Below are 255,285 nucleotides of genomic sequence, written 5' to 3' on the forward strand. Positions count from 1 at the left end.
CCTCTCTGTCCCTAAGGCCAAGGGTCCGTTTGTTGCACACCGTGCTATCGGTCTGTCCAGTTTAGGAGCTGCTGTGGAAAAATGGAAAGAAAAGGAAAGGAAAAAAAAAAAAAAAAGAAGTGACCAGCCGGTAACTTTTTTGCTTGTTGGGTTGTTGTTCCTTTTACAGCAAACGGGGCGAGGTGCAGGGAGCAGCACGTGGGGAATGCGTGGCAGCTCAGCTTGGGTGTCCTGCAGAGCCTCCCCTCCATCCCCAGCCTTCCTCAGGGCGAGTTTCTCCTTGCTGGAATCCAGGTGTTCCTTTTTTTGGGCTTCTCAGAGTGACCAAAGCAGAATTTGCTGGTGCTGGGTTTTGCATTTTTGCAAATTTGTTTCCCTCCTGCTCCTCAGGCCACAATCAGCCTTCTTATGTAATGAGTGGTGTTATATAAACTCCATTCTTCAAGGAACAGTCATTAACCTACTACTGGGTATTGAAAATACCAAAATACTGTCACACAATTAAAATCACTAAATGGTGTCCTCAAATTAGAGCACAGATTGCATTGCAGATTTTTTTTAATTTTTTTTTTTTTTAATTAAACCACACACATGAAACATTTGACAAGCCAGGCTCTTCATGCAAAGGAGCAGCAGGGCAGGGAAGGCACCTCTTGCTTTATCCTCTGTCCTGAGCTCCTTCCACTTCTCCCTGAGCTCAGAAGTGGATTCTGCCATGGAAATGCAGAGCTCAGAGAGGAGGCAGCTGGTTACTCTGCCTGCTGTAGGAAACAAAACGCTTCTAAAGTCACAGCCGAATAACACAAGAGGAGGGAACAGTTTGAGGACAAGTCTCAGGGAGTTTTGTGGAGCTGAAGTTTTCCCAGCCCTCCCACAAGCCAGGCTGGGTCAGTCTCAGCTGGCTTCAGGCACTGAGGAGAGATTTTGTTATTGGCTCGGGTAAAGCCATTTCCCTCCCTGTGCTTCTGGAGCAAAAGTCCCCCAGGAATCCCTGTTGTGGTCGGTCCTGGCTGCTGGGGATCCCAGACATCCCTGTCCTGATCAATTCTGGCTCCCAAACATCCCTGTTGTGGTCAGTTCTGGCTGCTGAGAGATCCCAAACATCCCTGTCCTGATCAGTCCTGGCTGCTAAAAGATCCCAAACATCCCTGTCCTGGTCAATTCTGGCTCCCAAACATCCCTGTCCTGATCAGTCCTGGCTGCTGGGGATCCCAAACATCCTTGTCCTGATCATTCCTGGCTTTTGGGGATCCCAAACATCCCTGTCCTGATCAGTCCTGGCTGCTAAAAGATCCCAAACATCCCTGACAGTGACAAACTCCAGCCTGGTCGTGGCCCGAGTGGTGCTGCCGCAGGTGCTGTGAGCCAGGGACGTTCACACCTGAGCTGCCCCCACAATGGGTTTGTTAAACTCGTTCCTAATTAACAACGGGCTTGTTAAACTCCCTCCTAACCACAATGGGTTTATTAATCTCGTTTCTAATTAACAATTAGCAGCACCCCCGCCCTACCTGTGGCTCCTGCTCAGCCCCAAGCTGTCACCAGCACCCTCACTCACCCTGAGGGGTGCCCGGGTCCCAGATAGGATGCAGTGACCCACGACCCCTCTGGAGATGGGACAGAACCTGGAAAACAAACTCTGAAACCTCACCAAAGCTGCTGATCCAGGTCCCATCCCCTTGCAGAATTCCCATTTTAACTATTAAATAGCCCAAAAACCCCAGCACAGGTAATTCAGATTATTACACATTGCCAACCCCAAATATGATGCAGTGACCGATCTGGAGACAGGACAGGACCAGGAAAAGAAACTGCAAACCTCATCACAACTGCTGCTTCAACACCCATCCCTGGGCAGAATTCCTGCTTGAAGTGTTTTTAACATCCCCAAAAACGCAGCACAGGAAATTCTGGGTTATTAAAGATTCACAGGAGCCAAATAATGATAAAAAGTTTAACAAATAAATTTGATGCAGTGACCCATTTGGAGCCAGGACAGGACCAGGAAAACAAACTCTGCAAACCTCATCACAACTGCTGCTCCAACTCCCACCCCTGGGCAGAATTCCTGTTTTAACGATAAAACAGCCCAAAAAAACCCCCAGCACAGGGAACTTTGGGTTATTAAAGATTCCCAAACCCAACTGTGATGCCGTGACCCATTTGGAGAGAGGCCAGGAAGGCTCGGAGCTGGCACAGGCTGAGTTTCAGCGCAGAGAGCACAGCCAAGCCCCAGGAGCGCTGAGGTTTCATTGAGGGCTCCACTCAAACCTCAGCAGCTGCAGCTGCCAAGAAGGACTTTTATAAAATATTAGAATTATAAGCATCATTATCATAATTAATTATTGTGATTGTTGTGTTAATCCCAATTAATATTATACTTGTTATTTAATGTTAGTTCTTATAATTTTAATTATTTATTATAATTTCTATAACTGTATAAAATTATTTTATCATTTTATGATATATTTTTCTATTATTTATTATAATTTTAGCATATATTAATATAATGTATATCTTATCTCTATATAATATATAAATATATTTATTATCTTCTATATATTATATAAATTGAATATAATAGATAAAAACTTTATATATTCTATATATTGTATAATATAAATTTATATATTTATATATTTTATAAATTGTATGTCGTATATAAGTTATAGAAATGTAAATTATTTAAAATTATTTATATATAAAAATTATATATATATATATATTATATCACAATTAATTAATTATTCTGATTAACTGTGATAATAATCATAATCATTACTGTGATGCCACCTAATCACACCTTTAAATTATTTCTATTGACAGGAGTTTGCCCCCAGTTCCCTAAATCCAGTTAAAGCCTCACAGTCTCATTCACCTCACCCAAATATTCCATGTTTTACCCCAAAAAGAACAGCCACACTTCCTCAGTTTCTATTTTGAAATGAGACAAACTTAAAGGTTTTTTCATTTTTATTCGATGCTTCCAACTTTATAGCTAATAATATACAGATATTCAGTTTTTTCATTGTTCCATTCACATCCTCACAGAGTTCAGCCATTCTGTCACATTGAAATAAAATAAAATAAAAAAAAAGAGCACAACTGAAATATAATAAATCAAATAAATCCAAAGGCTGGAAAAATACATTATAAACTTATATTCAAGAAACATTCTCTTTATAATTAAAAACCTACTTGTAATAATTAAAGTAGGATTTAAAGAAAAACTTGATTTGAATTTTTAAATAGGTGGCTTTTGTGTATAATTTTAATTTTATATGTACAAGCCCAACCAGTATCTCTGCCTACCTGTGACAGAATACCTGAAAAAAAACAACAACAAAAAGAAGACACTGAAAAGGAGTTTTTAAACAAACAAACAAACAAAAAAAGATCAATATTCATTTTCCAAAGTACAGTATAATCAGAACTTGAAACACATGCTCCCCTCATCTGGGTTAAGGCCTAAGAGACAGAGGTGCTTTAATAAAAGCAGACAGTATGAAGAAAAGTCCTTCCACTTTTCTCTTCAAATTCCTGTAACAGCTCATCTATTTCATTTTCCATGTCTTCTGTGTGCTGGATCTGGAAGAGAAAAAAAGTCTGAGCAAGCAAACTCCAAGGGTTTGATGGTCAGAAAACTCCAATAATCCCAATTTTGGGGTTTGCTGGGAAATCTCACTGGGCAGGCTGCACCCAGCTGGGCTCTACTGCACTTTATTGAGATCCCCAGCACTGCCAAATTTCTGATTTTATTGAGATTTCCCAAAGGCACAGGTATCCTGGTTTTATTGACCATTCCCAAAGGCACAGATATTCTATTTTTATAGAACAGATATTCTGTTTTTATCGATCATTCCCAAAGGCACAGATATTCTGATTTTATTGATAATTCCCAAATGATCAAACATTCTGTTTTTACAGAACAGATTCTGTTTTTATAGAACAGACATTCTGATTTTATTGATCATTCCCAAAGGCACAGATATCCTGGTTTTATTGACCATTCCCAAAGGCACAGATAGTCTGTTATTATTGAGATTCCCAAAGGCACAGATATTCTGTTTTTATAGAACAGATATTCAGTTTCTATTGATCATTCCCAAAGGCACAGATATTCTGATTTTATTGATAATTCCCAAATTATCAGACATTCTGTTTTTATAGAACAGATTCTGTTTTTACAGAACAGACATTCTGATTTTATTGATCATTCCCAAAGGCACAGATATTCTGATTTTATTGAGATTCCCAAATGATCAAACATGTTTTTCAGGTGAATATTACTGTCCACTCTATAGCTGTCCAGTCTCTGGACTTTACTGAGCAGCAGTGAAGTCCTGAAGGCTGGGAACCCCACAAACACAAGCCAGGAGAATGTGGAAATTTGCATTTTGATGTGGATTTTAATGGAACAACTGCAAAATGCAGGGGTTTCCTGGAGCACAAGCAAAGGCAATTAATGGCAGCTCCAGAATTGGAGTCAGATTCACCATTTCCACATTCTCCTGGCTTTATCTGGGAACCCCACAAACACAAAGCCAGGAGAATGTGGAAATTTGCATTTTGACGTGGATTTTAATGGAACAACCTCAAAATGCAGGGATTTTCTGGAGCACAAGCACAGGCCATTGGTGGCAGCTCCAGAATTGGAGTCAGATTCATCATTCCTGCATTTGTCTGGGAACCCCACAAACACAAGCCAGGAGAATGTGGAAATTTGCATTTTGACAGGGATTTTAATGGAACACCTGCACATTGCAGGGGTTTCCTGGAGCACAGCACAGGCCATGGGCGCAGCCCCAGCCCTGGAGGCTCTGCTGTACTCACACACTGGCAGAGCTCACAGATGAGGAAGGCCCCCAGCGTGGCCTCCTCGTGGTTGTCCTGGATGTCCACGTTGATGACATGCACTGGCTGACACGTCTCCTGCTCCCTGGAGTTCAAATCTGGACAAAACAAAGCAAAACTTGGGGTGGGACGGGGTCGTATCTTACACAAAAAAAAGTAATAAGTAGTAAATTAGTAATAAGATTTTTAAAAATACATAGGTGTTGTCACAATCCAATTTTCCAAAGTATTTTTTAGAATTTATTTCATATTTTCTTAATAATAACAACTTCTATATATTTATATTATTTTTATATTTTATATTGTATATTACATATTTCATAAATACAAATATACTGTATGGATATTTCTATTAAAATATTTCACTATATATTATTATTTATTTTATACTATTTTATAAAAATAATTTTAATCATTAAATATATATTTTGGTAGATATTTTAAAATATAATTTATAATATATCTGAATATATCATATTATACCATATATATAATATAATATAATATAATATAATATAATATAATATAACATAACATTACATTATATTATATTCACAATCATATCATATTGTGTATATTATATTCTATATTATATTTTACATATAATATATTTTATTATATTATAATATATAATATATATAATAATATATAATTATATATATAATTATATATTATTATATATTATATATATATATTTTATATATTATATAATCTATAAAATATATTATTGTCTTAATAATCCCTTTTCTTTCAAAAAACAAGAGGTGGATTTTGAAAACCTATGAACTCAGATTTGTGAAATGCTCGTGGCAGTTTATTTTCCCTGCTCAAATGAATTTATTGCTCCTCTTACTCTGACAATCTTTAAAGATCAAGAATCCCAAAAGTCAAGAAGGATTTTGGGCTTCCTCACCTGGAATGTTTTAACTGCTCATTTTTAAAAAAAAAAGCACCGAAACATGGATTTTACAGGATATGGAATAATGGAAAAGAGCAGGACCGTGGATTTTAAGGACATGAAGTGTTATAAAGAGCAGGACCATGGATTTTTCAGAATATGAAATATTGCAAAAGAGCAGGACCATGGATTTTACAGGACATGGAATAATGGAGAAGAGCAGGAAGATGGATTTTCCAGTATATGAAATATTGTAAAAGAGCAGGAACCATAAATACACCTGGCTTCTAAGAATAACAGAACCATGAGGAAGACTTCTTACTTCCTCCTCAAAGAACCCCCTGACCCATCTCAGAGCCCACCACCCCAATTAAAGAGGATAATTGGGCAGCTCAGCTAATTATAACCCACTGTAATTAGAACACAAAGTGGGGCCAGGCAATCATGATGTACCTGGATATGTAAAACCTGCTTGGATAAACACAGGGCAGGAGTTTGTGTTTTTTACATTTCTTTGGGAGGTCATTCCCATGTTTCCAGCACTGTGATAATTAAACCCTCTCGTTAACTTTAATTAGCTGCTGCCTGTGCTTCCCTCCACTGCCCAGGAGGTGTTTCATGGGGATGAACTGCTTGGGAATCCTGCAGGGAGGGCAGCTCCCATTTGTTTTTCCATCAGCTCATCCCCAGTTTGCTCAGTTTCTGAGATCCACGAGCATTTCCAAACCAAACATGGAATTTCTCTGCATTTCCCTGCTGTGCACACGCACTCTGAGGAGCTGCCAGCACCTCTGGGGACAACGATCACTTCTGTCAATAAATCTCCATCAACAACTGCAGCTCCTGGAGGTTTCCAGATTTTTTCAAGGAAGAGGGGGGAAAAAACCCCCAAAATTAATTTGATTTATCAGTTCAAGCTCCTTACCTTCTACTACTTGATCATAGACTCTTTCTTCACACGTTAGGATCAAATCAAAAACGTCTTTGCAGTTCTGGAATCTTTCTGGCCGTGGCTTGATTCTCTTATTTCTGTCCAACATGTGTAAAATTCCATTCTGTGTGTATCTGAAGTTGCTTGAGTTAAGTATCTTTACTTGAAGGAAAAGTCATGGTTTTGAGCAAATGAGCAGCACAAGGTCAATTATTCATTTGTCTTTAAAATAAAAGATTTTGTTGGCAAATCTACAAATCTGTGACCACTAAAGAAATTCTTAAGGTGTGACCCCCATCTTGCAGCTGCTTTTTACAGCTTTAAAAGGCTCTCTTGGGAAATTATTTTTATATCCATAAATATGTAACCCCCCAAACCTTTTTTTTAAGAAATTTTAAGAAATTTAAGAAATTTTTTTTTAAAGAAAAACTTCCTGGCCTGTGCTGTTCTGTGAGCAGGATGTCCCACATTCCTCCCAGCCACTGCTCCTCACCCTCCCAAGGCCACCCTGAGGTGTTTCAGGTGCCACCTGCACAAAGCCCTACCTGGAAATGTGGATTTCTGTAATTCTGTGGATTTCTGCAAGTGAAATTCCAAAGGAACCCAAAGAAACCGCAGCAGCACATCCCATAAAAATATCCTGAGCTGCATACATAGGGAGGAATGAAGAAAAACAGATTTTGTGCCTGTCAGAGCCTCATCACTGTGCGAAAGGAATCTGTGATGCTGCTTGGGAGCTAAATTTATGCTGCTGCTGTCACCTTGAGGCCCTGATTTGACATCCTGGAGCCCCTTGCTCAGGCAGGGCTCTCTAATCCCACTGCTTTGCCCCTTTCTGGGACTGCACTTCCTTTGGGAGCACTCCAGGCCTGGCTGTCACATAGAGCTGCTGGCTGGAGTGAAACCAAACACCCTCTGAAGGGAAAGTCTGAGGGGGAAATTTGGATTGAGAAAGCCTGGAAGGGGATGCATCTCTGCCTGACTTGACATTCTTGTTTTTCAGCTGTATTTTTAGCCATCTGAGGAGATGATTTTTACAATGTAGCACTGAGGATAACAGCCTGTAATTTCTTGAGATAACAATTCTGAGAATAAAACAATTTCCAGTATTTGTAGCAATATGTAAGAGGTCATCTGGGCTTATTTCCTGGCTGAAAAGGTGACAGACAGGTATTTCTTTTCAGAAACCATTCCTGCTATTTTTATAACAAAGGACAAACAATTTCCTGCCTTCCTTTTAGCAGGAGCTCAAATTCTGCTGCCCAGATGTTCACCTGTGTGCTCACAGAGCTCCCGTTCAAGCAAACACCCTCCAAAGCTCTTAAATCCTTCAAGTGTTTAATTTATATTAAAATTTTCTACCTACAAGAGTCTGCTTCATGTTGGAAACAGATTCAGTTCCTCTGTGTCTGCCTCACTGCACTTCAACTCCTCATAATTTCAATTTTGCAGCCCTGACTGAGTGCTGGGATGTTTATCACAATTAAATCTTGTCAATTAGCCTGACTTCTGCTGCATTGCTTTTCCCCACTTCACTCCCAAGCCTTTTTTTACTCTTTTTTTCCCCAAAGATTTCTCCTTATTTTCTTAAGGAATTGTCCTTTACAGCCCAAAGCTCTCACCAGCAGCAATTGCACACCAGCACCCCTGGGAATTTTCCTGGGGTTTTGTCATGTTTGGGAAAAAAAAAAAAAATAAAAAATAAGAAACACTTGGATGGAGCCATCTCAGCCTTCTGGTTATTTGCAGAGCAGGAAAACGAGTGCATTTTCAAAATGCCATCTCCAAAATATCTGCCATTTCCAAAAGATGCCAACATCTGCCCGCCCAGCTGGGAGGGGAGCTCTGCACTCCTCATTTCTACATCACCGCAGTTCAAGAGGGGGGCAAAAAATAAAACCCACAACATCCCCCACACTTCTCTGGGTTCTCTTCTTTCCCTTTCTAGGATAAAACGTTGCTGGCATCCGTCCCCTCGCTTTCCTGAGGGAGCCTGGAGACAGAATTACGCAGATTCCCAAACCCACACAAGATTTCTGTTCCCAGCCCAGCTCTCTGCTGCCAACTTACAGCTATTTTTTAGGTTTTAGTTTTTATTTTTTTTTTTCCAAGGGTCCATCTGCCTATAAAAGGAGACTGAGAGAAGCAGTGAAGGTTTATGGTGCTTTCCTATTTGGTTGCCTGAGATCTTTTTTACCTGGAAAAAGCCAGGAAAAGGGGGGGGGTGTGCACATTATTCATGTGCAGGAAGGCTCTGCACATTCTTATTATTCCAAGGAATTTATTATTTATTAAATTTATCACTTATTATTTATTAAATTATTAATAAATTTGTTAATTTGCTACTTAAAATTTATTGGTTTTATTATTTATTAAATTTACTTTTCCAAGGAATAATAAATAATCCTTTTTTTTTTTGCTCTTTGAGAGCTCAGGTAAATGAGAGATTTTAAATCATCTTTAAATTATTTTTAAATGATTAATAAATTTATTATTTTACTAATTTTAAATGTATTGTTTTTATTATTTTCAAAGTTTTTATTCCAAGGAATAATAAATAATCCAATTTTTTTTTGCTCTTTGAGAGCCCAGGTGAATGCAGATACAACAATTTATGAATGGTTTCCACCACACTGGCAGGTTTTGGGTCATTTCAACTTTTTGCTCTTTGAGAGCCCAGGTAAATGCAGATACAACAATTTATGAATGGTTTCCACCACACTGGCAGGCGTTGGCTCATTGAAGTCAGGCTCTGCTTTGCTCCCAACAGATTTTAACTCCACTCTCCCTTTCCTGTGCATCCCTGCTCTTTCCAGGACTGAATTTTCCCTGATTTTCTGCCCTGCCACATTTTGTAGCCCTGCCATGCTGAGGACACCAGAACTCGCCTGCATTTCCCTTCACCCACTGGAAGCTCTTGGCAGAGTAAACCCAGCACATTCTGACAGAGTGCAATTCAGATTTCACCTTTAGCAGAATAACTGTGCTGAACAGGCCCACAGTGAGCTGGAATTCAGGCAGAAGGCTCAGCAGTGGGAAGGTTTGATATAAAAGGATGTTGCAGCACAAAATTGGGTTTTTCCAACAGGCACAGCATTGCTGGTCATTCTCATGGAGAATTTCTGGTACTGTCTGTGCATGCTCCCCTTTGAGCTCAGGTTATCCCACACTAGTGATGAAGATTTATTGTAAAAAATAAAAAAAATAAAAATGTGTTTAGCTAAATCCCTAAAGTTTTCACTGCTTTCACTACCTGAATTTAAAATTCCTGTCATGGACACCAGAAATGCCTTTACCATCCAATGGATGGGTCCCTGCTCCAGACATCTGGGTAAGCACCCCTTCCTCACCCCTCCAAATTTTATCATTATTTGTCACTGACCCAAAAATCACTTTTAGCCATGAGCACCAGCCTAGAGATGGCCAAGAGATTCACGTCTCTATCCTGTAGGATTAAAGAAAAATGATCTCACTGGTCCAGGCATTTCCTTTTAACTCCCATGTGAAGCTGAAGCTCACAAGTGATTTGAGCTGGGAGTGTTGGGGTACAGAAATTAATGATACAGATGAATCTATGAATTATATAGATTTAAAACTCCCATCCCTTGAAGGCCCAAGGGCAGGCTGGGTGAAGCTCTGAGCATCCTGCTCTGTGCAGCTGCTCCTGCCATGGACAGGGGTGGAATGAGATGATATTTAAGGTCCCTTCCAACCCAGGCCATTCCTGAAAATATAAAAGCCAATTTATTAAACCTAACTGGGCAAATGATATTTGCTAACATGTACACAACCATGTTAGGGGGAAAAAAATAAACTTTAAAGTAATGGCAGGCACCCAAAGCTTCTACATCTTCAAATAAATCTGATTATTTCCTCAAAAACTGCATTTCTTCTTTGGGAAAAGCAGAGCAGAGTGCTTCTCACCAGAGCATGAGTGGCATTTGAAGGTCTCTTTTCCAAATAATCTTTTTTTATTTGTTAGTATCTGCATTATAAACAGAACACCTTGTGTTAGAGTTTGTCTAGAACTCGATGTTGCCTAAAGTGAAATGTGGAGGGGGGTGAGGCTGCCCAAGCATCTTCCACCTTCAGAATCAGCTCCTTTTGGAGGGAATGAAAGCCTGGAATGGGCACAGGCACCACAAATTCCACTTTCCAGGCACACTGGTTATGGCTGCAGGGCTGCCTTCACTCCACGCCCAGGGAACGCTGCCTGTGCTCGGGAATGGAAACTGGGCAGTCTGCAACAGAGCAGAGAAAACTCCCAAGTCTTTTGTTGGTCCTTAAATTAATGAAGCCTTAATGCTGAACCATTCTATTGGATTGAAATAGAAACAGAGCAGAAATCAGAAGAAAATTCCTAATGCAGTGTCCTTTGGAATTGAAACTGGGTAGTTTAGAATGAACCAGAGATTGTGCACAACTTTTGTTGGTCCTTAAATCAATAAAGTCTTAGTGCTGAACCATTCAATTGGATTCAAATGGGAACAGAGCAGGGTGAGGTGGGATATTAAGAAAAAAATCCTAACACAATTCTTGTCCTTTGGAACTGAAACTGCAGTTTGGAACAAACCAGGTATTTTCACAATTCTTCTGCTTTTCTTTAACCTGATAAAGTCTTAAGCTGAACCATTCTATTGGATTCAAGTGGAAACAGAGCAAGATAAGATGGGATATTAAGAAAAAATTCCTAATACAATGCCTGTCCTTTGGAACTGAAACTGCACTTTAGGACAACCCAGAGATTTGCACGAGTCCTTAAATTAATAAAGTCTTAGTGCTGAACCATTCTATTGGATACAAATGGAAACAGAGCAGGGTGAGGTGGGATATTAGGAAAAATTCCTCCCTGGGAGGGTGGGGAGGCCCTGCACAGGTTTCCCAGAGAAGCTGTGGCTGCCCCTGGAGTTGTTCCAGGCCAGGCTGGATGGGGCTTGGAGCGACGTGGGACAGTGGGAGATGTCCCTGCCCATGGCACAGGATGAGCTTTAAAGTCCCCTCCAACCCAAACCAGTCTGGGATTGTAGAACATGCCATCCAAAACGATCAGGAAGATGCTAAGCTGGGCTCCGTGACATTTCTGCACCATTTGTGCAAAATGCTGCAAAAAACCTGCATTGTTTTTCCTAATGAGGGACAAGCACCCAGCATCTGAAATCCACGAGCTGCAAGGATAAATCCAACTGCTCCTAGGAGCTGGTTCAAATCTAAATAACCATAAATATAAATAACAACAAATATAAATAACCACATGGCAGCCCAGCCTGGCTGAGCCCAAAGGTGAGGGGTCTGTCCCCACACATCAGTGAAGGCAGAAAATACCTTGAATTTAGCCCTGAGCTCAAGTGCCAGGCAAGAATTTATCAGTGCTGAGCACCTCAAGCTGTATTTGGGGTGAGAATGGACAGATGCAGCTGCCAGAGGGGAAAGAGAAGCAGTAATGGCCAAGGGCACTGGCAAAGAGAGGAGCAGGGATGTCACAGATGCACTGCAGAATGACAAGGGTGACAAGATGACTCGAGGATGTGGCACTGTGTCTGACTGTGCCATCAAACAGCTGAGCCTGCACCTCATCCAAGTGCAAATTCAAGAGGAGTTGGGTTTGGATTGCTGGGATCCAGAGTTTGATCACCTGGCAGTGAGTGGTGACACAGAGATGTCACTGCTGCATTCAAGAGTTTGGAGTGCTGGGATCCAGAGTTTGATCACCTGGCAGAGGTGACACGGAGATGTCACTGCTGCATTCAAGAGTTTGGATTGCTGGGATCCAGTGTTTGATCACCTGGCAGTGGTGACACGGAGATGTCACTGCTGCAGTGACTCCAAGGGGCAGCAGGTGAGGGCTCAGGGCTCACACAGGACCTGGGGCTGCTCCCTCAGCTCTGGGAAGCTGGGCCAGGTTCCAGAGAGGAGCAGCAGATGCAGGACTGGGAGGGTGGAAGTGTTTTGAGGAGAAATCTGAGGGAAAGGATGAATGAAACAGGAGCTTGCACCATCATTCCCAAACTGCCTCTGGTGCTGCCACCCTTGTGCTGTGAAACTCAGAATTCCCAGTTACAGCTGAAGGTACCTCAGACAGAGCAAAGCACAAACCCTAAATCGATTAAAAACCATTTAATTGAGCACATTTGGGAAACCTGAGAATACAAACAACAGACAGCAGGGCCACTTGGCAGCAGGAGCCTGCAGAGAATGCAGCACTCTGGGTGAGCTGTGCAGGAAACATTCCTGGCCTGCCATCAATGCCAGTCTAAGGAATTACACTTGAAATGAAAATGGGAATTGGTTTGGAATAAAGAGAAGCATAAGCATCCCTAATGTTGGCACAGAAGTTTTGTGTTCACGGGAGGGAACTTCAAGGCAAGAAGCATCGACTGTCACCTCACTCCCCTCCCTCAAACTGGGATGAAAGTGCCAAAGAATGAAATCACTGCAGCTCTAAATGGATTTTCCAGAAGTCATCAGCCTCAGACTGGATCCTCCAGTCACAATTCCTCAGAGCATGTTTGGACTCACCTTGGATAAGGAACAAACCCTTCAGAGCACCCAGAAGAGACAGGATGGCAGAGGGTGTTTTATGTTGGTGAAAAGCATTTGCTGTTACATCTGAGTCTGGAGTTTCTGCCACGTGCCACAGCTCAAACAGTATTTAAATAATAGATCTCCAGCTCATCTATTATTAATAATTTGATGTATTTCCTTTTGAACGCGAATGAAGCCAAGATTAAAGGCAGTGTGATCAGAAGGCAGATGAAGAAGCGCTGAAAATTTGCTGCCTTTGAAAGGACCAAGATTTTGTGAAGCATTTTACAACCCTTCATGGAGCAAAAGGGATTGGAATGCAGCCTGTGGCTGGAAGCATGTTGATTTGCAGAAATGTGCCTCTCAGAAGCCTCTTTAAATCCAGTTTAAACACTTCTTTCCACCCTCATCCCTTCTCTCTATTTCTTGGAGCACTGAAGTGCTTTGTAAGACATGGTAAGGAAGAAAATGAGACTTGTACTGCTCTGCTTTTGGAAGAAGTTTTGCCATTGACACCCAGGCCATGATTTTAACTATTTTTAACTATTGCAAGGTTAGGCTTAAAAAAAAAAAAAAAGGAGAAGAAAATATCCAAATTTAGCCAAAAAAATATAGAAAAAAAAATCCCTCAACAGATCTACAATGAAACATTCCAAAGTGGCTTCCAGAGACACAGCCCCCCTGGAATGACAGCTCAGGAGAGAAGCTGACAAGTGCTTAGCAGTTCAAAATCCATGAAGAAAAACCAGATGAAAATGTTAAGATAAAGACATGCATGAAGAGCTTACCTGAAGCAGAATTTGGGTCAGGTACTCCTCAAGACTGAGCTACACATAAAATATCACATGGGCATCCAACTTCAACAGGAGCTCCCAGAGTTAGAGCCAGATCCCATCACCAAGATCAGCACTACTTTTTGGGGTTTTTTGGACAGAAAAGAATCAATGGCTTCAAGGGAGATGCACAGAGTTCTTCTTCATTTCTGGAATTTTCCTCCTAACTGAAGCAGCTTTAGGGACTTCTTAAGGACACGTTTTCCACCCTCCCCTCAATGTTATAACCTCGTGGAGCTAAGGAGCTAAAACTGGAATCCTGTCTGAAGTTAGGAAGGACAAATTAAGAGAGGAGGTAAAAAATGTCAGGAGCAGAGTAGGAGGCCAAGATTGCAGGGTAAGTGCAGGCTGCCTAGAAATCCTAATTAAAAATACCCCCCCATCTGTGAAAATCAGCTTTAATGTGAGGGTCACAGACACAGCAGTGCTGAGCAAAGGAAAGGAATCAGCCATGGAGTTACTCACATTGCTCAAGAACCCAGGAGCAATTCCTGCAGAATTCTGGCCAAATTTCCACTTGAGCAGCTCCTATCCCTGGGCACAACATCAACTGCTGATGAAGATTTAAACTGAGTTCAAATTTAAACTGTTTAGCAAGTTTCACTCTTGACTAGTTTCTGCCTTCACTTGAAGGCAAAGCTCACCAGCAGTTTTGCTCTATTTTTGTTTCAGCTTTAAGGTCACCACCACAGAATTAGAATTAAGTCCTCAAACCTCTTCAGAGAGTTGTAAGGGGCAAATAATAATAAGGACAAATAATCCTGTTGTGGGAAAGGTGGGTTACAAATGCAATACAAAGTGGTGGATGAGAACTACAGACCATGGCTGTGCCTTCCTCAAATTACAGGCAGACTTCTCTATTGTTGTCCTAGAAATAACAGAGGAATGTTTTAAAAAGCAACATTCAGAATGTTAAATGGTTTTGGGGCAGTCCTTGATTGGGGCTCAGGGAACTGAAATGCTACATACAAGGTGGTGGATGAGAACTACAGACCATGGCTGTGCCTTCCTCAAATTACAGGCAGAATTCTCTATTGTTGTCCTAGAAATAACAGAGGAATGTTTTAAAAAGCAACATTCAGAACATTATTAAATGGTTTTGGGGCAGTCCTCAACTAAGGCTCAGGGAATTGAAATGCTACATTCTAAAAACTCAAGGGGAGATGCTGATACTTATTTTAACTCTAAGTTTTAACTGCCACATCTTAAAAGGCTTTGAAGTGCTTCCATTTCAGATCTACTGTAACCACCTACTCAACTGAATCTGTATTCCTGGCTCCATTAATCCCCTATTCCTGTGCTGCTGAAATTCAACATATGCCTTCAAGGTATGAGAGGCTGTGCTCTGTATTTCCCTAATTAACTGCAATGAAGGTGCTTTTCATCTCTGCAGAGTGGCTTTTTAACTGTTGTTGCCCCTCCTCACAAGTGAGCAGCAGAGGCTCAGTGATCTCTTCTCTCTAACCTTGCTCTGAGTGAGGTCCAGCAGCTCAGTTTTGGCTGGAGGCCACAGCTTTCTGAAGCTGGGGGTTGTTTATTTGGGCAGAGGATGCTCCCTCACAGGCACAGTGTCCCTGAGCAAGGAGAGCACTCAAACCTCAGGTGTCTCCTCACTGGAACGTGGGAACAAGCAGAGAGTGTTGGCAGCAAGACTCAAAATTTCCGAGCACAGATGATGAAAGCAAGGCTGGGAAACAGAATAATCAGCTCAGTCATATGGAACCACCCCTCCTTTTGTACCCCCATCCCAACCCCACTCCAAGCCCACAGGTAATTCCCATCCCCTCTCTGAAGTTATGCTCACCCAACAGAACTGAGAGCCCCTGGGACACAAAAATCTCTTGCACAACTCGCTGATGAGAGCAGGTGTGGTTTTGGTTAAAATCTTTACCCTCAAAACCCACTTCTGGAAATGGAGTTACTTTCTGTGCTGCCAGTCTTCAGTCTGAAAACCTTAAATCATCTGAGAATCAAAAAAGCAAAGTCACAGAGGTATTTGCTGTTGCCCTATTTCCCTTGCAGTGGCTTTTGTTTAAAGCTCCTTTATCCTGAGCAAAGGTTTAACTGTTCCACTGCAAAGATATTTGGGGAACACAGCAAAGCATGGAGCAGAACCACGATGGTGCCTCCAAATCATGCTCAGAGGGGGGAACAGGTTGGCTTCCTGTTCTTTTGGTTTTTCTTAAGTACTGCCATATTCAGCACAGCAGCAGTGAAGAATTCAAAAAGGAAATCTCAAGTCGTTGGTGCTTGTTAAAATTAATTCTCAGTTCAAGGGATTTTCTTTTAAGCAGTTCTTTTAATCAGGATATGGATATGGCATACCTCATTAAGGTGGGTTTGCAAGATTTTCCTTTTCTCTATAGGCAGAGGGATAAAAAAAAAGAATCAAATAAACCAGCACATTGCATGTGATATATTAAGACCACATCCTACATTTAAAAGGATCCTTGTTGAAAAAACATCTAGAATGAGTTCCCCAAGTTTTGTTTGTGGGTTTTCTTATTTAAAAAAATCAACTTTAAAGGCAGGTACTTTAAAATAATGCAGCTGGGACATTTTTAGTAGTGTGCCTAGCCCTGATCACCTTTGCTCTCCAGGATTAAATGTTACTGGGCCCTCTTCTGTCCATTCTTTATAACCAACTACTGAGTTATTTTTCCTCGGTGCACAGAGCAAATCACATATCACAAAATCCTCAGTGAGAAGGGTGAGCTCTTTAATGAAAGGCATCCTCTCTCCCAGAGAAAGTATTCTGTAAGCCTTACCTGGCAGTTTGTCTGAGCTAAATACAACATTAAAGTCGAGGTGGTCGCTCTTCCCAATCCACACTCAGGACAGTCTTTGCACTGAGAAGGATCCACAGTGCAGGGGAGGCAATGGACAATCTGAGGGTACTGATGTGATCATTCAAGAGCTAAACATGGTAACACACTACAAAAGAGCATTTGGGATGTGTGTAACAATTTACAAGGGAGCATTAGAGGCCCACTGTTTAAAAAAAAAACAAAAACAAAAAAACCTCCTATAAACTTAAAATCATTTAAAGTTCGCCAGGCAAGCAACTCTAAGAGATTCTTAATGCCAACTAATGAATTACACCTTTCAAGGATGAACCACAGTGGATTTTTTAAAGAGGCCGTGCCACAGGGATACAGTTCTTTGTCTTTCCTAAGCAGATCATTGTACATCTGATCATATGTTGTTTTGAAGTCATAAACATTTGGCTTGTCCGGGGCTGGTCCTGGCAGTTTCACGTGAGTCCCTGTGCCAAAGGATCGGACGCTGAATCCTCGTTTGCTGAAAGACACAAGGGAGGGGGAGGAGACAGTGAGACTGCATGGACTTGGAGATTCAAGTGCTGACAAATATTAGAGTGAACCTTAAAAACACCTCAGCCAGCAGCAGTTGAGCAACCAAGCTGCCTGGAGTTCCCAATGTGTATTTTCCTTGCAGTCACAATCTGAACTCACACACTATTTCAAGGGAAGCACCTCTATTTGACAGGAATATCCTTACAATTATGGTACAGAGCTATTTGTAAATGTCATTTGTGCTTTCCTTTTGTGCTTTCCTTTTGTGCTTTCCTTTTGCATCCTGGATTTGCAACAAATCCCTTCAGTATTCATGACAACACAGACAAAGATGGTTCTCTCTTGATACAAATAAATAACTGCACTACTGAGCAATACTTCAGTGTCCTGCTGAGACTCTTGGCCTAACTGCATTATTCTTCTCACTTTGTTGCCCAAAGTGTAATTTAATTAGCCCAGGACAGACATTTGTGTGCCTGCCCCTGAAAACCATGCAGTGCAATTACCTTTACACAAGTGCTCTCTGTAACTCTTGGCTAAAGCAGGGATTACTTCATTCCATTCTTATGAACAACTACTTGTTTATTGTTTAAAAAGAGGCAGGAACCTGCTTGTCCTTAGGAGCAATGCCAAAATGTTCTTGCTGATTAACTGAGACACTCAAACCTCAAAACCTCCTTCAGTATTATTAAAAAACACAGCAATCTATGGAATAATGGGAGAAAAAAGAGATTTTCCTGGTGGTCTAATGGACAAAGTTACATGGTAAATTAGTGTTGCTATCAGCATTTGGGTCTGTAATGACAACATAGCTTGAAACAGCCAGACCAGGAGTTAATCTGGTTTTTATTCAATTCCAGCTTGAATGATTTTAGCAGAGCCTGAATGGAGTGAACAATGCTGAAACACAAATCAAGTGAGCACCCCCAGCCCCAGAAACAACCCCAGATGTGCAGTGCTTTGCTCTGAGGGCAGTGAGCACAACTGGGGCCCAGGGCAGAGCTGGCCCCAGGCTCCCTGGCCTGCACATCCAGGGAAACTCAGCAGAAAACACCGACCCCAAACTGTCACTTTGCCTTCAGAGGTGTCCCCAAAGTGACCCCAAACGCTTCAGGGCACAGGCTGTGATCACCTCCTGCCCCAGCCTCAGACACAGCTCTGCAAGCACCAACACTTGGTTTCCTGCAGCTCCTCCTACAGGAGCACAGCCCCTCCTTTCCCTTCTCTTGCTCCCCACATTTTTCCTCCAGCACCTATTTATAGGAGCCTGTTTCTGTACACAGACAAAATACACGAGGGCTTTTTGCTTCTTTCTGCAGGACTGGTGACTGAGAATGGATACAAGTGGAAAAAAGTGCAATTTTTCTGTCCCTCCCAGCCCTCCATCACATGTAACTGGTGCAGTTATGAGTCACTGTTCATTTATTTTGCCTGCAATACTTGCAGATTCAAGTTTTGATTCTGCTGCTTCTACTGGACGTGGAGAGAGACATAATATGTACAGAAGAAATTGCAGTGCTAAAAAATTCATGTTTCAATTTGATCTTTTCTTCTATGGTTTCATTTTCTTTCTCTTTGGAACAGATCTGCTTGGATCACACACATTAAAACCTCCACCTCTAGTTGCTGTAGATGTCCCTGAAGTTTTTGCATGATCTCATATAAAACAAATCTGAAATCTTTGACATTCAACACATCAAAAATTTGTGCCTTGAAGGCCCATGACCCATTTAAAATTAAATTTAAATTAAACTTCCCTGAATAGCTGCAATTTGAGTTCCTCACATGGAATTTCATGTTTTGTACCTTGCTGAGTGGTAGTGTCAATTTTTTCCACTATTTATGCCCCAGGTACAATAAAATGTTCTAAAAACATTTCTTGCAACAACTGGGGCACAGGAAAGGGAAAATGCCTGCAGAGAGCCATTAATTAGTCAGGAGCTTTTATGAAATGTTATTCAGCTTTTATTAAATAGCTGGGCACATCCAGTGTAGGGAATCATCAGGTGTTTGTGGAAATGTGGCAAATCTGTAAAAATGAACAATTCCTACAGGACAATGGGTTTGGGTTTGACCTGGTGAAACTACCCAGAAGATGGGAAAAAATGAGGAGTAGGACAGACAAACAGACTGTCTAAATGAAGGGTAGGACAGACTAACAGACAGTCCAAATGAAGGGTAGGACAGACAGACAGACTGTCCAAATGAAGGTAGGACAGACAAACAGACTGTCTAAATGAAGGTAGGACAGACAAACAGACTGTCCAAATAAAGAGTAGGACAAACAGACTGTCCAAATGAAGGGTAGGACAGACTGACAGACTGTCCAAATGAAGGTAGGACAGACAGACAGTCCAAATGAAGGTAGGACAGACAGACAGACTGTCCAAATGAAGGTAGGACAGACACACAGACTGTCCAAATGAAGGCAGGACAGACAGACAGACTGTCCAAATGAAGGTAGGACAGACAGACAGACTGTCCAAATGAAGGTAGGACAGACAGACAGACAGTCCAAATGAAGAGTAGGACAGACAGACAGACAGTCCAAATGAGGGTAGGACAGACAGACAGACTGTCCAAATGAAGGTAGGACAGACAGACAGACAGTCTCCTGCGAATGTGAGCTGACCCTTTAACAGGCTAACAGTGACCTTCCTTCAGGGGGTTCTTTCTGTTAATGCCATTAAGGCTGATGTGGATAAACCCCAGTTTAAGGCCAGAGTCAGTGCCCAGAGCTCACCCCAAGCTCATCACAAAGAGGGGCTCAAGTGCCCCTGAGCACTTCCCCCAAAGATCTCAGAGCTCACTGAGAATAATTCTGAAATCAGAAACCAACCTGGACTGCACTGACTGGGACCACTGGAAATAATTATTATTATCATTTCTTCTGGCAGAGTAAATAACAGTAATTTGTGCAGCTTCAGACAGGAACTTTTGTCCACACCTTTCTTTTATTTCACTGTTATTTGTGGATCTCACAAATTCTTATTAAATAGAATTTAATTAAATCTTCTTTTCAGTTGATTGTATGTTCCTTTCCACAAAAGCTGAAGGAAATATTGCTAAATATTAAAGCAAATGTAATAAATCCTGCAGTGCCACTGCACTCAGAGTGGGGAAGGATTTCAGGGCACAAATTATCAATTTTACCACATCCCTTTCCACAAGAGGTAGCAGGAAAATAACCAGCAACCCCTGTAGGTTATTTAAAAAATATCTCATGCCACCCAATCAATATTAAAAAACCACCCCCCAAAACAAGCCCACACTGCTGAGCAGCAGGACTAAAGCACTGTTAACTCACTTTGAATACCAACAACTTCACAGGAGCAATTTAAGTTCTCTTACACCTCAACGTTGGACTGCAAGTCTTAACATCAATATGAAAACTACATTTTTGCTACAAAGGTTGCAATATTTTAATTTCTCTGCCACTAAGACCTCATGTTCATACTCTTGAATTTCCTGAAGGTTGGTTTTCTAAACCAAGGGATGTGTGGCAGAAGTGTGTATCAGCATTTTAGAACTTTTTATTGCCAGTAAGTGACACAGAGAACTTGAACTCAGTAACTTCCTTCCAAAGCCATCAGGGTACACCCAACCAAACAGAAATGTGGAAATTGCTGCTTAAAAAAAGCTCGGCTGGAAGAGATTCACCCTTCTGCCTTCCTCCTTTGAGGGAGAACAAGTGACCTGGGTCTGCATGCTCTATGACAAAATATAAAATATAAAATCGCTGATAGACCCAGCTGGTGTTGGCTGGGGTAGAGTGAATTTCTGTCCCAGCAGCTGCAGTGTGGATTTGTGTTTGCAGAAATGTGGAAATTGCTGCATAAAAAAAGCTTGGCTGGAAGAGATTCACCCTCCTCCTTCCTCCTTTGAGGGAGAGCTGTGACCTGGGTCTGCATGCTCTATGACAAAATATAAAATATAAAATCACTGAGAGACCGGGCTGGTTCTGGCTGGGGTAGAGTGAATTTCTGTCCCAGCAGTTGCAGTGTGGATTTGTGCTTACAACAGAGGGATGTTTTTGTTATTGCTGAGCAGGGCTCGCTCAGCAGCCAGGCCTGCTCTGCTTCTCACCTCACCCCGCCCCAGCAGAGCCTGCAAATCAAACAGTGCAGGGTGAGCCAGACCTGGCCCAGGGCGGGGTTCCCCACAGCCACTCTGGCAGCTCCAAGGAGGGCCCGTGGCTTTCTGGCTGCTCTTCCTGCTCCCCTCGGCTTCCTCGGCCCTGTGGTGATGGCTCTTACTCCATCAACAAACTCCTGACAGCCCTTCAGGCTGACTTCTGCTGCAAAATTGCAACAAAGTGTTCAAAACTTGGTTAATTACAAAATAGGCAAGCACACGCTGGACCCCAGGTTTTGTTTTCCAGCAGCACACAGAATTTGTGTCTTTTATAGTCTTGGTCATCCACTAACAAAATACCTTAAAATTTTGTAATTCCTCAGCTTCTTTTGCTGGAAAATTGGAACAAAGTGTTTAAAACTTGGTTAATTACAAAATACTCAAGCACAACTGAATGCTGGACCCCAGACTGTTTTCCAGCAGCACACAGAATTTGTGTCTTTTATAGTCTTGTTCATCCACTAACAAAATACATTAAAATTTCCTAATTCTTCAGCTTCTTCTGGTGGAAAACTGGAACAAAGTGTTTAAAACTTGGTTAATTACAAAATACTCAAGCACACGCTGAATGCTGGACCCCAGACTTTGTTTTCCAGCAGCACACAGAATTTGTGTTGTTTAAAGTGTTGTCATCCACTAACAAAAGACATGAAAATTTCGTCATTTCTCAGCTTCTTCCTGTTTTAATCATGTGTTCTTTCCAACTGCATTGCAACACACTGCCCTGAAGGGGTGAGGCAGCCTGGCTTGGAGCCAACTCAGACATTTTCCTCAAGTTTACTGCAAACGGGCTGTTATTTCCTTTGCTTTGCCATTTATGCTACTGGTGCTGCAACTACAAAAGATGTTAGTAAAATGAAACGTTTTCTAAATAATGTTTTGTTACTTTTAAATTCAAATCTCCGGGGAGAACAGACTTTTAAAAACCACCCTGCCACGTTTGGGGAACATCAGTCCCACCGGAAGTGATTGATTTCTGCGAAAACACGGGGCAAGGAAAAGGCCAAACATCAGAAGTAAATTTAACTTTATCCTTAACGCTCAGCTTTCAATTCCAACTCAGTTCCAGCATTTTCAGAGGAAAAACAATGTCCTGTTTTCACAGATAACATCCGATGCCAAGAGTGAGCGTGAAGTGCATGAAATGCTGTTACAGTAAGATGGCTGCCAGACCAAATGCTTTTATTATTTATTCCTTTCAAAGCTTTTATTTTTATTTACATGTAGCACACAGCTTACTCACAGTTGTTTTGCTTACTATGCCATCAACGTGTATTTCTAACGTGAATGTTTCTTTGCATAACTTTAATAATAAAATAAACATCCTTATCATGTTCCTGCCGTGCAAAGGGAAGATTCAGGGACACGATTTCAGGCAGATCAGGTCTCTCCTGTCCATCTGTCTGTCCCAAGTCTCCCACCTCACCTCTGCAGCCAAGCTGAGAGCAGTGGAAGTGCTAAACAGATTAACACTCCTAATCTCAAAGACATTTAGCGCTCTGAACCGAATGTTCTGGTTCTCCTGTGAGAGGAAAGGGTTCCCTTTCAGGGCACAGAGTGGCTCAGTTTTCACAGTGTTAAGGGGTGGGAATGGACCTTAAAACCCAACCCATGGGCAGGGACACCTTCCACCATCCCAGGATGCTCCAAGCCCCATCTAACCTTGCCCTGGACCCTCTACCAGGGATGGGACAGCCACAATCTCCCTGGGCCAGCGTCTCACCACCCTAAAAAAATATTTTTCCTAACATCTAACCTAAATTTCTCCTCTTTCACTCTGTACCTATTACACCTTGTCTATCACTCCAGCTCCTGAGGAAGAGTCTCTATGTCTCTATCCGGCTTCCCTGTGGGGCCTTTTCAGATGGACTCAAGAATTAAAAAAAAAAAGGGGGGAAAAACCCAGGAAAAAAGGGAAAATTTAAGTTTCCACACGGCGAGACACAGGCCCGGCTCCACCCAAGCGCCCGGCCCGTGTTTCCAGCCACAGCTCCGCCAGGAAGGGCCGGGACCCCACCGCGGCCTGGAGCGGGGCGCGGAGGAGACGAGATAAAAACGGGGTAAAAAGCGGATAAAAGGGGGTGAAAAGGGCGTACAAACAGGGTGGCAGCGAGGTGAAAAGCGGGTACAAGCGGGATGAAGGCAGGGTGAAGGCAAAGTGCTGCCCCGCAACCACGGGCCTGCCGGGCCGGGCGTGAGCCCCACCGCACGGCCCCATCCATCCGCGCCTCCCTGACAGCGGAGCGCCGGCCGCACGGGGGGTGAAGCGGGCAGCAGCGGTTACCTGAGGATGTTGTGCGCCTCCATGCTGCGGTTCTGGTTGCTGGAGCACACCACGGCCACGCGGAGCGGCGCGGACGGCATGGCGGGCACGGCGCTGGGGCTGCCCGTGCCTCCCTCCCTCCCGGCCGCCGCTCCACAAAATGGCGGCGGCAGCGCGGCGGGCGGGGACGGGACGTGTCAGCAGGGCCCCGGCGCAGCCAACCGCGGCACGGCGCGGGGGAGGCGGAGCGGCCGCGGCCGCCGGCAGGGGAGTGCCGGGAGAAGGGAACGGAGGGTGCTGGGCGAGGGCGAGCGGAGTGCGAGCTGCCGGCGAGCTGTGGGAAGCGTCGGGCGCAGCGTGGAGGGGGAGAGGGTTGTGCCGCCTCACCCCCGAGGGCGATAAATAATATATTAAAAATGATATTTTGAAATATGTGATATTGATATATAGATAATGATTTAATAAGGTGTTGGTGCTCAGAGGAGGAGGAGCGTGAGGGCTTGTTCAGCCTGGAAGGGGCTGGCCTCATTGCAATGTAGAACTTCGTGAGGGGAAGAGGAGGGACAGGCACTGATCTCTATGGGGACCAGCGACAGGACCCCGGGAATGGCTGGAGCTGTGTCAAGAGAGGTTTAGGTTGGATTTTGGGAAATGTTCTTCCCCCAGAGGGTTCTGGCTCCTCAGGAAATGGTCCCAGCCCCAAGAGCTCCAGGAGAGTTTGGACAATGCTCTCAGGGATGCACAGGGTGGGATTTTGGGGTGTCTGTGCAGGGTGAGGGCTTGGACTCTGATCCTTGTGGGTCTCTTCCAGCTCGGGATGTTCCATGGTTGTAAAGCTTCTCCTTCACCTCATCCAGGAAAGGGAACGGGGCTGGGAAGGGAATGGAGCCCCAGGAGAGGCTGAGGGAGCTGGGAAGGGACTCAGCCTGGAGAAAAGGAGGCTCGGGGGGACATTGTGGCTCTGCAAAACTCCTGACATGAGGGGACAGCCAGAGGGGATCGGGATTTCTGACATGAGGGGACAGCCAGAGGGGATCAGGATTTCTCCCAGGGAACAGGGACAGGAGGAGAGGGAACAGCCTCAGTTCCCTCAGGAGAGGTTCAAGGTTGAAGATTAAGAAGATTTCATCACATAAAGAGCGATGAGGCCTCCACCGCTCCCACCACCAAGCAGCCATTTCGTGCCAATCCCTGAACCCCGCTGCCTCTCCGGGCTGTGGGATTAAAAAGCCCATCAGAAAAGCGGGTTTTTAGGACAAATTTCGCTCAGTTTGGCGCTAGATGGCAGCCGAATGCCGCGGCGGGGCTGGGAGGATGCCGAGGGCAGCGTTTGGATGCAGGATTGAGTCATCCCGAGGAGGAGAATTGGGCTGGACACCCTGGATGAGCCCTGGGCCCAAGGGGATCCACAGGGAGCAGAACGCTGCCAACACTGTTAGGAATAAATTATCACGGTCCTCCTTGCTCAGTCCAGCCCATTTTTCTCTGAGGTTTTTGTCATTTTTTCCCTTTTCCACTTGTCTCCTGGCACTATTTCAATGGCAGGAGGAGGTAATGGAGAAGGAGAAATACAGGAGATAAACCAGGACATCAAAGGAACAAATCTATTCCCCAGCTCAGCTGAACTTCACTAGTGAGGCAGGACTCTCACATCAGTGCTTCCTGAAAATATTTTCTGCCCTCCCATTGATATTTTTTTCCCCTTTGTGCTTTCTGAGGATTTTTTCCCCATTATCACCACAGCACTTCCAGAAGAGCCTTTTCCTGCTCCCACCACCACCATTCTCCTCTACTCCTCGTAAAACCTCTCCCTCTCTGTTGTATTTTCCATCATCCATTAGGGTTATACCATTATTATTATTATTATTATTATTATTATTATTATTATTATTATTATTATTGGTATCCATTATTACCTGCAGAGATGTCTTACTGAAGACAGTCACGTTCCAAACTGTAAATTAAATTTCCATCTCCTCAGACTAACATCAGCGTTACCACCTGAATTACCCAGTTATCTATAATCCAAACCTCTAGTAAATAAAATCAAGTATTCAGAGAATAAATCTGTTATTTTCCCATTAATCCTGTCATAATTTTACAGTAGGCAACGGAATATTATTATGACCAGTTTGGCCAGACTCACTTTGAAGTCAAGCAAGATCTTCAACCTTTAAATATTTATGGAATTTTCATTTCTTTTCATCATCCTCTTAATTTATTAAATTCAATGCCAAGGTGGTACAAGGCTTATTGTTTATACAGCTGGTTTTCACATCTGGCAATTCGTGACAAGATGAGGAACAGAACAGTGACATTGCTTGACAAAAGGTGATAGAAATGTACAAAATCAGTGGCACTCCAATGCTCCTGTGCTGAACTGGCTACAGCAAAAAAAAAAAAAACCCTGAAACCTTTAAAAGACCAACATTTGTCTTAATGTTCTTCAAAATTGCCTTTTCTTCCAGCAGTCCATCTCCTTAGGGATAAAAACCCAAAAATGAGGCATCAGTGAGGTGCTTAAATCCAGCAAGGTAATAAACACAGAACAGCTCGGTGGAGTCAGCTGCAGGTGAGAATGGAACACAGCAGGAATAACAAACAAAGGAAAAGCTGGTGGTGAAATGCAGACCTTCAGCTCCTCAGCCACTCCCAAGTTCTTGAAGAGGGGATTATGTTCAGTACAAATACTGAGTAGTATTAAGGATTCCACACATTTCCTATATTAACCCTCTACCACCAAGTTGAAACTTCACAAACGACTTTCACAAGGAAAAGCAAACAGGTCGTTCACCAGTGCTAAACATTTACACAAACAGATCACACTGAACCTGACAGTCCCTTTACAGAAAAGCCTTCCCCCTACTTTTCTTTTTTTTTTTTTTTGCTTTAAGTGCACAGTTCCTAAGTGATAATAAATTAATTTTTTCGTGTTACAGCAGTTAACTACATACAAACAACACGTACTAAAAACTACCTCACTAAATACCTCTCTGAAGGTAACTACTTTGTGTATATATTAAATTTCAAGTAATGCTCAGCCCAAGTTGGTTGTTTGTTTTTTTTTTCTTAAAGAAAACAATCAGACAAACCAACAACCACTAATTCCAGAGACGAGAACACGAGGGAGACACACTTAAAACTACAAGGACTACAGGAACAGCTACACCAATAGAAATGGGACAAATTCTCAGCACTAAGGCACAATAGAATCAGTACTAGAGTATGGCTAAAACCTTACTTCACTACAGCATCAAGTGAGGAGTTACCAGGGAGTGTTCCTACGCTCAAAACACTCGGCTACAACATCAGTGAGTTCTGTGGTCAAGAAGCTTCTACCTTAGTGCAGCTGCTTTGCTAAAGGAGGGGATTTTAGGGGGCGAGGGGGTGCTCACTTCTATCTTATAATTAAGGGTTGGTTCCTACTCGCTCAACGAAATGGAGTTTTCTTATTCAATTTATCCCTTTACCTGCACTCTTCGTGAAACTACAACACAATTCTGATGGGAGAAAAGCAGGTGTTGGATGTTGATGGTCGAAAACCCTCGACCAGAAAACCCCCGTGGTTTTTGGACAGTGGCCCCAAGATTTGTGACCACCAAAAAGCCTAATACAAAACCCACCTAAACCACGAGATTAAGTGGGCTTTGCATCAAACACACGCTTAGCTATGGGGTTTGTGGTCCCACCAGTCAGTCCTCCTGAACTTTAAAACAACTTTGCCCCACAGGAAAAAAATCAAGCACGGCTCTAAGACCAAGAGGTTTTAGGCTTAAAATAAGGGTGCTCTGGAGAGTCTTTTCAAACAGGCCCTCGGTAAGATCTGCCGCTTGCCCTTAAAAACAGACGATTTCTGGCACTTGGGGACCTCTGCTATTGTTTTTTGATCCGCTGAGATGCCGCGAGTTCACCACGAACGCCTCCGGCCGAGAAGCCACCCCAGGAGGAAGGAGAGCTCCGAGCTCCGCTGGAAACGCGCATCCTGCAAATGTGGGCACAGCGCTGCCAGAACAGTCTGGAAAACCTCTTCCCTCGCCGGAGAGCGCCGGGCGCCGCATCATCATCATCACCATCATCACCATCACCACCACCATCGCCACCATCCCCTCCCGCACTACGCGCGGCGCGCAGCGGCCGCCGCGTGCCCTCCGCGGGCGAGCGCGGGGCTCATGAGGTTCTCGGTGATGTAGGCCACGAGCAGGCAGATGAAGACGAGCATCACGCAGATGGATCCCCCCACGGCCGTCATGGCCACCACGATGTCGCGCATGGCCGCGGGCTCCACGCGGAACTCCACGCACTGCGCGGGCGGCGCGGGGCGCGGCGGGGCGAAGCGCGGCTGCAGGCACAGGCGGTAGCGCACGCTGCCGTGCGCCTCGGCCAGCAGGTAATCGCGACACGCGGCTCCCAGCTCCACGCTGTCGCAGGGGAAGCGCGTGTAGGTGCCGTCCCAGGAGCAGTTGAGCGCGAAGCCGCGCAGGGCGGCGGCGGGGCGAGCCGGCGGCCCCCAGTGCCGCATGCCCCACTGCAGCAGCACGCTGCCGTTCCGCAGCACGTTGGCCACCAGCGCGCCGCCCGCGGAGCGGTGGGCGCGGCACCCCCGCGCCGAGCACTGGAAGCCGCGGGCCGGCGGGCGGAAGCACAGCCGCGCCCCCGCCGCCGCCGCCGCAGCGCCATCGCCGCCCACCTTGTAGGGGCACCACGGCTCGTCGGGGTCGGGGTTGGGCTGGGCCAGCCCGAGGCACAGCAGGGCGAGCAGAGGAGGCAGCAGGCTGGGCGTGCCGGGCATGCCGGCGGCCGCGGCCGCATGGAGCCGCGGAGAGGCGCGGAGCGCGGGGCCGGTGGATGCGCGGGGCTCGGCAGCCGCCGCGGGGCCGCCAATGGAGAGGCGGTGCCGCCGTTAACTCTCGCCGGGCTGAGGAGCACCCGCCCGATGCGGCCGCTGGTGGCCGCCCGGACGCGGCTCTCGGGGATCCGCACGGCGAACGGAGCGCTGAGACCCCGCGGGGGCGGGTACGGGGGTGCTGAGACCCCGCAAGGACCCGCACGGGGGATGCTGAGACCCCGCAAGGGTCGGCACAAGGGGATGCTGAGATCTCCCGGGGGATGCTGAGACCCCACAGGGATGGGCACGGGGGATGCTGAGATGCCGCAAGGGGGGGATGCTCAGACAAGGGTTGGTACAGGGATGGTCAGACCCCAGGTGCGGGCACTGGGGATGCTGAGACCCCTTTAGGGTCGGCACAGGGGGATGCTCAGTCCCCCCAAGTGTCGGCACAGGGATGCTCAGTCCCCCCAAGTGTCGGCACAGGGATGCTCAGACCCTACAAGTGTCGGCACAGGGGATGTGCAGCCCCTCCGTGCCTCCCCCGGGCTCTGCTGTGCCCACTGGGGTCGTGTCCCCCAGGACTTGGGGGGCTGCTCAGTCCTGTCTTGGTCGAGTTGCAGATTTCATCCCATACAAAAAAAAAATTTATATATTTTTTTAAAATTTGTTTGTGGTTTTGATCTGGTTTTACATAGCATCCTATTTCAACGTTTATAGCAGAACATAAGCATTTGTTCATATTTAACCTGTAAAATACACTCATTCTCACGTTACGTGGATTAAACCCCCCAAAAATGAGCTGGGGATGGCTGAGAGGTTCCTCTGTGCCCGGGGGCTGACACCAGCAGGGCTGGGGAAGGTGACAGAGCTCCAGCTGATGCAAACCTTGTTGGAAGAACCGGAGCTCACACGGATTTTATTTTATTTTATTTTATTTTATTTTATTTTATTTTATTTTATTTTATTTTATTTTATTTTATTTTATTTTATTTTATTTTATTTTATTTTATTTTATTTTATTTTATTTTATTTTATTTTGTTTTTAACACGGTGATAACCACACACCCAGGCTGCTTCAACCTCTTGGCTTTGGGAATTTAAATAAACTCGGCGAGGATGTACTTTAGACCCTCCCAGGAGGTCAGCTGAGAGCAGGAATAGCTCTGGGTCTTAATGCACGCCCTGAGACAGAAGGAACGAGGATATTCCTCTTCCTGCCTTGTCCCAAATTCCTTTTCCTGCATCCCCCAAATTCCTCCTCCTGCCTTGTCCCAAATTCCTTTTCCTGCATCCCCCAAATTCCTCCTCCTGCCTTCCCCCAAATTCCTCTAATTAATGTTCTCTGAACGACCTTGAGACAGGTACATGAGAGTATTGACTTGTCTAAATGGGGAGAGAAAAGAGCTCTAATGAAAGAATTATAAAAATACAGAATTAAACAATGTTTGGAGATCCTTCGAGCTGTTAAATTGGTAAAAGTTGCTTTAAGTCCTTTTCTGAGTAGCAGGGGGAAAAAAAAAGCAACGTTTCTTTTTGGTTTTGATCAGGTTTTACATAAAGTTGTGCTCCAGATTTTATAGCAAAACAGAAGCACTTGTCTATATTTAACTTGTGAAATAGAATAATTAACATATTATTTTGTTAAAAGCCTCAGAAATGTGCCTGAACACGTTGCTGTAGTTCTTCACTGTTACCTATTTAGAAACACATTGCAGTTTCCTGTGCATGTTTCCTTTAAAAACAACATTTGAATTATGTAACTTGAAAATACAACAAAAATAAGATCCCAAGGCCTATTTTTATTTCACAGCCTGAACAAAACCAAACTTAAATCATACCTGGAAGGTGATGCTTGCATATACACAAAGTATAATTTGCAGCAGTGTGGAATTTGTTTAAATCATTTTGCTTTCTGATGCATTGAACATGAATGTTCTGACATCAGGACACCTTTTCCTGTTGGAAATACTGGATTTTTCAAGTGTATGTTTCCTGAGGAAATCTTTAATTTACCAATATCAAGTATTCCACATCTAATTTTTCACCAGATTGAATGGAGGTGTCTGCTAGCCTATGGAAAATTGCCAGAAATCTCTTTTGATACCAAGAGGGATCAATAAAAAAATAGGATCAGCATAGAAAAGGATGCTGAAGGTGCAGTTCTGGCTTGGAGAACACTCAGATATTGGAGCAGGAAGCGGTGCTGTGCTGCTGAAGGCACTTCTTGGCAAATTTACGTGTGGAATTCAGCCAGGATGCAGAAAACTGGAGCTCTGACAGCCCTTCCTGAGCAATGGGAGCGTGTTCAGCGAGGGGCTGGAGCCAAACCAAGCAAGATTTTCCTCCTTCAAACTTTGTGTCCTCCTCCTGATAGCAGTGATTGTTCCAGAGCTGTCACTGTTGCCATGTCCAGGGAGGAGATTGGCACCAACCTCTGTGGCTGCTTGTGAGGAACAACTTGTGATGGACAACTTGTGAGGAGCAACTTGTGATGGACAACTTGTGATGGACAACTTGTGAGGAGTAACTTGTGATGGACAACTTGTGATGGACAACTTGTGATGGACAACTTGTGATGGACAACTTGTGAGGAGCAACTTGTGAGGAACAACTTGTGAGGAACAACTTGTGAGGGACAACTTGTGAGGAACAATTTGTGAGGGACAACTTGTGAGGAACAATTTGTGAGGGACAACTTGTGAGGGACAACTTGTGAGGGACAACTTGTGAGGAGCAACTTGTGAGGGACAACTTGTGATGGACAACTTGTGATGGACAACTTGTGATCAACAACTTGTGAGGAGCAACTTGTGAGGAACAACTTGTGAGGAACAATTTGTGAGGGACAACTTGTGAGGAACAATTTGTGAGGGACAACTTGTGAGGGACAACTTGTGAGGGACAACTTGTGATGGACAACTTGTGAGGGACAACTTGTGATCAACAACTTGTGAGGAGCAACTTGTGAGGAACAACTTGTGAGGAACAACTTGTGATGGACAACTTGTGAGGAACAACTTGTGATGGACAACTTGTGAGGAGCAACTTGTGAGGAACAACTTGTGAGGAACAACTTTTGATGGACAACTTGTGAGGAACAATTTGTGAGGAACAACTTGTGAGGAGCAACTTGTGAGGGACAACTTGTGAGGAGCAACTTGTGAGGAACAACTTGTGAGGAGCAACTTGTGAGGAACAATTTGTGAGGAACAATTTGTGAGGAGCAACTTGTTATTAACAACTTGTGAGGAACAACTTGTGATCAACAACTTGTGAGGAACAACTTTGTGATGATCAACTTGTGAGGGACAACTTGTGAGGGACAACTTGTGAGGAACAACTTGTGAGGGACAACTTGTGAGGGACAACTCACCCTGAGTTCTGCTGGGAGATCCAAGGGTCTAGAGTGTGCTGCAGGGAGGGAAAATGGTTGGTACAGCAGCAAAGGCCCTGAACCCATCAAAAAAATTATAAAACTATGGGTTAACTACACTTCTGCACTTTTTTTGGCCTTGCACTGTGGCTGAGCAAAAATTCAATAATTTTTGCAGAGCCAAGCAGGCCTCCATGCTTTGGCCTGGTCAGCCTGGCTGTGCTGGCTCCCTGAATCCTTTTTTCATTGTTTGCTCTGGTATCAATCCATCTGTTTCCTGAGACTTGCTCTGTGCAGTAAAACCCAGCCTGGGCTTTCTCCCGGCATTGCTTCAGCATTCTGCTGCTCAGACTAAACCCTGTGATGTGCCCAAGCTGAGAAGCCCCAGCAGGATCCCAGATTGCTTCAGAGCCTCCAGACAAACGCAGCACCACAGGCTTTGGCCTTTCTGCTTCTCCTCCACTGGATTTATTGTCTCTTCTCAAGGAAACACTGAAATAGTATCAAAACTCGCTGTGGGCCAGGCAGTGAAGCACTGACAACCTCCAGCCTCACAATTTATGCAGCACTCTGCTAATTTTAGTCTCAGATATGGCCAGGGCAGACAGTCCCCAGGGCAGAGATGTTTGCTCTCAGCTGAGGGCAGCACATGACATATGGTTCCTAAAGCATCCTCCGAGCTGGGAGCTTTGCGTTCAGTTGAGTTGCTACGCTTCCCTCCAAGTCATAACTTTGAGGATTACTCACCCTAGACATGCAAACACAGAGAATCTGCCTCCTAATTTAGATTTTTTTTTTTCCTGCAGCCTGAATCCACGAGCAGCTTCATCCCCACCGGGCTTCTATTTGCAGTGCTTGATTCACTCCCAGTCAGGGCTGAACCTGCCAGAGCCAGGGAGGGAGAGCTGAGCTGAACACAGCTGGGGTGCTGGAACCCTGGCTGCTGGGAGTTTGAAACTTTCTGTTTAAAATGAAAACTTTCTGTGCTGACAGGCACAGAAAACTGCATTTGACCCGAGGCTGTGGAGAAGAGTTCCAAAATGGAGTGACAGAACTGGGATTGTGGGTGTGGAGCAGGTTAGAAGTGGAATACTTAAAAGAGTTTGGGGATCAGCGGGTGGAAAACTTAAGAGTATGGGGGTTTAGGATATAGAAATAAATATGAAGCAAAATGGAGGTTTTAGGGCAGAGACAGGTTGTTCTTCTTTACCTTTTTGTCCTTCTTCCTTCTTCTCCATGGGTTTGGGTGGTTTTGTGTAATTGGACAGAAAAGTCCACATTGAGGATTTCGAGGGATCAGTTATTGGGTTAAAAGGAAAAATAATTGAGGTGTCATTTCTTAATTGGATAGTTTATCCTTAAAAGACCTTGTAACAAGAGATAGTTGGCCATTTTGTGCATCTTAAACCCCACCAGGGTTTGGTAGTGAGCTCATTACTGGGCTCCATAAGCAGCTCTGGCACTTGGCTAAGAGATAATTTCCTAAAATTGTCCCTTTCCTTATTCTGCTCTACTCCATGCCAGAGTTGGACTTGCACAGCTGATTGTGCTGGTAAGAAACACAAGCAGAATGAAAACAAAGAACCAAAAAGTCCTATGAAATGTAAATTTCAAGCTCTATTACAACCAGTGGAAGAAAACAAAAAATAATCAATGCTGTCAGAATGAAAAAGGCTGAGCTTGTTGGGAAATAAATATTGTTTTCCCCAGTGCCTAAAAGTGCTTGCAAAATATGCCACAAACAAGGGATTAAAAAGAGCTCAGCTAATTGAAATCCAGAACAATAATGCTCTGATTTTTTAGCAGGTGATGAGATTCAGGCACAATTCCCTGTGGTTGGTGGTTGAGGTCCCCGAGTCTGGTGATGAGGAAGGAGGACACAGGGCAGGGAGCGGGACAGCTCTGCCCTGTTCTTATCACTTCAAACAGGTTCTGGGCTCTGAGATATCGTGATTAAACCCATTCTCTTTTCATTTTAAATTCCAGCTGACTGTTCCTTCTTTGTCCCTGAGGTCAGCTAAGTCTTTTGGAGGCTGAGTAAAGTCCCACAGGATTCAACCTACTCCACCAACAATTCCCATCTTGCTGATCAAAACCTCTCTAGAAGAGACAAAATTTACCTTAGCACCTGTTAGGAGACTGGAAATAATCCAACCAGGCTGGAACTGCATTAGTTGGGCTGCAAATATTCCTTTTTTTTTTTTTTTTTTTCTCCTGTTTCTTGGCGTGGCTGTCCCTGTCCCCATGGGGAAGAGCTCAGGGCAGCCCTCACCTGCAGCAGGGAGGAGGCACAGAATCCCAGGGGACACCCTGAGGCCAGCAGGAGTGTCCCACAGCTCAAAGGCAGGGCAGGGAGGGCTCTGCAGGGATCTCTCTCTCTCTCTGGAGGGTCTCTGCAGCAGCACGGGGTTCACATCCACACACACACGCTCTGCTCTATGGAATTCCTCCTCTAATTCCTCCTGTGACTGCTCCTCTGCTGGCTGTGGTCGGTGCTCGTGCACAGCTCCAGGGCAAAGAACAGGAAATTTCCTCTGGTGCCCTCCCCACCCTGCTCAGAGGATGTGTTAAAGAAACACAAAATCATTTATGAAGACAGATTCCTTTGTATTAGAGTGAGTCCAGGGACCAGCTCAGGCACCCCTCTGCTGCCCGGGGGGGGTAAAAAACACCCCCAAAACCAGCCCAAAAAACCCTCTCCAGCTTAGAAGGGGGACGTGAAGAACAAGAGGGCGAAGAACACAGTAAACCAAAAAGTGCTTCTAAGAAAAGCAGCAGGAGAAGATCATTCCCAGTCTGAGAGGTCTCTGAGGCAGCAGTGGCCCCACACTGAGATGGGATTTTCATATTTTCATGTGCAAGCCCCCTGCCAGGGCCTGCGGAGAGTTCCCTCCTGCTGCCTTGGCTCTGTGGGCAGTGTTTCATTGAGGAGGCAGCTCCCAGGAGGAGTCCCCATCCCCTCATTCCTGGAGTTCCTGGTGTTGCAGCAGCTCTCAGAAGTAGTCATCCTTCTTGCCAGCAGCCCCCTGCCTTCCCACAGGCTCCTTCTGCTCTTGGACAAGCTCCAGGTCATCGTTGTCATCCACCTCCCCTCCATGGTCCTCCTGGGGACACGGGGAACAGCCAGGAAGGAAAAAAAAAAAATCAGCCAAAAGGAAATCCTGGAAAAGGAGACCCTAAAGCACACCCCGCTGTCCCTGAGCAGAACTGTCCCACCAAACCAGCCCAGCTTTGGAAACCTGGGAAAACAGGGGAGGACCCACCTCTGGTGGCACCTTCAGGTGTCACTGGCAGGACACAGAGGTGTTTGAGGCACATTTTAATGTCCTGGCAGGGCAATGCAGCTTTGGCTCATTGCCTGTTGCCTCTGCTGCGTGAGGGGCAGATGTAAAGAGCAGGAGCTGATATTTTACATCCTCCACATTTCAAACTGTGCCACCAACCCACCCAGGCCATGCAGCAGCCAGCACAGCCTCCAGGGATGATTTCAGCTCCAGCCATCCATTGGAGACACCTACAAGAGGCCTGGAATCACTCAGGGAAAGGAGCCCTGGCACCAATCCTGCTCTGCCCACCCTGTATTTCCTGTCATTCCCAAACCCTCAGCTCCTCAGCAATCCTGGGGAAACTGCAGGAAAACCCCTCAGGAGCCACTCACAAAGAGCAGGGAGAGAATGAACGAGACTGGGAGAGGATTCATTTCTGTCTCTGAAGGTACCAGGGTGATCCTTTCTAGCTCATGCTTGAAAAACACTGATCTGGTATTGCTGCAAGGCACAGCCTTGATTCCTGCTGTGATTGATTCCTCCTGTGATTCCCCCTATGATTCCTCCTGTAATTTCCCCTGTGATTGGTTCCTGCAGTGATTCCTCCTGTGATTCCTGCAGTGATTCCTTCTATAATTCCTGCTGTGATTCCTCCTATAGTTCATCCTGTAATTCCTCCTGCATTGATTCCTCCTGTGATTCCTGCAGTGATTCCTCCTATAATTCCTCCTGTGATTCCTCCTATAGTTCTTCCTGTGATATAATTCCTCCTGTAATTCTTCCTGTGATTCCTCCTATAATTCCTCCTGTAATTTCTCCTATAATTCTTCCTGTGATTGATTCCTGCTGTGATTCCTCCTGTGATTCTCCCTATAACTCCTCCTGTGATTCCCCCTATGGTTCCTGCTATAATTCCTCCTGTAATTTCCCCTATGATTAATTCCTACTGTGATTCCTCCTAAAATTCCTCCTATAATTCCTCCTGTGATTCCTCCTATGATTCCCCCTGTAATTCCTCCTATAGTTCCTGCTGTGATTCCCCCTGTAATTCCTCCTATAGTTCCTGCTATAATTCCTCCTGTGATTCCTCCTATAATTCCTCCTGTGATTCCCCCTGTAATTCCTCCTATAGTTCCTGCTATAATTCCTCCTGTAATTCCTCCTATAATTCCTCCTGTGATTCCCCCTGTGATTCCTCCTATAGTTCCTGCTGTAATTCCTCCTGTGATTCCCCCTGTGATTCCTCCTATAATTCCTCCTGTAATTCCTCCTGTGATTCCCCCCAGCTGCTGTTTGGGAACACCCCACAGCTCAGCTGCTGCAGGTGGGTGCAGACAGAAAGGAGGAGGGCACAAAAAGCACAAAGGGGGCTCTGAACACCTGGAAAAGGCAGCAGTGGGCTCCAGCTTTGTTCTGGACACCTCACTGAGCAGGCAGAGGCACACCTGGAGCCCCTGCTCACCCCTGGCTCCCCAAAAGCTGAGTCCCCCCAAATTCCTGGCTGCCAACCCCCCCCCAGGTGACCCCACAGCAGAGAGGAAAGAGGAAGAACCTTGGTGCCGTACAATTTCCTGCTCCTGATCTTCTTGGTAATCCTCCAGTGGGTCTTCCCTGGGCTTGGCAGCTCTGCCAGCATCCTGAAAAACACAGGCAGGCAGGGTTGGGAGTGCCCAGCTGCTGGAATTCAGGACATCCCCCTGGCTGTCCTGTCCCTGCCAGGGGGCTCAGAGACCCTGGAACAGAGCCCACGATTCTGTGGCTTCGATTATGACCCATGGAAAAAATGACCAACCTTATATGAGGATCTGCAAGCCATGAAAGGCTAAGTAGAATAATAGTTAGTTTGTCATGGGGTGAAAAATAGATTTTTTTGTGGTTTTTAGAATGGGGGTTCAGGGGGCAAGGTGGAGGAATCTGGGCATGTCCTGTCCTTCTTCTTCTTCTTGGCCTCCATCTTCTGCTGGGTTGGCACTTTTGGATTGGTTTAGAGTAGAAGCTCAGTGTCTAACATGGGTGATGGGTATTGGAAAATAATTGTAAATATTGTACAGGTAGTTTGTAGTATAAAAGATAACACCAGAGTGCCTCTGCCTGACCTGCTGAGCAGACCTTGGCAGGTCAGGAGAAAGAATTTTATAGATAAGAAACAATGAACAACCTTGAGACTGAGAAATGAAGAGCTCTGACTCCTTCTTCAAGTGCCAGGCTGGGAAAAGAGACTTTGTGACACATTTTGGGGTGGGTAAAAGAGACTTTGTGACACATTTTGGGGTGGGTAAAAGAGACTTTGTGACACATTTTGGGGTCAGTGTGAGCAGCCAAAGCCCCAAGAGCCAGCCCTGCCAGGACCCAGCTCCTGCCTCACAGCCCCAGGGCTGATCAGGGATCAGGGGCGGCAGAGGGACAATCAGGCAACACAAACTCCATTTATTTTTTCCATCCAGTCTCTTTTCCCACCTGCTGGCAGGAGGGCCCCAGGGCTGTTGCCTCTGGAAAACTTTGGGTTATTTAGGGTAGAGCTTTAGGGAGCACAGCACAGCCAGATCTGAGAGCCAGGTATTTATATCACTAATTCTTTCCACATTTTCACTAATCTCAAGGAGGTGCCAGCATCTCTCTCTTATTTGATTTCATTGGCCTGGATTTCTTTTTTTTTTTTCTTTTTTAACCCCCCCATTAATCATGGTTTTAGAGCCTGACAGATAAAACACTCTTTTTTTTTTAAAAACAAGCAACGTTCAGCTGCTTGTCAAAACAAATGAACATTTCCCTGATGCAGAGTCTGGCTTCAGGCAGCAAGAAACACTTGGGGAAATAAATGGATTCCATCTGCAAGGAAGCAAACAAGGAGGCAGAGCTCTGAAATGCTGCCAGCAGCCTTGGACAGGGCTGCACTGACCAGAACCCAGCACAAACTCAGGTTATTGTCTCTGGTTCTGCTCCCAAGTGCATCAAAGTCCCTCATGCCACATCTCCCCATCCCTAAAGGTGTTGCAAGTGCCAGGGGGGGACTTCATAAACAGAGAGGACAAGGCCAAGAGCAAGTTCTGGTGCATGGCTAAAAAATAATTCCCTAAACTCTGGCACTTGTGCTTATTCTGCTCCTCTCTGTGCCAGAGCTGGACCTGCACAGCTGATTGTGCTGACAAAAAAACCACCAGCAGAATGAAAACAAAGAACCAAAAATGAAATGTAAATTTCAAGCTCCATTACAACCAGTGGAAGAAAAAATACGTTGGTTTTGACCAACCTGCCAAAGAGATTTCTGCTGCCTGCCACATCTCCAAGGGGGTTATGGATCCACCAGGAATTTGGGTTATGGATCCACCAGGAATTTGGATTATGGATCCACCCAGGAATCTGGATTATGGATCCACCAGGAATTTGGATTATGGATCCACATGGGAATTTGGATTATGGATCCACCAGGAATTTGGGTTATGGATCCACATGGGAATTTGGATTATGGATCCACATGGGAATTTGGATTATGGATCCACCAGGAATCTGGATTATGGATCCACACAGGAATTTGCATTATGGATCCACACGGGAATTTGGATTATGGATCCACCAGGAATCTGGATTATGGATCCACATGGGAATTTGGGTTATGGATCCACCAGGAATTTGGAATATGAATCCACCCACGAATCTGGATTATGGATCCACCAGGAATCTGTATTATGGATCCATCAGGAATTTGGAATATAGATCCACCAGGAATTTGGAATATTAATCCACTCACGAATCTGGATTATGGATCCACCAGGAATCTGTATTATGGATCCACATGGGAATTTGGATTATGGATCCACCAGGAATTTGATGTTTCCCTTCCTTCAGCTCTCTGCCCACCCATCCATCCCCAGCTGGGATCCCTCCCTGGCCCTGCTGGTTGTCACCTTTGGTGGCTTCTCCTTCCACTCTTCTTTAACTCGGGGCTCCTTGAACTTCTCGGAGCCTCCCACCTTCTCCTCAAAGTCAGGCCTCTCCAGCTCAGCCTCCTCAAACTCATCCTCCCCCTGGTTGTTGGGGTCCTGGGCAGGATCTGCAGCATCGTCTGGCATCTGGACAGGAAAAGCCTCTTGTGGCTTTTATTTATTTATTTTATTTTATTTCTTCCCTCAGGAGGCAGCAACCTGCCTCCCCCAGCAAGCCTGGAGCACTTGCACCTCTCCAAGCCTGTTAGGGTTCGTTAAAAATCCCCCAAACCATCTTTGTTATCCCTCCACACCCAGGGAGCTTGGAGTTTACAGAAACTTCTGGGTAATTATTGACTGATTGGGCTCTTATTCCGAGCCAGGGTCGCATCCAGGTGAAACAGGGCAGGATGAGAAGATGGAAACTTCTCCCAGCCAGGCTGGGCAGGGCTTGGAGCACCCTGGGACAGTGGGAGGTGGGGTGAGATGAGATTTAAGGTCCTTTCCCAGCCTTGGAGCACTGGGAGGTGGCTGGGGATGGGCTCAGATGAGATTTGAGGTCCCTCCCAAGCCTTTTGGGGGTTTCTGATGCTCTGGTTGCTCACCATGGGCTCCTGGACCACCGGCTCCTTCTGGGACTGCAGCTCCCTGTCGATGACTCCTGCATCTGCCAGGCACAGGGACAAGAATATACAATATAAAAATATAGAAATAGAAATATATAATAACTAATATATCAAAATATAGGTAATATAGATAAATATATATTATATAGTATATATTGTATAATATATGTTATAATATATAAAATCATGTGGTTATAATGATATATGATTATATCTATATAATAGATATAATTATAATATATAATATATAATTGTAATATAGATATATAATATAAATAGAAATATAGAAATATATAATAACTAATATATCAAAATATAGGTAATATAGACAAATATATACTATATAGTATATAGTATATATTGTATAATATATGTTATAATATATAAAATTATGTGGTTATAATGATATATGATTATATCTATATAATAGATATAATTATAATATATAATTGTAATATATATTATAATAGAAGCACACGTGTGTGCATGTAATGGTAACCCACTGGATAAACTATACCCAGTGCAGTAGAATTAGGTAGAGGTGATAGGTTAGAAAAGCAAAATAAACTGTTCCATTGTACTATAATGTTATATATTGTAACAAAGAGACTTGTGACTACTTTTGAGCTATGGCCGTCTGCTTTTAAAGCTTTCAAATCTCATTTTAAATTTAATTTTTTAAAAAAATATTCAATCTCCCAGCATTTGAGGCCGATGCTTCTCTGTAATAAATTGTTTTTAGCCCGGCAGTAGTGGCACCCCTTCAATTCAAGATCACAGCCGGTGTCTCCAAGATAGCAAAGGAATAATAAAGGAATAATTTCCATACCCATTTGCAGCTCCTCCTGGTCGGCCCCGTCCCCGTGCGCTGCCCCCGTCCCTGTCGCTGTCCCGGGGGTTCGGGGGCTGCCCCTGTGCCCGGCCCCGGCGCTGTCCTGGGCACTCCTGGGCTGGCCCCGGGCTGGCCCCGGATCCCTCTGGGCATTCCCGGGGCTCACAGGGCCCTGCCAGCTGCAAAACACCGGGAATGGGTGGGGTTGGCACGGAGGAACGATCAGCATCCACTCCATGTGCCGGGAAGGCTCATTTGTTATTTTATTATACTATTTTATATTAATGTAGTATCATAAAATAATGATATATAATATAATATAATGTAATATAACATAATGTAATATAACATAATATAATATAATAATATATAATGATATATAATATAATGTAATGTAATATAATATAATATAACATAATATAATATAATGTAATACAATGATATATAATATAATATAATATAATATAATATAATATAATATAATATAATATAATATAATATAATATAATATAATATAATATAATATAATATAATACAATGTAATATAATATAATATAATGTAATACAATGATATATAATATAATGCAATATAATACAATATAATAATGATATATAATATAATGATATATGATGATATATAATGATCTATAATATAATATAATATATATAATATAATATACCATGACATTTTGAAATTAGCATTTCTTATCTCAAAATTTACATATAAATCCATACTATATAAACCTTCTATAAAAATTTTAAAATTCCCTACCAATCCATTCCCCACATCTGTACAGCATCCACTGGATGCCCAGAATCCCAGGAATTCCACCACAACCAGTAAAAAAAAAAATCCCATTTTTCAAGCAAACCCACAATAAAAACAAGAAGAAGGACGCTCCTTTTGGGCATCTTCACCCCAAACACAAAGTAGAAGAATTCTGTGTCACCAAAACCAGTAAAAAAACCCCCATTTGGAAGAATTTTGTGTCACCAACCTGTGCAGTGGCACCGTGTCCCTGCTCCCTGCTGGGGGCTGCCTGCCTGGCACTGGGGCATTTTCTGCTGCAGGTTTTTGTCCTGGCTCAGGCAGGGCCAGCCCAGGAGCCGGGCTCTGCTCATGGCTCCTCACCTGGATGTGCATCACCATCTTCACATCCTGCAAGGAGACAGCCCTGGATTTATAGAAATGTATCTATTTTAAAAATATATAGATATAGGTATAGGTGATATAGATATAGATATAGATATAGATATAGGTGATATAGATATAGATATAGATATAGATTATATAGATAGATATAGATATAGATATAGTAGATATAGATATAGATATAGATGATATAGATATAGTAGATATAGATATAGATGATGTAGATATAGATATAGATTATAGATATAGATATAGATATAGATGATATAGATATAGATATAGATATAGATATAGATTATAGATATAGATATAGATATAGATTATAGATATAGATGATATAGATAGATATAGATATAGATATATAGATATAGATATAGATATAGATATAGATATAGATTATAGATATAGATCAGCCCCAAATCTGGGCCAGAAATTCCTTTTTTAAAGAAAAAACATCCTCAAGTGCTCCAGAAGAAATCTGCAGCCCTGCCCACCCTGCAGTAGAAGACCTCTCCTCTCATGCAGCCAAAAAGGAATAATTCAGATCCAGATTTGGCTGGGAATAATTCAATAATTCTGAAAAAGGAAAAATTCATATCCAGCTTTGGCTGGGAATAATTCAATAATTCCGAAAAAGGAAAAATTCAGATCCAGCTTTGGCTGGGAATAATTCAATAATTCCGAAAAAGGAAAAATTCAGATCCAGCTTTGGCTGGGAATAATTCAATAGTTCCAAAAAAGGAATAATTCCAAAAAGGAATAACTCAGATCCAGTTTTGGCTGGGAATAATTCAATAATTCCAAAAAAGGAATAATTCCAAAAAGGAATAACTCAGATCCAGTTTTGGCTGGGAATAATTCAATAATTCAAAAAAAGGAATAATTCCAAAAAGGAATAATTCAGCTCCAGTTTTGGCTGGGAATAATTCAACAGTTCCAAAAAAAGGAATATTTCCAAAAAGGACTAATTCAGCTCCAGTTTTGTTTTGGAATAATTCAACAGTTCCAGAAAAGGAACAACTCCATAAAGAAAGGAAGGAAGGACAAGAGCAAACTCTGAGCTTTGTTCGTTTAAGGCTCCAGCAGCCTTGCAGAATGTTCATCCCGGGGCTTTCCAGGGAATGCCACAGGGAAATTCCAGGGAATTCCACACCTTGTGCCTTCCTGGCTGCAGCTGGCTGCTGGCTGGCACCAGGGGCTGCTGCCCCTTCCCTGCTCCTCCTCCTCCTCCTCCTCCTCCTCCTCTCAAGCCTGGCATCTTCTGCAGAGCTTCCTTGAGCTGCCTGAACTCCTCCATCTGGGCCTGAGGGGAGAGAAGGACACAGAGAAACCTCACAAGGGGTTAAACACCTCCCTGCTGGGAGCTGGATTGATTATTTGGAGAATATTTATCATTTAGAGAACATTTATCATTTAGAGAACATTTATTGGTTAGAGAATATTGATTCTTTAGAGAATGTTTGCCCAGGTGCTTGCCTGGGCACTGAGGGGAGGAGGAGAAGGACACAGAGAAACCTCACAAGGGGTTAAACACCTCCCTGCTGGGAACAGGGATCTCTAAATATTCTCTGTTATTTAGAGTATGGATCATTCAGAGAACATTTATTATTTATACAATATTGATTCTTTAGGGAATGTTTGCCCAGGTGCTTACCTGGGCACTGAGGAGCTGGGAGTGAACCTCCAGGTGGGCTTTCCTGAGCAGTTTGCTCTCTTCTCTGAGTTTAAACACCGTGTCTGCAGCAGGGAGAAGAAGAAATTCGTTTAAAAAGAGATGATTTTTTCATTTTTTTTCCAAGTGTGGCATCTCCCTTTCTCACCACAAATCCCTCCTGACCTCACAGACCTCTCCAAGCCCAGGGATCACAAACCTGCTCCAGCAATTCCTTCTCTCCAGGCTCTTTCCCCGCTCCTGCTCTCGCTGTGTTTGCCACAGGACTCAGATAATTCGATTTTCATTTCCCTTTCCCCTTTGCAGCTGAAGAAAAGGGGGAGCAGGGACCCAGTGCCCCTTCCTGGGGGAACTGGGAGCTTCAGGACAAACCCTGTAAAGGTTTCCCAGCTCCCTGAGCCCTCAGGTTTCCTCTCCTGCACAGAGAAACTCATTTTTGATGCCCTCCCTTTGTGGGGAATGGATTTGTAGGGAATTCCCCAAGGCTGGCAGGAGGCTCACACCGTGAGCATCTGTGGGCAAATTTTGAAATAAAAAATGCTGATTTGGAAATGCCATGGGATGGGACAGACGTTGCTGAGAGAGGAACGGAACCAGAAACAAGTTTCAAAGGATGGCCTTGCAAATAAAACAAAATATTTGGAGAAACATAACTATGAAAGATGTTTGTAGTAGGACCCACAAGGGGTGATTTTAGATTATTGGCATTAAAACATTTACAATATTGTGTAGCAAAACCTGATAGGCCAAAAAATGTTTATAATGTATTATAATTGTAATTGTATAATTGTGTTTATAATACATTATAAACATTATAAACATTTATAATGCATCATAATTATTATAAATAATATAACACTTAATAATATTATAATAATTAATAAAAATATTATAAATAATATTATAAATGTGTATAATGTATTACAATTAAATAATATTATAAATGTTTATAATGCATTATAATTGTAATTGCATAATTATAATTGTATAATTGTGTTTATAATACATTATAAAGATTATAAGCATTATAAAAGTTTATAATGCATTATAATCATTATAAATAATATAATTAATAATAATATAATAATAAATATATTGTTAGATTATTATAAATGTTAAATGTTAAATATAAATATAAATGTTTATAATCTATTATAATTAAATAATATTATAAATGTTTATGATGTATTGTAATTGTATAATTATAATTGTATAATTGTGTTTATAATACGTTATAGATATTATAAATGTTTATAATGTATTATAATTATTACAAATAATATAATAATATAATAATTTAAAATAATATAAATGTTTTAAACATATTTTTATTATTATTATAAATAATACAATAATTCATAATAATATTATAATCACTAATAGGATTATTATGAATAATATTACAAATGTTTATAATGTATTACAATTAAGAAATAGTTAACTCCTGATTGCGATGGTGTCAATGGTAACACCTGCATTGCCTCGCCCTTCACATGAGACTGAAAATAAAACAAAACTGTTTAAACCTCCTCTCAGCTCCCCCATCCCTGGGTCAGGAAAAGGCTCAATCCAGCAAATCCCGCTCCAGCCCTCCTCAGCCTGGCGCTTTCTGGTTCTGCCCCTCACCCTGCAGGTTGGAGACCTCGCTGTCCCTCTCCTGCTGCAGCTGGGCCAGTTTCTGGCTGTGGCTCTCCAGGCTCTTCCTGTGCTCCAGCCTGAGGCTGTTGTGCTGCAGCTGCAGGTCCAGCAGCTGCTTCTTGACATCATCGTGCTGGTTCTGGGGGGAAAAGGGTCAGGGTGATGCTGAGCGGGAAGGGAGTTACAGAATAAAGCCGGGATTGGTGGAAAGGATCTCCTCAGTGGAGCCGCCGTGGGCAGCGCAAGAGCCCAGCCAGGGCTGCACCCAGGATGAACCAAAATTAACCCAAAATGAACTCAGGATGAACCAAAATGGTCACAAAATGAACCCAAGATGAACCAAAATGGAACCAAAATGAAACCAAGATGAACCAAAATGGTCCCAAGATGAACCCAAGATGAACCAAAATGGCCTCAAAAGGAACCCAAGATGAACCAAAATGGTCACAAAATGAACCCAAGATGAACCAAAATGGTCCCTAAATGAACCAAAATGGTCATAAAATGGTCCTAAAATTAACCCAAGATGAACCCAAGATGAACCAAAATGGTAAAAAAATGAACTCAAGATGAACCAAAATGGTCCCAAAATGAACCCAGGATGAAGCAAAATGGCCTCAAAAGGAACCCAAGATGACCCAAAATGGTCCCAAAATGAACCAAAATGGTCACAAAATGGTCCTAAAATTAACCCAAGATGAACCCAAGATTAACCAAAATGGTCACAAAATGTACCCAAGATGAACCAAAATGGTCCCCAAAAGAACCCAGGATGAAGCAAAATGGTCACAAAATGAACCCAAGATGAACGAAAATGGTCCCAAAATGAACCAAAATGGCCCCAAAAGGAGCCCAGGACGAACATGCCATTTCCCAGGGGTGACAATGACATTCCTGGCAGCAATGCTGCTCCTGAGCCAGCCAGGTCCACTGGGAACATTTCTGCCTGGGCTCCAGTGACAGAAGTGTTACCCACAGCCTCACCATGGGCTAAAAGCTGCTTTTTCTGAGAAAAAAAAAAATCCCTTTTTTTTTGGAAATCTCCCACAATCCAAGGGCTGGTTTTGTCTTTCAGCAGCTGTAAATGTAGTTAAAAATAAAAAAAAAAGGAGATGGTTGGAGTTGTTTTGTACATTTTTTTTTTCCCACTCCTCCAATAAAAGGAAGCGAGAGAAAAGGAGCCAGGAATACAAAAAAAAAAAAGCTCTGAGTGTCCCCTTGAGAGAAGCAGAGCAGAGCGTTCTGCCCAGGCTGCAGTTGCTACGAGGAGGAATTTTGCATTCCCAGAACCCACAGGGCTGGAAAATGCCCAAGAGGCAGAACTGTGCTTCCTTTTTCCCTGCTGGAATCCAAACCCAGCCCGGCTCGGCTCAGGAAATCCAGCCCAGGGGTGCTGAGGGCTGCTGGAACCCAGCCCTGCTTCCCCATCCCAGGCTTCAATCAGCATTTCACTGCCAAGACTCAAAATGGTTTTAAAAAGCCACCCCAGCAGCCTCCAGTTGCGTTGCTCCAAAAAAACCCCAAAACTGAACACCAAGATGTGCTTCAGGTAGGGCAGGTGATAAGCTAAAAAATGCTATAAAAATGGTACAAAGTTGTACAAAATGCTATAAAATGCTTTAAGCTGAGCCTCTTCCATGGACTGGAATATTTGGTAGGAGCCCAAAGGTGAACTGCAATGAATAAATCCCATTTTCACACTGAGAGACCTGGGAAAAAACAGCCAAACCCTGGGTGATAAAAGTGCTCAAGGGCTGACGTTGCAGTAAGAAAAATGGTAAAGAAAAACAGAAAAATTATAAAGAAAAACCCCCTGAAACTCAGCAGCCAAACCCTCCTTACCTTCAGGATCTTGTGCTGGGAGCTGAGGGCCCCATATCTGTTCATGGAGTCTTGCTGGGGAGAAAAACAAAGATCCAACAGTGCCATTGGAGCCCAGAGAAATCCAGGGGAGGGAGAAAAACCCCACAGAAAAACCCCACAGAGAAACCCCGCAGAGAAACCCCACAGAAAAACCCCACAGAGAAACCCCGCAGAGAAACCCCACAGAGAAACCCCACAGAAAAACCCCACAGAAAAACCCTGCAGAGAAACCCCACAGAGAAACCCCACAGAGAAACCCCACAGAAAAACCCCACAGAGAAACCCCACAGAGAAACCCCACAGAAAAACCCCACAGAGAAACCCCTGCCCAAATCCACCCCACAGCGAGGGACCTGCAAGGCAGGAAAACGTCGAGGTTTTATTTTCTTTTTTGCCAGGCTTGGGATGAAATGTGTGAGATGGAATTTCTTGTTTGGACTCAGATGGCACCAGAAAAAAAAAAAAATTCCCATTGTGGGGGCAAATATTTCCCATTGTGGGGGCAAATTTCTCATTGTGGGGGCAAATATTTCCCATTGTGGGGACAAATATTTCCCATTGTGGGGACAAATTTCTCATTGTGGGGACAAATATTTCTCATTGTGGGACAAATATTTCCCATTGTGGGACAAAGCCTGGCACAAACCACACTCACCTTCTCCTTGTTGAGAGCTTCCTGAGCTTCCAGCTTGTACACTAAAAAATCTGGAAAGGGAGAAAAGGAGGCAGTTGAATGGGTCAAAGAGCTGTAATGTTTGAAAACAGCATTGTTCAGCATATATATAAATATTTATAATTATAGTAAAGTTGTAATGCTTTAATAAAACATTGTTCAGCATATATATATATTTCTATTTATAATAAAGTTATAATGTTTGAGTAAAGCATTGTTCAGCATATATATAAATATTTATAATTATAGTAAAGTTGTAATGCTTTAATAAAGCATTGTTCAGCATATATATATATTTCTATTTATAATAAAGTTATAATGTTTGAGTAAAGCATTGTTCAGCATATATATATTTCTATTTATAATAAAGTTGTAATAAAGCATTGAATAAAACATTGAATAAAGCATCGTTCAGCATATATATATTTATAATTATAGTAAAGTTGTACTGTTTGAATAAAGCATTGCTTAGCATATATAAAAATATTTATATTTACAATGAAGTTGTAATGCTTTAATAAAGCATTGTTCAGCATATATATTTATAGTTATAGTTATAGTTATAATTATAATTATAGTTATAGTTATAGTTAGTTATAGTTATAGTTATACTTACCATTATGGTTATATTTATAATAAGGTTGTAATGTTTTAATAAAACATGGTTCCATTTATATTTATATTTATATTTATATTTATATTTATATTTATATTTATATTTATATTTATATTTATATTTATGTTTATATTTATATTTATATTCATATTTATATTTATATTTATGGTCATATTTATAGTCATATTTACAGACATATTTATATTTAAGTTGTAATGTTTGAATAAAGCATTGTTCCGTTTACATTTACATTTATATCTATACTTATATTTACATTTATATTTATACTTATAGTCATATTTATAGTCATATTTACATTTATATTTAAGTTGTAATGTTTGAATAAAGCATTGTTCTGTTTACATTTACATTTATATTTATATTTATATTTATATTTATATTTATATTTATATTTATATTTATATTTATATTTATATTTATATTTATATTTATATTTATATTTATATTTATATTTACAGTCATATTTACAGTCATATTTATAGTCATATTTAACTTGTGATGTTTGAATAAAGCATTGTTCAGCATTTCTATATTTCTATACATTTCTTCAGCCACCTTGGGGCGCCTTTGGGGACAGCTGGGGACAGCTGGGACTGACCTTCCTTGGTCTTCTTGTGCTCTCCCCTCTCCTTCTGCAGGGAGCGCTCCAGCCGGGACCGGTGCTCGTACACCACTGGGGAGAGAGGCACGGCAGGACCAGCTCCATTTATCCCCACTGATATTTTCCCCACCATTAAAAAAAAAATCTGATTTTTTCCCCCACCATTTAAAAAAAAAATCAGATATTTTTCTCACCATTTAAAAAAAAAAAAATCATTTTCCCTACCTATTAAAAAATTCAGATATTTTCCCCACCATTAAAAAAATCTGATTTTTCCCCCCACCATTAAAAAAAAATCAGATTTTTTTTCACTATTAAAAAAAAATTAGATATTTTTCCCCACCATTAAAAAAAAATCAGATATTTTTCCACCATTAAAAAAAAATTAGATATTTTCTGCACCATTAAAATTCAGATATTTTCCCCACCATTAAAAAAATCTGATTTTTCCCCCACCATTAAAAAAAAATCAGATTTTTTTTCACTATTTAAAAAAAAAATCAGATATTTTTTCCACCATTAAAAAAAAATTAGATATTTTCCGCACCATTAAAATTCAGATATTTTCCCCACCATTAAAAAATGAGATATTTTTCCCGCCATTAAAAAAAATTCTGATTCTTCCCACCTTTAAAAAAATTCAGATATTTTTTCCACCATTAAAAAAATTCAGATATTTTTCCCACCATTAAAAAAAAATAGATATTTTCTGCACCATTAAAAAAATTCAGATATTTTTCCCACCATTAAAAAAAATTAGATATTTTCCGCACCATTAAAAAAATTCAGATATTTTTCCCACTATTAAAAAAATTTAGATTTTTTTCCCACCTTAAAAAAATCTGATTTTTCCCCACCATAAAAAAAAAATAAAAAATAAAAATTCAGGCATCCCTGCAGTGCCAGCATCACTCCCAAGAGCATCTCTCCCCTCTGGCCCTTGCCAGGCTTCCCCCAGCAGCCAAATCCCAAAAACGCAGCTTTGCCTTTGTTACAATCATTGGGCAAGTGAGCGCCTGCTCAAAATAAAGAAGGGGAACCATGGCAACAGCTGTGTTTGGGCATGGCAGCTCTGACAGGCTGAGCTCCCACTTTGGGTGCAGAAAAGGTGATTTTGGCTCAGTTGTGGGGCTGCTGTTCCCAAAACTGGGGTTCCCCGAGGCTGCCACTGTGCAGGAGGAGCAGGAGATGCTGGCACGGCAGGGAGGAAAAATTGGGGTTCATTCCTGCCCTGCTGAGCTCTGCACACCCCGGGCTGGGGCTGCAGGTGGGAGCCTCTCACAGACATGGAAAATTTAATGAAAAATTCTGTCACTGATTTTATGGAAAATCCTTTCCTCAGGATATTTTTCTCCTGAGAAGCTGAGAAGCCTCAGAGGAAGAGAAAACCAATGGTTATCTGCTGCTGTGGGATGCAACAGGTGCAGCTTTGATTGGTCTCGTGTGGTTATTTTTAATTAATGGCCAATCACAGTCCAGTTGGCTTGGACTCTCTGAGAGTCACGAGATTTTATTATCTTCCTTTTCCTTTTCCCCTTTTCCTTTCCATTTCCCCTTTTCCTTTCCTTTCCCTTTTCTTTTCATTTCTCCTTTCCTTTTCCTTTCCTTTCCTTTCCTTTCCTTTCCTTTCCTTTCCTTTCCTTTCCTTTCCTTTCCTTTCCTTTCCTTTCCTTTCCTCTATTCTCTTAGTATAGTTTTAATACACAATTTTCTTTTAATATAATATATATCATAAACTAATAAATCACCCTTCTGAAACACGGAGTCAACATTCTCCTCTCTTCCCATGTCGGGAAATCCCTCCAGACCCCAAATCCCCAAATCCATGTGAGGCGTTCCCAGCAAACCTCACACGGGGAGCTCAGCAAATCCCTGCAGAACCCCCAAATCCTGTGACAGCTGCCGGGAGCGGGGCCTTGGCAGCCCCGGGCAGGCTGGAGAGAAGAGAAAGGACAGGACAAAGGAGATGAGAGTCCCACCGCGTGCGCTCGGCCCGCCCCGAGGGCTGCGATCCCATTTTCCCACAGTCGGAGTTTATGCAAGGAGGACAAATGAGGGGAGGGAAGGGGAGCAGGAATCCACACGCTGGGTTCGCCTTCCGGCCGCTCTGGCCAGGGGAGCCAAGTGCAGAAAGGACAACTCTTCCTCCTCCTCTTCCTCCTCTTCTCCTCTTTTTAAGGTAAAATCAGCAGCAGACATCAGCCCCAAAATGCTGGCACGACTTTTTTAGTCCCAGACTTTTTTAGTCCCAGACTTTTTTTAGTCCCAGACTGTTTTAGTCCGGACCAACGTCTTGAGAAGGAGGTGGGTTTGTCAGTGGGATCAGAGAAGCCAATTCTTCCTCCTCCTCTTCCTCCTCTTTCCCCTCTTTTTAGGCAGCTAAAAACCAGCAGCATCCAGCAGCCCCAAAATGCTGCCACGACTCTTTAAATCCCACATCAGCCTCTCGAGAACAAGGTGGGGTTTGTCAGCGGGATCAGAAAATCCAATTCTTCCTCCTCCTCTTCCTCCCCTTCCCCCTCTTTTTAGGGAGATAAAAACCTGCAGCATCCATCAGCCCCTAAATGGTGCCACGACTCTTTTAGTCCCGGATCAGCCTCTCGAGAATGAGGTGGGTTTGTCAGCAGGATCAGAGAAACCAATTCTTCCTCCTGCTCCTCCTCTTCCCCTTCTTTTTCTTTTTAGGGAGCTAAAAATCTGCAGCATCCATCAGCCCCAAAATTCTGCCACGAATTTTTTAGTCCCGGACTTTTTTAGTCCAGAACTTTTTTAGTCCAGACCAACCTCTCTAGAACGAGGAGGGTTTCCCGCCTTGCAGCAGTGGCTGGGACAAAACTTCATGGGAAGATCAGATCCCTTCCCTCTCTGCCCGCTCCCACACGGGGCAGAGAGAGCGGAGGCGCCTCCCTGAGCCCGCCCCGCGTTTTTACTGCCTCACATTTGGCCTGACAGGGGTTGGGATTTGCGGCCAAAGGGAGAAGAAATGGAACAGAGGTGACACAGCTGGGCTCGCCCACCCAGCTCCGACCCCCCTGTGCCAATTCGCACTCAAACGCGAGCTTGGATTCCTGACATCCAAATGGGGGAAGGAAACAGCTCAGCATCTTCAAAGCCAAGGGATGGACGGGAATTGTGGATGGCAGGGAGAGAATTGGGGCAGGGTGTGCACACAGGGACAGCTCCGGAGGGGTCACTCACCCTTGGGGTCACTCACAGGGACAGCTCCGGAGGGGTCACTCACCCTGGGGTCACTCACCCTTGGGATCACTCACAGGGACAGCTCCAGAGGGGTCACTCATCTTGGAGCTTGGGAGGGGTCACTCACCTTGGGGTCCACTCACCTGGGGCTCACCTTGGAGCTCCAGAAAGGGTCACACCTTGGAGCTCCAGAGGGGTCACTCACCCTGGGGCTCCGGGAGGGGTCACTCACCCTGGGGTCACTCAGGGACAGTTCCGGAGGGGTCACTCACCCTGGGGTCACTCACCCTGGGGTCACTCACAGGGACAGCTCTGGAGGGGTCACTCACCCTGGGGTCACTCACAGGGACAGCTCTGGAGGGGTCACTCACCCTGGGGTCACTCACCTGGGACTCACCTTGGAGCTCCAGAAAGGGTCACACCTTGGAGCTCCAGAGGGGTCACTCACCCTGGGACTCCGGAGGGGTCACTCACCCTGGGGCTCAGGAGGGGTCACTCACCCTGGGGTCACTCACAGGGACAGCTCTGGAGGGGTCACTCACTCTGGGGTCACTCACCCTGGGGTCACTCACCCTGGGGCTCCGGAGGGGTCACTCACTCACCTTGCAGCTGTGCTGACAGCGCTTCCTGCTGCTGTTTGTATTTCTGCGCCAGCGCCTCGGCGCTCCGCACCTTGTGCTGCAGGTGGCTGTAGAGGAGCGCCCCGGAGGCCAGGCAGGCCAGGGCGAGCAGGCAGAGCCCGGTCTGCAGCAGCCCCTTCTGCCTCCTGGAGCACATCCCGGTGCCCATGGCGGAGCGCAGCGCGCTTCAGCCGGCGCCGCTAAACCATCCGGTTATTCTGGCCCAGCGGCTCCTTTCCTCTCGGATCCCTGCGGAAGATGCGGCCGCGGGCTCGGCTCCGCTCCCTGCCGGGCCTGGGGGGCTCCAGCCGGGCTCTATTCCCCGCTGTCCCTCGGGACATCCGTGTCCGAGCGGAGCCCGAGCATCCTCGGGGGGCGAGGGCAGCGGGCGGAGGGCACCGAGCAGCGGCGGCAGCAGCAGCAGGAGGAGGAGGAGGAGGAAGAGGAGGAGGAGGAGGAAAACTTTTGCTTCCCATGTGCTGCGGCGGAGGGGGGGGGGGGGGAAGGGGGCACCGCCGCCTTTGGCTCTTCCCACCTCCCCCGCTGGAGCAAGCACCGGAAAAAATAACCCGGCGAGAGGAGGAGAAGCCCTTGGGCCCCCTCCCCGGCGGCGGATCCTGGAGGAAGCGGAGGCAGCGGGGCCGGGAGAGCGGCCAGGAACGCAGGAACGCGGCGGCGGCGGCATCCGGGCTGCGGCGGCCGAGAGTCCGCCCTCGGCGGCGGGAGGGGCTGCGGGGACCGGGGGGACACGGGGGGACACGGGGGGACACGGGGGGACCGCGGGGACAGCAGAGGGACGAGACAGGGGGGCTGGGAGCCCGCATCACCCGGAGCCCCCCGGCCGCGAGTCCCCTCCCTGCTCCGGCGCCTGTTGCTAACGGGACCCGGGAAGGGATGGAGCGGCAGAGCATCCTCACACGAGCAGCCTCACACAGCCAAAAGCTGCGGGTTCTCCTCGGGAAAACAGGAGCTGATGAAGGCAGGAGGGAGGGAGGAGGGGAAAGCTGAGTTTGGCTTTTTCTCAATGGTGTGGGTTGGAAGGGACCCTAAAGCCGTGGGCAGGGACAGCTTCCCCCCTGGCCCAGGTGGCTCCAAGCCCTGTCCAACCTGGCCTTGGACACTTCCAAGGTGTTCTGGACATGCTGTCCATGTAGGCTCCTGTGGTATTCACATGCCCTCTGAACAGAGAGAAGTTGTGAGACAAGCAGAGAAGAAGGTTTTTACCTTCTGTGTGTGTGTGATGATTACAGTTTTCCCAGGTGTGTGATGCTCATGGTTTTCCCAGGTGTGTGATGCTCATGGTTTTTACCAGGTGTGTGATGCTCATGGTTTTTACCAGGTGTGTGATGCTCATGGTTTTACCAGGTGTGTGATGCTCATGGTTTTTACCCAGGTGTGTGATGCTCATGGTTGTACCCAGGTGTGTGATGTTCATGGTTGTACCCAGGTGTGTGATGCTCATGGTTTTCCCAGGTGTGTGATGCTCATGGTTTCACCAGGTGTGTGATGCTCATGGTTTTTACCCAGGTGTGTGATGCTCCTGCTTTTCCCAGGTGTGTGATGCTCCTGCTTTTCCCAGGTGTGTGATGCTCATGGTTTTTACCAGGTGTGTGATGCACAAGGTGACCTGTAAAGGTCCCTTCCAACCCAAACCATTCCATGATTTTGTGCCTCGATGGGACAGACCAAGCTCCTGGAGCCTTGCCCGGGTTCTGAGCTCAGATCCAAGACCCCCAGGTTTGTAATGAACCTTTGACTGCGAGCTTGGCTCATCTCTTACCTGAGCTCACCAGGATATTCCTCCTGGAGTTCTGCCAAGCTCCCTCTTCCAGGCACCTGGGGAATAAGCAACAACCACAACAGTTCTCCAGCAGCAATTCCCCTCTAAGGGTTGGTGGTGGTTTCATGGATGTTCATCCAATGAGCTCCACAGCTCTGCTGGGAATTGCCTGAGTGGCGCTTCTGTCACCCCCACCTGTCACTGGGAGAACTGAGGCCCAGTGTTCCTGTAAGGTTATGATTTATCCAAAATAGCTTTGTTATGGTAGGATTTTTTTCCCCCTCCCACCTCCCCAAGCATTTTAAGTGGATTTGGTGGATTTGTTCTGCCAGACCTTGCTGGAAATGGGGTGATTTGGCTCTGATACAGCTCCCACTGTACATTCCAGGCTTTCCTTAATGAATTAACTGATTACTGCAGCTCCTTCTGGACACCAGAGCAGCACTGATGGGGTGTTCATGACAGCACTTGTCTGCCATGGATTGAGTGTGTAGGAGCAGGGATAACCTCATTCCTATTCCCAGATATTCAGTGCAGGACACTCCCCTGTACCAGATTTACTGCCCAGCCGTGTCTTTACAGCAATGCCCAGCTCTGGGGCTTGCTGAATGCTCCAGCACCTCCCCAGGCTGTTTGTCAGCAGCTGGAATGTCCTTTCTGCATCCTGAGGACTGAGCAGGCAGCCCATGGGATGAGGGGTTTCAGTCTCAATTTTGCCTCTATTCAGCACATTCTTATTTTTTCTCTTTTTTTTTTTCTTTTTGTTCCCCTCCTGCACTCATTAATTACTTCCTCATGTGCTGCCTGAGAAACGCTGGGATTTTTTGAGCTTTTTGACATAGAGGAGTCTGGAAAAGGTTAAAATCTAGATGAGGCAATGCTTATCTGAGAAAGATTTGATTGACAGAATGTCTGTGAGCAGGCACTTTACTTTTGTAACAAATAACTCCTGCAATAAACTCAGGCTTAGATTTAACTCCATTTTTCTGCACCAGATTTAAGGCCAGCGAAAGCTAAAGGCTCCATGCTTGTGTTTTACCATATTTAAATGATTCAGAGGATTCTTCCTCATACAAACCCCTACAACAATCCCACATCTCTAAAGGTCTGCATGAGTGTTTTTGATGAAGATACAGAGGAGGAGAAACCCCTGAGCTTAAACCAATCGACCAAAGGTGATTTCCAGCTCCCTGGAGACCCAGCTCCAAACGCTTTGTGCCTCAGGGATTATCTGATCATCTCCTTCTGCTCCCTCTAATCCAGGGGTGAGCACATCTGATGACAGCTTTAAAATAATAATCTGAGCAGAACAAGCAATTCCCACGGGAAAGCCCAGGGTGGGGGTGCCTGTACAGAAAACGCCACTTTCCCCCCTGCAGCACAAACTGTGAGCATTAAACCATCTGTGCAAGCAGCCCAGCCTTTGAATCAGGGCTTTGGGTCCCACAGCAGGATCTAAGCAGCTGTGGGGGTGTTTTCAGCCAGGTTATGTAAACTCTGTCAAGGAACCGAGTGGCTGAGAGGGGTGGATGGATGGATGGATGGATGGATGGATGGATGGATGGATGGATGGATGGATGGATGGATGGATGGATGGATGGATGGATGGATGGATGGATGGAAGGGCTGCGCTGGGAGGAGGCTGCACTGTTTAGGGGTTGAATTTTTGTAAAGATGCAGACAAATGTGCCACATTTCACAGCCGGACACCCACCCTAAAAGGCTTTGTGGGGTTTGGATCTGCCTTGTAGGGAACCCCAGTGCACAAATGTGGGAGGGAACAGGGTGAGCAGGGGAGGAGAAGGCAGAGGCAGGAGTCCAGAGGATGAGAAATGCCAGCCACAAATGGTGGAAAGTGCTCCAAGTGGATCTGGAGCATGAGAGGAACCGGCCCCCCTGGAGCTGCCCTTCCCCACACAGAAATTCCCAATCCATCTCCTCCAGCAGCAAAAATGCCCTAAAACTGAACCATTCCTGGGGCCCTCGGCGTCTCCAGGGTTAAGGGGTGGGAGAGCCGGAGCATTCCTGTCTTCCCACAACAAGAAGTGACAGCTCCTCATTAGAATTCATCGGAGGCAGCCCCGGGGAGCTGATGGGACCATTTCTCAGGATGTGTTGCTGGAATTATTTTTCATCCGATGATGACAACTTGGCTCAGTGCTCTGAGCTCCCTTCCCCGAGCCTGCAGACGTCCTTTGGGTCACCTGTGCCGTGCCTAAAACCGAGGAGATGAAACCCCAGAACCCCCAGCAAAGCCTGGGCACGGCCATGGAGCAAGAGAAGGGGAACGGGGAGCAAAATGAGGCAGAAACATTGGGGTTTTGTTAAAGTTACAAGGTAAAATTCATCATCTAGGTGAGCATTCCATAGAAACTGGAGCACAAGGAGATCCACAGTTACTGAATGTCTGGATATTCTGGCAGTTATTTGGTATCTATATTTACCTTAAAATATATACCTTATATATATTTACCTTCAAATAATAATATATTACTTTAAGGTAAATATATTCACCTTAAAATAATATATTTACCTTAAAATATATACCTTATATATAATATATTTACCTTAAAACAATAATATATTATTTTAAGGTAAATATATTCACCTTAAAATAATATATTTACCTTAAAATATATACCTTATATATAATATATTTACCTTCAAATAATAGTATATTACTTTAAGGTAAATATATTCACCTTAAAATAATATATTTACCTTAAAATATATACCTTATATATACTATATTTACCTTAAAACAATAATATATTATTTTAAGGTAAATATATTCACCTTAAAATAATATATTTACCTTAAAATATATACCTTATATATATTTACCTTAAAACAATAATATATTATTTTAAGGTAAATATATTTACCTTAAAATAATAATATATTATTTTAAGGTAAATATATTCACCTTAAAATAATATATTTACCTTAAAATATATACCTTATATATATTTACCTTCAAATACCAGCTCCCAGAGTCAAAGTATTCTGAGAAAAACTCTTTTTATTCTTTAAAAAAAAAAACTCTTTATTCTTTCAAAAAATTTACTGCAAGAATTTACAGTGCAAAAAACTTCCACCATGTGAATCTTAGGTCCAAGTCAAAATATTCTGAGAGAAACTCTTTATTCTTTCAAAAAATATTCTTTACTCCAAGTGCAAAAAACTCCACCATGTGAATCTTAGATCCTCTGGGGAAAAACTCCATCTTTGCCTTTTAGTTCCACCTCATCTTTTACAGTTTGGACTGGGAATCTTCCTTCCTTTGAGTCCTGGACCAGTGTGTGATTCTGTGTGATTTGGGTTAGTTTTTACTTTAAAAAAAGCAATAAAACACCAGGCAGGATTCTGGAGGTGCAGAACTCCAGAAATTACAATTAATAAAACAATTCTATTATTTTCCCTGCTGTGGGTGAAGCACCATTTGCCACTGTGTTGTTGTTGTGGGGGGGGTTTCTGGGGAAAATAAAGAACATTTGGATGCTGTTAATGAATCAGGCTGGAGCCTGAGCAGGCGATGGTGGGAGGAGAAGGCAGCAGATCCGTTCTGGTGCCTCCTCCAGGATGTTCTGCTGCTCTGTGGCACCTCAGGGTGCCAGGGAGGTGAGAATTGCTCATGATCTCCCTGCAGTGTTTTTCCCTCACGCCTGCACCAGCATTCTGTGGGATCAGCCGGCCTCGTCATCGCCTGGGCTGCTCTGTCCGACCTCATCTCTGCGGATATCCATGACACACCCAGCTGGAAAGATCATTGATGAGCAGCTCAAGCTGGCATTTCTGCACAGAAGGTGTCAGCAGGGAGATTTCAGCCTGGGTTTTAAAACCCCCATAAGCCAAGAGCTGAAATCATCTCTGCTTCGTCACTGTGTGTTAACTGTGCCCATGGACTCACTGAGGGTGAGATTTTAGACATTGCTTAATCACTGTTGGTTTTAAATGGAGCAGACTTTCCTGAGCCATGCATTTGGGTGCTGAAAATCCCCATTCAGCATTTTTCTGCACATGGAACATGGGAGCACATTCCAAGGGTTTGGGTCCTGAAAATCCCCATTCAGCATTTTCCTGCTCATGGAACATGGGAACAAGATCCAAAGGGTTTGGGTCCTGAAAACCCCATTCAGCATTTTTCTGCTCATGGAACATGGGAACAAGATCCAAAGGGTTTGGGTCCTGAAAATCCCATTCAGCATTTTTCTGCTCATGGAATATGGGAACAAGCTCCAAAGGGGTTTGTCAGGGAGATGTGGAGTCTGAGGTTCACATCTGAATCCAGAAGTGATGAGAGGATCTGGGAATCTTCCTGAGGTGGATTCAGCAGCCTCCTTCCAGGGATCCACCTCCAGCTGGCAGGAGTGGATGTCTTTAGCAGCAAGATTTTGATAAGGAGAACACCACAAAGCCATAAAAATGGAAATCAGCTCCTGTTCTGTTAAATTAACCTGTCAAAAATTCTCTCTGTGGCCAACAATCAAGCTAATTACAGAAAGACCTCTAAACACAAAAAGAATCAGATTTATTGAGTTGTTACCTGCCTGCATTTTCCTGCCTGAGCAGCCCACAGATCCTCATGCACGTTGTTGATTTGGTCCCTGTGTGATCCCAGGGGCTGTGTGGGGAGATAAAATCTGCAGGAGCGCCATAAAATCTGTGACTCTCCCACATCCTGGGGCTGGAGGCACCGCAGCCAATTCCCCTGCACAAAACACTCCTTGCACAGAAACATTCCTGCACACAAACACTCAAAAACACTCCTGTACAGAAACATTCCTGTACAAAAACACTCAAAAACCCTCCTGTACAAAAACCCTCCTGCACACAAACACTCCTTGTACAGAAACATTCCTGCACACAAACACTCCTGTACAGAAACACTGATCCAGATTTCCTCATTTTTCAGCGATGCTGATCCAGTTTTCCTCATTTTTCAGCGATGCTGATCCAGTTTTCCTCATTTTTCAGTGATGCTGTGCCCTGGAGGGATCCTGCCTTAAATATTGTGTGGAGCAGCCACAGGAGGAGGAGAAGGAGGGGACTCCAAATACCCCTCAAAAATCAGAATTGTTGCCACAGGTTCAGGGTCTGTCCCTGCCTGCTCCTGCCATCCTTAATTATTCTTTTTTTGCTTCATTTTCCAGTTGTTTTTCAGTGCTAAAAATAGGGAGGGAATAGAGAGGAATCCCCCTTGGGCTCGGATCCTATTAAGCTGTATTTCTGTTCAGAGGAGAAAATAAAAAGTGGAACTGAATTTCCTCAAAGTTAATTCCCAAAGCTGGGCCCTGGAGGGATGTAGGTCACTTTGCTTTGTTCTGAGCTATAAATAAATTGGTTTTTCCCTGAAAAGTGGGAGCAGACCCGTCCTTGCTGCTTTATCCAGGTCACTGCCTCTGAAGGTAACAGCAGAGGCTCCTGCTGCCACTTCCAGGCTCTGCTTTTAAGGACAGGATTCTCCAAACCAATTTTTTTTTTTTTCTGTATTAAGTGTGCAAAACAGCACTGCAGGACATGCACTTGGATTAATTTATACTTTATTATTTTTTATTATAGATTTTTTATTAGATTTTTATATTTTTTATTTATTATTTTATAATAGATACATTTATATATTTTATATATTTGTATTTTATAATATACTATTAAATTATTTTATTTATTTCTACAATAATTGTTATAATATATATTTATTATAGTCTATGTTCTATATTATTGTATATTAGTATATATCATTATAACAATAAATTAGTATATATTATAATAGATAATAATATAAATTATATTTTATATAATACATATTATATCAACTATTACACATATTATATTTTATATATTTTATATGAATATAATACATAATATACAATATGCAATATATAATATATAATATATAATATATAATATACTATATATAATATACTATATACTATATATAATATACTATATATTATATATAAATTTTAATATATCTATACATAATACATTATTTTATAATTTCTATTTTATAGAGATATTTTATACATCTACAGATCCATAAACCACAAAATTTTTGGCAGCCTATTTTCCCCTCAATCACCAATATATTTTTATCACACCAACATATTTTGATCCCATGAAATATTCACCTTCAAAAAACATCACTAAGGGATCAAGTGGCCCAAGTTTTCCACGTGGAAAATGCAAAATATTAAGGAGATTTCTTTTTGGGAAAAAAAAGTCAATTAATAATAATAATAATAATAATAATAATAATAATAATAATAATAATAATAATAATAGTAATATTTTAAAATTTAAATTTTTAAAAGAAATCCACCTATCCTGGCTGACCCTGGAGTGGCTTCCATGGCTGCCAGAAGGTGCTGAAGGAATTTCATGAATATTTCTGTGGAACAGCGGCATCCAGTGGGCAAAGAGCAATTCCTGCTGATTTCCTTGGAAAACCAGGATAGGGCCACAAAAACAGAGGTTTCTCCCCAATATTCAGTGCTTTGCAAACAGTCAATTTTATTTTTATTTTTAATTTTATTTTTAAAAGAGAGAGTAGCTTGAATTTTTTTTTCTGTTTTAAACAATTAATTTTAATTTTTAATTTTGTTCTTAAAGAGAGATTAGCTTGAATTTTAATTCTTTTCAATTTAAATATATTTAGGTTTTAATTTTTATTTTTTTCTACAAAGGAGGCTTGAATTTTAGGGATTTTTTTTTTTTAGTCTTAAAACGTTTTTCATTTTTATTTTTTAAAGAGAAATTAGCTTGGGGAAAAAAAAAAAAAAACAACCTGACATAACTCCTGTGCAAGCTCCTGTTTGGAACAAGTAAGTTCTAAACAAAAGTAAGTCCTGAATGATCTCAGTAAGTCCTGAATGATCTCAGTATTTATTGAGTGAGCCCAAAACTCAAAAATAAATGCTGAATTATCTCAGTATCTATTGAGTGATCCTAAAACTCAAAAATAAATTCTGAATTTATTTATTTATCTCAGTATTTATTGAGTGAACCCAAAACTCAAATTTAAGTCCTGAATGATCTCAGTATTTATCGAATGAGCCCAAAACTCAAAAATAAATGCTAAATTATCTTAGTATCTATTGAGTGAACCCAAAACTCAAATTTAAGACCTGAATTATCTCAGTATCTACTGAGTGATCCCAAAACTCAAAAATAAATGCTGAATTATCTCAGTATTTATTGAGTGATCCTAAAACTCAAAAATAAATCCTGAATTATCTCAATATTTATCGAATGAGCCCAAAACTCAAAAATAAATCCTGAATTATCTCAGTATCTACTGAGTGAACCCAAAACTCAAATTTAAGTCCTGAATTATCTCAGTATCTACTGAGTGATCCCAAAACTCAAATTTAAGTCCTGAATTATCTCAGTATTTATTGAGTGAACCCAAAACTCAAATTTAAGTCCTGAATTATCTCAGTATCTACTGAGTGATCCCACAACTCAAAAGGAAATCCTGAATTATCTCAGTAAATCCTGAATGATCTCAGTATCCATTGAGTGATCCCAAAACTCCAAGAACGGATCTTCACAATTGGAGCTGGCTGCACTCACCTGCCTCTGATTTATTTTTTTTTTAATTCAGATTAACACAAATCTGCCTGGCAACACCCGAGCTGAGGGAGGGAACACCACTGACCCCACTCCAAAACATCCCCCAGCACTCACTTTCCCCCTGTGGCCAAAGGCTGACCTGAGCTGCAGCTGTGTCAGGACCAAGGCAGATCAATTCCCTCACAAATTCACATTTTTTCCCCGGTTTGTGTGCTCAGCTGGCCAGGCCAACGTCCCTTTGACGCAACACAGAGGACAGGGGACACCGAGTCCTGCTGTTTTCATCAAGTGCCAGTGACCAGCTTGGTTTTGGACAGGTCCTTTGTAGCCACAAAACTCAGGGTGGCAGCTGCTGTGCCCTGACGCTGTCTGAGAAATTTGCTCTCTCCAGCCTGCAGCAGCCCCAGGCAGCGCTGCTGCCCTGATGTCCCCCTTCCCTCAGTGCTCTGCTGGTGCTGGGGTGGCACAAAGGACGGTTTTGGTGACCTTGCTGCCACATTCCTGCTGGGTGTTAGTGCTGGCAAGGTTTTACCTCATTTAACCAGAGTTTTCAAGGTGCCTCTGAGCTCGGCAGGGGCAAAGTCAGTGGAGTTTGTGTCCTGCACCTGACAGGAGAGTGCAGGGTATTAAAGCTGCCAAGGTTTTACCTCATTTAGGTGTTTGTGAGCTCAGCAGGGGCAAAATCAGCGGAGTTTGTGTGTCCTGCACCTGACAGGAGAGTGCAGGATAAAGCTGGCAAGGTTTTACCTCACTTAACCAGAGTTTTCAAGGTGTTTCTGAGCTCATCAGGGGCACAGTTAGCAGAGTTTGTGTGTCTTCAACTGGCAGGAGGGTGCAGGATAATGCTGGCAAGGTTTTACCTCACTTAGCCAGTTTTTAGGCAAAGCCAGCAGAGTTTGTGTGTCTTTACCTGACAGGAGAGTGCAGGGTATTAATGCTGGCAAGGTGTTACCTCACTTAGGTGTCTCTGAGCTCATCAAGGGCAAAGTCAGCGGAGTTTGTGTGTCCTGCACCTGACAAGAGAGAGTCACATGAACGCTGTCATCACTGTTAGCATCACAGACGTGACACAAACTCCTAAATTGCCTCTGAAGGTAATTACAAAAGTAGTAGTCCTATGATTTAAGGTTCAAGGCCAGGCTGGATGGAGCAACCTGGCCTTGTGGAAGGTGTCCCTGTCCACAACAGGGAGTGGAGCTGGGGGATCTTTAAGGTTGCCTCCAACCCAACCCATTCCATGATCCAGGTGTTTGAATTCACCTCTGGTGGCCCTTCCGTCACCCACGATCTCATTCCAGGCACAAGGCTGGGACAGGAGGAGGAGTTCAAAGCCCACCTGCTGAACAAAAGCATCAATTCCCTTCATGGAATCACAGAACAGTTTGGGTTGGAAGAAGACCTTGAAGATCACCTCATTCCACCCCCTGCCATGGGCAGGGACACCTTCCACTATCCCAGCTTGCTCCAAGCCCTGGCATTCCAGGGACGGGTGATCTACACCTCCCCTGAGCGACCTCTCCCAGTGCCTCACCCCCTTCACAGGGCAGAATCCCCCCCCAATATCCAACCTAAACCCACTCTTTTAACAACCAATCCTGCTAAACCAAGCACTTGTTGGACTGAGCGATCCTAAACACCCCAAACACGCAACCCACGAGCATCCCTCCCTCATCCCCTCCCTTGGGCTGCGCGGCCGCTCCGCCCGGGCAAACCGGGCACTGTCCCGCACCTTCCCCCTGACCCCCGAGCCGAGCGGGGCCTGGGTCTCCCCTCAGGCTCCCCTCGGGCTCCCTGCGGGCTCCCGGGAGTTGTAGTCGGAGCGCCCGGAGCGGAACTACGGCTCCCGGCTGCCCGCGGGAGCGCAGGCGGGGCGGCCCCGGGGCCGAGCTGCGGCTGCGGCAGCAGCACCGCGGGGACGCGGCGGCCGCGGGGACACGGCCCGGCTCCGGGGACACGGCCCGGCTCAGGGGCCACAGCCACACCGGGAGGTACCGGCATAAGGGCGGATCCCAGCCCCGGTGCCCAGCTTCACCCGCGTTCTCCGCCCGCCCGGGCGCCGCTGTGGGCATGGAGGAGGGACGGCGGCGAGCGCAGCGCTGGGCTTGTGGCTCTGGGGATCCTCGGCTCTGCCTTGGCGCTGAGGTACGTGCCTGGCTTTCCCCGGGGTGTTCTCCTCGGGATGGGGCAGCTGGAAGGGACCGGGGTGGTTCTGGTGTCTTTAGCCGGCGTGATTCTGGCCCCTCTGTTGGGGTGGTTCTGGCCCCTTTAGCCTGGATGGTTCGGGCAGCTTTAGCCGGGATTGGGGCCCCTTTACCGGGGTGGTTCTGGCCCCTTTAACCCGAGTGCTTCTGATAGCTGTAGCCGGGATTAAGGCCCCTTTACCGGGGCGGTTCTGGCCCCTTTAACCCGGGTGGTTCTGGCAGCTGTAGCCGGGATTAAGGCGCCTTTACCAGCATGCTTGTAGCCCTGTCAACCGGGATTGAGGCCGCTTTAGCCGGGGTAGTTCTGTCAGCTTTAGCCGGGTTGGTTCCCGCACGTTTAGCCCGGGTGGTTCTAGCCCCTTTAGCTGGGTTGGTTCCAGGACCTTTAGCCGGGATTGAGGCCGCTTTAGCCCGGGTGGTTCTGGCCACTGTATCCCGGCTGGTTCCGGCACCTTTAGCCGGGATTGAGGCCACTTTAGCCCGGGTGGTTCCGGCACCTTTAGCCGGGATTGAGGCCCCTTTAGCCCGGGTGGTTCTGGCCGCTTTTGCCGGGTGGTTCCGGCACCTTTAGCCGGGTTGGTTCCAGGACCTTTAGCCGGGATTGAGGCCAGTTTATCCCGGGTGGTTCTGGCCGCTGTAGCCCGGGTGGTTCCGGCACCTTTAGCTGGGACTGGGGCTGCTTTAGCCCGGGTGGTTCCAGCAGTTTTAGCCGGGATTGAGGCTGCTTTAGCCCGGGTGGTTCCGGCCCCTGTAGCCGGGCCTGGGGCCGCAGCGGCCCCGCTGTGCTCCAGCCCTGTCGGTGTTTCCCTGGCGGGTGTGAGCTCCGTCCTGTTCCCGACAGGTCCCGCAGGTGAGGCCTGGCTGCCTGAGCGGGGAGCGCTCATTCCTGCCGGGAATTTATTTCATTTTCCCTGGAGCGTGTGGGGAAGGAAGCTCGGAGCTGAGGCACGTGTGGCTTTTTCTCTCCCGTGTTTCTGTGTTTCCAGTCTGCCTGGATGGAGGCCAGACTAAACCCAGAATAAACCCAGAGAAGTTGGTGCAGCTGCGCTGGAGGCACTGGAGGTGTTTGCTCTCATTTCACTGCCCGTGCTCAGCTGCAGAATTACTTTCTGAATGTCACAAATTCTGATTTCTACCTCGCTGGGAAGCAAGTGAGCCCTGGCTCACCTTCATGGAGGTCACTTGAGCTTGGCTTTAATGCTGAACCTTCTCTCTTTTTGGCTAAGAGCCTCATGACATCCTCTGCACTCCTCTGTTGCTATAGGAGGAGTGTATTTGGCTCAAATGAGATACCATTTTTATTTCTGCTCTGTTTAGCAACTCCCTGCTTTCCTGAAACTGTTTGCTATGAAGAATGATGCAGTTGTTTGTCCTTCTAGGACCTTCCTCCGTGCTTGATAACCTGTTGAGTTTTTCATTCATGGTTTCAGGATCTGGAGGAGTGAATTGTCAAGGGATGCAGCCGCTGTAAATAACCCACATCCCCCATTTTTATGGTGGGAATGATGCTGTGTGACAAATAGATAATGGAGATGTGAAAGGGGAAGCTTCCGCAGCCTTGGCAGAGCTGGAGAGGTTCTTGCCCTGCTTTGAGCTTTGCTTTCTGCTCTGAGTTGTAGGTGTCCAGGTTTGTATCTGGAGCAGGTGACATCTTTTGGGCACATGGTGGTTCCTTTGAAAAATTCTTTTTTTGACTTACAGGGCAGTAGTTGGGTAACTCTGTGTACTCTCAGCTCTACCACTGGTGTATCCTCAGTACCTTGTGCCTGTTTTTCCAGACTGATTTAATTCTGTGCTGGAAGGGCAGGAGTTCTTTAGGGTGCCTGCAGCATTATTAACAGACTGTCATTTAACAGCATCACCACAGGCTCTGTTTTATTGAAGAGTTATTTCCTTTTTAGGCTTCACAAAGGTGATTGTGTTTCCCATGCCTTCCTCTTTGCACAGCTCTGTGAGTCACTGCCATCAGAAGGAGCTTCATATTTGTGTGATACTTGGCTCAGCACAATTCTCTGCTTATTCTGATTTTGCTGTACAGCATCATATGTTTTGACATTTATTTTGAGTGCATGTTTGGAGCTCTGTGGCTGCGAAAATCCTGTGCCAAATTCGTGCATGAAGAATCTGTTATTCTCCTGCTTTGGTCTGCAATGGGCACTGCTGGGATTGTTTGGAAGAACTGGGATGCCTTTTCCACTGAAACTTTGTCAAACGTCTGGGAAACTGCAAAAAAACCGTGGGAGTGCTGTAAGTGTGGTGGTTGCAGTTGTCTCCTTCCCTTTTTCTTGGGAAGAGGGATGTCCATGGCTTTTTCAGCTGCCTTGATGTGGAAGTGGGTGGCTCCAGGAGCACAGAATGCTCTGCTGCCTCGGAAACGGGCTCATCCCCTGCCTGGTGCTTGTGCAGGTTTGATTTTGCTGCTCACAGAGGCTGGTCCTGGTGCTTTCTCTGGAGCTGAGGGCTTTGAGGTCGTGTTGTCCCTGCGTGTTCCCATCAAATCCGTTTGCCTTGCTCATCATCCCTGCTCTAGAAGTGCTCCCGGGCTCAGGCAGGATTCAGGGTTCTGCTGAATGGCAGCTCTGGTCCTGCCCTTTCCCTTCAGTTCCTGTTTTCCAGGGAGAGAAGGGAGAGTCCTGTTGGAGTGTTGGCTGTTTTTCAGGGATTCTAATTCATGGCTTGTCAAGGGCGTTTTTGGAGGGGCCAGAGTTGTAATGCAGTGTTCTCTCACCTTTCCATGCACTCTCCTTGGGAGCTCTGATGGGAGAGAGATCATTGAATTCTCCTTAAACAAAGAGAAAGTGCAGTCTGTGGTTTCTTGGGTGACTTGCAGAATTTAAGTATTTCTTTTCCCTCTGTACTAGTGTTTGAAATTTCCAAGAACGCAGAAAAAAATCCTCCAGAATTCAGTTTGGAATATGAAATCAGCGAAGTTCCACTGATGTGCTGGCAGAATATTCAGCTGATTGATCCTAGACCTTGAGCCACGTTCCCTGATGGAATCCCAAGGGATTTAGGGCTTGAAACTTCCTTCTTTTCCTGTGACCAGGCCGTGGAGAGCAGAACTTGGGAGTTGGGATGAGCTTTGTTCCTGGCTCTGCCACCAACCCTCAGGCTGCATTTCCCATCCGCAGGGTGCTCTTGGATTCTCCAGCACAAAAGAAAACGTTTGGATTTGTGAAATGCACGGGCCTGGAGGTGAACTGATGGACATGCTGCCCCTCAAACCTTACTGAGCAAGGAAGCAGGAGCTCCCCCTCACTTTGCTCTGCTCCCACACGGCTGCCTGGCCAGAGGCATGTCAGCAGAGATTAGATTGAAAGCTCCTGATCTGCTTTCAGAGCACACAAAGGGCAAGTTGCAGGCTGAAAGCAGGCAGGAGTGCAGTGCTGACCCTTCTGGGAGCCTGAAGGGGAATCTCAAGTTGGTAGGATGAGCTCTCAAGGCTCATCAGGGATCCAGCAGGTTTTATGCTCCAGCTCCCTCATGCCAGGCTGAAGGAGCTGCTTTTCGTTTGGAAAAATTGGAGGAGGAGGAAAAATTGTGTTCCTGACTCAGAGGATTTGTTAATAATCCCTTTGTGCCACCAGTGCTGAGGGTCCCAGTGTCTGTGAGCCACAGCTCTGTGTTCCCTCAGCCCCACTGTTCAACCCTCAGGACATCAGACTTAATTCCCCTTGATTTTTTCACTGTTGCAGTAAATCAGGATTTCGATTTTTGAATGGCTTTGGGGGGACACTGCCTGACTTTATGGACAGGCAAGGCAATCATGTCATTAGACTGGGGATTTGTGAACTTTTAAATGCTTGAACTCAGGTTTTAGTGGTAAATAGGAGTTGATAGCTGGTGTGAGGGAGATGCAGACCTGAGCTTTAGCAGGGCTCCACACCATCAGCTCTGGGCCAGATGGTCTTGCCTCTGAGAAATACAGCAGAGCAATGTCAAGGAAGAGCACAGCTGAAATCCTCTGCCAAGACAGATTTCTCACTGTTGGAATATGTTTCTGTCTGATCCTCTATTTCTAGATGATTGAAAATAGTTCTGGAAGGGATTTTGCTGAGGCCACCTAGTCCATCCTTCTCCCCAGGGCATGATAAAGAGCACTGAAACCCTTCCTGATGGATCTGTGAGCTTCTTCTTACAGCACTGGAGATTTTCCAGCTGCCCTGGGTGGTTGTCTTTGACTTTATTAAACTGTTTTTGTTTTGTTTTGTTTTGTTTTTTTTCTTTTTAATATTGTGGCTTTGTCACTGTTCTGGGCACAGAAAGAAGGATGCAGGTGGTTGATTGTTGACCTCTTAGTGCCAAGGGCTAGAAAAGTGATGGTGATTCCTGGCAGGAAATGCAGAAGAATCACTCAATGCAATAATATTGAGTTTTTGTTTCTTTTCTACAGAGATCTTCCATGGAAAAGTCTAAATACCATTCTCCCTTTTTTTTTCTGTGCACAGATCTTCATTTAAACTTAGCAAATAATTGGGTTTTTCCCTTAAACAACATTACCTAGTGGTTGTGTGTGTGTCGGCAGGGAGTATTTGTTTTTATTGAAAAGCAATATAAATTTAACTCAAGAGATCTGCTATTGAGGAAAAAGTGGATTCAATGCAGAAGAATCACTCAATGCAATAATATTGAGTTTTTGTTTCTTTTCCACAGAGATCTTCCATGGAAAAGTCTAAATACCATTCTCCCTTTTTTTTTTTTTTCTATGCAAGGATCTTCATTGCAATTTAGCAAATAATTGGGTTTTTTTTCCTTAAACAACATTACCTAGTGGTTTGGTGTGTGGGCAGGGAGTATTTGTTTTTATTGAAAAGCAATATAAATTTAACTCAAGAGATCTGCTATTGAGGAAAAAGTGGATTCTCATCAGCTGCTGAGCTTTTTCAAGGCTCCAGGCTCAAATCTGCAAACTGTCAGCTCCAATTAAAGCAAAGGGCTGGAGCTGTTTTTCCTCCCTCCTGGAAAGAACACAGTTCATCAAAAGCCAGAAGGAAATTTCATCATGAGCGATGAGCAATTATCTCATGGGATGTAATAAGAGAGATCCACGAGATGCCCAGTGTGAACTTGCACTTGTAATCACTTTTAATTCTCCACTGGCCACACGAGCACTGATCTCAGCAATTTGGGAGCCTGAAGTTTTCCTGTGGAGCAGGAGCTGGTGGAGGGAACTTGTGCTTTTGTGGGGTTTGATGTGAAAATGTGAAATTTGAGCATCCCTGAGCTGGCAGGAGATAACCCACCCCACACAGAAAGGTGGAATAACCCTGGCAGGCAGCTCCAGTGGGGCAGGGAACAGGACTGGAAAGGTGGAATTCAGGAATTCCTCAGGTGTAGGGATTATTTGGAGAGACAAAGAGACTCCAAACATTCCCCTTTCCTATTTCTTCCCCCATTTTTTATTGCTGAGCACCTCAGGGTGCTCCCTGTGTGATCTTTCACTTGAAATCACTTTTAATTCTCCACTGGCCGCACGAGCACTGATCTCAGCCTGAAATCAGCCTGAATTTGGAGCCTGAAATTCTCCTGTGGAGCAGGAGCTGGTGGAGGGAACTTGTGCTTTTGTGGGGTTTGATTGATTGTTTGATTGATGTGGAAATGTGAAATTTGAGCATCCCTGAGCTGGCAGAGGATATTCCACTTTGCTGTGTGGGGTGGGTTAACCCTGGCAGGCAGGGAACAGGACTGGAAGGGTGAAATTCAGGAATTCCTCAGGTGCAAGGATTATTTGGAGAGACAAAGAGACTCCAAACATTCTCCTTTCCTATTTCTTCTGCCATTTTTTATTGCTGAGCACCTCAGGGTGCTCCCTCCCAGATTCCTGTGCACCCTCAGCCTCAGTGGGAGAACCAGGGAAGGTTTGGATTGTTCAGGCCCGGTTTAACCCCCCTGTCAGCCCTGGTTTGGTCACAAACCCAGAGCAGTGAAGGAAATGGAGGAATCCCAGCCAAGCCCAGTGCCCAGTGCTGTGCCACAGCTTCTGCTGCTTATTTATGGTTTCTGCTGGCGTTTCCTAAAGGCGCTGTTTGCATTTCAGTGTTTTAAAGCAAATATTGACCATTGTGCAATCCAGATTCATTCCATGCTTTAGTCCTGCGCTTAGCAGGGAGCTGATTCATGAAAAACACTGCGCTGTGTCTTTGCTCCTGGCTGATCACTGTCGCTTTCTGTTTAATTAATTCTGGTGCTCGCTGCTCACAAAAAGCCCTTTTTGATCCACAGCTCTCAGTGGCAAAGCCACTTTGGGTTTAGTGCAGATCAGTGTTAACATTTTTTGGAGCAGGTTCGCTTTTCTGTGCCTGTGGTCAGCACAGGGGGGTGAATCTGAGTTAAATTGAAGGTTCAAGGCCAGCTCAGTGCAGGTTTTGTGTCCACTGCAGCCTTTAGGTCCTGCCATACTCACACACAATGAACCCAACATTCAGGACGTGTAAGTTCTCTCTAACTTCTTCCACCTTTAGGTGGGAAATAATTTATTTAGATCATTTATTCCGAGGTTGATGTCCATTTTTTAGGAAACCGGAATGCTGAAATGAGGATTTTGCACAAAGCTCCTGAATATTAAATGTACTGGTGCTTCCTTTAGACCTACAATCCTTTAACAAGGTGAAATTATTAAATTTACAGGTTTATATCCATTTTTTAGGAAACCAGAATGCTGGAATGAGGAGTTTGCACAAAGCTGTGAATATTAAATTTACTGGTGCTTCCTTTAGACCTGCATCCTTTAACAAAGTGAAATTAATAAATTTACAAGGTGAAATTAATGAATTTACAGGTTTATATCCATTTTTTAGGAAACCAGAATGCTGGAATGAGGAGTTTGCACAGAGCTCCTGAATATTAAATGTACTGGTGCTTCCTTTAGACCTGCATCCTTTAACAAAGTGAAATTAATAAATTTACAAGGTGAAATTAATGAATTACTGGTGCTTCCTTTAGACCTACACCCTCTAACAAGGTGAAGAAATAGCTGAAAAAAACAGAGTGAGCACCACTCAAATATTACTGAAAGGGAAAGAAACAACTCAGTGCCGGTGTAAAAATGAAATGGAAAATTCAGTTTGGGCAGAACAGATCAATGGGCTGGCATTTGTGTAAAGGCCAAGTGTTGATTGCAGAGATAAAATGCTCGGTGGGGACTGAGCCTGGCTGGTTATTTTTAGCATTTCCTCCCTTGTGTTTCAGGATGTGCCTGTGCCTGCTCTCCTGCTGGAATGACAAGATATTAATCCCTGAGCAGAGGCCCATTAATCACCTGCTTTATTCTGTTTATGTCATACAGTTAAATATACTCTGGGAGCACGTGAGGTTTGGGCCCTGGAAATTATTTCACCTCACTCAGGATTTTCTTTTTTTTTTTTTTTTTTTATTGATTGGTGTCACCACTGGCAGCTGCCCCATATTTGATTTTTTTTTTTTATTATTTCATCTCAGACTGATTTTATCATTAAAATGGCTTCATTTATCTGCTGTTGGTATTTTAGCCACAAAAGCAGCATCTGCTCCTCTCTGCCTCCCTCCCTCCCTCCCCTGTGCCAGTGATGCCATTTTGCACAATTTTGGACCAAACAAAATTCCTGACTGCACAAGGAAAAGGGAAGAAAAGTGTCCTTGAGGTTTTGCAGGGGAATCTCCTGCAATTCCAGGCTGGAAGGGACATTAAAGCCCATCCTAATTTCCTGCTCCAAACCCTGTCCAACCTGGCCTTGGACACTTCCAGGGATGGGGCAGCCCCAGCTTCTCTGCTGCAGGGTGGGTCAAAAATATTGATTTTCTGTGTGTTTTGCTGCTTTTCTGCTCTATTTCCATCTAATGGCAAGTGTGCTTGTGTGAATTTCAGGTTTTTGGCATGAATGCTAACCTGGGTAATAAACTTAGCAGCTGTAAGCCTTGAGCAGAGGTATTTGATGCTGGTTGTGTTATTATTAAAGCACACAAAAGGGTTTATTTCTGCCTTGCAGGTAGGGAACAATAATTGATGGTGCATTGAGCTGTGAAATTTGTGTCAGGAAAGGGGGAGAACCCTGCTGAGCCTTAATTCTGTAGGGAAATACTCACAGGAGTACTGGGGAAAGTGCTAAAACCCAGCAGATTTTAATGCAATAGGAGCTGGTTAATTCATCCAGGACACCAAAGTTATGTTGATATTTTTGATGTGAGGACATGCAAAATTAAGTCCTGAAATAGTGGAAAAAGTGCTAAAACCCAGCAGTTTTTAATTCAATAGGAGCTGGTTAATTCAGCCAGGACACCAAAGTTATGTTGATATTTTTGATGAGAGGATATGCAAAATTAAGTCCTGAAATAGTGGAAAAAGTGCTAAAACCCAGCAGTTTTTAATTCAATAGGAGCTGGTTAATTCAGCCAGGACACCAAAGTTATGTTGATATTTTTGATGTGAGGATATGCAAAATTAAGTCCTGAAATAGTGGAAAAAGTGCTAAAACCCAGCAGTTTCTAATTCAATAGGAGCTGGTTAATTCAGCCAGGACACCAAAATCATGTTGATATTTTTGAGGATATGCAAAATTAAGTCTTGAAGCTTTACAGTGGTGGTAGCTGATTAATCTGCACTTCCAATGGCCTCATAAGACTTTATTTAATGGCACTGGAAGAGTCAAAGAGAATGAAAAGAGTAAGAAGTGGACAGTGGTGTTATTTTCAAATGCTCAGTGTAATTCTGCCTGATTTGGGCGCTGATCAGTTGGGGAAATTGGGAATTTTGGGGAAATGTGTGGTTTGAAATGACCTGAGGAAGCATCTCCTGCATGGGCAAATCTCTCTAACGTGGAGCAATTCACCTCAAGACAATTCAAACTGTAAAATATGTGTAAAGGGAAGAAAAAAGCTCTTTTTTTTTCCTTTTTTTTTTTTAAATTTTTCTTTTAAAGATGTCCTCTGTTTACCATGCTGTTCAAATAATGTGATCACCAGGCACTGATTTTTGTCAGCTGCTTCCAGCACTGGCTTCTGTTTGCTGTGAGGCCACACCAGCAGCAACCTTTGCCTCCCACCAGGTGGAAATTGGGCTGAAATATTGAAATATTGGCAGAAAGTTGCCACAATTACTGCAGCTAAAATTTCTGTGGGCTGAAAGCTGGAGTATTTCCCTTTTTTTTCCAATTAACTTTTAGTGGGATTTCCTAAAAGTGAGAGGCTGCTCTTTCCCGTGTCACAGCAGGCAAGGTCAGAATGTTAGATGAGGATTCAGAAATCTGGATTATTCCTTCATGGTTACTTGAAATTCCCATGGGAAACCGATGTTTTCTTGCTGAATTCTTTCTGTCAGCTCTACCTGGAATATAATTATATAATTACAGCCCAGGCAGCATCAAGGGAGGAGAATATTTGCTTCAGTGAGTGAAACATTTCCACTCAGGGAAGTCGATAATGCTGAGATTTTGAGCAGCCTTTTCCTCCTGTTCTGCATCTGCCCTGAGGAGAGGAGATGGGAGTGCAGGATGCACTTGTGTGGAAAATGGAATATTCAGGTTAGGAAGGCATCCTCAGGGCACCAGCAAGGGCTGCTGCTGCTTTTTGCAGCACTGACAGCTCCTTTGAAGGATTTCAGCGTCACAGGAGCGCAGCTGAGCCCCAGCAGCATCCAAAAGCTGTGGGAAAAGTGCACAGGGAAGTGTGGGTTTATTAAGGATATTCTTGGGTAATTCCTGCTCTTTGTGGGGCACAAAGGATATTCTTTGGTAAATCTTGCTCTTTGTGGTGTACAATGGATATTCTTGGATAATTCCTGATCTTTATGGGGCACAAAGGATATTCTTGGATAATTCCTGACACAAAGGATATTCTTTGATAATTCCTGCTCTTTTTGGGGCACAATGGATATTCTTTGGTAAATCCTGCTCTTCGTGGGGCACAAAGGATATTCTTGGATAAATCCTGATCTTTGTGGTGTACAATGGATATTCTTGGATAAATCCTGATCTTTGTGGTGTACAGTGGATATTCTTGGATAATTCCTGATCTTTGTGGGGCACAAAGGATATTCTTGGATAATTCCTGACACAAAGGATATTCTTGGGTAATTCCTGCTCTTTGTGGGGCACAATGGATATTCTTTGGTAAATCCTGCTCTTCATGGGGCACAATGGATATTCTTGGATAATTCCTGGTCTTTGTGGGGCACAAAGGATATTCTTGGATAATTCCTGATCTTTGTGGTGTACAATGGATATTCTTGGATAATTCCTGATCTTTGTGGTGTACAATGGATATTCTTGGATAATTCCTGATCTTTGTGGTGTACAATGGATATTCTTAGATAAATCCTGATCTTTGTGGGGCACAGTGGATATCCTTTGATAATTCCTGCCACAATGGATATTCTTTGATAATTCCTGATCTTTGTGGGGCACAATGGATATTCTTGGATAATTCCTGATCTTTGTGGGGCACAGTGGATATTCTTTGATAATTCCTGCCACAAAGGATATTCTTTGATAAATCCTGCTCTTTTTGGGGCACAAAGGATATTCTTGGCTAATTCCCGCTCTCACAAAGACAGCGCACACCGGTGCACCCCCAGCTCAGCAGTGCCACATCCACCCCCACAAAAACAGATGAAAGATCTGGATGTGGAGTGAAAAGAATGATGTGGAGTTCACAAGGACAGCTGGCTTTGATGCTGTCCTGCTGTGCCAGGTGTTTGGGTGTCACAGCAGTGAGGACAGGGGCAGGCTGAAGCTGCAGAGATGCTGAGGCTGAGCACAGATCATTTTTTCGTGCATCTTTTTTTTTTTTTGGTGGTGGTGGTTTTGCATCAAACCACTCCTCCATGCATTCAAAAGGGGATGTTTGGCTGGAGGATGGGTTTATTTTTAGGGTTTGGTGGTTTCAGATGTTTCTGTTGGTGGGTGGCAGCGTTGGCAGCACATCCCAGGGCCCAGAGCTGCTGCTGGGGCTGCGCTCATCCCCTCAGCTGGAGCAGCTCCCCACCCTCTGTGTCCTGGCACTGGGGCAGCTCTGCTTGTGCCATTTTCATCCCTTGGCAGCCTCTTGGGCCTTTTTTTCCAATTTTTGAGAAAATCTGGGTGTTGTGGGTAGCTCAGGAGGAAGATCCAGTGATACCCAAGGATGCTACAGGAGATTTTCCCAAGCTCTGCATATTGAAAGCCACATTCCTCTTCTCTGTCTTGTGCTGGTAAAGAGAGAAACAAGGATTTGAGAATCTGCTTGGTTTAAGAATCTGATTTAATTCAGAATTGAGGATGTGCTGCGTCTGTGTGGTGTTCACCTCATTGTCATGGCAACACTTGGGAAGGCTGGCCCTGCCTGACTGATCCCAGCCCTAAATCTGCTGGGTTTAGTGCAGGTGGAGCAGCCCTGCCCTGTTCCTGCTCTAGCTCGTGGGTAAATAACAGGAAAGGACTGAAATTATTCGGACATTCACCATGGTTTTGAAGCACTGCCCTTACTTGGGCAGGCAGACAGGCAAATGCTTTTTTCAAATTTTTAAACTTCCCGTGTCCTCAAATCAAAACCAAAACTGACTTGAAGGGCAAGTGAAACTTGACAGTGCTGTAAAAAGATGAGATGCATGTGAGGAGACTTCCTGAAAAATTGACTGAAATTCACTTTTATTGCTAAAATCCTGCTGCTGGTGCTTTCTTGCTCATTTCTTTCGATTTTATTTGCTGTGCTTGTTTGTTCCGCTGCTGTTGTGTCTCTGTGCTTATTCTTGAGTTTGGAATCAAGGGCTGGCACTGGAATTTTGTTGACTCCTTGCCCAGTTCTCTTCCCTCATACTCAGCTCTCTGGAAGTTGTTTTTGGATATTATTGGAGATGCTGATGAGCCTTGGAAGCCTGGTTAGTTTTTATATCACTCCCATCAATGCTTAAGCTGTGAGAATCCCATTTGTGAATGTGAAAAACGGGAATCAATTGTTTTTAAAATTTTCAAAGTTTGTAGACTCCTTGCCCAGTTGTCTTCCCTCAAGCACAGCTCTCTGGAAGTTGTTTTTGGATATTATTGGAGATGCTGATGAGCCTTGGAAGCCTGGTTAGTTTTTATATCACTCCCATCACTGCTAAAGCTGTGAGAATCCCATTTGTGAATGTGAAAAACGCCAATCAATTGTTTTTAAAATTTTCAAAGTTTAGTAATAATAAAATGGTTGTAAAAATAGCAATATAATTAGAGTAATAATAGTTTGGACAATTTGGATTAGGATAACGTGAGACAATAAAAACAAAGAGTTACAGACATCCAGGTACCTTTTTCTGAGCAAAATAAGCCTGAAAAAGGACCCACATTAACAGAGGATTAACCCTTAAAAGCAACAGCCTGTTGCATATTCATACACTTCATACATGATGCATAAATCCCATTTAAATACAGGATTCTGTCTGGGCAGTGTCAGCTTTTTCCTCTTAATCTTGAGGGCATCTTCATGGCTGAGTGAGGCAGGAGGAAGTTTCTTCTAATAATGGAGCAAAAAATTCTTTTTCTCTGAAAGATTCAGGTGTCCTGTGGCTGCTATCTCACTGTGAGTCCTTTCTTTAGAAAAAAATATCTTACATAGCACAGTTTCTATTTTAACATTATGTTATGACCTAAACCAATAACCTGTTGCATATTCATGCATCTCATTAGTGATGCATAAATTCCATTCAAACACAGGATTCTCTCTGGTCAGTGTCAGCTTCTTCCTCTGAATCCTAATGGTGTCTTCATGGCTGAGTGAGGCAGGAGGAAGTTTCTTCTGATAATGGGGCAATAAATTCTCTTTCTCTGAAAGATTCAGGTGTCCCGTGGCTGCTATCTCCCTCCAAGTCCTTTTTTTAAAAAAGTATCTTACGTATCGTTTCTATTTTAACATTTTGTTATAACCTAAAACAATAACCTGTTGCATATTCATGCACCTCATTAGTGATGCATAAATTCCATCCAAACACAGGATTCTCTCTGGTCAGTGTCAGCTTCTTCCTCTGAATCCTAACAGCATCTTCAGGACTGAGTGAGGTGGGAAGAAGTATAAGAGAGCAATAAATTCTCTTTCTCTGAAAGATTTGGGTGTCCTGTGGCTTCTATCTCAGTGCAAGTCCTTTCTTTAAAAAAGTCTCTTACATATCATTTCTATTTTAACATTATGTTATAACCTAAAACTATATTTAGCACACTACTAAAGAAAATTAATACAGCATCACTTTCTGACATAACACGTATAATATTCATTTGAATATTTGCCAAAAGCCACTCATAAAATACACATTTTTCACAGCGAGTAGAACAGACTTCTCTCAGCAAGTCAGGCTTTTTTTGCAGGCAGATCATTCCGGGGGGGAGATGTGATGTGAGGAGCGGCACCCCTGACCTGCTGTTGCTTTCCCCCAGGTGTGCTGACCATGCTGAGCCCGCCCGTCTGCGAGACCCCTGCGCAGGAGCGCTTGTAGGGTTTGCTGTGCAGATCCATGGACCTGGACCCCCATGCCAGCATGCAGGTGGGGATGAGGGTTGTCCGTGGAGTGGACTGGAAGTGGGGCAGCCAGGACAGCGGCGAGGGCAACGTGGGCACCGTGGTGGAGATCGGCCGCGCGGGCAGCCCCACCACGCCCGACAAGACCGTGGTGGTGCAGTGGGATCAGGGCAACAGGACCAACTACCGCACGGGCTTCCAGGGCGCCTACGACCTGCTGCTCTATGACAACGCCCAGATAGGTGAGCACAGCAGGGCACAGCCCCTGGCGCTGCCATTCCTGCCCCCAGCACCCCTGCCCCCGTGCCAGCCTCTGCTCGCTGCCTGCACGGCGATGCTGGGGTTTGTTGGTGGCCAAATAACCCAGCAGTAATTTAGAACCTTACTTGTGCGTGTCTGTGTGATTTGTAAAGAATTTAATGTAATGTTTATCTCTGTGCAAAGGCTCTGCTGGAGCAGGGCATGGGCAAGGGCACAGCCCCTGGCCCTGCCATTCCTGCCCCTGTGCCAGCCTCTGCTCGCTGCCTGCACAGCAATGCTGGGGTTTGTTGGTGGTCAAATAACTCAGTAATAATTTAGCACCTTATTTGTGCATGTCTGTGTGATTTGTAAAGAATTTAATTTCATGTTTCTCTCTGTGCTGGAGCAGGGCATGGGCAAGGGCACAGCCCCTGGCCCTGCCATTCCTGCCCCTGTGCCAGCCTCTGCTCGCTGCCTGCACAGCAATGCTGGGGTTTGTTGGTGGTCAGGGCGTTCCTGGGTTTTTTTGCACGCCCCAGGGGTGTGAAAAATAACTCAGTAATAATTTAGAACCTTATTTGTGCATGTCTGTGTAAAGAATTTAATGTAATGTTTCTCTCTGTGCAAAGGCTCTGCTGGAGCAGGGGCACAGCCACCTCCTGTCCCTGTCCCAAGTGCTGGGACAGCCTTTGGCACCTGGGACACCTTTGGCACCAGAGTGCCAGATTTGGCACTCTGCAGTGCTGGAAGGGTGCTTCTAAAATCTTGATTTTCCCTGGAATTCCTGTAGATATCAAACGTCCTTTTCTGGAAGGGTTTGGCACTCTGCAATGCTGGAAGGGTGCTTCAAAAATCTTGATTTTCCCTGGAATTCCTGTGGATCTCAAAGGTCTTTTTCTGGAAGGGTTTGGCACTCTGCAATGTTCAAGGGTGGTTATGAAGACTTGATTTCCCCTGGAATTTTGTGTGGCTCTCAAAGATCCTTTTCTGGAAGGGTTTGGCACTCTGCAATGCTGGAAGGGTGCCTCAAAAATCTTGATTTCCCCTGGAATTCCTGTGGATCTCAAAGATCCTTTTCTAGAAGGGTTTGGCACTCTGCAATGCTGGAAGGGTGGTTATAAGATCCTGATTTTCCCTGGAATTCCTGTGAATCTCAAAGATTCTTTTCTGGAAAGGTTTGGCATTTTGCAGTGTGCCAGAAGGGTGCTTTTAAGATCCTGATTTCCCTGGAATTTGTGTGGCTCTCAAAGGTCCATTTCTAGAAGGATTTGGCACTCTGCAATGCTGGAAGGGCAGTTCTAAGATCCTGATTTTCCCTGGAATTCCTGTGGATCTCAAAGATCTTTTTCTGGAAGGATTTAGCATTTTGCATTGCTGGAAGGGTGGTTATGAAAACTTGATTTCCCCTGGAATTTGTGTGGCTCTCAAAGATCCTTTTCTGGACGGATTTGGCACTCTGCAATGCTGGAAAGGTGCTTCTAAAATCTTGATTTTCCCTGGAATTCCTATGGATATCAAAGATCTTTCTCTAGAAGGGTTTGGCACTCTGCAATGCTGGTAGGGTGCCTCAAAAATCTTGATTTTCCCTGGAATTCCTGTGGCTCTCAAAGATCCTTTTCTGGATGGATTTGGCACTCTGCAATGCTGGTAGGATGCTTCTAAAATCTACATTTCCCCTGGAATTCCTGTGGATATCAAAGGTCTTTTTCTAGAAGGGTTTGGCACTCTGCAATGCTGGAAGGGTGCTTCTAAAATCTACATTTCCCCTGGAATTCCTGTGGATCTCCCTTTCCCTTTCCCTTGCGCAGGTGTCCGACACCCCAACATCATCTGCGACTGCTGCAAGAAGCACGGCATCCGCGGCATGAGGTGGAAGTGCAAGCTGTGCTTCGACTACGACCTCTGCACCCAGTGCTACATGAACAACAAGCACGACCTGGCGCACGCCTTCGAGCGCTACGAGACCGCGCACTCCCAGCCGTGAGTGAGCCCTCCCGCCGCGGCCACGGGAAAGAGAAAGAATAAATGGACAGGAAAATGATATAGTAAATGTTAGTAATAGGAATAGTAAAGCAAAAATAAGAGAGGAAATGGATGAAAAATGATATAGTGAGTATTAGTAATAGTAATGATAATAAAGCAGAAATAATAGAGGAAATAGATAAAAAATGATATAGTAAGTATTATTAATAGTAATGATAATAAATCAGAAATAATAGAGGGAATTGATAAAAAATAGTATAGTAAATAGTATTAATAGTAATAGTAATAAATCAAAAATAATAGACTAAATAGATAAAAAATATATAGTAAGTATTATTAATAGTAATGATAATAAATAAAAAATAATAGAGGAAATAGATAAAAAATGATATAGTAAGTATTAGTAATAGTAATGATAATAAATCAAAAATAATATAGGAAATAGATAAAAAATAGTATAGTAAATAGTATTAATAGTAATAGTAATAAATCAAAAATAATAGAGGAAATCGATAAAAAATAGTATAGTAAGTATTAGTAATAGTAATGATAATAAATCAAAAATAATAGAGTAAATATTTTTAATAGTAATAATAAATCAAAAATAATATAGGAAATAGATAAAAAATGATATAGTAAGTATTAGTAATAGTAATGATAATAAATCAGAAATAATAGAGGAAATGGATAAAAAATGATATAGTACATATTATTAATAGTAATGATAATAAATCAGAAATAATAGAGGAAATCGATAAAAAATAGTATAGTAAATCGTATTAATAGTAATAGTAATAAATCAAAAATAATAGAGGAAATAGATAAAAATAGCATAGTAAATAGTATTAATAGTAATAGTAATAAATCAAAAATAATAGAGGAAATAGATAAAAAATAGTATAGTAAATAGTATTAATAGTAATAGTAATAAATCAAAAATAATAGAGGAAATCGATAAAAAATAGTATAGTAAGTATTAGTAATAGTAATGATAATAAATCAAAAATAATAGAGTAAATATTTTTAATAGTAATAATAAATCAAAAATAATAGAGGAAATAGATAAAAAATGATATAGTAAGTATTAGTAATAGTAATGATAATAAATCAAAAATAATATAGGAAATAGATAAAAAATAGTATAGTAAATAGTATTAATAGTAATAGTAATAAATCAAAAATAATATAGGAAATAGATAAAAAATAGTATAGTAAATAGTATTAATAGTAATAGTAATAAATCAAAAATAATATAGGAAATAGATAAAAAATGATATAGTAAGTATTATTAATAGTAATGATAATAAATCAAAAATAATAGAGGAAATAGAGGGAATGAGGCAACTCAGAGCTGTCAGGCCCTGCCTCAGGCACTGCAGATCTTTTCAAGAACTGAAATTTTCTGCCTGTGGCTCACTGGGAACGTTGCTCACATCACTCATCTCTCTTTTCTCTGTTCTCTTCTTCTTTCTTTTCCTTCTAAATAAAGTAGGCAATAAAACCTTTGGCAGTTCCTTCAGGACAAGAAGAGAAAATCAGAATATTTTCTTTTTTTCCTCCTGAGTAAAGTAGAAGAGAAAAGAAGAAAAGAAAAAAAGAAGAGAAAAAAAGAAAAAAATAAGAGAAAATCAGAGAATTTTCTCTTTTTTTTTCTAATTAAAGTAGGCAATAAAACCTTTGGCAGTTCCTTAAGGATAGGAAGAGGAAATCAGAGTATTTTCTTGTTTTGCCTTCTAAGTTAAGTAGAAGAGAAAACCTTTGGCAGTTCCTAAAGGACAAAGAGAGAAAATCAAAGTATTTTCTTGATTGGGGTTTTTTAAGGAGTCACAGGCAATTTGTCTGGCAAATTATGGTGGGTTTTTTTCCTAAATTAAAATACAAATCCATTAATAGATTAAATCAAATCCAAATTAATAAATTCATTGGATTCCAAATATTCCTCACCCAGATTTCTTAGCTCAAACTGCCCCTGCAGTTTATAAATGCCTCCTGCTGAGGAGGTTACAGTGTAAATAATTTCCATTATTTGTATTATTGCCCAGAAATCAAACACCCAGCAGTTGTCACTCAGCTGCTGGATCAGCTCAGCTCTCAGAGCCACAGATGGGAATTGGGATTATTAAAACTGCACAGACCTAAATCAGAGCACACACTTGTTCCTGGATCTGATTTCCAGCTCCACCAGCCAGAGCTGGTTTAAGAATTACAGCTGAAAATAACTGCAATTTCTGTTTTGACTACAGGATAAAGCACAATGGGAGAAAATATTTGTATTTCTTGTGCTTGATTACACAAAACATTTCCCTGTGCAGCTCGCTGGCTCCTCCAGCTCCATTGTTTGCCAGCGAGCCAGCTTTGGGGGTTACCATAAAACCAGTTTTTACTGATAAAGATGTGGATACAAGGATATCCACATGTATGATATAAGGATACAGCTGGTTTTGTCATGAACTGTGTCTTGCCAAGGATGGAGAGGATTGGAAAGGAAAAAATCTGAGTCAAGACAGTTCCTGAAATAAATAAATAGGTTTCTGTGATCCAAATAAATTGGTTTAGGGTTATCAAAAAACCACTGGTAATTAAATATGTTCTAAGGATACAGCTGGTTTTGTCAATAAATGTGCTTTGTCAAGGAAGAAGAGGATTGAAAAGGAAAAAATCTGGGTAAAGGCAGCTCCTGAAATAGGTTTCTGTGATCCAAATTACTTTGGGGTTACCAAAAAAACCACAGATAAATGAATGTGTTTTAAGGATACAGCTTATTTTGTCAATAAATGTGCTTTGTCAAGGATGGAGAGGATTGAAAAGGGACAAAATCTGGGTGAAGGCAGTTCCAGAAATAGGTTTCTGTGATCCAAATTATTTTGGGGTTACCATAAAACCACAGTTTTTACTGATAAAGATGTGGATACAAGGATATCCACATGTATGATATAAGGATACAGCTGGTTTTGTCATGAACTGTGTCTTGCCAAGGATGGAGAGGATTGGAAAGGAAAAAATCTGAGTCAAGACAGTTCCTGAAATAAATAAATAGGTTTCTGTGATCCAAATAAATTAGTTTAGGGTTATCAAAAAACCACTGGTAATTAAATATGAGTGAGAATATTAAATATTTTAAGGATACAGCTGGTTTTGTCAATAAATGTGCCTTGTTAAGGAAGAAGAGGATTGAAAAGGAAAAAATCTGGGTAAAGGCAGCTCCAGAAATAGGTTTCTGTGATCCAAATTACTTTTGGGGTTACCATAAAACCACAGCTTTTACTGATAAATGTGTGTTATAAGGCTGGTTTTGTCAATAAATGTGTCCTGCCATGGGAGGAGAGGATTGAAAAGGAAAAAATCTGGGTAAAGGCAGCTCCTGAAATAGGTTTCTGTGATCCAAATTACTTTGGGGTTACCAAAATAAACCACAGATAAATGAATGTGTTTTAAGGATACAGCTTATTTTGTCAATAAATGTGCTTTGTCAAGGATGGAGAGGATTGAAAAGGGACAAAATCTGGGTGAAGGCAGCTCCTGAAATAGGTTTCTGATCTTAGCCTGGTTCCTGCTTGAGTAGCCAGCAGCCATCTGTCAGAAGTGCCTCCTTTATCCTCTGCTGGAACAGTTTCAGGAGAAGCTTTGCTGGGGGGATTAAAAAACCTGGGATTTCTTGCTTTGAGGTCACTTCTGCCTGTAGCTCCTGCAGGATCTTCGTGTTTTGGCCTTTCTGGAGGTGGATCTTGGTGTGTCCTGGCTGGGATGTGGGTTTGTGTCTCCCACGAGTTGAAAATCTGGTTTAGAGCTGTGCCTTTATGAAGGGTTTTGTGTGATATTTATTTATTTATTATCACAGGTTTATGGGCTGCCACTTTACAGGGTCACCATCCCTTCAAGTTCTTGGTCCTCTTAGTTATGTTTATTTCTTCAGATAAGAACTTTGTGCAGCAGAAAAATCCCACTGAACACATCAGCCATGCTTGGTGTGAAGGAGCTCTGGCTTGCTGCTGCAAATTTAAAGTAGTTTTTGTTTTAATTTCTCCAGATCAGTCAATTTGGAGGGATTAATGTGATATTTATGGGCTGCCACCTTACAGGGTGCCCATCCCTTCTGTTTCCTGGTCCCTTAATTGTGTTTATTTCTTCAGATAAGAACTTTCTGCACCAGAAAAATCCCACTGAACACATCAGCCATGCCTGGTCTGAAGGAGCTCTGGCTTGCTGCTGCCAATTTAAAGTAGTTTTTGTTTGAATTTCTCCAGATCAGTGGATTTGGATCTCCCATCCCTCTCTGTAAAAGCAGGGGTGATGCTGCTGGTCCAGATGCAGCTCAGGGGTGTCAAAACCCAAATCAGCGCCTCAGAGAAGCTGGAGCAGGCAGAAGATCCCCAGGGAGTGGTTCCCAGGGAGCCACAACTTCATTCTGGACACTTCATGCTCCCAAGTGCTCTCTGGGCCCTGCAGAAATTTAATATCCTTGGAATTTGCAGGGCAGAAATGGCTGCAGACTCGTGCTGTCATAATTAAATCTGTTATTACATTTGTTATTAAAGGCAGCACCACAGTGATTAAATTTATCCCAGGGGTATTTTTGCGTCACACTGGGTAACTTTGGTTGTTAGCCAGTATTTGAAGCAAAACATTGAATTAGATTAAAACCTTGATAAGAATCTTTGACAGAGGAGATTTGGTGCTTGCATCAGAATCGGGGTCAGAATTTTGGTGAGGCACTTCTGGCCCCAGAATTTCAGCAGGACAGGAGATGGAGTTTCTTACAATTTCCTTTTTTAAGGAAACTCAGCTTTCTAAATTGATCAGCTTTGTTTTTTTGGTCTCCATCCACAAATTTCAGAGGAGGTGGCAGGTTAATGTGAGAGGGTTGAGCTGGGGAATGACTGCTGTTACATGATAATCCAAAAAGGGAACTTCTGCTAAGAATAGAACGAGGGGTGGATATTTTGCTACTTAAACATCTTAAGCTCAGCTTGGTGCTTTATTTTACTATCACTAAGAATCTTTGCATTGAATCCCATCCCTTGTGAGAGGAGGCTTTGGAAGAGAGAGTTATATTTTTATCACTTTGTCTCAGGGCTTGGCTCGGACATCTTTGATAAATAATTAGAAAAAACATTGAACAAAATGCAGTGGAGACATCCAGGCTGTTTCAGAGGCTGTACCCAGATCCATGCTGGTTTTTGAAGCCAGTCTGTAGTGCCTGACAGTGCAATGAAATGAATGCTGAGCACTGGCTCTTTATAGCTGAGCCTTTCCCTCCACTGTCATTATCTTCTTTCATAACAATATCCAGCCTCGATGGTGCTCAAAGCAGACAAAATCTCAACCCTCCAAACACAGGGCCTTCATTTTCCTCCTGCTGAGCTCCAGCCTGGCTAATGAATGAATATTAATTATTATTCATTATAACAGCAAGGCATAAATAGTCCCTCCCTCTTTTGAAACCCACAGGGTTGTAAACCACAGGTGGGAGATCTGCTAACAGGTTCAGAAAAGTAAAAGACTTAAGCATTTGCTGGATAAGTAAACACTTAAGTTCAAGCCTAAGCTTTTTATCCCCCTGAGTCTCCACCTTCCCTCTGGAGGTATTAGAAGGAAAAGAAATGCTCTGAGGTCAGCCCTACCCCCAGGAAGCTTCCCCTCCCCTTGCCCTGTGCAGCAGCTGCTGAACTTGGGCTGCCCTGTCTGGGCTGGGGCTTGCCAAGAGCCTGTCTGGCTCCAGGGGCATGGATTGGGGCACCTGGAAAAGGGATTGGGGCGCCTAGAAAAGGGATTGGGGCACCTAGAAAAGGGATTGGGGCACCAAGAAAAGGGACTGTGGCCTGAAAAGGGATCGGACCCTGAGTGAGCAGCCAGGCAGGACCTTGTGGATTTTGGTGACTGATGAGAAGGCTTTGTGGATTTTACCTCGAGAAGGGATTGTGCCCTGGCTGAGCAGCCAGGCAGGACCCTGGGGTATTTTGGTGGCTTTGTGGATTGTACCCTGAACCTGAGCAGCCAGGCAGTCCCTGTGGATTTTGGTGGCTTGGTGACTCATGAGGAGGATTTTTGGATTGTACTCTGGCTGAGCAGACAGGCAGTCCCCGTGGATTTTGGTGGCTTGGTGACTCATGAGGCGGATTTTTGGATTGTACTCTGAGTGAGCAGCCAGGCAGTCCCTGTGAATTTTGGTGGCTTTTTGGATTGTACCCTTGCTGAACAGCCAGGCAGGTTTATGTGGATTTTGGTGCCTTGCTGGCTGATGAGGAGGATTTTTGGATTGCACTGTGGGTGAGCAGCCAGGCAGGTTTCTGTGGATTTTGGTGCCTTGCTGGCTGATGAGGAGCCTTTGTGGCAGCCTGGGGACAGCAGAGGGGCTGTCTCTGTGACATTATGGGCATTGGGAGCTGCTTTAACAGGACATCAGACCCCCTCTTCACCATCACGTAGGTGCCTCTCTCCTTCTCCCTGCACTGGGGGGTCTGTGCTGGGCTGGGAGTGCAGGGCAGAGCCTGGAACGTTCCAGAATTCCACAGCCCTGCTGCTCTGAGCTGCTCTGAGCCTCTGCTTGCAGAAGGTGCTGGGCTCCATCCCTGCCTCCCTGCAGGGCCACCCCAAAAATGTCATTACCCTCAAGTGAGGGGGGGTCCTCGTGGCCCAGCCCTCAGCTGGAACAGAGCTTTGGCACTTCTGCAACAACAACAACAAATTCATTTCTTCCTCTGGTTTTGTTTTTGCAGGGTCCTCGTGAGCCCTCGGCAGAATCTGACTCGCATCACCCTAAAAGGGACTTTCCAGGGGGCTAAAGTGGTGCGTGGGCCTGACTGGGAGTGGGGCAACCAGGATGGTAAGCTGCTTTTGGGATGGCCTGTGGAATTTGATTTTTTGTATATATTTAAATATATCTGTGTTAAAAATATTTAATTTTAAAATAAAATTTTTATTTTATATTTTATAGTTTAAGTTATTTAATATTTAATGTTTTTATTTTCTTTTTATTTAATATTTGATGTTTTTATTTTCTTTCCATTTTAATTTATATTTTATATTTATATATTACTTTTTATATTTCATATTTTAATTTTAATTCATATTCTATATTTATATTTTCTTTTTATAATTTAAATTGTAATTCTTATTTATATTTTATATTATAATATTTAATTTATATGTTTACTATTTATATTTACATTTCTAAGTTCATATTTATATTTTTGTATTTATAATTAATAATTATATTTTATTCCTATTTTTATATTTATCTATTTTTAAAAATATATAGCTATTCATTTATATATGGTTTTTTAGCTGATTTTGGGGTGTAGTGCCTGTCCTGCTTTCTGTAGGAATTGAAACCTTCAGGCTGAGACTCCAGTGGGACACAAATATTATTTTAACTGTTTTTGGGGTGTAGTGCCTGTCCTGCTTTCTGTAGGAATTGAAACCTTCAGGCTGAGAATGCAATGGAACAAAAATGTTATTTTTAACTGATTTTGGGGTGTAGTTCCTGTCCCCAGGTCAGTGACAGCAGTTGCTGAGTGCTGCTCCAGGGCTGAGGGAGCTTTCCTGCCCCTTTGTCCCAGAGCCCTGCACACACCCTGTGATGTTTACAGCTCCTTTTCCCCTCCTCAAGAATTAAGTCAAAAGTTCAAAGGTTTCCAGAGTTGACTCTGCCATTTATTGCAGCCCTGGGTTCAGGGGAGGATGTGGATCCTTGCAGGGTCTGAGAGTAAATAATCAGCTTATTCTCAATACAGCTCATCCATCCTCTGGAGATCACAGCAGCATTTACATGTCTGAGACTTGTGTTGCTGACAGTGCTGCTGACCTGAAAGCAGCTCCGTGAGCAGAAGCAGAGAGAGGAGCCCTGAATCCACCCCTCAGCTGCTCTCTGCTGGGAAAAGAAGAAATTAAGAATTTAGTTTCTTTAAATGGGATAACTGAATCTGAAATTAAACAGAATTTAAATAGGATAACCCAGAATTTAACTGGGTAACTATAGCTCCAGCACTGGTTCTGGATAAATCATTTAAATGTCTTCCTGGGAGTGAAAAATAAGCTGTTGAGATACACATTGCAAGAATTCTGGCTCTGGTTTTGGTGGAGCTGCCCCATCCACAGCCATGGGCTTGTCATGAGTAGAACTGCCAGCAAACCCCAAAAACCTTTACATTGTGCTGATGAATGAGGAGTTCAGCTCCTTCAGGCGTTGGATTTCAGGACTTTGCAGGTAATCAGGAGTTCCTCAGTGAGACAGATCTTGCTGTCCTTGTTTGGAGAAGTCCTGGGGAAGTGTTGGGACTTGCCCAAATTGGGAATCTGCAAGCCCTGATTGCCTTCACTGTGTTGTCTCTTGGATCAGAGTCCCAGTGCCCAGCCAGATCCACCTCCCCACATCCATCCTCCTCTTCTGCATCCTTCAAGCTCCTTTCACGGGGAAAACCAAGTTTATTTGATGTTCCCCCACCTGGATGGGGTTGGGGAGGGATTTAAAGATCCTGGGTGGATCTCTAAAAGTTAGAGCTTGGATCTTGCACATGGATGGGGTTGGGGAGAGATTTAAAGATCCTGGGTGGATCTCTAAAAGTTAGATCTTAGATCTTGCAGCACATGGATGGTGGTGGGGGGATATTTAAAGATGCTAGATGGACCTTTAGCACTTGGATCTTGCAGCCCATGGATGGGGTTGGGGAGAGATTTAAAGATCCTGGGTGGCTTTTAGCACTTGGATCTTGGATCTTGCACATGGATGGGGTTGGGGAGAGATTTAAAGATCCACCCAGGATCTTTAGCACTTGGATCCTTGATCTTGCAGCACATGAATGGGGTTGGGGAGAGATTTAGAGATCCTGGGTGGATCTTTAGCACTTGGATCTTGGATCTTGCCCGTGGATGGTGTTGGGGAGAGATTTAAAGATCCTGGGTGAATCTTTAGCACTTGGATCTTGCAGCACATGGATGGGGTTGGGGAGAGATTTAGAGATCCTGGGTGGATCTTTAGCACTTGGATCCTTGATCTTGCAGCACATGGATGGGGTTGGGGAGAGATTTAAAGGTGCTGGGTGGATCTCTAACAGTTGGGTCCTGGATCTTGCAGCACTGCTGAGTATTTTTGTTGCCACAGTGTGGTGCCATGACACCACGTGTGTGTTCCCCAACTAGGCCACGCTCCTGCACACCAGGAATCCTCCACAGAATCATTCCAAAATCAACTTTAACACAGAGATCCCCTCCTAATCACCCAAAAGGAGTTGTCTCATGATCCAATTTTCCTGATTTACCTTTTCTTTTCCTCCCCTCAGGGGGTGAGGGCAAGACGGGCCGCGTGGTCGATATCCGGGGCTGGGACGTGGAGACCGGCCGCAGCGTCGCCAGCGTCACCTGGGCAGACGGAACCACCAACGTCTACAGGGTGGGCCACAAGGGAAAAGTGGACCTCAAATGTACCGTGGAGGCTTCTGGGGGCTTCTACTACAAGGAGCACCTCCCAAAATTAGGTGGGTTTGGAGACAAATCTTTGCTGGGTGAAGTCTTTGTTGAGGGGTTGTGGTTCGCGCGGCCGTTGGCGCTGCTGGAGCCATTTTTTTGTTTGGAAGACAAAACCACCTCCTGGTTTTCTAAAGTTCCCACATAATGAGCAGCATTTGAGAGGATTTGGTTTGTGTGTGAACATCCTGCTTGATCTCAGAGTGATTGATGAAATAGTTTGGACTTTCAGTGTTAAAACCATCAGATGCCCACAGTTCTATCCCAAGGAATGCAACCTCTGCTGGAAATGCAGGAAATTCCCACTCTGCTACAGAGAACCCAACTTTTCTCACTTTTGTCACATTTGTCAATGCAAAGCTTTTCATTCTTCAGGCAGGCTGCTGTTCACTGTGCTTTTAGAGAGCAAACACTCTCCTGGTGGAGCCAAAAGGGAGAATATGACCAAAGGGAGAGTTTGGAGAATGGAACAATCAAAAAAATTAGAAAAAGTGATGTGAAAAAGTGATGACTGTACTGGCAATTTGCTGCAATCCCCCTTTCCTCTTAAGTCCAAGGAGACTCCTTGTGTTTTTGGACTTGAAGCTTTATTTTACTCTGTTATAGTTTAGCTGTGGGGTTGTTTTTCTTTTAGTGAGGTGCAGGGACCATCTTTGGCTCCCCTGAAGGAAAACAGAGGGGGCAGTTCTGGTGTTTGCAGCAGCACAATCAGGGCCTTTTTATCAGATAAAACTTTTCAGGCAGATTTTTCCCAGCCCTTCTCAAACTTTTCTCTCCCTGAGCACCTTGGCCAAGGGCATGAGGGGAGGGAAGGGTTGGATGAGGAGCTGAATTCCAGGGGTGGGGATGCATGGGATGGGTGGGAGGGTAAGGAACTGCTCAGAGTGAATTCTGTGCCTGCCTGTGGTGGAGAGAACTAATTTTGGGTGCTGTGTGGGCATGTCTGAACAGCACTTGTGGGTGAGTGGATTGCTAAGAACATCTCCTGGTGTCTGCCACGGCCTGAGAGGCATTCAGAAGGGACAAAATGGCTCTTGCTGGAGCTGTTTTATTAATATAGTGTAATTGCAATAGAATTGTAATTGTAAAATTGTAAATTGTAAAATAGAATCGGAATATCATGTAATTATTAGTATAATTAGAGTTAAATCCTACTGATTTCTCTGCTGCCCTATAGAGTGTATAGGGCATGAAAAGGGGTTTTAATATAGTGTAATTATAATAGAATTGTAATTGTAAAATAGAATTGGAATATCATGTAATTATTAGTATAATTAGAGTTAAATCCTACTGATTTCTCTGCTGCCCTACAGAGTGTATAGGGCATGAAAAGGGGTTTTAATATAGTGTAGTTATAGTAGAATTGTAACTGTAAATTATAAAATAGAATTGTAATACCATGTAATTATTAATATAATTACAGTTAAATCCTACTGATTTCTCTGCTGCCCTACAGAGTGTATAGGGCATGAAAAGGGGTTTTAATATAGTGTAGTTATAGTAGAATTGTAACTGTAAATTATAAAATAGAATTGTAATACCATGTAATTATTAATATAATTAGAGTTAAATCCTACTGATTTCTCTGCTGCCCTACAGAGTGTATAGGGCATGAAAAGGGCTTTGCTCCATTCTGCCCCAATTAAAGTTAATTTTCAGCCCTTGTAAGGCACGCAGGGTGAGTGAGTGCACCCTGCATGCCTGTGGGTGCTGTCCTTGCTGTCCCCAGGGAAGCCAGCTGAGCTGCAGAGGAAGGAGAGCACAGACAGACATCCCTTCCAGCACGGGGACAAGGTGAAGTGCCTGCTGGACATCGACATCCTGCGGGAGATGCAGGAGGGCCACGGGGGCTGGAATCCCAAAATGGCTGAGGTGAGTCCCTGGGTACCATTGCAGCCTCTCCCTCCTTCTGCACTGCTCAGGAAATTACCAGAACATCTTTGTGTGCCCTCAGAGTTGAACTGAGTCACAAATGCAGATTTTTTTTTTTTTTAGTGATAGGACGCTGGAGTCAGAGTTATTTTTAGGCTCTGTTGGATGAAAATGGCCTTGTGGATCTTTGCAAAAGTCTTGGAAGCAAAAAAGAAAAACCAAAAACAACAACAGTCTAGATTGTTTGTTTTTAAATGAGCCACGAGTCTTTCCTTTGCTGTTCTGGATCCATTCCTTGTTTGGCTTTTTTTACTGGTAATTAAAGTTTGTGTTTTATCAACACTGGGCTCTGTCCTTGGCCAGGGATAAAATTTCTCAGCCCATATCAGATTTTTGGAGCTTAATCTTGACTTTAAATTAAGAGCCATCAGTCTGCTGTCACCTGCTGTTTTAAAAAACCACAGAGAGTGGAGGAAATAAAGATAGAAATGGCACTTATTACTGTAAATAGCATGAATAAATACCATAAAACTATAAGATATGTTAACTATCTATCCTGGCCTGACCTCCCCTATAGGTGAGGAGACTTTTTGAAACCAGGCTTTGAATTAATGTCAAGGCAAACTCTGTTATTTCAGTTTCAATGTGGAAATCTTTTAACTGAAATCTTTTAACTGAAATATTTTAACTTTTAACTGAAATATTTTAACTTTTTTTGGGTTTTTTTTCAGCCTGGCAGGCAGGGACTTGGCATCTTCTGATGAACTTTAATAAAGCTGCCAGTGGAGCTGTGAGATTTTTAATTCCAGCTCAGGAATGCACCCTCAAAGTAGATTTTGGGTGTTGCTGTGTCTGTTGCTGGTTATTAAATCTCCGTGCTCCTGAATTCCTGTTTTTTGGGCAATGCAGGGGTAGAGAGGGATATTAAACAGAGAAACAGGAACCTCTGTCACCTCAGAAATTGGCATTTTTTACCTCTTTATAAACCATGAGCTTCTCAGGACCTGATCTAGAGCCCTGCACCACCCAATCCTGTTTTTATTTTGTGTGCCTTGCCCCTTTTTCCCCTCTCAGAGTTTGCCTTGCTGGTGTTTTATAATGCAGAACAACCCTGGGTTCCCTGCCCACCCCTGTCCTTTGCAAAGAGGACGATTTGTGCTGCATTTTCAAGCATTTCTGCACTTTGTATTCCTGTCCCCCTGCTCCCTCAATGTGCTGCTCTTTTAGAGGAGCTTTTAGAGGAGCCTTTCCCTTCCTTTTCGTAGAAAAAGAATGTTTGTATCTCATGCAGGTGTTGGAAATTACGGGATTAACAGGAAAATCCAGAATTTAGGGCTCACCGGAATTTAGGACTCGGAAGTGTTGGGGTTGATGGGAAAATGCAGAATTTAGGATTGGGAAATAATGGGATGAATGGGAAAATGCAGAATTTAGGACTCACAGGAATTTAGGACTTGGAAATGTTGGGATTGGTGGGAAAATGCAGAATTTAGGATTGGGAAATAATGGGATGAATGGGAAAATGCAGAATTTAGGACTCACAGGAATTTAGGAATTGGAAATGCTGGCATTCACAGGAAAATCCAGAATTTAGGACTGGGAAATGCTGGATTTGTATGAAAACACAGAATAAAGATTTGGGAGCAGCGTGGATGGGAAGTGCTGGGTGATTTACCCTCGATACCTTCTCTCCCCGCTGTGAACCGAGGTGATTTCTTTAGAAGCTTTCCCCTGTTTTGTTTCTCGCCCCAAGTTCATCGGGCAGACGGGCACCGTGCACAGGATCACGGACAGGGGGGACGTGAGGGTGCAGTTCAACAGTGACACCCGCTGGACCTTCCACCCCGGGGCCCTGACCAAGGTAGGTGCTGGGAATGCTGCAGGAGCTCACTGGTCCTGCTGGGTGGAGCCCAGAGCGTCCCCAGAGGTGCTGAAGGAGCACTCAGCTCTTCTAAACACGATTATCCTGGGTATTTTTTAATTTTTCTATTTGCCAGTCCTGAAGGTAAACTGCATTTCTTAATTCCAGCTTCCAGTCCCTCATCCTTCTGCAGCTGCCTTGCCCTTGTGATGAGCCTCTTCTCCAACAATTTCCCTTTGGTTTTTTCTTTTTGTTCTTCCTTGTTTTGTGTCTCCACGTTGTTCTTTTTTGCATCTTTGTCTCTTTGATTTCTTCTGAGTCTTTAATCCAGCCCTTCTGATTTTGTGGCTGCATTTCTAAAGCTCGCAGCTCTGGCCTTCCCCAGAGGTTTGAGGGCTTTGAGAAGTGAATAATTAGAAATAGAGATAATTAGGTATAGAAGAAGCTGCTGGAAGACCACAAAATTCTGACCTGAGCAAGGTCACAGTGCTAAAAACTCCCAACACCAGTGGAAAGTGCAGTGTCAGACTGTTCTGCACAAAATCAGTCTGCTCTGAAAAGTGTGTTTTGACACGGCTCCCTTCCTAGCTCAGAGAGCAGAGGGAGCATCTGGCAAATTCCCAGCACAGATGAACCCTGCTTTCCCTTTTCTGTTTGAAACAACAAACATTTCACTTCCTTATTAGAGTGAGTTAAAATCTCCAGGGCCAAGCCAGGTGTAAGGAGGAGATGGACCAAGAAAACTTCTGTGCTTTATCTGGTGTTAATAATAAACCTTTTGGAGCAAAAGAAGCTAGGAAACTGTTCCAAATTATTGGAACAACTGTTCCCAATTATTTCCCTACTTAAATGTTCACTTGGCCTAAAAGAGAACTGGACTGTGTTGATTGTCTTGGTAGCTGCATTTATGTTTTGCAATTCTGTTTTTTGACTCAGTGGGTGTCTCGTTTGTTGGGATTTTTGGGAGTGGGGTGGAGGGAGCTGATCACTGTTAATTTTTTGTCTCTCTGTGTGTGTGGTGGCTTCATCCCCCAAAAGCTTATGACTTTCTTTTTCTTGTAGCTCAACACCTTTTGGGTTGGTGATGTGGTCCGGGTGATAGATGATATGGAAACGGTGAAGCGCTTCCAACCTGGTCATGGGGAGTGGACAGATGAGATGGCACCTGTGAGTGTGCTCCAGTTCCAGGACAGTCCAGTAACCTCCTGACCTTCCCCAAGAAGGACATGGGCTTGTCCCCCACCCCAAAGTTCCTGCTGGGAAGTCCCTGCCCAGCCCCTGCTGCTGGTGGCTCTCGGTGACGCCGTCATGGCTGCGGCGCCCAAACGGGACAAGGGCGAATCCAACCAAAAGGATTTGGCTGCCACCAACTCATGGGAGAGGTTTCCATCACCAAAGTCCTCTTATGCCCTCCCTGACTCTCTGGAGTGAGGCAGGGAGGTGGAAAAATCAGCCTAGCATGGCTAAAAATTGGGATGCAGGTTCCTCCAGGAGCAGTTAAAGCCCAGAGGAAACCATCCCCAGTCCCAGCTTGGTCAATTCTTCTCAGGTTCCTCCAGTTAAAGCCCAGAGGAAACCATCCCCAGTCCCAGTTTGATGAATTCTTCTCAGCACCTCCCTCCCAGCCATTTCCAGTGTGTCTGGAAAACCCTTCCATGGACAAGGGGGAATCCAGCAAAAAGGATTTGGCTGCCACCAACTCATGGGAGAGGTTTCCATCACCAAAGTCCTCTTATGCCCTTCCTGTCTGAGGCAGGGAGGTGGAAAAATGGCCTGATCAACCCAATATGGCTAAAATTAGGATGCAGGTTCCTCCAGGAGCAGTTAAAGCCCAGAGGAAACCATCCCCAGTCCCAGCTTGGTCAATTCTTCTCAGGTTCCTCCAGGAGCAGTTAAAGCCCAGAGGAAACCATCCCCAGTCCCAGTTTGGTCAGTTTTTCTCACCACCTCCCTCCCAGCCATTTCCAGTGTGTCTGGAAAACCCTTCCATGGCAAAGCAGTGAGAGAGGAACTGCTGAGAGCCTTTTGGTGTCCTCGAAGTTGGAGCTGTCTGTGAATGTGTCACTTGTCCAGTGCTTCTTTTCACACAGCAGGAGCTGCAGCTTTACAAAAAAAAAAAAAACCCAAAAAAATTAAAACATTAAAACCCCTGGTTTTGGGTCTGGGAATTTTTGCATTTTTTTCTTTTCCCTTACAGACCCTGGGGCACATTGGGAAGGTGATCAAGGTCTATGGTGATGGAGATCTGCGAGTGTCAGTGGGGGGACAGTCCTGGACCTTCAACCCTGCCTGCCTGACAGCCTACCAGAGGGAGGAGGAGGCCAACCTGATGACCACAGAGAGTGCCAAGGAGCCCAAAAGTGAGGGACAAACCTGGTCCCACCAGGCCTGGGAGATCTTTGGGTCCAGCTCTTGGGGTGGTGGCAAAATCCAAGTGTTCTTCCCTGGGTGGAGAAGGGAAATTCGGCTGTGCTGTACTGGGCAGGCAAAGCTGGGCTTTGGGAAAATGCAGGATTTGGGATTGGGAAATGCTGGGATTAATTGGGAAATGCAGGATTTAGGACTTGGGAAATGCTGGGATTAATGGGGATATGCAGATTTCAGAACTCACTGGAATTTAGGGCTTGGAAATGCTGGGATTAATGGGGAAATGCAGGATTTAGGATTTGGGAATGATGGGATTAATGGGGAAATGCAGGATTTAGAACTCACTGGAATTTAGGGCTTGGAAATGCTGGGATTAATGGGGAAATGCAGGATTTAGGACTTGGAATGCAGGAAAATAGACAATAAAAGTTGGCTGTGCCTTACTGGGCAAGCAAAACTGGGCCTTAGGAAAATGCAGGATTTAGGGCTTGGAGATGCTGGTGTTAATGGGGAATGCAAGATTTAGGACTCACTGAAATTTAGAACTTGGAAATGCTGGGATTAAAGAGAAAATACAGAATTTAGGACTCAGTTGAATTGAGAACTTGGAAATGCTGGGATTAATGGGGAAATGCAGAATTTAGGACTTGGAAATGCTGGGATTAACAGGAAAATAGAGAATAAAACTTGGCTGTGCCTTACTGGGCAAGCAAAGCTGGCCTTGACAGGAAAACACAGATTTTAGGGCTTGGAAATGCTGGGTTTAACAGGAAAATACAGAATTTAGGCCTCAGAATTGCTAAGCACAGCTCTGCCCTAGGTTCAGCATTTGCCTCATGCCTGCTGTGTCTCAGTTCCCTGCTCCATCCTGTTTCCTGTACAAGGACACTGATCCTTGTGAAATACTCCAGGTCTGTGCGTGGAGCTGTTGTGAAATCAGCAATTGTTTTTGCCTAATCTGCCCTGAAATCGAGTTTGGGATCACATGCTGCATGGAGGGGATTTTTTTTTTTTTTTTTTTTTTTTTTGGTGCTTTTCACATCTGCTCAGAATTTTTTTTTTTTTTTTGTGGCCTGACCATCTTTATTTCCTCTGAGTGTCAGGATCATGTGGGAGAGAGCACAGACTTTGCCAGGACTTTTTTTTGTTGTTGTTGTTTTTTCTGATATAGATGGATCTGGAACTGTTTGCTCAAATCGGACTTGAGGCAGAACTTGCAAAATTTTTTGACTTTGCACTTCTGCCACCTGTGTCCCCTCAAACACTGGGAGGTGTGGGGTGAATTTTTGTCTCTTTCTCAGGTACTTTGGTGACGGTCCTGGAGAAGCTGCTGTCCCAGAGGACAGAGTCAGAGCATGCAGGGTGCCTGGTCATTTGTGCAGCCCTCAACAATGCAGCTAAAATCCGAGAGCTCCTCCAGAAATACCCAGACAAGGCAAGTTTGGAAGACAAAAATGCTTATTTTTCCTTTGTTTTTTCTCTTTAAAACATCATAATCAAATTTGTACTCAGGCAGGGAAAAGGATGTGAGGAAAACAATACATCTGTCAGGCTTAGTGATAGCTCCCAACAGCTGGAATATTACTTTGCTGGAATTTCTGCAAGGAGTGCAATTGCTGCAAGGATTAAATTCACAAATTAAATGTGCCTATTTTATGCCTCTAGTTCGTGGCAATAAATCTGAACTAAAGTCCTTGCAGCACCTTTGCCAAGCTGGCTTTTCCCAGATTTCCTTCAGCTGTGGAATGAGGGAGAGAGGGGTTTATCTATAGGAAAACAGGAGCAGAAATCAGAGATTTGCTGGAAAAGAAAGGCAGGGCTTGTGTCTGGCTGTGCCTGTCCTTAGAGGACCTTGTAAAATCACGGTGTTGGAATCAGGAGGGAGAGAAGCTGCCCAGATCTGTGCAGTGCCTTATCTCACGTCTGACTGGAGCAGGGAGCTGGGCTGGACTCCTCGCTGGACAATTGCAGAATGCCAAAATATCAGGATCACATCTCCAAAACCTCCTCCAGGGAGGGGCTCTGGGTTTAGGAATAGGGCAAGCAAAAACAAAAAAAAAAAAAAAAAAAAAGGAACCACCAAATCTTGTGTCCTTGGAAACCATGAGTAACAAAAAAGAGGTTTTGTTGGGGGTGTGGTTGTGGGGCTGTGACCCAGGATCAGCTCTGAAGAAGCTGATTTAGTGGTTATTTGTCTGGTATTTATTATACTTCTTTATTTATAAACTTCAGTTTAAGTTTATAAATAAATTTAAGTTATAAATAAACTTCTGGGATGGGAAGGAGACACAAATATCTGCAATTCTCACATTGATCCCAGATAGGAAAGTCCCAAGAGTAAGGAATCCATTATCTGATCAGTTATTTTAATTATACTTCTATTTCTATTTAATACATATATTAATAAATTAGCTGTTTCTGTTCGAGTCTTACAGAGAGATCAGGCTGGATTTGAGGCTGACTCAGAGCAAGTTGGGATTTCTTGGCAGGGTTTTTCCAGTTTATCAGCTCTGTCTGCCTGCTGTAGGTGGAAGAACAGCAGTGACCTCTAATTCCTCTTTGCCCAAAGGACTCTCCCATCATTTTGAGCCTGTCCAGGGAAGTGCTGCCTCTCCTGTGCTCTGACTGCTGCAGGGATAAAACCTTGATTATCAAATTGTTCTCCTTGCCAACCCGCTGAGGTTTTGTGCCTCCTTCTCTTCTCCTTATCCTCCACTGCTTTCAGAAGCTGCTTTGCCTTTTCTGTTACCTCTTTTCTACAGTGCCTTTAATTCTCCAGAACTCTCACTGCAGCACTTGAGCCCTGAGGTGTCCCCTGCAGCCCCTGAAGTGCCTGCAGCAGCACAGCACAGCACAGCAGGGACTTGGCACCTCCAGAGCTTTATGCAAAGCTTCATTTGATTTCCTCACCCATTTTCCTCTGGGGAAGGGAGTTGTTGGCAGAGCTATCAAGGAGCATTCTGCTCTCAGGCACGGAGTGATTTGGCAGCAGGGCTCTGCAGTTACAGAGCTCTGTTCTCTCTAAACATGCTGCCCTCTTCCCCTTCCAGAATATTCTGGGACAAGCTCAGCTGGGCACTGCTGAGACCCAGTGGTCTCGGTGATCCCCAGACCCTGTGGGATTTCTGCGCTGTTCCCACCCTGCTCCAGACACAAATCAAACTCGTCCCTGCATTTCTGTGTCTCTGCCCTTCCCAAAGGTGGATGCCAAGAACCAGGGCAGGACTGCCCTGCAGATTGCCTCTTACCAGGGGCACCTGGAGGTGGTGAAGGCTCTGCTGCAGGCCCATGCCAACGTGGACCTGCGAGACGACGAGGGGGACACGGCGCTGCACTATGCGGCCTTTGGGTAGGACACTTCTGCCATATTTCATGAAAAATCTTCTTGTGAAGGTTTTTTTCCTCTTGAGAAGCTGAGGGGCTTCAGCTTCTCCATGTTTTGTTGTTTTAGAATGTGATTTGGAGAATTGTGTACTTAGAATTGTTTACTTAGCATGGAAAATTGTTTTTACTTGATGACCGATGACAGCTACTTGTGTCGAGGCTGTGAGCAGTCACAAGATTTTATTATAATTTTATTTTTTTTTATTCTTTGCTAGGTTTTAAAATGAATTTTTTTCTATTCTTTTAGTATAGTTTTAGTATATAATATATATCATAAATTAATAAATCAGCTTTCTGAGATACTGAGTTAACATTCTCATCTCTTCCCTTGTACTGGGAGCACCACCACACATCTCCCCACTCCTGCTGGCCCTGATGGAAATAATAACAATAATAATCCCAACTCTAACAAAACAAACAAACAAAAAAACCCCAAACAAAACAACAACAGCAAAAACTTCCCAAAAACCCCCAGTTTTTTTAACACTAAAAGGAAGCAGGGTGTGGCTGAGAGGATACAAAATTTCTGATTCCTGCTGCTTTGCAAAGAGAAAGAATTGACTGGAATGACTCAAATCTGCTTTTTTTTTTTCCTTGCTTTAAACAGAAACCAAGCTGAAGTTGCCCGTGTGCTGCTGGCCAGGGGGGCCAGTGCAGACCTGCTGAACAATGCCAAGTGCACAGCCCTGTACGTCGCCGTGAGCCAGGGCTTCACCGACGTGGTGAGAGCCCTCTGTGAGCTCAGCTGTGATGTCAACCTCCCAGTAAGTTTGGGGTTATTGCAGGAATTCGGGCCTGGGAGGTGTTGGAGGATTTTTTTGAGGTGTTTTTATTTTTTTTTTTTTTTTGAGGTGCTTCTTCGTGAGAAAAATTTGATTTACAGCCTGGAGGGAAGCTTAGATGAATGTAAAAATAGGATAGGCAGACATTAAACAGAAAAATAATAAACTTATGTTTCTATGGTTGTAAGACTATACCTTAAGTAAGAAACTCTATTGATAAAATAGTGAAGAGTTTATAATGTAAAAGTGTAGTTATATAAAATAAGCTAAGAATTTAGAAGTTACAATAGAAACATTTATATAGACATGAGACAGAAAGCCATTAGATAAAAGTGCAACAAAATGTAGTAAAGGTAATAAGTTAGAAAAACAAAATAAACCTTGTAACAACTATTTTGATCTATTTTAATCCAATATATATTAGATTAAAAATTATAAACTATCTTATAACAGAATTTGTGGCTACTCTTAAGCTACTGCTTACTCCTTTAAAATCTCACAACCTCTGAGATTAATGTTTATCTAAAAAATAAATCATTCTTAGCCCAAAAATAGTCCTATCCCTTCATTATTAACAGCAATAATAATATTTCTTTATGTCTCACACCATCTGTGGCTTGGAGAATCCAAATTTGTCCTGTGAAAAGGCACGGGGAAATATTCCTGAATTTCAGTACCTGGAATTCCAGCTTTGATTCTGCCCCTTCTTCATCACATCAGCATTTTCTGCTCTGCTCAGCCTTCCAGGGAGAGCTGAGCTGCTGTTCCTGTGTGTTGTGCCCACACTCCTGTTCCCAAAACCAAGATTTTTTAACATTTTTAATGCAGGCAGTGATAGTGACTTGGACCCAGCCTATTTTGAGGGTTTGTTGGTTTTATTGCTCATTATTTATTTGTAGGTTTTATTGTGCTGTGTGCTGGGCCATCCCTCAGAGGAGCTGGTCAGGAGTTCCAGCAGCTCCCAGGGGGATTCCTTGGGGTTCCTGGGGTTGGTAACCTGGGTTTGCTTTGCTCTCCACATGTAGGATTCCCAGGGAGACACCCCCCTGCATTATGCCATCACCCTGGACTACAAAGTGGTGATTGAGATCCTCACTGAAGTTCCAAATATCGATTTCACCGTCCAGAACTGTCAAGGCTTCAACCTGCTCCACTACGCTGCCCTGAAAGGCAACAAGCTGTAAGTTACCTTTATTTTTTCTTTCCATTTTTATGCCTTTTTCAGGTGTTAATTTGTGCTGGCTGGCTGAGGAAGTGGCAGATGTGGTTCTGGGTAGTTGGTTAAACATTTTTTTGGGTTTGGATTGGCTCCTTCAGCCCTTCACAGGAAACTCCTGCCTGCTTTCCCCATCCCATCTTTCTCATGCCTTCCCTGGGCTGGGAAATCTCTGTTTCTGGACAGTCTCAGATATTTGGGTCTTAGTTAAGCCTCTGGAACTCTTCCAAAAATAAATCTCCTCATTATTTTCAAAGCAATGTGGCCTTCCCCTACTTTATTAAATAAGAACTGAAGGGTTGTGTTGTATTCCTGTGATTGTTTGTGGGTTTGAGGGACTGCTCCTCATTGCTGGTGTCATGGTAAAACATGGACCTTGCTGGCTCCTGAACAGGAGAGGCAGAAATTCATTCTTCCATCTTTAATAACCTCTCCAACTCTGCAGAGCCATAAAGAAAATTCTGGCCAGGGCTCGACAGCTGGTGGACTCCAAAAAGGAAGATGGATTCACTGCCCTGCACCTTGCTGCTCTCAACAACCACATGGAAGTGGCTGAAATTCTCATCAAAGAGGTAAGAAATTAAACCAAAATGAAGAAAAAGTTTGTCAAACACCCGTCAGTGAAATTGTCTGACAAGTTGGTGCTCCTTGTGAGGAGCAGATAACTCAGCTGAACCCAGCAAAGGTGCAGGGGGGTTTGGGAGCTGCCAGCCCCCACACCCTGAGTTCTGCAGCCCAGCCCAGCAGCCCCGTGCTGCAATTCCTGCCCCACCTGCCCTGGTGCAATTCCTGCTTTCCCAGGGTCCCCCGAGGGGTGATTTTACATTATTGACTTCAAAGCATCTACAGCATGGTATAACTAAAACTGATGAGCCAAAAACCACTTATTGCTCATTGTAATTAGGAAATAGTTAACTTCTGATTATGATGGTGTGAATTATAACATCTGTATTGTCTCACCCTTCTCACGAGACTGAAAATAGAATAAAAGTTTTTAAAACATGTCTCAGCTGCCCCATCCCTGGGCCAGAAAAGGATATTATTGTCTGACAGATCAGTGTGAGGAGCAGATAGCTTGGCTAAACTGTCCAGCAAAGGTGCAGTGGGATTTGGGAGCTGCCAGGCTCCACACTCTTGAGTTCTGCAGCCCCTGGTGCAATTGCTGCTTTTGCAGGGTCGCTGTGATGTGAACGTGAAGAACAGCAGGAAGCAGAGCCCCCTGCACCTGGCAGTGATCCAGGGCCACGTGGCCATGGTGCAGCTGCTGGTGAGCCAGGGCAGCGATGTCAATGCTGAGGATGAGGATGGTGACACCGCCATGCACATGGCCCTGGAGCGCCAGCAGCTCATGGCCCTGGCCCTGGAGAAGAGGGACGGGGAGATGGGAGCCACCCTCCTGGCCAAGGTGAGCACAGGTCCAGCAGGACACCTGCAGAAGGTGCTGTTCTGGTGATTTTTGGGTGATTCTTTTTGGTATTATATGTGATATATATTTTAAAGTATATATTAATATATGTATTGTTGTTGTTGTTGTTATATTATATTATATTATATTATATTATATTATATTATATTATATTATATATACTGTATTATATTATATATACTGTATTATATTATATATACTGTATTGTATTATATTATTATTATATAGTATAATATATATTATTATAATATATATTATATTATATTATACTATATTATACTATACTATATTATACTATATTACATTACATTATATGTTATTATTATATTATATTATGTTATATTATATTATATTATATTATATTATATTATATTATATTATATTATATTATATTATATTATATTATATTATATTATATTATATTATATTATATTATATTATATTATATTATATTATATTATATTATATTATATTATATTATATGTATTATATAGTATATATGTTGGGTTTATATATTATATGTTATTGTATTGTATGTTAATTATCTATTTTATTATATGTCAATGATTTTAATGTTTAATATTATTAAATTTCATAATGTTATTAATTTATTTTATTATATTTTTATTATTTTATTTTTACTTCTACTCTTTTTATTGTTGTTGTTATTATGTTTTATTCTAGCTAATTATTTTATTATTAGTTTTTTTATTTTTATTCTTTTATTCTTTTATTTCTTATTGTTGTTATTGATGATGATTATTATTATTGTTATTATTATTATTATTATCATTATCATTATCATTATTGACTATTACTATTATATTTGAAATTATTAGAATAAGTGCAGCCACCCACTGCTCTTTTTTACCTGTTGGTGCCTGGAAAAGCCCAGTGCATTTCTCTCCCATCCTGCTCCTCCCAAACCCCAGGAGATGATGGCTCCAGTGCAGGCCCAAGCTCCTGCAAGTCCCCAAGAGGGCTCTGTGCCTGTCCCTCCCTCTATTAATTACAGCATTAATTACAGCAACACCATCTCCAAGTGCTGTAGATTCCTTCCCAGCTAATTTTACTTGCCCTGACTGCCCCACTCTGGCTGCTGAGGTCAGTGGAATTTGTGACTTGACTTTGAATTATTTGGGATCGTGCGCATCAAAATTTGGCTCTTGAGTTTGGCTGTCACTGAGGGCCCTGCAGCAGCAGCTGCTCTGTGGGGCCTCCAGCTTCTTCATTTCAGAGAAATAAATGCCCATTTTCTCTGATTTGTGGGGATCAGCACCAGGTAGGGTCACTCTGAGGCACTCCTGGCCCTGCAGTGTAAAATTTGAACCCATTCTTTACAAAAAGAATCTCTGTGTGCTTTCAGAAAGTTGCACTTCCAAGTTTTAAGTACAAGGTTTAAGACTTTATTTAGGTTTTGGTGCAAATCACAGCAGAAGTTTAGAAGCTTGGGAGTATATTTGAGAGTATTTTTCTCAATTTCTTTTAGCTGCAGGCCTCTGGCTTCCTGGGAAATGTGGAGCTGAACGTTGGGACTGCCATTGCCTGCTACTTAGCACAAGAAGGAGCAGATATTAATTATGCAAATCATCGGGGAAAGTCTCCTTTGGACCTCATCACAGATGGGAGGATTGTCCAGATCATCAAAGACTTCTCACAGAAATTCAGGTGAGCCTCAGGAAACCTTGGAAATGAGAGCTTCCCCCAGCCCTGGTGTCTCTGCAGGAAATTCTTAAAATGTAACAGAAAGTTCACATTGTATGCATCTGTATGTAAATTTTGAGGTAAGAAATGTTGATTTCGAAATGTTATAGAATAGAACAGACAATTCTTGAGAGAGAAGCTGAATTAAAAACAAGCTTTAAAGGATAACTTTACAAAAAAAAAATATTTAATACTTTAGAGAAATAGAACTATGCTCCAGGAGGGATGGAGAATCTCTGAGACCTCTGCAGGTGCTCCAAGAGAAATGGATTTGTAGAAAATTCTTAAAATGTAACAGAAAGTTCACATTGTATGCATCTGTATGTAAATTTTGAGGTAAGAAACGTTGATTTAAAAATGTTACGGAATAGAACAGACATTGAATTAGAAACAAGTTTTAAAGGATAACCTTACCAAAAAAAAAGGATTTAATACTTTAGAGAAATAGAACTATGCTCCAGGAGGGATGGAGAATCTCTGAGACCTCTAGAGCTGCTCCAGGAGCAATGGATCTGTAGAAAATTCTTAAAATTGAACAGAAAGTTCACACAGTAAATTTTGAGGTAAGAAATGTTGATTTAGAAATGTTATAGAATAGAACAGACAATTGTTGAGAGAGAAACTGAATTAGAAACAAGTTTTAAAGGATAACTTAACAAAAGAGAAGATTTAATACTTTAGAGAAATAGAACAACGAAAGCCGAAATAAAAATTTTTAGAAACGCCTTTTGAGTTCCCCCACCTGTGAGTCAGAGCAAGGCTCCATCCGACATTCCCCATGGCTGGGGGAGCTGCTGGCTCACCCTTGTGCCCTTTCCAGGGACCAGCAGGTTTCCCCCGACAGCTCCAGCGTCACCTGCAGCCTTCGCCGCGTGCACACCACGCCCAACACCATGACCAACCTCAGCGTGGCCAGCGTGGCCGTGCCCTCCGAGTGCCTGGTCTGCTCAGAGCTGGCCCTGCTCATCCATTTCTTCCCGTGCCAGCACAGCATCGTCTGTGAAGGTCAGTCCACAGTGGGTTTTTTATTTTTCCCCCCCATTTTTTTTTGTCACAGACGCATTTGATGAAAAAATCTTTTTGTTAGGATCATTTCCTCCTGAGAAGCTGAGAGGCCTCAGGAACTAAATGTAAACAATGGTTATATGGTTGTATTATTTACATAATATGATTATAAATTATATATAATACTACTACATTATTTGTATAATATAAATATATCTCTATACTTAAATATATATTAGGAAATATATATTCTTTATATATATATAATATATAATATATAATATTTTATATTAATAATATATATTATTAATATATTAATATATATTAATATTATATATATTAAATATATATTTAAATATATAAGAGGAAATATAATAAAAAATATATAATATATAAAAATATGTAATATTTTATATATAAAAATATGTATATACATATACATATTTTATGTATATATACATATTTTATTACATATACATATACATATTTTATGTATATACATTTACATATATAAAAATATGTAATATAAAAATATGTAATGTATATAATATTAAATATATATCAATATATAATAGGAAATATTTATTTATATAATATATCTTTCCTATTATATATATTTATATAATATAATAGGAATGATATAATTATACATATATAATTATAAATATGCTGCTGTGGAATGCAACAGGTGCATCTTTGATTGGTCTCATGTGGTTGTTTTTAATTAATGGCCAGTCACAGTCCAGCTGGCTTGGACTCTCTGAGAGTCACGAGCTTTTATTATCATTCTTCTCCTTTTCTTGCAAGCCTTCTGATGAAATCCTTTCTTCTATTCTTTTATATATAATATATTTTATATACACATATATATATATATAATATTATATATTTTGTATTATATATATAAAACATATATTACATATTATATATCGTATATTTTAAATAATATATATTTATATTATATATTATATATTATATATTATATATTATATATTATATATTATATATTATATATTATATATAAAATACAATATATTTATATTTTATATTATATATTATTTTATATATTATTTTATATAATATATATCTCATAAACTAATAAATCAGCCTTCTGAAACACGAAGTCAAGATTCTCAGCTCCTCTCTAGTCCTGAGACCCCTGCAAACACCCCCACATTTTTTTTTTCATGGTTTTCTTCCCAGCCTCCCTCTTTGCCCTGTCAGAAACCCAGCCCTGCTCAGACACAGAGCTTTTTTTGTGCTGTTTGTGTCCTGAAGCAACCCCGGCGTGATTTCAGCATCTCGGGCAGCCAAAGTTACCTCTGAAGAACACAGAATGTTCTGCCCACCTGCTGCTCGGGACTCCTGGGGAATTCAGAGGGAAAATTCTGGCTGGCCCTGCTTGATCCCCCAGAAACCTCCTGAGAGGGATTTCCCTCTCCTCTGGCTCTCCCAGCTCCTCATTCCTCAGGATTTCAGCTGATTTAGGGGCAGCCTGCTCAGACTCGTCAGCAAGTTCATCTCACAAGAGGGAGTGAGCACGGGGAGCTTGCTCAGAACTCTGGGCCAGAGCTTCCTCCTCTTCCCCCAGAGCTGCAGCAGCTCCAGGGGCTCAGGGCAGAGAGGATTTAAAGCTGTTGTGTTTGCTGCTGATCTGATTACATAAAAGAATATTAAATAAATAAATTTAATTAATTTATTTAATACTCTTTTATTTAATTAAATATAATTTTTAAAATTTAAATTAAAGAAAAGATTAAATAAAAGAGTAAGGCACAGGTCAGAAGGCAGATAGTGGCCTCATTCCAAGCAGGAGCAATCCCTCAATCACCCAGAGAAGCCTCAGGTTGTTCAAATCTCATCTCCTTGAGTCTGTTGTGGTTTAATTGTCATCTCTCCTTGTGGCAGAGTGCTCCAGGAGGATGAAGAAGTGCATCAAATGTCAAGTGACAATAACCAAAAAGCTGAAACAAGGTATGTCCTGCCCGTCCTGCTGGTCAGAGCTGTGGGGAGGGTCCTGCACAGGCTTGGTTTGAGGGGCAGCAATGATTTTCAGTCAAATAGGAGTTCATTTATTTTGGCTTTTTGTTTGTGTGTGTGCCTGTTGCATTATCCACCTTTAGAGTGGAAAAATAAGTGGATTTTAATCGATTTTCTCAGGTGTCCTAAGCCAAGCTCAAGCTGCATAGACAGGACAGGACATTTAAGGGAGCTTTGCCTGGGCCTGGTTTATTTTGTGTACTGAAAGCAGTCAAGTTTCACATGGGGTGGTTTAACAGTGAAAATTCATGAGGGAGAGAAAATCACAGCTTGTGCAAGTCTTGCTTCTCCCCTGGCTGAGAAATCAGTGTCTGTGCAGGGCTGGCATGCAGAAATCTCAGAGCTGGAGCATTTCAATAAATGTTTTGAGCCCAGATTTATCTCCTGTGCACATTTCCAGCGTCAGGAGGAGCTGGGATGTCAGCAAGGTTTGATTTTTGCCATGGGGTTGATGCAAGTTGCCCCTGAAACCTTTCCCAGAGTGGTTCTGAGGGCTGAGATCACTCTCAGGGCACGTGAGGGTTTAACTGCATGTCCTGCTGCTTGTGACTGAGCACTGTGGGCTTTGGTTGGAGTCAGCCTTGTGACTTGATGCCTGGAAAAAAAGCAGGAATCAGCCCCGTGGTACTGGACATGTACAGCTGGCAGAGCCAGAGCTCCTCTTTGCAACTCCCATCGTGCCAAAAATTCCACTTTGACCTGACACTAGACAGGAGCATTTGTCTTTGCTGCAGACTGGCAGCAGAATAAGGATGGGAATTCCAAAGAGGACATTTGCAGGCAAATTTCCAGTGGAGGAGGAACATCGAGGGCTCTGAAATACCGGCAGGATTTCCCTGGCACTGATGTCTTCAGTGCTTGCCTTTGACGAGCTCCCTGTCCCCAAGGACTGGCTTGGAAATCCCTTCTTGCGCCACTGATGTGCAGCTCATTCCAGAATTAGGAATGGGACATCTGTAGGGATGTAATTCAGTAAATCACAGTGTAAACCAGTGATTCAGGAGCAGAAAATCAGCAGTGAGAGCTGCTCTGAGAATATTTACCCAAACTCCAGTTACGCAGGATTTGGGATTCTTTCACTTCACAAAATCAACCAGATGACTCTTATTTATGTAAAACTCTTCATTTATGTAAAACTCTTCATTTATGTAAATGAAAACTGCTTCATTTGTGTAAAACTCAACACAGGTGTTCAGACGGTTTCTTTTCGTTTAACCATGTGTGTCCTGAAAGACAAACACACATTGCTTAGACATTTCTTAGGCAGAAATTGGAGTCCCAAGTGTGACCAGGAGGGTGAGAGAACACAGTAAGGATCCCTGTAAGGATTCCTGGATTAGTGGGGCAGAATATCACAACCAACTTTGAATATTTGCACTTAAAGTGAGCAGCGTATTCCAGAGCACCGAGGCAGGAATCTCAGGCAGGATTTTAAAAAACCCAAACACACACAAACCACTGAGCAAGTAGAAAAAAATGCATCACCCCAAGGATTTTTATTTGATCCCTGGCCGAGGCTGAGTGCGGTGTGAGTGGGATGCTGCTGCTGGGAGGGGCAGAAGAGGAGGTTAATGAGTTAATTAAGGCTGAGCTCTGCCCACAGACAGCACGGAGGTGGAGTGCAGCCCCAGCTCGGAGTGCACGGAGCAGAGGAAGCTGATGGAGGAGCTGCAGAGCCGCTACCGGCAGATGGAGGAGAGGATCACCTGCCCCATCTGCATCGACGACCAGATCAAGCTGGTGTTCCAGTGCGGGCACGGCTCCTGCCCGGACTGCAGCACGGCGCTGACCGTGTGCCCCATCTGCCGCCAGGCCATCCGCGAGAGGATCCACATCTTTGTGTGAGGGTGGCTCTGCTCCTGCCTGTGCCCCATCTGCCCAGGAGAGGATCCACATCTTTGTGTGAGGGAGGATCTGCTCCTGCCTGTGCCCCATCTGCCCAGGAGAGGATCCACATCTTTGTCTGAGGATCTGCTCCTGCCTGTGCCCCATCTGCCCAGGAGAGGATCCACATCTTTGTCTGAGGGTGGCTCTGCTCCTGCCTGTGCCCCATCTGCCCAGGAGAGGATCCACATCTTCATCTGAGTGAGGATCTGCTCCTCCCTGTGCCCCATCTGCCCAGGAGAGGATCCACATCTTTGTGTGAGGGAGGATCTGCTCCTCCCTGTGCCCCATCTGCCTCCAGGCCGTCCAGGAGAGGATCCACATCTTTGTGTGAGGGAGGATCTGCTCCTCCCTGTGCCCCATCTGCCTCCAGGCCGTCCAGGAAAGGATCCACATTCTCGTCTGAGGATCTGCTCCTCCCTCCACCCAGGGGAGGATCCACATCTTTTGTCTGAGGGAGGATCCACATCTTTGTCTGAGGATCTGCTCCTGCCTGTGCCCCATCTGCCCAGGAGAGGATCCACATCTTTGTCTGAGGATGCTGCTCCACCTCCCATCTGCTGCCAGGCCATCGGGGGAGGATCCACATCTTCACCCGAGGATGCTGCTCCTCCACAGCCCCAGCCCTGCCGTGCTTCCCCACCTCCCTGCCCTCTGCAGGGGTTGGGCTCCCTGGGAAAAGGAGGGAAGCACAGGAGGGATGTGCCAGGGGAGGAGGAGGAGGAAGAGGAAGAGGAAGAGGAGTCCCCTCTGGGGTGTCCCTCCCTCACCTGTGCTGCTCATCCACCGCCAGCACCGGACCGAGCGCGCTGCAGAGCTGGGCTGAGCATGAACAGATCCTGGGGTGTCCAGGGCTGAGCATGAACAGATCCTGGGGTGTCCCAGAGCTGAACATGAACAGATCCTGGGGTGTCCCAGAGCTGAACATGAACAGATCCTGGGGTGTTCCAGGGCTGAACAGATCCTGGGGTGTCCCAGAGCTGAACATGAACAGATCCTGGGGTGCTCCAGGGCTGAGCATGAACAGATCCTGGGGTGTCCCAGGGCTGAACAGATCCTGGGGTGTCCCAGGGCTGAACAGATCCTGGGGTGCTCCAGGGCTGAGCATGAACAGATCCTGGGGTGTCCCAGGGCTGAACATGAACAGATCCTGGGGTGTCCCAGGGCTCAGGAGATCCTGGGGTGTCCCAGGGCTGAGCATGAACAGATCCTGGGGTGTCCCAGGGCTGAACATGAACAGATCCTGGGGTGTCCCAGAGCTGAGCAGACCCTGGAATGTTCCAGAGCTGAGCAGGCCCTGGAATGTTCTAGAGCTGAGCAGGCCCTGGAATGTTCCAGAAGCACCCAGGAGTGCTCCCAGCTCCCGAGGGGGTCCCTGGCACCAGCGGAGGTGACAGGGACAGGGACAGGGAGGGGATGTCCCCAGGAGCCCCCTCTGCACCCTGGGCAGAGCTGGGCTCAGGAGTCCTACAGACAGAGTGTGTGCCTTAGAGAAAAAGTAGTGAACACTGATTGATTGGAGAAAATCTGTTACAACACATATTTCTGACCTCTAAGTGACACTCTTCTTCTTCTTCTTCTTCTTCTTCTTCCATATTTTATTTTATTTTTTTTTGGCAGAGCCGTATGTTCAGAGACTCCTGAGCTTTCTATCCATAATGCCAAAGGCAGGTGTTCAATACTCCAATCAAAGTGTAAAGAAAATAAATAGTAATAATTAAGATATGAAGGGGAGGAGGGGGGGAAAAAAATAAAAAGGGATTTCATTTTTGTTTCTTTGTTTTGCAGCAAAACTTAATAAAATAAAAATATATATTTTCCTGAGCATTAAAAAATGAATGTACAAACAGTAGCTGTATTGTTTTCCAGCTGAGTGAAGAATCATCCCCCACTCAGTCATCCTGTAAAGTGAATTTTGGTGGAAGTGTGGCTGTTTGTCTGGGTGCCCAAACCTCCTGTTTGTTGCATATTGGAAGCAATATTTAAACAAACAAAACAAAACAAAATCTCCAGTGTTCCTCTACTCCCTTTGTTCGTTAGCAAAGAGGTGGAAAATCTTTTAAAGAAATGTGGAACTGTGTAGAGCGTGTGGTGGTTGTGGGAATATTGATTATTTATAACCCTGTGGTTTATTCAGAAAGTTAATTCACCACTTCTTGACTTCTGGAGATAACATTTATCCAAATATTCACTTGAGTTTGTTGCAGTTTCAATAGATTTTTTTAAAATCTGTGAAAATGGGTCAGATTTAACCCCTAAATTATTTGTGTGGCTCCTACTTAACACCCAAACAAGCTAAAGCTGAATTTCAGAATCACCTTTGGTGTAAAAAGTTTCTCAGTATCTCCTAGAAATCCAAACTGATGGGAATCCCTTTGGAATAATCCAGAAATTTCCCCAAAATCTTTGCTGGAGTAAACACAAGTGCTCAAAAATACAAATCTGAGCCAACTTCGTCCTTTTTTTGTCCTTTTCTACCTTTTTACTGTTGGATTTCTTGTCGGGTTTAGGATTTTTTGCTGCTTTTTGGATTTCCTGCTGGTTTTTTGATTTCTTGCTGGTTTTTTTTTTGATTTCTGGTTGGGTTTTGGATTTTTTCCTGGTTTTTGGTCCTTTGTGGTCCCAGTAATCTGTGCTGCTCCAAGAGGACTTTTCCACCCACAAATGAATTATTAATATTAAATTAATAATATTATTTAGATTATATTTTATTATAATTATAGTATAATATATAATTATAATTAAATATAATTCTATATATTATAAATATATACAATATTATATATCATTAAATATAATTTAAATTAATTCGTATTGTATAAATTATATTAAAATTCTATTACATTAATAATATTTATAATTTATATTAATATTTATTAATTTATAATTTATATTTATAATTAATACTTATAATTTATATTAATAATATTAATTAATAATACATTGTGTTATATATAATATATAAAATATATTAATATAATAATATAATATAATAATATATACTATAATATGTATAATGTATTTATGTATAATATAGCATATAATATCATAATATATTATTAATATTTATAATTTATAATTATTAATACATCCCACCAGAGAGCAACAAAAAAAAAAATCCCCACCCAGGGGAGCAGTTCTTAGTTTACTGTGGATTCACTTTGTTATCTGTGTTTTGGGAAACATTTTTCCCTGATTTCACCCCAAATTTCTGCTCTCAGGTCCTGCCTGGGCCAGGCCAGTGCAGCATTTCTGTGAGCAACAGCTCAGACTGACAGTGAAGCAAAATATTCCTCTTGCTGTGCCAGCTGGAGCTGCTTTCAGCTCATTTGTTACTCATCAGAGCATGGATTTTTCTAGGAACATCAGCAGATGCTGATCACGAGGGGCTGCAGGGTAAAAAATGGCAAAATTCTCTTTATTAGGCCCCAAACATTCCTGTCCTCCCCTCCCTGGGGAGCATCCAGCACACAAAACCCTTTTTTTAGCCCATAACCCACAGAAAAAATCCCATTTTTCAGTGCCATTCCCACAGGAACCCTGCAGGAATGTTGAGTTGTTCATTTATTTTCTTTTCCCCCCAAGCTGGGGTTGTTGGTTTTATTTTCTTTTCCCCCCAAGCTGGGGTTGTTGGTTTTATTTTCTTTTCCCCCCAGGTTGTGCAGAGTGTGTGGTGATTATGGGAATATTGATAATTTATAACCCTGTGGTTTATTCAGAAAGTTATTTCACCACTTCTCGACTTCTAGAGATAACATTTATCCAGATATTCACTTGAGTTTGTTACAGTTTCGATGGATTTTGGGTTTTTTTAATCTGTGAGAGTGGGAGAGAGGCTTCCAAGTGGAGTTGGGAGCTGAAGGGTGAAATCTCTTAAGTTGTTTTTGAGGGAAATTTTGCTGATTCCTGTGCCATGGACCCAGAGGTCGGGTTGAGGCACTCTGGTGTTATCTTTTTATACTAAAAAATACATGTACAATATTTACAATTCCATCCCAATATCTACCATCTACGTTAGACACTGAGCTTCTACTCTAAACCAATCCAAAAGTGCCAACATCACCCAGAAGATGGAGGCCAAGAAGAAGAAGGAGAAAGGCTGGACATGCCCAGATTCCTCCATCTTTTCCCCTGAACCCCCATTCTAAAAACCCCCAAAAATCTAATTTTCACCCTGTGATAAATTCACTCTCATTCTACTTAAACTTTCGTGGCTTGCAGATCTTCCATCTTAGGACCCTGAGCCCCCCATTCTAAAAACCTCAAAAATCTATTTTCCATCCCATGACAAACTATTATTCTCCTTAAACCTTCTTGACTTGCAATTCTTCATATAAAGGTTGGTGATTGTGTTTTTTCCAAGGGCTAAATCAAAGGCACAGGGGTCTGGGGCTCTGTGCCAGAGTCTCTGAGCCCCCTGGGCAGGGGCTGGAGCTCTCCAGGGCAGCCAGAGGGATCTCCTGGGTTCTGACAGAGTCCAACCCAAACATCTGCACCCCAGGACCTCTGCAGCTGAGCCTGGGGAGGTGTGGGAGCATCCCCAGCAGGGCCCCCAGGGTTCTGTGCCCTGGTGGCTCCAGAGGAGCAGGGATTTCACCAGCAGAGCTCCCCAAGGGTTTCCTGAGGCTCCCTCAGCTGCGTCTGGGAGTCCTGGATCCTCTCCTCAGCTGACTCTCATTGCCCTAAAAGCTGAGGTTTGTCTTGGCCTCAGTGCTCAGCTGGTTTCTCAGCAAATATTTGGCTTGAACTGGAATAATTCTGCAAGCTCCCTGCAGCCAGGGTTTGGTGGGGTTGGATGTGCTGAGTTTCCCTGTGGATGGGCACAGTGGGCAGAGAGAGCAGAGTGCTTCCCTGCTCACCCTTCTGATCCCCCCAGCACAACCTGACAGGATCCTGGAACGTCCCAGAGGTTTTGAATCAGCTCTGCAGGCCCAGGTTCCCATTCAGGCAGCACAAGATAAAACAGATCATGTGCAGCACGGTCTCTTCCCATTCAGAACCGCCTGTGACTCATGGAAAAGTCACAGAACTTTCCTTGGCTCTGCTCGCCCTCGGTGGCTGCATGGAGAAGCATTCAGGAACACTGAGGTCCTAAAAATGCACTTTGCTGAAGCTCTGTGCGCTCACTCAGCTGTGCTGAGGTGGATTCCACACAAACTTTTACTTTATGAAGGGAACTCTTGCTCCCTTCAGGCTCTGCTTGTGTGAGTCCCCAGTCTCTGCTTAAAATTTGGGCTCTTCACAAAAATGAGACCTGAAACCCTCCAGGAATCCCCTCAGTGCCACAAAAATGAGGTATTGAGGGGATTCTTGGAGGGTTTCAGGTCCTGCCAGATTCCACATGGACCTTGGGCAGATCTCCTCACCTGCCCAGTGCTGGTTTATAAACCCAGTTTAATCCTGCCTGTCCAAGGTGCAGGATAAAGCCCTGCCCTGGGTCAGGATTAAACTGCCCTAAATTGGGATTAAACTGCCCCAGGTCAGGATTAAACTGCCCTAAATTGGGATTAAACTGGCCTAGGTCAGGATTAAACTGGCCCAGGTCAGGATTAAACTGCCCTGGGTCAGGATTAAACTGCCCCAGGTCAGGATTAAACTGGCCTGGGCTGCTCCAGGGTGTGCAGTGCATGAACTGAAATCTCCCTCCAGCTCTGCTGAGTCCTCCTGGCTCTGGGAGAGGCCCTTGAAGCTGGGACTGAAACTCAATGTTCTTCCAGCTCTGGGGTTGATAACAATATTTTTCTTTCAAGCCAGTGCTGCCTTGCTGGAGAAGAGCTCTTGGCTGGAGGTCTGGAGCCCCATTTCAAGGCAAGTTTTTCCTTCAAGATTCCCCTCTCCATCAGCATTTTTCTGTTCTCTGCAGGCTCTAAAAGAAACCGAGAATTCAGGCATAGCTCAGTTGAGTTTCCCCCTTGGCTGTGATTGCAGCTCAAGCCACCAGCAGGGCTGAATGTGCATCTCTGGAGCTCCAAATGCAGGATTTGTGCAGAGCCATGCACAGGCAGCGCTGCTGGGGAAGGAGGAACCGTCCCTGGAAAGCAGCTGAGGGCAGCCAATTCCACGGGAGGGAGAGCTCGGGACCCTGGGATTCTGCTCTTCCTCCCCTCTGTAATTCTGTCCCTTCTTTCCTTGCCCGCCCCTCCTTATCCTGTCCTTTTCCTGGGGTCTGAGCCACTGCTGCACTTTTCTGCCCTTTTCCTGTTGGATTTCTTGGTGGTTTTTGGATTTTTGTGGTGGTTTGTCTTGGTGAGAGTCGAAAATGTTCATGGAATTGCACACCCAGACTCCCTGGCCTTATTTCTCCTGAGCTGTTTGACAGCTCCAGGCCACTTTGAGACTGAAAATATATGAAACCAATAAAACATTGCAGGCTTGATTATGAACTAGGGTGGAAAAAATTCCAATTCAAGCCTTTTTCATTATTAAAATTACAAGGCTTTTCTGAAACCCTTCGAGTGCCTCAGATGCCCCCAAGGAATTTTTACATGACCTTCCCCCTCCCTGGCATTCGCTGGTGGAACTGGGGAGAATTCCTGCAGAATTCCTTTTCCTCTGAGAGGGCAGAACTGGGGCTGAGTTCACCCCACCTCAGGATGAGACAGAAAAGTGCAGCTGTCTCTGAAAACCTGAGAATTTCTGAGTGAGATTTTTCAGCTGTCTCTGAAAACCTGAGCATTTCTGAGTGAGATTTTTCAGCTGTCTCTGAAAACCTGAGGATTTCTGAGTGAGATTTTTCAGCTGTCTCTGAAAACCTGAGAATTTCTGAGTGAGATTTTTCAACTCTCTCTGAAAACCTTAAAATTTCTGAGTGAGCTTTTCCTAAAAGCCCTGAATGGATTTGGAGATGCCTCAAAGAACCTCCCAGGCAAACCCTCCAAGCCTCTTTGGGACCCAAACCCAGCGGGACACCAGAATAACCCAAGCCCAGCAGAAACTGCAGCTCCCAGCCAGGTTTTCTGCAAGAGGGGCTGCTGTTTATTTCTGTGGGAGTTTCTCATCTCCCCGAGCAGTTTCCCAGCAGAGAGAGCCCAGCCTGCTCTCGTTTTTCACCCAGGGCAGCTGTGACAAATGACGTGGAGCATCCCCAGTGACACATTCCAAGGGGCTGATTCCTCTGGATTCCTCTTGCTGCCCTCTCCCCCGGTTTTATTTGAGGTTTTTTTCTCATTACACGAAGCTGACAACTGCAGATTGGCCCTGTGTTGCTCACAGAGTTAAAGAGAAGAGTTCACGTCCAACCCCAGCTTGTTTCACTTTGCTGCTGCTCCTGGGCCAGCCCAAATTTCAGCTGCAGTAACACGATCCCACTTGGCAGAGCCTGAGAGAATCTTTGGCACATTGCAAAGAGGCTTAATGTAAAGTCTGCTTTTTTTTTTTTTTCCTTTTAGAAAAATCTTTTTCTTTTTTTTTTTTTTCTTTTTTTTTAGGGCTTTTTGAAACTCCTCTGGTTGTGCACAGCTCTGGCAGCAGCTGCAGGGCTGCTCACAAATGCGAGCTCAAGGATCACAGATGCTTTCAGTGCAGGGAATGTCTTGAGTGCCTGTCCCCCCAAAAAAAAAAAAACCAAACAAATCCTCCAGAAAGCCCTGGAGAAGGACATGGCCCGGGCCGAGCAGCTCCCTGCAGGCAGGAGGAGAAGCTCCCTGGGCCTGCAGCAGAAGAGGAGCAGGGGCTGCGGGACCACGCTGGGGTTCTTGTGTCTGGTGCCTGTGCTGGCCTTGCTGGGAGCTGTGGAATTTCCAGCTGGAGCTGCAGTTCAGGAAATTCAGGTGAGGAGGAGGAGGAGGAGGAGGAGGAGGAGGGATCTGAGCCTCAGATGCCTGGGAGGGGAGGGCGTTGTCCAAGAGAGGTGCAGGTGTGCTCTGGATAGAGGCTGGAACCTAAATATCTACATGTCTAAATAGATAAATATCTAATCTAAATGGATAAATGTGTCTAATAGCTCTATAGATAAATATAGATAAATAGATCTATAGACAAATAGATCTAAACAGACTTAAATAGGTACAAATAGATCTAAATAGATAATGATCTAAATAGATAAATAGATCTCGATAGATCTATAGACAAATAGATCTAAACAGAACTGAATAGATCTCAGATCTAAATAGATAAATATCTTAATAGATAAATGTCTAAATATCTAATCTCAACAGATAAATAGATCTCAATAGATCTATAGACAAATAGATCTAAACAAACCTAGATAAGTATCTAAACAGATAAATGTCTGACTATCTAATCTAAATAGATAAATAGATCTGGATATAGAGACAAATAGATCAAAGTAGATAAAGATCTAACTAGATGAATGTCTAAATGTGTAATCTAAAATAATAAATAGATCTCAATAGGTCTGTGGACAAACAGCTCTAAATAGATAAGTGTATAAACAGATAAATGTTTTAATGTCTGGTGTTTTAATTTAAAGAGAGCAGAGCCCGGGCAGGAGGGTTGGGCTCAGCCCTGCAGCTCCTTTGATCCAGCAGTGATTGATGCTCTGCTTTGGATTTCAAGCAGAAGTTACACATTATTTTAATTTTTTCCCTTTGTTTGTTCAGCCCTAATGGCTTGAAGCTTTTATTCTCAGTAGTTATAGAAAATAAAGTCATTTTTCTCCCCTGGGGCTGCAGTTTTCCCTGCAGCAGGAGGAGCCAGCAGGATCTTCCTGGCTGGAATTGTTCTCTGCTGGTGCCCAGGGGGCTGGGAGAGCTCAGGGTTCCCCCTGTGCTGGAATTTAATTATTTTCATTAAATATAAAATATAACGCATCAATAGATAATAGATAATAAATATATAATATATAATATATAATGTTTATATATAATGTTTTTATATAATGTATTGTATATTATATATTATATAAATATAGTACAATTTATTCTATATTCGATATTATAATATAGAATATCTTTTATAAAATATATAAAATAGATAATCCATATTATATATTATCTATTATATGTATAATGTATGTAATAGAATATATATTACCTATTACATTATATATAATGTATATAGTATATAATCTATAATGTATGATCTATAATATATAAAATATATTATATGCAATCTATAATATGTAATATAAATCTAAAATATGAAATATAAAATGTAAAATAGCTATATTATATATTAATATATTAATGTATAGAATATATCTATATAGTATATTAAATATAGAATATTTTCACAAAAGAACTGTCCTCACAAAGCTGCTGCTGCTGGTCTCAGCTGCAGGAAAATCTGAAATTTCTCCTTGAAGGAGAGAAAAATGCTGAGATGTGGTCAGAAGAGAGGGAAATGGGGCTGTCAGCCATGGGCAGGAGAAGTTTTCCAGCCTTTCAAGCCATGGAAAGTTCCTGTGCTCTTCAGGCCCAGGTGACACCAGGGATGTGGTTTGGCCACTGCCTTGGTGCCTCTGGAGCCCAATTTCCAACGTTTTAGCCCCAAAAAAGGGGAGACAGAGCTGCAAAACTTCCCAAAACCCCACGTTGGGTCCCATTCATTTCCCTCCAGGTTCTAAAAGGCTTTTCCAGCTGGAGCCAGGCGTGTCACACGCAATTCCAGGAGCCCCTGGGCTGTTCCATGCTTTAAAGGCACTCCAGGCTTTCCAGGGCTTCTCTTGGCTTTGAGGGCATTTCAGAGCTCTCTGAAAGAGCTCCCTGCACAAAGAGCTCCCTGTTTCAGTCATTTCTCAGATTTACAGCTGGGCAGTGATGGAGGAAATGAGAACTTTCCAGGCAGAGCTGCAGCACTTGCTGTGGCCAGGAGCCTCCTGAGGGCTCATTCCTGCTCTCCAAGAAGGAGAGGGGATGGTTGGGGATGATGCAGGGCTGGTTTGGGATGTTTTGGGCTGGTTTGGGCTGGTTTGGGATGATGCAGGGCTGGTTTGGGATGTTTTGAAATGATGCAGGGCTGGTTTGGGATGTTTTGGGATGATCTGGGATGTTTTGGGCTGGTTTGGGATGTTTTGGGCTGGTTTGGGATGATGCAGAGCTGGTTTGGGCTGATCTGGGATGTTTTGGGCTAGTTTGGGATGTTTTGGGATGATGCAGGGATGTTTTGGGATGTTTTGGGCTGGTTTGGGATGTTTTGGGATGTTTTGGGATGATGCAGAGCTGGTTTGGGCTGGTTTGGGATGTTTTGGGATGTTTTGGGATGATGCAGAGCTGGTTTGGGCTGGTTTGGGATGTTTTGGGATGTTTTGGGGTGATGCAGGGCTGGTCTCATCCCTTGGATACCCCTCAGGTAGAGCCAGAGCTGCTCCCAGCCCCAGGTTTTGCTCCATGGAGGTTTTTATTCCGCCCTCTGAAGCCCCCTAGAACAGAGGCTTTAAGAGAATAAATTGGGATTTATTCAAGTCCTTCAAGAGGTGCCCCTTGGGCAGTGAAAAACCTCTGAGAGTTTTCAGAAACCTCTGGGTTTCCAGCCCAGGGTGGGTGATGGTCACAGGTTTTTTCCACAATTAAAATTTGGTCCATTTACATATCAGGGGTTAACCCTCCAGTTACAGCTTCAGGTAATGAAGTCATTTACCCCAATTCTCCCCCAGAAATTTAATTTTATTTATACTTTTCATGGCCTGAGGCTGTGGGGTGTCCTTGGATCTCAGGCCTGGAGGAATTGTTGTGTCTGACAAAATGTGAAAACACTGGCTAACACTTTATCATGAAATTTAGAGTCATGCAGTGCAGCATTTGAGAAATAGAGGCTAAATAAATTAAATATAAAGGCTAAATCTTAAGGCATGGCCTGTCCTGGGTGTCCTGGAGCTTCTCCCATCTCCTGTTTTGTCTTTAAGGAAGATGTGCCAGGCCCAGCTGTGCCCAGCCCGGCCCCTGCCCAGCGCAGCCGGCGCTACACCCTGACCCCCGGGCACCTCCGGTGGGACCACTTCAACCTCACCTACAAGTAAGGCCTGGGACAGCCCCAGAAACCATCCTGGGCCTTCTCCTGCTCCATCTGAAATCATCCTGGGCCTTCTCCTGCTCTGAAACCATCCTGGGCCTTCTCCTGCTCTGAAACCATCCTGGGCCTTCTCCTGCTCTGTCTGAAACCATCCTGGGGCCTTCTCCTGCTCTGAAACCATCCTGGGCCTTCTCCTGCTCTGAAACCATCCTGGGCCTTCTCCTGCTCTGAAACCATCCTGGGCCTTCTCCTGCTCTGAAACCATCCTGGGGCCTTCTCCTGCTCTGTCTGAAACCATCCTGGGCCTTCTCCTGCTCTGAAACCATCCTGGGGCCTTCTCCTGCTCTGAACCCATCCTGGGCCTTCTCCTGCTCTGAAACCATCCTGGGGCCTTCTCCTGCTCTGAAACCATCCTGGGGCCTTCTCCTGCTCTGAAACCATCCTGGGCCTTCTCCTGCTCTGAAACCATCCTGGGGCCTTCTCCTGCTCTGTCTGAAACCATCCTGGGCCTTCTCCTGCTCTGAAACCATCCTGGGCCTTCTCCTGCTCCATCTGAAACCATCCTGGGCCTTCTCCTGCTCTGTCTGAAACCATCCTGGGCCTTCTCCTGCTCTGAAACCATCCTGGGCCTTCTCCTGCTCTGTCCAGTGGCTTTGGGTCTTGGTCCTGTGGTTTTTGTAAGAATCTGCTGCTGGGGTCCTGTGGGGTCAGCAGCAGGTGGGGAAAACCACAGAGAATGAGAATGAGAATGAGAATGAGAATGAGAATGAGAATGAGAATGAGAATGAGAATTCACAGGTGGGGAAAGTCACAGGAGAACGTGGAGTCAGATTCATCATTCCTCCCTGCCACCATGGGGCACCTGATAAACACCCCAGGTGTGCTGTGTGTCCCTGCTGTATAATATAAATATAAAATAACATAATGTGATATAATGTGATATAATATGATATAACATAATATGATATGATATGATATAATGTGATATAATATGATATAACATAATATGATATGATATAATATAATATAATATAATATAATATAATATAATATAATATAATAATATAATATAATATAATATAATATAATATAATATAATATAATATAATATAATATAATATAATATAATATAATATAATATAATAAAGCCTTCTGAGAGCATGGAGCCCGATGCACCGCTCCTCCCTGCCCCTGGTAAAGCCCGTGGGTGTCTGTCTGTGTGTCCTGCAGGATCCTGTCCTTCCCCAGGAACCTCCTGAGCCCCAGGGCCACGCGCCGGGGGCTGGCGGCCGCGTTCCGCATGTGGAGCGAGGTGTCCCCGTTCAGCTTCAGGGAGGTGCCCCGGCACCTCCCCAGCGACCTCAAAATCGGTGAGTGCCCCCCTGGGTCCTGCCCGGGGCCAGGGAGCTGTGGGTGGGGTAATTCCAGCAATTCCAGGCTCTAACGCAGGGTTTGGGAGGCAGGAGAGCCCTCCTGAGCTGAGTGAGCTCTTGGGTAGATTTTGGGGTGTCCTTTGCCTTTAGCCAGGCAAAGAAAAAGTAATTTTGTCTGCTCAAGGAAATATTAATGTCACAGTTAACGCCTCTTGTGAAGCTTCAGGCATTTGCCAAGAATAAACCCTCAAATTCTGCTGCTGGGAAAGCCACAGGAGAATAAGAATGAATGAGAATAAGAATGAGAATAAGAATAAATAATAAGAATCCACAGGTGAGGAAAGCCACAGGAGAATGAGAGTAAGAATAAGAATAAAAGAATAAGAATAAGAATAAGAATAAGAATAAGAATAAGAATAAGAATAAGAATAAATAATAAGAATCCACAGGTGAGGAAAGCCACAGGAGAATGAGAGTAAGAATCTACAGGTGAGGAAAGCCATGGGAGAATAAGAATGTACAGGTGGGGAAAGCCACAGAACAAGAATCCACATTTTCTCATGTTCTCATTTTTTGTGAGAGACATTTTTGTGAGACACATTTTTGTGGATGATCTCCACAATCATCCATTGTGGAGGTTTTTTGTGGATGACATTTTTGATGACATTTCTGTGGATGACAGATTTTTTGACGATTTTTTTGTGGGGAATTTTAGGGATTGGTTGTTGGTTTGCTGTGATTTTTCTGCAATTGTTTTTTTTTTGACTAATTTTTTGAGAACACCTCATTTTTTTTCTTTTTTTGTTGATGTACTCAAATGGGATTGTCAGTCTTTAAGGTCAGTTTGAAGGTGGTGAGTGCTACAGTGCTATGTCCAAGAAGTGGACGAAGTGTTTTGAGAACTTTTTGAGAATTTCCCTGTCTCCCCTGACCCCCAGGGGCACAGAAAACCCTCAGGCTGCTGCTTTTCCCCACAGGTTTCTACTCCATCAACCACACGGACTGCCTGGAGTCCCTGACCCACCACTGCTTCGATGGCACCACGGGGGAACTGGCCCACGCCTTCTTCCCTCCCCATGGGGAAATCCACTTTGATGACCACGAGTATTGGATCCTGGGCAACACCAGGTTCAGCTGGAAGAAAGGTGAGCACAGGGAGAACGTGGAATAGCTGGGGTTTGGATTTTAGCCTGGGATTTGCCTGAGCTGGCAAAGTGGCAATAAGGAATAGTTGGGGTTTTATTGTGTGTGGGGTTGGAAGTTGTTGTTCCTCTGCCCTGAGCCCCAGCTGAGTGGTGGAAATTCCATCTCTTGCTGAAATGATTGGAATTAGTGAAATTATTGGATAGTTCAGCCTCATCCATCAGTTAAAATCCACGTGCTGGATGCTGCCAAGAGGCTCGAGCTGGACTCCAGGCTGGGGAGGTCAAACAAGAGCCTCTTTCAGCCTGGAACCTTCCCAAGCCCATTTCTGCAGCTCAGGGCTGTGGGAGCAAAGAGCAGGAAGCTGAGGAGGGTCAGTGGGTCAAACATTGCTGCCCAGAGCAGCTCTCCTGGAGCCTGGCACTGCTCTGGGAATTAGAACCACATGGAAATCATTGGCTGGATTTGGGCCCAAGGAGACACAGAGGAGCTGAACCTGGGGCAGTGTTGCCCATTCTAGTGCTGAAATTGATGCCTTGTGAAGGCTGAGCTGGAACAGGGACTGGACAGAGTTAAAGAATAAAGCAGGGATTTATTAAAAGGCCTCAATGGATCCACCTTGGGCCTGGCCAGGGCTACACCCAAGATGAACCAAAATGGTCCCAAAATGCTCGACCGCTCGTGGGGTCTGTCACTTTTACAAGTTCTGCTCCATTTGCATATTGGAGTTAATTGTCCAGTTATTAATAATTCATTCATAATTCATAATATTCAGCTTATGAAGTCCCACCCTGCTTGTTTTTCTCTCTCCAGCCCACGTTGTTTGTGCTCCTGGGCTGAGATTTGGATCATTTGTCCTTGGTCCCCAGCTGGAGCAGGAATTGTTTTGTCTCCCTGCTCTGTGCAGAGAGCTCAGCATCCCATAATATGAAACCCAGACCCACTAAAGCAGCACAGAATGAGAAAAATAGAAAATCTAAAACCTGAGGGATCAGCACAGAATCTGGAAAATAGAAAAGCCAAAACCTGAGGCATCAATTTGAGCACAGGTTGTTCATCAGTGCCATCATTGTGGGGAGTCACTGCTCAGTTTTTGGGTCCAGCCTCTGGGCCCAATATATAAATCTTTATATAATATTATATATATATTATATCTTTATACAATATATAAACTTTATATAAATATATAAAGTTATATCTCTAAGTTATATCTGAAGAAGGAATTGTTTTGTCTCCCTGCTCTGTGCACAGAGCTCACCATCCCTTAATGTGAAACCCAGACCCACACACTAAAGCAGCTCAGAACCTGAAAAACAGAAAATCCAAAACCTGAATCAGCACAGAATCTGGAAAATAGCAAATCCAAAACCTGAGTGAGGCATCAGTACAGAACCTGAACAATAGGAAAGCTAAAGCCGAGGCATCCAACCCTTTCCTCTGGTTCCACACCAGGCAGAGCTGCTGCTAAAGCTGCTGTGCAGCCCAGTCCCAGGTGGTTTCCTCTCCCCAGGAGTGTGGCTGACTGACCTGGTGCACGTGGCTGCCCACGAGATCGGACACGCCCTGGGCCTCATGCACTCGCTGAACCCCAGCGCGCTCATGCACATCAACGCCACCCTGACGGGCAGGAAGAGCATTTCCCAGGATGAGGTGTGGGGGATCCACAGGCTCTACGGTGAGACACCACCTCCATCCCTGCAGGTTTTGCCTCAGGTGCCAGCTGGGTGCTGTGGAGCAGTGGTGGTGTCACATCCCAGCCCGGGCTCCTGTATCGTGGGTATTTGAAATGATGGGGAGGAGTCCATGGATATCAGAAGGCTGATTAATGACTTTATTATACTGTATTATTCTATATTATATTACATTACATCTAAACTGAATCTCCCAAGCACTCAACTGCCCAGAATCTTGTGACTTTCAGCCAACAGTCCCCACACACACACAGACCTGGCCCTGACAGGCCAAGGAACAAAACTCCATCACTGTGGGTAAACAATCTCCACACTGCATTCTGCTTTGGCACAAACACAGGCACAGCAAATGCTAAGAATTGTTTTTCCTTTCCCTGAGGTTCAGAGAATGTGAATCTCAGAAATATTCTTGGTGTTAGGAAAATTAATCTACAAACAGCAGAGGTTTATGTCCAAAAAGGAGACAGAGGAGCCCTTGTACTTTATTCCAATACAGGGAGAGGCCATGGGGCATCCCCTGGGATCTCTCCAATTTTTGGAGGATGCAGCCTCCTTTTTATCCCAATTTCCAGCCACATTTCCCTTCTCTCTTTCCCCATTTCTGAGGTACTTGAGAGGTTCAAGCCTGATACACCTGATACCAAAGATTTCCCTCCCTTTAATTTTTAATTCTTATGGAATTTAGGGGTTTTTCCCCATTTCTGAGGTACTTGAGAGGTTCAGACTTCCTGATACCAAAGATTTCCCTCTACTGTATAACCCTCCCTTTAATTTTTAATTCTTACTGAATTTAGGGGTTTTTCTTCCCCATTGTTTCTTTCATCTCTCAATGTCTAATTTCATTTATCAGCAAACCTAAAGTTTATTTCTAAAAGCAAATATCTCTTTCCATTCATCAATCAGTGGAATCCTTCCCATTGTTTCTTTTATCTCCCAGAGCTGGTTTTTTATCTACCAGCAGCTGGTTTGGAAAGACAAATCCACCATTCCTCTCATGGGGAATCGCTGTGCCTTGCTTTTCTCTGTGAAATGTGGTGTCACTCCTGCTTTAGAGCCCTCCCCATGCCAGCTCCTCCTGGTCCCTTCTGACGTTTCACCTCCAGCTGGTTGTTCAGCCTCCCTGACAGCTCCTCTGCTCCGCTCCAGGCTGCAAGGACAGGTTGTTCATGTGCCCAGCGTGGGCTAGGAGGGGATTCTGTGAGGAGCGCAGGAAGCTGATGAAGAAGCACTGCCCCGCCACCTGCGACTTCTGCTACGGTACCGGGGCTGCTCTGGGGCTGGGGAGGGGGGAAATGCACAGGGAGGGGGGAAAAATGCACAGAGAGGGGGGAAAAGTGCACAGGAAGAGGGAAAAGTGCACAGGAACAGGGGAAAATGCACAGGAGGAGGGAAAAGTGCACAGGGACAGGGGAAAATGCACAGGGAAGAGGGAAAAGTGCACAGGAAGAGGGAAAAGTGCACAGGGAAGAGGGAAAAGTGCACAGGGAGGAGGGAAAAGTGCACAGGGAAGAGGGAAAAGTGCACAGGAAGAGGTAAAAGTGCACAGGAAGAGGTAAAAGTGCACAGGGAAGAGAGAAAAGTGCAAAGGGAGGAGGTAAAATGCACAGGGAGGAGGTAAAAGTGCACAGAGAGGGGGTAAAAGTGCACAGGGAAGAGGGAAAAGTGCACAGGGAAAAGGTAAAAGTGCACAGGGAGGAGGTAAAAGTGCAAAGTGCACAGGGAGGGGGTAAAATGCACAGGGAGGGGGTAAAATGCACAGGGAAGAGGGAAATGTGCACAGGGAGGAGGTAAAAGTGGGGCTGGGACAGGCAAAATCTTCATTTCGTACCAGGGATCAGTGACACAAATGATCCAGCTCCAAGCAGCACAACACAACAGAGATGGAGTTTTGTACAGCTGAGAGCAGATCCAGGCCTGGAATGAGGAATAATCCAGCATTTCTGGAGTGGAACATGAAATTCCTCTCTGGAATTTAATTCCTCTCTTCAGCTGAGGCAGGGAATAGCAAGGCAGAGAGAGGGGCTGCAGGGATGGGGCAGAAACAGGACAGAAACATCCCCAGCACAGGACAGGACAGAAAGGTGATTAGTACAGGGTGTTAATCACCTTCTCCAGCCCCAGCTCATGGATCCAGGTAAGGAGCTAATGCAGGGCAAGTTGCTGCAGCTGTGGCAGATAAATTGAGTTCAGATAAAAAAATGCTGGAATAAAAAAAGGAATAAAAAATGGAATAAAAAATATTCCTTAGGATGTCCTGGATAAGCACTGCATCTTCAGCACAGGGGGTTTTGGGGTTTTTTGGGCCACATTAATGAAAGATGCAATTGGATAATTACAAAGCCAGATATTCCATACACTGGACTGTTCACATCCTCTTCCACAGCTGTGAAAGGGACAAGATGATTTTTATTACACCACAAAATTTTTATCTTTGCGCATCAATCGTGTTCTCTGTCCACCCAAGAACCGCTCAGGAAGAGGAGGCGCTTTTCAATTTATACTTTTAAAGCTCCTTAAATGATGATTTTCCGAAAGGCTTTTGGGGGAAGAAAGCTCCTTCACTGCTGCCATTTCCTCCTCTCCCTGCACAGAATTCCCATTTCCAACGGTGCCCCCCACTCTGCCCCCACCAAGGACCAAAACCAAGACAGTGTCTGAGGGCAGGAACGTCACCTTCCGCTGCGGGCAGAAAATCATCCACAAAAAAGGCAAAGTCCAGTAAGTGCTGTCCTCATCCAGGCCCTAGGAAACTGCAGATGCCAAAAAATCCAGGAGGAAAAATCAGAAAAATAGGGTGAAGAAGAATGGAGTTTATAATCTGGAGCTCAAGGAGGATAAAATCCAATATATATATATTTATTTCTTTATATAAATAGAAATATATATATTTTATATATAGCACAAAGCTATTTCCTACTATCAAACTGAATTCCCTGGCTTGAATATTTATATTCTTTAAATTCTGCAAAATAGTTATTAAAATGTTATATATATATATATATATATATATATATATATATGTCTATATATAATATATATAAATAATATAATTATATAATATATAGTATAATAAATATCTATAAATATAATAGCAATAAATGTATAGTAATATAAATATATATAGACATAATAATTATGTCTATATATATACTATATATTATAATATAAAACTGAATTCCCTGGCTTGAATATTTATATTCTTTAAATTCTGCAAAATAGTTATTAAAATGTTATATATATATATATATTTTATATATATATATATATATATAAATATAGTATAATAAATATCTATAAATATAATAACAATAAATGTATAGTAATAGAAATAGATATAGATATAATAATTATATACTATATATTTTATATATTTTATACGTATTTATATTTTTATAATTTTATTTTTAGTATTTTAATATTTCTACAATTTTCTATTTTTTTAATATAAATATTTCTATTCTTTATATTCTGCAAAAAACCTGTAAAATTGAAGTTTACCCTTTCAGGTTTTAATTAGTTGGTTGTTACTGAAGTATGAACAGGTTCTGGATGGATCTAAAATTTAGGTTGGCTCAAATCCATGAGGACCCAAATTCCCATCAACTTTCAGAGATTCAAACTCCAGAATCACTCGTGATTATGCCCTGATTATCCACCTGAAATAAAGAGTAAAACTCAACTGTGTTTTGCTAAAGACTCTGCTCTACACTTATTCAGCAAAATTTATGAGTAGAAATAACTAATATTAGTAGAAATAAATAATAATATTTCTATGAGTAGAAATAACTAATATTAGTAGAAATAAATAATAATATTTCTATTAGTAGAAATAACTAATATTCATGTTTAACTTGAATATTTTTCTTCTGCCAGCTGGTATAAAGATAAGGAACTTCTGGAATATTCCTACCCAGGTTATTTATCCCTAAATGAAGATCACATGAGCATCATTGCAAACGCAATCAATGAAGGAACTTACACTTGCATAGTGAAGAAAAAAGAAAGAATCCTGACTACTTATTCCTGGAGAATCAGACTGAAGCACTGAGCCAGCCCTGGATTCAGCTCCTGCTCCTGTTTCCAGCTGGTTTTTGGCATTTTAGATTTAATCTCCAATAGTGCAACTGAATTCTTCATCAGCTGCTTTGGTACCTTGGGCTAAGCAGCCTCTGGGACTGGTTACTGGAATGTCAAACTCCTCCAGATTCCTTCGAATGATAAAGAATTTATCAACTATTTGCTGTACAGAGAATTAAAAACGGTTTTTTTTTGTAAGAAAAGCGTCAGGTGGAGCTGTGTGAACTGCTGCAAACCAGGAGCAGACTCTGCCCAGCCCCTGGCACAGTGGATGGCAGGAAAAGGACAAATGGAACACTCTGAGTGTTTTCCTGCCATTTTTACAGAACAAATTACACTGCTAAGCCTTAATATCACTTTTCTTTCACTGGTCAGGAGGATGAGGGTCACACAAACCCTGCTTTGCTCCTTGTTCCAGCATGTTCAGTTCAAGGGCCCAGAGAGCAGCTCTTCCCCCAGCTGGATTCCTGCGGTTTGAGGGTTTTCCTCTTACCCCAAGAGCCATTTCTTGCTCAGAGTTTGGTCCTTGAGGGGTTTGAGCTGCTCAGTTTGGTCCTTGAGGGGGCAGCACTGCCCAGTTTGGTAATTAAGGGTCTGCACTGCCCAGTTTGGTAATTAAGAGTCTGCATTGCTCAGTTTGGTAATTAAGGGGTCTGAGCTGCTCAGGTTTTGGTCCTTGAAGGGTCTGCACTGCCCAGTTTGGTAATTAAGGGTCTGCACTGCCCAGTTTGGTAATTAAGGGGTCTGAGGTGCTCAGAGTTTGGTTCTTGAGGGGTCTGCATTGCTCAGAGTTTGGTAATTAAGAGTCTGCACTGCCCAGTTTAGTCCTTGAGGGGTCTGCGCTGCTCAGAGTTTGGTAATTAGGGTCTGCACTGCTCAGAGTTTGGTAATTAGGGTCTGCACTGCCCAGTTTGGTAATGAAGGGCTCTGAGCTGCCCAGTTTGGTAATGAAGGGCTCTGAGCCTGGAGCCCTGTGGGCCTGGGGTGATTTCCTCCCTCAGGAGGAGGGGACAGTGCCCATGCAGTGCCCCATGCAGTGCCCCTTGCTGTGCCCCTTGCAGTGCCCTTGCAGTGCCCCATTTGTGCCCCATGCAGTGCCCCTTGCAGTGCCCCATGCAGTGCCCATGCAGTGCCCCATGCAGTGCCCATGCTGTGCCCCATGCAGTGCCCCATGCAGTGCCCATGCAGTGCCCCATGCAGTGCCCATGCAGTGCCCCATGCAGTGCCCCTTGCAGTGCCCCTTGCAGTGCCCCTTGCAGTGCCCTTGCTGTGCCCCATCTGTGCCCTTGCAGTGCCCATGCAGTGCCCCATGCAGGGCCCCATGCTGTGCCCATGCTGTGCCCATGCTGTGCCCTTGCAGTGCCCCATGCTGTGCCCATGCAGTGCCCCATGCAGTGCCCATGCAGTGCCCCATGCAGTGCCCCTTGCAGTGCCCCTTGCAGTGCCCCATGCAGTGCCCTTGCTGTGCCCCATCTGTGCCCCATGCAGTGCCCTTGCAGTGCCCCATGCAGTGCCCCATGCAGTGCCCCATGCAGTGCCCATGCAGTGCCCATGCTGTGCCCCATCTGTGCCCTTGCTGTGCCCCATGCAGTGCCCTTGCAGTGCCCCATCTGTGCCCTTGCAGTGCCCCATGCAGCTGGAGAGGAGCTGGGGCAGGGAAGCTGGGAAGGGAACAGCTCCATGTAAACCCAAACCATGCACTGGGGTCAGGCTTGAATCCTCCACAGCTTCCCTGCACTCCTGGCTTCCTGGGGAAGCTTCTGGAATCAGGAATGCTCAGCTGTTTCTCCTTCAGGCTGAGGGGAACGGGGAGTTTTGGTTTCCCCCACAGGAAAACATCCAGACTGCTTTCCCCAGCTCAGCCCTGCCCCTCTCCAAAACGGACTGAAACTGATAAAACGTTCAGGACTGTAGTCGATCCTGGCTGGCCTGGTGCCCAGCTGTGGCTGCAGGACAATGTGGTGTTTTCCAGATCTCCCTGTTCCCAAAACAAAGTGACAGCTTCACAAATCAGGGGCTCCAGAGGATGAGATTCCAGCAGGATTCCTCCTCTCCTCTTTCCCCAGAAAGGACTGGAATGTGGCCTTGCACAACCACTAAAGCTGAGTTCTTCTCTGGATGGAAAAAGGGCATCTATAAAAAACCAAACTTGCACAGAAAATAAAGTTTCAAGTCTCCATATTAAATCTTTTTGATTTATAAAACAATAGAGTAATTTGTTTTGCACCACTGTAAATACATTTACAGAACAACAAAAAAGAAAAATCTGGTGAGGGAGTATCAAACCCAGCCCAGCTCTCTCCAAGGATACAAACCTCATCATTGTAATTTTTCTTTTTGCCCCAAATATATTCAGACACAAACAATTTATTACTTAAAATAAAAACTCAACTCTCTTTACTGTCACCAACATCCCACTTTGCTGCATGTGAAGCAATGAAATCCTTCACACTATTAAACAATTGAAAATGTGTTTTAATTCTACAAATTTACAAGGAAAAAAAAAAAACCCAAAACAAAACAAACTCAACAAAAAAATAAACCAGAAACTGTTCTAGGACTGTTTTTTCAAGTTGTCCTTTGTCACAGTTTGTGATGATCTGGGGTTTTCAGGTAACTCCAGTCCTCTAATGGAATGCAGCAGTTGAACTCCACATTGATTTATAAAACAAGAGCCTTGGAATCCGTGATAATCTCTGAGGTTTTTTCACAGGGAAAAACATTTGGTGCCCCTGACACAGAACAGAACTGGGGCACCCCAATCCACTCACATGAATGGTGCTTTGTTTTTGTTTTGATTTTTGGGGATTTTTTTTCCCCCCCTCCTTTTTTTTATGTTGAGTTCAAAACTTGAGGCTGAAGCCAGGTCCTGCAGCAGATGCTCCTTGATTGGTGGTGGTCAGATGGAAACCTGTGTCCTTCAGGTCATCATCACCCTGTGAAAAGCAAGCACAGGGCACGGATCAGCTGCATTTACCCACCCAAAAATCCGAACAATCAAAATAAAGTATCTCGAGATGAGAAAGAAATGTTTGATTTAGGGCCATCGCAGTTAAGGTTGATGCTGGGTTATTCATAATCTTTAAATATTGCTGTTTCAAAATTTGCCATTGCTAAAAGCAGTTGGAGTGTTCCTAGTTCTGAACCCACTTTTGACTGCATGAGAAAGAGAAAAAAATGAGTCTAAATAAGTGTAAACTTCACTCATTGAGATTCTGATCCAACACTCAGTCTCCATGGCAGTGTTTACACCCTGAAAAATCAAGGCTAAATCAACTTTTTGTATTATTTAAACTGTAAACTGACTTTGGAAAGGGAAGCTGGACTCTCCCTGGGCTTGGGGAAGGAGACCTGGACTCTCCCTGCCAGTCCAGGTGAGTCTCAGGATCCCAACAAAATCCAAGGGCAGGCCCTGCAGCTGTGCCCAACTCACCAGCAGTGACTTTGGGAAGGGAAGCTGGACTCACCCTGGGCTTTGGGAAGGAGAACTGGACTCACCCTGGGCTTTGGAAAGGGAAGCTGGACTCACCCTGGCTTTGGGAAGGGAAGCTGGACTCACCCTGGGCTTTGGGAAGGAGAACTGGACTCACCCTGGCTTTGGGAAGGAGAACTGGACTCTCCCTGCCAGTGAGGATCCCAGGCAAAGCTGAGGCCCTGCCCTGTGCCACACTCACAGTGCCTGTAACCCCTGTATCACACTCACAGCTGGCTGTAACCCTGTTCCACACTCACAATGCCTGTAACCCTGTTCCACACTCACAGTGCCTGTAACCCTGTTCCACACTCACAGCTGGCTGTAACCCTGTTCCACACTCACAATGCCTGTAACCCTGTTCCACACTCACAGTGCCTGTAACCCTGTTCCACACTCACAGCTGGCTGTAACCCTGCTCTGTTCCACACTCACAGTGCCTGTAACCCTGTATCACACTCACAGCTGGCTGTAACCCTGCTCTGTTCCACACTCACAGCTGGCTGTAACCCTGTTCCACACTCACAGTGCCTGTAACCCTGTATCACACTCACCAGCTGGCTGTAACCCTGTTCCACACTCACAGTGCCTGTAACCCTGTTCCACACTCACAGTGCCTGTAACCCTGTTCCACACTCACAGCTGGCTGTAACCCCTGTATCACACTGACAGTGCCTGTAACCCCTGTATCACACTCACAGTGCCTGTAACCCCTGTATCACACTCACAGTGCCTGTAACCCCTGTTCCACACTCACAGTGCCTGTAACCCTGCTCTGTTCCACACTCACAGTGCCTGTAACCCTGTTCCACACTCACCAGCTGGCTGTAACCCTGTTCCACACTCACAGTGGCTGTAACCCCTGTATCACACTCACAGTGCCTGTAACCCTGTTCCACACTCACAGCTGGCTGTAACCCTGTTCCACACTCACAGTGCCTGTAACCCTGTGCCACACTCACAGTGCCTGTAACCCTGTTCCACACTCACAGCTGGCTGTAGCCCCTTTTCCACACTCACAGCTGGCTGTAACCCTGTTCCACACTCACAGTGCCTGTAACCCTGTTCCACACTCACCAGCTGGCTGTAGCCCAGCCCTCCCTCGGGGGGCCTGGGGCTGGTGCCCCTCTTGACCCTCTGCTGCTCGCTCTTGGCTGGCCAGGTGGGGAACATGGAGGGGTCGATGGGCAGCGGGGTCTCCCTGAAGTACTCGTGCTTCAGCCCGTCCTCGGCCGTGATGCGCCGCGCTGGGTAGTACGTCAGGAAACTGCCAGGGAGCACAGCAAAGGAGACTGGAGACCCCAAAACTGCCAGCAATGCTCCTGAGGGCTTTGTGATGAACAACAGGATTCTGGCATTGGGTACTGGGGATGGCTCTGTTAATGGTGTTAGGTGGAATTCCATTGATTTGGTGGAATTCCATTGGTTGGGTGTAATGGGGTGAGCAGGTATTGGGTATAATTCTATTACTTGGGTATCATTTTATCACTGGGTATTGGGTGTGATTTATTACTTTGGTATCATTTTATCACTGGGTATTGGGTATAGTTATATTAATTTGGTATCATTTTATTACTGGGTATTGGGTATAGTTCTATTACTTGGGTATCATTTTATCACTGGGTATTGGGTATAATTCCATTAATTTGGTATCATTTTATCACTGGGTATTGGGTATAATTCTATTACTTGGGTATCATTTTATTACTGGGTATTGGGTGCGATTTATTACTTGGGTATCATTTTATTACTGGACATTTTGTATTAATTTAGTGCCATTTTATTACTGGGTATTGGTATCATTCTATTAATTTGGTACATTTTATTACTGGACATTGGGTATTAATTTGGTATAATTCTATTACAGGACATTGGGCATAATTTTATTAATTTGGTATCATTTTATTACTGGACATTTTGTATTAATTTAGTGCCATTTTATTACTGGGTATTGGGTATAATTCTATTACTTTGGTATCATTTTATTACTGGACATTTTGTATTAATTTAGTGCCATTTTATTACTGTGTATTGGTATCATTCTATTAATTTGGTACATTTTATTACTGGACATTGGGTATTAATTTGGTATAATTCTATTACAGGACATTGGGTATAATTCCACTCATTTGGTATAATTTTATTACTGGGCATTGGGTATTAACTTGATATCATTTTATTACAGGACATTGGGTATAATTTCATTAATTTGGTATTATTTTATTACTGGACATTTTTGTATTAATTTGGTATCATTTTATGACTGGGTATTGGGTATAACTCTATTACTTTGGTATAATTTAATTACTGGGTATTGGGTACAATTCTATTACTGGGTATTGGTATAATTCTATTAATTTGGTATCATTTTATTGCTGGACATTTGGAGACATTACCTAGTCTCAGAACTATACCCAATACCCAGTCATAAAATGATACCAAATTCATAGAATTATACCAATACCCTTGGACAGACAGACAGAGCTCCAAAGGGACCCAGGGTAATTCCATTCAAATATTTTACAATTTTTGCTGTTTCAGAGAGATTTTAGCCATTCTCCTAACACACCAGATACTCCTGTAACACAGTGTTAACCACACAGCCTGGGCTTGGCTTTCCAAACCTTTCCCAACACAGAGAACATTTCTGTTTTCCTGCCCAGAAACGCCCAGGGATGCCTGGAGTCTGGCACTCACTTGTTCATGAGGTCAAAGCCCTGGTCAGAGAGCAGAGCCCCGAATCTCTTGCGCAGGTTGTTGTAGGGATATTCTGTGAAGGTCATTTTCTTCACTGCGGGCAGCTCGTTGTAACCAGGCCAGATCTTTTCACTGGGAGTGCCCAGATCCTGCAAATTAAAATTAAAATACCTCTTTAATAAAGGATTGCACTCCTGAGTGTATTAATTTATGTATTTATTCATGAGGAGTTGGGAATTATCCAGAGAAAACAGACAGAACAAATCGTGGTCTCAGCCTACTCAAAGTGTGGTAAAGCAGATTAAATGACTTTTTATTAAATGACTTTTTATTAAATAACTTTTCATGCAATAACTTTTCATTCAATAACTTTTCATTCAATAACTTTTCATTCAATAACTTTTCACTAAATAACTTTTTCTTGAGGCTGAATCTCTGTTAAAGAACAACAAGCACTACTCCAATGCTCCTGTTTCTAGAACCAGTCAAAATCCCCAAATATTTTGAAAATTACCTTAAAAACTTTGTTAATCTGGTCGATTTCTGACTTCCCTGGGAACAGAGGCTTCTGTGTCAGCAGCTCCCCAAAAATACACCCCACTGACCACATGTCTATGGCTGTGGAATATTCCTGGAAAGAAGGGAAATCAAATTGCACCTCAGGAAAATCAGGAAGATATTTTCCCTGAGTTGTCTGCAGGGATGCTGTGGCTCCTGGGGGTTTATTTGGGGTTTTTTTGAGCAGAACACACATAAGCAGTCCCATACCCAAGGGCCAGGTCCCAATTATTCTCTCAATTAATATCTGACTGTAATTATTTCAAGTTTCTAATGATGGATTATGAGCCATGTCCACCAATCTCTCAGGATGAAAGGTGAGAAGGCTCCTCACTGATCCCTCTCTTTTCCACACACAAACAAAGCAGCACAGCTGACAAACCAGGAATTTTCCTGGCAGGGCTCTTGAGCCCTGATTTCACCCAGGTTTCAGTTATCAGCAGAGAACGTTCCAGAAGAGTGCCACCACCTTGTCCTGCTCAGATGTCACAGGTTTTAGACTAATTTAAAAGGACATTTAGAATCCATCAGCACCGAGCACATCAGCATCCCAAGGGAGAAAATCCACCTGTGACCCTCCCATGCTATGTGTGGGGAGGATGGAAGGGTTTTAGATGTCATTAGGAGGAAAAATTATTATTATTATTATTATTATTATTATTATTATTATTAGTAGTAGTAGTAGTAGTAGTAGTAGTAGTAGTAGTAGTAGTAGTAGCATAATATTTCCATTATTAGGAAAAATATATAATATACTAATATATGATAAAATTATATAATGAAAATAATATTATAATAATAGATTATATCTTTAATAATAGATAATAATTATATATTTTAAAATATACAATAATATATAATAATGTATAATAATAAATTATATAATAGTGATAATGATAATAATGATAAATATATATTATATATTATATGTAATAATATAATATATAATGATATTTCCATTATGAAGAAAAATAGATAATATATGATAAAATTATATAATGAAAATAATATTATAATAATAGATTATATATTTAATAATAGATAATAATTATATATTTTAAAATATACAATAATGATATATATAGTAATGTATAATAACAAATCATATAATAATAGTGATGATAATGATGATGATAATGATGATAATGATAGTGATGATGATAGTGATGATGATAGTGATGATCATAATAATGATCATAATAATGATCATAATAATGATCATAATGATAGTGATGATGATAATGATGATTATAATGATAGTGATGATGATAATGATGATAGTGATGATGATAGTGATGATAATAGTGATGATAATAGTGATGATAATAGTGATGATAATAGTGATGATAATAGTGATGATAATAATGATGATAATAATGATGATAATAATGATGATAATAAATAATGATGATAATAATGATGATAATTAATAATGATGCCAATCAGGATTTACAGCTATCCATCCATAGCATTCACTGCTCCCCTTGGATCCTGCTTTCTCAAACCCAGTCAGGCGTTCCACAGCTGCATTTTCCCTGCTCCAGCAGCCAAAGCAGAGCTCACCTTTGCTCCCAGCAGGAGCTCTGGAGCTCTGTACCACAGGGTCACCACCACGGGCGTGTAGGGCTTCAGGGGAGAGCCGTATTCCCTGGCCAAGCCAAAATCTCCAACCTGGGAGGAGAAACAGCAACACCTCCAGCACTGCTCATCACCAGCAGCGCCACCGCACGGGGATCTGGGCACAGCTCTGCCTCTGCAGTTCTGCAGAGGGAATTTATCCTGATTTCATCTTTTTTTTTCTCCTAATTCTTACTTTTAAAATGCCTGAATGGCTGAGCAGCAGGTTGGAAGTTTTCAAGTCTCTGTGAAGGATCCAGTTGTCGTGGAGGTGTTTGACCCCTCGTAGTAACTGAATCATCAAAGTCTTCACTTCTCCTGGAATGACAAAAAATGGGTGGGAGAAATGAAAGAAAGAAAGAAATGGTTAAAAAATGCACTGAAGAAAATAAATAAATAAATAAATACATGATTTAAGAATGTATTGAAGAAAATAAATAAATAAATGACTTAAAAATGCACTGAAGAAAACAATTTAATAAATGGTTAAAAAATGCACTGAAGAAAATAAATAAATAAATGATTTAAAAATGCATAGAAGAAAATAAATAAATGGTTAAAAAAATGCACTGAAGAAAATAAATAAATTATTTTAAAATGCATTGAAAAAAATAAATTATTAAAAAATCCATTGAAGTAAATAAATAAATAAATTAATTAATTAAAAATGCATTGAAGAAAATAAATAAATGATTTAAAAATGCACTGAAGAAAATAAATAAATAAATGATTTAAAAATGCACTGAAGAAAATAAATAAATGATTTTAAAAATGCATTGAAGAAAATAAATAAATAAATGATTAAAAAATGCACTGAAGAAAATAAATGATTTAAAAATGCATTGAAGAAAATAAATAAATGATTGAAAAAATGCATTGAAGAAAATAAATGATTGAAAAAATGCATTGAAGAAAATGATGAAAAATGCACTGAAGAAAATAAATAAATAAATGATTAAAAATTCACTGAAGAAAATAAATAAATAAATGATTTTAAAAATGCATTGAAGAAAATAAATCTGCCTTTAATTTGTGTTTTATTGGTTTGGAGGGCAGGAAGGAGTGGCCAGTTGAAGCACAGGAAAGCCTGCACTATCAAAATGTGTCACAGAACAGCAAAATTCATTTGGGCAGCTGGAATCCATCCCAACTGTGCTCAGAAATGACTGTCCCTGGTAGGAAGCAGCCAAAATTCAAGGCCAATGGCATTTTCCAGCCCAGCACAGGTGAAACCCCCCCAGTTTCACCCCAAACTGGAATCACCAGCAGCTCCCAGCACCAGGCTCAGCCCACACCTTCAGCTGGGGCAGCTTGTACAGAATAAAAGCACAGGCTCTGTCCTGGATTCCTTTAGGAACTCCATGAAAAACCAACCCCAAAGGCTCCTTTCTGCTCTGGTTTGTAGCTGAATTTCAGCAGGAAACCTCAGTTCCAAGGAAGCCAGGACATGGCACAGCAACACCAGGCAGGGCCCAGGCCCAGCAGGGCCGCCCTGCAGCTCTGGGAGCGCCGGTACCTGGCAGGAACGGCTGCTTCATGGTCTCCATCAGGCTCTTCAGGTCGTGCTCCACGTAATTCATCACAATGTAGATTTTATCCATGTTGCTGCCCACAACGATCTCCTGCAAGGCACAACCAGGTGAGCAAAACCCACACGCGGCGTTTAAAAAGCACCCAGAGTCAATGTGGGAAAGGTACTGGAAAGAGGGGAGGGGCTGCCATTGGGAAAATCCTGAAAAATGGGATTTTTTCTATTAAAAACCAGCTCATTTTTGGTAAAGCATCAGATTGTGCAGCCAGGGATGTCTCTACAGCCTTATGAGCAGCACACAACTGTAGTTTTTCTATAATGTAAATAAATTTTTTTCTTTTTTCCTAAAATATATTTTTCCTATTAAAAACCAGCTCATTTTTTGGTAAAATATCAGCTTGTGCAGCCAGGGATGTCTCTACAGCCTTATGAACAGCACACAACTGTAGTTTTTCTATTTCTTATAAAATGTAAATAAAAATTATTTTTTTTTTCTAAAATGTATTTTTTCATTGGAAAAATCCTGAAAAATGGTATTTTTTCTATTAAAAACCAGCTCATTTTTGGTAAAACATCAGATTGTGCAGCCAGGGATGTCTCTACAGCCTTATGAGCAGCACACAACTGCTCACAGCAGCAAGATCTGCCAGGGTTGCTGATATTTTCATATTTAAAAGGAATATTTCAACCAAATCAAAGCCATCAAAGATTGCAGCCTTACTCTGACAGTGACAATGTTCAGGTGCTGTGCTTTCAGAATTGTATTTATTTCCCTCAGAGAAGTGATGGGGAAACCTTCCTTCTCCTTTTCCATTTTCAGTCTCTTCAGAGCCACGATTTCATCTGCAAAGGGAACACATTTCCCATCCCACAGTTAAAAATTCCCATTACCAGGTGTTCTCTCACTCATTGTCTGTGCTGCTCTGCCTCGAAAATCAGCAGCTTGCTGGTGAAGAAATATTTGCAAATCATATTTGAAATATTTGAAATAGCAGGATGGTGATTTGCAGCCCTAACTAAATACCCTGAGGAAGAGGAGGGCTCTGATACCCACCAGTCTTTTTGTCCTTTGCCCTGTACACCACACCATAGGTTCCTTCTTCAATCCTGTTCAAGCACTGGAATTCCTCCACGCTGCGGCATCCCTGAACAAAACCACAGGGACAGCATTTACTGCTCCAGCATTTACTGCTCCAGCATTTACCCCTCCAGCATTTACCCCTCCAGCATTTACCCCTCCAGCATTTACCCCTCCAGCATTTACCCCCTCAGCATTTACTGCTCCAGCATTTACCCCTCCAGCATTTACTCCTCCAGCATTTACTCCTCCAGCATCTGGGAGAAGGTTTTGCATTTCAAAAACTTCAGCAACTTCCCAGTTAAAATTCACCAGAAGAATTCAGCTACAAACCAGAGGATAAAGGAGTCTTTGGGGTTTGTTTTTCATGGAGTTTCTAAAGGAATCCAGGACAGAGCCTGTGTTTCAGCAGATTAATTCAATTATTCCATTCACTTCTGCACAAAGGCAGCAATTCAGCACCTTTCACATGATTAATTAGTAAAGATCTGGTTTTTATTAGTATTTTTACACTTTGCTGTTGGCTACATAAAGAAAAACCAGTTTCTGTTGATGGTAACAGAACTCTCCTCTCACAAGGACCCATTTCCAGACAGCAATAGCAAGATAAGAGATCTCAATGGTATCAGAAATGCTGAAGGGGTGATTCCCTACCTGCAGGGCAGGGAGATACTTGGGAAGCTCCTGCTTCAGCTCGATGGGGGAGGAGGCTGGAGAGTCAGGAATGTATTCCCCTTCTGTCATGGCATTGGAGTGAGGGGAGCCTTCCCCCAGCTCCTCCTCCTCCGCCTCGCTGCCCGCAGAATCCCGGTCAAACCTCGACTCTGGAACTTTAACAGTCAGAATCAGTGCTGGAAAGAGGAGCTGTGAGGATGAAATGAACTCAGCCTGAGGTAAATAGAGGTGGTGACATTGAGCACTGCACGGCAGAGGAGGGTGGAGAAGCCAAATTTCTCCTCTTGGCAGAGGTGACGCTTTCAGAATTCACCTGCGGTTCCCAGTGTGAATGCAGCAGGTCAGAAAAATCAATCTTTGCACCAGAATGGAAGAGAAAATTTACTAAAGATGTCTCATTCTCATTCTGGGTCTCATTCTCTGATTTTGATTCCAGTGTAAATGTATCAGGTCAGAAAAATCAATCTTTGCACCAGAATGGAAGAGAAAACTGACCCAAGATTCTCATTCTCATTCTGGGTCTCATTCTCTGATTTTGATTCCAGTGTGAATGCAGCAGGTCAGAAAAATTAATTTTGCACCAGAATGGAAGAGAAAATTTACCAAAGATGTCTCATTCTCATTCTGGGTGTCATTCTCTGATTTTGATTCCTGTGTGAATGCAGCAGGTCAGAAAAATCAATCTTTACACCAGAATGGAAGAGAAAATTTACTAAAGATTTCTCATTCTGGGTCTCATTCTCTGATTTTGATTCCAGTGTGAATGCAGCAGCTCAGAAAAACCAATCTTTGCACCAGAATGGAAGAGAAAATTGACCCAAGATTCTCATTCTGGGTGTCATTCTCTGATTTTGATGAGAAGACAAAAGAACACAAAATGAAAGAGAAGGAAACATCAGCTCATGAGATTGATTCCCTCTAAACACAAAGCTTGAAGCAGATTTCAAGGAGTTTCTGAGTTTGACATGAGAATAGCACTCTGATATTTGAAGTATTTGTAGAAACAGGTTTGTCTAGCTGCAAACACCCAGCCCAACACTTCCTTCAAGCATTCAGTATTTGCATTGTACCAACTGGGATGTGGTTTCCATTCTCCCGTTCCTCCTCTTCGCTCATTTCCTCCTCGCTCACCTCCTCTGCAAAACAGAACCGAGTTTGAGTGGGAAAAATCCCCATTTCTGCAGCTCCCTGGGAGGCAGATCCCTGCTGGAATCCTCTCCCCTCTCACCAGGTTCTGCACCGTCAGAAATTCACAAACAGAAATTCTGTTTCACTCCCAACAGGGAACACAACTTTGACCAATTCTCTGGGAATTGGGATGCGGGCAGGTAAATAAATAATTAATATTTCCTTATTCATTGTAATTATTTTAAAGAAAAACACCCAGCCATCAGAGCCTCTACTCTTGTGCCTTTTCTTTACTAATTAATGACAAGAATGGCTGCACTTTTCTGAACTTTGTGTTATTATGTTCATTCATTTGGAAAAAAAAAAAAAAAATCTGAAATTTGCAACAGAAAAGAATTCAAAATGACAAAAATGACCAAGACCTTTGGATTTCACCCCCCCCCAAAGAAGTGCAAATACTCTGCAGGGTATTTGATGTGTCCCAGAACCACCTGAACTGCTGACAAAAATGGCTCTCAGCTTTCTGCTCTGGCTTCTTAGATGAAAATTGGTATTACCTCTACCAAAAGGATAGAATGGGACTTGGACTTGGGTGTTTTCTTTTTAGTTATCTTGACCTGTGAGGTCTCAGCCTAGCCTAGACTAAGAGAAAAGGAAAATGTTCAAATAAAACAACCAACAGGATGAGGAAAATAAAAATAAAATCACACAGGCCCTGCAGGCCTGCTGGGTGAAGCCCTCACCTGCTGATTGCTCCGACACCTCCTCAGAGTTGCTTCCTGTCTCCTCCTCCTCCTCCTCTTCCTCTCCCTCCTCCTCAGAGCCTTCGCTGCTGGACTCTTCCTCCTCCTCTTCTGAGCCTGATCCAGATTCTGTCCAGGAATAATCAGGCACTTTACACTCACAGTGTTTGCTCAGCAGAGACATGAATTACACCTGTACAGTTAATTACAGCTCCTAAATTGCATTTCATCACCTGAGGAGGACTCTGCTGAGCTGGTTTTTCTCTCACTGTCACTGATGTCTTGCAGGTCTGACAGAGGATCCCTCTCTTCTGGTTTCTCTTCTTTTACTGCTGAAACCACAAAAATTAAAAACACAGTGCTAATTGAGTATCCTTTCCAAGCCTCTGAATTCCCAGCTAACTGCTTCACTTTCTGCTGGCATTAAATCAGTGCTGAATATTCAGTATTGGAAATTCAGAGCACTAAAAGATAATAATAATAATAATAATAATAATAATAATAATAATAATAATAATAATAATAATAATAATTTCACACTCTGCTCAATGACAAACAGCTTTTCTGAACTGCAGTGGTGCAGGATCAACAGCCAAAAATATGGAATAATATTGACCCGAATTTTAAACACGAGGTGTTCCTAAGATGAATTAAAATAGGGGAAAAAGGGGAAAAAAGCACCATGGTGACAAAAATCACCAGAGCAGGGTCCCTACACTCTGGTTACTGTCAGTGCCCACTGCTCCAGGGAGCACCATGAAAAAAAATCCCTGGTGCTTGATGGGGCAGGAGCTTCCCAGGCCTTGCTGCCTGCCTGCAGCTGGAATTGCACTGATTCCATCCTGCTCTGAGTGTCAGAATCTGGAATTCCACTGATTCCATCCTGCTGAGAGCCTGCAGCTGGAATTGCACTGATCCCATCCTGCTGAGAGCCTGCAGCTGGAATTGCACTGATTCCATCCTGCTGAGAGCCTGCAGCTGGAATTGCACTGATCCCATCCTGCTGAGAGCCTGCAGCTGGAATTGCACTGATTCCATCCTGCTGAGTGCCTGCAGCTGGAATTGCACTGATCCCATCCTGCTGAGAGCCTGCAGCTGGAATTGCAGATGATTCCATCCTGCTCTGAGTGCCTGCAGCTGGAATTGCACTGATCCCATCCTGCTCTGAGTGCCTGCAGCTGGAATTGCTCTGATTCCATCCTGCTGAGTGCCTGCAGCTGGAATTGCTCTGATTCCATCCTGCTCTGGGTGCCTGCAGCTGGAATTGCAGATGATTCCATCCTGCTCTGAGTGTCAGAATCTGGAATTGCACTGATCCCATCCTGCTGAGAGCCTGCAGCTGGAATTGCTCTGATCCCATCCTGCTGAGAGCCTGCAGCTGGAATTGCTCTGATCCCATCCTGCTGAGTGCCTGCACCTGGAATTCCACTGATTCCATCCTGCTGAGTGCCTGCAGCTGGAATTCCACTGATTCCATCCTGCTCTGAGTGCCTGCAGCTGGAATTCCACTGATTCCGTCCTGCTCTGAGTGCCTGCAGCTGGAATTCCAGATGATTCCATCCTGCTCTGGATGTCTACACCTGGAATTCCATCTCTACAATTAATTCCACTGATTCCATCCTGCTCTGGGTGTCCACATCTGGAATTCCACTGATTCCATCCTGCTGAGAGCCAGCACTTGGAATTCCACTGATTCCATCCTGCTCTGAGTGTCAGAATCTGGAATTCCACTGATTCCATCCTGCTGAGTGCCTGCAGCTGGAATTCCAGGTGATTCCATCCTGCTCTGGGTGCCTGCACTTCTTTTCAGAGCTGGACATGTCAGCAAGGCAGACTCAGAGCTTTCCTCCTTCTAACAAAGGCGTTTTGGTGTCCCTTGTGCAAATTCCCCACCCCCAGAACCTTCAGGTGGGATCATTTTCTGACTTGGAAAACAAAATTCACCATCTCAGCAGAACTCTGCATTCAGAATTTAATTCTCCTGCAAGATGACAGAACCAGTGATGCTCACACTGATCCCTGTGAGGTCACTTTTTAAGGTAATTTAGCTCCTAACCCCAAATCCAACTGGAGCTGGAGTAACCAATCCCTTTTTAACCTGCAAGGCAATTCAACTGCAGGATTTTAAAAATTCAGTCAGCTGCTTCTTTCACCACTGAACAGGGGCTTAACTCCTTTTGAAACTTTTCCAATGGCTCCTCCTACCCCTAAATATCCCATTTATCACTTGTGCATCTCCTGCAAAACCAGCACTGCTTTAGGGAAGAGACATTGGTGAAGATCCCAGCCTTACAGCGAGGGGCTGAGCTGGACAAGATTGAACTCAGCACCTGGGATGTTTGGTTGAGACTAAAAATGAACTGGATTGGATTGGATTGGATTTTTTACCCCAGCTGTCCCCCAGTAGTGTAGAGAGGCAGATGCTACCTGGTTTCCTGCTCTCTCCTTGCTCAAGCTTGTCTCTCTGCTGGCGCAGGGGGCTGCGACTCCAGGGTCTCATTTTTACTTTGTCTCCATATTCTTCCCTCACTGTTCTATGGTGTGCAGAAACTAGGGAAAACAAAACCACAAGAAATTGTTACATCTGCCTAATTAGAGTTGTCCTGGCTGCCACAGCCACCTGATTGGAATGTTTTTCTTTTTTTTTTTTTTTCTATTTTTTTATTTTTTAAACAGGGTAATAGGGAAGAGTGGGAGAGGAACCTACTTCAATCTGGGAGAATGAAGGGTTTTGGTTGATCTCAAATAAAATATGGATTTGTACTGCTTAGAGAAAGCTGCTGCCACACTTAGAAACAGAAGCAAGCTGCCCTGTAAGTTACACAATAAACACCCTAAATCTAAAGCATTAATGCCAGAGAAAGAAGTGGAAAATATGTAAAAGAATAAAACCAGCTGAGGTTTAGAAGGAGCTGACAGAACATTCAGAACAATAAAATCAATGAAATTAAAAGTTACACAGATTGAGCACTATCAGCATAAAGGCAAGCACAAAAAGGAGCTGTTTGGTATGAGCTGAGCAAGAAAGAGAAAGCAAAAAATATGGTTTGTTCTGCTATTCCTGAATAATCTCTATCACCTGAGCACAGGAATGGGCTCTGATTTTTACCTCTGAAAGCTGGGCCAGAGATCCTTGAACCAAAAATGATCTGAGACTGCAAACACCCAACATGCAAAGAGTTCAGGTGCAGAACCTAAACTGCTCAGGCACCAGATAATCCCACCTGAGCCCCACTGCAGCATCTTCCATGCCTGGAGCACTTACATGACCTCTCCCCCTCTGCAATTTATTCTCCCAAATCCTTAAAACATTGAATTTTGAGGTTAACCTCTATCCAACTGAGTTAGACTCAGCCAAAGAGTTCAGAACCACTGGGGTTGTGCTGGGTGCACACAGTGGCACCTCCAGAAATCCTGATTTTATGGGAAATAACCCCTCAGAAATCTTGGTTTTATAGGAAATAACCCCTCAGAAATCCTGGTTTTATGGGAAATCTCCCACTCAGAAATCCTGTTTTTATGGGAAATCTCCCCTCAGAAACCCTGTTTTTATGGAAATCACCCCTCAGAAATCCTGGTTTTATGGAAAATTTCCCCTCTAGAAATCCTGTTTTTATGGAAATAACCCCTCAGCAATCCTGATTTTATGGAAATAACCCCTCAGGAATTCTGGTTTTATGGAAATCTCCCCCTCAGAAATCCTGGTTTTATAGGAAATAACCCCTCAGAAATCCTGGTTTTATGGGAAATAACCCCTCAGAAATCCTGGTTTTATGGGAAATCTCCCCTCAGAAATCCTGTGTTTATAGGAAATCTCCCCCTCAGAAATCCTGGTTTTATGGAAAATTTCCCCTCTAGAAATCCTGTTTTTATGGAAATAACCCCTCAGAAACCCTGTTTTTATGGAAATAACCCCTCAGAAATCCTGTTTTTATGGAAATAACCCCTCAGAAATCCTGGTTTTATGGAAATCTGCCTGACAGGGGAGGCAAGGACTCACTGACTGATCAACTTCTCAGGATATTTCAGGCCCACAACATCATCACATCATTTTATCTCCCCATGTAAAACTTACATTTCCTTTTCCCTCCCACGTCCCCACTTTAATATTTTTTAAATTCTGGTGCTGCTTTAATAGAAACCACTTTCTCCCCCTCCATTGCAGCCGTGTGTAAACAGGTGGGAAAGCGATAGTAAATATGATTTATGCAGAGGGAGTCACCTTCTCTCCTGGCCTCCCTCTCCTTCCTCCTCTCCTCAGCTCTCCTCTCTCTCTCCTTTTGCTCTCGCTGCTCCTTCTGCTGCTCCCGGATTTTTCTTTCCCTTTCTCTCTCCAGTTGCTCCAAACGATCTCTGGAAAATAATTTTTTGTTGCTTACAGATTCAGCAGGTGAAGAGAAGGAAAACTGGTGTGCAGCACCAAACCACTGAGCTCAACTTCCTTCTCAACACCCACAGTTGTGCATCAGCCAGGAACAGGGGGAGTTTTGCAGCTGATCCTTTAAAAACCAGGTTTAAAAGACCCAGACCAGGAGTTCTCCACCCTACCAGGATTTAAGAAGAAATGAAGCCAGTCCAGTTAATCAATCCCATGATAATCCAGATAATTAATCCCCTGTGCAAATCTGGTTTGTACTTATTTTTTCAGGTTGATAAAAACCTCTAAGACCATCCCATCTTTTTATTCCAGTGAATTCACCTGGAATATCCACGGTAATAAAGCACCTAAAAATAACTGAAGTGAAGAACCCATTCCCAGGAACACACAAAGTTTTCCCTGTGGATTTTTTTTCTGGCTATTTCCCAATGCTCAGAAGAGGCAGGTGCTGGGGAGGGGAGGGATGGATGTACCTCTCCCTTCTGGAATGTTCCCTCGCCATCTCTCTCCGTTTCTGCCTCTCCCATTCACGCCGGGCTTTGTCCTGCTCTTCTCTGTGTCTCTTCCTACGCTCGTGCTCCCGTTCTTTCTCTTTCACTCTGGCGTGTTTCCCTTGGACAAACACAAATCAGCTTCAATTCCCGACTGTGACTGCTCCACATAATCACTGAAAGCAAAACTCAGGGGGTGAAACCGATGGGAACCATTGCCATGAGCTCTGCTGCTTTCTCAAAGGGAAATTCCTGCTCTGAAAGGGGGATGGAAAGCCCAAAGTCTGTCAGGTTTTGCATGAATAATTAAAGTAAAAAATGGTTGTTATTGGTGGGAATGTCCCTAGAAATGATATCTTTTTCTTTCTTGGCAGGTTCAAAGATCAGAGATCTTTCACTCAGTGAAGCCAGAGAGAATACTTGTATTAAAGTAAAAAATGCTTGTTATTGATGGGAATTTGTCTAGAAATGATATTTTTTTCTTTCTTGGCAGGTACAAAGATCAGAGATCTTTCACTCAGTGAAAGCAGAGATAACCTAATCAGGCTTCAAGGAGTAAAAGTGACCTCAGTGTCCCTGGCCAAAGTGATTTCTGTGCTCTGAACCAGGCTCACAGCCCCGCCATTCCCCCAAGGGCACTAGAACAGCCACAGAAATGAACATTTTCAATTCCTCTGTCTACATTTTCAATTCCTCTGCCTATGCCCCTGCTGGGTTCCCTCAGCCTGAGTCCCTGCTGTTTGTTCCACTCCCAGGGATGGCAGAAGCACCTTCTGCAGAGTGGCTCCTGTGCCTGCGTTTCTCTTTCCTCTTCTCATCCTTCCTGTGATGGGTTTTTTCCTTCCTGGACATTTGCTGGGGTGGTTTGATGGCCAAGGAATCGTCTTCTTCTCCCCTGGAAGGCAGGACAGCAGTGAGCTCAGGGAGGTGAAAGGGCAAATCCACAGATTGCCTTGGTTGGGAAAAAAATTCCCGTTTTATTTTGAGTTTCCACAATAAATCAAAACTGGAACACGACACTTCAATTGGTTACATCTGGTTCAATCCTAACCAGAGCTTCAAAAACGTGTTCTAGAAAAAGGATTTTCATTTCTAAAAGTTGATTTTCCTTTCAGATATTTGAAACCCTTTTCTCAGGATGTTGAAATGGTAATTTCAGGAATTTTTTCCTTGTTTTATTTCCTCATTCTCACCTGTCTTCCATGGAGTCCTCCCTCCTGTAGGGTGAGTTCCTGATGGTGATTTCCATGCGATGGTCCCTCAGCTCCCCCTCCTCAAGAGAGTCCCTCTTGGAGTCCCTGTCATCTGACTGAGGGAACAGGGGGAAAATCCATTCATTTCTATGGCTCAAAATGAATAAAAATTAAACATTCCTGAACTCTTCCACTGCTGGCTCAAAAATTCAGCCTGGACCGGTCACTGCTGTCAAATCCATTGATTTGTGACAGCAGCACTTTGAGCTGAGGTGCATTAATTTGAGATAATTAGGCAAAATTAAACAATGAGGAGGAGTGTAGTAATTATTGTGTGGTATTTTCTGCAATAATTATTTTGCACACAGCTGTACAAAACCAAACAGCAACAGAAAAGTGATTCCAAACTCATCATTTTAACCCATTCTTCTATAAAACCTTTAAAAGTTATTCCTTCAACTGCAAGACCCAGTTGATTACTTTATTTATATATATTTTTATTTATTTTATTTATTTAAACATTAATTACTGCATATAATTATAAATAATTATCTAAATTTAAATTAACTACATTGGGTTTTTTTCTGACCAATAACCAGACAGGAAGATAAAATTTATTCCAAACCCATCATTTTAACCCATTCTTCTGTAAAACCTTTAAAAGCTATTCCTTCAACTGCAAGACCCAGTTGATTACTTTATTTATATCTATATTTCTATTTGTATTTATTTAAAATTAATTTATTTCATTTATTTAAACATTAATTATTGCATATAATTATAAATAATAATCTAAATTTAAATTAACTACATTAGGTTTTTTTCTGACCAATAACCAGACAGGAAGATAAAATTTATTCCAAACCCATCATTTTAACCCATTCTTCTGTAAAACCTTTAAAAATTGTTCCTTGAACTGCAAGTCCCAGTTGATTATTTATTTTTATTTACATATTTTAATTTATTTAAAATTAATTTAATTTAAACATTAATTATTGTATATAATTATTTATAATTCTCTAAATTTAAATTATTAATTAAATCAATTAATTCATCTTTTCTGGCCAATAACTATAAGAAATCACAGGACATAATGCAAGACCAATGAAATCTTCACAAAGCATCACACAAAGCGTTTCTGTTAAGCTTTGGAATCAGAGACCACACAGAAAAAACTTCAGCTGACAGAGCATCAAAAAAAATCACCAGAAAATGAGGACACAGGCAGTGCACCCCATTAAAATGCAGTTTTCTATTAATAAAGCAAATAATTTAATTAAATGAGTCCCAAAGGGCAGCTTACATTTTTCATACGTTTGATCTCTGCCTTCTCCTCTTGCTCCTTCCTTCGTTTCTTCTCCTGGAGAATCTCATCTAAAGTCTTCACCTTCCAAGAATCCTTTTCATCACCCATTTGAGTTCAAAGAAACACCCTCTGTAAAAGAAGGAGACACTGCCAAACCCCACAAATAAATGGAAATAAATCCATTTTACACCCATTTATTTATTGCTCTGGTTTTGAGTAAAGCCACCATAGAGTTGATTTATGGTGGACCAAAAATGTTGGTTTTAAACCCAAAGGAAAGACTCTGTAAGAGCTCAGGGAGCTGCTGAAGGGCACAAAAACCAATTTATGGCCAAGGTTTGGTGTCACACATTTAATAATGACCTGAGGGAACAAAGCTTGGGGGAAAAGGACACAAAGAATGCAGAATTTATGGGATATGAGGCAGAACACCTGAGAGAAGGAAGAAAATAATGAAGCCAACTGTGCCAAAATCAGCTGTCACTGAGGAGAAGGTAATTCCAGCACACCAGATAACGAGCATGAGAAGAAGAAGAATAATTAACCCATAGAAGACAGAATATTTAGGTTTGCTGATAAACAAAATTAGACATTGAGAGATGAAAGAAACAATGGGGAAGAAAAACCCCTAAATTCAGTAAGAAGTAAAAATTAAAAGGGAAAGTTGTACATTAGAGGGGAATCTGTGGTATCAGGAAGGCTGAACCTCTCAAGTACCTCAGAAATGGGGGACAACCCCTAAATTCCATAAGAATTAAAAATGAAAAGGGAGGGTTATACATTAGAGAGAAAACTTTGGTATCAGGAAGTCTGAACAGCTCAAGTACCTCAGAAATGGGGAAGAAAAACCTTAAATTCTGTAAGAATTAAAAATTAAAGGGAGGGTTGTACATTAGAGGGAAATCTTTGGGATCAGGTGTTTTGGGAAGTCTGTAACTCTCAAGTATCTCAGAAATGGGGAAAGAGAGAAGGGAAAAAAATAAATTGGAGAGACCCCAGGCCCCACGGCCTCTCCCTTTATTGGCATAAAGCAAAAAGGAACTCCTCTGTTTCCTTTTTGGACATAAACCTCCCCTGAGAGCCCCCGGTGTGCCCCCAGCCCCGGGTGTCCCCTCAGAGGCCTCGGTGCCCCCCCGGTGTCCCTTCAGCTGCCCCGGTGCCCCCTCAGAGTCCCTGGTGTCCCCTGAGCAGCGCCGGGTGTCCCCCCGGTGTCCCCTCAGAGGCCCCGGTGTGCCCTCAGAGCTCCCGGTGTCCCCTCAGCGGCCCCGGTATCCGCTCAGAGCTCTCGGTGTCCGCCCAGCAGCCCCGGGTGTCCCCTCAGAGCCCCGGTGTCGCCCCGGTGTCGCCCCGGTGTCGCCCCGGTGTCCCCTCAGCGCCCCCCGGCCCCGCTCACCGCCGCCGCCACCGGGGACTGCGAGCAGCCGCGCGCGGGTCACGCGTCACTTCCGCCCGCCGCCGCGCGCCGATGACGTCAGCGCCGCCTCACGGCGCCCTAATTAACGCGAATCGTTAATGAGGCGTTAATTGAGCCCCGCCCGTCAGAACGGCCGGGCTGAGGGGCGTTAATGAAGCCGCGGGATGTGGCGGGGGAGCGATGAACGCAGCGAACGGAGGCGTTGTCAGCACTGGGCCGCATTTAATTCCACATCAATTAAAGCGCGGAGTTTGATTGAATAAATTAAATTTGATTGAATAAATTAAATTTGATTGAATAAATGTAATTGAATAAATTTGATTCCAAACAAAAAGCTGCAATTCTTACATGGAAATGAGTGAGAGTGCGAGGGAGGAGGTGACAGAGGTGACACGGCCCAGAACAGCAAAGATCCCTAATTATGATCTCTAAAATCACTAATTATCCATCCCCCATTGGAAATATGAGAATATAAAGGGAAATAACGGTATAAAATAGGAAATAATTGGAATAATGAGAATTTAGAAGCACAGGGAGTGCTGTGACACCTTCCACCTGCACCTCAGTGTATCAGGAATCCATATTTGAGGAAAACAAACACCCTCTGAGTGAATTAAAAATGTAAAATAAATAAAATGCACAGCTTCAGAGCTCATCTTCATCACAGGTACCTGGGTGTAGCCATGAGAAATGCAGGGAAACTCTAAAATGTTCCCAAAAATTCGATTTTTTGTCACAGGAAGAGCTGGGGTGGAAAATTCTTAACAAAGAGCAAAAAGTTCCTTGTTTATACAAGAGAAAAGAAGATTTACTGGTCTGACTGGAGAATAAAAAGGCTTTTGGTTTGTTTAATTGAAGGAAAGCAAAGGCTGAAAAGATGGCAAAGAAAAATCCACAAAGGAACAAAGCCCAGTAGAGCAGGAGGGGTTAAAATCCCAATCCCAAATCGTCCCAGGATCACAGAAAAACAAAAACCTGCTGGGAATTTTTAAAAATAATTTTAAATGATGGGATTTATGTGAGAGCAGAGCCACCTAAAGCAGAAATAGGACACAAACCACACTTTTTTTCGGTTTCCTTTTTTTAGTTACACTTTCAAAAATCTCAGTGTATTTGGCAGAAAAGAAATTAAAAAAAACCACAGAGCTCCACAGTCCACAGCTTTTATAAAAGTGACAGGAGTACAAAAGAAAACAAAATACCACAGACATATCACATACACAAGGATGAAAAAATTGGCATTTTTCTCCCTCAGATCTTTGGGGAATCTGCCCCAGGCAGCCACTGAGGTGTGGAAATGTGATTTTACAGGAATTCCAATTATAATTTCCTGGTAACCATTATTTTTACCATTATACATCCATGCTCCAACCATCAATTATTAAAATGCACTCATTTTAATTTAAATTTTGTTCCCAAAAATTCCATGTGAATGTTTTTGTAGCTACATGTGTGCTTTTTTTTTTGGTCAAAACAGACTGTTCAAAAGGAAAATGAACTTTTAATCTTTGATCTACCACAAAAAACAAATTTCCTTTAAAAAAAAAGGAAACTTAAAAGCAGCAGAAATAAAGATTTGCCTCAGTTTATGGTTAATATTCCTCCCATCTGTCACAGATGCATCTGAGATTTCTTTATTAACCAGAAATTAGATATTTTACACACAGGTCAGACTCATAACCCTGAGTTTCTAAAAGGCAGCCTTTTGTTGCACTCTTAGAAATAATATAAAAAAACCCATCAATTTCTTGCCTCATGCATAAAAAAATGAAATTAAAACAACAAAATATTTTTTTACAGAAATACAGAGATCCTGCTTCCTTTGCCACCACAATTTTCAGTGGCTTTTTTTTACCTCTAAGCAACTACAAATACTGAATTCAACACTCCATTTACACAGGGTATGTGTGTGAATATTTGCATTTCAGTTTTGTTAATAAATGATCAGAATGCAATATTTCCACATTAAATTTTTACACTTTAAACCACTACAAATCCTGGATTTGTAGCCAGCAGCAGGAGCTCACCACAGCTCATTTCCCACAGTTTGCTTCAATAAAGTTGGGGTTTTTTTTGGGAGAGAAGGGTGGGAATTCCAATCCCTCTTGGAATTCTGGAATCTCCTGAGTGGGAGGGGACCCACAAGGACCATCCAGTCCAACTCCTGCCCTGCACAGAAATCAAAATCCATCCCAAAATCCCTTCTTGTGCTGTCACAATGTTCCTGGAGCTCTGGCAGGGTTTGGGGGCCCTCAGGGCTTGAGGTGAGGCCCGAGTGGGACAAATTCCCTCCTTGGACTCTTCCATCTCTGCACCACAGCTCAGGAATGAGGGAGAACACCCAGAAACTTCCACGAGGCACCAACTGCATCCCTCTGCCAGCAGAATTCAGTGGTGGGGCCCCATTTTCACATTGTTTGGATGGGGAGGAAACAGGAATTGTTTTAATTGTTTTCCCACAGGACACCAAGCAGCACAGGCTTGGGTGTGATTTGGTGTAAGACACGACAATTTGGAGTTAAGGAAAGACAACAAAGCCCAAGTTTGCCACGTTCCAGGTCCTCTCTTTGGGCTATCAGGTTCCCAAGGTTTTCCTGAATCCTTCCCAGCTCCTTTCTGCTTCAAATCCTGGGTGAGACCTGCCAGGAACTCAAAGGAACCAGAGGAACAACCACAACTAGGAGGAATTCAGGATCTCAGAGGAAGAACCACGTCCAGGAGGAATTCAGGATCTCAGAGGAAGAACCACATCCAGGAGGAATTCAGGATCTCAGAGGAAGAACCACATCCAGGAGGATTTCAGGAACTCAAAGGAACAACCACATCCAGGAGGATTTCAGGAACTCAGAGGAACAACCACATCCAGGAGGATTTGAAGAACAGCCACGTCCAGGAGATTTCAGGAACTCAAAGAACCAGAGGAACAACCACATCCAGGAGGATTTGAGGAACTCAGAGAAGAGGATTTGAGGAACTCAGAGGAACCTAAGGAACAACCCCATCCAGGAGGATTTGAGGAACAGCCACATCCAGGAGGATTTCAGGAACTCAAGGAACCAGAGGAACAACCACATCCATCCACATTCAGGAGGATTTGAGGAACAGCCACATCTAGGAGGATTTTAGGAACTCAGAGGAACAAGCCCATCCAGGAGGATTTGAGGAACTCAAGGAACCAGAGAACAGCCACATCCAGGAGGATTTGAGGAACTCATAGGGGAGGATTTGAGGAACTCAGAGGAACAACCCCATCCAGGAGGATCTCCATGGAGCCACGCTTGGCTGTTTATAATTAACCCATTAGTCATAGGGCTCCAGCTCCTTGGGGACGAGGGGCTCGGTGTCCTCGGTGGGCCCTGGGGGCTGTGGGGCCATGGCCAGGCTCTGCAGGGTGTCCTGCTGGTGCTGCTTGGCCTTGTTGTAGAGCAGGACGCCCACGGTGACCAGGACGGTGCCCACGGCCGACAGGCTGGTGATCTTGTTCCCAAAGACAATGATGCTGAGCCAGATGGACAGGGCGTGTTTGACAGTGCTGGCAACGCTGCGGGGACAGCGGGGACATCAGGGGACAGCAGGGGATGTGAGGGGACAGCAGGGGACACTGGGGTTGTGAGGGGACATGGGGAATGTGAGGGGACATGAAGGGACATGGGGGATGTGAAGGGACATGAGGGGACATTGGGAACGTGAGGGGATGTGAAGGGACATTGGGGACGTGAGGGGACATTGGGGACATGAGGGGACGTGAAGGGACATTGGGGACGTGAAGGGATGTGAGGGGATGTGAGGGTTCACTGGGGATGTGAGGGGACAGCAGGGGACATTGGGGATGTGAAGGGACATGAAGGGACATTGGGGACGTGAGGGGACATTGGGGACACTGGGAATGTGAGGGGACGTGAAGGGATGTGAGGGGACATTGGGGACGTGAAGGGACATTGGGGATGTGAGGGGACATGAAGGGACATTGGGGACATGAGGGGACATTGGGGACACTGGGAATGTGAGGGGACGTGAGGGGATGTGAGGGGACATTGGGGACGTGAAGGGACATTGGGGACGTGAGGGGATGTGAGGGGACACTGGGGATATGAGGGGATGTGAGGGGACATTCAGGACGTGAAGGGACATTGGGGACGTGAAGGGACATTGGGGACATGAGGGGACGTGAGGGGACATTGGGGACGTGAGGGGACATTGGGGACGTGAAGGGACAGCAGCTCTGCCACATCCCACAGCCAGGCTTTAATGTCAGCCTTGCCCCCAAACACCACCTGAAATTCCATGTCCAACTCCCACCATGCCATGATTCCCCTCATTGATTTCTTTGCAAAAAAATTAATTTTCCATCTTTTTTAGCACCACCTGAAATTCCACTTCCATCCCCATCCATCCTGCAATTCCCCTCATTCATCTCTTCACTAAACACCTTAAGTTTTACCGGATTTTTTTAAACATCACCTCAGACTCCATTTCCAACCCCAACCATTCTGTGATTCCCCCCATTGATTTCTTTGCAAAAACCTTAATTTTCCTTTTTTTTTAGCACCACCTGAAATTCCACTTCCAGCCCCAGCCCCCAGGTAAATCCTGTGATTTACCTCATTAATTTCTTTGCAAAATATCTTTAGTTTTCCTTTTTTTTTAAACACCACCTGAAATTCAACTTCCTGAAAAGGAATATAAAATAATGTTCCCGACAAAAAAATAGAAAACAATGTTCCTGACCAAAAAATTATAAAAATGGTGTTTCTGGCCAAAAAAAAAAAATATAAAATAACGTTCCTGAAAAGGAATATAAAATTGTGTTCCTGACCAAAAAATAGAAAATAATGTTTCTGATTTTAAAAAAATATAGAAAATAATGTTACCTGATCAAAAAATACAAACCAGTGGTTTTGATCAAAGAAAATTAAATAATGTTCCTGATGAAAAAATAGGAAATAAAACTCAATTTTACCTGAAAGTGACAGGGGAGATTTTGCCCATCAGGGCATAGGCTGTGACACTCTGCAGGTGGAACAGGACCCCATCAATCAGCAGCAGAATGACAATGTCCTGGTTGTAGCTGAAGCTTCTCCCACTTTTCCCAATCACAGGCACGTCCTAAATTACCAAAAAATACAAAAACAAAAAAAGAATTTAAGGGTTTAGTTCATAAAAAAAAAAATCTAGAAGTGATTTTCCACCCAACTGTTGGAAGGAAAGTTTTACATTTAAATTTTAGCCCAATAAAACCTAAAGCATAGAGGAAATTTAAGTCTCAAAAAGACATTCAGACCCTGTAATGTTTTCTACAAAAAAATAAAAAAATTGCAGATCTTAAAATTAAAAAAAAAAAAAAGGAATTTAATTGTTTAGTTCATGAGAAAAATCTAGAAGTGATTTTCCACCCAACTGTTAGAAGCACAGTTTCATATTTAAATTTTAGCCCAAAAACATACAAGACATTCAGATCCTGCAATTTTTCTCAAAAAAAAATTTACACATCCTAAAATTAAAAAAAATGGAATTTTATAAAATTAAAAAAATGGAATTTAAGTGTTTAGTTCATAAGAAAAATCTAAAAGTGATTTTCCATCCAACTGTTAGAAGCAGAGAGAGTTTTACATTTAAATTTTAGCCCAATAAAACCTAAAACATACAGGACATTCAGATCCTGTAATTTTTCTCCAAAAAAATTTTGCTTTCAGAGTTGATATTCCTGTGCTCAACATGAATCTCAAAAAAAACCCCAACAAATATTCCAGATTTTCTTTGCAAGTCTTTATCTCAAAGCTCAAATGCACTGAGACAAAAATCATGATTTGAACCCAAAAATGCTGATATAAATTCAGGTTTTGGATGAACTCATGTCTATATTAAATTATTTCTTTTATAAATTTCTCTTTTTTGCAATCTCTTGCAGATATTGGATGAATTATATTTCAGGCTGATTTTTTTAAAAATCAAAATTTAATTTTCCAAATATTTTTTTTTTAATGGGAAGGATAAAAGGTAAAAATTAAGATTAAAGTTTGTTGCACATTCTGTTCATGATTAAAAATACCCAAACCCTAAATTAATTAAAAAAAAATCCCTAAATTCATTAAATAATGAATTTAAATTACCATGAAAAATATCCAAGCTGGAATGAGCATAACCACAGCAGCAGCACTTGTGTAGAACTGAAGCTCTGGGGCTCTACAAAGGAGAAAAATAATATTAAAACTTAAAAAAAAAATAAAATATTAAATTAAAACTCCATTTTCCAAAGCAAAGACAGAGGGTTGCTCTCAGGGACTGAAGCTGAAAGGCACAAAAAACCAAAAGCAGCTTTTTATTTCATGGTAAAATACAAATATGTTATTAAAGGTGGTTTTTAGCACAAGAATTTACTCTTGGTTTAAGTTTCAGAGTTAAAAAATTGTTTTCTGCACAGCCAGCAATGTTAAGGATGGTTTCTGATTGCAGAGTAAAGACTGACTGCTGTGAAAATATTATTTTGGGGGCTTGAATTTATATTTTTAAATATTTATAACATCTTTAAAAATTTAATATACAATAATTTAAAAATATTTGCATTATATATTAATAATATTAATTTTATCTATCTATCTATATATATAATAAATACCTATAATTATATATAACCATACATAGTTATATAAATATATAGATATTTATATAAATATTAAAATTTTTTATGTTGCTATTTTTAAATATTTATTTCTGGGAGTTGTAGCTGATTATAAAACTTGCAGTGGGAGCTCAGGGGAGTTTTCTTACCCTGATAAAATCATCAGAAGTGATGAGATTTACACCTTGGTGCAATACAATGATAAATATTTTATTTATTTATGCATCCCTAATAGAACCAAACCTGAAATATTTGAATACTTACGAAAATCTGTATTTATCTCCACTGAGTAGTTTTTTGGAAAAGACGTTTTGCAAACTAGAGAAGATAAAGAAAAAAAAATTAAATAGTAACAAAAAAAATTTAATTTTTTAAATGTTAAAAAAAAAGCAATTTTTTAAAATGAAAAATTTAGAAATATTAAAAAAAATAAAATCCACCATTTAGCTGTGTTTTAATTAGGACAAATCAATCAATTCATCAATCCTCAGGTGGATAAATGTTTCTACAAATAATGTTTCTTAGGTGGATAAATGTTTCTACAAATAATGTTTCTTAGGTGGATTCATGTTTCTACAAATAATGTTTCTTAGGTGGATAAATGTTTCTACAGTTTCTACAAGCACAGAAAGGAGTTTTTATTTAATTAAGTCTAATTAAGCTTTATTATTTAATCTCAATAATGCTGTTAGACACAAGAGAATAACTAAGAATAATTTTTCATAACAATTCATTAAAACCCCATTTTCAATCCCAACATTCAATGCACTGTCCGCAATGACCGGTGCTGAACAATTTGCTTTCCTCTCCTAATTACACTGATTGCTCTTGCCCGCCGCCCCAGCGCTGCCTGCTGCTCACCAGTCCATGATGTTGGTGGACAGGGCTGCAGAGAAGCCCAGGATGTTGAAGCTGATTTCGGTGGCCGTGCACAGAGCCAGGCCCCCCATCACGGGGATCAGGGAGAGATTCACCAGCAGCCCTGCAGGGACAAGGGACAAAATCACTGCTGCTTTCTGCGTTTGGGAGAATTTGAAATTCTCAACAGCAAGGAAAAAGGGCCACGATGAATTCCAGTTTATTCAAGCCGCAATCGTTTCTTGACAGAAAAAATAACAACAATCCCCTTCCACCAAATCCTTTTAATTCTACTTGTTGGAGATTCTTCCAGAGGCATTTATTATATTATATATTATATATTTTATAATACATATATTATATATTATCTATATAATGTATTACATATTATGTATTACATATTATGTATATTATATATTATCTATATAATGTATTACATATTATGTATATTATATATTATCTATATAATGTATTACATATTATGTATATTATATATAGCATATGGTATATATAATATATATTATATCTTATAAATATAATAAAATATGATAGAATTTGATATTATACAATATAATGATGTACCATCATGATATAATATGATATAACATGATATTATATAATATATAACATATAAAATGCAATATATAATATATATAACATATAAAATGGAATATATAATATGTAAAATGTAATATATAATAGGTCAAATATATGTAATATATATAATATATAATATATAATGTGCAATATATATAATGTGTATTATGTGGTAATATATAATATATATAATATGTCTTATGTGGTAATATATAATATATAATATATAATACATTATATATTATATATTATATATTATATATTATATATTATATATTATATATTATATGATGACTGTTGAAAAATGAATATTGAAAATGAATATTGAAAAATGAATATTGAAAAATGAATATCTACATCATATATGATATTATTACGTTCTATTTATTATATTTTATTAATTTTAGTGGCCAGACTTTCACCACAGCCCATAAAAAAGAGATTATTGCAATCTCATTGCAGGCCTCACCAGTGTATTCCCCCAGAATCATCCGGGACATGATGACAGTGAAAATGGGAGCTGAGCTCTTCACAGTCTCTGCAAATGAAACTGCCACGTTCTTCAGGCTCACCAGCCCCAGGACCACTGTTGCAAATCTGCAGCAGGAGAAAAACCACAAGAAATTCATTTGAAAAATGAATGAATTCATGAGTGCACCAGAAGAAATTAAAATGATGCTCCAGGAGCTACTCTTGGACACCCGGCATAGCAAGAATTGCTCTGGGGTTTCTCCTGCCCCTGCAAGGTCAGATCTTTCAACTGTGGCTTAAACTTTATTTATTTAAAGCAAATAAAGGCACCCTTGGGCAATGTGGAATGTCTTTGGCTGCAGAGTGGATTTCCAGAAAACAAATTTACTTTTTAACACCCTCCAAGGTTCAAGTGACCATTTTTTAAGTCCAAGTTTTCAACAGGCTCAGTTAAAAGAGTGAAAATCTGAGAAGCAGAAATTCACCAAGGAAACCTTATCTGCAGTTATCCATCTTTAGTGTAAATTAGATATGCTACATAATTACCACAGTTTAAACTCTGAAATTAATTGAATTTATCACTTATTTGATTTTCTTTATCAGTTTTGCAGGGCAGAGGAAACAAAACCAGGCATTTTTATTCCCTCCTCCACCACAAACTAACACAACCCCAGCACCCAGCAAATATTTACTTTTCAAAAGATAAATTTGAATAGCCTGGATGACTTTTGAGGCAAAAGGCTGATAAATATGAATGCACTCAACAAACATCAGCCTCAAAAGAGAGCAAGAAGAAAATAAATGGAAATAGAAGTGAGGCCTGAAAAAATGGGCCAAAAAATTGACATCTAGGTAAAGGAACAGCAAATGAAAATAAGATTATTCTGGGATATTTCTTGGGAGGGGAGGACACAAGAACAGAACTTTGGCTTGAAAAAGCAGAAATATTAGCAAAGATAGAGCAGGGAATGTTTTTTATTTGCCTCATTAATCCAACAAAGAGCATGATCATGATGAAATTTGGGGGGTAGGAGATCCTGGTCTTGTGCTGGTACAGACAGCAAGGGACAAACATCTTGATGCAGCCAATGAAGGTGGTGGAAAGCATCTGAACAGCACCTGGAAAAGGATCAGAGAGGGGAAATCAAGTCAGATCCCAAGCTGGAACACAACAAATGAGGAAATCTCTTACACAAACATCTCTGTGGTGGTTTTGGCAGTGTATGTTTTATATAATCTCACAAAAGCCCTTTACTTCTATAAACCCAACGTTTATAAACCTGGTTCACAGATAAAGTGTTCTTTGTTTGCCTCTTAAGAAGAAAAAAAAAAAAAGAACTAAAATATTGATATTTTAGTTGATATTTTAGGCCATTGATAACAGAGATCATCAAAGGCAATTCTTGCACTGCACAGCTCTGGGGACCATCAACAATTTACTCAGAATTTGACTTTTTGTTAAACCCTCCAGCAGAGAAAAACTAAAAAATTACTTTTTTTTTTCCTCTTAAAGCTCCTCTACAAGGAAAATTTCATCTTTCAGCAAGTGGAGGAAAGGACAGTGTCAGAAACCACTTTAAAGGCCAAAATCCCAAGATCCCTCCCACACCAAACATTTTTCACTTCAATTGATCCATTCTCTCCCTCAGCTTTAGATGGGATGATCTGGAATTGTGAATCACAGGATGATGGAACTTTAAAGGCCAAAATCCCAAGTTCCCAGCCCCAAGATCCCTCCCTGCACCTTCCAAACCAAACATTTTTCACTTCAACTGAACCACTCTCTCCCTCAGTTTTATATGGGACAATCTGGAATTATCAATCAGAGGATGATGGAACATCCTGAGCTGGAAGGGATCACCCAGCCCAATTCCTCCCTGCACTGACACCCCAAAAACCCCACCCTGTTTGCGCCAGCATTACCCAAATGCTCTGGGAGTTTTTTGGGGCTCCCATTCCATTAAATAAACCAATTTTCCCCTGGAATTCAGGAAAAGCAGGGTACCAAGCATGCTGGGCTCTCCCTCCAGCAAGGACAGGATGTATTTGTTGAGGAACAGAGTGCAAAAGCTGAAGAAGAACCACAGAGTGAGGTAGATGAGGGCGTGGGAGTTCCAGATGCCCAGGTCAGACTCGATGACCGTGGTCTCTGTGATTGTGATTTTCAGGACATTCTCCTCTGGCAAGCTGTCACTGCGAGCAATCACAAATTTCTCACTCCTGTTAGCAAAGAGGGAGCCCAGCTGGAACAGGGATTTCCCTTTTGGCTTCTCCTCCAGCTGGGGAGGGCTCGGGGCCTCTGGGGTCAGGGCGCTGCTCATGGTGAGGTGAAGAAATCAATATTTCCAAATATTCCTGGTCCTTCACGCAGAGCAAGGCTGAGAAAGCACTTGTTGAAATAAAAACGTCATGTGGTCAATGCTTCATCTCCCAAGGGCCTGGAAAACTGGGTTTGGTCCTTCAGAGAACATCTTGTAGGAATAGGAACTCCACAGGATCCTTCATGTGGGCTGCTCCATGTTTTCTGCCTGAGGGGGGAAAAAAAAAGGAAAAAAAAAAAGATGTGTGACATTTTATATCCCTAATGCAGCAAAGACAGCACATTTCACCTGCACTTCATGAAAGATAAAGAGACTTCTGTAATCCCTCTGGCTGGATTTTGAACTCCTGATGCCTTCATGCCAAGATTAAGCAAAAAGAACTAATCTTAGGGAGGTTTTTTATTCTAAAATAGCACCCACCCACCCACCAGACTTTGTGGTTTTATGTCCTTTTCCCTCTGGAGCACCTCAACACAGCCTTTCCAATTATAACTAACTCCTCTTCCAGATTCCACAGTGCCTTTGATCTCAGTCTGGCTTGAAACACTCCCCAGAAAAATCTTCCCAACCTAGCAAATCCAGGCAGGAGCCTCTGCCCTTCAGACTAATTAACCTGTAATCAGCCTGAGCCAAAGAACAATAATCAAGGGCTGTAACTCCCAGTAATCCCAGAGCTACCCTGGTAAATGTATCCAGGTGAAAAAAGCAGGGAAATATGTCCAAGAGCTTTCCAGAGTGGTTATCTATTTAATTACATGGGAATAATGCAACATTCCTCATTTTGCTACACCTTCCAGTCCAACATTAGCACTTGCAACTAAATTCTTAAAGCCTTTTTAACAGATTTGGCAGCAAAAGCATTAAATGATTTGCAAGCAGAGCATTTTTCCTTTTACAAATTACACAAAATGTGGCAAGTTACAGTAGCAGAGCAGAGGGAACAAGAAAACCACCCTGTGAAAGAAAGAGAAATACCAACAAGAGCTACTGCACCTGCCCTGATTTTGTGACCAGTTCATTCTATTTAAGGTTTTTATTTTTAATGCTTTTTAAATGCCCAATGTGGCACCTCAAATAAATCACAAAGAGGTACCGAGGAGTTCAATATCTGGTGTCAGTCTCAGTATCCTACACAGCAGCTGCCTGAAATGTGAAATTTTCCATTCCTCACATTCTCTGGTTACTACAGCCATGCACTGAAAATTTCCATCCCCCTGCCCTTATCTCTTCCCGTTTTTCCAGGAATTCATGCCAGCAGCACACTGAGGAATGGTCAGTGATCGCATTAAATGATCACATTAAACCACAAAGTTGCGCTAACCCAGTTTAGCACAAAACTCTGAAAAGAGACACGTTCTCCAAGAGAATTTGCTCAGAAAAAAATGGATTCTTAACTCCTCCTCCTCCTTTTCCAGGTCATTAAAAAATACCCCTCTACATTCCAAACAGTTAATTATCAGAGGTTTTTTTTCTGTTTATACAAGTTAATTAAGCACAACCAAAGCCCCACCCTCAGCAGAGCTGTGATATCAGCTTTGATATCAGCTTTGATATCACTGATTCCACACACGGCACAGAGCAGAACAGCAAACAACAACAAAATTACTCCCCTAAATTACTGACCTGCTGGCTTTAATCAACTGGAAAGTCTAAATGGGCTGAAAGAGTTCTCCATCTGGAACTAATTCAGTCTTCCTCCCTCAAGGCCAACCAGCAGCTGATGTTTACCAACAGATGAAAACGTGGCAATGGTTGGCAGTTGTTTCTCTTGGATTACTCACAAAGAACCAGCAGTGCGAGTGCCTCTCACTCTCCTTGTACCTTCTCCCACTCTTAACTCCGCTCCTAGTAAAAATTACGGTGGAAAAAATATCCACGGAGAACTTTAGAAAGTCGGCTTTCCACAAATAGAAGCTAAAGCTGAAATATGTTGCAAGGGCTGGAGAAGCTGAGGTTGCTGTGATAGGGAAAAACCAAAGGTTTGTGTCCATGACCCTTCATCTGTTATGCTAAAGGTCACTCAAACATTGCTCCCATTGCAGCAAAAGCACAAAATCCAGCACCCTGAGCAAGCCTCGCTCATTAACACCGCTTCGCTAATGGCAACGAGAGCATCCAAGGTGTTACAAACACCGCAAATACAGCAGAAGAGGCTGAAAGACTGGAACAGCTCAGCCCTTTGTGCCACTCCAGCGGTGTTTCTGCTCACCCACTGCCCGAGCATTCCCAACCGCGCTCCATCCCCATCTCCATCCTCGGTGCCCGCAGCTCCCGCAGCATCCCCCGCACCGCAGCGGCTTCGGAGCCCTCCCGGGAGCACCGAGACCGTTCCGGCCCATCCTTCGGGCCCAGGGGCTCCCAGCACGGCGATCGCCCTGCCCGGGCCCGGATCGGATCCTCCTCTGCGGCTCGTCCGCCGCTCCCATCCCTGCATCCCTCCCTCCACCCCCTCAGCGCATCCCGGCCGCCACCTGCGCTCGGCGCTCGCTGCTGCCGCAGCCCCGGCGCTCCCACGGCTCCGGTAACACCGGGCTCCGGTAACACCGGGCTCCGACAGCACCGGGCTGGGTAACACCGGGCTGGGTAACACCGGGCTGGGTAACACCGGGCTCCAGCAGCACCGGGCTCCGGCCGCTCATCCCCTGCCGTGCCCGGAGCCCCGCGCTGCAGAGCCGGGTCCGGGCGCGCACCGCCGGGCCCCGGGCTCGCCCCTTTGTCCCCGCGGCGGCGGGGAGGCCATTTTACCCAAAGCACGAGGAAACCGAGCCGAGCCGCGGGGGTTACGGGGCGCGCAGAGCCGCGCAGAGCGCCTCGCCGCGGGCCGCCCCTCCATCGAGCCGGGCGGGCTGCCCAGCGCCGACGGGACCCCCGGGGCAGAGGGGCGGGAGCGCGGCGGCCCCGCCGCCCGGGAGGAGCCCGGCAGCGCTTCCCGCCCGTGCCGGGGAAGTGACGCGGAGCGGGCCGGCCCCGGAAGCGCAGCCGGGACCCCTCTGCAGCCATGTAGGGCCCGCGGCCGCCGCCATGGACGGCAGGTACGGGCGGGCCGGGCCGCACCACGCGCGGCGCGGGGGCGCCTCCCCGCGCTCCCCCGGAGGCGCCCGTGTTGGGGATGGGGGGTCGCGGGCGGTTCTCCCCCGCGGTGGGGGTGGTACGGCCCCTGACGGCCCCGCTCTCTCTCCCACAGCGGCGCCGCGACTGCGGCGGGGCCGAGCCTGCCCAACCTCACCCCGCGGCACCGGCAGCTCATCCCCACGCCCTGCGGCCCCGTGAGTACATCGCCGCTGCTGCGGGCGGCTTGCCGCTGTCCTCCGCGCTTCTCTGCCCCGGGGGGGGTGTGGAAAAACATGGCTTAAATCCGCTTGCTAAGTTAGGCGGAGCAGGGAGGTCGGCTCGCCGAGGCTTGGCACAGCTCTGCTGACAGCACCGTGGAGTGTCCTGAGCTGGAAGGGACCCTCAGGATCATTGATCACCCCAAAATCCCACCCTGGGCACCCCTGAGAGCTCCTGGGACCCTCAGGATCATTGATCACCCCAAAATCCCACCCTGGGCACCCCTGACAGCTCCTGCAGCTCTGGCAGCCTCTGTGCCCATTCCTGGGCAGCCTGGGCAGTGCCCAGCACCCTCTGGGGGATGAACCTTTCCCAAAATCCATCCTGAGCCCCCCTGGCCCAGCTCCAGGGGTTCCCTGGTGTGTCCCTGTCCCTGCAGCCCCTCAGGTCCCCCTCAGTCTTCTCCAGCTGAACAAACCCAGTGTTAAATCTCTGCCAGGATCTTGCTCCACCTGAAGTATTTTAATAAAATAAGAGAAGGACTTTGCCTTTCTGGGAACGCTGACCCTGTATTTACACTTTTCTAAAAGTGAAAGTGTGGGAAAATGTTATTTCTGACAGGCGTGTATGTGGGCAGTGTCCATGTGGTGAGCTCTAACACTGCGGCCTGTGAGGCACAAAGTCAGGCTGTAGGTATAACTTTATTTCATAATTAATCTCAGCCTAGATAGTCCTGGGTATAAAACAGGACAATCTAGGCTGAGATTAATTATGAAATAAAGTTACACTTCCCCCTTCCTCAGCAGTTTGGGAGTTTCAGTTCAATAGTGGAGTTTCTCTTCCCAGAGGAAACCCAGCCCTGTCTCATTTACCCCACTCGCCTCATTGTGATTTTTAGGAATATCAACGAGTTCATTCTGTGTGATGTGGTAAAGAATTTTCTCCCTTTACAGATAAAACCATGCTCAGAGCTCTCATTCCCTGTGAAGATCTACTTCTGTGTCACTATTTTGTCCCTGCTGAGTGTCATAGGGCTGACCATCGAGACTCTGGTGCGCCAGGCTGAGGAGGATTTCACCATTTCCTTTATTCAGCTGGTTGGAGCTGGTAAGAAACCCAGTTTGGGTGGAGGAAATAATGAAAATAATAATGAAAATTAAAATAGTAAAAATAATGAAACAGTAATGAAAATAACGATAAGAATGAAAATAATGAAAATTATAATGGAAACGAAAATAATGAAAATAATGATAATAATAATAATAATAATAATAATAATAATAATAATAATAATAATAATAATAATAGTGAAAATAAAATAATGAAAATAATAATGAAAATAATAATAGTGAAAATGAAAATAATGATAATGAAAATGGAATAATGAAAATAATATTGAAAATAATAGAGAATAATAATGAAATATAATACTACTACTACTAATAATAATACAATCTTGTGATCAAGCAGCAACTGAAATTTCTTATATAAGAGATACTGGATGTTCAGATTAATAATAACGATAACGATAACGATAATAATAATAATAATAATAATAATAATAATAATAATAATAATAATAATAATAATAATAATAATAAGCAACTAATAATACCTAATTATTTAGTTTCTTGTGTGCTAAACACAGCAGGGAGTGTTTTACTGACCTGACTGGAGCCCCTTGGTAAGAGCCAAGACCGAGGAGCCTCAGGGCCGCTCTGGGCCTTGACTCTGGTGCAGAATTGGGAGTTTTGCCCCTGTTTGAGCTGGCACTGACGTTGCCTCTCTCCCCAGTGTTCTGTGTGTACTATGTGAGCAGGGGCATCCTGCAGGAGAACCGCCAGGAGCTCGTGGTGTTCGTGCTCTCCATCCTGCTGCTGATGCTGCGCTCCATCATCAACTTCACCCTGCTCCCTGCTGGCCAGAAACACCAGCTCCTGGTCAGTGCCTGCTCCTCCTCAGCTCTGCCTTCCCAAACTGCCTGGGGCTGGAAATGCAGCATTGGGAAGGCAGGATGGCTGTGGTAACACAGAGCATATTTTATTTTATATAGATAGATAGATTTATTCATTTATTATATATTTATATATAAAATCAAATATTATATATAAAAATTATTCTATATTAAAAATCAATTATTTTAATTATCTATTATGATTTTTTAAAATCAATTATTATTCTATATTAATACACATTACTATATATTATTATTTTATTGTATACACTATATACTATTATCTATACTATATATACTATTTTGCATATGATTATTATATTTACCTATGTATTATATTCATATATGATATGATAAATAAGATATTCATATTATATATGATATTTTATATATTTTTTTATTATATATTATTTTATATTTTATTTATATATTGCATTTCTAGGATTTTGTTTATTTATTGTATATTATTATTATTTACATCTATATCTATTACTATATCTCATATATGAGATATAACAGATATATATCTATTGCTATATCCCATATATAAGAAATATATATTGTATATAATAGAAATATATATAGATAGAAATATACAGATAGATCTGATAGATAGAAATATATATATTATATATTTGTATTTATTTGTAGTTTTTGCATTTAAATGTTTGTATTTGAAATACAAAATTTGGTGGGGTTTTTGTGTTTATTTTTGTATTTTTGTGGTTTTTATGTATTCATGTATTTTTGTTACTGATAACAGAGAATCAGGCTTAGTTATCCCTACTGCACAACAAAACACGCACAGCCACAAGTGCAAATCTTCTCTGAGCTGATCTCTGAGTTTCCTTATGGCAGCACCCAAAAATAACAGAAATATCAAAGAATTACACAAAATTACTGCAGAGTTTGTCCTTTACTTCACCTGCCCTGCTTCAGCTCTCCCTCCCTCTGTGAAATGTCTGGCTGAAGTAAACAAATCTAACCTAGGCTAGGCATTACCCAGGGCTCTTAAATGGGATTTATGAGATTTCTGGGAACCTGCAAGGACAGTGATGCCACCCCAGGTTATCTTGTTTGCATTTCATAGCAGTAAAATTCATTAAAGGATTGTTTTCTAACCCTTACTAAGCTTTGGCATTAAATTCCCCCTTGCTGTGCTTCCAGGAAGCGCTTTCTCTTTATCCCATATTTCTCCAAAAGCTGTGAAGTCATCCAAAAATTACTGTTCAGAAATGGCAGGGAGAGGGAGCAAAGCAGCTTTGCCAGTTCATTTTCTTTATCGTTCATTTTCTTTATCATTCATTTTCTTTACCATTCATTTTCTTTACCATTCAGTTTCTTTATCATGCAGTTAAACACACTTTACCTGCAGCAGGCTGGGTTGGTCAGGCCAATAAGGAAAAGGCATCAAAGCAATGCAGGTTCCTTTTAAGATGTACAGCCAAGCCATCAGTTTAAGTATTAAACAAGAACTTCAAAGTAAAGCCTGCTATGGATGTGAAAAGGAATTTTAGGGGTTTTTTTTTACTGTTTTTTTTTACTAACTGTAAAACTGGGGTTTTTTACTGTTTTTTTTTTTTACTAACTGTAACTTGGATTACTGTAGCTCTGCTTCCTGAGCCAGAATCATTTCTAGTTATCAATATTTTCATATCAGTGTAACCTGTTGTATTTTTGAGACAGGGAAGGAGTGATGAATCTGACTCCATGTTCTCAGCAGGCTAATTTGTTATTTTATATTAAACTATACGAAAGAATACAGAAAGGATACTTACTGAATGCTAAAAAGATAAAAATGAAAACTCCTGACTGGAGTCCAGGCACAGATTGAGTCAAGGAGTGAAAACAGCTCCCAGCAGAACCCAACAAAAGAATCACCTGTGGGTACACAATCCCCAAACACATCCTAAAGGAGCACAACAGGAGAAGTAAATGAGATAAGGATTTGTTTTCCTTTTTCTCTGAGGCTTCTCAGCTTCCCAGGAGAAAAACCCTGGCTGAAGGGATTTTTCCAGAAAACATGAATGTGACAGTAGCCCTGAAGGACATTTTGCCACTTGAGCCTGTTCTTAAAGCAGGAATTTCCCTGCTAAAATTGTGCTTTTCAAACACATCAGTTTTGGGTTTGGGGGGAGCCTGGTGCTGATCAGATGCATCAAATCCAGTCCTAAACTGAGTGTTAATTCCAGCAGGGTGGGTACAAAGAGCCACAAACCTGGGTTTGTTGGAATTCTGCAAGTCCAGCATGGAGAACCCCCTGTCCCCAGTGGGGAAGGGAACTCAGAGCCACTCTCTGGGAAGGGTTTGTCCAGCAGGGAACTCAGAGCCGCTCTCTGGGAAGGGTTTGTCCAGCAGGGAACTCAGAGCCACTCTCTGTGAGGGGTTTGTCCAGCAGGGAACTCAGAGCCACTCTCTGTGAGGGGTTTGTCCAGCAGGGAACTCAGAGCCACTCTGTGTGAGGGGTTTGTCCAGCAGGGAACTCAGAGCCACTCTCTGGGAAGGGTTTGTCCAGGAGGAAGCTCAGAGCCACTCTCTGGGAAGGGTTTGTCCAGCAGGGAACTCAGAGCCACTCTCTGGGAAGGGTTTGCTCTAGCAGGGAACTCAGAGCCACTCTCTGGGAAGGGTTTGTCCGGGAGGGAACTCAGAGCCACTCTGTGTGAGGGGTTTGTCCGGGAGGAAGCTCAGAGCCACTCTCTGTGAGGGGTTTGTCCAGGAGGGAACTCAGAGCCACTCTCTGGGAAGGGTTTGTCCAGCAGGGAACTCAGAGCCACTCTCTGTGAGGGGTTTGCTCCAGGAGGGAACTCAGAGCCACTCTCTGGGAAGGGTTTGCTCCTCCTGTGTGTTCCCAGCTGGGTTGCAGGTGCCAGCCTGGTGCCAGTCCCTGCTTTTCCCCCCTCAGGCCCGTTTTGTGCTGATCCTGCTGGTGGGCTCCTTCGATGTGCTCTGTGCCCTGCTCCTCGTGCAGAGCCAGTCCATGATGGCGTTCCGGGTGGGGGGAGCCCTGGAGAGCCTCCAGGCCCAGTACTTCATGCTCAACCTCTGCTTCTCCATGCTCACTTTTGATCTGCAGGCACAGGTACAGACATTCCCTTTTTTCCCTCTTCTTGATGATATCTTGGCCTGGCTGAGTTGAATTATTCCTTTCCAAAATCAACCCCTCTCTTATCTTTCTGATATTGTGCAGTGTTCACAGGGGGCTGAGGACGAGGGAAGAGATGAGGATCTGACTCCATGTTTCAGAAGGCTTGATTGATTATTTTATGATATGTATTATATAAAAACTATACTAAAAGAATAGAAGGAAGGATTTCATCAGAAGGCTGGCTAAGAATAGAATAATAAAGAATGATACCAAAGGCCTGTGGCTGGGACAGAGAGTCTGAGCCAGCTGACAGTGATTGGCCATTAATTAGAAACAACCAACACGGGCTAATCAAGAAATACTAATTTACTAGATTTACCTGTTGCATTCCACAGCAGCAGATAACCATTGTTTACATTTTGTTATTGAGGCCTTTCAGCTTCTCAGGAGAAAAAAATCTTTAAGGAAAGGATTTTTCAGAAAATATCATGGCTACATTATATTAACTTGATAATGGCTACATTATATTAACTTAATAATGGTTGTAGCTCCATGTGTTTGTCATAGCTTAGCTAAAATCCATCAGAATGAATCAAAGTAGATTTCATCATTGTTCTGCACAAAAGGAGCTTATTTTGGGGGAGTTTACCCATTAAACAATTGCATCCAGGAGCTCCAACACACCCTGAAGAAAGCAAGGCCATTCCTGCCCATCCCAGCCTCCAGACTCCTGCACTGAGGAAATGATTCTGGAGTGGGAGAGGGGAACCCACCCAGCAGGGCAGTGAGACAGAAAATGAAATTACAGCTGGGGGAAGTGGGCCCAAGACCTGTAACTGCTGTTAGCACCCCTCATCCTTATCTTTGCTTTCCCTGCTCTGTTACACAGGGAATGATTTCTGCCCTTGCTCGAGGAATAATTCAGCTTTTAGACCCGAGCTGCTGTTGCAGGGAATTTGTGGCAGGTATTTTTTTTTTTCCCAAGAATGATTTCATGCAATGTTTGCCTCCCCCAGCTGTGCCTGTGCATCCTCCTGCTCAGCCTGCACGAGGTCACCCTGCTGCACAACATCACCTCAGCCACGGGCATCGTCTGGGGCTGCCTCAAGGTCACCGTGGGCATCACCGCAGTGAGTGGCAGCTGCAGGGACACAGGGACAGCCAGCCCCTGGCTCTGCCCAGAGCAGGGAGCCAGCACGGAGGGAAGCAGAGCAGCAGCAATAGTGAAGCCAGGTTTTGTTGCAATCTGTCTGAGCTGAGCACAGGCAGTGAAACAAAGTCACCTTGTCATTCTGAGGGATGGTTTTAGTCTCAGCCCTCGATCACTTCAGTGAAATCTGGAGGATCACACTGGATTCAGTATTTCTGCCTCTCTGCCAAGGCTGGGTGAAGCAGGGAGCAATTCTCCAGACCTTAAATCCTTAGGAAACGACACCAAAAAGATGAGGGGTCCTTTGTTGGGGCATCTCCTTCCAAGCTCAGGGACAGTTTCCAGGTTAACCTAAGGATTTGTGAACTTGAAATGACATTTGTCATGTCAGACTGAACCTCCTCTGAAATCCTGAGCCTCTCTTCCAAGAATGATTGCAGAATCAGGGCCAAAGTACATCAGATAGGGAGGGTTTTATTACCAGGAAGCAGTTGAGGGGTTTTTGGGGGTGGATGTTGGTTTAGGCTCCTGAGGTGTTTGCTTTAGCCTTTCACACCAATTCCTGACAGCTGAAGTACAGCTCCCTGTGTCTTTTGATGGCTTTCTTGCTAAAATTGTGCTTTTAAAACACATCAGTTTTGGGTTTGGGGGAGACCTGGTGCTGATCAGATGCATCAAATCCAGTCCTAACCCTGGCACAGTCACTGCTCCCAGCCCCAGAGGCTCAGCTGCTTTTCCTTCCTTTGCTCAGACCTGCCCTCCCAGCCCAGGGCTGCTGCAGCCCCTTTCTTCTTCCCCAAGCCCCTGGGGAATTGTGAAATTAAATTCTCCTGGCACTTCAGTCCTCTTGCTTCTCCCACATTTCCCTCCTCAGTGACTGCACTTCTGTGTAGCAGAAAGAAAAGTGGGGGAAAAGCCACAGGGAGCTTTCAGTCTGTTACCTGTGAAAAGATTCAGCTGCTAGAGAAAATGAGTGTGCCCAGAGAGAAAAGCCATCATCACTCCTGGCCCAGCTCAGGGAAAACAGCCTGAATTTCCTGCTAAAAATCTCAGCTGGAGAAGGGAAATGCAAAGCAAAGCTAAAATTCAGAACTCAGCTTGGCCAACACTTGGAATGCTATGAAAAATCAACTCTATGTAGCTTTTGTAGAATATATAGCTCCTAAAAAAAGCTGTATCTCATCTTATTTTGCAGATTTTAAAAGAGCTGAAACCCCTGGTGTGGGTTTTCCTGGTGCAGAATGTGCCTGAGGTGGTTTATCTCATCTACCTGCTCTACACGGTAAGGGAGCAAGGCTGGGGGCTCTCACCCTCATCCTCCTCAGGGCCCAGGGCTGTTGCTTTACCCTTCCCTGCAGCTCCTGCTGGATTTCAAGGGAGCAGAGCCCATCCTGCCTCTCCAGGATCAACTTTCAGCACAGGGATGAAGTCAAAGTTGCTCCTGAACTGATGGGAGGGAGAGGCTCTGGGAGTCCCTGCAAAGAATGATGAGGGGAAAATGAAACAAATTCTTGTTCAAGATACAAAACTCCTCAGCAATGCCTCCCCTCCTTCACACAAGCCTCAGGTGGTGCCAGAGCATTCGACCAGGGCTCAGCTGTTGTGTTTTAAAGGATTTCTTAGCAGCACCCACAGCTGTTTGTCCTGCTGTAGCCAAAACAAGGCAGTGCAAGCCCAGCAAACCCCAGTTTGGGGCAGATTTTGGCTCTGTAACCCTGATAAAACCTTTATCAATGAACACCTCCCACAAGATGTGTGAGAGGAGGGCAGGGGGAGCCAGGCTGTCCATGTTGGGCAGGGCTGGAATGCTGAGAGGGGCCAGGGCTGCTCATCCCTCCCACCACAGCCCCAGGGATCCATTTATCAAATGCAGCTTCCCAGGCTGTTGGAGCTGGCAGGGCACAGCAGGACTCCCCACTGTCTGAACATCATGAAATCAGAAATCCCAATGCTTCCAAAGTGACTGTTGGGTTTTTCTTTTTCCTCTCCCCACAATTCCTACCTGGTGACTCCTGTCAGAAATCCCAGCTGCACGCTGTGGCTTCAGGGCTTTGTGGCAGCAGTGGTGATGCTTTGGTGTCTCCCTTTTCCTGCAGGTGATCAGGGAGTGGGGCAAGGGCAATTCTTACACCCTGGAAGCTGCTTTCATCACTGGCTCCTGCATTTCTGTCACAATAAAATCTGTTCTGTTCTGGGCCCTGCTTCACGTCTACCGCAGCTTCGGGCAGGGGCTGAGGGAGAGAAGTAAGTACCCAAAAATGCTCTGGGAAAGTGGAGCCTGTTCTGCCCCACTCACAGGGAAACAGCCAGGAAAATCCTTAACAGATCCCAAATCAAGCAGCTCTGCAGCCCCAGAATTGCCAGGCTGCCAGAGCTCAGGGGTTGGGTGGGACAGATGTGGCTTTTCCACATCTGGAGAAAGCTGATGCCCGCCTGAGCAAAGCCTGCTGCTGTCCAAAGAATCACCTCAGTGTGAGCAGATCTGTTCACTTGCAGCATTTCTATCACACCCACAGGGAAGGGACACTGATGTGACACAACCCAAGGCTCCTTTCCCCAGGCCCCTGAGCCCTGCAGTGCTGCTGACTGAGCTCCCTCTCTTCCCACAGTGTTCTCCTCCTATGGAAGGATCGACTCCTGAGCCTCCCTGTGCAGCTCCCACGGAGCGGAGCCACCCCAGGAGCTGCTGCCCAAGGAGCTGCACTGGGGGTGGCCAGAAAGTGTCCCAGGATGGAGGGCAGGAAGGTGTCACACGGTCCTTGGAGCACTAAGGTGTCCCAGCATGGAGGGCAGGAAGGTGTCACACGGTTCTTGGAGCACTAAAATGTCCCAGCATGGAGGGCAGGAAGGTGTCACACGGTCCTTGGAGCACTAAGGTGTCCCAGCACAGAGGGCAGGAAGGTGTCACACGGTTCTTGGAGCACTAAAGTGTCCCAGGATGGAGGGCAGGAATGCATCACACGGTTCTTGGAGCACTAAAGTGTCCCAGGATGGAGGGCAGGAATGCATCACACGGTTCTTGGAGCACTAAGGTGTCCCAGGATGGAGGGCAGGAAGGTGTCACAGGGTTCTTGGAGCACTAAGATGTCCCAGCATGGAGGGCAGGAAGGTGTCACACGGTCCTTGGAGCAGTGCAGGTGGGACAGAGCTTAAAAAGCAAAACCTGTTTGGGAAATTCCCAGCTGGGACCAAGCCCCTTTCACTCCTTTCCCTGCTGTTTGGAAGCCCAGGGTCACTCACCTGCATGTGAGTGGGGAATGCTGCTCCTTTCGGTGCTTTCTGCCTGCACAGACACAAACATGAAGGAAATTTGCACACCCACCTTGTGCACCTGGGTTCAGAAAGGGATTGTGCTGCCCAGCCTGGCTCTCCTGCAGAGCAGCTCCAGCCCTGCTGGTTTGGGGACAGTGCTGTCCCCTCTCTAAGGCTGCTTTTCCTCCTCTGCCTTCAGAACATTTCCATTATTTTTGGTTTTTGTTAACCCCAGCTTCACATGGAAAATACTCCCTGTAAGCTCACCCCTCCCTCAGTGTAACCAAGGTGCCATTTCATACCAGGGGGACTGTTACAATTAAGCCTTTAATATTGTAATTTAAAAGTTTGGTATTTTATTGACTGGAACCTTTAACTACTGGCTATTTTGTAATAAAGCATAAGCACAGTTTGTGTTTGGATAATTATTTCCCATGGAACAGCACCAATAAAATGGGAAATCCCTTCCAAAAGTGGACAGGGAAGAGGTTGGGACTGGAATTCCTGGGTGCTGTGGACATTGCCTACACTTCTAAGACACAGCTTTATCTGCAGCTGGACACTGCAAAAAGCAATTAAAATTAAAAATTTATTACAGCTTATTAGGGAGATTTGCAAGGATTCTATAAAACTGCTGTAATCTTTTTTCCCCTCATCCTAACCATCTAAATCACAACCTCTGTTACAAATACGTATTTTTCTCATCTTGATCTCCTAAACCTGAATCAAATCTCCTTTATGTGCAGCCCCAGGGAGGCATTTAGAGGTTCTTGTGTGCAGGGGCTGACAGAGCAGCAGCTGCCCCTGACTTCATCCCACAAGTGCCAGCAGGGATTGTTGCTGGAAGAATGAAACATTCAAACATCCCAACAAAACCTTTGCAGTCCTTCCCTCAGCCAAGCCCAGTGGGAAACCCTGTCCAAGGTGTCCTGGAAAACAAAAACTTCACTTTAAATCAGCTCCTTTACCTGCAGAAAGCATCTCCTTGTCAAACAAAAACCTCAGTTTAAATCAGCTCCTTTACCTGCAGAAAGTATCTCCTTGTCAAACAAAAACCTCAGTTTAAATCAGCTCCTTTACCTGCAGAAAGCATCTCCTTGTCAAACAAAAACTTCACTTTAAATCAGCTCCTTCACCTGCAGAAGGCATCTCCTTGTCAAACAAAAACCTCACTTTAAATCAGCTCCTTCACCTGCAGAAGGCATCTCCTTGTCAACAAAAACCTCAGTTTGAATCAGCTCCTTTACCTGCAGAAGGCATCTCCTTGTCAAACAAAAACTTCAATTTAAATCAGCTCCTTTACCTGCAGAAGGCATCTCCTTGTCAAACAAAAACTCCATTTGAAGGCATCTCCTCACTTCCCTCTCAGCTGCTGGAATGAGTTACAGATTAATTACAAAATCAAAACCCTCATTAATCCCAAGTTCCATGGGAGAAGTGATGAAATGCACCTGAGGCGTTTCAACCCCGTTTGCAAGTGTGCAAATCCAAGTGTGCCACAGGCACTTAAACCCATTTTTAACCCTCAACTTCTGGATATAAATTACCAGATTATTTGACCAGTTTATCTGACCCTTACCTATTTAACCCTTAACTCTTTCTTTCCTCACATTTCTGTCATTGGCCCTTTAAAACACTATTTAAATGCAGCCCAGCTTGTTGTACACAAGATTTGTTTCAAGTTGCACAGCAAATCCAGCAATTATTTTGAGACTTTTGAGGAAAACCTGGTACCAGACATGCAAAAAAAGCCTTGGGTGTATTCCCACAAAACAGACCCCACTGTCCCATAAGAAATGCAAACCCCACAAAATTCAAGCAACTAACTGGGAATTCCCTGTTTTCTATTCTCCCCAAACAAAGGGCAAATCGACCAATCCAACTTTACAAAAAGGTTTTATTGAAAGGATTGAAAAATATTTTGTTTCTCAACAATATTTAAAACCAAGTTTTCAATATGTTAACAGTATGTAACAGGATTTTTTTAGCTTTTAAAAATTCAGTACACTGCTTTATTATTCCCTACTACAGCTGGTAACAACTTCTTCCATTTCTACCAGAGGATAACTTTTTTTTTTTTTTTTAAAAACAAATTAATTTCCCAGCTTCCATTTTGGCCCTTTGTAGATGAAAGGATCTGGAGGTGCCAGTGACTTGCAAACCCTTTTATTAAAAGCTCTTAATCAGCAAACCCCCGTTTTTTAGCACAGTTTGACCAAGTTATTCTGAAGAAGCTACATGAGCAAGAGGAGGGTTTATTGCCAATAAAGTGAGGTGCATTCCAGCCTTTTGCTGCTTCAGCTCCCCCACTCCTGGAGCAGGTTAAATGCACAACTCCAGGGCTGCTGCAGCCTCACTTTCCTGCAGTTTGCAGATTAAAAGCCTTGGAAAGGGACTTTGCACACTCAGATTTGTGATGGATTAACACAGCCCAGGCTGTGAGAGCTGGGCCAGGGAGAATCAAGGCAGCTTTTGGAGGAAAAGCCAGGCCTGGAGTCCCTGAGCCAGGGCTGCAGCTCTGCCTGGGCTCAGCAGCCCCAGAAAATTCCTTTTCTCAGAATTCTGTACAAGCAAAGCTGCAGCAGCCTCAGAGCCACAATGCAATTGCAGCAGGTGAGGAATTGAAAGAAGAAATTTCAGGCCAACCCCTAATGTAGATCTAAAGTAGCTCAGTACACTTTGATTACAGATTTAATTTCCTGTGCACTCTGAAAATTAAAAGTTCGGCAGTTTAGTCGAGAATAGCTTTACTATTATAAAAAGCATAAATAAAAAGTGCTGAATATAGTTTTATCTTTAAAAAAATACTAGATAAGGCTCATAAATCATTTCACCTCTGCAAAATGATTTTCCACTCCCCAGTGTGCCTAGAACTGCTCATTCCCCACTCATGCACACATTTCTCTAGACACCATACCCTGTTCCTTCTCTCAGTTATTGCATGTTAAATAAAAGAGTTCCAAAGCAAACAAGCCTGACAGTTCTCTAGTTCAAAAAGTAAGCAGTTATCAAATAACTGAATACTCCACTCAGGAAACCCGTAAGCAGCTTCAAAACAGTGATAAAACAATTACTGCAGATTCAAGTGAAAGGGAAATCCCAAAAGCTCTCTGGATATTCTCCAAGATATCCCAAAATCCATCTGGTTTTGACCAAATCAAACCAATATTCTATGTTACAAAATGTACAAAGCAAGTGTTCATTTATAGCAACGCTGTTCATTGAGATTTGAATCGTCACCAAGAGTTTGTTTCTCTTTTCTGGACAAGTGCTCTCACCTGCATTTCGTGAGCTCAGCCTCCAAAAGGGGAAGGACATGACTGAAGCCACCAGAGGACAGCAGGGCAGGCAGAGGCTGGAAATGAAACCATTTCCCATTTCCACTTTGGACCACAGAAACAACGTAAGACAATCATGAGAAACTTCAGCAGAGATTCTGCCTGGGTGCCCCAGGAAATCCCAGCCCAGCAGGAAATTCATCCCTGGGCAGCTCTGCCTCAGGCACTGAACAGCTCCTGTCCCTTCCTGCAGTGAGCGATGCAGCAAGACTGGAAAACGCTGAAGTTTGGATAAAATGCTCGAGAGACTGCACCACAGAGAACATAAATGTAAACATTTTCCTTGGCTTTGCTATTCTGCACTTGAAGTACAGGGCAAACCCTTTCCCCCCACCCCAACCGGTTCTTTTGGTGGGGTTTGGTTTTTGTTTTTTGTTCTTCCATAAAAGCACATACAATAAAATATGTACAGAGAGAAGTTAGAAAGATTTGAAAGCATCTTAAAAAAAGTAAATGTGAGACTTAGAATAATCTTGAGTGTGCTGAAGGCACCGTTGCTACTCCACTGGGAATGTGTCCTCTCATTTCTCCAGTCACCAATGCAGAATCCCACCCTGGGTCACTCAGCACCGAGAGCTGGAAGGTATCCATGGAAGTTGAGGGCATTCAGGATCTTAGAACAGGGTATTTTCTTCAGGACAACAGTGAATTCAGTAGCAACTGAGGTCCAGATTCTTCTTGAACACTTGGAGAATTTTTTGTTATTATTATTTTAACATGATAGTCTCTAATGCTACCATTTATCCCAGGGAATCAAACAAAAATAATAACAAAAAACCAACACATGGATGACTCCCACCAAGAGGAAGGGCAGAGCTGTGAATTAGCTCAGCTACAAATAATTCATGCTCATCCCTGCTGTTTGTGGCTATTTCCACAGTGCTGACAGCCAAGGGTCAACCACTGCTCAAATGGGCACAAGAGAAAGAAATGTATATATAAAAAATATATACTTTTTATTACTAATTCCATCTATTAATAAAAAACATCCTTTGTGGGTGTTTCTTCAGTGTGTCACATTTGCAAGTAAGAAAGTATTTTCTGGGCAAGGTGTGTTTAAGATAACAAAGAGAAACTTTTTTTTTTAAAGAAAACTTCTCAGAGCCTTTCTGTTCCTAGCAGTGTTAAATGGAGTTATAAACTATCAAATGGAAGATTTTAATGCCACTTTTCTGCTGCCACTTTTCCCTGGTGTAGCTACATTCAGCCTACCATGAACTGGTAAGTCAGAAGTTACAATCAAATCTGCAGATGTGGTTTTGGACAGCAGTCAGGAATAATCCACTGCTCATTTGGAAGGAAATTCACACTGGATCAGAACCATCAGAGCCTTCCACTCCCCCTCCTGGTGCACAGGAAGGAGCACAACCCTTCCCAACCCTGAGGGACATCAGCCACAAGCACAGGGCAGCTCCAAAATCCAGCAGAGGGGAGGGATTGGGATTCTGCCACATCCCAGGGCTCCAAAATGCAACAGAGGGGAGGGATTGGGATTCTGCCACATCCCAGGGCTCCAGAATCCAGCGGAGGGGAGGGACTGGGATTCTGCCACATCCCAGTGCTCCAATATCCAGCAGAGGGGAGGGATTGGGATTCTGCCACATCCCAGTGAGGGGAGGATTCTGCCACATCCCAGTGCTCCAAAACCCAGCAGAGGGGAGGATTCTGCCACATCCCAGTGAGGGGAGGGATTCTGCCACATCCCAGTGCTCCAATATCCAGCAGAGGGGAGGATTCTGCCACATCCCAGTGCTCCAATATCCAGCAGAGGGGAGGGATTGGGATTCTGCCACATCCCAGTGCTCCAAACCCAGCAGAGGGGAGGATTCTGCCACATCCCAGTGCTCCAAACCCAGCAGAGGGGAGGATTCTGCCACATGGCACTGCCAGAGCCCTGCTCCTCAGAACTCCTCCTCCTCCACAGCGAAGTTGTTCTGCTTCTTGCGCACGTTCCAGTGCAGGCACTGGGCCAGGCTCTCGAACCAGTCGCTGACGGGGTCCCGGAAGCAGATGGAGGGGAGGGGGTAGCACGAGGTAGTGATGCTGATACTGCAACAGCACAGGGCAAGTCAGGCAGGGACAGCAACGATGTGCACAGCCCCAGCCTGCTCCCACCCAGCACAGAGCTGACTCGCTGCCAAAGAGCAGCCTGCCATGCCCGGTGAACACAACCACAGCCGATCCCAAAAGAACCAGCAGAGCTCTGGGGACACTTGTGTGACGTGTCTGGGAACCCTCCATGCCATCCTGCACCCACACAGGGACAAAGGAAACCCAGGGCACCACCCTGGCCTTTGGGTTTCCAATTTTAAGCAATAAACCCAGAAATTCCAGAGTGTAACTGAAGGCCAAACCTTGAGTTTGAATCTTTACTGGGCACCTTTCAGTTTCAAGTTTTATGCAACAAGCCCAAGGATTCCAGAGTGTAACCGAGGGCCAAACTTTGTGTTTGGATCTTTATTGGGCTCCTGAGCTCCTCTATAGATGATCCAAGCTCAGAGGGAATGAGCCCTGCTCAGGATGGAGGGTTACACCAGCTCTGCATTTCCCTTCGTGGCACCTCGTGTGGGCCAAGAGGAAAAAGGGCCCCCTGAAGAGCCCATCTGCCAATCTCCTTCCCAGAGCTGCCTTTTAACACCTCCACCAGCACAGTCTGGACACAAAACTGAGGGACTGCTCACCCTTGTGCTCACTCAAGGGCACAGAAGTGACCACAAGCCCTCCCAGTTAACCCAGTTTAAAGCATGGGGAGTGTTCCAGCACCTGTGCTCACAGGCAGCTCCTGTTAGTTTGTAGCTTTCAGAATTGCTAAGATTTATCTTGAAGTTAAAATTTAGAGTTTTCTAAAGATATGCCCTTCCTCCCTGCCAAGCATGCAATGTTTACAGAGTCTGAACATTTCCCTTGCTTTTATGGGAAGATCCAAAGAACTCAAGTTAGAAATTAAATCCTTTTAGTGCAGTCTGTGCTCTAGGAGGTGTTAGGGCTTATAAAAGCTTCTTCCTTCATTGCCAAAAACCCTTTTGGCAGATGTTAGAGAATGAGGGAGCTGCATGAATCAGGATTTTCTATACTTAGAGATAATAGAATCAGAAGAAAGGTCTGACCTGTCTCCATGGCAGATTTCCTGCCTCTTCCTCCCATCAAAGGAAACCCACGCTGTGTTCCTGGCATCTGGGGAGAGCATGATCTGAAAAACAGGAATGGTCCAAAACTGAGAGCAAGGAACAAACACCTCCTCCACCCTCCCTCTGATGCAGCACTGAGTCCTTGGAACTCCCCACTGCACTGGAATCCCTCAGCTGTCCATGGCAGCAGTGCAGTAACACCACTCACGCTCCAAAACTTGATTTTTTGTTTATAATTATATGTTCTTCTATATGCAGTAAATCCCCTTTTTATAAGTGCAAGGTCATAACCCACACAGACCTTCCAGTTCCAGCCTGTGTCTTCCTTCCAGTTCAGTTCCTGTAACTTCAGTTCAGTTACAGGAGCTGACTTAGCTTTTCTTTCAAGAAAAAGAATGAAGTTAATCCAGAAAAATACATTTTAGTACATAATGAATCCAAAGGTATCAAATTTAGGAAGTTTGCCTCCTATTTAAATTACATTCCTAATTAAAAGAATGAACCACCACTGGCCAGTAACACCCACTGACACCAAAGTGTGGGCTGAGAGCTGTGCCATGAATAAACATTGAATTTGTGTTGTAAAACAGGAACAAAAAGTCCAGAACACACTCATTTCTCAATGCTAATCCTCCAACACCCCCAGGACAAAAGGAGATTCTTCCTTGCACAAGAGTATTTGTCCAAAATACCCATTAACCAAGTCTATTTTATATTCAGTATTAAATGTCTTTTTTTCTGCAAGACATCATTAAAAAAAACTAAATACTGAATTGCAGATAGTGCTACCAGTAAATACTTAAGATCTGCAATATTTCTGCATGAAAGGAGAATTTTTGATTCCCTTCACTGATCATTTACAGGCACTTTAGCCAAGATTCTGGAACATTTTTCAGAATGCAAATGCAGGAATTCCCATTTTGTAGAACGTTACAGAGCTACAGTCCAGTAGGAAAAGTGTAAAATATTCCACTTAAATTTATTAAAGTGGGAAAAATCTTCAATTTTAACTGAGCCAAAATCTTCAATTTTAACTGGGCCAAAATCTTCAATTTTAACTGGGCCAAAATCTTCAATTTTAACTGGGCCAAAATCTTCAATTTTAACTGGGCCAAATCTTCAATGTTAACTGGGCCAAATCTTCAATGTTAACTGGCCAAAATCTTCAATTTTAACTGGGCCAAATCTTCAATGTTAACTGGCCAAAATCTTCTAAAGAAAGGCACAATCTTGAAGCAGACTTGGTGTGATCCAGCCCCAAGTGAGAGGACGCAGGAGCCACACGACACCTCCCACCCTCCTCCCATTCCTGAAGTTCTTAACCCACAAAGAGCAAGAAAATGAGAGAAAAGCCCACCTTGAGTTCCACTCCAGCAGGAACCACGATGGGCCTGAAGGACAGGGAGTGGGGGCAGATGGGGGTGATCATGATGGCCGGGACGTTGGGGTGGATCATGGACGCTCCGGCCGCGGCGGCGTAGGCGGTGCTGCCGGTGGGCGTGGACACGATCACCCCTGGGGACAGCAACAGGGCAGGGACATCAGCACTGAACAGGGATTGCTCTGGGGGACACCAACAAACCCTACTGGCACCCCTGGGGACAGCAACAGGGCAGGGACATCAGCTCTAAAAACCAGGGACTGCTCTGGGGGACACCAACAAACCCTACTGTCACCCCTGGGGACAGCAACAGGGCAGGGACATCAACATTGACAACCAGGGATTGCTCTGGGGACACCAACAAACCCTACTGGCACCCCTGGGGATAGCATCAGGGCAGGGACACCAGCATTAACAACCAGGGATTACTCTGGGGGACACCAACAAACCCCACTGGCACCCCTGGGGACAGCAACAGGGCAGGGACATCAGCATTGAACAGGGACTGCTCTGGGGACACCAACAAACCCTACTGACACCCCTGGGGACAGCAACAGGGCAGGGACATCAGCATTGAACAGGGACTGCTCTGGGGACACCAACAAACCCTATTATCACCCCTGGGGACAGCAACAGGGCAGGGACATCAGCATTGAACAGGGACTGCTCTGGGGACACCAACAAACCCTACTGGCACCCCTGGGGACAGCAACAGGGCAGGGACATCAGCTCTAAAAACCAGGGACTGCTCTGGGGGACACCAACAAACCCTACTGTCACCCCTGGGGACAGCAACAGGGCAGGGACATCAACAGGGATTGCTCTGGGGACACCAACAAACCCTACTGTCACCCCTGGGGACAGCAACAGGGCAGGGACATCAGCATTGACAACCAGGGACTGCTCTGGGGGACACCAACAAACCCCACCCTCACCCCTGGGGACAGCAACAGGGCAGGGACATCAGCACTGAACAGGGATTGCTCTGGGGACACCAGCACACCCTATTGTCACCCCTGGGGACAGCAAACAGCACAGGGACATCAACAGGGATTGCTCTGGGGACACCAGCACACCCTATTGTCACCCCTGGGGACAGCAAACAGGGCAGTGCCAGCAGTTTGAACCAGGGACTGCTCTGGGGTCACCAGCACACCCCGTGCCAGGAATGTAAAGCTCCCCCTGCATTTCACAGCCCCACTGCAGCCCAGCACACACACACACAGAGAAGCTGCCCCTGACCCTGCCATGTGCTTTCAGGAGTTGCACAAACTCAGCTTACACAATTTTCTAATAGTGACTTTCATTTTCTTCCTTTAAGAGCTTTAAGGATAACTCCTGCTGTTCATGAGCTGAGATTGTTTGCCTTTAGCAATCCCAGGTACCCAGGCCAACCCTTCGGAGCTATTTCTTCCCCTTAGCCTGAAATACAATACTCCAAAAAAGAGCTACTTGCCCTCACATGCCCAGCAAGAAAATCTTTCAGCACCTCCAGCCTCACAGTGTGGACCACACCCTCTCTTTGCACCCTCCTGCTTGCTGGCAGCAGTGACTGGAGCAGCGTTTCCAGGAGAGGAGATGCCCCAGGAGGGGCTGGCAGGGAGCAGCACTCACCGTCCCCCTGCACCGTGGTGATCAGGTGCCCGTCCAGGAACACGTCCACGTTGGACAGGTAGGAGGAAGGGCCACGATCCACCACCACCTCGTTGAGGACCTGCCACGACAGCAAGCATTACTGCAGCCTGCTGCTGCTGCTGCCTTGCATGTCAAATAAATGGCAGAAACTGAACACGGCTTCCAGATCTCCTAAAAATTCAAGCTTATTTAGTGCCTGCAAATGAAAGTCTCTTTACATTTCTGTGCTATCGAGAGCCAGCTGAAGTTTAAGAATTTAGTTTTGAAGATTTAATAGATTTAATTCTTAATTTTAAGAATTAAGTTTTGAAGTTTAAGAATTAGTCCCCAGGAGCTGGTCACTAACAACAGGCAGAGTTTTTCTTATTTATAAAAACGTTTGGTGTGTCTGATTTTAGAGCTACTGCTTTGTCTTCAACATAGAAGGAAGGTTGGACTCAAGCTTGGAGAGATCTCCCAGCCTAAACAATTCTGTGAAATTATTTCTATTTTAAATTATTTTAAGGATTGCTCCCCAGGAGTTGATCACTAACAACATGGAGGGTTTTTCTTCTCATTTATAAAAATGTCTGGTGTGTCTGACTTTAGAATTACTTTGTTCTCAAATAGAAGGAAGGTTGGACTCAAGCTTGGAGATATTTCTCAGCCTAAACAATTCTGTGAAATTATTTCTATTTAAGGATTGCTCCCCAGGAACTGGTCACTAACAACATGCAGAGTTTTTCCTTCTCATTTATAGTTTTTCTTCTCTCACCAGAAGTATCTGGTGTATCTGGCTTCAGAACTACTGCTGCTTTGTTTTCAAATAGAAGGAAGGCTGCACTCAAGTTGGAGATATCTCCCAGCCTAAACAACTCTGTGCAATTATCTCTGTTTTAAGGATTACTCCCCAGGAGCTGGTCACTAACAAAGTGCAGGGTTTTTCTTCCAATTTATAAAGGTGGCTGATGTGTCTGACTTCAGAACTACTCTGTTCTCAAATAGAAGGAAGGCTGGGCTCAAGCTTGGAGAGATCTCCCAGCCTAAACAATTCTGTGCAATTCTTTCTAGAGCAAAGTGTGAGATTACAAAGTGTGAGATCAGCACTTGGGATTGCACAAAGGAAATTGTGCAGCAGCTCCTCAGCATTTAGAGCAAACTGGGAGCTCAGCCCCACACTGCTGGGGCAGAGCTTTAATGAAACAAATACAAATTACAAACAATAGCTTGGGGATTTTGGTTTGGTTTTTTTTTTTTTGCTTGTTTTTTCCCCTGACCTGATATTGCATAATTTGTTTGCCCACTTCTTTCTCCAGGTTTGCAGGCACGAGTCCATTCTCCTCTATCCCATTCTGCACTGAGCTCTTGTCCCTGTGCTCCTTCACCACCTTCACCTTGAGCCTGCTCCGCAGGACCAGGGCGGCGTTGCCTGGAGGGAAAAACGCAGGGAGAAGACTGAGGAAAGGAGGTGCTGGCACAGGAAATCACCCCAGCAGTGACTGACACACTCCAGCAAATGCCATCCAGCCAGCCCTGAGCTTCCAGCACTCCCAGTCTCATTCACAACACAACTGGCTGCACTTGGCTGAAGCTCAAAACTGATTTTTAGCAGCAACGAGGAAAAAAAATCAAAGCCAAATTTTAAGCCAGTCCCTTCCCGCTTTTCTTATTATGTGAAAAGAAAATTTAAGTTTTGTATAGACATGATTAAAATGGGAAAACCCTGTTGGGCTCATGTAATCTTCAGTAAGACAAAAGCTAAGCTCCAAGAAAATTAAAGCATTAGAAACGTGTTAAAAGATAATATTCTAGTGAGAGTTTTGGACATCTTTGCAGGATCTACTTTGGATGCAACTCAAAAGAATTTATTTCCTCAAATATTTTATTTGCCTGACTTCTCAGTATTTAAACACTGCCTTTTATTTCTACATTTAGTTGCAATTTAACACAAATTCTACATTATCTTCCACTTATTTACTCCATCAAGTTATTTCTTAGCCCTTTTTCTTTACAGAGCAGCACTGGATGGGTCAATGCAATGTAAAACTTCTGACAATTTAAGGTACATTTCTGACAATTTAAGGTACATTTCTGACAATTTAAGGTACATTTCTGATAATTTAAGGTACATTTCTGATAATTTTTCTCTCAATTTCAGATACATTTCTCAAGTTTCAGATCTTAAGGGCTGACCTGAAAGAATTGATTAAGAAAAAGTAACAAACAAACACCACACCTTGTCCCCTTAAATTTACCTTCTATAACCTGAGTGACTTGGGACTGAAAATTCTCAAAATTAAATGGAGTAAGAAATCCAAGGGATCCCAGATGAAAAGCCATAACTGGAGGTACACTACCCTATCAATAAAGAAAAGAGTTTTAAAGCTCCTCAGTCAAAGCAATCCACACTTCAACTATTTGCCTGTAAATATTGTGACTATTGATGAAACTTCAACTGTGCTTCATAAAAAACAACACATTTGGCATCATTTTTACAAGGTAAAAAAGAGGGAATGAGGAACAAAAGACAAATGCTGAACTCAGGAGAAAAGAGAGGGGAAAAGCACTTTTAAATACTTGCAAAAGAAAAGATTTATGGGTTATTTCCAATAAGAACCAACCTGGAAAAGTGAAGAAGCATAAAGTAAGGTCCCATCTCCTCCCAGGCATATGATAAAGTCTATCTGATTGGAGATATCATCATAGTCTAGGAGAAACATTGAAATCAAAAGTTTTCAATTCCATTTTATCCCCCATCTTAATTTCCTAACAAAAATTAGGAGGAAAAATTTCAATGTGCAGCGTGCAAATCTTCCCTCACAAATATATAAAAAAAGCACATTTAAGATGTAACAACTGTCTGCAAAAGACACAAAAGTTTTACAAATTTGACCCAGCAAGCAAGAAAACACCAAGACAAAAAAAAAAAAAAATTCCACTCCAACTGTCCTTCCAAGAAATCATTTCCATACCTTCTCTAAAGGTGCAAAATTTTTTCTTCACTGGTCCAAAATTCTCATCATTAGCTATAGCAGGGTCTTCCAATACCTTTTTCTCCACATACACAATCATGTTGTTCTCCTGAAGAGACAGAAAATAAACTTGTGAGGGACCTCCCAACACTTGACTCTCTCCAATATTTCTATTAATTTATTAATTTCATTATAGAAATAATATTTACAGGAGTGTTCTGCATCTGCTGGCTCTTTTTTAATGTGTGGTTTGATCCTGATGAGAATTTTGCAGCCTGCACAGAACATTTAATAAATTAAACCTTGGAATTTGGAATATAGATTACAGACACAGCAATAATGCTGTGTTTGCTCAAGGATTAAAGGTTTTTAAAAATTATATCTCATTCCTGTAATTCAGAACTGCAAACAGAATGAAAATTTTTACTTTAATAATTTTAATTCATTTAATAAATTTAGTTGTAAGCTTCATACTGATCTTAAATTCTGCAACAAATTTCAGCACAGCCAGTGGCAGTGGGTATGAAAATTTGATTGCACAAATCCTGCACAGAATCAGCAGTAATTTCAATTTTCTCACCTCAGTGAGGTACACACAGAGCTCTCTGAAGGGCTGCAGCAGACTGGCATCACAGATCTTCTGGATTTTAATTAATTCAATTTTATCATTAATAATTTTAATTCATTTAATAAATTCAGTTTTAAGCTTCATACTGATCTTAAATTCTGCACAACAAATTTTAGTGGCAGTGGGTATGAAAATTTGATTGCACAAATCCTGCACAGGATCAGCAGCAATTTCCATGTTCTCACCTCAGTGAGGTACACACAGAGCTCTTTGAAGGGCTGCATCACGGGTCTTCTTAATTTTAATTAATTTAATTGTATAATTAATAATTTTAATTCATTTAATAAATTTAGTTTTAAGCCTCATACTGATCTTAAATTCTGCAACAAATTTCAGCACAGCCAGTGGCAGTGGATACAAAGATTTGATTGCACAAATCCTGCACAGAATCAGCAGTAATTTCAATTTTCTCACCTCAGTGAGGTACACACAGAGCTCTTTGAAGGGCTGCAGCAGACTGGCATCACAGATCTTCTTCATTTTAATTCATTTAATTGTATAATTAATAATTTTAATTCATTTTTATTTTATATTTATATTTATATAAAATTTATATTTTATTTATATTTTCTCACCTCAGTGAGGTACACACAGAGCTCTTTGAAGGGCTGCAGCAGACTGGCATCACGGATCTTCTTAATCACAAGGACACTCTTGGGAGGTTTGTTCCATGTCAACCGCTGGCTTGCTGGATCCTGAATGTGCCTGGGGGACAAAACAACCCCAAAGCTCAGCACAGCGTGGTCTGACACCTCCCTGAGCTGGTAAAAACCCATCCTCCAGTGTGGAGAGCACAGCCCTGCACAGCAGGCAGGGAATGGCAATAATTCCCATTGCAGGGATGTTCCTGAGGGAAATGCAATAATTCCCATTGCAGGGATGATTCTGAATGAAATGCAATCATTCTCATTGCAGTGATGGTCCTGAGGGAAAGGCATTAATTCCCATTGCAGTGATATTTCTGAATGAAATGCAATAATTCCCATTGCAGGGATGTTCCTGAGGGAAATGCAATAATTCCCATTGCAGGGATGTTTCTGAAGGAAAAGCAATAATTCCCATTGCAGGCATGTTCCTGAGGGAAATGCAATAATTCCCATTGCAGGGATGTTCCTGAGGGAAATGCAATAATTCCCACTGCAGGGATGTTTCTGAATGAAATGCAATAATTCCCACTGCAGGGATTTTCTGAATGAAATGCAATTAATTCCCACTGCAGGGATGTTCCTGAGGGAAATGCAATAATTCCCATTGCAGGGATGTTTCTGAAGGAACTGCAATCATTCCCATTGCAGGGATGTTCCTGAGGGAAATGCAATAATTCCCATTGCAGGGATGTTTCTGTGCTTTACTACCTGCAGGTGTTCACACAGAATTAGTAATTCTGGTCCCTGCTGTCCTGTGAATGCACTTTGCCAACAGAAGCACCACAGCAGCTCTCAGACAAATTCCTGAACTGCCACCACTGCTTCCTCTTGGTTTAGTGCAGGCTCCAAGGGGAAACAGCCACTCAGAGGATCTGAAAACGTCACAGCATCGCTCTTCCCCATCCCATACTCTAACTCAAACTGCTCAATGCAAATTTGAAATCCACTTTATTTCAGTGCCCACGTTTGAGATACAAACCCAGCAGAAACTAAAGGGTAATGCAGGGCTCTAATATCAAAAATGCTGACAAGAAATAGGGATTGCAGCACTGAATACACCCAGAATTTCACAATAAACCCAAACTTCATTCAGACAGCCAGCCTGCCTGTTTGAGCTGTACTCACCAATTCCATGGAGTCCTACTGAATGAAAAGTTATTCATAACTTGCTTTAAGATCTTCATGTTTCTTTCCAGGGCTCAGGCAAATGCAACAGCTCCAAATAAAATGAAAGGCTGAGGCTTTTATCACTTATTGATAACTGCAACCTCAGAAGAATACATTTTTCCCTGAAAAATGTTTTTTTTTTTCTTCTACTGAAGATTTCAATCAATTCCAATAAAAAGTTGTGAGGCTTTACAAAAAATCCTGTGTAAAACTTGTACTCCAGATCCTCGAGGTAAGGTTTCATAAAGAAAATCCCATTTCAAGAAAAATAAACAGGGATTTGATTTCTCTTTCTCTCAAGAGCACAAGCCCCTGATCCTTTCTTCACTGAGTATTCATCCAATTCATCTGCTCATCAAAAAGCAGATTTGCAAGCTCTAGAGCTGCTGGTTGTACTGAAAGAGACACCCAACCTTCCCTAACTTCAGCCTGCACATAAAAACTACGATTTTCTGTTAAAAATAATCCCTCCAGTGAGGAGAGTTCAACAAAATTACCCACAGCAGAGGAGAAAAAAACCACCAACAAGGTTTTGCTTGTTTTTTAAAACCCACAAAACCTTGTGTGCAGCAAAATTAATTTCTAATTTGCTTTTCAAACAAGTCCTTGCCTTCAGCAGCCCGGGGGCAGCTCTGCTCCCTGCCCTGCCTGCCCAAGGCAGGATCCTGTCCCTGGTTTTATATCCCAGTGCTGGGCCAGCCCCTGGGAGGAGCAATTCCCCAGTCAGGTGGGTAAACACGACCTGGGCTGGCCTGCGGGGCTCTTGACAAGCACCAGGGGAATGAGGAAGCTCTGGGCTGCCCAAGGGAGGGATCTGGGTTAGACTTTCCCAGGAAAGGGTTGGATATCACCTGGAAGGTTACAGTCTCCAGAGGTAGAGATTTGGGCAAATAAATATTGACTGCAATCACTTACAGTTAACTGGAAGAGCAATTCAATAAAACTTTTTGTTTTTTAAAGGGGCAAAAAATAGAATGGTTTGGGTTGGAAGGGCCTTCAAGCCCATCCAGTCCCACCTTCCACCATCTCAGGTGGCTCCAAGCCATGTCCAACCTGGTCTTGGACACCTCTGTGCCAGGGCCCCCCAAAACCAGGGACCAAGGCCTTGGTTAAACCCTGAAATTCCTCCCCAATTGTTAAGTATAGAAAGCAACACTTGAATTTTGTCAACCTACAAAATTAAAACGTTTCTTTGCCCACTAAGCAGAAACCAGCCCTTGTTCCCACATTTATCAACAGTCTAAAAGCAAACTTGCTTTAACTGAAAGTACCAGAGACCAAAGAGAAAAATTGAAAGCACAAATTTAAACATCATCACCAAGGGAGGGAGAAGGATCCCCTCAGATTTCACAGTTCCTCTTCCTCCCCTTTTTTTATTGAGTTGGAAATATGGGAGTTGCCCTTTGAGACACCAAACTCTGGACTGCAGACTGTGCCAGCTTGGCAAAGCTGACCCCAGGGTGGCATCACATGAAAACCTCTAAATACCAGGTAAAACACAAACACAGTGCTGAGGGAGCTGGGGGTGCTCAGCCTGGAGAAAAGGAGACTCAGGGGTGACCCTGGCACTCCCCACAGCTCCTGAAAGGTGCCTGTGCTCAGCTGGGGCTGGGCTCTTTCTCCAGGCACTGACACAACCAGAGCACACAGCCTCGAGCTGCACCAAGGGAAATACAGGGTGGGTATTGGGAAGAAGTTTTTCACAGAAAGGTGATAAAGGTTTTTTCCAGAAAGGTGATAAAGTTCTGGAATGGCTGCCCAGGGAGGTGCTGGGGTCACCATCCTGGGTGTGTTTAACAAAGCCTGGATGTGACACTGGGTGCCAGGGTTGAGTTGAGGGGCTGGGGCTGGGTTGGACTCCATGGTCTTGAAGGTCTCTTCCAACCTGGGGATTCTGTGATTCTGAGAATTCTGGGAATTTGGGGAATTCCCCCAAATTTGGGGATGTGCTGGAGTCACCATCCCTGGGTGTGGCACTGGGTGCCAGGGTTGAGTTGAGGGGCTGGGGCTGGGTTGGACTCCATGGTCTTTAAGGTCTCTTCCAACCTGGTCATTCTGTGATTCTGAGAATTCTGGGAATTTGGGGGAATTTGGGAACTCCCAGGAACTGGGGATGTGCTGGAGTCACCACCCCTGGGTGTGTTTAACAAAACCTGGGTGTGGCACTGGGTGCCAGGGTTGAGTTGAGGGGTTGGGTTCGACTCCATGGTCTTGAAGGTCTCTCCCAACCTGTGAATTCTGAGAATTCTGGGAATTTGGGGGAATTTTGGGAACTCCCAGGAACTGGGGATGTGCTGGAGTCACCATCCCTGGGTGTGTTTAACAAAGCCTGGGTGTGGCACTGGGTGCCAGGGTTGAGCTGAGGGGCTGGGGCTGGGCTGGACCCTTTGTCTGGAAGGTCTCTCCCAACCTGGGGATTCTGAGAATCCTGATGAGGGGGTGAACCAAGTGGAAGCAGTGGGAAAGCAAAGTGGTTTTCTCTGCCCCAGCAGGAGCAGAGTGGCACTGCTGGAGGAATACTCACATAATGGTTTTGGGGTTCTGCAGCATGCAGGCCTTTGGTCCAAAGGTGGTCACTGGGCATGGTCCATGCAAGGAACGCGTTCTCCTGAGGGCAGAGAGGACAACAGTGAGACTGCTGACAGACTGGGCCTGCCTGGCTGCTCCAACACAAACCCTGCACACACGGACTCGGGGCAAAGGGCATTTCCTAAACCCCTGTGTGCTCCCCATTGGACAGATCAGCTCTCACAGCCCCAGGGGCTGCAGAGAACATCTGTATTCTGTGCTTCTCAAAGCACTACCTCTTAGCTAAAAGCACATTTTTTAGAAGGGCTGAATCTGGTGTAAATACAGCTGAACCAGCTCAGTGAGTGCTCTTCCCCTCACCGAGGGCTTTGGCTTTCCCAGTGTGTGACGTGACAACACCTGTCATGGACATGTTTCATGAAAAATCTTTTTGTTAAGATTTTTTCTCTTGAGAAGCTGAGAAGCTTCAGCTTCTGCATGTTTTGCTGCTTTAGAATGTGATTTAGAAAATTGTTTTTACTTGATAACTAATGACAGCTACTTGTGTCAGAACTGGGAGCAGTCACAAGATTTTATTATCATTCTTTTTTATCCCTTTCAAACTCTCTGATAAAATCTTTATCATTCTTTTTTATCCTTTTCAAACTTTCTGATAAAATCTTTTTTATCACTTTTTTATCCTTTTCAAGCTTTCTGATAAAATCTTTGTTATCATTCTTTTTTATCCCTTTCAAACTCTCTGATAAAATCTTTGTTATCACTTTTTTATCCTTTTCAAACTTTCTGATAAAATCTTTTTTATCATTCTTTTTTATCCTTTTCAAACTCTGATAAAATCTTTTTTATCATTCTTTTTTACCCTTTTCAAACTTTCTGATAAAATCTTTGTTATCATTCTTTTTTATCCTTTTCAAACTTTCTGATAAAATCTTTTTTATCATTCTTTTTTACCCTTTTCAAACTTTGATAAAATATTTTTTTCTAGTCTTTTAGTATAGTTTTAATATATCATTTATTTTAATATAATATATGTCATAAAATAATAAATCAGCCTTCTGAAACACGGAATCAAAATCCTCATCTCTTCCTCACCCTGAGACCCCTGCAAACACCACCACAAACCCCTCCAGATGTTTTTAAGTCACAGTGTCTTGGTCATTTAAAGACCCTTAATGAATTAATCAAACAAATTCTTCAGCTCTAAGGCCCATGGAGATCTGTATCTCCAGGATCAGGCTGCCATGTTGAACAGGCTGAAGAAGAATTGCTGTCCCCCCCCATTTATTTCTCTAATAAAATATTTGTCTTCAGATAAACGGGGGCTCTGAGGTGTCCTTTATGCTCAGAATTGAACCCCCCAGGAGCCAGGGTTACTCCTGGCTCTAGGATGAGATCAGCTGGAGGAAGTCAGAACTCTCCTGCCTCACCTCCCTCCCAAACTCCTCCAGCAAAGCTGCAACTGGGAGCAAAACCTGCTCAAGCCATGGGACTGCTGAAGCATGATGCGACTGCTATTAGAATTATTCCATTATAAAAGAGAGAGAAACATTTATTTCCTGGGCTTAATTCAATCACATCTTGCTTGCAACAATCAGCACTGCAGTGCCTTCTATTGTGTGTTACAAAGTAGCCCAGAGCAGCCTGATGACTCAGTCCTAGAGCTAAAAAAACCCTCAGAAATTTAATAAAAATCAAAACCAGATCACAGGTTAAACATGGAATTAAGGAACAACAGCAACATCTTATTTGTTCCTTGCCTAATAAAATAGGCCAGTTGAAGATTTGAATTCCAATAAGATAACCAGAATAATTTCCATTTGTAAGTCCAGGCATGACTGACCCAGTCAGATAAGAGCATTACTCAGTGCTTTACAAACTTTACCTCAATGATATTAGAACAGGAAAATGAGCAAGGACCGACATAACAAGAGATTAACGTGTCTATCAATGTGGGCAAAGGGAAGATAAGTCTTGATCTGCTTGTGACCAATTACCTTTGGCATTAGATTGGTTAAATAACACCCAGGCAGCATCACCTCCCACTTCTTGCTCCACTCCAGCTTCTCCCAGGTAACTGCAACTTTTGCCCTCTCCCAGCACAGGTCATTATTTGATGCCACTCCCAGTAATTGGCCAAATTCTGCTCCCATGTGAGGCTTTAGAAATCCAGGTCTGACCTTCAGGACATTCCAAAAGTTTCCTCTGCAAGCCCTAATTAGTAAGTGGTGTAAATTCTCCCTGAGATTCCACGTGGTTTTATTAGTGCTCAATAAAGAGTGAACAGAATTTCAAGTTATTCCCAGCCAGGCTGCCTTTGCTAAGGATGAGCAGCAATGCCCTGGAAATTAAACCTCTTTGAGGAAAATCTATTTATCAGTTCCCAGCAGCTGGGCAGCTACCTGGAGCTGAAGAGCACAGAGGAAGCCTGAGAGCAGCATTTCCTGCCAGCCTGCAAAATGCCTTGAGACAATTGAGCTCTGCAGTGAAGACAGCCAGAGAACGACTGCAGAGCATCCTAATGAAGGAAAATCTCAGAAGCAATTACCCTGATTCAAACCCACAACAGACAGAGCACTTCTGGTTGGAAAAGCAGCTGTTTAGCTGGAAAAGAATACACAGAAATTTAGACTTTCTATGCAGACTGATTGAAAGGTTTGAGTAGAGACGGGAAAACCAGCCGGTTTTACAGCACAATTTAAAGATCAGATCTTACACACTGAGCAGAGCTCCAGCCGTGCACAGCCCTCAGAAGACACTTCCCAGAAGCATCAAACACAATGAGCCACACACACAGAGCAGCTCTTTTCCTAAAGCATCAAACACACTGAACCACAAACACAGAGCAGCTCTTTCCTAACCTTTCAAGGCTTTTACCTCCCTTCACCACGAGCCACCCCCTGTGCCCTTCAGCCTCACCCGTGTGTTCTCTTGCCTCCCAAGAACATTCCTACCAGCAAAGCAGGAGCTCTGAACAGGAATTCCATCTGCTGAGCAGCTTCCTCGTGGCTCTGCCCGTGTTTCAGGGACAGTCCCAGCATAAGGAAGGTGAGGAAGTGCTGCTGTGCCTCCCACAAGATCGAGACATGGCGCTGCCCCTGCCCGCGGTTCAATATTTACAGCGGGTCCAAAGATCAGAAGCTCTACCCACCCTGCCCACACGGCAGGAGCCTTGCAATGACATCAGAAAGTTGGCTCCAAAAAGAGAATAGGTGTTTCTCACTGCTCTGAAACCCTCTGCAAGCACAAAGTTACTTTTTGCTGCCTCACACACAGGTTTTTAACACACAGCACTAAAGCTTTTACCAAAGTCTGAAGAATTGCCTCTACTGTTGACTGATAATCTTTTGGAGACTGTGAGCTCTGCAGACACCTCTTTTGACAAGCCATGAAACTTTGATTTGAGCCTGCTCTTAGTCAACACCCCACCTTCATTTTGAACCTTCCAAGGTGCATTTTTAGAATGAGATCAGAAAGTTGGCTCCAAAAAAAAGAATGGGTCTGAAACCATCTGCAAACACAAAGTCACTTTTTGCTGCCTCACACACAGGTTTTTAACACACACCACTAAAGCTCTGGCTTGAGCTTTTGTAAAAGTCTGAAGAATTGTCTCTACTCTTGACTGATTATTTTTTTGGAGACTGGACCTGATTTGACAAGCCATGAAACTTTGATTAGAGTCTGCTCTTAGTCAACACCCCCCCTTCGCTTTGAACCTTCCGAGGTGCATTTTTAGAATCCCTCGTGGCCATATTTAAAAAGTATTAAAATCTGGTTAATTTTAGCAGCAAGGGCAAGAAGCAGGGGCCTCACCTGAATTCTTTGGTGCTTCCAAGGGCAGGTGAAGCTGACAGACTCCGTGACTTGGCGCGGCCCCGGCTGGTGCTGCCCCAGTCCTGGTCGCCGTGGCACGCCGAGCACTGGTAGGCAGAGTCAGAGCTGCCATCAGCCTTGCTGGCACACAGCTTCTCCCGACTCATCTCCATGCTGGGACTGCAGGAACCTCAGCCAGACACAAATTCAACCCCTGCAGGGGAGAGGAACGGGCAAAGCCTCAGTGTCTGCGAAGGGAACGGAGCTTTCCTTCAAATTCCGATGGCGGCTGCAGCTGGCTCGAGGAAAAACAGAAATTTGTTATCACAACATGCTGAACATCAAAAAAACCCCTGCAGTAATCCTATAAGCAGGATGATTTAGGGCAGGGCATTGAACAGAAGAAGTTTGTTATGAAAGAACAGCTTACAAAGATGGGCATTATAAAATAAAATTCAATCCCTTGGTGATTTGCTGCTCTTTCAGGGACGTCCTGGGGTTGGATAAAGGTGGTTTTATGAAACCCTTGGGAACGTGGAGTGCAATTAAAAATGGGAAACTGCAATCAAACTGGAGTTGTGCTCAACATCAAGACAGTGCTGGAGTTGTCCAGATGAGCGTTGCTGCTGAGATGAGCTGGTGCTTTGAGCCATTTCCGTGCTTTCTGCAGAGCTCCTGCTCTGTGCCCAGCACTGCTCACCAAGGTGGAATTTTGCCAGGGCCCCCACAGTGGTTTTTATAATTGTTTTTCAGCAATTAAAGTGTTTTAAAGTCCCTGCAAGAAAATCTGGAGGAGCATGTGATGCTAAACACAGTTTGCACACACTAATAAAGACCTCTCCAAAAAATCTGGGAAGTTCTTCAAGGGAATCAGAAGTTCCTGGAATTAAAAATGACCACTGTGTTCCCAGACTGAGAAGATGCCCAGCACAGATTTGTGTCTTCAGTTACACAAGAGATAAAATTAATTTCTTTTAGCTATTTAAAAGAAAGAAAAGCTTTAAGTATGTGCCAAGCAATCAAGGCACAGGAAAACTAAAGTCAGGAAAAACCATAAAGTCTCCTATGAGGTGATACATATATTGAATAGATAAAACAAAATACTCAAAGAGAAAAAAAATCCAAAACCACCAACCCCTGTCAGATAATGCAACAGAAATAACCTTAATAAGCCCCAGCTTTAGAAATAAAAGAGGAGAGACAAAAACAAGCTGGAGGACAATTACTCATTTCTGACAAATTGGGGAGATGATCCAAAACAAACAGGACAAAAGGAGGACAAATGTGCAGTATTTCAGTTCCACGAAGAACCAGCACAAATGAGAGATAAACAGCTGGTTAGAGCCCAGCTTTGTAGAAGTACAAAAACCAAAACCCACAAAACCAAAACAAAACTCGAACTTGAAATAACTGCAGAAGTTGTAGAGATCTTGTGGGCAAGCTGTCATCGTTACTTGAAGCAATAGAGAAGAAATCTTAGCAGAATAAAAATAGAAACCAACTTTCAGTGTATGAACAAACACCAAACCATAAACAAATGGTATCCATGAGAGTGCAGCACATTCCTCAGTTGATTCCAACACACGGGGGGAAAAATTGGTTCAGTAAAAATTTGTTTTTCCCAATGGTTTCATCCCTTTGGATGAAGCTCCCACCTCATCCTGCCCAGAGAGAGAACCAAACATTGGTGCAAGGATGAACACGGAGTGTGGCTCTGGGAAATCATCACCCACCCAGGAGATCTGGGGGAAATCCCCCAGAGAATGGCAAAGGCCATCGTTTCACCAGAACCCCGCCCTGCAGACAACAAAACCATCCACAAAACACAGCTGCAATTTCAGACTCATTATAAATTAGACAGCAGCACCACAGAATCAGACGAGAAAGTGCTTCTGCCGTAGCTGAGGCTTACCCGAGGAGAGCATCACTACAAAGAGGTGCAATTAATGCCAGCCATTAATGATTTATAGCACCCTGCCCTTGAAGGGTATCAATGTTTAACTGGGGGTAACTCGTTGCTGGGTCACCTCTGACGGCCACTGCTTGGGAAACAGCCATTGCAACAGAGCTGCAATTGTTTCCAGCTAAGATTAGCAAAATGTACCTCGATTTTTAGGCAATTTGAGCTGATACATAAATTTTGTGCCCATTAGTTGAGCAAAGGAGGCAGAGAATAATTTATGTAATAAACAAGGTGTGCTTCCACGTGACTTTGACTGAGGAATGTTCATCTGACAGATGCTGACAGTAAAGAAAATCAGATTAGCACAAAACTGGAAGTGAGAAGTGCACAGACATACTAAATACAGCCTAAGAACTTGATATTCCCTCCATGTAATACTTTCCAATTCAGGATGTTTTAACTGCAGCTTACACCATGTACTGTTTAATTAACATTCCCTCACAAGACCTTTATTGAATAAGCAGACTTGACATAAGACAAAACTGCCACTGAACAGCTTCCAGGATGGGATCCAAAAAAGCCTTTAAGCACATGGTAACAAACTAATGAAAAGGCTGCTCTGTTTTAAATCATGTCCAAAATAAAAACAACACAAGAAAAGCAACTATTTCAATGTCCAGCACTGCAGAATGAAGGACAACTGAGAAAGTGTCAACATTTAACAACAAATATCTGTGATGGTGACACAGCAGCCGGGTGAATCACCTCTCACACATATCCAACTCCAGTTTTATTGCAGTTTCCCATTTTTAATTTCACTCCACGTTCCCCTGAACAAGAACTTCCCAAGGGTTTCATCAAACCACCTTTATCCAACCCCAGGACATCCTCCAAAGGAGCTGCAAAGCTGCAAAGGGATTGAATTTTATTTTATAACGGCCCTGCTTGTAAGCTGTTCTTTCATAACAAACTTTTCCTGTTCCATGCCTTGCCCTAAATCATCCTGGTTATAGGATTACTGTAGGGTCCATCCTGACAAAACCCTCACAGTGCTTTAACCCCACACCGAGTGATTTCTTAGAAATTATATCAGTAATTCAAAACTCATTTTGTACTTTATTATTGCCTTTCTCTTGGGGCATAAGAGGACAATGTTCTATCCAAACCTGCAGCTCTTGTCCCGTTGCTACAGAGCACTGTGTGCTTGATCGCTCTGCTCTGTGGAGCTTTCTTTTGTTGAGTTTTGCTGAATAAAGCACTCCAGCAGAGGTTACATGCCTATGACTCCGTCCCCAGGCACTAAACCCCCTCTCACACACACAGAAATGAAGGAACAGACAGACATCACCAGACAAAGCTCGGTTTAGTTCAGAACTTCATATCCCAGCGAGCCTGCAGAAAACCACAACCCCTAATAAAAGCCGGCAGCCTGGCAGCAGTAACAATTTTAGGTTTTGATTACACACCCAAATGCTATTTCCACCAAAAACCCGGGCAGTTTGAGCATCACGTGTGCACGGCCCAGGCAAAACAAAACCATTTATTAACCCTTCATCTGCGGAATTCCTGCACGGACCGGGCACCCGAACCCAGGGTGGCACCCTCGGGGGGGCAAACAGCAAATCCAGCCCTTGCTATAATGACAACACAGAGAAGGGTTTTTTTCAGTCCTGTAATTAACTTCCACTCCCTAACAGATAGAAAATGGGAGAAAATAAACAGCATTCCAGGATGGAAAGATGGAAACAGGACCCACACACTGTCCTGGCCGGCACAAACTGCCCCAGGATGAGCTCGTTTCACCTCCTGAGATGTGCAGGGAGAGCAGCCCCGAGGGTCTTCCCTAAAAAGCCGGAATTCACCGCAAAATTCAGTCCCTAAAAACCTGAGATTCACCCCAAAATTCAGTCCCTAAAAACCTGGAATTCACCGCAAAATTCAGTCGGAAAGCGTTATCCTGCCTCAGGGGGCAACCAGCGGGGCTGGCCCGTGATCCAGCCCTGCGGGAAGGGGTGCCCGGCCTCGGGGCTGCCCAGCGGCTCCCCCGGAGCCACTGGGATGCGGGAATGCGGGCACTTGGGACACATGCGGGCACGGAGCGGCCCCGGCGGGGACAGACACCGGGCAGGGGACACGGGGACACGCACCGGGGACGGGCAGCGGGGGGACAGAGGGACGCGCACGGGGGACACACACACGCGCACCGGGGACACCCGCACCGCTCTCCCCTCAGGACCCCGCGGGCCGCCCCGCGCGGCTCCCCCGGGGCCCCGACTCACGGCGTGGCTCAGGGCCGGGCCCCGCGGCGCTGCTGGCGGCGCTGGGCGCTGTGAGGGGCGCGGGGCCGGCGGGCCCTGCGCGCCTCCATCGTCCCCTCCCCGCCGCCCCCGCGCAGGCGCGGTTCGGCCGCGGGCCCGGCGCGCAGGCGCGGGCGGTGCGGCTGCGCGGGGCCGCCTGTGGCCCGCGGGGTGATTAGCGATAATTAGCGGTCATTAAGCGCGGGGGAGCTGGGTGGGCTCTGGGTGTGTAGCAGCCGGGATTGCATCGGGTTATAGCCGCGTTGGAGGTGCCAGCGGGGGATGCGGGCAGCGGACGCGTTCAGCCAGCCCACAGCCCTCACAGCACCCCACAGTTACACCTTCAAATATCGGCCATGCCATCCCTCCAGCCATCCACAGCCCTCACAGCACCCCACAACCCCCGGACTGTTACACCTTAAAATTCGGGCCATCCCAGACCTTCACCTCCAGCCATCCCATCCCTCCAATGATTCACATCCCTCACACCATCCCACAGCCTCCCGCCATACACCTCCAAATTCCGGCCATCCCATCCCTCCGACCACCCCACACCCCCAATTTCCAACCATCTCACACCTCTGGCTATCCCTCCTCTCCCGCTATCCCACCATCCCACCCCTTCAGCAATCCCTCACTTCCTACCTCCAACCATCTCAACCCTCCAAACATCCCATCTCCCACCATCCCACCCCTCCTACCTCTCACCTTCCCATCTTCCACCCTCTGATCATCCCGTCACTCCAGCCATCCACACCTCCACCATCCCATCCCACACCTCCAACCATCCCATCCCATCTGAGAGGAATGGTGGATTTGTCTTTCCAAACCAGCTGTGGGTGTGCTGGTGGATAAAACCAGCACTGGAAGATAAAAGAAACAATTGGAAGGATTCCACTGATTGATGAATGAAAAGAGATATTTGCTTTTAGAAATAAACTTTAGGTTTGCTGATAAACGAAATTAGACATTGAGAGGTGAAAGAAACAATGGGGAAGCAAAACCCCTAAATTCAGTAAGAATTAAAAATTAAAAGGGAGGGTTGTACATTAGAGGGAAATCTTTGGGATCAGGTGTTTTGGGAAGTCTGAACCTCTCAAGTACCTCAGAAATGGGGAAAGAGAGAAGGGAAATGTGGCTGGGAAATTGGATAAAAAGGAGGCTGGGTCCTCCAAAAATTGGAGAGGCCCCATGGCCTCTCCCTTTATTCCAATAAAGCCAGAAAGGGCTCCTCTGTCTCCTTTTTGGACATAAACCTCTGGTGTTTGTGGATTAATTTTCCTAACACATCCCATCCCTCCAGCCATTTGCCCTCCCACCATCCCATCCCACTCCCATATATCTCACCTCCTCCATGCCCTCTCAGCTCGGGCACACACTGAGCCATCCCCTGCTCTCCCCCTGCCTTTTCCCTGCGGTTCTCACCACGCCCTTGGCCGGGGTGTGGCTGTTGGCACATCCCTCACACCCTGCTCGCATCTCCCGTCACCAACTTTTACCTTAATCTGCCCTTTCATCACCTGGGAAATGCCCTTTGTGACACAAAACTGCTTGGCAGCCCACACCGCTTTGTGAGGATCGCTCCTCTCAAATACAAAGTGGTGAAGTGTAAAGAAAACATTCTCCATACTTGAACTCAAAAAAACAATAAAAGGTTTTGGTACCTCAAAATCCTCAGGAGCTTTGTCACAACTTCAACAAAGGGAGGATCAAGAGCCTGGGTGGATGCCAGCAAGAAAACAAATCTTCAGTTACCAAACCGATCAGGTTTTGTAATTTCAAAATTGCATCTTCTGCTTTAAGGAGGCCACACTCATGGGATAAATCACACCAGGATGAACTCACGCAGTAAGAGCAAATTACACAAATTACATCGTAAGAAAATGTGGCACTCGGGGATTTTTTTTTTCTTCTTCTTCCTTTATGTAGTAATTTGTTTTTGGGGAACCAGGGAGCTGTAAATAACTGATGGTCAGTAAAGGCTGAAACAAACTTGAAAAAGAGGAAGCTGTTGCTAGATGTGGGAAAATACCACTGGCCATGTTACACCACTCTTGAAAGTACAGGACTTTGAGGCAAAACTTCTCTCTAGCCCTTCATCCCAGAGGCCAGTGTGCAAGGAATTAAGGCAAAATTCACAGCTTTGTGGGGTTAATGAGATCTCAGAGCCCCAAATGCCTTTAATGTGCTGAAAGGGATTCTCAAAGTGCAAAGGGACACCCGAACATGACACTGGGCAGGAATTCAGCTTTAGGGAGTCAAAGCATTGCCCTGAAACCTGAAGTGAAAAACCATCCCAGGAGAGACGCTTGGACACAGCAGCCACCGCTCACTGAGCAGGGCTGGCTCTTGGGATGGACTTTTCCAAATTCACCAGGGTGAAAGTGATAAATCCCCACCGTGACAAACACCAATCACCCGTTGCTGTTATCTCTGTGCAAAGAACTTCTTGATAATCTCCTCCCTTTCTTGAGTTAGTTAAAAAGTACCTTACACAGCACCGTTTCTATTTTAACCTTATGTTATAACCTAAAACTATATTCACCACGCTACAGAAGAGAACTAATACAGCATAACTTTCTAACATAACGCATACAATATTCACTTTAATATTTGTGAAAAGCCAGTCATAAGACACGCATTTTTCACAGCCACGCCAATTTACATTGGCCGCTCAAATACAAACCCTTCAAGTGGCAGTCGCTCCTCCCGCAGCACAGCCACTGCCCTGCTGTTGCTCAACATTTTGTAAGAGGCCTGAACCCTGCAGCAGGAGCGGCTCTTATCCCTGGTAATTGGTGGAGATAAGGCTGCTAAGGCAGCTGAGCCTGTCCTATTTATAAAGGGCCGCTGTTAGAACAGCAGCTCTGAGCTGGGCAGGTTCAGCAGCGACCTTGGAGCTCTGCTGGGATGAGTGTCCCGGGCTGTGGCAGCTCCTCCATCCCCAGAGTGCAGACACAGGACAAACAGAAGGGGGGTAGGTCCCTTTTGGGAAAAACGCCAATCACTTGTTTTTAAAAATTTTAAAAGATTAATAGTAATAAAATGGTTCTAAAATAGTAATACAATTAGAGTAAGAATAATTTGGACAAATTGAATTAGGACAATATGAGACAATATATACAAAGAGTTACGTCCGGGTACCTTTTCTGGGCAGCACAAGCCTGAAAAAGGACCCCCGTTAACAAAGGGTTAACCCTTAAAAACAACAGCCTGTTGCATATTCATGCACTTCATACATGATGCATAAATTCCATTCAAACAGGATTCTGCCTGGTCATCATCAACTTCTTCCTCTGAATCCTGACAGTGCCTTCAAGGCAAGAAGAAGTTCGTTTCTTCTGATAAGAGAGCAATAAATTCTTTTTTTTTCTGAAAGCTTCAGGTGTCCTGTAGTTGCTATCTCACTGCGAGTCCTTTCTTTAAAAAAAGTCTCCTACATAGCACCGTTTGTATTTTAACATTTTTTATAACCTAAAACTCTATTTAACACACTGCTCAAGAGAATCAATACAGCATTACTTTCTAACACAACATATATCATATTCATTTTAATATTTGTGAAAAGCCAATAATAAAATACACGTTTCAGACTTTTAAACATTTCCTCCCTGGCACCATGAGCAGAAGGCTGCAGCTCAGCACTCTGAGCCAGGTTGTGCTTCCTTTCTCTCAGGGAAGAAAACAAAGAGAAATGTTGGCAGGAACTTGAGAAATGAGCATAAAAACATTCTGCTTTCTTTTTCCCACTGGGGTTCTCAGTTCCTAGAAATAACAGAAAAGGTAATTTCCCAAAAATGCTGTTGTTTGACAACTTGCACAGATGTGCCTGGTGCAGAACCTCCACCTACACCCCAAACCTTCCTCCAGCAAGGAGGCATTTCCACTCAGCAGGAAGCAATTAGCAAATTGTCTCTATTAACACCTAGCAGGGTGGAAGAACATCGTTCTTACCTCTCAACCCTCATTTCAAACAGCCTCAGATGACTCAGAATTCCTGAGGGATCACGAGAAGTTAAAAAGTACCACAAAGGCTGAATTCTGCTGGAGATGGTGGCACGTGAATGTGACAAATAAATGATTTCTCAATGCTCACACACTGACACAGAGACGGGGAAATGCTTTTCGTTGTTCAGGCTGATTACCAACACCTCCAATCGTTATGTAAATGTCACTGTCCCACTTTTGAGGCTGAGCTACATTAATTGACTTGCATAAGGGTTAATAAATCTGAGTGATTGGGAATGTTGGCCTGATAGCCAAACTCCATCCCCAGATCATCCCTGACAGTGTCAGGGTAGGACTGAGAACTGCTGGCAGCCAGGAAAGTTGGGTGAGAGAAGTGGAGGGATTTTAAAAAAGTCTAACATGAAGAGGAATACCAAAATCTGCAGCCAGGAAAGCAAAGTTAGGTGAGAGATTTTGGAGAAGTCTAACATGAAGAAGAAAATCAAAATCTGCAGCCAGGAAAGGAAAGTCAGGTGAGAAAAGTGGAGGGATTTTTTAAAAAATCTAACAAGAAGAGGAATATCCAAATCTGCAGCCAGGACTTACCTCCTGTCTTGAAGCAGAATGTGGAGGAGAGATTTGAGATTCAGCTTGGTGTGTTTGGTGCTCTGTGTCTGAGTGACTAACAGAGTGTGCTTTTCTGCCTTTAAAACAGATAAAATCAATTGCTTTCCTCTTTATCAGTCTTGTCAGGACTGTAATCTCCCTGACACAGGAAATGCATCATTGCATGTGCCCCAGAAGTGTTCAGAAGCAGATGGGTTTTCACTTGTAAACAAAAATAATTCTTAAAAACTGGTTTGCTTATCACAGCATTTCACTGTTCTCAGGAAAACTGGTGACTCTTTTGAGGAAGGACCTTGGTTCCCAGCACACCTCGATTCTTTTAGGAAAGCAGCTTGATGAACTGGAAAATGTAAAAGCTTCTGGTTGCTTCATTTTCCAGATGCTTCTGCAAGCACAGCCCTGCAGCACTGGATTTTAAACAATTTACCAGAGAGATGTGTAGCCCAGAGAAACGAATTCTGTTTTCTGCAGGATCCCTCTAAAGCCAAACACCCCTGAAACCTTTTCTAGGCTAAATTTTCACACTGCAAAGTCCAAGTTGTCTGTAATTCCGGGTGAACTGTGAGGAAAACCTCTTGGTTTCCTATAAAACGCCTTTGATTTGGGGAGGTCTGGGAGCTGCAGCTGCTTCCTGCCCAGGAGCCATCAGCGCTTCCAGCATTTATGGCAGGAGCTCGGGAGGGATGGCAGAACTCCAGCTCCCAGTATTGCAAGGAAAAGAGCTTCTTTCTGTCACCTAGAACCTCATCAGAACTGTGGGACAGAACCATGAAAGATGCATTGGAGCAGGAGCCATGAGGGGTGATTTTAGATTATTGACTTTAGGGCATTTACAGCATGGTGTGGCCAAAGCTGATAGGGCAAGAAACACTTAAAATGTAATTAGGAAATGGTTAACTCCTGATTGTGATGAGTGAATTATAACACCTGTACTGTCTCAATCTTCACATGAGACTGAAAATGGAATAAAAGTTTTTCAAACACCTCTCAGCTGCCCCATCCCTGGGTCAGGACGTGTGTTATTGTCTGACAAGTTGGTGCTCCTTGTGAGGAGCAGATAACTCAGCTGAACCCAGCAAAGGTGCAGGGGGGTTTGGGAGCTGCCAACCCTGAGTTCTGCAGCCCAGCCCAGCAGCCCCGTGCTGCAATTCCTGCCCCACCTGCCCTGGTGCAATTCCTGCTTTCCCAGGGTCCCCCGAGGGGTGATTTTACATTATTGACTTCAAAGCATCTACAGCATGGTATAACTAAAACTGATGAGCCAAAAACCACTTATTGCTCATTGTAATTAGGAAATAGTTAACTTCTGATTATGATGGTGTGAATTATAACATCTGTATTGTCTCACCCTCCTCATGAGACTGAAAATAGAATAAAAGTTTTTCAAACACCTCTCAGTTGCCCCATCCCTGGGCCAGAAAAAGGCTCAATCCAACACCCAACACCATCACAAACTGCTCAAAGATACTGAAATTACCACTCCAGCTCCAGCTGGGCCTTGATAGTGGTGGGGCTGGTTGTTCTGGGGCCTTTCCTTGCCAGAAATCACCCAAGTCGAGCGAGCAAGATAAACAGTGAGCAGTGAGAAGGGAGGAGGTTGGGCCAGCAGCTTCCGTAACTGCCCAGGCTTTGACAACAGCCCGAGGAGTGAGAGCAAGAGTGAGATGGATTCCTCTTTGCTATCAGGTGTGAGCAGGCCTGGCAGCTGTGGGATGGGCTGAAACAGCAGCAGGCACAAGCTCAGCAGGTGACAGGAAAAGTCAAAGGGCCAAACCTTGCTTTTGTTGCTGGCAAGGGAAAGGATTACCACTGCAGGCTCTGTACAGGTGTGAAATGCCATGTTCTTGTTCCAAAGGGAATAAAGATAATGGGGGGCTCTTTCTTTTTTTCCAGGCTGCCACAGCAAAACCTCATCCCAAAGCAGTGGCTGGGCAGGTACCAGAACCCTTGGAGCACTGCAGGCACATCCATCCTGCAGGGAGGCTGCTCCTCGTTAACTCACCAGGACTCAACACCAATTTCTGCTCTCAGAGCCTCCAGGGAGCCAATTTGCAGCTTGGTCATTACCAAAAATTTCCTTGCAGCCCTAAGTCTCTGCAGTTTTAAGCTTGGGAGCTTTGCTGTCCCCAATTAGCAAAGTCACTGCCATCACCTCACTGTGTGGCTCTGCTCCATTGCAGTTGTTGGCTTATCAGACACTCCACCCTTGTCTTAAACTCTGGTTAAACCCCCCACTAAACAATCCAGGGATTAAACAAGCTGCTCATCCTCTTGTAATTGAGGCTCTTTATTCCTTTGACCTTCAGGTTTGTGCTGCCCTGGGAGTTCTTTGATAGCACAAGAGAGAATTCTGACCAGTGGCTTGATATCACCAGGACACTTTTTAAAGTAAAATTTTTTGTTTTCTTGTTGAGAAACCTGAAATCTCGATGGAGGATCTTCAGAAGTAATTGCCTGAATCCAATTTGCTGATGAGGATCAGATGGAGCTTTTCACCAAGAGGAGAGGCAAACACAAGGCCAGTGCTAACACAATGTGGACTTGAAGAGACAAAATTAATGCTAGGAAAAAGTCTCTGCAAAGGGAGAAATTAAATCTAATTCTAAAAACAGAAACCTCCAGTTGATATAATCAGAACAACACAAATGCAGAGGAAATCAGTCTGGAATCCAGAAGCTTCAGCACAAGGTAGGATTAGTTCTGAATATGAGCCTTACATCACACTCTTGTGACTGTCAAAAACAGAAATGAAAAGAGACTGGGCTCTGCCAACTTCTGCTTCATTTGCATCAGAATTCTCCATAGCCCAGCATTATTAACTTCCTCTTTTCATGTATTCAAACTCCCTTGTATTTTGCAGATGCTCAGATCCCAGATGCATTTGAAACCCTTCCCATTTACCCCCTTTGTTCTAATTCTCAGAAAGGTGATGCAGATATCCTTTGCCTGTGCACAAAAGGAAATATACCTCCCCAATACCCCGTATTAACAGAACATCCTGCACTGTAGTTAAATGATCCTTTTTCTTCATAGAAAAGAGCAGGGTAATTTTTCAGATGAAAGAATGACACACTCAGGAGCTCTGCACCTGCATTTACAATAGCCTGGGTAAAATGACTGGTCCTGCTGCCTCAGACACAAGGCTGAGAGTAACTGTGGCCCCCAGTGAAGCCTCTCCTTTCCCCAAAACATTTCAGTAGAAAAAGCACCAGAAAGAAAAGCACCAAAGTGTTCTCTAGGACTGGTTTGTTCTCATGGTTACACTCAGACACCCATTTTCCTTCCCTCTGCACCCACAGATGATGAGGTGTAACGCTGGGGCCAGGCAGGTATTTTAAAAAACTGCAAAAAATCATCCAAGAATCATCCAAAACAACATCCCAAATTGTCCTCTCCCAGCAGACCTGCCTCCACCTCCTTCCCCTTTCTTAAAATTTCCTTGAAGTTTATACTTTTTCTGAACAGCAGATTCCTTTTCATTCCTTACAATTTCCAATTTCTCCCTGTATTGCTGCAGAACAAACTTTCCATCATCCCCAGTGCTGGCAGAGCTCCCCACTCACCAGCACAGCTTCCCAGGCTGATCCTGAATCCTGTTTGTCCTTCCTGTTTCATCCTGAGCATCACCTGTTGTGACAGCAAGCAGGTCAGCAAGGTCAGCTTTACAAATGCACGCTTGAGCAACTCCCAGCCACAGGAAAACAGAGCTGGGGGATGCCTCGGGCTGGCTTTTATCCTTGTCATGTCCTGCTGCAGTCACCCCACACATGTGGGGGATCCCTGAGGAGGTCACAGATCCCTCAGGCTCGGTTTTATCCCTGTCAGGTCCTGCTGCAGTCACCTACAGGACTGGGGGATCCCTGATGAGGGCACACATTTGGGGGATCCCTGATGAGGTCACACATTTGGGGGATCCCTGAGGAGGTCACACATTTGGGGGATCCCTGAGGAGGTCACAGATCCCTCAGGCTCAGTTTTATCCCTGTCAGGTCCTGCTGCAGCCACCTCACAGGACTGGGGGACCCCTGAGGAGGTCACACATTTGGGGGATCCCCAAGGAGGTCCCACATCCCTCAGGCTCAGTTTTATCCCTGTCAGGTCCTGCTGCAGGACTGGGGCATCCCTCAGGTGGTCCCACATTTGGGGGATCCCTGAGCAGGTCCCACATTTGGGGGATCCCTGAGCAGGTCCCACATCCCTCAGGCTCAGTTTTATCCCTGTCCTGTCCTGTCCTGCTGCAGGACTGGGGGATCCCTGAGCAGGTCCCACATCCCTCAGGCTCGGTTTTATCCCTGTCCTGTCCTGCTGCAGGACTGGGGGATCCTTGAGCAGGTCCCACGTCCCTCAGGCTGGGTTTTAGGGCTTTACCCCTGTCCTGTCCTGCTGCAGTCAGCCCTGAGGGCAGGGCAGAGATGCTCACCCATGGCACACACAGGTCATGGGGACCCTGTCCCCCTGTCCGCAGGGACACCCCGAGTCTGGGACAGGAGGGGCCGTGCTGCTCATCACGTCCCAAACCCCGCTCCAAACCCCACACAGAGCTGGGCACTTTTCGGGGTGTCCCGAGCAGGATCAGGGCTGGACTCGATGCCCCCTTTGCCCCGGGCAGTTCTGAGTTTCCCCGGAGCCCTGGGAGGCAGAGCAGAGCTGCAGTGAGAGCGGCAGCAGTGCCCTCTGCTGCTCCCGCAGCCGGCAAAGCGCTTCCCCAGCCCCTTCATTAAGCTCAGGAGGTTTTAATCAAGCTCAGAAGGTTTTGAACACCCAAGATGAACTTTTCCCCTGGGCTCAGAACGCTGCTCCCATCACCTCTGAGAGAGCACGGCCAGGCCAGCTCAGCTTTGTCTGTAACTCCCTGCAGGACATTTTTAGATCTGTTTGGAACACACACACACACACACAAAAATTGGGTTTGAGACTCCTTTACACATTGGCTGTCAAGATTGATTAGTAGAGAAAAAATAATTCCTCCTCATCGGCCTTCATGTCAATAAACGAATGCAGAAAATTCACATTTCACCCCGTGAAACCCCAAATGGCCAGAAGGATGTGGCAGGAGGTGCTTTGAGATTTTACAGAAATATTGTCTGTAACAATTCCCTGACAAGAGCAGCTGCCCATCCCCAAACCACTGAAACACAAACGTGCTCTGGGGGCAACTCTGCTGCTGTGAATAATTGACTGGGGGAATTGTGGTGTTTGCTCACCAAGTGGCCTCTCAGCGTGTGCTTTAAGCTACTCCAGACCCCCAAATCCACTGGAACCAGTGCCATATATTCCATTATATATATTATATAGATATATAATGGAATAGACACATATATATACATATATATAATATATAAATATATTAAAAATATATAAATATAAATATAAATATAAATATATATAAAATATATAATCATATATTCGTAATTTCTCCTATATTTTTACAGCCTATATTTTTTTGGTGTCTCATTTACCCCTAAATATATATATAATATATATTTATATATATCTCATATATACATATATATCTCATATATACATATTTATATAATATATATTATATATTATATAGATATAATTTCTCCTATTTTTTTCCAGCCTATATTTTGGTGTCTCATTTGCCCCTAAATATATATCTCATATATATTTTTATATATTATATATATATATATTTATATATATATAAATATATATATAAATATATATATTATATATTATATATATATAATATATATTATATATAATATATATAAAATATATGTAAATAAATATATATATATAATTATATAAATAGATATACTTTTTAAAAAATATATATTTTTATATATATATATATTCATAATTTCTCCTATCTTTTCCCAGCCCGTATTTTGGTGTCCCATTTGCCCTCGTGCCAAGCCTGGATGTCGAGGAGGACCCTTCCTTTGCCTGGTGCCTCGCTGGTCCCAGTTCCACCAGGTGGCAGCAGCCGCATCCCGCTTCTCTCGCACGGCCGCGTTTCCCCGGCAAAAAGGAGAATTTGAGAATTTTGTCCCCTTATCCAGCGGATTTGGAGCGGTTTTCCCGCTCCCCATGGGATGACATCTTGCCGAAGGAGTCCAATACAGCGGTTATTGATCGGTTATCGATCAGCAGCATCTGTTCCGTGCCAATAAAAACGTCCCAGCACGGGGCAGAATCCACAGCTAAAGAGCTCCTGATGAACTTTAGGGTCTCCTGATGAACTTATTCCCCACACCTCATATTTGTTTCCTTCTGTAAAATCGGGAAATTCAAGCACATGCTGTCAAACTTCCCACTCAACCCAAAATTTCAATGTAAGCGATCAGAAATTAAATTATTTTGATATAATGAAGCTGATTGTTAATTACATAGCTATGATTAGAGGCTGGAAGTCAGCCCCCAAATGTCATAAAAGCCCAGGAAAAGCAGAATTTGATGTTCACAGCACCTGACCAGTCATTCAAAAAATAAATTCTTTTTTCTAAATAATATTTTTATAGTATTATACATTATAATCTATATAATATATTGATATCTATATTTTCTATGTATTTAATAATATTTTATATTATACTATTTTATAATATTTTTCTAAATAATATTTTAAATATTATTTTCTAAATAACTGCTGTGAGTTGGTGCTCAGTGCACAGGCCCTGCTCAGGATGCCCAGGCTGGATTTGAGCCCTCCTACAAGGGTGGGATCCATATCAAATTCAGCACCAGTGTTTCAGCACTGGACCCCAATGAGCTCTGGATTAATGGTGAAAATTGCTGATTTTGGGACATGGAAAAGGAGGGAAAAGGGGGAAGATCCAAGGTGATTTCCCACGCAATGCAGTTGCCCAGTTATGAAATTTTTCAATTATTTTATGGTCTGGCCTCCCTCCACAGCAGGGCTGGGTGTCCACAGCAAGGGGTGAAATCCTCTCAAGCACCCCCAGAAATCCAGCACTGAGGAGGAGGAGCTGGATCAGAAACCCCTGAGCTGAAACTGCAGAGGGTGCCCCATGAAAACTCAGCCAGACACAACCCCTGGGATGTCTAATTAGAATAAACTGTAAAATCGAGAATATTTGTGCTGTCTGTGGCTCACACCCAATGTATTACAGTTACAGGAGCGCGGGGAAATCCCTTGGGAGGTTTTGCCTTTTCAGATGGACAGACATTGTCAGAAATTGCCTTTTCAGATGGACAGACATTGTCAGAAATTGCCTTTTCAGATGCACGGACATGGAGGCATTGCTTTATCAAAGGGGTCCAAATGGGCACAAACAGCTTTAACAATTACTGGATTTCTTAAAAAAAAAATCAGAAAATGGTTGAGGTGAAGAGGTTTCTTTGCAAACTTCTCCCTGCAAAAGCAAATATTGCTGATGCTGCTGTTTCCTATTCAGAATATAAACAGTGAGGCACTAGAAATGGGAAATAAATAAGTTCAATCATTCAGAACCAACAGGAGGATTTTGGAATTCTTGGCAGAGGTTCCACCCACTGTTTCACATCCAGAATTTACCAGATTTTAATTGATGGGGCTGCTTCAGGTGCCAAGACCTGACAGAATAATTTGGACTCTAAAGGTGAATGCAGCTGCCACACCATAAAACAGATAAAACAGATAAACAGAAATCCAAGAGCTTGGATTTCCTTTTTTTAGTGCAGAAAGATAAATGAGCCCTGTTAACTCAAGCTCTACAACTCGATGAGGGACTTTCACTTTCAGACCAGAGCCGAGGTCAGAGGCTCCCATCTGGAATTTCTGGTTCAGTTACTCTTGGTGGAGAGAGCAGTGACAGGCTTCAAAGGACAGGAATGATCCTTTTGCCTCTGCAAGTTCAACCTTCACTTGTGATAAGCTGTTCCTTGAGGTCTATCTGTAATTGCTCCATTTCCTGCCACCAAGGCTGATGCTATCACTTGATTGAAATAAGCCTTGGGAGGAGGGAGGGAGGGAGAGAGAACAGCTCCAAAGATCCTTTTTTAATTCCAGCCTCACATTTTAGAGCCGCCGCTGCCAGACGCAGCCTGGCCAATGAAGCTCATTCCTTTTTCTCCATGCTGAATGCTCCTGCCCCTCTGGATTTCCTCAAGAGCTCCCTCAGAGCTCATTCCCTGGGTGACTCTGCCACCTGGATTTGCCAAGATTTGCCAAGATTTGCCAGGATTTCAGCTCGCAGCGGGTTAAGCACACGTGTCTGATGCAAGAGGCAGATGAAATATGGAATTGTTCAATTAAGTGATGCAGTCATCCTTGGCAAAGCTCCCAGATCTCTCATTAGTGCAAACCGGTGTCCATCACTCCCAGAGCTGTCACTCCCTGCATCCTCATTGTTCATTCAAGGCTCAGATCCCAGCAGGGAAAGAGGAGCAGATATCTGAGCAGGCAAGCAGCTCCTGGGCTCTAAAAACCTGCAGGGACCAGGGGGACGTGGAACTGCTGCTCTTCAGAGCTCAGTGTCTCACAGCTCCGCTCCTCACCTGCTTTTCGTTGCTTTCAGGGTGGAAGGAACTGCTGAATTCCTAAACATGTGCAAAGCACAGATCAGCGTGAGGCTGAATTTTCAGTGATTCCAGGAGGGGGATGCCTTCAACTCCAGCCAATACCATCCATTTGGGATATTTTATATATAAATATATATAAAATGCATCTATATATATATATATATACATATATATAATATATACACACATATATATCCAGCTAATACCATCCATTTTGGATAAAAATATATATAAAATATATCCATATATATCCATATATATATATACATACACACATATATATCCAGCTAATACCATCCATTTTGGATAAAAATATATATAAAATATATCCATATATATCTATATATATATATATATATACACATATATATATATATACACATATATATATATATATATAATATATGCACACATATATATCCAGCTAATACCATCCATTTTGGATATTATATATATATTTATATAAAACACACACACACACATATATATATAATATCTAAATATAATATAATATAATATAATATAATATAATATAATATAATATAATATAATATAATATAATATAATATAATAACCATTCCTTTTGGAAAATAAAAATTCATCCTATTGGGCATAAACTTTGGCTTCCAAAGGTCCCTCAGGTACTAAGAAGGAATTCTGAGCACCTTGTGTGTGGAAGAGAACACAGAACAAAAGAACTCAGAGTTACAAATCTTGAGTAATTGTAAAAGTCAGGTGTTGTCTCCCATTCACTCCAAACCCCGTCTGCTTCTTCCCACTGGACTGAGCAGCAGCTCCAGGGAGCCAAGCACCAGACATGATTATTCCCACTGGACCTTCTTTCAGTTTTGCTTATAATACCCCAGGAAGTAAAATCAATAAAGCAAAGATAAGGAACTCTGGTGAAAAATCAATGGAAGCTGAGATAAATTTATGCAGTTACGTGTTTCCAGGATGACTCACCCTGCCCAGCACACCCAGGGTAGGAAAGGAGCTGCTGCTGCTGCTGCTGCTGCTGCCTACTGCTCCTCACTCAACAGCAACCCTGCTTGTGCAAAAGAGAGGAAAAACCCTGAATGTTGGAATTCTGCATCTTCAAATGCGTTTGGTTTTATAAACGAGGGCTTGGAATGTGTGAGGTGGCTCCCTCAGGTGCAACAGGAGTGTGTGTGTGACAGCAAAATCCAAATTTCCACTGCAGAGGGACTTCCCTGCCACAGCACAGGGCACCAGATCGGCAAAGCACCCTGCCAATTAAAATATATTAATTATTTCGACTCTAGATCCTCAATCCTACCTAAGGCAGAGGAGGGAGACTGAAAAGAGCAGGGATTTTTATCAGGGCTGTGACAGAGCATGGCAAAAAATGAGAGAGGGAGCTCAGGAATATTGAGGAGAGGGGCTGGAGAGAAATGCAGGGAATCCTATTCTAAACAGAATTCTAAACAGAATTCTAAACTAGAATTCTAAACAAAATTCTAAAACAGAATTCTAAACAGGAATTCTAAACAGAACTTGGTTTTAAAGTTGTCCAAGAGCCCCTGCTCCAGTTAACTCTGCCTCATTTTTAACCTCTCCATCTTCACCAGCCGAGGCTTTTTTACATAAAACACTGGGAAAAGAAAATCCCTCCAAAAGTGAACACTGGGAAAAGCTTGTTTTGCTTGTAAGGCCTCATGGAAAAATCTGCCCGAGTTCAGAGGAGCCTGGGGGCCCAGGAAGGAGGGGTTCCATGGGCAGGAACACGAGCTGCAGCCGGGCCCAGCACAGGCTGCTCGGGCACACACGTTTCTCCCTGCACTGACCATTCCACGGGCTCTCCACCAGCAGATGGAGCTGCACTGCCTTGCTTTTTTTAATTATTATTTTTTTTTTCCCCACCCCTTTTAAACAGACTTTTCCCTCCCTTATCTCTTTACCATTTAAAAATCTGTTACATCAAATAAACTTTTCATTTTGCACTTCCAGTTCCCCAGAGAATTCCCTCTCAGGGTCAATCACATCTCACTGCACTCAGCCGGAGCAAATGGCTTCTGAATAATTAAAGCAGGAAGATTCTCTTTGTTCTATTTTATGACAAAATTGTCTTGGGTTAAGCCAGGAATTACTTGAATGAGTATTGAGAAGGGCCTGTGTTCCTAAAGGGCGAGTTTGGAGCAGCCAGCTCTCTAAACAATGAGGACTTCACCCAGTTTTTATTCACATTTCTATGGTTTGATTTGCCCAGCTAAGTGAAATACTGGATTATTTTACCAATGCAGTTACTGATCCTTATTTAAAAATACTCCTTGTACATTGTATTGCAATACTTCTTAGTATTGATGTAAGAAAAAGCTGAGCACAGCACAGGAGTGCTCAGGCAAAGAGGGACAGAGCAGGGATTTTTGAAGCCATCAGGTAAAATGGAGCAGAGCAATGATGTTGAAATTTAAATCACTGAGCACATGTGAGGCAGGCAGGACAGAGAGAGGAGACGGAGCAGGAATTTTAGGTAAAATAGAGCAGAGCAATGATGTTGAAATCACTGAGCACGTGAGGCAGGCAGGACAGAGCAGGAATTTTTGAAGCCATCAGGTAAAATAGAGCAAAACAATGATGTTTAAATTTAAATCATTGAGCACATGTGAGGCAGGCAGGACAGAGAGAGGAGACAGAGCTGGAATTTTTGAAGCCATCAGGTAAAATGGAGCAAAACAATGATGTTTAAATGATGAGCACACGTGAGGCAGGCAGGACAGAGCAGGAATTTTTGAAGCCATCAGGTAAAATAAAGCAAAACAATGATATTTAAATTTAAATCATTGAGCACATGTGAGGCAGGCAGGACAGAGAGGAGAGCAGGAATTTCTGAAGCCATGAGGTAAAATGGAGCAGAGCAGTGATGTTGAAATCACTGAGCACGTGAGGCAGGCAGGACAGAGAGGAGGCAGAGCAGGAATTTTAGGTAAAATGGAGCAAAACAATGATGTCTAAATGATGAGCACACGTGAGGCAGGCAGGACAGAGAGGAGAGCAGGAATTTCTGAAGCCATGAGGTGAAATGGAGCAGAGCAGTGATGTTGAAAGCACCGAGCACATGTGAGGCAGCACAGCAGATGGCTGCTGCCACCTCTGGGAACTGCCATGTGCCAGGGCCATTCCCAGCAGGAGGGACAGGGAATGCACCAGGCATCCTTGGTGCAAGGGGGAAACTGAAATCTGGGGCTTCATTTTCGCTCACACAGCCCTGACACAGAACAAATTCAACTTCCCACTTCTCCACTGCATCCCAGCTCTCACTGGAACGCAATGGAAAAAGAGCAACTCATCACTGATGGCTAAAGCAGAGGCAGACTCTCAGAAATTACACGAAGAGAAGAAAAAGAGAACAGCACCATGCAAAAATAGCCAGCTGCTGGTAGAACTTGTTCATCAGCCACTTCTTTTCTTCTCTGCCCTCCGATGTGAATTCATGCTCACACCTACACTAAAAAGTGTTAATCACAAAAGCACCCAGGATCCTGCCTTGCTGCAGAGCCAGGCACAGAGCTCAGCACGGGTGACAGCTTTTATTATTCTTTATTTACTCTGCCACTTCCCAGAAACCAGATTATCCTATTTTTAGCTCCTATAGGGCATGATTCAATCAGTCATTTCAAGTGTGTTTCACAGCTGATTTCAAACACTCCAGGGGACTTCATGGTCAAAAGGGAGAATGCCCAACTCATTTTTTTTTTCTGCTGGTAGTAGAACCTCAGATCTTTTATTTAATTCATGAAGAAATTAAAGGCCTTGAGGGGCACAGAATATGCTAAAGGTCTTAACCTGAGCTCCTGGGACTGAGAAATCTGTTCTGTCTTCCTTCACTCCTTCCCAGAAACTCCATGAGAGGATTCCAACCCCATTCTCACAGATTTTGTGTTCTCAGGTCGTGGAATCTGAACCAGAAATATGAAATTAGCACCAGAAATTCAGCAGCAGCTGGGGGAAGCTGCTCTTTGGAGCCACATCCCACAATTATCTCCAAGTCAGAATCGTTTCCAAGCCCACAGGAGGAGATGGAGAAGATGACATAAATAATTGCAGGTAAGATGACATAAATAATTTTGATTTGGGTCTATCCTAAAATTAAAGGCATTCAAAACTCGAAGTTTTGGCCCAGACTCAAGAGTTCAAAGCTGCTCCCTTTGCACACCCATTTTTCTCCAGTAGCAGCTCTCTGAATAACCAAGCACACAATGAAAAATGTTTACATCAAAGAAAATTTCGTATTTAACACGAAAATAAGAGAAGTGAGAGGCAACTGCAACTGTTTTGCATTTCAAATGAATCCCAAAGGGCTGCACAGCAGCCTCCTGACACAAGTCACTGTCCTGGCAGGTGTTTTATTGCCAGGGCACAGAGATTTAACACATGGATGGAGATTAAGGAAAGCCAGATCATTGATTTTATTACAGACCAGAGAGAGTCACACATGAAACATCCTTTGGAATGAAAATATTCCACCTGAGTGGAAACCCCACAGCTGCAGCATTTGGAACTGGAAACCACCAAATCTGAGTTCCCAAAGTTCAGCATTTCACGCCATGAGCTCCTTACCAGTCCCACGCAGCCCCAAGCCCCAGTGCTCACAGCTGGGCAATGCCACCACCACGTTTTCCACACTCCCAGCTTTTAAAAACCTCTCCATGGAGGCTGAGGATTTCCATGTTTGGCGTGAGACCAATCCACAGCTTTGGAATTTCTCTTGGTTGATGTGAAATGAGGGAAAATCCATTGTTTAGATCAGAACAAGAGATGGGACTTTAGCCACTAAAAGCACAAAACCCCCAAGCCAACCAATACCAAACTGTTGAACCAACTGCTTTTTAACACCTCATGTCACAAATCTGCTTCTCTGGGTATAAAACAATGCTTTAATTTTTTTTTTTTTTTTTTAAGATAAAATTCTGCCTCTTGGAGACTTTGTTCTTACTGAGCATGAAAATGACTTCTTACCCTGTCAATCTAAGAGTGCCACCAGAGCTGCTGTGGCCAGATCCTCACATGGCAGGAACCACTCAATTCTTTTCCTATTAAAGGACACAAAAGTTTTAAAAGTTACTCAGCATTTTGCTTTGATTTCCCACTTCAGGTGCTGCACTCGTGCACAAAGCACTTTTGTGCTGTGCACCTCAGGAACCACAGTGGCTCTTTGAATTTGGAGTTAAGTGCATGCCCTGCCCAAAAATCGACCATTGACCATTGACAAACCACCAAACCATTTCTGTGGGGACAGCATTCCCTCCTCCTGAGTGGTTATTCCACAACTCAGAAGATGTTCTGCATGTAGAACAAGAAGCTGCAAACCAGATCAGTCCAAACTCATGTCAAACTGCTTTATTACATCTTAAATAACATTACATTTTAATATAGTATCTATCTTGCATCCAGCTTTCTTGAAGTACACTGACTTTAAAATTAAATACAAAAGGTGAAGAGGGATACAGGGCGTGGAGAAAGCTCTACAGAGTAGTTTCATGAAAGAGAGTAAGAGGGAACTCATCTTTTATGCCAAATCCAGGCCTAACGCACAATTACAGCACATTTTTGTACAGAATGTTGCAGAAAAAACAAAATGGAGAAAAGCTACTACTGCTGCTAGGAAGGAGCATTTCTGGATACAGTGAGAAGATAGGAAAGAACAATCTGCTGTCCAAACACTGCTGCTTTTAACATTTTATTTGAAAAGAAAGCCAGGAAAACCTGCTCGTTACAAAAATGACTCTGATCAGATGCAAAGGACTCATCCTGCAAGAGGAACTGGCTGTGAGGAACTGATTTATAAAGAAGATGGTCTAGGTTCCCTCCTCCCACACCCCAGAATCTTTGACAGCGATTGTTTGAACAGGCTGTTTCTTTTTTTTTCTTTATTCTTTTAAAAAAAAAAAAAAAAAAAGTGACTTATCACGCTACTCCAAAACGTGCATAGCTTTGTACTGGAGTTCTTCATAGATTTATGCACAGAGTAGCAACAATAAATGAATACAGCGACAATGGTTACAGTTTTTAAACAGGTTATTTCTTCAAAGAAAAAACATCTAAGGACTTAGTCCAATATGCACTTTTTAGCATTTCTACAGCATGCGATTCTAAGAGTAAACCCACCCAATATGGCAAACAATCAAAAAAGGTTTTTTTTTTCTGTTTAACTTAGAAAGTTCAAGATCATTATTTTCAAAACATTGATTTGTACATCATTTCATACACAAAGAATTGACTCGATACCCAAGTGTAGGATAGGTCTCTTTTGAAAACAGAGATTCCTGGTTGTTGAGACTTATAGGATAGTGTTAGGATATATAAACTGCCCTTCCAAGTGGACAAACCAAAACAGATTAAAAAAATCAGTGTGGTGAAAAAGGGGGGGGCAGGAGGGACCAAGGATTGCATTTGTAATCCATAAAAGGTGAAAGGATTCTTTAAACAAGCATTCATTACCTTTTACAGCATGTGCTTGGTTACCTTACTGCTTAACATTATCCTATATATGCCAAGTTTTTGTGCAACAATTATCTGTGATACTAGAAAATAAAAATAAAAAAAATTAGGGACTAAATTTACAGCGTTAACAACCCCCAGTGCTCTGGGCTAGGACTCCCTTGTTTTGCTCAATTAAATACATAAGGAAATGTATTTAAAAAGGAAACTTGAAAAAAATCCTGCTACAAACATGACTTTAAAATTTGCAAGTGTGTGAGATAAAGTCCTTAACTTCAACTTGGAAACTACAGTGAAAGCTAACTGTTTCACAATTATGCTCAAGTTTATTTTCTGGTCATGCTTTTTATGATAGTGTTTCATTTGTTTTTAAATTCTCAAGACAAAAAAAAATGGTCCCAAAAGGAATGCACAATTTCATTTTGCTTACAACACAGAAATTCTTCTTGGAAAGGTAATTGTGCTCTTCATTTCAGCAACAGGAGACGGAAAAGATCTTGCCCTTTGAAGTTGGGGAGGATGGGGGTCCAAGTTAGTATGGTTGGATTGGATATGCTATCGTTTTTAATTTTCAACCGTTGGAAACTTCTTCCAGTCCTGGAGTCCGCTGCTCTTCTGGCACACAGAAACATCTGGTGAGAGTTGCACTATGAGGAACTGCAAACAAGTGGCCAAATCTGCTGTCCCCACCACTGACACATGCAGGCATTACCTCCCCCCTTCCCCAGGGATATTTATTTATTCAAAAACCCACACAGGAAAGTTTGGTAATTAAAAATAGACCTCCAGGAAAATGTCAGTGCATGCGTTAGGGTAATGGTCATGTAAAGCCCCAACTGCTTGGGTTTGCTCCTCACTGATGTCAGAAACTTCTCAGAATCCCCAGGTTGGAAGAGACCTTCAAGATCATCGAGTGCAACCCAGCCCCAGCCCCTCAACTCAACCCTGGCACCCAGTGCCACATCCAGGCTTTGTTAAACACACCCAGGATGGTGACCCCAGCACCTCCCTGGGCAGCCATTCCAGAACTTTATCCCCTTTCTGTGAAAAACTTTATCACCTTTCTGGAAAAAACTCCCTCACCTTTCTGGAAAAAACTCCCTCACCTTTCTGGAAAAAACCTTTATCACCTTTCTGGAAAAAACTCCCTCACCTTTCTGGAAAAAACCTTTATCACCTTTCTGGAAAAACCTTCTTCCCAACATCCACCCTGTATTTCCCTTGGTGCAGCTCGAGGCTGTGTGCTCTGGCTCTGTCAGTGCCTGGAGAAAGAGCCCAGCCCCAGCTGAGCACAGGCACCTTTCAGGAGCTGTGGGGAGTGCCAAGGTCACCCCTGAGTCTCCTTTTCTCCTTTTTCTGGAAGGCTTTGGCACTCTGCAGTGCTGGATGGGTGGCTCTAAGGGCTTGACTTTCCCTGTATCTCAAAGGTCTTTTTCAGAGAATTCTCAAAATCCCCAGGTTGGGAGAGACCTTCCAGACCATCGAGTCCAGCCCAGCCCCAGCCCCTCAACTCAACCCTGGCACCCAGTGCCACACCCAGGGATGGTGACTCCAGCACCTCCCTGGGCAGCCATTCCAGGACTTTATCACCTTTCTGTGAAAAACTTTATCTCCCTTTCTTTAAAAAACTCCTTCCCAATATCCAACCTGTATTTCCCTTGCTGCAGCTCCAGACTACCCTGAATGATCAGCACCAGTAACAGCACTGCTGGCAAGAAGCATTCTGGACCCCAAAGCTGCCTCAGTGAGTTGGGTACTCACCTTCTTCAGTTCCAGATCTTGAGGAAGCTGTCCCATGACCCTGTTGCCACTGCCATGCCATCATCAGTCACACCTAAGCAGCTGACACGGTTATCGTGACCAGCAAGGACACCTGGAAATGAGAAGCCAACAAATAAATTGCTTTGTTTGGGTCATTTCCTGTCTGTTCAACTTACACCACAGCATGTTTGGATTAGCCAAGCTCTAGAGTCAAAAATCCTGAACAAACAGGGCTGGAATTTTAAAATGCCTTTGGTTTTACAAGCACAGGCTCAGGGCAGAGCTGGGTGGGTTCTTAAGGGGATAATTCAGTAAATGCATTGCTCCAGAATGTTTCCTGTATATTCCCCATATTATAACCTTTACTGGTGTTCTATGATTGTGAAGTGACAGCCCTGAAGATTGTGACAATGTCACTACAACCATGCCCTGCACAAGCTCCTCACCACAGTGATAATGTGTCTGAACTGGTCTCAGTTAAATTTTACACAATTTCATATTTGTAAAAATTTTCTTTTAAAACCAGAAGTTAAACTGAATTGTGTTATGAACTCTAAAGCATTTTTCATCCGATTTTCTCTTACTACATTCACAAGACAGACTCCTCCATACAATCTATTTGTCAATATGGGGATCTAATACAATTCAATTATAGCACCATTAAAAGAAAGAATTGAGACACTCAACAGAAAAATTAAGGGAGACAACATCTTCCTCTATCCCCTTTAACAGTTTCAAGGAGGTAAAAAGAAAACCTAATTATGTTCAAGCTTTCCAGTCCACAGCACTGAGCCAAGATATTCTTGATAGACTTGAAATGAATCTCTCTACATGAATTAGAGTACAGGACTCACAGGACTCTCCTCATTCTCTCACCAGCAACAGAAGTGCTGCAATTTGGTAAAACAAAATCAGCACCAACAAATCTTCAATACTTGTACTGAACACACAACCACAAAGGTGTTTAGTACAGAAGTGCCAATATCAGACAGAAAATATAGAAGTGTTTAATACCAGAAGTGCCAAATCTGCCTGGCAATCTGCAGCCTGTGAACATTTCAATACACAGAATATTCTTCTCATCTCCTATTCTGATCAGAGTAATGAAACAACTGTGGCCTAATTTATACATTTTTTCCAACAAAGTTTTCATTTTGAAGACCTGAAGTTAAATTCTCTTTGTCTTTGGACCATGAATTTCATGTTTGTTTCCTCAAAAGATAAATTCCAGAGTCTCTGTTGTTTTCCTGGCTGTCTCTACAACTACTGCTACAAATACCAGGAAAAAAATTCTTGTGTATAAATAGCAACATTAATGTTGAATTGCTTTGAATAGTTAATGCATAAACAAAGCCATAAAGTCTAAAAAAGAATAAATACCCCCTCCACCCCGAGCCCATGTTTTTAATGGCAATCATCCTGTTCTCAACATCCATCCCTGAGCAGGATTCCAATGGATTTGCACCATCACTGGGCAGCCTGAAGAAGTTTTCAGAGAGTTCTGAAGTTGAGACAGTGAGTGCTGAGAGATCTGTGCCTGAGACTCAATCACACATTCAGAGCTTGGAAAAGGCCACCAATGTCACAGACACATTTTATGAAAATCCTTTTGCTAAGATTTTTCTCCTGAGAAGCTGAGAGGCCTCAGAAATGAAATGTAAACAATGGTTATCTGCTGCTGTGGAATGCAACAGGTGAATCTGTGATTGGTCTCATGTGGATGTTTTTAATTAATGGCCAATCACAGTCCAGCTGGCTCAGACTCTGGTCAGTCACAAGATTTTATTATCATTCTTTTTTCTCTTCCTTTCAAGCCTTCTGATGAAATCCTTCCTTCTATTCTTTTAGTACAGTTTTAATCTATCATTTTCTTTTAATATAATATATATCAGCCTTCTGAACCATGGAGTCAAGATTCTCCTCTCTTCTTCCCATGTCAGGATTGCCTGCAAACTTCCCCATGGAGTCACGATTCTCCTCTCTTCTTGTTGCCATGAAATTGCAAAGGTTCCATATTGTTGTCTCCTTCATGCAAGAGTTTCAGAGCTCCTCGCTGTTTCTCCTAGGCAGCTCCTCAGGGCACTGACTCTTCCTGCAGCAGCCAGCTGACCCCAGCTCCCCCTCAACCAACCACTCCACTCTTTCAGAACACTCTTCTCCTTTCTGCCTACAGCTGTGGCCTGTTCAAGTCAGGCCTGCTCCTAATGTTGAATAATCAGCTCAGCTGCAACTCCTTAGGGGTAAGATTACTTTCTATAGTACCTTTATTTTGTTATATTCCATCCCCCTACATCTTCTCTCACCCTGGGACCCCTGAGAACACCAGCACACCACCAAGGCCATCGAGTCCAACCTGTGGCTTGTCCCAGCTCTGAGTGCCACATCCAGGAGCTCTTTGCACACCTCCAGGGGTGGGAACTCCACTGAAACACCCAACCCTCCAAGCCACTCACCCGCTCTGTCAGCTTTCAGCGTGTCCCACACGTTGCAGTTGAAGTCATCATACCCAGCTAGGAGCAGGCGGCCACTCTTGGAAAATGCTACAGAGGTGATGCCACAGATGATGTTGTCATGGGAATAAACCATCAGCTCCTGGTCAGCCCGCAGGTCGAAGAGCCGGCACGTGGCGTCGTCCGAGCCCGTGGCAAAGGCGTTGCCGTTGGGGAAGAACTTCGTGGGGGAGAATAAAAACATACATTTAATAAAATAAAACAATAAAATAATTAATAAAACAAAAAAATAAAAAGCCCGTGGCAAAGGCGTTGCCGTTGGGGAAGAACTTCATGGGGGAGAATAAAAACACAAATGGTTTCAGATTTAATCCCTCTGCATCACACAAACACAGCAAACCAGAGCTGCACTGTCACAGTCATGTTTTCTGAAAAATTCCCTTGCCCAGGATTCTTCTCCTGGGAAGCTGAGACGTAGTATAATATAATACAGAATAATATAGTATAATAAAGTCATTAATTAGCTTTCTGATATCATCATTGCTCCCAGAAGGACCAAGTGTGTGTTTGTGTGTGTGTTGGGACTGTGGGCTGACAGTCACCAGATTCTGGGCAATTGAGGGCAGTTGAGTGCTTGGCAGTTTCAGTTTAGATGTAGTGCAATATAGAATAGTATAGCATAATGAAGTAATTAATGAGCCTTCTGACATCCATGGAGTCCTCCCCATCATTCCTCCCAGAAGGGCCAAGTGTGTGTGTGTGTGTGTGTGTGTGTGTGTGTGTGTGTGTGAGGACTGTTGGGTGACAGTCACAACATTTTGTGCAGTTGATTTTGTGCTTGGCAGATTCAGTTTAGATGCAGTGTGATATAATATAGAATAATACAGTATAATAAAGTCATTAATGAGCCCTCTGACACCCCCAGACTCCTCCCCATCATTCCCGCAGCCTTTGGGCACAGCTGTCCCTGCAGTGCTGCAGAGGAAGGGCAGGGCCCGGGCAGCAGGTACGCACACAGATGGCGTTGATGTCGGACTCGTGGCCGGTGAAGGTTTGCCGGCACATTCCTTCTCTGACATCCCACAGCTTGGCAGAGGCATCGCAGGCACCAGAAACAAAACACCGGGCATCGGGGGCAAGGGACAGGCTCATCACATCTCCAGTGTGCCCAGTAAACGTGGTTGTCTGCTGACCAGTTTCTATGTCCCAGAGAGCACTGCAAAGAACCATTCGAGAGGGAAAAATCAACACGTCTGTGCTCCTTCGTGAGGATTTTGATCATTGCTGAGGTAAAACTCCCAAGTATTAGTAACATTGATCTTGACAATGGAAAGAAACATTTTTGGTTGAATTATTTGGCTGTTGCAGATTAATTTTTGCACAATTAATTTTTGCATAACTGATCGTGCAAAAATCAACATGTCTGTGCTGTTTCATGAGGTTTTTGATCATCGCTGAGGTAAAACTCCCAAGTATTAATAACATTGATCTTAATAATGGAAAGAAACGTTTTTGGTTGAATTATTTGGCTCTTGCAGATTAATTTTTGCACAATTACTTTTTGCACAATTGATTTTTGCACAACTGATAGTGCAAAAATCAACACGTCTGTGCTGTTTCATGAGGTTTTTGATCATTGCTGAGGTAAAACTCCCAAGTATTAATAACATTGATCTTAACAATGGAAAGAAACATTTTTGGTTGAATTATTTGGCTGTTGCAGATTTATTTTTGCACAATTAATTGTGCAAAAATCAACACGTCTGTGCTCCTTTGTGAGGATTTTGATCATTGCTGAGTTAAAACTCCCAAGTATTAATAACATTGATCTTCATAATGGAAATAAATATTTTTGGTTGAATTATTTGGCTCTTGCAGATTCGTTTTTGCACAATTAATTTTTGCACAATTGATTTTTGCAAAAATCAACACGTCTGTGCTGTTTCATGAGGTTTTTGATCAATGCTGAGGTAAAACTCCCAAGTATTAATAACATTGATCTTGACAATAGAAAGAAACATTTTTGGTTGAATTATTTGGCTGTTGCAGATTAATTGGACAAAAATTATTTGTGCAAAAATTAATTGTGCAAAAATCAACAAGTCTGTGCTACTTCATGAGGTTTTTTATCACTGCTGAGGTAAAATTCCCAAGTATTAACAACATTGATCCTGATAATGGAAATAAATATTTTTGGTTGAATTATTTGGCTGTTGTAGATTATTTGTGCAAAAATCAACATATCTGTGCTCCTCTGTAATGTCTTTTTATCACTGCTGAGGTCAAACTCCAGGTATTAATAACATTGATCCTGACAATAGAAATAAATATTTTTGGTTTGGCTGTTGCAGATGAATTGTGCATGGAAGACCTCAAAGCTATCCTTAATTTTAAAACATTGTGGGGGGTTAAATTAAAAACCAGTGGAAAAAACTGATGACTGGCACTGAGGGCTGCTCACCCCAAAGTTCTCTGCCATGGCTGCCATCCAGCACTACCACAGCTTCCATGAAAGCAGCAGTGCTAAGGCTACAGCAAAAGCTGAGCCAGCATTTCCCATTTTATAAACTCACAGAGGATGAGTAACTTTGTGAATTATGTCTGATCTTCAAGTTTCAAGTCAGCCAAATCACTACAACAGTGATAATTAAGAGTATAAAAGGATGAAAGAACACTATCACCTCCATAAGAAGAAGTCTAAACACTTGAGGAAGTTGGGATTTTTAATTTCTGTCATTTCTCAGCAAACAGAGCCATCAGCAGCAGGTTCAAACCAGGTAAACAAGATGTGCCTGTACTTTGATAAAGTCCTTTGATGAACTGAGGTGATGGCAAGGACAGCTGCAGAATTACTCCACAACTCCTGAAGCAGCTGTTTTCTCTTACAAAGAGCATCATTTCTACAAACCCTCCCATTTTGTTGGAGTTTTTTGAGTTCTCTAAACACCAACACATATTCAGAAACATTTTTTGGTTTTAATCCCGTATGTGTTCCAGAGCTACTCAGAATCAGGCATTCAGAGAGACTGGCACTGTGTAGGACAGGTATTTATTAGACAACCTCTGCTCTAAGAGCTGCTGCTGGAGAGAACTGCAAGGCTTTTAAGGAATAGATATAATAGAAAAATCTATGAAAAAAAGATGGAGGCCTTTTTTAGTTCAGAAGCCAGTGTTTATGAAGATATACACCTACATTCTCCTCAAAAAACCCAGCTATTGTCACTGGAGAATATTTTCTAGGAGCTCTTCTGAATAACAACATTAACTGCATGCTGTATTAGAAATATCCAAACATGACTGTTTAAGTAATAAATACCGAATACAAAAGGAGTTTTGAGGAAAATCATTAGTCTGATACAGTTATTTCTAAAAGCCAAATAGTCACAGGAAGAAAAAAAATTCCCAGAACATCTCAGCACAGAATTAGGTGAGGCTCCTCAGAACATGGGCACAAGGAAACAGCCAAAGCTCACAGGGTTGAAATTACCAGCAAAAAGTGACACATGAGCAGTATCACCAGAGTCCTGTGGGTGATGATGAAGTTTGGGAAGGACAAAGTTCCCTTCAGGCACAGAAAATGGATGAGAAAAGCCCTTCCTGAGAGTGCTGCCCCCCTGTCCCAGCTTACCAGGTGGTGTCGCCAGAGCTGGTGACGATCTGATTATCATCCAGGAAACGACAGCAGGACAAGTAGCCTGGAAACAGAGTAAAGGTGCACAAATAAGGCCAGAGATTTCCCTTCAAAGGCAAATTGCTTTGCTAATAAGCTGCCTCCTCCTCTCCTGAAGCTGCAGCAAAACACACCGAGACTAAAATACAATAAATTATTTTTGTATGGGAATCTGCAATGTTTTGGATAAAATTTGCTTTGGCTCTTTAGAGACCACCCCGACCCAACCAGAGGAAGGGGAACAAAATGTGGAAAGCTGGGCAGGATCCCAGTGAGCCTGCACTGCACACACCCAGGTTTCTAAGAAAATCATCTCAGTCTCACTGCATCCAGCAGAAACAAATGCTGATGGCCTCAACTGTATCAAAGCATTGAGAAAAATAAACTGCATTCCTGGTCAGTACAAAGAGCTGAGCATGGACATTGGATGTTTCCCAACAGCAGCATCAAAGAAGTTCATCTGAATGCTCTGAAGCTTCTTTTTTCCTGAAATCCCATCTGCCAAACCATCAGTGGAAGCACTCTGATCACAGAATCAGCCTCCCTGCCAACCACCTCCATTTCACAAAGCACCGAATTCAAACTACAGCAGAAAATACCAAAACCTGCAAACATCAACTTCCAGCTCTAAAAGTTTTTGTTCTCTTTTACAGCTGAAAAACTGTAAAATTCGTGGAAATTGTTTTGACTTAATGACCAATCACAAACCAACACCAAAGGCGTTGCCATTGGGGAAGAACTTCATGGGGGAGAATAAAAACACAAACGGTTTCAGATTTAATCCCTCTGCATCACACAAACACAGCAAACCAGAGCTTTAAAAGAGCTTTAAATTTAAAACCAAGCAGAGTCTGCAGCTAAGCTCCTGCCTGAGAAAAGAAGTAGATTGTTATTAGGAAATGATATTTAAAGGATTTGTTTTTTTTTAGTTTTCACTGTGCTGAGGTAACTCGGAGCAGCACCCACCTGTGTGCCCAGCGAGCTCACGGCTGACACGGACATTCCCTTCACGAGTTTTCAAGTTATAAATGGAGCAGATGTTGTCAAGCCCACCACAAGCCACGTAATTACCAGAGGGAGCATATGCACAAGTCATGACCCAGGAGGAGCGCAGGGGAATCGCATGCACCTGCAACACAGACAGGCTGCACTTCAGCAAGTGCAGAAATTGCATTCCAAAGGAAGTTTTTCACCTGTCTCTCAAGACAGGATGATGTTTTTGGCAGAGAAGCAAGAATCAAACAGCTGTTTGAGTGTTGAACTATTTTGAGGGTAACTTGCATGTGGGGCTCGTCAGAACAAGCAGAGACGTAATAAAACCTCAGATTTGCTTTTCCTGAACCCGGTTCCATCAGCAATTTTGGTCCAAAGTGAATGATTTCAGTGCTCTGATTACTATTGGTTTATTATAGGTTCAGGAAAATATTGACTTCCAAGCACAGTCAGCAAAACTGCCAATTCCAGGCTTAGATGCTGTGAATGAACAAGTAAGGAAATCGCTGCTTCCACTGCCATTTGAATCCTTCTTTGGAAACCCACTGCAAGCAATCAAGCTTCACATTTAAATAACTACCCCATGTTTCCTTGTCATTCTCTGCTCAAAGAACTTTTTTTAGATAATTATAGAAGCTAAACCTGTTCTGTCTTGTTAACTCATTGTGTTCACCCCTTGGATTTGTTCACAGTCTTTAGGAAGGGCTGGTGCCCTTGGACATATGGTGATATTTCATGCAATATTAACAATGTGCCTGAATTTCTTAAGGAAAAATCTCATTAGAAGCAGAGGAACAGCCAGGAATCAGTGGTCCTGCAGCAAAGAGCAGTTAAAAAAACCCCAACCCTGTCCTAAAACCACAACCAGTTCATTTTTGGAAGTCTTCTACCAAGAAGTCTAGAATATTCCAATAGTCTCTCCTATTTGGAATATTCACTTTGAGCTGTTTTATTTTATCATTAGGCAAAGATCAAATTGATGACAACACTGTTACTTCCAATGTGTTCTGGAACTGCCAAAAGAATATTGCATGGATTAATTGGCACTGATGTAAGAATTGAGGATATCAAAAAAGAAATCATGGGATGCGGTGATGATTCCACCATCCTACAGCAGTCACAGTAATTTAGATGACATTTACCTGCAGGCTGGGGTCAAAGGATGAGGATGAAGGTAAAAATGAGAGGGTTTCATTTTAATTTGCAAACCATATTATATTAACTTTTTACTGAAGTGATGCCATTTGCTCCAATGCACTGGTAACATTGATTTTAATGCTACAAGGAGCCAAGTTAGGAAAATGTATTTGGAATAAAATCAGACTCAAGCAGCTCTGTCAACTTAACCACAAGGAGCTACATGGGAATTGTTGCCAGCCCTGGGACAGTGGCCATGATCAGTAAATACCAATCACTGTCAAAAGAAAGTAAAAGTAGTCCTGGACTGCCTCATGTGATTGCAGCCACCAAGGGATGACTCATTAGAACATGCCAGGTCTTCCAGGACTTCACTGCAGACAACAAATTCACCTGCCTAGGCCAAAATCTCTGCCCCTTCTGGTGCAAGATGCTCATCACTGCCTGCTCCCTGCTAATCACCTTCCTGCAGTATTAAAACAAATCAAAACATTCTTTAGGAGGAAAGAATTGTTCTCCCCTTGTGGTGCACATTTTCACACACTGAAGGCACTGCTGTGTTCTTAACATACAACTCGATTGTTTGAGAGAATTCAAAACTTGGTTTAGAACTAGGAAAGCAATAGAGCCAAAATGATGATGGGCAACAGTTGCTCCTGATTTCCTCCTGATGCTTTCCCAACTGAATTCCACAGCAATGGATCAGCTGGCCTTACCTTGTTTGTAGTATAGCTGTCCCAAATTATAAGTTTGCCATCCTGGGAGGCACTAACTAGAAGCCTAGGGAGGAAACAGCAGGGAAACACAATCACTGTGGGCAGCCAAGGAACACCTTTGTGATGAACATTGTAAAGAAAAGAGAATAAAAGCACCTGATACCTGTGGCATTTAGTTTCTCTTTAAATTAATCAGAAGTTAACAGGAAAGGGGAAAAAAAAAAGGAAAAAAACCCCACAACTGATAATGGCATCTACTTTATTTCCACAGTTGCTCAGAATTCATGTTGGACCATTACTGTATTTTGCAGTGGACAAGGACTGGGATTTTGGCATCCAATGTAGGCTTGGATTACACAACCATGGAGGAAAACTGTGGCATTCAGTGTTTCTGACTCCTCTCAGAGTTCTTCATTCCATGTGCACCCAGCTCTCCAGAGAGCAGTGGAGCCCCGAGAGGCAGCTCTGTACCCACCTGGAATCAGTCCCCCAGTGCATTGCATAAATTTTGGCCAGGTGTCCCCGGAGTGTTCTCCTGGTGCGCATCTGGATCCTCCCCACGGGGTCGATATTGGCTGTGATCTGCAACAGGGAAAGGTCACACACTCACTTCTTCCCTTCCCTCTCCTGCAGAAACACATCTCTCACTCAGTTCCCACAGTCCCACATTCTCAGTGCTGGTTTTTCCCCAACTGTCCATTCACAAGTTCTGTCATGTTAAGCAGCATGTCTTTATCACACACACAAGCAGCCTACTGCATTTATAAACACTCCCAGAAACTGTTTTGTTCAGCTCATATCTTCTTAGACTTCTAGGATTTCAGACCTTTGATCTGGGTTTTCTCCTCCTGCACAGATAAATGTGGCAGACACTGAAGAAGTTTAACCTCAGCAGGCCTTATGGTTCTGATTATCAGGGTAACACCAGTATTGCTCCCAGCTCCAGGGCACAGCATTATTTTCCATTAAGCAGCAGAAATGTGCCCTGAGTCACTCCAAGAAATCTCAGCTCAAGGCCACTGCTCTCAGGGACTGGACAAACATGTACTTATTTCTGGAAGAAAACACCCAAAGGCAAAATAAAATAAAAATAAATTGCTACAGGAGGCAAAACCAGATTCACCTTTTTACACAGCATTTTCTTTTTGTAAAGGAAATATTTTCTTAATTCCTGTTAAACTCTGAAATTCTTACCTGAGCCAGGGTGGCATCTGCACATGCTTTCCTAGCATCCTGCAAGAGAAGGGAATCAGAGAAATTGGATGGAGCTCTGTACATTTCTTTCTCTGTTTTGTCAAGTTGATTGAGGCCCCCAAAGCCAAGGTTCAAAGAACATTTCTGTCACCCAGAGAGGAGCCATCCTACCAGCAGCATTGCCATAATGCACTGCCTGCTGTCAACACACACTGTGCATTCAACTTTGGAATTTCTCTTCTTTTGGAAGAAGGGCAACACAACTTTCACCACAAAGATGCTCGAGCAGTGGAACTGCTTGTTCAGAGAGGCTGTGCAGAATCCAACCTCAGAGGTTTTTGAGAACTTAGTGGACAAACTTTATCACTGACCTTATTTCCATCAGTTTTTTTTAACTTTAGTTATTCTCTAGCTCATTCAAACCTCAGTAAACCTTCATTTCATCAGCAATTTTGTGCATTGCTTCTGGAACTATTATTTCCTAAGCAATATAAAAGACCAAAAAAGTAATTTTCTAAAGCAGCCATATGTGTTTGCCCTTTCTTCATGAACTCTGGCATTGGGGGAACATTTCAGGCATCGTTTCTGTCCTGCTCAGGACACACTCATTTGTGCTGAGGCACAATACATACTCTGATTTGGTTTTTCAGCTGCTCGGCCTCCTGGCGTAACTGGTCAAGCTCGCTCATTTTCCTGTGCTAAAGGTGTGCTCCACTGCCACCTCTGAAACAACCAGAAATCTGAAAAACAGGGCACAAGCAGGACAATTAGGAAAAGGCAGAATTTGAAATTGCAAGTCCTTTCAACCACTTCAAACTTGGAAAAAAATAGCAAACTGATTTATAAACACAGGTGGAAATGTGTGTCTGAAATCTCCTCAGTGTAAGGATGTGCTTTGCTTCCATAAAATAGAACTGCACTTATTCCTCTCCTCCAGGCCCCAACCTTTTTTCCTTTTTTCCTTTTTTCATTCCTTTTCTCATGTTGTGATTTGTTTTTGTATAAATTCAAGTTGTCCAGGACTGAGTAAGCAGGTAACACCAATTTCAGACATGGAAGTCAGAACTGCCCTGCAGCTCTTCAGACCAGAGCAAGGAATCCTCCCAGAACAGAGAAAGGATTTACACTGACACAAGCACCAGCAAAATGCTCTAAGAACTGTCTGCAACACCACAGTTATGAAAAATTTTGTTCTGCTACATGGAGAAAAGGAGATCACTCCCAAATGTTCAAGGTTTTATTTGGGAACTGCTGAAATGCCTGAGATCCCAGAGCAGACTGTAACATGAACAGGTTGTCAGAGGAAAATCGGGGATGTTTGGCTGGGCTGAGGGCAGGAGTTTGAGAAACCACATCCATCAGACACTTCTCCCCTCTAAGCCTCTGTCTGCCCAGTATCCATAGGCACCAAATGACACAAATATATATAGACATTATATTGGAATAGTCACTTTGAGCCCTTTGATTTTGTCATTAGGCAAAGATCAGATTCATCTTTGCAAGACAGAGGCTCTAGGGAACATCACAAGCACTGGAACCACCTCAGCTTTTGCCTTTAGAGCTGCTCAACTCTTGGGCTGCTCCCAGTACCACAATCATATGGACATTTCCTATTTCATGCACAACTTAGCTTTCAAAGTCTGCTCCAGAAAGATACTCTTGGCATTTTCTTCAGCATTCCACATCTCCAACTCAGCTGTTCCTTGATTTTTTGTTTTAGAATCTCTGCAGCTTGGTAGCAATGGAAATGCTGAAGAAACATGCTGATGAATTTTATCTTTTCCTGCAGAACAAGATTAATTGATTCCAATTTCAAATACTACACAGAACACCTGGAGTTTATAAGTTGACACTGCTAATGTGTGATTTTAGAACATTTTATTAGCCAGAATTGACCCTTTACCATTAAATAAAGGAAATGCTTTGCTAGCAGCTTTACATATTATTCTGTTAAGATTTAATCAGCTTATTTATCTTTGCAAGCACGTGGGGTTTGTTTTCTTCCTAAAGCCCTTCCCAAGGAGAAAGATGAGGATAACTTCCAAATTTTTATGCAGTCACAGTAACAGAGAACATACTGTCAAGGTAAATTAGAGTAGTAGAACAAACATCACTGTTCAAAGAAGCTTCAAAATAGTTTAGACTTGAATATTCCCTAAATATTTCTATCCCCCATAACCAGACTTAGGCTGCAGCTCTCTCCATAGTAGTTATTCCAAACTGAAAACCTCTAGGAACAGATGCCAGATCTTGTCACAGCATCATTTACCATTTTTTCCTCTTCTCTGAAACCCACAGTATCTTAGAAAAGGAATTTTAGTTGGCTCCTCTCCCAAAACTCCACTCACACAACTTCAAGGCCCTTTCACTTCATCTGAAACTGGGTCTGCTCCTCCTCTCTTCTGGTCCCAGGGTCATCCCTAAGCCCCTTGAGGATTGCTTGCTCAGCTCAGCCCAAAATCCAGCTAAGACAAAGCCCATGCTGAGTGCTTCATTATCCTGCTTGGCTTTGGAATGCTCTTTTGTTTTCTCAACATGTTTTGTTCATTTTACATCTCAGACAAACACTCTGGGCTGGATATCTGTTAGAATTTTGAGCCTGTCACACCTGGTGAAACACTGATGCACTGCTTCTGTCACAAAGGAGGTAATTTAAGAATAAACTGTGATTTTTCAGATCTTTCAGCTTCTTCATTTCCAGTTCTGCCATTCTCTGAGTTAATATATTAACATCATTTCCTACTAAGCAAACACTGACCACTCCAGACAAAGAACTTAGAGATGCTATCATTCCTATTTCAGAGCAAGAAATCCCAGAACTTTGGTGCTCTGCCCAAGGTCACAGCAACTCACTGATGAGACTGCAATAAAGACTCAGGACACCAAGAATTCCAGCTGCAGCTACAAGGAACTACAGTGAAGATTTTACATGCAGCTTTATTTAAAAACACAATAGGAGGAATAATCTCACGTCAGTCAGAGCAGATATGCTCTCCTTAAAATAGCACCCATTTCTTTCTGCAGAATTCGTGCACTGGGAGAGAGAATTCTCTTGCATTTAAATGAAACAAAGCTTTGCATGGAACAGGGAGAGGCCTAAGGAGATGAGCCCTTATCCTAAGGGAGAAAGTTTAAAAAGTTCATTTTCCCATCTTGAAGATAGATCCACTTTGAGAATTCCAACTTGGCCCCTCTGCATCCCAAGCAACTCCAAACCCTGAGCTGCCTTTCTGTCAGCATCCATAGGAATTGTGTAAAGCACATTTCCACATTCTCTTTGTAGTCTTTGTTGTTTCAACATCAACAGGAAGTGCTAATTCCTGCCAACAGGACTGAACTCACTCAGGAAATGACAACCCTACAGCAGCCAAGGGCTTGAAAATATAGGAGTTCTCTGAAGCAAACTGTAAAATTTATGGGACAAACAGCAAACCAGCTTGGCTGCTCCACTACTTCTTTTATACTGAGTTTTAGACAATTGAATTTATGGTAGAAATATGAGATCTGTGGGAGGAAAAAAGGCTTCCAGCCTCCCATGTCCTTTTTAGCTATACTGTAAATCAGAGCTTACTAGTATTGTATTTTAAAAAGTATTTTTAAAAGAATAAGGAGATCAGGTGAGGTCAGAAGAATGTATGGGGGAAAATGCTTTTATCCACTCTCACTCTTGATAGAAGGGAAATTTCATACAGATTTATTTATATTACAGACATGGGCCATATATTGAACAGTCTCTGCTCATCACAAACAAGCACAATGGAGTATCATGAAATAGATTTTTATTTCTTGGCATGTTCTAAAGGCATTTAACCCTGTTTTACAAGAAGGTTTCTAGAAGAATCTGTAAATCTGTAACCTTGATGTGGATGATGATCCTATATCTGGAGTTTTCAAAGAAGTTACTGCATTTCCAAATCAAGAAAAAGAAAAAGTCACTCCTCAGGTTCCACACTCCTTTCCCCCATCTCCCCCAGAGCTGTGCAGAAATTGGAAGGAGCCAAACTCCTGCTTACCTCCCTCTGTGTGGACTGTGTCAGGGTGTCCCTGCAGGCAGCTCCTCAGGAATAAAATTCACTTTCTCCAACCCCCTCAAGACCTTCCCAGGGCTGAAGTGCTTAAGTGTCTGTGGTCTAAGCTTATTTGCCCTAATCCTGTTGAGCAGAGCACCTTGTGGGTAATTCCCCCCTTGCTGGGTAACAACCTGAGCACCTCAGGGCATCCCTGTCCCCCTCCTCCAGCTGACCCAAATCCCTCATTTCTGACAAGGAACCCATGGAAAAGTCACTTTGTCCCTCTGTTCCCCACACAGGAAAATCACCTGACTTTGCCTGATTTGTTCCATTCCACATCCCAAAACCTCCACAATTCAGCTGTGCCCAAAGGATTGGCCACATCATTTATGTCAAAGGGACAGCTCAGGGGGTGCTTTTCTCTAACTCTACCATGAGCTGTACTCCTGTGAAAAAGGAGAATTAGGTAGGTCCATCAGCTGGGTGTCCAACAGCTGAAGTTTTCACCTGCAGGAAGCCTTACAGAGCTTCCATGTGCTTCCTGCAAATGGAGATATACTCAGCATGCCAGTGGAATAATTCTTATTTAAAGAAGAAGAATTATTCACTCACTGCTCAGAAAACAGTGACAGAAAAATTGAAAGGTTGAGGAAGAACTCAAATCCACTCATTTCATTGTAACAACTCCAGTGTCCTTTCCACAGCTCAAAGTGCCAAACCAATTAAATCCAGTTACTAAAACCAAGGTATCATTAACACCCTCACATTTATTTGTATTGATGCTGGAGAGCTGGACACAACTCATCCAAACACTGTTAAATAAATATTATTCCTCTCTGAAATTCCTCTGCTGGTAACGGCAATGAAGCAATGCTTACTAAAAAGTTCTTTATTTAATTTTCTTACACCATTCCTATTAAAAAAAAAAAAAAAAGGATGGAGTCTTCCACCCTCTCTCTGTCCTGAAAATCATCTCTACAAATGAAAAGAGAAAAACCCCACATTTGAAATCACAGCTATCATTAAGTCAAATATTTGGAATTTCTATCCCTTGCTGGTCAAACTTTGCTTGCCACAAGGTATTTTTAGCACAGTCTAACACAGTCCCACCAAGCCACTGTGGATGCAGTGTCTGTAGCACAGAGGGTTTCAAGCTAAATGGTTCATATTTTACTCAAGCACAGTAACTTCCTAAGGAGGTTTAGCAAATCCCTTTTCTCCCATGAACTGCCTGGCTGACATTTCTTCCCTCAACCTCTTTCCTGCCAATACCCATCACTCCAACATGGCCGAAAAGCAAAATATTTGCAAAAGCAGAGCCCAAACTTAACAAGGAGCTGCCAGCATGGCCAGCAGACAGCCCCAGAGCAGGACATCTGATTAAATGGAGCTGTGCTAATCTAGCAGATAGCACAAATCCTATTAGCAACATGCACAGCAGCTTGGACATGTCCACAATGACAAAGGAATTATCCACAAGTCACTGTTAGTTACAGTGAGCCGGCGTCACTGCCTTTCAAAAGCTGAGGGTTCTCTTTGTTTTCAGGAGCAGGGATGGATTCCTTGCTTCTCTTTTACTCTCTGGGAAATGCAGTCAGATCAGAACTGCTGGTGGAACAAACCTGAGGTGTTCTCTCTGTCATTTATATGAACTAAAACTGAAGAAAAAATGCAGCTCCTGAGCTCAATTTGCCTTCTAAGCACAGTTAAATACCATGATGGCTATTTCTATGGTATTTCTATGGTATCTATTTTAATTGATTTTCTATAATATTTATTTTAAAAAGCTGAGGGTTCTCTTTGTTTTCAGGAGCAGGGATGGATTCCTTGCTTCTCTTTTACTCTGTAGGAAATGCAGTCAGATCAGAATTGCTGGTGGAACAAACCTGAGGTGTTCTCTCTCTCACTTATATGAACTAAAACAGAAGATAAAATTCAGGGTCCCCTGGGTCCAGAGGGAGATACAGGCAGAGGAACAAGGCCTGCTGCCTGTCTTTAGAAAACCAGTACATATCCAGCAATTGAAAATATCAGATTGAACTCTGCAAATACTTGGCCAATTAGCAACGTTCCTCACAGAGATTCAAGCTGATGTCTGGAAGGTAATGAAGATTTTACTGCTCCAAGAACAATAGTAATAATTACAATTACACAGAATATCAACTCTGGAACTGTCAGGTTCTGTTTAAATAACACTGCCACATTGAAAAGAACATTCTGACAAGAGCCACTTTGCTCAAAAGAAATTTGGCCTTCTTTTGTCAAACATGGTGGAGCAGTAATTTTTCATTCATGAGAGAATGACTATTCTCATCATTTTATTTATTACAGTTCCCTGCCCCACTGAGATGAAACAGTTTCATCTGTGGTCTCCCTGTGCTTTGCCAGCTCCCTCTCTGACAGAGGCAGGCACTAACATCTATTATTTACCAGGTTTCCTGGCCATTTTAAGATCCTTCCTGTTGACACAAGAATACACATGCTAAAGGAGAAAAAACTTACTTGAGGTTTGCACAGATGAACAGCCAAAAATCTGAATTAACCACTTTTTAAAAATAGGATGTTTCTCAGGGAGTAGGAAAAAAAAAATCTTTTTTCTCTACTTACATTTTCTCTCACTACAGTAGAAAGCCAACTTCTGCTGTCAAACATGTAAATTCTGAAAAAAAAAAAGACACCAAAACCACAATTAATGTAATTACCATAAAAGATCACCCATTTCTCAATAAATCGAACAGAAATTAAACGACTATCAAAGTGCAGATATTTCTGTGAGCTAACTTGAGCAGCTGGCCTGCCTTCCTGAAGGAAATGGGCACAGTTTATTTACTGTAACACAACCAAAAGATGAATTTGTGTCATGCAGCTCATTGTGACCTTTTCCCAAGAAATTCTTGCAATCCTGAGATCGTTCTCCTGCCCTAGTGATAGAGAAGTCCATGGTGTCAGAGAATTTAGGATTAGAAGAAAATGCAGTATCAGCCACACAATTTCCACTGTCCTACAAAGTGCCCCCTCCCCAAACCAGCATTTTCAACACACTGGAATTATTTCTGCTCAATCCTGTCCCTGAGCTCCATGTGCCTTCTAAGCACAGTTAAATATCATGGTATCTATTTTATCAGAAGATGTTACCTATCCCAGTTAAATATCATGGTATCTATTTTATCAGAAGATGTTACCTATCCCAGTTAAATATCATGGTATCTATTTTATCAGAAGATGTTACCTATCCCAGTTAAGTATCATGGTATCTATTTTATCAGAAGTTGTTACATATCCCAGTTAAATATCATGGTATCTATTTTATCAGAAGATGTTACCTATCACAGTTAAATATCACGATATCTATTTTATCAGAAGATGTTACCTATCCCAGTTAAATATCATGATATCTATTTTATCAGAAGATGTTACATATCACAGTTAAGTATCATGATATCTATTTTATCAGAAGATGTTACATATCCCAGTTAAATATCACGATATCTATTTTATCAGAAGATGCTACATATCCCAGTTAAATATCACGATATCTATTTTATCAGAAGATGTTACCTATCCCAGTTAAATATCACGGTATCTATTTTATCAGAAGTTGTTACCTATCCCAGTTAAGTATCATGGTATCTATTTTATCAGAAGATGTTACCTATCCCAGTTAAGTATCACGATATCTATTTTATCAGAAGATGTTACCTATCCCAGTTAAATATCATGGTATCTATTTTATCAGAAGTTGTTACCTATCCCAGTTAAATATCACGGTATCTATTTTATCAGAAGATGTTACCTATCCCAGTTAAATATCATGATATCTATTTTATCAGAAGATGTTACATATCACAGTTAAGTATCATGATATCTATTTTATCAGAAGATGTTACCTATCACAGTTAAATATCACGATATCTATTTTATCAGAAGATGTTACCTATCCCAGTTAAATATCACGGTATCTATTTTATCAGAAGATGTTACCTATCCCAGTTAAGTATCATGGTATCTATTTTATCAGAAGTTGTTACCTATCCCAGTTAAATATCATGGTATCTATTTTATCAGAAGATGTTACATATCACAGTTAAGTACCATGATATCTATTTTATCAGAAGTTGTTACATAAACCTCCTACTGAGGAGCTCCAGTGAGAGCACACCGGAGTTACAACTTTACATCCCCCATGGCAGCAGAAAGTACCGAAGGAATTGACACATCCAGGAACTCACACGGGCTGGAGGGCCCTGGTTGCACAGACTGGCTCTGCAGCAAGGGGAAAATGTAAGAGATTTGGGCACAGCTTTTTCCCCAGGTAGCACAAAGCGATATTTGAGCTCAGCCCAAGATGCCCAACACTGATGAGCATTTCTGCATCCCAACACCTGGGTCTGGCTCTGTCACACACCAGGACAAGGGCTGGGGGTGATGCCAGGGGACCCCAAGCTGCTGCATGAGGACAACTGAGATTGTTCTGAGCACAAAGCAAGAAGGTACTGAAGGAAAATGACCTTAAACCAGAAAGCCAGCCTAGAACCCCACACACTTCCAAGTGAAATCTCCATAAAATGCACCTTTCTGATTTTACAGTTCACTACTAGCTGGAGAATTTACAAACCACTTCAGTGTCTGGTATGGAGGTTAAGCTACTTAGGATATGGATCATCCTCACCCAAGCTCATTTATAGATAAACATTTTAATGCTGTGATTATGAAACCATCACAGAGTAAGCAGTTTTGTTTGTTACTGCCAGAACAACACACTTTGGGACATAAACAGGAACTCACACTTAGAGGCCAAACTCCACTCCCCAGACACAGAAACATGACATGACCATTTTAAATTCTGAAAACAGAGCAGCTCCAGTCAAGTTCCAGAAGTCTTGACAGGAAAAAAAAAAAAATTGCCCCCACTACAGAGATAATGAAATCTAATGAAATTCTGGAAGAATTACCTGAAATGTAACCAAGTAAATTTATGCTGGTGCACTAAGAGCACACAAAATACACAACAGCAAAGGGCAAAGCACACACCATCATTACTGTCCTGTGCTGCACTCTCATTAATGCAGGAGAGGTGTTGCAGAGTTCATGTGGCTTCTGCAAAAATGAAAAACAAAACCAAAACAAAAAACCCCCACCACTTTAACCAGCCTGGAAGAAGAGGAAGGAAGCATAACAGCAAACTTTTCCACAAAAGTTGAGTTCATTTCTCAAAGGGTTAAAGTTTCTACTTGAGGATGCTCGCAGAACGCAGTCCTGGCAACGGAGATATTTTCAATTCTACCTTAAAGATGGAGCTCATTTAAGGACAAAAGCAGACAAGCTACTCATGAAAAAAAGATCTGCATTGCCACAAGCTTCCATTTTTAGCTAAAATGTAGCCTGGTAAAAGCAACACGAAAATGAGAGGCCAGTTCACTCCTGCCTCGGTGGAGAGTTCTGGTGAGGAGCTGCACACGCGGCCCTGCCAGCCCTGCTGAGCCCAGAGCTGCAGGCCCTTGACACCAAAAACTGGGGTTTCAAAAACACCAGAGAACAAAAAGTTCCACAGAACACTGGGAGCATGGTTCAAGTGGTTCAACCATCACACCAAAGCACTGGAGGAGAGCCAGCCCCACACAGGGCTGCTGTCCCCAGTGTCCCCACACGGCCACAGCCTCCTGCTGCAAGTGAACAACCAGCACAGCCATTTGGGCTAGAAAAGAGTAAAGGAACTCCACGAGTCAAAAACTTCTTCATTTCTGGGTCAAGCTTCCCTCACTGACTGCTGCTAGCCCAATATCCTTCTTTCTTTACAGATATGAAGCAGTTACTCTGAGCTGACAACTCAGCGGGAAATTCAGAGAATTCTCAGAATCCCCAGGTTGGAAGAGACCTTCAAGATCATCGAGTGCAACCCAGCCCAACCCCTCAACTCAACCCTGGCACCCAGGGATGGTGACTCCACCACCTCCCTGCTTCCTGGGAATCCCCAAAATTCTCCCAGATTCTCAGAATCCCCAGGTTGGAAGAGACCTTCAAGATCATCGAGTCCAACCCAGCCCCAGCACCTGAACTCAACCCCGGCACCCAGTGCCACACCCAGGGATGGTGACTCCAGCACATCCCCAAATTTGGGGGAATTCCCCAAATTCCCAGAATTCTCAGAATCACAGAATCCCCAGGTTGGAAGAGACCTTAAAGACCATGGAGTCCAACCCAGCCCCTCAACTCAACCCTGGCACCCAGTGCCACACCCAGGCTTTGTTAAACACACCCAGGATGGTGACCCCAGCACCTCCCTGGGCAGCCACTCCAGAACTTTATCCCCTTTCTGTGAAAAACTTTCTCACCTTTCTGGAAAAAACTTTCTCACCTTTCTGTAAAAAACTCCCTCACCTTTCTGTGAAACACTTTTCCCAATATCCAACCTGTATTTCCCTTGGTGCAGCTCGAGGCTGTGTCCTCTGGTTGTGTCAGTGCCTGGAGAAAGAGCCCAGCCCCAGCTGAGCACAGGCACCTTTCTCAGGAATTTTAAGATTAACAAGGTCACCCCTGAGTCTCCTTTTCTCCAGGATAAACACCCCCAGCTGCCTCAGTTATTCCTCACAGGGTTGTGTGCCAAGCCCCTCACCAATCCAGTTCATCTCAACTCCAGGTATAAGTCTACATATGAAGAAGATTTCTGCAGAAGACACCAACTTTTTTCACGAGGCTGGGGAAAGCAGGGAAGAAAATGAAGAAAAATGATTTGGAAGAGCATGGAAAGCATTTTGAAATGTTTGAACATCACAGGAAATCTGAATAACCCTCCAAAATGAAGCAACTTCCTAAGCAGATTACACACACTCACTGTACCCTCTCCAGAGCCATTTACCAGATAAACACATTTTCCTCTTGACCTATGGATTCAATGAGGGACTTAAAACCCAAATATTCTGGATGCAATTCCAACCTTCTCAAGACTGCTTTCCCCACCCATTGACTGGATGCCAAGGCTAAATATCTGAATTGCTGCAAAGGCATCCTTGTGTTTAAAACACACCAGCAATTCATGCCCAGTGATGTGGGGCCAGGCATCAGAGAAGACCCTGAGGACCTGGCTCAAACCCTGGATGGGGTTTGCCAGGACTCCCAGCAGTTGTCCCTGCTGCAGGAATGGTGAAGCTGGGAGATGTGTTCAGTGGGGGATGCAATCCATGTATCCACAGGTACTTGAGTGGCTTTAGCAGCACAGTTTAACATGGATGTCAACCAACACCAGTAAAAACTGATTTTCATGACCATTACACCACACGAATCTTAAAAATGTCTTGCAGAACACACCCTCCTGCAAGAGTGGCACACAGGGTTGTTTTAATCAAGGCACTCAACAATAACTCTGCTGGAGGGGAAGAAAAAAACCAAAAAAACCCCTTAAACTACCCAAAAACCTACTACCAACCCTCAGTATCACTACTGAGATAAAGCAGCCATTTGAAGTGAAGTTGCTCTGCTGCTCTGCAGCCCTGAGCCAGCAGGGCTGGCTGCATGGAGCCAGGCAGTTCCTAATTTAGGCTGCTCTTGCACAGGTACCCAGCACCATCAGCACTGCAATGTAGCACCTACCAGGCACAGATAATGGCTGTGGAACAGCAACTGCAAGTTATTCATTAAAATCCTTTCTTCCAGTCTACATGGCTGATTATTATCACAGAACAGCAGCAAGATGCTCAGGAGATTACAGCACCTTGCCAAAGCACTGCCAGCATCGTGAAATTCCAATGTAATTAAGTCTCAAATTTAAACTTTCAAGATTGTTCTGGATACAAAAAACTCCCCAAAAAATCCCATTTTCAGTTTAATGACTAACTAAAACCATTAAGTGCTCAAGCAGACAGCTGGAAGCTCAAAGGACATTTCAGGATCTGCGTGTGCCCCTCCAAGAGTTACTTCATTGCAGCTCAGAATTTCCTTGGGGAGTGCAGAGCTGGAGTCCAGAAATCCAAGTCTTTGCTGTCCCCTCCTCCAAGGGCAGCTTTGAAGTCCAACCTAGAGAAGTATGAATTAATAATTCCAAATTCATAAATCTGAACCCGCTGGAGCAGAAGGCTCCAACTCCTCCTTTATCTGAAGTCTCCTTTCTGGGAAGCATCTGCCACGTCTGTAATTTCCCAGCACACCAACTCTGAAAAGCAAGCAGGACCTTCCTACAACAGGTTTGCCAAAGAGCTCACCCTGCTAGGGACAACAGGAGATTGTACAACTCCTTCGAAAACTTCCTGAAAGCGCTCGTGTGGTGCGAGGCCAGCACAGCTGAATGTTTCTGTGGGAGGTATTGGCTGCTCCTCGTGCTGAAGAATTGCCAAGTTCCCAGCTGAAGCAGTTGCTGTGCTCAGTAGACATTTTTCCATATATTAGTGGGAAGTACACACAAAACAAGCATCAGGTCCATCAGTGGTAATGCTCATCTTGCAGCAGCCACGTTGGCTGGCTGGAGTGCTCACAAATTTCCATTTTCAATGCAGTGTGTGACTGAAATGATAATTACACATGCTAAAAATAGCTGCAACTCAACAACCTGATTTCATCAGTGCTTCACTATTACCTATAGCTCAACAGGGAAGGACAGGTTCCATTTCTAGACTCACTGATGCTGAGAGTTTCAGAGTTTTTCTGTGTTTTGGTTTAAGTAAAAGAAGTCCAGAAATGTTTTCTTCCTGAAGAAACTTGTGCACTTTTTCTACTCAGCTCCATGGATCTAAGATCACATTAGGAATAAAAAAAAATTCTCCTTGTTCCATAAAACACAGAAAAATTGTTGGCTAAAGAATAATAAAGGTCAAGTTCTAGGGTGCTGGCAAAGTTCTGGCCACATTCCCTTATCCTGTAACCTCACTGACACAAAGCAGCACATACAAGAGGAGAAAGCAGGCAGAACAGACCCACATGGAACAGCCCCCAGTGCACCAAACTGCCCTTGTGAGGCACTGAGGCAAGGCACAAGTGCCTCACACCGCCTCAGTTTGGCACCTGAGAATCCAAACTGCCACAAAAATAACAAAAAACCCACAACAAACCCATCCACCATAAATAGCTGCTGCTAGTCAGAAAAAAAAAAAAAGGAAGAAAGAAAAAAAAATTAAGCTTTTATTTCAGAAAATTAAACCTTGAAAGACCTTGCAAAACCCCAATTCAGCAAGGCACTTCCACATTCCAAGTCCCAAATTGCAACCACTGTCTCAGAGGAACAGGGCATTTCTGTCTCCTCCAAAACTGCTACAGAATATGAATAATTCACCATGGAAGTTAAACTTGAGCGTTCAAATTCCCGATATGCCAGAGGTTGTTACCACCAGTACCACAACAGAACACCCCCTGAAAGGCACCAAAATGCTCATCATGCACAGTCCATCAGCTCCTGCTTGCACGGCTCCATTTTCCAAGGAGTCATCCCTCCCTCTGCTGAACAAGGACTTGGAAATCAACTTTTGGGCAGTTTAGCACTTCCTCAAAAGAGCAGCCTGCCAAGCAGCCACCAATGCTAAGACCATGGCAGGACACATGAGTGCAATGAACAGCAGCCCTGGTGTGCTCAGTGCCTCCTCCTGCCAGCAGCACTGCACAAAGCCAGCTGCCTTCATGGCAGGCACGATCCCACGCTGCCAAAATGCTCACATTTCCTGATGCTAATCCCATGACCTACATTTAAAAAAAGAATCATACTGATGTCATATTTAAGCATAAAAAAATCTGGACTCTAACAGGTCATTTCATTAATCCTTTCTAAATGCATCTGGAAGCCATGTGCATTATTAAAAAAAAAAATCATTTTAATATTCTAGGTACAGCAGAGAATTGCTGTAAAAAACTAAAAGAACTGATATTACAAGTTTAACAGAGGCCTAAAGCCAAATGCTTAAAATAGCACTTTTTAAAAAGAAAGGTCTTAAGAGATCTTTGAAGTAATTCACTAATTTTAATAACTCTTGGTACTTCAGTGACCCAAGCCCAAACATTTCCTAACCACATCTTTTCTGTTTTCCTCTCAAAGAAATTCCCATTTAAAAGCATTTTTACACTTCCTGAGAAGAAGCAGGCATGGAAAGTTAACTTATTTTAAGAACAAAAATTACTGGTATTTAGTGTAAGTTTTCAACAAAGTTGTATTTATTATATAACAAAAATAATCTAGATTTTATTCCAATTATCTCTATGCACTTAGTCCTTCTGAAGAGCAACACATTTACAGATAACCTCACCAATTTTATCCAACCAGTCAGTGATGTTTTTACTGTCTTCTTTCCTGACCTTACCATTCAAAAAGAATGTAAAAACCCCAAAACCAGAGTAAAAACTTAGCATCTACTTATGCATCGATTTCTGCTTATGCATCAATTTCTAGCTACATTTATCAGGAAAATGTCATGGAAAATTGGCACTTCCTGAAGTATCCCTTTATCCAAACCCAAGCAATTTTGCTGTCACACACCAGCAGACATCTCCCTTCAGACTGACAAACAAACCACACGCAGCCCTGAAGGAGAATAAATTCCTATTAATTAACCAACAGAGAAATGACTCAGCATTTATTACTAGATGCTTCTATCTGCAGAGCCTTACAGTAACTGAACAGTTGTTCCTTACTTCAGCTGTCATTTCTCATTGCTTCCCTCAGCTCTTTTATCATGAACCTCCACTTTTTACTGCTGTTTTCACTTCATTGGCCGAGCCACCAGAATCTGTGTTTACCTAAGCAGGGCAGAGCACATGCACCACAGGAATATTGCAGTCTTGCTTTAATAATTCATGACTAAGTAACACTGCAATATTCCTGTGATATTCCCCAGTAATGCCACGGGATCAGGATATTCTATTTGATACCATGGGTGATCTCTCGTGTCTATCAGCTGAATCCATAGGTTTGGGGTAGGTCACAATCCAAGCTGTACGGAGAACATTTTCTCCTAGAAGCCAGAAATGGAAGCACACAGCTGGAGGAGGAGCTCACAGTGTCCCAGGGTGACACAATCATTACACAGCAAATGAAAACACTTTACATGCCTAAATTCATACAGTTGTTTCTTTTTAATGGAAGTTAACATTAAAACCAGGTTTATTCAGGTATCAAACCAAGTTTTTAATCCACACTTTAAGAACATGCTTATAGTAAATTGCAATCCTATTAGGAAATGTAATTCTTGAGAATTCCCCTTAAGTACCCAAATATTGTCTTTTAAAAGTCACTTCTGGGTAAGCCAATTTTCAAGCAGTCTTCAGCTCATTTTCTGTGATTTAAAAACGCTCAGAAGTCCTCACCAAGACTGCTGGATGTCTCTAGCAGGATGATGTTCTGCTCAAGCTCTGCCCAAATATTCCCCAGGAGGTGCTGAGGAGAGCCCAGTGTGTGACTGGATCACACTGCACTGAACTCCCAGGCAAATAATAAATGAACGGGGAGATGCAAAACCTGGCAGAGGCACCTCTTGTTACCAAAATCCTGGAGATTACAATGAAATCCATCAAGTGGATCAGCTGCCCTGTCAGGGATTTAAGTGTAAGAGAACAAGTGGGTTCCAAAAGCCTGGATGGGATTTCTCTCAGCTCTGCTTGCCAACACATCTGTCTTGGAATGATCTTCACCTTGTTAGAAATCATGTGCTGGTTCAGATATGACCACCACAGTGACATCAGCTTAAGGTACATTAAGATCTTCACTACAATATTTATTACATTAGAGGAGGAAATGGGTTCTGTGACCACTTCTTTACAACACCAAAAAAAGCCCAGAAACAAATATTGAGGAATAGACATGGAAAACACTAACACAAAAAATAAATCAGTAAGACTCTGCCTGCATAAGCACAGGAAATCAGCAGAAATCCCCATTATTGTATTTTGTATTTCCATACATTTCAGCTCTGCTATTTTATCAACAGGAGCTGAATCATCCATTTTGTTCTACACATGCCAGCTAATAAAGAGTCAACTGAGTCAAAGGAGAATCAACTGCTTCCTGTCTCCACCCTTTTACAAAATACAACAACTTCCAGAAAGCTACACTTGGCCACCCTGCTTTTCACATCCTCACAAGTAAATCCATTTCAAAACAAGGATGGAGAGCCAGTCAAACTGACACATCTCACCTCCTGAGCTGAGGGAGGCACTCCCAGATCTACAGTGATCTTTTATTATGGCCAGCTGGGATTCTGAAAAGCCTTTTTTCCCTGATGTGCTGAGCAGCTCACATGCTGCCGTGTCTCAGTGCACCAGGCCCTGAGAACAGTAATGAGGAACACTAATGAGAAAGAAGCACCCTGTGCTTCCAGGAGCAGCAGCACAGCCCATGTTCCACCAACCTCAACCGTGCTTCTCCAAACGCATCAGGAGCTGCACCCAAAACGCTTTTTGCTGCCAGCATCAAATCCTGAGAGAGCACTTCAGGAACCAGGGATTCTTCCTCCTGCTCTGCCTTAGAAGCACTCAGAGAAAGCAAGCAAGCTTTCACTGTATGAAGCTTTTATGAAGTAAAAATCATAAGGAGAAAAATGCAACAGAAGCAACAAAAGTAAGCCCATGTTGGAGAAAGGCTGGACGTGAGTTGATAACTACCTTCTCACCACAGCTGCTGTCACATCTGCCCCAACAAAAATAGGGGAGTTAAGACATTGGAACAAACCATCTGCTCCTTTGTGCCTCTGCTACACAGACTGTACAAAGCCTCAGAGATCAGCTAAAAGCAAAATATTCATTCTTTACAACCATGTAAAAGATCTTTATCCAAGCCCCAGCTAAAAAACAGAATACATTCAATTCACTGAAATAAGAATTTAGTGTTCAAACAGCACAGTGATCTTCAGTAAGAGATTAACAGAGCACTGTTAGAATAGGTTTAGCTATACCATGAAAAACAGCTGCTTTCCAGCACAGTCTGAAATTAAGAAGCATTTCAGTGGACCTTAAAAATCAACAAAATATATTATATGCATGTAGCAGATAAAAGATATTCAACAGAGATTAAAATATGGCATTTCCATCTTTTCACCCCAAACAGACTGAGCAATACTTCATTCTCATGCCCCATCTTTAATCACTGTGCAAGCAGCTCCGTTGGTTTGGAGAGCAATGATTTATGCCCTGAGTAGCTCATTGATTTCTCCCAATTGCTGCATTTTGCTACGTACTGTTTGTACAAAACAAGGTACAGGAGAACAAGGAAAGCAAGGCTGAGCCTGAAACGTCGAGTAACACAGGAGACCTTGAATCCATTAGACTGAGAAGTTTGGGAACACACAAGGCAGCGATGCTCAGTGCTGATAGGAGAGCACAGCAGAAAGCACAAAGGTACAGCAGGAAATGCTGGCTTCACCCTTGGACATTCCTCTTCCCAAGGGATCTGCATTAACTCTCTGAAAACTGTTGTCAATCTCCAAGTAGCACTTGTATTCCTGGAGAGATGGTGTCTGTCTTGTAAGGTCATCAAAATTTAGAGCAAAACACGATAAATTGAGAAAAAAAATAAGTAACACCAGAGAACTGAGAACAACAAAACTGAAAACATCAGAAGACAATCCCACCTATTTTATCAAAATAAACCACCTGCAAAGTGGTGCCAAAGCAGCAGCCAGGTAGGTTGGTTGAGCCCTGGAGCTGCTGAGGCTCTGCCTGAGCCTGGAGGCTCAGCCCAGCCCCTGGGGATGAGCACTGGGAGCTTTGTGGAGCTGCTGAGGCTCTGCCTGACCCTCTGGACGAGCACTGGGAGCTTTGTGGAGCTGCTGAGGCTCTGCCCAGCCCCTCTGGATGAGCACTGGGAGCTTTGTGGAGCTGCTGAGGCTCTCCCTGACCCTCTGGATGAGCACTGGGTGCTTTGTGGAGCTGCTGAGGCTCAGCCCAGCCCCTGGGGATGAGCACTGGGTGCTTTGTGGAGCTGCTGAGGCTCTGCCCTGACTCTGGAGGCTCAGCCCAGCCCCTCTGGATGAGCACTGGGAGCTTTGTGGAGCTGCTGAGGCTCTCCCTGACCCTCTGGATGAGCACTTTGTGGAGCTGCTGAGGCTCTGCCCTGACTCTGGAGGCTCAGCCCAGCCCCTGGGGACGAGCACTGGGTACTCCCACCCATAAATGCTGTGCCTGAGCCAGCCCTGCACAGGCTCCCCCACCCCAGAGCAGCAGAGGCACCCAGGATAAATCAACCACAGCACTTCCTGAAATGCTGAACTTCAGTACTTCCTGAAACTCATCTGCTGCCCATGGTTAGGAGAAGGAAGGAAGAACTGAAGCCAAACCAACCAATTTGACCTCACTGTCCAAAGTGTCCATGATATTTGAGTTTCCACATACAGAAACCCACTTCCCCAACACCTCAGGCACCTTTTGCTTCTTGACTTCTTTGCCAAGATTGAAATTCATTAGGAAATGGTTCCTGTTCAGTTTTATTTTCTGTGAGTGCTAGCCAGCATTTCCAGCAAGGAGCTCGCACAGAGTCTCTGGGCAGATAACACCTGCCAGCTGCAGGGAATGCAGCACAATTCCAGTGCCATCAGGCAGCTCCTGATCTTTGTCCAGGCACCACCTTTGTTACACAGACAGAGGCTGACTCCAGAGCTGCCACTCCAGGGGATGTGCAGCAGGAATATCAAACACATGTCCAACAAGGACAGCTCCTCAATTAGCACAGGATCAGCTTCTTTCAAGATTTCAGCAGAATATCACATCTACCTTGTTTCTCTAGACAAACAGAGAAAATTACCACACCAACCTCCCAACATATTTGTGAAAACCCCCCAGAGTTTTGGGAAGCAAAAAGATAAAATGCAAGAGGACCATGAACAGATTTCTTGAGGCAGGCATAGGCCTGCTCTGTTTAGCTCTGTTGTGTCATTTACTGCAAACAAAATGTAGTAAGTTTTGTATTATGCAGTTATAACTATTTTTTTTTTTAGATTTTAAATATTGAAACCTAAGTTTACTTTTTTATTTTGAGATTCAAGCATTGCTACATTCAACACATACCTCAAACCACTTGGTGCTAACCAACATCAGCTCCAATATAATTTAAATGAAGTTAAACACGACAGAACTTCACACATATGACTAAACCAGACTTTCTGCACTGGGTTTCACCACGAAGATCTTACTAGAAAATATCAGTATTGAACATATTTCAAACCAAGTTCAAGGACTTGTGATCAGTGCTGTTGACAGAGTGAACATTTCTGCCTGGCCTTGCCAATTTTACTACCAAAGATAACCAAGCACTGACTTTTAAGATCTCTGCATCAACAATAAAGGGCACATTTTTACCATCTTCTCTATGGTTTTAACCTTGCAGCTTTGGCCCACCTCCTACCCCTCATTTGTTTTGGTAAATCTCTCAAATACCTACAGAACTCCAAACAGTTGGACTGAATACAAAGTGTTTTGTGTGATAGAAGAGATTTCATTTCTCCAGTTCCAGGAGAAAGCCACATTCCCCACAGACTGCAGAAGGGCAGCAACACCCCAAGCTTGCAAGGCACATCTGGACAGGACCTGTGAACAACATCTGTAAGCTCAACATCCTGCCCAGCCACCCTCAGGAAAAGAAATCTGGGGAAATATCCCATGTTAGCACAGATGTGCCAGTGAGAAAGCCCTTCCAGTAAAGAAGAGCCCATTAATACTGGGCCTGGGTATTTCTGTATCTATGCAAGTTAAACTCAGATCTTGAGGCTCACAATTAAAGATTCTTCTGCCAGATCAGTGTAGGAAATTTTAATGTTTCACAAAAATAAAACAAAACCCACTCAGCTTGTCAAATAATTCATGGTTTTGCAAGTAATTTTAGATAACCTCTATTTATTGAGAGATTTTGGGAAAGCCTGAAATGGCAGGATAAACACAGAGCACACGTGCCTGAGAAGACTTTTAAGATGGTTCCCCACACCTAACCCAAGGCAGGCAAGAGCAAACAGAAATGCAGTGAGCAAAGGGAGATGTACAGAATGAGCAGCTCGCCTGGAACAGCCCAGCAGAAACTCCTTTGCTTTGGGAAAGGACTACCAGCCAGCAGGGGCTGGAATTAGGGTTACTGTAACAGCAGACAGGGCATCCCTTGCTGTCAGTGAAGGCCAACACCCTCAGCTCCTGCCTCAAGTCACACAGAAAAAGCCTTGAGATTTCTCCTTTATTCCCTCACCCCAAACCAGTTTGATTTTCTAATGAGGATGAGCCAAATCAGCAGTGATATCTGAACTGATAAAATATTCCCTGAACCTACTTTCACACACAGCATGCAGGAGTTGGGATGGAACTCTGAGTTTCCACAGAGAAGTATTTTAGTTTTACTTTTTTTTTTTTCCCCTTTGCTGGGGGAAAAAAAAGAACAAGCTTAAAATAGTGACAAAAATCTATACATAGCTTTGAATATAGGACCACGTTACATAAAGCTACAAAAAATTATCTAATCTATCTAATTACAGATAATTAATATTTTCTTTTTTTGGGGAGTGCTGGCAGGCATTACTGCAGTTTTCAAGAAGACATCAAAAATATTCTCGAAAAAAAAACATGATAAACATAACTGGCATGAAATTGTAGGCAAACCTTCTTCAGATCAAGGTAGGAACAGAGATAAAAAAAATATTGAAGTGTACACAATTCAATTACTCCTTCTAACATCTAGAAAGTATTCCTGTTCTAAACAGAAGACATTTAGAAATTGCAGTGATTTGACAAGCTGATATTCTACCTCCTCAATTAATATACTTATTTTTAATGAAGCAGTTTCAGCAATGAATTCCATTTCCCATTAAAATGGCAGCTAGGTTTTTAACCAGCCTCTCTGCCTTCACTGTATTTGATGCTGCTCATTTTTCCCTCCTCAAGTTCTGAAGGTGATCTGTGAAAAGAGCTCCAAGGTTTGGCCTGTCCTTCCCACCCTCAATGACAGAGCCACCTTGGAGTTGTCCCCTCTAAGCCCCCTCAGGTCACCTTCCTCAGTCTCCAGCCTCATCCTCACTGATCCATCATTAGGATCAAATTTTAACCCTTCAGTCCCATGCAGAAATAACCGGAGGTCTTCCCTTCCTGACAAAACCGCCTTGTTTTCAACAATTCTTAATTACCAGGGAATATTTGATAAAGGGAACATGTTCATAAATCTACAATTTATGACTGTGTTCCCTTTAGGAACATCTTCAAAATGTCTGCAACACCTTCCCCAAAGGATTCCAATTTTAAACCTGCTGGAGTTACTTTATTGCATTTTAACAAGACTTAAATCCAGCAACATCTCAACATTTGCTTTTTAACTGCTTTCTCAAGCCCTCATTGCCCAAATCCCAATAACCAGGTCAATGTACAACACCTAGATGCATCTCTATCTTCAGGCCAGCACTAAAAACCCTGCAGAGAATTTACAAGTTATTATTTCCATGGCTCCTTACAAATCACACTTCCATAACGTCCCCAAAAAAGGAATTTTTTTTTTGGCTAACACATTAAAAAAACAAAAATTCCCATGTAGGCATCTAATTGCAGCACCCCCACTAAAAGTGAGAGTAAGATATACATAGCAGGAGCCACCACATCTTGGCTGCTTCCAGATGGCACCCAGGATATTGTCAGTACTCCCTAGCTGGGTTCAAGACAGAAAATTCCTGCATTTCTGAGAATATACTGGCCAAGGGAAACATCACCCCTGGAGCCAGTGCACTCAAACCCTCCAGAAACATTCCAGTGTATTTTTAAGAGATTAACAAATTATAAATATTCTGCATCATTCCAATAAATGCAGTGGACAAGTATTGATATATTCATACATGAATTCATTTGCAGTTAATACAAATGAATACTCTTACAAGATATTAATTGCAAAGAACTCATTTTAGGAGGTCAGCTGGTAAAAAAGAGGCCAAGAAGATCTGATTTTTATGTTCACAAAATGATTTTTAAGTGTGTATTTCTACTCCAAGGCTAACCCTCTCCATCCTCTCTACTCAGAAATAATTACTATTTTAACAAAAATGCAGTATTCTGCCTAAAAACCTATCCTGGATCCATATTTGGTACTAGGAAGCCTTGCACAGTAATTTACATTGATTCTTTTGGCATCTCAAGTAAAGGTATTGCTCATAGCCAGCTCCAAGCTTTTAAAAACCCCTTAATGTTCTGCTCAACTACCAGTTGGCTCAAGGATCTATGGATTCTGCATATATTTCTGTTTGGTGAAAAACAAATCCACACTCCCAAAATCCCCAGCACACTGGACACCCTGGGAAGAAATAATAAATGGAGACACTATGTTAAATAGAAACAGAGGGGCTTGGGGGTATTTTTGTTTTTTATCATGACCTTGGCTAATGCTACTTCCAACTTTATCAGTGGGGAGAAAAGAAACATTTTGAATGGAATATGTATTCTTTTCATTTTCAGTCTGCACATGAAGCAACCAAGAGACTCCCTTCAAAAAATGTCCATTTTATCTTCAGTCACATGCTTAAGAAACATTTCATTAATGCAAGCAAGCTGCTTTCAAGGTTATCTTTTTTTTTTTTTGCCACATAACCAGTAAAATTCTGTATAAAAAAAAAATCCCATCTGAAATTCTGTGTAAAAAAAGAGCCCATCTCAAATTCTGTATTAAAAAAAGAGCCCATCTCAAATTCTGTATTAAAAAAAGACCCCGTCTAAAATTCTGTATTAAAAAAAGACCCCATCTCAAATTCTGTATAAAACAAAGACCCCACCTGAAATTCTGTATTAAAAAAGACCCCATCTGAAATTCTGTATTAAAAAAGACCCCATCTCAAATTCTGTATATAAAAAAAGACCCCATCTGAAATTCTGTACAAAAAAAAAGACCCCATCTAAAATTCTGTATAAGAAAAAGACCCCATCTAAAATTCTGTATAAAAAAAAAGACCCCAACTAAAATTCTGTATATAAAAAGACCCCATCTCAAATTCTGTATTAAAAAAAGACCCCATCTGAAATGCTGTATAAGAAAAAGACCCCATCTGAAATTCTGTATAAAAAAAGACCCCATCTGAAATTCTGAAAAAAGACCCCATCTAAAATTCTGTATATAAAAAGACCCCATCTCAAATTCTGTATAAAAAGACCCCATCTGAAATTCTGCCATGACCAGAGGCATTAGAGGCTCCAAGGACAACTGACCCAAGGGTGATTGAACAACTGGAATGGCCAATTTCCCATTTCAACCTGCTCACAAGAAAGCGGCGCTAAATGCATTGCTGAGACAACACGGTGTGCCATATGGCTCAAAGTGGATATGAAAATTGAAATATCAATTACCAATCCACTAATGCTGAGAGCCAAAATCCATGGACAGTAAGAATTTAATCCAATTCAGTGCCTCGAACATGAGCTGAGGCCGGAGTGGAGGAGACAAAGCTACCGCTGGTTTCACAGAGCGCCAACAACTCCAATTTTTGATTGCAGTGACTACAAAACCAGCCAAACCCAACACTCGCTTAACATCCCCAACCACAGCTCCAGCCTGGTAGGAATCTACAAAAACAACAGAAGCTTCAGATGAATTGGCATCTGGTTTCACAGGGATTGGGAAATCATAACTAAGTTACTATTTAAGAAGAAGCAGTTGGGTTGTTTTCCACATGACCAAATGGAAGCCTCCAAAGCACCAGGAAGTGACACAGGCAGCCAACATCTTGCTTCATTCCAGGAAAAGGCATCCTACAAACACCATTTCTATTTCTATTCTAATTAAAGGGCCTTGGAGCTGCATGAGTTGAAGGGTTTTCTTATCCTAAAGTAAATTAGTTGAATGGTTCAAGTTTTAAGATTTTTCATAGCTGTGGAGGGTTTCTTCTGGGATGATATTAAGAATAATGCTGCACAAAATTCTGTCCACTCCCTGATATACAGAACTTCATTGATTACTTACACAAGAATTCTCATTAAGTTCAAATACAGCATCTCCACACTTCCATGAGGCACGGAGGTGATTTAAAGAACTGTTCTGCTAAGATTTCCTGTGGAATTTTAATTTACCATGTTGTCAAAGATTTCATGCTAGGATGCCTGCTACGTACTGACTTAGCAGCTGCAAGGACTCAACAAGGATAAATGTAATTTATCTTACCCAAAACAGAATCTCACTTCACTCTGCTCCTTTCTGATCCTGTACTAAAGGGCTAAAGTAGTAGTAACAAAAAAATTTTAGTAATTTAAGATTTAACAGGACATTAACTTCAATGGAACTAACAGTTTATTAGACAGTATTCTTAATTTAAAAAAATGTTCATGAAACACCAGAGGAATAAAATGCACTCAGCTAATTTCAGCTTTTTTTTTAATTAGAAAAACACCAGCCCTGCAAGCCTCAACTGAAAATCAGCTCTGCTGTTCCCAGCTTCCTTCTGCATGAGCTACAGCTGGGTTACCACTCCATAAACTAACAAACAACTGATTATACATTAAGTAATAGATAAACAGTAGTAAAATGTTTGATAATATCAAAGGTTTAGGAGGTCACTTGAATGCAGGAGACATAACAAGCATTTCTTATTTTT

General features: G+C 43.3%; 10 protein-coding genes across 25 annotated transcripts in view; 3 read left to right on the forward strand and 7 right to left on the reverse strand.

Moving 5' to 3' along the window:
- Positions 1-2,955: 2,955 nt before the first annotated feature.
- On the reverse strand, positions 2,956-23,902 carry SSU72 (SSU72 homolog, RNA polymerase II CTD phosphatase). Of its 2 annotated transcripts, XM_036396305.2 has the most exons (5): positions 23,771-23,902; positions 17,195-17,338; positions 6,678-6,817; positions 4,834-4,952; positions 2,956-3,588 (listed from the first exon to the last, which is right to left on the reverse strand). In XM_036396305.2, exons 1-5 carry the CDS (start codon positions 23,848-23,850, stop codon positions 3,487-3,489), a joined length of 585 nt encoding a protein of 194 aa, XP_036252198.1. In that variant the 5' UTR covers positions 23,851-23,902; the 3' UTR covers positions 2,956-3,486. The 2 variants fall into 2 exon arrangements, with proteins under 2 accessions (XP_036252198.1, XP_036252199.1); XM_036396306.1 differs by lacking the exons at positions 17,195-17,338; positions 23,771-23,902 and adding an exon at positions 7,229-7,349 and having other exon boundaries at positions 6,678-6,845.
- Positions 23,903-25,914: 2,012 nt separating this feature from the next.
- Positions 25,915-28,819, reverse strand: FNDC10 (fibronectin type III domain containing 10). The gene has a single exon (XM_036396393.2). The coding sequence runs from the start codon at positions 28,536-28,538 to the stop codon at positions 27,864-27,866; it is 675 nt and encodes a 224-aa protein (XP_036252286.1). The 5' UTR covers positions 28,539-28,819; the 3' UTR covers positions 25,915-27,863.
- Positions 28,820-33,542: 4,723 nt separating this feature from the next.
- On the reverse strand, positions 33,543-53,271 carry LOC118694959 (Golgi integral membrane protein 4-like). 2 transcript variants are annotated; one of them, XM_036396311.2, is made up of 13 exons: positions 52,635-53,271; positions 48,832-48,906; positions 47,579-47,628; positions 46,903-46,956; positions 45,049-45,199; positions 43,405-43,487; positions 42,904-43,053; positions 41,596-41,756; positions 40,595-40,776; positions 39,745-39,806; positions 39,122-39,286; positions 36,782-36,853; positions 33,543-35,054 (listed from the first exon to the last, which is right to left on the reverse strand). In XM_036396311.2, the coding sequence occupies exons 1-13, from the start codon at positions 52,819-52,821 to the stop codon at positions 34,944-34,946; spliced, it is 1,503 nt and encodes a 500-aa protein (XP_036252204.1). In that variant the 5' UTR covers positions 52,822-53,271; the 3' UTR covers positions 33,543-34,943. The 2 variants fall into 2 exon arrangements, with proteins under 2 accessions (XP_036252204.1, XP_036252205.1); XM_036396312.2 differs by having other exon boundaries at positions 36,769-36,853.
- A 10,606-nt stretch (positions 53,272-63,877) lies between these two features.
- MIB2 (MIB E3 ubiquitin protein ligase 2) lies at positions 63,878-110,955 on the forward strand. 2 transcript variants are annotated; one of them, XM_036396211.2, is made up of 19 exons: positions 63,878-64,149; positions 77,564-77,887; positions 79,694-79,865; positions 86,585-86,691; positions 89,147-89,341; positions 91,060-91,202; positions 92,956-93,063; positions 94,126-94,230; positions 95,261-95,423; positions 96,732-96,865; positions 98,631-98,779; positions 99,422-99,578; positions 100,622-100,776; positions 101,258-101,384; positions 101,987-102,217; positions 103,728-103,906; positions 104,763-104,947; positions 106,856-106,921; positions 108,591-110,955. In XM_036396211.2, exons 2-19 carry the CDS (start codon positions 77,641-77,643, stop codon positions 108,830-108,832), a joined length of 2,865 nt encoding a protein of 954 aa, XP_036252104.1. In that variant the 5' UTR covers positions 63,878-64,149; positions 77,564-77,640; the 3' UTR covers positions 108,833-110,955. The 2 variants fall into 2 exon arrangements, with proteins under 2 accessions (XP_036252104.1, XP_036252106.1); XM_036396213.2 differs by lacking the exon at positions 94,126-94,230.
- Positions 110,956-116,318: 5,363 nt separating this feature from the next.
- Positions 116,319-128,965, forward strand: MMP23B (matrix metallopeptidase 23B). The gene is made up of 8 exons (XM_036396054.2): positions 116,319-116,640; positions 119,676-119,785; positions 121,013-121,152; positions 122,133-122,300; positions 123,809-123,973; positions 125,136-125,246; positions 126,581-126,707; positions 127,863-128,965. Exons 1-8 carry the CDS (start codon positions 116,470-116,472, stop codon positions 128,035-128,037), a joined length of 1,167 nt encoding a protein of 388 aa, XP_036251947.1. The 5' UTR covers positions 116,319-116,469; the 3' UTR covers positions 128,038-128,965.
- A 1,262-nt stretch (positions 128,966-130,227) lies between these two features.
- LOC118694928 (cyclin-dependent kinase 11B) lies at positions 130,228-150,388 on the reverse strand. 7 transcript variants are annotated; one of them, XM_036396263.1, is made up of 20 exons: positions 150,327-150,388; positions 148,931-149,062; positions 147,628-147,743; positions 147,205-147,329; positions 146,417-146,555; positions 145,788-145,918; positions 143,993-144,115; positions 141,799-141,894; positions 141,566-141,694; positions 140,765-140,830; positions 139,674-139,843; positions 138,996-139,086; positions 138,663-138,784; positions 137,927-138,032; positions 136,607-136,728; positions 136,357-136,464; positions 134,750-134,866; positions 134,236-134,384; positions 132,616-132,805; positions 130,228-131,002 (listed from the first exon to the last, which is right to left on the reverse strand). In XM_036396263.1, the coding sequence occupies exons 2-20, from the start codon at positions 149,039-149,041 to the stop codon at positions 130,910-130,912; spliced, it is 2,304 nt and encodes a 767-aa protein (XP_036252156.1). In that variant the 5' UTR covers positions 149,042-149,062; positions 150,327-150,388; the 3' UTR covers positions 130,228-130,909. The 7 variants fall into 7 exon arrangements, with proteins under 7 accessions (XP_036252156.1, XP_036252154.1, XP_036252155.1 ...); XM_036396261.1 differs by having other exon boundaries at positions 139,674-139,849; XM_036396262.1 differs by having other exon boundaries at positions 141,799-141,897.
- Positions 150,389-151,494: 1,106 nt separating this feature from the next.
- SLC35E2B (solute carrier family 35 member E2B) lies at positions 151,495-164,112 on the reverse strand. Of its 3 annotated transcripts, none has more exons than XM_036396131.2 (10): positions 163,959-164,112; positions 162,837-163,058; positions 160,898-161,420; positions 159,876-160,011; positions 158,891-159,018; positions 157,828-157,948; positions 157,231-157,284; positions 156,458-156,530; positions 155,308-155,453; positions 151,495-153,888 (listed from the first exon to the last, which is right to left on the reverse strand). In XM_036396131.2, the coding sequence occupies exons 3-10, from the start codon at positions 161,211-161,213 to the stop codon at positions 153,648-153,650; spliced, it is 1,215 nt and encodes a 404-aa protein (XP_036252024.1). In that variant the 5' UTR covers positions 161,214-161,420; positions 162,837-163,058; positions 163,959-164,112; the 3' UTR covers positions 151,495-153,647. The 3 variants fall into 3 exon arrangements, with proteins under 3 accessions (XP_036252024.1, XP_036252025.1, XP_036252026.1); XM_036396132.2 differs by having other exon boundaries at positions 162,837-163,170; XM_036396133.2 differs by lacking the exon at positions 162,837-163,058.
- On the forward strand, positions 163,313-174,336 carry LOC118695084 (uncharacterized). The gene is made up of 11 exons (XM_054517175.1): positions 163,313-163,333; positions 163,482-163,750; positions 163,832-164,245; positions 164,398-164,479; positions 165,437-165,590; positions 166,278-166,423; positions 169,340-169,516; positions 170,539-170,652; positions 171,868-171,954; positions 172,769-172,916; positions 173,282-174,336. Exons 1-11 carry the CDS (start codon positions 163,313-163,315, stop codon positions 173,311-173,313), a joined length of 1,644 nt encoding a protein of 547 aa, XP_054373150.1. The 3' UTR covers positions 173,314-174,336.
- A 1,465-nt stretch (positions 174,337-175,801) lies between these two features.
- On the reverse strand, positions 175,802-199,414 carry NADK (NAD kinase). Of its 2 annotated transcripts, none has more exons than XM_036396334.2 (12): positions 199,321-199,414; positions 195,139-195,352; positions 191,324-191,407; positions 187,561-187,690; positions 186,358-186,466; positions 186,007-186,092; positions 185,641-185,743; positions 184,663-184,814; positions 183,386-183,485; positions 181,748-181,905; positions 180,370-180,452; positions 175,802-179,311 (listed from the first exon to the last, which is right to left on the reverse strand). In XM_036396334.2, exons 2-12 carry the CDS (start codon positions 195,309-195,311, stop codon positions 179,164-179,166), a joined length of 1,326 nt encoding a protein of 441 aa, XP_036252227.1. In that variant the 5' UTR covers positions 195,312-195,352; positions 199,321-199,414; the 3' UTR covers positions 175,802-179,163. The 2 variants fall into 2 exon arrangements, with proteins under 2 accessions (XP_036252227.1, XP_036252228.1); XM_036396335.2 differs by having other exon boundaries at positions 195,139-195,433; positions 199,321-199,400.
- Positions 199,415-217,746: 18,332 nt separating this feature from the next.
- Positions 217,747-255,285, reverse strand: part of GNB1 (G protein subunit beta 1) — a 43,793-nt gene continuing 6,254 nt past the window's right edge. Inside the window, exons 2-12 of one of the 4 annotated variants that reach the window (XM_036396102.2) lie at positions 237,401-237,452; positions 231,416-231,523; positions 230,784-230,822; positions 230,065-230,171; positions 229,590-229,653; positions 227,710-227,872; positions 226,702-226,768; positions 224,088-224,289; positions 223,077-223,293; positions 220,624-220,735; positions 217,747-219,474 (exon numbers count right to left, since the gene is read on the reverse strand). In XM_036396102.2, the coding sequence (XP_036251995.1) occupies positions 220,629-220,735; positions 223,077-223,293; positions 224,088-224,289; positions 226,702-226,768; positions 227,710-227,872; positions 229,590-229,653; positions 230,065-230,171; positions 230,784-230,822; positions 231,416-231,472 (1,023 nt within the window). In that variant the 5' untranslated portion in view covers positions 231,473-231,523; positions 237,401-237,452 and the 3' untranslated portion in view covers positions 217,747-219,474; positions 220,624-220,628. Of the gene's footprint in view, positions 219,520-220,623; positions 220,736-223,076; positions 223,294-224,087; positions 224,290-226,701; positions 226,769-227,709; positions 227,873-229,589; positions 229,654-230,064; positions 230,172-230,783; positions 230,823-231,415; positions 231,524-237,400; positions 237,453-255,285 lie in introns of all 4 variants that reach the window. The other 3 variants (XM_036396101.2, XM_036396096.2, XM_036396100.2) reach the window with 3 other exon arrangements.

The sequence above is a fragment of the Molothrus ater genome, chromosome 23 (assembly GCF_012460135.2).
Source record: "Molothrus ater isolate BHLD 08-10-18 breed brown headed cowbird chromosome 23, BPBGC_Mater_1.1, whole genome shotgun sequence".
NCBI classification, from domain to species: Eukaryota; Metazoa; Chordata; class Aves; order Passeriformes; family Icteridae; genus Molothrus; species Molothrus ater.

Bases quoted from the DNA above. Each gene is read 5' to 3' on its own strand.
- LOC118694928 (XM_036396260.1), bottom strand. From the start codon at position 149,041: ATGGGTGATGAAAAGGATTCTTGGAAGGTGAAGACTTTAGATGAGATT. The intron at 147,330-147,627 runs GTGAGAATGAGG...CCTGCCTTCCAG, and splicing joins GAGGACTCCATGGAAGACAG to GGGAGAAGAAGACGATTCCT. The intron at 139,850-140,764 runs GTACAATGCAAA...TGACTGTTAAAG, and splicing joins TGGAAACCACATCCCAGTTG to TTCCAGAGTCGAGGTTTGAC.
- LOC118695084 (XM_054517175.1), top strand. From the start codon at position 163,313: ATGGCAACGAGAGCATCCAAG. The intron at 163,334-163,481 runs GTGTTACAAACA...CGGTGCCCGCAG, and splicing joins TGGCAACGAGAGCATCCAAG to CTCCCGCAGCATCCCCCGCA. The intron at 170,653-171,867 runs GTGAGTGGCAGC...CTTATTTTGCAG, and splicing joins TCACCGTGGGCATCACCGCA to ATTTTAAAAGAGCTGAAACC.
- MIB2 (XM_036396211.2), top strand. From the start codon at position 77,641: ATGGACCTGGACCCCCATGCCAGCATGCAGGTGGGGATGAGGGTTGTC. The intron at 94,231-95,260 runs GTGAGTGTGCTC...TTTCCCTTACAG, and splicing joins GGACAGATGAGATGGCACCT to ACCCTGGGGCACATTGGGAA. The intron at 99,579-100,621 runs GTAAGTTTGGGG...CTCCACATGTAG, and splicing joins GCTGTGATGTCAACCTCCCA to GATTCCCAGGGAGACACCCC.
- NADK (XM_036396334.2), bottom strand. From the start codon at position 195,311: ATGGAGATGAGTCGGGAGAAGCTGTGTGCCAGCAAGGCTGATGGCAGC. The intron at 186,093-186,357 runs GTATGGAAATGA...TGTTTCTCCTAG, and splicing joins ATTTTGCACCTTTAGAGAAG to ACTATGATGATATCTCCAAT. The intron at 179,312-180,369 runs GTCAGACCTTTC...GTGCTGTTGCAG, and splicing joins GAAATCTGCCATGGAGACAG to TATCAGCATCACTACCTCGT.
- SLC35E2B (XM_036396133.2), bottom strand. From the start codon at position 161,213: ATGAGCAGCGCCCTGACCCCAGAGGCCCCGAGCCCTCCCCAGCTGGAG. The intron at 155,454-156,457 runs GTAATTTAAATT...TTGGTAATTTAG, and splicing joins CAGCTTGGATATTTTTCATG to GACGTGCCTGTGATTGGGAA. The intron at 153,889-155,307 runs GTAAAATTGAGT...CTGTCCCCGCAG, and splicing joins ATCTCCCCTGTCACTTTCAG to CGTTGCCAGCACTGTCAAAC.
- SSU72 (XM_036396305.2), bottom strand. From the start codon at position 23,850: ATGCCGTCCGCGCCGCTCCGCGTGGCCGTGGTGTGCTCCAGCAACCAG. The intron at 4,953-6,677 runs GTAAGGAGCTTG...TGTTTTGTCCAG, and splicing joins CTATGATCAAGTAGTAGAAG to ATTTGAACTCCAGGGAGCAG. The intron at 3,589-4,833 runs GTGAGTACAGCA...TTTCTCTTCCAG, and splicing joins TCTGTGAGCTCTGCCAGTGT to ATCCAGCACACAGAAGACAT.
- MMP23B (XM_036396054.2), top strand. From the start codon at position 116,470: ATGGCCCGGGCCGAGCAGCTCCCTGCAGGCAGGAGGAGAAGCTCCCTG. The intron at 116,641-119,675 runs GTGAGGAGGAGG...TTTGTCTTTAAG, and splicing joins CTGCAGTTCAGGAAATTCAG to GAAGATGTGCCAGGCCCAGC. The intron at 121,153-122,132 runs GTGAGTGCCCCC...TTTTCCCCACAG, and splicing joins CCCCAGCGACCTCAAAATCG to GTTTCTACTCCATCAACCAC.
- FNDC10 (XM_036396393.2), bottom strand. From the start codon at position 28,538: ATGCCCGGCACGCCCAGCCTGCTGCCTCCTCTGCTCGCCCTGCTGTGC.
- LOC118694959 (XM_036396311.2), bottom strand. From the start codon at position 52,821: ATGGGCACCGGGATGTGCTCCAGGAGGCAGAAGGGGCTGCTGCAGACC. The intron at 48,907-52,634 runs GTGAGTGAGTGA...CTCTCTCCCCAG, and splicing joins GCTGTCAGCACAGCTGCAAG to TGGTGTACGAGCACCGGTCC. The intron at 36,854-39,121 runs GTGACAACCAGC...TGTGTTTTTCAG, and splicing joins GGAAGGAGAAGCCACCAAAG to GATGCTGGCAGAGCTGCCAA.